Genomic DNA, 243793 nt, shown 5'->3' on the forward strand with positions numbered 1-243793 from the left:
GAATCTGTTTAAAGTGGGTTGGGGAATTTTAAAGCTCTCATTGTCAGAGCTAAAAGTTTGTGCATTTGGGTTAGTAGCAAATTGTTTCCAAACACCAAAAATATAAGAGGACGAAGGGCGACTTATTAGGAATACTGAATTAAACATAATTCCTTGGATCAATATGAACAACATATTTATAATGATTTATTTAATGTCTTCTTAGCTTTAGAAACACAAAAAACAGTCTTTAGTTCTTGAAATAAATAAGTGAACCCTTCTTACTTAACAATATAATGTAAGATACTAAAGATAGCTGTATTGTGCCCACAAAATCTAAGTGAGGGTCAGACAATAAAATACAGTGACAAATCTTTGTGATGGTGTTTGCTTTCCTTTGTAAGAAATGTCTTGGCAGCCCCGAAATTTCAAAGTGTGCTAGAGTTTATCATACAGAAATGCAGTAATATTTTTGACGTGTACTTGAATTAAAAGCAGTGGGCCTAATCCTGTGCTCAGAGGTACTAATGGAACATTTTGCCATTGATTTCTGGGGGATAAAGAACTGTTTCAGAAAGTGAATAATGCATGCTTATAGTGATAGAAATATGTTTTGGGTGCTATTGAGTCCTGAGTATACCAAAGAGAATCAGATTCCTAAATCCCAAGAATTTGCGAAGTGCTTTGGAATTCCAAGAGCTGTGGTTATAATTCAGTGCAATAACTCAGTACTTACAGCCAAATCTTACAGTCAAATGTGCTCTCTCAGGCCTGGTCTACACTACTAAGTTAGGTCAACCTAAGTTAACTAGTTTTGACTTAACTTTGGCAGGAAACATATTTAGGTGTAAACGCTTGTAAAGTACACACCTTGTTACAGCGACACAGTAACACCACTTTCCTGAATGGGAGGCACAGTCAACCTATTCTCGTTGATGCAGTGCAAGTATAGACACTGCATTAACTGGGGACCCTCATAAGTTTTCTAACAGCTGCCCCATAATGTCCCTCTCCCTACAACAGTGATTGCTCCAATCATAATTTTGAACTCCACTGCACTGTGGTCATAGCCACTGGAAGCCTCCACCTTAATATTCCTACTCTGGTTTTAAAATGCCTTTTCCTGATTTCCTACCTTGGTGAGCACACCTATTGGCCCACCAGTGTGAGCATACAACCATGCCAGCTCCACACATGCAGAGAGCTACTAGACACACTCCTGTCTGGAGCAGGAAAGAAGTCCATGGATCTCCTCAGCTTACGGGGAAAAGAGTCTGTATTTCTTTGTCTGTTTCTTAGCTTTGCTTGCACAGACATCTCTGTGCAGATTGCACAGGGGACATTGAACCTGGGGCACAGCAAAGGTGAACAGCTGTGCTGTGTGAAAATGAACAAATTTCAGCAGCTATATCAGAGGGAGAGGGAGACCTGCTGATTCTACAATGAACTAGATGCTATATTGGCATAGATTCTACCTGCACCCTACATATGTGTGGACACTTCATGGGAGCCTGATGCAGAGGCCCTGGCAGTGTGCAATGAGGCGAACTGGAAGGAAATGCAAACCATGCAGTGAGCCAGGAGCTGTCTGAAACTCTGCCAGAGTCAAGCCAGTCCTGCCATGCTAGCGCAGATGATGACCATTAGTGCCAACCTCAAGGCTGCCTAACAAGAAGCAGGGCAGAAATCCCAAACTGGTTGTATGCTCTAGAACAGTGGTTCCCAAACTCGTTCCGCCGCTTGTGCAGGGAAAGCTCCTGGTGGGCTGGGCTGGTTTGTTTACCTGCCGTGTCCGCAGGTTCGGCCGATCGCAGCTCCCAGTGGCTGCGGTTCAATGCTCCAGGCCCATGGGAGCTGCTGGAAGCAGCGGCCAGTACGTCCCTCGGCCCGCGCTGCTTCCAGCAGCTCCCATGGGCCTGGAGCAGCAAACCGCAGTCAATGGGAGCCACGATCAGCCGAACCTGCGGACGCAACAACCAGCCCGGCCCACCAGGAGCTTTCTGCGCACAAGCAGCGGAACAAGTTTGGGAACCACTGCTCTAGAACTAGATTTCACCAACCCAGTAACAAGTGTGAACTCCTAAAGCACTATAACAGTCTTACCATGTAGTCATACAGTCCCCTTCAACTTTCCAGTCTATCTTGTCACCCAGGGAAGCTGGACTTAGTGATAGCCCCCAACAAGTCAAAGAATGGAAGAGCGGATACCACATCTAACTCTTTCTTCTTCCTCTGTCTGAGCACAGGACACTGATCTGATGTAGACTGCATAATTCATAGTGCCATACTAATTTTTTAAATTTTATTTTGTAAAATTTTAGAAGTAAAGTGAGCAATCAAGAATCAATGCCATTGTTCTCCAAACACACAAATAAGATGGATGTCATTTTTAAATGGGGTAGAGGTGGGAGGAAATGAGGTTTCAGGCAAAGAAAAGGTAAAAAAATGCTTATAAGGAATAAAGCACTGTCAATGTAGCTCTCATTCTGGTGTTCTTGGGCTGGAGGGCTCGGGTGAGCTCAGCAAACAGATCCAGAAATGTGGCCTTTTGCATCCAAAAGTTCTGCAGTCATGGCTCATCCTCTCAAACCTGCATTACAAATCAGTCCCACCAATCAGTGCTCATTTCTCAGGCCCAGAAGTAGCAATCCACTATGTCGAGCTGCTGCATGAATGCCAGCAGCAACCTGGCATTTTTATTTGCTGTGTCAATAAAGCATCCAGTCATCATCATTTCTCCTTGCACATCTGGTTGTAGTAGTACTCTCTGAAGTTCTGCAAATCCTTGTGTGTGTATGGAATACTCAAAAAACCAACAACTGTAGCATTTAACTTTTAAAAAAAGAACTACACAAAAATGAGGAGGCTAGTTAAATGGAAATTAAAAGGACCAGTCACAAGAGTGAAATGCCTGCATGGAAATGTTTTTAAAACACCATAATAGAGGCCCAAAGTAGACGTATAACCCAAATTAAAAAACAAAACAGTAAGAGGACAAAAAAGTGCCACCATGGCTTAACAACAGAGTAAAAGAGATGGTTAGAGACAAAAAGACATCCTTTAAAAATTGGAAGTCCAATTCTACTGAGGAAAATAAAAAGAGCATAAACTCTGGCAAGTCAAGGGTAAACATATAAGTAGGTAGGCCAAAAACGAATATGAAGAGCAACAAAAAGTAAACAATAAATTGTTTTCAGTACATCAGAGGCAGGAAGCCTGCGAAACAATCAGTGGGGCCATTGGTTGAGCAAGATGCTAAAGGAGAACTCAAGGAAGACAAGGCTATTGCAGAGAAGCTAAATGAATACTTTGCATCGGTCTTCACTGTAAAAGATATTGGGGAGATACCACACCTGAACCATTCTGTTTAGATTATAGATCTGAGGAACTGTCCCAGACTGAGGTGTCAATCGGAGTTTTTGGTACAAATGGATAAATTAAACAGTAATAAGTTACAGGACCAGATGATATTCACTTAGGAGTTCTGAAGGAATGCAAATATGAAATTGCAGAACTACTAATTGTGGTATGTAACCTATCGCTTAAATCAGCCTCTGTACAAGATAGCAAACAAAATGCCAAATTTTTTAAAAAGGCTCCAGAAGCAATCCCGGCAATCCCAGGCTCGTAAGCCTAATTTCAGTTCCAGGCAAACTGGCTGAAACTGTACTAAAGAACAGAATTACCAGACACACAGATAAACACAACACTTTGCGGGAGAGTCAAAAGGAATTATTTTGGAAGGGTTACTCTAAACTTACTCAGAATTTACACCCCATATCTGAGACCAGAATCAAAGCCCAAGATACTAAACTTTGCAGTCCAGATCCTCAGTGAATGTTTACAGCAGCTGATGATCTGGTCCTGAATAAATAAAAGGAGTACTTGTGGCACCTTAGAGACGAACAAATTTATTTGAGCATAAGCTTTCATGAGCTACAGCTCACTTCATCGGATGCATTCAATGGAAAATACAGTGGGGAGAGTCATATACATAAAGAACATGAAACAATGGGTGTTACCATACGCACTGTAAGGTGAGTGATCACTTAAGGTGAGCTATTACCAGCAGGAGAGTCCGAGGGTGGGGAGGGGAGTGGAGGGGTGGGGGGGAACCTTTTGTCGTGATAATCAAGGTGGGCCATTTCCAGCAGTTGACAGGAATGTCTGAGGAACAGTGAGGGGTGTGGGGGGGTGGGGAATAAACCTGGGGAAATAGTTTTACTTTGTGTAATGACCCATTCACTCCCAGTCTCTATTCAAGCCTAAGTTAATTGTATCCAGTTTGCAAATTAATTCCAATTCAGCAGTCTCTCGTTGGAGTCTGTTTCTGAAGTTTTTTTGTTGAAGAATTGCAACTTTTAGGTCTGTAATCGAGTGACCAAAGAGATTGAAGTGTTCTCCAACTGGTTTTTGAACGTTATAATTCTTGACGTCTGATTTGTGTCCATTTATTCTTTTACGTAGATACTGTCCAGTTTGACCAATGTACATGGCAGAGGGGCATTGCTGACACATGATGGCATATATCACATTGGTAGATGTGCAGGTGAACGAGCCTCTGATAGTGTGGCTGATGTGATTAGGCCCTATGATGGTGTCCCCTGAATAGATATGTGGACACAGTTGGCAATGGGCTTTGTTGCAAAGATAGGTTCCTGGGTTAGTGGTTCTGTGGTGTGGTGTGTGGTTGCTGGTGTACCTTCTACATAGCAACAGGTTCAATAAGATATATATTTTTATGGTAGTCTTAAGAAGGACAGAGATACTTATATTCTATTTATTTTAAAATATACAGATTCTCACTCTTAATTTGATTTACCTAATCAATGACCAGATTCTGCCGCCCTTATTCACAGTGAATGGTATCTTAAATCACTTATTGTCCTATTGATTACCTGTGAATACTACTCAGAGAGAGCAAGAATAGCAGAATCGGGCCATAAATGATTTTGGTCATTTGTAATTTTGTTTCTAGGTAACTGGATGTTTTTGTTTAACTTTGTTTTGATTATGGTATGGGGCTTGTTTAATACTGTATAGACAAATGGCATTCTTTATGTTATATTTAGCTTTATTCTCCCTATATATTAAGATTGTTTGTATTAATTTCTATTTTGAGACCTGATTCTTTAGCTTTAGTAAGGCCTAAACTGCAAATCAGTAGGAATGTTGGATAAGTAGGGGATGCTGGATCAGGTCTCTTATCATATATTTTATCTGAACCAAAAAAATATGGTTGTAAATTGACTGTATGTTACAAATCCCTGTAATAAGTTAACATATAAATAAGAAACAGATTTTGGAACCTTTTCTCATGTTGGAAAGCACTTACTCATGATCAACTTCAATGGATTTCAGTGGGACTCCATGTGTAAGTGCTCACTAACATGAGTAAGGGTTCTAAAATGTGGCCCTAAATGTTTCTAATATGCACATTAGTGTATTCATAGCTTAAAAGCTAAGTGTGAGCTCCTAAATGATTTATACATGCATTATCTATCCAATATTATGCTTTAAGACAAAGACGTAATAATCATTAAACATTATTTTGAATGTTTGGAATACAAAATATTACTAAAATGCTTCTTTGTTCTATGCTTCTATTGCCACTGTACAGAAATGAGACTAGTAGCTCATGAAAGCTTATGCTCAAATAAATGTTAGTCTCTAAGGTGCCACAAGTACTCCTTTTCTTTTTGCGAATACAAATGAACACGGCTGCTACTCTGAAACCTGTCATTATGCAAGGCACTGAATTTAGCCGTATGGAGTGGAAATCTATCAACTTCATGAGGAATGCATCCGATGAAGTGAGCTGTAGTTCATGAAAGCTTATGCTCAAATAAATTGGTTAGTCTCTAAGGTGCCACCAAGTACTCCTTTTCTTTATGTACAGTATGTGATTGCGGGGAATGGTTGCTTTATGTCTAGAGCAGTGGTTCTCAAACCTTTTTTTTTCGCGGACCACTTGAAAATTGCTGAGGCTCTTGGCAGACCACTTAATGATCTTTCCAAATGTTGTTTGTATTGTTAGCTAACTATTGTAAAGCGCTTTGGATAAAAGCGCAATATAAAAAAACCCCTGAATAATTAACTTTTGTTCTACAAATAAAACACAACTCATATTTTAATATCAGTAGTCTTACCTTTCTAATGAGATGGATGTGCCCCCTCTCCCCTGCCACAGCAGGCACAGAGCTGAGGCTGGGAAGGAGGGCCGTCTTTCCCCGGCAGCCACAACCCTGGAGCTGGGGAAAGTCACCTCCTTCTCTGGCCGCCGCAGCCCTGCATATCCCAAATTCCCCCCACCCCCTCTTCTCACCCCACCCCCTCTCCCACCTACCCCCTATTCCCCCCAAGGCCACCACCTCCCCTTACATGTGTGTCTTCTCCAGGGTCCAGGCACCTAATTAGTGGAGCCATGCATGGCTCCACTAATTAGGTGGGTGGCCTTTCATTCTGCAATGTGCAGCCACCCAGTTGCGCGCCTTGGAGAGAACTATCCGCGGACCCTCTGAATGGAGCTTGCAGACCACAGTTTGAGAACCTCTGGTGTGAAGAGACTGCTTGATGTCTGTATGAAAGCAAGGACAAACTCCAGGATGGGAGCACAGAAAACTGCACAGGATAGAGCTGCATTAGGTCACCTTTTAAGGTATGAATTTTTGACATTTGCTATTTTTTTTTCCAGGAGAAAGTCTTCAAAATGGTATTTTAGGCCATTCCACATAATGTAACACTCAGTTTCAATGTTAAAGGGGCTTTCAAGGAGTTCTTATTAGCCCAAGAAACTATAAACGTGTTGTCAAGAAATAATTATTGTCGTATATTTCAGTATGATTAAAGCAATTTAATTAGTGACTCTAATGTTTAGGTAAGCTGCAAGCCTGCCAGAAAGAAAAATCTATTCAGAACACTGAATAACAAGAAAGTTGAAGACAGAATGTCAGAATCTCATTAACATTTAAGATGATGCTGTTTGTAAAGCCACTGAATAACTATTTGATTCTGATATGTATTGAAGTGCCATTTCATCTGTTTTTGTTTCTGAGCTAGTTCATGCAATCCTCTCACCTCCGATAATTTAGGGCTAGATTGTAATTGTACAGTCTGCTCTGAGTAAAGAGCAATGAGTAGCTGCACTGCCCCAGGAATAAACCAAGGAGGGAATTGTGACTCTTGTATAACTCCACGTGAAGACAAATCCTTGAGAGCTACAATTCTCTCTGGTTTCCCCCTTTGCTCCAGGGGAAAGTAATCTGCTACAGGTTTATTCAGTATCAGATTATGTCCCCTTTCGCCCTAGTTTAGCTGTGATGGTCTGTAAGCTGGCCCAGGCAGAGGCAAGGCTCTGTCATTTCCCAACTCTGCCCACCCACCTGAATGGAGTGGGAAGTAGCAATCTTACAGAGGCTGCTCTACGCTTGTCACATAACCCACATAAGGGAATAACAGAGCACATTATGTCCCCTTACTCCATTTCACAGGCATATTGGGCAAGTCACAATTTGCCCATAAATAAGAAGAAAACACAAAATTAATATAGCACTTTAAATACATCAGCAAGAAATATGTAAGAGCTGAAATATGTAAGAAAGATTTGGCTACTTTTTATAATTGGTAGATTAATTTACTTGTATTGCAAAGGAGATGAATGCAGATTAATTTTATGTATCAAGCCATTTAAATGTCCTTACTCAGATAAGATTGCCTTTCTTGTTGAACAGCATGTTGACAAATGGTTTCCATACAGAAGCATCTTCACTTTCAAGAAAATCTCCATCATTCTCAGTTGAAGTCACTTTAGAAAAAGTGGCAACACATTTTATTTCATTGTAAAGTTATAGTTATCTTGTATTTGTCCATTTATTAGACCAATCCTACTCAAACTGAAGTCAGTGGCAGAACTCTTGCTAATGTCAACAGGAGCAGGATAGGCTTGAAATTTATTTCATGTAAAGTTAACTGTTTTACACTGTTATAAATTTTCTGGACTTTAAAAGAAACAGCGTAAGAATGAAACCACCATAGGCACAAATCAAAAGTCAGATTCTGCTACATTTATGATGAGTAGTACTTTCCTTCACATATAGTCCCTCTGAAATCAATTAGATTACTCAAGGAGTAAGATACTACTACTCAGCATGATTAGGAGAATGCAGAATTTGGTGGAATTGTTTCCTTTCTGCTATTGGAGTTATGCATTGTCTAAAATGAAAAGTAAAATTGATGTTTATATATGTTCAAATGCCACAATATTTTAAAATTCCAACTTTAAAGTTGTGAGTGCATATTTAAAGATATTAAACACTAAGATCAAAGATCCAAACTCAGGTCTTGATGTTGATGAGCTCAGCAGTGCAGATTTAAGAGTTTTAAAATGATGTGTCCAGGGTTACAAAAAGATTAACTGGAAGAGCCAGAAATAGTACCTAGGCCTCCTAATCTATAGTCATCTGCTCTACTCAATAGGTCACAATCCCAATTAAATAATTAAAAGAACACTAATTAAGCACATTGTAGGACTTGTATAGCACTAGTATGAGGGTTTTTGTGGGCTCATGGGTTTCTTCATGCTGTTACTGTACTCCCTGAATGTGTGTTAATATGTGGATTTAAATTTATTTTGATAACTGCAGAGAATGAGGGAGTTATCTGTATTATTTTGTATAAATATTGTTGCACCTCAGTTTACCTGCTTGATATTACTCTGCCTGTCTGCATAGAGTTACATCTAAGGAGGCTGCTAGGGGAAAACAAACAGGAAATGAAAAAGCGTCAGAGATAACGTAACTTCAATGAGAATAGGGACCATAAAGGACGAGCAGGGCAGCTATTAATTTGGAAATACCCATCTGCCTGGATCCAACTAGGTGAGCAGGTCTGTTTTGCCCAGGCCTAAGCCTAATATCAAAGGGACACTAAACTGTTCAAGGTCCCTGCACAGGAGGAAGAGGGTGAGTGGAGAGCAGAGGCTGGAAGTAAGTCTGCCAGGTGCTGTCTGTCTCTCCCAGGCCAGGAGTAGGGGTGTCTGGGCTGAATGAAACTTTTCTAAAATTTGCAAGGAAAGAATCATGCTTAGGTAAGACCCAGCTTATAGGACTTTCATTGTTTTATCCTTTTTCTCTGTTTATATGCCTTTGGGTGAATAAATAACTGTTTTGCAGAAGCTGTTTTTGAGTCACTTTAATCAGCCACTGGTCACAGGCTCCTGGAAGAAAAGGACTTACAGGTGCCAAACACTGTTGGGCCTGTCACGTTATCACTGTTGCTAAACAGGGGGGCTGTGGCCCAGACACTCATTCTAAGAGTGGTAGGACTACATGGTACCACCTAGAGAGGGATGAAATTAGTGAAACTGGTCACCAAAGCGTATGTATTAGAGACAGATTAAAAGGGGTCTGAAGTGCAGCTGACAGCTCATGCCAAAGGGGAAACATTATTATTCATTTTTTTGGTGGTGGTGTTGTCATCTAGGTTGGTACGTGGGTAAGATGTGCACGTATTATAAGTGTGTGGTTATATGTTCAGATGACTCATGAAAACAGAGCTTACCGGCTGAGTGGATAGCATGGCAGGCTCATGGACGCCCTGAATCCAAATTTTGCTCAGGTCAGTGCCTCACTGAGATTTTAACTTAGTTAGATTTTAACTTTGATTTGAAAGAAAGATGACTTTTTTATGTACCAAGAAATATATTTAAACAAATAAATATGCTTAGTAGTAGCGGGAGGGTAGAAGATATTTAAATGTTGAGCCTATCAGTTATCCTTTACTATTCTTACATTCATATTGTGAAAGGAATAACTGGAACAGGAGCTGGCTTTCATTTTCTTTTGTGCAAGGTGATCTCCTGCAGCCAGGGAAATGCTTGTCTCAGCTGCAATATGAATGCAACACATAGGGAACATCTTGCACACACTACCAGGGAACATTTTCACTCTCCCCTCACCCTCTCCCTGCCCCCAGCGTCTAAATTTTTTTTGCTAGTTCAATAGTACATTTGTTGACTCAAGATACAGAAGGAGTAAAAAAGGAACACAAAAGCACACTGAAGAAATTCTGACCAGAAAAGGATAAAAGCAACTGTAAGTCCTTAGACTCCCTGCAGGTTTGGAAGACATCAAATGCCAAAGAAAATCCATAAAAGTGCCTAAGAACACTCCACCCAAAAAGAGATTGCGATCAAGCAATCTGAACACATTGGCTAACAAGATTCCTACACCTATCCTTCTCCACATGCAGCATTTACAGGATTGCAGAGAAACTGAATAAAAATATTGGCACTTTGTCAGTGATATATGGTTTTGTTTTGCTCTTATTGAAGTCACTGCAAAATTTTCACTGGCTTCAAAGAAAACAAGAATGGGCACATAACATCCATTTTATAATTAAGCATATAGCCTCACATTTCCTGGGACCAACGCAGCTTTAAGAACACTGCAAATAAAACATGTGATGTCACATTTGTTCATCAGAACAACTATTATTAGCTGGCACTGTGAGTAGGCTAACTGCCATTTTAACAGATGGGCATGAATAAAGACATGCCAGAGAGCCTGTATGTGAATCAATTTTAAATATTAGTTTGCATTCCCATCCAGGAATATCAAAATGGTAATCTGTGTAGAGCTCACATATGAAATTGAGAAAATATGCTTTTGCTTCTCTGATTCAGAGCTGGATAATTTTATAAATATGTGCCTCTGTTATTATTGTATGAGTTGGTTTTAATGACTCAGCATTACATAGCATTAAAAAGTAACCCCCCACCTCAAGCAATGTGGGTTATTGTGGATCCCGTGGTTTCTAAGGGACAAAGTCAACTCAGATATCATAGTTCTGTCTGAAAATGTTGTACCCATGTTATTACCAGGATACTCCTAAGATGATATTAGGAAAAAAGTCTCAGTTTTTTCAGTTTATTTGCCTTATATCTTAGACAGCACTTTGTGTATACCATTTCCCTCTTTCCCCAGTATGGGGGGTTTATTAGTTCCCTTGTAGTGTATGGGTCCCTTCCCACCCCACAAAACACTGAGAGTGGGGGGCATTTTAAAAAATAGGGCAATATGATTTTAAAACAAAAGGAAAAAATATCAGCATATGGTGGATGCATCATATTACTGATATCCACTTGAGCATATCATTTTCCTGGGGATTAGAGACCTGTCATCCCTTCTTTTCCCAACTTTCCTTTTAATATGCATGATCTTTGGCAGAAAACCGGGTGCATTTAATTTGAGAATTTAGTGGAGAACTTTACATGAGAATATAGATTATATGAGCAGATTTATATCAATATCTCTGTGTGGGAAACGTAGCGATGCAGCACTCTGGTCACTGCAACTACCGTAGTTGCTCTGAAGTAGCCCTATTAGAAACAGCTGTGCTTAACTGTTGGATTGGGGTGGGCTGTGGCGAGCCCAACAGGCTAATGAGCCCATTAGCCAAGAGGTAGAAAAGGCACAGGGAGGACATCCTCAAGGGGAAGAGAAAGATTGCCAGAGCCATAGAGAGGAGCACTATGCTGAAACTTTCAGTTACCCACTGAGGCAGCTACTGATTATATTATTTGTTAAGCACCAACAATGTGCCAAGTGCTGTTTAAAATGTAAACAAAGACAATCCCTTCCCTGAGAAGCTTGGGGAAAAAAGTGTTTCTGCAACCCAAAAAGCTTCAAAAAGTTTGAATATTTTGGCTGGTGGAAAAGCCTCATCTGTAATATGGAAGCCTGTTGTCATAACCCACAGGCCTTGAATCTAGGTCTGCAGGAGCTGCCATGCTCCAACCCACCACTTAGCAGCCTGCTGACAACTGCTTACCCAGAACCCATGAAGTCCAGTTCCACTCTGAGGCTCCACCCCAAGGTCCTATTGGTGGAATCCCAGAGCAGCCAATTGGCCCATTAGGCATACTTTAGCCAGCAGCAAGACCAGTAAGCTGTCTGAACAACTGGGATCAATCTTGCTCCAGACTGTGTGCCTTTTGCGTCCTGCTTCTGTGGCTTGACTCCTGGTTTCTGATCTCCACTTTGACCACCTGGTATCCTGACACAGGCTGCTTCTTGTTACTGACTTGTGGTTCTGATCTCAAGTTTGTCTTCTGCTTCTGGTCTCCTGGTAGCCTGACCCAGCTGACTCCCACCTCCTGTCTTGTTGTTTGGCGGCTCACGACCTGGCCATACCACCTGCATTTAATTAGCTTCAAACAAAGCCCTAGAATTGCAAAAAGAGTGTTTAACAAAACCAAACACATTGATAAATCATTTTTTATGTTCCATTTGATATGGTAAAAAAATAATTGCCTGTCATTGCACAAACTAAAAGCATACTATACAAACTTACTCACCAGTCATGCAAATGCTTATATGATTACCTTTATACATCAATAGTCCTACTGAGTTCAATTACATGACTCGTGTGTAAGGTTATTCACCTGCCCGTTTTCAGGATCAGGGCTGCTGACAGTGAAATGTAAGAATAGGGGGCTACTGCTATCTAATCATTTCCTTTTAGATGTCCTCTTAAAATGGTTTGATTTGGGAGCATTTCCAAATAAAGCATTCTGCTGCCAGTCACAAGTTTTCCTGCCAAAAGTTCATTTTTTCTTTTCCTTAACAATTATTAAATGTTATTAACTATTCTCACAAGTCACTGGTTTTCATTTATATTACCCAACTCTTGTTCTCACACATGGTCTTTACAGCAACCTTAACAATGTTAAGGAAGAAAATTTTCCCTAATTAATGGACTGGGTGACAGTCCACTGTGCCAATCTGTTAATATAACAGATTATGAGGTCACTATTAAGACTTTGTGTGAGAGTGCAAATTGGGGTATGTATTTCTTTTCAATATCTATTGAAGATTGTGTGTGTGTGTTACTGATAGTGTGTGGGAGATGTGAAGGTGGCAATGAATGCTGGACACTTTCACTTTATTTCCATATTTGTAAGATTCTGGGCTGGTGAGATATATCTTGGTACAAGTTTAACTGTAACTAAACAATTTTTTTTATTAACTCTTAATTACCTATTATCTCATATTCCTGCTGCTTTATATTTTCTGGTGTCTTTGTAGTATTGCTGTGTGATCAGACACAATTATACACTTAATCCAATCTATATATCAACTACATAAACTGTCTTTGGCCTCTCCCTAATAGTACTGTGCATATAGACACACACAAAGATTTTCAAGAATAACTAATGATTTTGGATGCTCAACTTGAGGCACCTCAAGGTGGCCTGGTTTTCAGAAAATGCTCCTCCTCTACCCTCCAAAAACCAGGTTCCAGGGAGGTTATGGGAGGGAGGGGAGGAGCTGATCGGCAGGGCTGCTGGCGGGCTGGGGGCGGGGGGGAAGGAGGGAAGCTTGGCTGTTGGTGGGTGCTAAATTGGGCACTCAAAAATTGAGGCACTTATAATCATTTGTCATGTTTGATAACCTTGGGGATTTACACATATATATTTATGCCCTGCAGTTATTCAATTACCCCACCTTATTCTGTGATCTTATTGGTTTACACAAGCTAAGCAGAAGTAGGACCTGTCAAGTTAAAATTCCTTTTCAAAGGGTGAACAGAACCCTTAAGGTAGGACTTAAATGGTGCATAGGTCTTGTGTTGCGGCAACCTCTGCACGGGGTTGAATTTCACCAGCTGTACTTGTGTGGTAGATTACAAAAGAGCACATGATTGCTGTAGCAATTATTGATGCTGCAGGAAATGGCATATCTCCAAGTGAGTGAGTACTGAACCAATCCCCCAGCCTAGGGTCTGATCTCCACTCGGCTATACCATCAAACTGATATGCTAGAGAAGAGAATAAAGCCCACTGGGCTAAGGGCATTTTGCTGCTAAAGTTAGTGTTCTGTATGAGATACAAAACCAAGATCATAATCACTGCTGGTCCTTAGCCCCCAAGCTTCCAACCTGGCCCTGCTTCTCCCTGCCCCCTCCAATCCCTGCTCTGCCTCTTCCTCCTCTTCCCTCCCAGTGCCTCCTGTATGCCGCGGAACAGCCGATCCGCGGCGGGCAGGAGGTGATGGGAGGGAGGGAGAGGGAGGAATTGATCAGTGGGGTTGCTGGCAGGGGTGGGGGGAGGAAGGAGGGGAGTTTGGCTGCCGGTGGGTGCTAAGCACCCACTAATTATTGTCCCTGGGTGCTTGCTGGAGCACCCACAGAGTCAGTGCCTATGACCTAGACCGTGGCACCTTTTTGTTTGTTAACCCTGGTATCCTGGCCAAATTCAAATTTAGATTTTGATATTATTTGTGAAGCACTTTGAAGATGCAAAATACCATAGTTTAGCATTATTATTATTAAATGTTAAATGTTCTAAAATGCTGTGTAGTTTTGCTGTACACTGAGGCTACATCTAAACCGTGACCTAGGGGCGTGATCCCCTGCTCATGTACACATACTTGTGCTAGCTCTCATTAAGCTAGCACAAGTATAAATAGCAGTGTAGCCCTGGTAGCAGGAGTGTTGAGCGCATACTCACTGATTTCAGGTGGGTTTATACTCGGCACGGCACAGGCCAGCCATACCTCTGCTACCTGTACTACTGTGGCTACGCTATTATTTATATTCATGTTAGCTTGATGAGCGCTAGTGCCTGGGTAGATGAGCAGGGGTATCACACCCTTAGCTCATAGTGTAGATATAACCTTAAAGAATGCCTTTGCTGCAAAGTTAGTTTGGGTGACTGGCTCCCAGGTCTGAGCACTCAGGTTTGCCTAGCCTGAGTGTGGACAGCCATACTGCAAAGCTGGACAGCCATACTGGAAAGCCATACACACATTCAAGTTCATGTACTCACTGGTGCTCCAGTCCCTGGGGTGTTTCGCTAGGACTTCTGGGAGCATGTTCCTTCATTCTTTATCCTGCAGTAAACTGAGTATGATTTTTCCCCATGAACTGTGAGAAAACTTGCCTGTCCTTGGCATTTAAGGATTATCAGCACTGGAGTGATTTAGCATGCATCCTCACTGTAAAGTGGGTGCGTTACTGGCGCAAGTGAAAGCAGACCCTAGGCTCTAACTTACACCCACGGCTGTGTCAGCTAGCTCAGGTTGAAAGCTCCACTAAACTCTGTGAAAGGCAAGGTGTGTGCATGTGTGAATTAGAGGGGGCTGGAGGCGCAACGCCTGTGTAAGAGCCTGGGCTAACTTTGCAGTGAGAACATACCCGTTAACAGCTCATAGAGTAGAATGCATTTCAGTGGTCAGGGCATTTAGGGTCTGCATCTACAAGTTATTGAGCAGTCTGGCCTGATCTCGGAAAGCACTTTAACATGTGAGTAGTCTCGGAGATGATGGGACTGACTTACGTGGATGAAGCATGTGCTTGAGTGCTTTGCTGGATTGAGCCAGAACGGTCAGCACTTTGCAGGATTAAGTCCACTCTTCCAAACATTTACTATAGAATATGTGATAGTTTGCAAAAATTTCTGTGTAAAACGTATGATTTTATGGAACTGCTGTACCATTGAATGCCTCAGTGTATAGTGAATTAGCTATTTGCCTACAGGGTTTATGTCATGTAGCTCCCAACCAAGTCTATACAGGTGAACAAGATAGCTCAGTGGTTTGAGCATTGGCCTGCTAAACCCAGGGTTGTGAGTTCAATCCTGGAGGGGGCCATTTAGGGATCTGGGGCAAAAATTGGGGATTGGCCCTGCTTTGAGCAGGGGGTTGGACTAGATGACCTCCTGAGGTCCCTTCCAATCCTGATATTCTATGATTCTATGAATGGTCTTCCATTCAGGTTGGAAGCAACCTAGAACAATGAGATGTATGCAAGTTGTCTGCAGGGTTTGGTGTTGGCACAATGGAAAACCCACAGCAGAAGCAAAGAAACAAGGTGTTAGAATAGCTTTTAAAAACACAGGCTCTGAGTGATTCAGGAACCACAAAGGGACATACGCTGAGTTGGGGAACCTTTTGAGCACCAGACCTGAACCAGCTAATGGGAGCTTGCTGCAGGAGTCAAAAGAGACTCCCTGATCAGGAAGACAAAACGGAGCTAGAGGAGTGGGATCCAGGAGACCTGGGACCCCTGAAAGCACTGATCAAAACCCAAAGAAGAATGCTCAGGAGTGGTGAGGACTCTGAGCCGGGAATTGCAAGCAGGTGTTTATTTTGCCTAGAATTTTGTATCTCTTCTGATTTGTCTTTGAGTAAAGTGGTTTAGGAATTCCTCTATAAAGTCTGTTTGTTACTTGTTTCAAACTATAAACCAGTGTACCTTTGAGGATGGAGCTTGGGAAGAATGCTCTTAAGTTATGCGGGAGGGTTCTGCATTGGTCTTGGGACCTAGGGCAGCTGGCCCATAGGATCATATTCCACAGAAGTGGCATAAGACAGAAAATCAGTGCCCTAGAGGCCAGGACCAGAGACTGGCTGGAGCCTGCCCAAATGCAAGAGAGTTTAGAAGCACACAGATCCAGCATGCAGGTCCAAACCCAGTAGGCTGGTGAGTGTCTTCACAGGGGAACTCAATCAGGACTCTGACAGAGAAAATAGGGTTACTCATGTTAGTAAAAACCACTATGAAGACTGACTGTAAAGTGCTTTGGGGATTAAAGGTACTATATAAATTATCCACAAAGGGTCACACTTTTAATCGCAGGTGCCTAAAATGTGCTTATGGACACTTATGCATATGGTGTCCATATACGCTTAAGTTATATCTGCAAATTGTGTTCATGCCCTACTGCTGACATTTGAAAAGATGTCTTAATGCAGTTGCCTAAATAATGTCTGTTGAATATGTTCACACACACCATGCCAGCAAATTTTGCATAAAGGTTCTGTAGGCACAGTGGATGTGTGAGAAAATTTGGTTGATACAGCAAAGGTGTCTGCATATGGAAATTTGGCCCAAAATACACTGAGAAACTAATCCTTACAGGTGGGTAACCTTAATGTAACTGCCTCTTGTCAAATGCTGCTGGCACACATCAATCAACAGAAAAGAAAAAGGAAGCTTGATTGGGCTGTGAGAATGGATGCAGTAAAGAAAAGGAACCCTTCTAATGAGGAAAGGGTAACCTTGCAGAATTTGAAGTGTTAGAGGTTTTGTGAATGTCTCAGACTATATTTTGATTCTTATTAGTACAAATTCAAAGCTTCTCCAGTAAATTTAAACCCATACCTTCCTCCAAGGGAAATATAATTTAAGACAATGTAGCTAAAAGGAGCCCACCCTATGGAGGGCACAGGGGGTAGAAACCAAATCTAGGTTGATATAAAAAAAAGGCATTTGCACTGCTTTGCACATCAGCGTGCTTTATCAAGAGTAATTAATTATCCCCCCACCATGGGAAAGGTGTATTATCCCCACTTCGTTCAAAGAGGGAAACTGAGGCAAAATTTGCATAACATGAACGAAGCCTCCACGGGGGCTTTGCAGAAGCCCACGGCCCTGCCCAGGCAGGCACTTGGTGAAATGCGGCCTCAGGGACGGACCGGTGACAGCCACTACTCCTCGTTGTCACGACGCCCTGTGTTTCTGCACGTGCTGGCAGGTAACACCTTGGACGGGGCAGGCGGGAGGCGAGCCCTAGGCGGCCTCTCTCAGTCCCCGGCCCCCAGGCCAGGTGTAGCGAGCAGATGGGGGACATCGATCGAGGAAGGGCCGGGCCCTCTGCGCCCACCCGTTCTAGTCTGCGGGCTGGACCCCCTCTTGCCCTGCGCTGGTGTAGGATACTGCCCCGCGTAGTAATGTGCTACTTCTGGTGTACTGAGCATGCTCAGTTCATCTGCTGAAGCCACTGCGCTTCATCCTGCCCTTATTACCTATAAGATTCTGCGGACTGCTTTTGACAGGGATTAAAAAGTGGCAAAGGGGACGAATCGGAGCAGGGGGTTGGCCAGGGTCTGAGCAGGGGGTGGAAATTTACTGGTCAGGGGGGTCAAGCAGCATTAGGAGGTATAGAGTCTCCGAGCAGTTTCCCAGGTTGTCTGATCTGCTGGGATTCCCTGAATTCTGTGAAATTTTAATTCTAATTTTTTCTTTTCATTTTTAGAGCAGATGTTTATTCTGTTGGATCATCTGACTTCCACTCTGACTGAATTTCTGGCCTATTGTCAAAACTTTGTTTTGAGTCAATCCACCAATGGGGATTGCATTTTTGTAACTGTTATTTTGCCTCTCAGTCTAGCCCTTAGTGTTTTTCCGTCTGCCATTGTGTACAACTTGATTCTTAAATATTCAATAAAGGCAGTATACTATCTCCTATAATGTCTTTCTCCCTGGAAAAAAAATCTATTGTAATTTTTGCAGAAAATTAGAACTGCTATCGTGGGTCAGACCAATAGTCCGCCTAATCTAGTATCCTGTCTTGTGACAGTGGCCAATGTCAGGTGCTTCTAAGGGAATGATCAGACCAGGTAATGACACATTGAACCATCCCATTGTCCACTCCCAGCATCTGACAGTCAAAGGACAGTTTAAGGACATGCAGAGCATGGGCCTGCATCCCTTGATTATCTTGGCTAATAGCCAATGTACTTATCCTGAGGGACTGATCTAATTCTTTGTTCAACCCATTCATAGTTTTGCCTTTCAAAATATAATGAACACACATCTACAACTCCAAGATACCTTTACAACCACAAGAATTCTAAAATCATGAGTTATACACCCTCGAGTCAAGAAATTTTAATAAATAAATATTTTTTTATGTGTCTCTTTGTTCCTGAGCCTGTAGGGTGAGTAAGGCCAGTTCCAATGCCTTGACCCTAAACACCTGAATGAATCTTAGTCTACCCTCATACTCCCAAACATTTAATATACCTAAGGCCATATCTACACTTTAAGTGTGGGTTAACTCAAGTTATGTCAGCACAGAGTCACTACGGTTACTATGTCACTTGTGTGCATGCCTCCTGGACTCCTTGTCTCAGCAGTCAGGGTACTCACCAGAAGCACTTGTATAGATTCAGAGTGAGGTGCACCACGAATAGATATCCTACTGTCCACCCACTGTATTTTGGGAAGCTTTGGTTTGGCAGCATATGCTGGGTACTAAACAGGTCAGACTGGGGTGGTTGTGGCCATGGGATCCAACTTCTTATAACGCATTGTTAACCATCCACTAATTTTATTTGTATCCCATACATAAACGTATACATAATGTTTACACCTTTTTTTCTAAACCTACTAACCTGCCTGGCCCTCCTCACTGTCTGCCATCTCACACAGAATCATGGAGCTTGCATGGCTCTGCACTACTGTCATGAGCATTTGCACCCAAAGGTGCATGCTCCTTTACTATTTGCAGATCAGCAAACATACATGTGGGGTGTGACATTATACTCTACATTCTTTATGAAAATATGCTTTTGATACAGATATGACATAGCTAATATATACTTTATGCAAGGTGGCTGATGTGGGGTAGTTTCATCACATTGCAGTGTTACAGGTAGCACATCCCTATAGTTTGCAGTTTTGTGTGTGTGTGAAAATGCTATCTGTAGGACTGTGCTACCTGCAGCTGCAACAGGTCCAACTTTGCTTAAAAAAGGCCATCTGATTTAGCTAATTCCTACAAATAGCAGTCTCCCATACCAGCAGTGTCAGAAACTGCTGTCTGTAGGAATTAACTTCATCACGTTGCAGTGTTACAGGTAGCACATCCCTATACTTTGCAGTTTCATACATGGGGGTGGGGGGTGGGGAGAGGAAGTGGTGGTTGGTGTGTGTGAATGCTATCTGTAGGACCATGCTACCTGCAGCAGTGACAGGTCCTACTTTGCTAAGAAAGGTATTTCAAGCAGTCTCACATGTAAAACCAACCTGATAGCTTTCTTTAACAGTGTAACAAGCCTACAAGCGGTAGTTGTGGTATATCTTGCCTTTAGTAAGGCCTTTGATACCGTCTCCCATGACCTTCTCATAAACAAACTATGGAAATGAAACCTAGATGGAACTAAAATAAAATGGGCATAAGGAGTGGGGCTCTCCAGGGGTCAGTTCTGGATACGTTTCTATTCAAAATCTTAATGATTGAGATAATGGCATAGAAGGTACACTTATAGAGGTTGTGAAAATTTAAGGTCTAGAAAACATGACCTATGAGGGAAGACTGAAACATGATAACAGTTTTCAAGTATGTACAAATAAAGTAGCATCTTTTTACAAAAGCTGTTTCTTACAATCTACACGTATCCCTCACGGCTACAGGGAGCACGTTTCTACACATAGCAATTTCACATACACGACAGTGCAAGACACGGCCATCGATAGGCATCGGCGACATCGGGTAGCAGTTTACTACAACAGCAGTTTCTTACAATCCACACGGTTCGAGAAGCGGTATCCTGCGCTGCACCTGCCAGCGAGCCCCGTGGCCTGCCGGCTGAACTGCTCACCTCAGCCCGCGCCCGCGCGGCTCAACGGCCCCTTGCTCTGCTGCCGCCCCGCCCAGCAGCCTACCGCTGAGGCGCGCTCCCCGCTCAGGGTCCCTGCGCCTCTCCCATCCCCCGCACCCGCTGCGGCTCCATCCCTGCCGCAGCCACCTCCACCCTGCCCCGCGCGCCCTTGGGCCGCTCCGAGCCGCGCCCAGGTCCCCGCCCACTCCCTCTGCTCAGGTCTGATCTCACGCTCCGGTCTTTCACAGCCCCGCCCTCTGATGTCTCCCTCCCCTCAGGACTCTCGCGAGATTATGTTAAAGCGGCCGGCCTCCGCGCCCCTTCTCCGGCTCTTTCCCTCTAGGCGGGTGAGCGAGTGCGGCGCGGCGGCGGCGGCCGGGTCGGCCGCGGTGCTCTATGGGATAGTGGTGGATAGAGGCTCTCCTCGGTTCGGAGCGCTAGGGCCAGCCAGGAGCGGGGCATGAAGATGGCGGACGCCAAACAGAAGCGGAACGAGCAGCTGAAGCGCTGGCTCGGCTCCGAGACCGACCTGGAGCCGCCCGTGGTCAAGCGCAAAAAGACCAAGGTGAAGTTCGATGACGGCGCCGTCTTCCTGGCTGCCTGCTCCAGCGGGGACACGGACGAGGTGCTGCGGCTGCTGGAGCGGGGCGCCGACATCAACTACGCCAATGTGGACGGGCTCACCGCACTGCACCAGGTCCGTGCGGGGCCTGGCTCGGCCTGGGCGGGGGGGAGCTGGGGCTGGGCCTGGCCGCGCGGGGGCGGGAGGGGCCCGGTGGTCGGGGCCCGGTGGTCGGGGGCGTGGGGAGGTGCTGCCAAGCCTGACTCCAGCTCTCTGCAGCGGGGTCTGTCCCGAGCCGATGGATCGGCCCTGCGGAGGCTGCTCTTCCTCGTTTTCCCTAGTCTCTGGGATCGGCCCTATTCCACTGTCTGGGGTGGCGGCTAAACCTTTTCCTCCCCTGAGTGGGGTGATCCGGGGCCCTCTCTGCCTTCCTTCCCCCGGGGACGGTGTCGGTGGGACCCCCCGGCTATGGATAGCATGGAGGGTGTCGCTGAGAAAGCTGGGTCCGCCGGGGCCCTGCCCGCTGTGTGTCCAGGGAGGAGAGATGGCGCCCCGGAGTCGGGGGAGGTGAAGGGCAGATCCCGGAAAGGGGGTGGTGTTGGCAGGTAAGGATGGTGGGATGAGAAACAGGGTCACTCCCATGTTTGCTGTTATCGGGAGAGAGTTCCTGCCGCCCCGACCCTTCCAATTTTTCTGCACTTCAGGGGATTAAATCTGCTTTTTGTGAAGGCGGATCATTTATTTTTCTCTGGTTTCTAGGGGGAAACTAGTGTTTTGTTCTTAATATAGAAACGTTTGTCGATACGAGACAGGCTTCTTTCTTTATTGATGGTTTCTGCCGCAGTGTGAAAGCCCTACTCTTAGGTTAGCAGTGTTTTTACAGGATATTTTTCCTGCGGTGGGAGGTTGTAAGAAGGGATTGCTTTGTCCATGGTTTTTGAACTGAGATCTAATTTTCTATTCCATTCCCCCCACCCTTAATGAAAGTGGCCGTGAAGTTTCCTCAAAATGGATGCTTTGTGCATGTTAAAGTTTTATAGCAATCTGATTGGAATCTGAAAATGTTAGCCAAATAAGGAAAGGCAGTGGCAATCCAGAGATAATGTGGGTTTGCCTGAATAGTTTTCGTTTCTGCAACAGACCAAAAACCATAGCAGCATATTAAATTCACTAAACTAAATTCAGAAAAGAAAGAATAATCTCTTTGATAGATTAATGTTTTGTTTTGAAAATTGTACCTCAGTAGTTCCAGAAAGACTTAGTAATTATGAGCTCTAGTTCGATCAGGTAAAAAAATCTTTCCAAAATAGCGCAGTGAGGGAATTCAGAGCAGTGTTGTGACCGTGTTCTCTTTCTAAACAGGAACTGGTGACTTTAGTATGTGGTAAACCTCTTGATAGTGAAATAAGTGTGAGGAATGCCCCATTATTTATTGTAATAGCTAACAATAAATGGATTGCTAAGAACTGGATTTTATACTTTTAACTCTTACTGTAATGTAAGGTGTATATAATAGCTTTACTGTTTCCTGTACAAAAGTTGTCACCTGCCCTTTCATTGTATTATTAGCCTTGACAGAATTGGTAATATTGTTATTAGAATATTGATAATATTGGTTATATTGTTAATATATAAACAAGTTCTTTCAGGTCCAGAATGTATAGAACTTTTAATGGTGGGAACAAAAGAAGTGTTGTTTTTTATAGTTATTGGTAGAACAACAAATTAAGACTAAGGTTTCCGTTTTTTGGCCATTCTGAGAAGCCTTTTTAAAAAGCAGGTGAGGAGGAGTCTCTTTGACAACTTTATGATATTGTAATGCAACATTTTTAGCATTTATTAATGTCATCCTTGCCTCTGTGCTGCCAGACTTTCACCCCTCCTTAATTTGCAAGCTGACCGCAGATAGTGGGAGATCAAGATAGCTGCAAGTTTTTGGTTTTTTGCTTAAACTTCTGTTGGAGTAGTTGATACTCTAGTGTTACTACTATGGGATAACTAAAAATGGCTTTGGGAGGCTTCTGTCGACAAACATCTAGTTGAAAAGCAAATTGGGAGATTTAAATGTGAATTGATTGTATATTCTCCCAAGCCCCTCAGGGAATGTATTGGTTGCAGTGTCCCTTTAATTGACACACAGTCTTTAGTGTAGCCAAACTTCTTTGTTGTTCATGCATTTGAGACAAAATAGAAAATGCTGCACATCTTATTTATCATAGATGGGTCTACTCTAAATGAGAGCTGTTGTGGTATGAAGTAAGGCCAGATGTACCGTAGGGAAACTTCTCAAAAGTTTAGCACTTTGCTAATGCCATTGTGACTTTACCAGTGTCGGTAATTTTGAAAGCCCTATTATAGACAGGATTTTCCATGGTTACCATCATTTTTAAGCACTATATCAATTTAGACCTGCTCATCCATGTGAAACAAGAATACCTGCATGATATCTAAAATGAAGTGATTTATCCCCATTTTTGGACCGCTTTCTTCCCCCGGTTCTCATCCATTTATTCCACATCACCTGCGTTCTCCTGTCTTGAGTCGCCCACCATGAGTTAGGTTTTAGTGCACTAGAGCAGGAGCATAAACTACATTTTTGTAATATTTTCTTGTAGACACAAGGCAGTATAGGAAAAAGGGATAAGCAGCACTTTCCTTCAAAACGTTGGTGGCAGTTCCTCAACACATTCAGCCGTGAACACATGGGGTAGCTTCAGTTTCAGGGTATATGTACAGTGCAGCTAGAGGTGTAATTTCCAGCTCAGGTGTATGCATGCTAGGTTTGATCAAACTATTGAGCTAAAAATAACAGTTTAGCTGTACAGCACAAGCTAGCTGCCTGAGAACAATCCTGTTGGAGTCTCTCTAAGTAAGTACTTGGGCAGGTAGATTGCTGCTACCACGGTGGCTAACATGCTCTTATAGCATACTAGCTGGATCAAAGTTAATGCATATGTGTCTACCCATAGAACTCCAACTTCAGCATAGACGTAGCCTCAGTTTCCACTGTGGCAACAAGTTGTGCTACCAGCCAAACCACTGTGCCATTCATTAGGCAATCTGTTCCAATATTAAGGCTCAAAAGCTATTTGGGTGGAGTAATAAAATTTGTAGGATGAACTAGGCAGGGTTTTTGTCCCTCTTCCTGTATAACAAAACAAATTCTTACTGTGCTTCTTATTCAGTATGCATTCTAAAGGCCAATGTGTACTGCAGACATTTATTTCTGAGATGGAAAGTCTAAGTGCTTCTCTTCCCCCATACTGCCTACACATTTTAATTCTACAGTGATTTGACACTAATTGCTGATTTCATTTTATATTTTGCTGCGCAGAAGTAGGCATGGTGCATGTTAAGTGCACTTCTTTTTTAAAGGGATGCAACATATTAAACTACGTTTTGTCACATTTACCAGCTATATTCCAAGTAGTATTTAAGCTTCCTATTTGCAAATCAGTACAGAAAAATATTTTTGTTTTGTAATCTAGGTTAGAATAGATTATCATAATGGTCCCTTCTGGTTTTAACATCTTTGAATTTGAATCTTATTTTCTGCCTTTGACAGGGTTGTGCATAGTTGGTTTCCATGTTTTTTGGGTTGGGGCTTCCTAATCCAAAATGTTCCATTAACTCAATGGAAGTTGTAAAAGACAGAGTCTCTGAATAATGCATTTTTTCTGTATAACTGTCATGTGCATAGATGTAACGCTGGGATTGTAGGGGTTAACTCTTTTTCTTGTGATGTGTCCTTCCAGGTAATTCAGCGGGACTTAAGAGAAGAATAGAATCAGGAGGCGAAATGTGATGTCATGTAGATGTGGGAATATAACACTAGCTATTTGAATTGAACCCTTGATATTTATCGTGCAGATTGACTTCATTGCCTTACTATCTATTAAACTCTTCTTCCTAACAAAATCTGCTGTGTAGTCTGAAGAAGAGTTCTGTGTAGCTCGAAAGCTTGTACGGTATCTCTCACCAACAGAAGTGGGTCCAATAAAGGTGTTACGTCACCCACTCTGTAGCTAGAACATAGTTTTCATGTGGGGTGTGGGGGAACTGATTTTAAGAATATCTTAATGCTGTTGTCTTGGTATCGTATAGCACTGGCTCAGCAGTGGCTAACAACACTATAACCACAGATCATTCATTATAGAACTGTACAGTGGTCTGGTTTTGGCTGACAAAGGGCAAACTTGGAGATGACAGTACATGCCATGTATGCAAGTTATTGTTATCTTAATATTTACTAATCGCAGAGGTAGTTGCTTTGAGTTTACTTTGACATAAGTTAACTGCCTCCCTTTTCTTTCAAAGAGATCCAGTTATTGCTTATTTATCGCAAACGTATATACTTGATCACTCATGCTGACATGGGCTTTAGTACTGGTTGTCATTAAATATCTTGGGTAATAGCCTTATCCCCTTCTAGAGCCCTTACACCTGGTTAAAGGGCTGGAGTGGTGTAAAAGGATGATTAAAAACCAGTGATTGAGCTGTAGATGGAGCCCACTGGCATAAAAACAAGGAAAGACAGCTGTAAAGCTGTCTTCTGAGGACCCCTTGTAAGCCCTGGGATAGGAAGTTACCAGACACAACATATAGCATGGCAGCTCGGTAGCCAGGGGTAGATTGCTGTAATCTAAGCTCCTATGGCCATCTACACTACGATAGGAGCTGCAGAGCAATTTAGGATCAAGATGATGCAAAAATGGCTCAAAGCCACCTTAGCACCCAATCCCCACTCCCTGAGCTGCGACTTCAATGGTGTTGGTCTTACTGGAGGACAGAGTCTTGCCCCATTTGCAGAAACGAATTAGTTTTACATTAGATATAAAAATTTGCACAAAAATCTTGAAATCCATACGTCAGAATTTGTACTTGGTTTACTGTGAAATTGATACCTTCCATCTCATTGCATGGGGGGGAAATCATTCTTGTTTCTGATAACACTGTACGCTTAGAGGTAAGGATTTTAAAAAATCCTTTATTGGTCATTGTTCTGCTTTTTTTCCTTTTTGCATGTGTCTCAGTGTGGACAACAGAAGTGGGGAAATCAGTTTCATAGAAATCATAGACTATCAGGGTTGGAAGGGACCTCAGGAGGTCATCTAGTCCAACCCCCTGCTCAAAGCAGGACCAATCCCCAATTTTTGCCCTAGATCCCTAAATGGCCCCCTCAAGGATTGAACTCACAACCCTGGGTTTATCAGGCCAATGCTCAAACCACTGAGCTATTCCTCCCCCCACTTCTAGGTTCTTAATGTTGCACTGTCTGACTTCAGATGTTTGTTTTTAAAAAATTACTATAACGTAAAGAAATGAGTGGAAACGCTTCTGCTGGCCATAGATTCTGTAAAACGTGTTCATTTCCAGGAAATGAGAATTGAATAGCATACTTCACTGTGTAATAACTATTATATAACTAATAACTATTTTAAGGTAACTCTTAATTTCCTGATTTCTGTGCTTAATTTTGCAACCTTAATATTGCATTAATAAAGGCCTGTCTAATTTCCGTCCTCTCTAAAGAAATAGTGGTGGTGGAGGAAGAGATAAAGTATATGAAGTGTTGGGTACATCATGTGCCCCTTCATACTACATGATAACTGAGGACATCTTTAGTACTTAGCCTACATACAAGAAAAATTCTATTAAGCATATGACTGCATACAAATTTTTGTAGAGTGCAATAATTGTAAATGTTATACCTCTCCAAACTTGGCTTAACAGCCTTGTGCATACTGAGGATTAACTATGTGCCAGGTTTGAACCCAACCTTTCTTTTTTGAGTTGTACGTAAAGGCATCACATTCTCTGCTAAGTGTCCTCTTTTAAATGCACAAATATAATAATTTAACTGAATTCTAGCATATAGGCTGAGACGAAGCTTGGGGAAACTCCCATCTTAAAAATTACTGGCAATGACATGAGTAGAAACATCTCAAACTTATTTATAGTATCTGTAATGTAGCATTTGAAGAATACGTTTATAAGATAGTCACATAGGTTTCATAACAAATTCAAAATATTGGCAATAACTACAGCCAGTATAATCTTTTATTTTGTAAAATAAGTTACTGTTTAATGACCGTGTCTTCTAGTTGTAAACTTTACCCTGGAATTAAATATTCTTGAGTCAGTACACTGATGCGTTTACAGACTTCATTGGCACAATGAAATGTGTAGATTAAATGCCATGCGTGTTCTGACATACGGTACGCTTGATTTTTTTAAAATTTTTCTCTTTTGTAACCTACTTTTGTGTAGTAAAAGGAATGTTACATAAACCACTCATCACGATAGGTCGTTTGGGAACCACTGCATGTGAACAGATTCAGGTTGAGGAAGTTAATTGCTGATCTAGGCAGATGTCTGTGCTACAGCTGCAGTACTGCAGTTAAACTGCTGTACTGTAGACCAGTGGTTCTCAACCTGTGGCCCGTGGGCCACTTACGGCCTAATCAGCACATGGCTGCAGCCACGTGACATCCTCAGAGCAATACACGTAGTGTGTATATATAGTGTGGATGCGGCTCCGGATCTGCATATGTGGCCAACAATGGTAAATAGGTTGAGAACTATTGGTATAGACACTTGCTACACTGAGAGAAGGGTTTTTTCCCATCACTCCAGTAAATCCATACCCTTGAGGCAGGAGCTAGGTCAATGGAAGAATTCTTCTGTCAAACTAGCTGTGTCTACAATGGGGGTTAGGTCACCCTAACTATGTTGCACAGGGTGTGAAATTTTTCATAGCCCTGAGCAGTGTACCTAGGTTGACCTAATTTTTAGGTAGTGGAGTAGACTAAGCCTAAGTGTCACTGTAGCCTTTGAACATAAATTGTAACTATTTCACTTCTATTTATTGAAATGGTATAATTCAGATTGTATTGTGAGCTCCAGGGTGGGGCAGATCCTCGGATAATTGCTATTGGAACCATGACTTCAATAGATCATCCTTAAGTTGAGTATCTGTGCCGATGTCTTCTGTGTATACACTATGGGCATAACTGGAAATAATACAAGCTTTTGAATGGTTAGTTTTGTGTTGTTTTGGTGACCTTATAATGTCTATTCCAGTTAATAGGAGATGCTTACTGATATAAGTAATTTGAGGACTACAAAAGAGAGAGACTACATGACATTCAGTAACATTTACCTGATTATATTTTATTGTTCTGACCAAATCCTTCAAAGGATGAATTACAAAAGAGCAAGCACTTGCCCCTTAATTGTCTCTTGTTCAGTTTAATTTCCCTTCTGAGATGAAAACTAAGGTTTTTAGCCATTAAGTACATCACAATTAAGAATTCACCACTTGGCATGCATTGAGTAGTGCAAAATTTCATACTGCATGTAAAAGTCGTTATTCTTATTAGTTTTCTTTGTTGATCTAATTGGAATAGAGCTGCAAGTCTGTATGGCTAGCTGTAAGCAGTGCATGTTCAGATGCTATCAGATGGGTGGAGACATTCCAAGCTGTCATGCTTGCTGTGTGCATTCCTGAAATGAGTCAATGGAAACCTTGGCATAGGAGTGGAGGCATTCCTCAGCTGTCACCTTTCTAGTAGTCTGTTAAAGTGCATTGTGATATGTCAGTAAGAAAAAGATTATCATGTATTTACAACAAACAAAATGTTTAGTCATGCATTGTCTCTGGAGTTTTAAACCTAGATTTTAAATCAGGTATAGTAAGTTTTGTCAAACTGCCACCTACGAAAGTGGTGTGTTAATGGCTTTTGAGGCATCACTAACTACTGTACAAAACAGTTCATCTTGTCTTCCCCTTTAAATTTACTGATGCAGAGTTTTAGAAATGTTTTCAAATATGAGTGGTGGCATTCATTTCTCCATTACTGTCATACACCTTCTTAGAGCGTATTAGGAATATAAGGCTAATGGGGGGCATTTAAAATAATAAAATGTAATTGATCTTCAATAAATACAGGGATTTTAATAAATAGGCTGAGGCACTACAGACAAAATAATCACACAAAGGCCCAGTTTGGCATTGCACCTGCTTATGGTGACTCTGGATTTTCTCCACGAGAATGCTAGTTATTGCTTTTGACATTTAATCACTAATAAGAACTGTGCAGCTCTATTTGTTGTCAGACAAAAACCTGTCACTCTTAATCAAAATTGGCTGGTTCCAAATTATTTTAATACTAATACTTACATTTGTAACATGTAGAATGTTCTAGGTAGTGCTTTCCAAATTCATAAGAGGAGACCATCTAAAAACACAAGCTTACCATAGGGGCAAACATGAAGGGTAGAGGGAAGGAATGCAGCATTCAAGCAAACTAATTAATTTGGCACATGACTTTTTTTATAAAAATGTCCATGCATAAACATAGAAACTCTTTGTATCCCTTATTCACTATTATATTTTTTCCGTAAAATATCATCTCATCTTTCTCCCCAAGACTACCCTAAGTAATAAATAAATAAAATTTCTAGCTTCCCTCTATCTAGGACCTATCTCATTAGTCACTGCAGATGGGGGAGCACTGCCAGTTAACAGCTAAATAATGTGCACAAAATTCTAGTAGTGTGGCTCTGCAAGATCTTGATTTATGGGAGAGGGGGGTCATGGTAGGAGCCCTTGAGGCCAACCTGTCAGCCACTCTCCCTTATTGTGTGGAATGGTTCTAATTTCTGGGTTTTGTGTTATGAAGTTCTAGACGTGTATACAATACAAAGTCTTTTTTGTTGTCGTCCCCTCCTCCCTCTCTCGCCCCCCCCTCCCCCAATTCAGCTGGGCTACTGTAGCTTTGTTTCTTTTGATTGCCAGTTCACCATTCCTTTGCTTGATAGTGTGAATCAGGATGGATAAACATGGTTTTTTTTAAAAGAAGTGGTTTTAGTTTTGTTTTATGTTGCTAGTTCTTCCCACCTGATAGTTTTGAATTACTGTGTCATGTACTTGTTTTGTTAGTAGAACTTCAAATTTTGTTCTCAGTTTCACTCTGATAATGCACATCTGTGCTGAGAGACTAGCTCAGAGCCTGTGAGAACACAAGCTTGAACATAAAATTGACGGGCATATATTCCATTCTGTATTTGCAAGCAGCACCACCTTCTGATAAATTATTAATGGAGACTTTAAAGTGGCTTATATGGGACTCTATTTATAAAGAATTAAAGGAGGCTGATATAATTAATGCAAATCAGCGTGGATTTACGGAAAATGGATCCTGTCAAACTAACTTTATTTTTTAGTGAGATTACAGGATTTATAATGGTAATGTACTTAGACTTCTGGTGTTTGACTTATTACCAGATAACATTTTTGATTAAAGAACTAGAACAATATAAAATTGATACGGTATGTTATATGGATTAAAACTGATAGGTCTCAGAATATAATTATAAATGGGGAATCATCATTGATTGGGTATGTTTCTAGTGGGGTCCTGCAGGTTTTGGTTCTTAGCCCTATGCTATTTAACATTTTTATTAATGACCTGCAAGAAAACATAAAATCATCACTGAAAGTTTGCAGAAGACCCATACATTGGGGGAATGGTAAATAGTGAAGAGGATAGGTCACTGATTAAGAGCGATCTGGATCGCTTGGCAAGCTGGGCTCAAGAAAATACGCATTTTAATACACCTAAATGCATATACGTCTAGGAGTAATATTTCCAGGATGGTGGACACGATCCTGAGAAGTGGTGACTCTGAAAAAGATTTGGGAATCATGATGCTAAACGTGAGCTCCCAGCACAACGCTGTGGCCCGAAGGGTTAATATGACCCTTGGATGCATAAACAGTGGAGTGTTGAGTAAAATAGGTTATTTTATCACTGTATTTGGCACTGCTGTTGGAAGATTGTGTCCAGTTCTGATGTCCACAATTGAAGAAGCACATCAATAAATTGGAGAGGGATGGTTCAGAGAAGAGCTACAAGAATGATTAAAAGAATGGAAAATGTGCCTCGTAGAGGTAGATCCAAGGAGCTCAAGCTATTTAGCTTAACAAAGAAGTTTTAAAGGGGTAATTTGATCAGTCTATTAGGAGCTGCTTGGGGGAACAAATATTTGATAATGGGCTCTTCAGCATAGTAGACAAAGCTATAACATGATCAAAGGACTGGAAGTTCAAGCTAGTTAAATTCAGACTGGAAATAAGGTGTACATTTTTAAGAGTAATTTACCATTGGAACAATTTACCAATTTAATCATGTTGGATTCTTTATCTTTAGACACTTTAAAATCAAGATTGGATGTTTTTCTAAAAGATCGGTTCTGGGAATTATTTTGAGGGAAATTCTATGGCCTGTGTTGTACAGAAGGTCAGACTAGATGATCACAATTTTCCCTTCTGACCCTGGAGTTTGTGAACCTGTTGAATTTCTGAAAAGCTTCACGAAAGCTTATGCTCAAAAAAATTTGTTAGTCTCTAAGGTGCCACAAGTATTCCTTTTCTTTTTGCAGATACAGACTAACACAGCTGCTACTCTGAAACCTGAAAGAAAGCTGAAATTCTTTGACTAGGCTATATTTCTCCATCAGTTTGTAGTTTTCATGGGCCATGTGCGTCTTGTAGTTTTTTAAAATCATACCCATAGGTGCTTAAAATGTAGACTTAGGATCCTTGTTTTGAAAACTTTGGCCTATGTATTTACAAAAAATAAGTTTGTGATAATTTTGTCAATGTATCGAAAGTCTAAACTTTCAGTCTTGTTTTGAGATGAGATTTTTATGCCACAAAAGTTTTAATAACAACAACTTTACAGTGTTGTAAACATGCACATGCTTAGCTTTACTCACATGAATAGTCACTGAAATCATACTATTCTATTATTATGAACTACTTTACATAACTGCGTTAGTGTTTCCAGGACCAAGACCTTAACTTTATGTATCTTGTCTTTAGCATTTTTGTAAAATTTGAGACCTTACCAGAAGGGTCAGTTAAAAAGTCTCAGCATTTAATTAAACTTTAAGTTTACATTAACACATTTTCAAATGAGTGTTACTAATCTACAGTTGACTTTAAATGTAAATTGCTTTGGTCTAAAAATCACTCTGTACTGGTGCTTTATGACTTGATGGTGCCTAACCTTCATAAAAAGCTCAGCTGAGGATAAGTGGTAGACTCATGTCTTGTGCCATCCTCCTCTTGGGTTTTAGTCCAGGTAAAGAGTGAAGTTTGTAATTGTATTAATTATGGCTAGAGGCCTCCCCAGCCAATATCAGATGGAATTAAAAACACAAGTTATATAAAACTGCAAATTATTAGAAATTTTACATTCTCACTTTGTCTAACCTGTGAAACTTTTTGTGCACTTTATTATAAGGGCCCTAAGTGATTAAAGCTACTTTGAATAGAGTGTAATTTGTCTCCAACTCCATGGAAAACAGTTTAACACTTTCTATTTTCTTGGCTCTCAAGAATAGCATAGGAGAGAGGGTGTGCTGCACTAATACTGTGGCTGTCAGTGAGTTTCTGTATGCAGTTCCCTTATTAGTGTGGACAAGGGGTGTTTAATACTGATACCGGCACGTCACTTTATATACTGGAGACCTAACTTACATATTAAGGGAAATTTATTTTTATTTGACTGCAGGAAGTTACAGTAAGATATTCTTACTGGTGTTTTGGTAACTTGACTAAGATGTAGGAGGCCTAGTATTACTATTTAGTTTCTACTGTTAGTTTGGGAAGAGTCATTTAATTAATGTCTTAAAAAAGAGGTGCTGTATGACTATTTTCTCTCTACCACTAACCCTCCAATACTTAATTTCACTTAGTATATGAATTAAAACAGCAAATAATTGCTCCTTTTTTGCTACTTGTAGCATGCCATGTCATCCTCACCCCCAGTCTATTTCAAACTTTAGCACCTTTCTCAACTATGTGAACAATTCTGAAGCCCTGGTTTATGCACAAACAAGATCTAGCATTTAGCACTGAAGATTTAAAAACAACCTCTTTGGACAAAAGCAGTTTTTTTAAAAAAACTCACCAGAACTGAACATATTTGAATCTTTATTAGGGTTGTGAACCTTCCCAGATTGGCCAGGAGTCTCCCGGAATCAGCCTCAATCTCTCGGTGACTATTAAAGACAATCCGGGAGATTTTAATAGGGCAAAGTCTGGTCAGTGGCACAGCAGGGCTAAGGCAGGCTCCCTACCTGCTCTGACTCTGCAGGATTCCCGGAAGTGACTGGCACGTCCCTCTGGCCTCTGCGCGCCGCCCCTGCAGCTCCAAATGGCCAGGAACCGTGGCCAGTGGGAGCTGTGGGGGTGGTGCCTGCAGGCAGGGGCAGCGCTCAGTCGGCTGGCTGCCCCTGAGCCTAGGAACTGGACATGCTGGTTGCTTCCGGGAGCCGCCCTAGGTAAGCGCTGCCTGGCCGGAGCCTGAACCCCTCGCCCCCTCCTGCACTCCAGCCCTGAACCCCCTGCTGCACCCAGACTCCCTCCCAGAGCCCACATCCCAGACTTCCTCCTGCACAACTCCCTGCCCCAGACCCAGCCTGGAGCCCCCTCCCACACTCCGAACCCCTCCATCCTAGCCCAGAGCCCGCCTCCCCTCCCTCACCCCCACCCCCTGTCCCAGTCCAGTGAAAGTGAGTGAGGGTGTAGGAGAGCAAGCGATGGAGTGAGCGGGGGCATGGCCTTGGAGAAGGAGTGGGGCCTCATGGGCTCGGATGGGGCAGGGGTGTTTGGGTTTGTGTGATTAAACAGTTGGCCAATCCTAATTACTGGTACCTCCTAGCTGGAGGCAGTACAAAAAATAGGCCAGGATGAATCTTGCTGTTAACCCCTATATGTCCCTCTGCTTGCTGGGTAATTGCAACACTGGACTCCTCACCAGAAAAGTTAATTTTGACCCTGCTATGGTATTTCAAAATATTTTGGTCTTGTAAGTGTTTAAAATGAAACACTTTCTCTGGCTGCAGTGCAGGGAGGGTGATAATCTTACAAATACTCCCCAAATTTCTATTAGTGTATAGTACTGTGCAATAAATACTTAACTTTTAACTTATTAGACTAGCTAGTGGGGGGAGGAGGTGGAAGGGGGGCAAATTTAGGTAAGAGGGAGCTTCAGTTGGGGTCCAGAAGCAGTGCCTTTCTGAGAAGCCAAGTCCTTGACAACTCCCAGCTTGCTTGTAAATAAAGTTGCAGGTACTGTAGTCAATGGCTCTTGCATGGACTCTCAATTCTTTATATTATCCTCTTGCCAGTATCTCTTAAATTTCAAATTATATTTCCCCAATAACTGTTGCAAAGAAGGAGCTTTCTGTCTCTTTGCTGCTTGGAACCTTTTTTGGAGTATGCTTATTCTATGAATGACTCTAGTGATTGTCTTTGCTTATAGCTTTTTGTAACAGTATCGTGAAACTAACAATTCTTGACTATTTCTCTGCTATGGAGTTCTGAATGACTAGTTTTACGACATCTTAATTTCAAGATGCTGCTGTTGGGGAATACCATTTGATGCAGCAGAACCATTGGACCTGCTTGCTGACTCAGAAAGATAACACAGCATTGGTTTGTATTCAGTTAATTTAGAAGAAGTAGAGGGACTAGAAAACTAGCCCATCTAAAGGTGCTTAAATTCTGCAGAAATCAATAGCTTTGGGCTCTCACAATTTGTCAGCTGACTCAGGCTCCTCGGGTTGCGGGGCTGTTCCATTGCTGTGTAGGCTTCTGGGCTCAGGTTGGAGCCTGGGCTCTAGGACCCTGTGAGGTGAGAGGGTCACAGAGCCATCTGTATAGCAATGAAACATGCATGCAGCTGGAGCCCTGTGAGCCCAAGTCCGCTAGCATGGGCCAGCCATGGATGTCAACCTGCTGTGAAGACGCTCTTAGGTGCTCCCAATTCTCCTCCTCCTCCTTCCCTGCACATGTTCCAGAATAGTAGTACCTAGGTGCCAAATAGAACTTTTTGTTCTCTGGTTTCCCCAGCTCTTCAGCTGCAGAGGAGAAATAGTTTTACCTTTTTTGACTGGGTGGTGGTGATGGGGGAGGGGGTATTGCATGTGAGGCAGTGAGAAGTGACCAAGTTCCTCTTTGGTTTTCCCCTTTTCACTATCCCTTTCTTTCATCATCCAGCCCTCCATCCATGATCTAGCTTTACTACTGTTGCTCAGAATTTTTCTAGTAGGCCTATACTGCTGCTACTCATAGCTTTTTCTTTTGCAGTAAATGAGTAATTTGATCTACGTGTTTCATTATTTCCCCCCAGAGACCACACCTACTGTAAAGATACAGATACAATTCTTTCTCAGCACTCTGAGCAGCAAAAGCGAAACTTCCAACAACTTCTACCCATGCATCTTAGAGCTGTGAAACTAACGAGAATCTTTAAATTACTCTGCTGTTCTTCCGAAAGGGAGGTAACTGTTATCAAACTGAGATCATAATTTCCTGCAGTGCAATTGTAATTATCTTCTAATAAGGTGAGTTACAAACAGTGAAGTCTAGATTTGTGGCTAAACTGCAGTACTTGGCGTGAGAGAATCTGGGTTCTATTCCTCCTTCTGTAGATGTTATGTTAGCTCTGCTTGTTCCCTATCTCTTAATGGTGAAAACACTTGCATGAAAGGTTTTCATGTATTTGCAGTAGAAGTTTGGCCTTAATTCATAAATGTGTGGAAGTCACTGTTTCTGTAATATCCTTAAGAGTTAAAAATGAAAGCCTCTTTAAAAGAAAAAAAACCCTTTTAATTAGCCAAGTTTATGAATAAATTTCAGACACTTGAGCTTGAGGTGTCACAAACTGTAATTATAATGACAAAAATTATTATTATGGCAGGGTAACCCAGGAATGGATCCTTAAATACAAGTCTTACAAAATCATTAAAATACTATCCTACATGCAGTTTGCCCACCTTTTTTTTAAATGAGGAGAAGTATGGACTACCAGTGAAACCCTGGCTCCCGGGAAGTCTGAAATCCAATGGAAGTCTTGTCTGTTGACTTTAAGGGAGTCAGGGTTTCACTCTAAATCTTACCCCTCAAATTACTCTGGGTGGGTAAAACATTGCAAGGCCGAAGTACATCCTACAACGTTGTTCTTGATTTCTGAAATTGGACTTGTTCTTGATTTCTGAAATTGGACTTGTTCTTGATTTCTGAAATTGGACTTGTTCTTGATTTCTGAAATTGGACTTGTTCTTGAATAGCTTGAGAAGTCCTTACTTAAACAATAACATCTTCTAACTTTCAGCAAAGACTTGATTTCTAAAGCCCCATTAAATGAGTCTAAACTTTTACTGCACACTTTTGCTCCTGACCCCTTAAAGGGCAAAATTGTGCTAACGTAGTAATCCTCCACCTTGTGTTTCAGAGGTTCAGGGGAAAAAGATGCCTTATTGGCCTGCAAGTCAGATGTATTCTCTTCTCCTGCCTTTTCATTAGAGTGTCAAAAGGTCTCAACTGGCTGAATGGGAGTGTGGCTGATCCTTCAAATATCCACTGGATGATATCTTAATGTTGATTTTAAGCATCATTTGCAGCAGTCAATTTTGTGGCAGCACAGCACACTTTTCAGTCAGGACTGCATGCAGTAATAGCTTCTAGCAGAACAGTCCTTTGAAATCTTTACTATTACAACCAAAAAAACCCCCAGCAAGAATCTTGGGAAGTTTCTATTTCTTCAGAAAAATCTACAATTTGGAACAACTTTACTAACCTGTACTAAAAAGTCAGTTTAGTTTGGAAGGACAAGCTGTAGTCTACTCCATGCATCAACAAAATGGCCATCAGAGTTCTGATCACTGAAGATTTGCTAATGAAGAGATGTGCTATGTAGAGAACAAGAATGCATTTTGTCTTTTGAGATAAGTTGATGGTTTGGTTTGGCAGCTAGTTTTCAAGTCCAAACAGTCTTTATGCAAAAGTGATATCTACATCACTGAGTAAATATGGAACATCAAGATAGCACTCCTCATCGTGATACATCAGCCTACATCCATCCTGTATCCAGATCTATATTTTTATTACTCATTAGTAAGGCTACTTTTATGTCACAGAGGTCATGGAAGTCACGGAATCTGTGACTTCCAGAGACCTCCGGGACATTCTCTGCTTCAGCCCCAGTGGCCGCGGGACTCTGGAGCTGGCAGCCAGCAGGGCCCTAGCGGGGTTCCAGCCACAGGCAACAGCCTCAGATGGAGGGGCTCCTTGGGCGAGCAGCTGGGGAGATATGGTCATCCTGCAGCTCCCAGCTGCCACGGTGGCAGGTGAAACCATGGAGCTGCCGCAGCAAAAGTCAGACAGGTCACGGCTTCCTTCAGTTTTTGTTTATTGCCCATTACCTGCCCATGACTTTTACTAAAATTAGCCATGGCAAAATCTTAGCCTTACTCATTCGCCAGTTATTCCCACCCCCCCCCCCTGCTTTCTCAGAGCCTCCCACTTTCTACCCAGGATTATGGACTTTCTTTCTAGGGGAGAATACAATCCAGCTGTAGCCATTTGGTCACATGGAAACCTTACAGCAGGCTGCTATATTCTCCAGCTTCAGATTTTCCTGCTTCACAGCAGGGCAGGAATGGTAGCAGTACTGATATAATACCTAGGTGCATGTAGAATTTTATGTCCTCATTTTCCTTACTGAACTGTAAGCAGGGCAGATTGTGGATCAAGATCTGCCCTTTAATGGGACAATATTGTGGCTCTTTGGACTGACTGGATAAGATCCCTATGGGTGACTAAAAGTCACTTTTGATTTTCTGTCTGGAGCTGTCCTCTGTCTTGCAGCAGAAAGGTGCAGCCACATATGAGCAAGTTACTATATGAGCAGATTCTCTGGGATGAGAAAAACCACAGTTAGGGATACTGTTTTGGAGGGGGGCATAGAATGGCAGCTGAGGAACATCAGTTAAATCTCAATTTCAGAAGTGAAAAAAGCTTTGCTGTACATTTAAATGACTGTTAATACAAAATACCGGAGTCATAAGGTACAATAACTGAAGTGTTTTAAAAATTGAATTGCTGCTATGAAGAATGGGGGCACCTTTCTTAAGAACAGGTGACTTGTCATTTCAGGGCTTGAAAATCTTAGGAAATACCTAGTACTCATCAAAAATGTGGTGGCTAAGGCAAAAGGAAGATTCTGGGGGACATCCTGATTAAGGTTCAGTTCTGCAGAAACTTTGTCTTCAGAACAAGATGTTATCTAGTTGTCTGGAGTTGTTTTTGTTGTAGCCATGCTAAGGATTTCAAAGACTTTCCTAAATAAGCCACCAAAAGCACTTCTGCAGAATGTGTTGCACAGCCTAACATTTTCAACATAAGTAAATTGGGCATGAGCGTGGATGGGAAATTAAATTCTGTAGGAACTAATGGTGTGGACTCCTCAGCCCCCAGAAGAACTTGTTCAAAATATTGTATTTCAATTTTAAAATGTATGTAAATTTTGGTAGCTGATGTTAAAATCTTAACTCTTACAAAATTAATACTTTGTTTGAGCCAAATTTAAGCTGAGGTTTTTTTTATACTTTATGTAATGTCAGGAATAAACATGAGGCTTGAATTCTGCTGTTGGGTATATCCACTTGGTTCCTAGTAAACCTGGTGGAAGCCCCACATCCAAGTAGAAAGTATAGCTTTAAATCAGTGTGTGTTTATAACTGTTGTGACTTGTTTGTATTACAGTAGAAAATTAAGGCCCCATTGTACAATGTACACACATAGCAAGAGACTGTCCCTACCTTGAAGCACTACACTATAAATAGACAAGAGACAAGTAGTAGGGGGTGGAGGAAGGAAAGAGGCACATAGAAATGAAATGACTTTACTAAGGAGACACCACAGGTCAGTGGCAAAGCTGGTAGGAGAACCTAGACCTTGTGAGTCTAGTAAAGCACCATAACCAGTGAACCATGCTATACTTCTAACTACTAAAGAGAGATCTCTCTCTTAACTACTGTAGAAATTCAGTATTTTTTTTTTTTGTGCTTTGTTTATGCCTCCATTCAGCCAATGACTCAAGAAAATCTGCCACCCCACACTGGAACCCATATGGGGGTATCATGAAACAATTACAAGCCATACTCGATGGGGACCACATTCTGAAAGAGATCTTTCCTGAACCCCTTCTTCTCACCTTCATGCAACCCCCCTCCTCGCCCGTTCCTCCCCCCTTCCCCCCAGCCTTGCTAGACTTATCAGATGCAAGTTCTCCACAGACCAGGGCACACCAACTCCAAATGGCACAAGACTCTGCCATAACAACAGACACACATTCTGCAGACCTATCTACAGTGCTACGATGATCAGTGCTCCCCAACACACCTTCCTAGATCCATGGCTCCTACATATGCCTGTCACAATATGGGTTGTATCTCCTACAGTGCACCAAATGCCCCAATAACTATGTGGGTGAAACCAGACAATCACTGTGTTCAGATGAACTCTCACAGAAAAATAAGACAAAAACGCAATACTACCTGTGAGCAAACACTTATCACAAAATGATCACTCCATATCTGACCTCTCAGTCCTTGTCCTCAAAGGAAATCTGAACAACACCTTCCAAAGGTAAGCCTGGGATTTTAAATCATAACTTTGCTATATGCTAAAAATCATGATCTTAATAAAGACACTGGATTCATGGCTTATTACAACAGTCTGTAACCCACTAATCCTCTCTTTTGGCCTGACTCTTGGAGCTGCGGAGGTATTAATGGGCTACTTCACCTTGAATGGTCTCTTAGAATTTGTTAACTGCTTATGCTAAACCTTCCACCTTGTATTTAGCTGTGACACTGAGTACCTTTCCTGAACCTGAAAAAGAGCTCTGTGTAGCTCAAAAGCTGCTTTCACCATCAGAAATTGATAAACTAAAATATATTACATCACCTACCTTGTGTCTCAAGAAAATTTTGACAGCTGCTAGCTTTTCATGGCTCTTTAGTTCCTAGCAGAGAACTTAAAATGTGAAGGCATAAATTATGCCTTCAGAACTTCCACTTCTTCAACTTCCTACTTTAGACAGGTGATTGAGTGTGAAGAATAGAAGAATCTGTTCTTGTAAAGCCAAGCAAATGTTAATTTTTTAAAATTTAGTATAATTGTGGAATACAGTTCATCCTTGCTGAACTCTGGAGATCCCAATTGAACTGTGTTCTCATCTGGTTTGGTATTGGAGTCATTCAGGTTTATTGGTCACAGACTATTAGGAGCTGGTTTCTAAAGACATTGAACCTAAAATTGTTCTTGAACCTATTGACTAAAGGTGCCAATGACCTGTGATTCAGATGACAGAACTTAAACTTGGGTCCAGTGTTACAAAACATTGTTTGAAAGTAGTTGAACTGAATATTGTGCTGTCTACTTCTTTAAATCACAAAAAGCAATAGTCTCAGGGAAGAAATTGTAACCATCTATAGCAAGTTTTTACATGATATTTCAATCCTCCAATAAACAAAGCCAAAGCCAGCTTAGAAGATGATACTGAGTGAGGGGTAAGCTGTTTTCTTCTAGCTTACATATGTCAGAGTAAGGTAATAATTATATGCTTAGCCCATTGGAAAGGAGTAAACTGAGAATAAATAGGATCAGAGAAAGATGTGCATCTCCCAGGTCTTCGGAGTGTGTGTGTGGGTGTGGGGGAAACAATAGTAAAAATGGGAAGGCAAACAAGATCAAAAGGCTTTCAGAATTGCTCTGTCAGTTCACTTAGGCCCCGTGCTAAAAATTTAATTTGCTGCCTAAAATAGATGTCACAATCACCAGTTTGGTAACTAATTCACTCATTCATAAGACAAGGTCCTGCCTGAATTACCCACCAGTTAGTGAGTGAAATGTATTGCAATGTGCTGAAATTGACACAATTGAAGACTTAAGAGTCCTCTGCCTACTTTTTCCTTTGCTGTTCTCTTTGGGCATATAATCTGAGGTGGTCTAATCAAAACTGAGGACCCCAAGTCATGCTTCACAAGTTTTTCTTAGCTGTCTTTGTCTCTGGTTTCTTTTGTGCCTTGACAAGTAATGCTATTGCAAGGGGCACTTACCATCAGGTTGTTCAGCTTGAACATGTTTTTCATGACGTGAGCCACATTGTGGGAGACTGTAGATTGTTCCAAGAGCTCCTGGATAGAGCAGTATTCAAGACAAAGGATGAGAAGAGGACATTGGTGTCCTCCATACAGTACAAATGACTTGCAACAAAGTGTCAGTAGCTTTTTTACTTCCTCATACTGCTCATCAACCAGTATCCACAGATGCTGGGTCGAAGAGCTAAATCTGTGATCTTTCACTTCTAACTCTGTAAAGAGTGCTCAACTCCTTTCACTGTATACCAGAGGAGCTGGAACCTTTTCAAGGAAAGGGGAAGTGGGGTGGAGGGAGAAAGGACACAGCAGCAGGCACTTTCAGCTTCCATCCCAATGGGCTGTTACTTCTTAAACAGCAGTGGCTATTCCACGGAGTTTTATAGCTAGTCCATTGACTTTATGCATGGAAGTAGCCTTAGATAGATGGAGTATGATCTCTCTCAGATCATCTTTGCTTCTGAAGAACTGTTTGAACTGAACCTGGAAGCCTGTGCAGGAAGAGGAAGTCACTGTAGTTGGAGACTTAGTAGAATATGCTCCTTGCTACCCATTAAGCAGAGCAGACCTATTTTTTGCAGATACAGTTTCTGAGTGGTCTTCAGGAATGCCACCCCTTCACCCAAGTGAATCAGTAAGCTAGTCTGGCTTTTGAAGTACTCATTACCCAAGTATTTCTGCATTTATCCAGGCCCGTCATTAAGTTTGTCTCCTCTGCAGGTCCAAGAGGCAGGCCCAGCCCTGACAGCCACAGAGGGCTTAGCTCCTCTTTTGGGGAAAATATCCCAGTTATGTTCCAGCTTTAGGAGAATCTACATCCTGACCTTCAAAAGATTAAAAAAGGTGGTGTCACCTTTTGCTTCTCTGTGCTGTATGAAGACCTAGAAATTTAGTTTTTCCAAAAATATTCCCTTTGCTTGATAGTTTACATTAGACCTATGGTTTTCAACCGGTGGTCTGTGGACCCTTGGGGGTCCACAGACTGTGTTTTCCAAAGGGGTCTGCATCTCAATGTGAAATATTTTTAAGGGTCCGCAAATGAAAAAGGTTGAAAACCATTGTATTAGACATACCCAAGTCTTGTTTTGCTGGAAAACCTGCTAGACTAGGGGTGGGCCGACTTTTTCGCCTGAGCGCCGCATCTGGGTAGGGAAATTGCATGCAGGTAGGGCTGGGGTGGGGGATTGGGGTGCGGGAAGGAGTGCAGGGTGTGGGAGGGGGGTGCAGTGTGCAGGAAGGGGCTCAGGGCAAAGGGTTGGGGCAGGGGAGGGGTGCAGAGTGTACGAGGGGGCTCAGTGCAGAGGGTTGGGGTGCAGGATGGGTGGGGGTGTGTGGTCGGGGGCTCAGGGCAGGGGGTTGGGGTGCAGGAGCGTTGCGGCAGGGGGCTCATGGCAGGGAGTTGGGGTGCAGGCAAGTTGTTCCAGGGGGTTGGCATGCAGGCAGGGAGTTGAAGTGTGGGCTGCAGCCTGGTGCCTCTTACCTGGAGCGGCTCCAGGGTGGCAGCGGCACGCACCAGGGCAGGCTCCCCGTTCCTGGCCAATGGGAGCTGTGGGGGGAGGTACCCACAGGTGAGGGCAGCGCATGGAGCCCTATACCCCCTCCCCCAGGGGCCACAGGGATGTGGTGTCGGCTGCTTCAGGAGCAGTGCTGGCCCGCAGCACCACAGGAGTGCTAATCCTGCGGGCCATAGTTTGCCCACCCCTGTGGTAGACATCTCTCAGCACATTTAACATAGGCGCTTATACGTTAGTTGCAAGGCAATAACATTGCATTTTTAATATTCTGGTGAAAGTCTTTATTAAAGTTAAGTATTAGAATGAGACAAGCTTGACAGCTGACTTGAAGAAAAGTCTCTTCCCCTCCAATCACTCAGACTGATAGGAACTTGCAGTTCCAAATGCCTAAGGACTTTGGATCAGAATGGTGAAGCCATTGGTCTCTTCTTGCATTTTTCACAGTGTTTTGGATATCACGGGAAAGGCATAGAGAAGAGCTATTGGCCAACAGTGGAACAGTATATTTATTAAGTTCTCCCACCCTGCATTGAATTCCATGGATGGAAAAAAAAAAAAGTGGTGGGTTCTCTCATCTATTTGCTAAAAGTTGTTCCACATCAGTAACTCAAGTTCTTGCATCAAAATGGAGTATGAACTCAGAGATTCTATTCAGAAGTGTCTGCCAGTTGCCTGCTCAGCTAACCTATCTCTACTTGTTTGCTTTTACACATGACTTGAACCAAAGACCGATTTCTCTACCACCCCCAAGACAAGTTTTGTTGTACAGCATCAGCCTCCTCACTAACCTGCTTTTCATAAGTAAGCTATTTTGTTGATCGCCATTGTAGTCATAGGTTGAGTACAGAACAGGAAGAGAATGAAATATGGCTGATGGTACAATCTTGAGTTCCTTCTTCCTCTTCTAGCCGACAAACCTGATAATTCAGATATCTATCTCAAATCTGCTAGCTTGCAAAGAAAGTTGTGACAGTTGATTGCATCAAGTTGTGGAAAAATTGTGTAAGTAAAGTTATGAATACAGGACAACCAAATTCAGTTGTCAGTTTTAGGAGCCATGAACACTTGAGCATTAGCGTGTTTTTAGCACAAACAGGTTTAGTCAAAGTTTTATACAAGACTAAGTACTGAAAAAACAAACAAGTAAAACAAAGTATTTCTTCACACAATGCACAGTCAACCTGTGGAACTCTTTACCAGAGGATGTTGTGAAGGCCGAGACTATAACAAGGTTCAAAAAAGAACTAGATAAATTCATGGGGAATAGGTCCATCAGTGGCTATTAGCTAGTATGGGCCAGGATGGTGTCCCTAGCCTCTGTTTCCGGAAGCTGGGCATGGGAGACAGGATGGATCACTTGATGATTACCTGTTGTGTTCATTCCCTCTGGGGCACCTGGCATTGGCCACTGTTGGAAGACAGGATACTGGGCTAGATGGACCTTTGGTCTGACCCAGTATGGCCGTTCTTGTGTTCTTATGTTAATACTTAGCCATACCAGCAGGTCTTCACCGGCACCAGCACTGCATGACTGCACTATCTGAGAAGTACTGTGTGACCCATGCTTTCCTAATCAGTTCTGAATTAACTCTGTTAAGAACTCCCACACAGTTTGTCATCCCCATGAATTGGATGGTTTGAAGAGACAAGTTGACTTTTCTGGAGTCACTAGAGAAACATTTAATCATTTCAGCTGTAACTGCAGGATCTTTATGCCTTTGATCTTGAAGGGACACCAGGTGTGATGCTTCTATTAAGTCTGTTTCATAGGCTAGAGCAGGGGTGGGCAAACCTTTTGGCCTGAGGGCCACATCTGAGTGGGGAAATTGCATGCTGGGGTTGGGGTGGGGGAGGGAGTGTGGTGTGCAGGGAGGGGCTCAGGGCAAGGGGTTGGGGCAGAGGAGGGGTGCGGGGTGTACAAGAGAGCTCAGGGAAGGGAGTTGGGGTGCGGGAGGGGGCTCAGGGAGTGGTGCAGGGAGGGGTGCGGAGTACGGCAGGGGGCTCAGGACAGAGGGTTGGGGTGCAGGAGGGGTGTGGGGTGTGGCAGAGGGTTGGGATGCAAGCAGGGGGCTCAGGACAGGGAGTTGGAGTGCAGGAGGGGTGCTTACCTGGAGCAGCTCTGGGGTGACAGCGGCGTGTGCCAGGGTAGGCTCCCTGCCTGCCCTGTCCCCGCCCGCGCTCTGCTCCACTCCAGGAAGTGGTTGGCACCATGTCCCTGCGGCCCCGGGGAGTTGGGGGCCAGAGGGCTGAGCGCACTGCCCTCTCCTGTGGGTACCTCCCCCGAAGCTCCCATTGGCTGAGGTTCCCCGTTCCCAGCCAATGGGAGCTTTGGGTGAGGTACCCATAGGCAAAAGCAGCGTGTGGAGCCCCCTGCCCTCCCAGGGGCTGCAGGGATGTGGTGCCGGCCGCTTCTCGGAGCGGAATAGGGCCCACAGCGCCACGGGGTTTGCAATCCTGCAGACCGCATCCAAAGCCCTGACCAGCTGGATCTAGGCTGTAGTTTGCCCACCCCTGGGCTAGAGTCAGCTGTGTGTTCTTAGAGTTCATAAAGTAACAGCTGGGGACTAGAGGCAGTTGGTTCTCAGTGAAGGGCCTTTTGCTCAGACACCTGCTGGACCAGAGGAGAAGCAAAACTTCAGGGCTCAGTGTCAGCAAAACCTATGGGTTTTTTTTGCGTTTGCCTGAGAAACATTTGAGGGTTATGGTGATTGCAGGGAATGTATAAAGTTCTGTTGTAGTTGAGGCTGATGTAAAGTCTGTATGCTCCAAAAACTATGGACTTTTGGTTGTTTGTTTTCTTAAACAGAATTCTGCATTTTTGGCTATGGAAGCCACAATTTTTGCTGCAGAGAGGTGTCTGACGCTGTTTTCCTTCGTCCTGTCCTGTCAGGACCTGGCTGACCTCTTTGTTCTCCAGGTTACAAAGGAGAGTTGATTGGATTTGTATCTCATACTCCCCATCTGTCCATAAAAGGATAGAAGTGAACTGCAGAGGGACCTTTCTTTTTTCATCTTGCCCAGAGCACTCTCAGCATCTCTTGTTCATCAGTACTATCCTGGGTTTTCGAAAGCTTGTGATTTTTCGTTGAGCTGCTACAAGCCCCATCTTTTCAGGCTGAACCTGAGCTGGTTTGGTTGGTTAAACGCTGACAAATTTTCACTAATAGTTGCTGACAAACATATGAGAATGGGCATATCTTTAAAAATCTATTTGGGAAGAACAGACTAGCCAGCTTCAGTAACTCATTTGCCTATCTGAGACCCATCCCTTTTCTGGGCAAAGCTAGACACAAGCCACCAGGGTCATTTCAAATTCTTTCCTTTCCAAGAAGCAGCATGTGGCAGACATTGGTTCCTGGATAGGGCAAATGAGGGAGAGTAGCAGTAGGAATGGAGGAGGAGGGAACCCATTCAAAATGGGCCTGTATAGGACTGGGAATCCCTACAATTAGAGAATTTGGTTTGCAGTTTCTCTCAGTTTCTTTGCAAAGAATCAATGTTATGTTTGCAACTCTTGTATTCTGGCTTTTTAAACAAACGATAAATTAAAATTGCTGCAGAATGTCCATTATGGCAGGGTGTTCAAAGGGCAGCTTCTGAGTCCCATGAGCGCTTGATATTAAGGCCCAGTGTGTTACGCAGAAAAGGCATTTGCTTCCAGTTGCCACAAGTCAGTTTAAGATCTTATTCTACACTGGGGGACATGCAGCCATGTCTGTGGGGGTGAGTAGGTGCCTCAGAAGGGGACTCAAACGGATTTTTTAAAACAATGTAAAGAATAGCTTGCAAGAATAGATGCATGCTCCGTGTAGGAACTTTCTGAAGGTAACGCATTTCCCTGGATGTGGAAATTCTAAGGGATTCTCTGAACAGTTCTTTCAGGAATTGTGCTCATGAGTGCAGGTGCTTAAAAAGGAAGGCTTCTTTCTTCAATCTTTTTTTTTCTCCCCTCTCTCCTCCTCGTCCCACCCCTTAAAGCCATTTTATCTCTGCTGTCCTGTGGCAGAGCTCTTTTAGATAGGAGGAAACCCTTTTCTGATGCACTTGAAGAGATTCGCAGCTGTGGGTGTCTAATGTCTTGGAGGGCTTACGTTCCATCAGAGCTTAGGATCCCTTTAGGGCAGGTGCCTCTTTCACAAGGCATTGCTTGCTTTTCTTCAATGTTTTTTCTTGTTCTCTGCTCCCTACCTTCTTCCTCCTCCCTCCCCTTTCAAAAATTTATATCCAGGTAAGCCACTTGAGTAGCAGGAGTTTCTATCCCTAGGCAAGAAAAGGGGAGGTGTGCAGTCATTTTTCTGCTTTATCCTATCATACACAAGGTCTGTCATCTATTACAATAGCACCAGATGCCCCAATATGATTGGCGCCCTGATTATGCTAGGCACTATACAAACCTGTGAGGATGTCGTTCCTATTCTGCAGAGTTTCCAAAAGAGGACCTTGCAGCAGTTGGAGAGAGACATAAAATTGCAATTATTTTCCTAACTATTTCTACTTTCCTCTGACTAGTAATTGGCTGACTTCTTATGGGATCATGTCATGTGAGTCATCTAAACTTCTGTGTACAGACCCCCAGAAATTGATAGGAACCTTATAAATATTAAAATCTATAAATTGTGGAGCACTGTGACATCTGCCAGCATTTCTGCTGTCCGGCAGTTGGATCAGTTGAATCTTTGCACAAAAAACTTGTCAGAACCTATGAAATGTAGAATTGTGCTGACAGACTTTTTATTTAAAATTTTGAGCAAAATAATGGATGAAATATGCTAACAAACTAGCACATCTTTTCTGTTAACCACTGTAAACAGTGAATTGTTTCTGGAAGGTGAATTAACCCAATAACCCCTGCTTTAATGGATCTTACCTTTTTCTTTCTGAGGCACCGCAGTATGGTATGAAAACTCCAGGGTGGGGTGGGGGTGTCTGTGTGTGGCTCAGGGCTTCAGCTACAAGGCATTAAAGGAACAAAACGTGAAAAGTCTTACTGTTCAATTAAGTTTTATTTGTAACAGAGCACAGTAGAAAGGAAGCTATTTAAGATCTACACAGCCTCCCTATAAATCCAGTAGATAATGATCCCTATTTAAAGAACTGTGGCTACAATGCATTGATTATTATCCTCTGAATTAAAGTGTATAGGAATGTAAAGTTACTATCATTGCATATAGTTTTATGGAAAACAAAGCTACCATTAAAGTTGGGATCCTTATCCCTGTTTTGAAAAAATAGGTAGTATACTTTAATTATAGGATAAACAGATGGCCATAACTTTTTTTGCTGAAACAAAAAATTGAAAAGTATTAAAAGAAAAGCAGTTTTTAATCTCCTTGTACCCATGGTCCTTTAAAACGTAGAAGTTCTAAACATACTTGGAGTGAAGGCATCCAATAAAAACAAACCTCTCTCTAGTAATGGAAAAAATTACTCAACACAAGGCAAGAGTAGAAGCTAGCAGAAAGGCAGTTAAACAATCTTATGCTTAACACAGTTATGAGAATTAAGCATTTTATGACTTGCTCTCATGCATGTTGGCTGAAGACAATTCCATTCTATTGGCTTCCTCTCCACACAAACACCTGAGCACGTTTTATCTTGGCATTGTATAATTTTAAACAAACAGTATAAAGTTCTGGTACTTGCCAATTTTGCAAAGTGATGGGTTTTAGCTTTTATAAGTACTTGGAGAATTTATCAGTTGGTTTTTATTTTCAAAACTCCTTACAAAATTTAAGTGGAAAATTGAATTATAAGAATCATAGAACTGGAAGGGATCTTGAGAGGCAGGACTAAGTGTTATCTAGACCACCCCTGACAGGTGTTTGTCCAACCTGCTCTTAAAAATTCCCAATGATGGAGATTCCACAATCTCCATAGGCAATTTATTCCAGTGCTTAACCACTCTGACTGTGAAGTTTTTCCTAATGTCCAAAAGATTATCTAATGAACAACAAAGTCACTTTTAGAATAGATGTCCTGTTGTGTTTTAGAACATTGCCACCTGCAAAAAAAAAAAAGATTTATATGACACTAACAAGCTCTCTAAATGGCATTATTTCTCTGGTTTCTGGCTATATTTTTGGCATGGGGGAGAGGGTTCTGACAACATTAATACACACACAAGGGACTGTGACTAATAATCTTAGGGCTTGTCTACATGGCAGTTTAGTGCGTGCAAGCCAGGGTGTCAAAGTACAGTGCTCTAGCTTGCCATACACTGTCTCGCCATGTGGACCCTCCTACTACACACGAAAAATTCCATAGTGCACTTTGACATACTCCTATTTCAAAGTGCACTATGGAACTTTTAGTGTACGGTAGCAGGGTCCATGCGGCCAGCTAGTGCACTGCAGTTTGGCTGTGGCTTACATGCACTAAATTGCCATGTAGACAGTTCTTAGTCTTCAGATTTCAGTAGTTTAAGATATGCAGATGAGCTATATATTTTAATCTAAATGAATGAATAAACAAAAGTTGGGATAGAATAAAGAATACACTAGTGTCTTGGTGTGTGACAGCAGGGTAGAACTGTGACTTGTTATAAAATTTGACTGTACACTCCAAATCTTCAGTTTAAGACTTCAGAATAAATTACCTTACTACATACAAAAGCTTGTGCAGTTTTTTTTTTTTGCATGGTACTCTGTTAAATATTCACGACAAACTTAGATGTGTAACACCTTGCATAAAACTATATTTAAAACATTTTTTTAGTTAGCTTAATGGAAAGCACTAACTTTGCTTCCACTTATGTTGAAAACAAAATAGTCAATTCCACTTGTAGACTTTTCTGCCTTTGATCAGGTGTCTCAGGTGTCGGGGGTGTGGGGGCGTGGTTGTTCCAAACAGGGGCCATGACTTCAGGAGAGCGTATATAGGGATGTTCCCCTGAGTTGAGGCCAAGACTAGTGAACTATTTGTGAGGATTTTGTTTTTCTATAGGTTTCTCTTCTACATTTTAAAATATTTTATTTACTTGAATAATGAGGTTCTTCTTTTTCCTTGACTGCCTATAAAATTCCAGCTGGTCTGTACTTTCTAGGTTGACCTTGTTTTGTGCTAGTGTGGACAAAAATGAACTGTAACTAAACAACTAAAATTTCTCATGGTTTAGCAATTTAAACCATAGCCATAGATTATTCAGCACTTTTCCGGCAGCCAATCCATGTGGCGATTGCAATGCCAGGAGTTGTCTTGTGAGGTAGGATTACTGATCTCTGTTGCAATGTGAGGAGCATCTTTAAAAGTATTAGGATAAAATTTTTAGAAACCCTGCATTTTGTTAGAACACACTAATCAGGATCTTAAACTGAGGATTAGGGACTCACTCTTTCCCCCTCCCCCTTTCCCATGTGCCTCAGCTTTCATTGCTCACATGTGCTTACTTACTCTCTGTAGGTAGTTGCTCTCTAAATATATTTGTTAAAGAACCATGCCATAACACTAATCTAGAATGGTAACCCCCATGCCTTAAATGGACTCTTTAAATAAACACACATTCTGGCTCACGTCTTCTCATCCAGGGTCTGACTGTTAGGCAGAGAAGCTTGAGGAATCCAGCAGTGATCAGTATTTGTTCAGGAACTAGTCTAGGTGGGGATTAAAACTGACTGAAGCTTTTTTTGAGCTTCTGTTTAAGATGCCACTGATCACAAACTAACACAAGAACAAGTGGACCTCAGACCACCAGAAATAAAAAGCAAATAAAAAACTTGATAACATACATGTCTATGTAGAGCATGTGTGTGTATATATATCTCTGAGGCCAAGAATTTGGATTGTGTATAGGTGTTTTTCCTGCTGGCCACAGTACAACAGGAAGCTCCGTGGTGGTAGAAGAGAGCCCTCCACACCAGAGATTCTCAACCTTTTTTCTTTCTGAGCTGTCCTGTGTCGGGGGTGTGTGTGTGTGTGTTTGTGTCCCGCCCTGGTGCTACAACAACTGTTTTTCTGCATATAATAGGGAAATTGCCTAGGGCCCCATGCCAAAGGTCACCCCACGAAGCTACATTGCTCAGGCTTCAGCACCATGCGGTGGTGATTCAGCTTTGCGCTCTGGGCCTCAGCAAGACTAATGCTGGCCCTGCTTGGACATCCCCCTGAAACCTGGTTGAGGCCCCCTAGGGGACCCTGGACCCCTGATTAAGAACTGCAGCTCTACACAAAGCACAATTGTCCATTTTGAGTACGGGCTGGGATCAATTTCAGAGTGTTAGGGAAAACTGTTAAAGTATATGTAGGCCACTGATGTCAAACCTGGGCCTTATGGTCTGGCTCTGGGCTGCTTTATGTACTTGTGACCTGCATAGCAAATTCAGATTCTGCAGAACCGTAATTCTCACTTAGTGTTTTAGTCCTCAAGGTTAGCCCTTCCAATTGTAAACAGTTTTAAACTAATTAAACTAATTAAGTTATCTTTAATTTGCACACAGCCTGAATCAATGACTGAGTCCTTGTCTAAGTACACAAGTTGAACCAGTTTTAACTAAAATCGGCTAGCTAAAGCAGTGCAAACCTCTGTGTATGCTTCAATCCTTTTATACCAGGCTTGCATCCAATTTAAAGTAAAGTAGATATAAGTTAATTTTATATTCAGTAGTATTTTGTTAATGCAGACATAAGGTTAACTGGTACTGTCTCATCTCCTTTCAAAAAAGTGGCTAAACTTAAGACTCTTAACAGCCAGGAAATGTAGAGGTAATGTTGTCTCCTGCACAACCTTAATTCTGCCCATGTGGAGATGGCAGTAGGCATCTGAACATAGACAAGATCTGTGCACAGCATGTTGCTCCTAATTTGACAGTTGCTCTATCCCTCAATATGTTGCAGCTAGTATTTATTTGGGAAGTGCTTGCAGTTGGTTAGTATGTTTTACTCTTGCTTTCTGAAGCTGATGTTCCATCAGGGCTGTCAGTAAGAAAAGAAAACAAGCATTTCACCGTTCAGAACAACCCCTTGCATATTCTTGGTATCCACCAGAATTCAACATCTGCACTGGCATTAACATAGTCACAATGGTATGGACATGATGCCTATCCTCTGCTGTACTGTTGTACTGGTGAGTACTAGCAGTGTGATGTCACACACCACTTTGTGTAGTAAAGAGTGGCCAAAGACGATATCTCAGAGGGAGTCCTCAAAACAGGATGAAAGTGGTGAGAAACTATGGAGTTTCTTGACTAAAAATAATGGTTGGATTTAGCTAGTGGTATCAGCTAGGCCATACCGAAACGCCTTTCTTTACTAGTCAAGGTGAGACCTTAAAAGTTCCCATACACTGATCGTTGCTCTCCTAACCCTTGAAGGGCACAGTCCTATAATTTTGCACACATAGGTTGCACTCAGAATGTGGGGTGGGGAGATGTTCCCTTATGTGTGTATACTTCCTTGTCTTTAGAGGCTTAGGTTTAGCCTCTCTTTGTTGTGGAAGGGCATGAAACAGTGGTGAACAGGCTTGTTTTTACCTAAAATGCAGTTAATTCCCTACCACCACCCTTTTGCAATGGTAATGAAGTGACATAAATGGCACAGCAGGACTTCTTGGTCACTCACTGCCATGCTGCTACAGATCTGTCATTGTTGTGGCCTCTTCATGTCCCTGGTGGATCAGCAGGAGTTCTGGAAAAGAGGCAAAATGGTAGTCATGGAACTGTGAGGAGTTTGTGTACCAGCTGGAGGCAACAAAGGGAAGAGAGTCCCAGACTTGCTATGCTGCCATCAGAAGTGTCAAGCAAGGATGGGCAGCTTTAAGGTGGTAGAAGGCCACAAACTCCAAACTACCCCTTGGTGAGTCATACTTAATTAAGACAGAGCCAGGTCACTGAAGCGTGCCGTCTTTTAGTAAAGCTGCTGCTGCCTCATACTGCTCTTCTCAGTTTGGCTCTGCTTCCCCATTAACACAAGGTCCAAGTCTGTGCCATTTACTACCTGCCAACTGGCTTATTGTTTGGGAGCTGAGAGCCAATCTGATTCTGGCCATGTTCCCCCAGAACAGAGTGAGAGCAAGGCACAACTTCACCAATGGGGAGGAGGTAACCAGAGCTGGGTGGTGTGGGTTGGAGCTGGAGCCTCTATCAATAGGGAGGCTGGTGCATGGGCTCCCCATGTATCAGTCTGTGTCTATGGTGGAGCAGCAGAAACCCATGAATCGGGTTGCAGTGCCACTCAGATTTGGCCCAGCCTTCCCCTCCATCTTGCCGGTAAGGAAGGAGCTTTGCCATAACACCACCCATCTCTGGTTAGTGCCTGCCCATGGCCAAGATAGGTTGGGTTAGCTATAATCAGATTGGCTGTGGGTGCTGGAAGCCAATGGGAAGGCAATAAGCAGAGCCAGGTAGCGTAGGGCAAAGTCCCTCTGCTGTGTGAGTGATGGAGAGATGGTTGGACGTAGGGGTGCCAGGTGTCCGGTTTTCGACCTGAACGCCCGGTCGAAAAGGCATCCTGGTAGCTTTAGTCAGCACCACTGACCGGGCTCTTAAAAGTCTGGTCAGCAGTGCAGCGGGGCTAAGGCTGACTCCCTTTCTGCAATCATAAAGTTGGCAACCCTAGTTGGACTGATGAGTGGCATTGCGATGCATGTAATCCTGTTCCAAGTTCCAGGTTCCATTCCTGTCTGTACCCCCCATGATTTCTCTCACTTTAAACACTGTGTGGTGCTCAAATTTTAACTGGGCCTGAGAGCTAATTGTGTGGGCTGTGGTCCACCCATGGCTACCCTCCTGTTCAGCTCCCGTCCCCAGAATATTTTCATCAGCTACCTATGGACAGGCTGAATAAAATACATCCGGCCTGCTAGATCATTTCCAGGTCACCAGTTGCCCATCCCTGGTTTCGGGGGTAGAAGCCCTGCACTCTCATGTATGACACAGGAAGTTCAGATGTAAAATGGCCTATTTATCACAATGGGCTGTTTTCAGCTGAATGAATGCTCCATGGAGATGACTCTAGACAGAAACAGTAGCTCTGACCAGTACAAACTTCCCTATTGATCTCATCTCAGTCCGTGTAGTCTGTGTTCCTCTTCTACTCCCAGTCTCTCTGTACTGCGTGATTTATGTGCTGAACATGTCCTCACTCTAGTTTGTTTTGTGGGCCTGTGCCATGCACCAGTTATACCTGTTCTCATTCCTTCGGGTACTTCTGCTTGCCTGTGGCATGCAATACACATGCTTGTTCCTGGCACAGACCCGGTCAATCTTTGGACCTAGTCTAACCTCACAGGAGTTTGAGTCTTTCTGAATACAGAACCAAGTGTTCAAGTTAGGACTCTCTTGCTGGTACCTCTGCTGTCATTTTCAGTGTGTGATCAGGTGCCTCCCATACCAACATATAAGGGTTTATATCTCAGGCACAGTATTATTTGCTAACCTATCCCAGAGTCGGACTAAGATGAAATTGGAGTATGCTTCTGAGGTGCTGAACTTTGCTAAAATTTTGTACACCCCTTACACTTCCAAAATCAAGTCCATTGCAGGTCCAGACATCAAGCAGGAGACATGTTTAGAGTGCTGATGTTAATGGAGTGGGTACAGGACCCAAGTCTCCCCCAGAGTAGATTCAAACACATGGTATTAGTTCCTTCAAGTTACCAAGTGAGGGTGCTGCTCAGTTTGCTCAAAGGGGTTGCTAAAAAAAAAAAACAATAGCTCACAGAGGTGCTAAAGTCCTTATAGTGTAATACCTTCTGAAACGTTGGGTTGCTGAACTGTTTCTTGGTGCTGTTAAATAGTTTAAACTCAGGGGTAGTCCAGTGAGATAACATTTGGAAATTGGAGACAGCTTCCGCTTTCCCCCAACTCTACAAAATTACCCACATCTAAACATTTTTAAAGCATGTCACTTTTTGGGGGTCATTTTGGTCAAAAAGTTCCTATTATGCAAAAAAGCCTATCCCAGTTCCTGATGTGGTGTACCAATTTTCAAGGGGATGTGGCTTTTTTGAATTTTACTGCACTTTGAAATTTGCCTTTGTACAAAAATGTAGCTGTAGTCTTTCCCTTGCCCTAAGGCAACGGTTTTCAAATGGTGGGTCATGTCTCCCAAATGGGTCATGACTCTGTTTTAATGGGGTCACTAGGGCAGACAGCCCCAGCCAGGAGCCCTATGGGTGGCAGGGGGCTGAAGCCCGGAGCTCCCAGTTGGGCTGAAGCCCCGAACTCCTCACCTAGTGGGGATGAAGCTCATCCCTTGAGCAGGCCTGAAGCCCTGAGCCCCACACCCAGTGGGGCTGAAGGTAAGGGGGTCTCAATTTTTTCTAAGGGCGGGGGGGAGAAAGTGTAATGATTTTTTTAAAGCCCAAATGGGATCAACAGCATAAAAAGTTTGTGCTAAGGGCTTGTTTACATACGAACTTGCACTCCAAATGCTGTTTGGAGACAATTATCTCTTTAAAACTGGTTATTATACCCAAAATAAACCAGTGTAAGGCAGGCTACCAGTTTAAAATCAAACTTGAGTTAAACTGGTGGAACATTGTGTTGACCACGGGCTCAACGGATTTCCTGCATACATGCTAGATTTTCTTGCTCAGATAAGCATATGATCTTCCCTATTGATCCTGAATGAGTCTTAATTTTTGAATTATTAGGTTTTGAAGATGAATTTTGGTGCTGGAGACTGGATGAGCTCTGAGGTTGTCCATAGATATGGGTCATATGTTAATACTGCTTTACAGTGGGCAAAAAGATTGTAAGAACAGACGCATTTTTTAAAAAGTCATGGGGGTGGGTGGGTGTCAGCTAGCTGGCCCAAAACTTGAACCACAAATTGTATTTTGTCACTCAACTAACTCAGCAGTTTTCAAGACTATCTGGGTATGATGTGGATTTCAGAGCACTTGGAAAAATTGGCTCTTAAACAGAAAGCTCTCTTCCAGTTTAACTACAGAAATTGCTACTGCTCCCCTGTAATGAGCCTGGTATGAAGAGCTTAAAGCAAACCCTTGTGAGGTTCTTCGGTTCACTAAATCGATTTTTTTAGACATGCCTGTGCAACTGCTGTGTAGAGAGGGCCTTATGTGTGTAAAAACACTAAAGTCTAGTGTAGACAAGGTGATATACTACCTTTTAATGTGTTAAACTGATAAAGCCTGGGGGAGCTAAGGAAGTCCCTTGCCTTACTGGCTGGCTGTGGGTTTCAAACTCATGGGAGACAGCTCCTTTGAGGCCTAAAAGATCAACCAGCTTTTCTGGAAGCTTACTTCCCTCCCTTATCACTTTTTTTCCCTAATTAATTAAATCTAGAGGACTATCCTTCCAAGATTTACAGTTTTGCCAGGTGTTGGAGTGGTGCTCATTTTGTTCGCTGTCCCCAGGACAGACTACTAAATCCCCAACCTGTCTTGTCAGTGTATGCGGTTTATAAAACCTATTACAGTTAAAATATATAATCAAATAGGGAAGAAAAAATCCCCCCTTCTATAAGAAAAAAAAATATAGAAGGGAGAATTAAATTTTCATGCTTCAGGACATGAGTTAGCCAGTATCAGCTGTTAAAGTTTGATGTAGGTATATTATTTAATTATGGAATTTCCTGTACCTTCTACTGAAGCATCTGGCAATGGTCACTATTGAAGGAAGGATTCTTGGTCTAAATCAATAGGCCAGTTACTTGGAACCCTATTGGATGTCCTTCTAATAATATGCCCCTTTAAACAAATCCTGACTTTTTGCCACTTGATCATTACCTTAACTGTGGTTGATAGAGCTGTCAGATATACAAACAGTTTAGGCATTAGAATAACTTAAGTACCTCTCGTGTCTTGCATTTAGTTCCTTCCCTCAGTTTTTTATTAATTCACTAAAGTGAGAAATACCCAGACTTAACAAAACTTCAGTGTTTTGTCTCTGAGATTACTCTAACTTTCAGAACATTATCATCATCATCATGAAGATGTGGTGATGAAGCAATAAGTGTTGTCCAGGAATCTCATCTTAAGCATTGCAATATAGAATTCTCCAGGTCAGTAGTTAACAGTGGTTTTTGCATGTTAGAAATTTGATTTACATTTCATAGAAAATTAGTGAAGGAGGTGAAAGTACTCTGACTGGTGACAAGGATGCACTGTGTACTTGGTGTGGTATAGTCACTACCTCAAATTTTTCACTTGTCCTGAAATGGGTGAATGGATCAGCGACTAAGGAAACATTTTTATCTAACTCTAAAATACTTTAGCAAGCAACTTGGATGTACCTACATGTCTCAGAAACAGCAGCTGTTCAGGATGAATAGCTGAAGGCATTGGTAATTGGTTGGCGGTGGGGGTGGGGTTAATAGTTAAAATTCAGCCTGTGATAGTGTTAATTAAAGTATGTTTGCCCAGATGCAAAACAAATTGGTACCAGTCTGACTTCCACTGAACAGGTGCTGTCATAAATATAAAGGGAAGGGTAAACCCCTTTGAAATCCCTCCTGGCCAGGGGAAAGCTCCTCTCACCTGTAAAGGGTTAAGAAGCTAAAGGTAACCTCGCTGGCACCTGACCAAAATGACCAATGAGGAGACAAGATACTTTCAAAAGCTGGGAGGAGGGAGAGAAACAAAGGGTCTGTGTCTGTCTGTAGTAGTCTTGGCCAGGGACAGAACAGGAATGGAGTCTTAGAACTTTTAGTAAGTAATCTAGCTAGGTATGTGTTAGATTATGATTTCTTTAAATGGCTGAGAAAAGAATTGTGCTGAATAGAATAACTATTTCTGTCTGTATCTTTTTTGTAACTTAAGGTTTTGCCTAGAGGGGTTCTCTATGTTTTTGAATCTAATTACCCTGTAAGGTATCTACCATCCTGATTTTACAGGGGGGATTTCTTTATTTCTATTTACTTCTATTTTTTATTAAAAGTCTTCTTGTAAAACACTGAATGCTTTTTCATTGTTTTCAGATCCAAGGGTTTGGGTCTGTGGTCACCTATGCAAATTGGTGAGGCTTTTTATCAAACCTTGTCCAGGAAGTGGGGTGCAAGGTTTTGGGAAGTATTTTGGGGGGAAGGACGCGTCCAAACAGCTCTTCCCCAGTAACCAGTATTAGTTTGGTGGTGGTAGCGGCCAGTCCAAGGATAACGGGGGTAATATTTTGTACCTTGGGGAAGTTTTGACCTAAGCTGGTAAAGATAAGCTTAGGAGGGTTTTCATGCAGGTCCCCACATCTGTACCCTAGAGTTCAGAGTGGGGGAGGAACCTTGACAGGTGCCCACAGATATCTCTAGTACTTCCTTTTCTCAGAAATGTAGTTCATTTAAATTGAAATCCACAAAGCCCTTGCACCACATCAGTTGTCAGCTTTTCTCTCCCAGCCCTCAGGAAGACCTGGGAGAATAAATAAACCTTGAAGAGTAAACTGAGGGCTTGTTTACATGGTGTGGCACCATGATCTAGTGGGGTGTGATTTATAAAGTGCTCTAATGAGTTGGGTTCTAACTGCCCCTTGTAGATCATGATGGAATGCTTCATAAATCGCAGTGTTCTAGAGCAGTGCTACTCAAAGTGGTGTTCCGTGGACTAGCGCCGGTCCGCGAGCCGTTGGCTGCCGGTCTGCGCACACATTGGAAAAAAGATTTGCTGGTCCCTCACATCAGATAGCTTGAGAAGCACCGCTCTAGAGGGCGCTTTGCTGCACCATGTAGATAAGCCTTCAGAGATATTTTGCACCAGTAGGGGGACTAGATCTCAAAGTAGAGAACTATTTCCTGAAAATGCCCTGCCTTTCATCATCCTCATGTAGGAGGATATCTCAAGCACTCAACTGATCACAGATGCCTGAACATTACATTGGTTGCTTTAATGGGGAGAAGGGAAACCAGATATTAGCTTTAACTTTTTTACATTTCACCCAGAAACCAACTTGAAACTATTGCAGACTAGATGTGGTGGATGTGGATGGTGTGGTGCAGATGGTGGATGTTCTTTGTGTGAACTATTTAAGAGGACAGCCACCTTCAGTAACAGTGAGGTTTTTTATAGGGAGTAGCTCTGTATAGGTTGCATTACACTTTATTTTTTTAAAATCCCACTAGTAGTAGCAGCAGTGGTGAGAGTCTTACTATGGACTAACTTACTGGCATTTTAATAACTCTGTTTTCTAACCCTGGTCAAACATTGTTTAAGTGGTCCATTAATTTAAAACACTGGCCATATGGAGCCCTATATACACTAGCATTCTGATCCTTGAATGTCTTTTAGAAAAATAAGTCAAATATCGTCAGGGCTGCAGAATGTATTGCAATCATTGTCTTGATGTGATAAGGCATGGCTCACTGAGATACGCATCTAAAAGAGATGGTTGTGACCTCTGACAAGTGAGGAAAGGAAGGAAGGCATGGGGGCGGGAGGAGAATCACAGATTAAACACAATTCCCAGATAGTGAATCCTGGTCGCATATGACAGGTGTACGCCTTCAGATGGAGTTCATGTCAGCTTCCTGTTCCTCCCTTCCCCATTTATTAGAAACCATTTTAATTTTCCTAGGGGACTGTAGAACTAAGGAGAGTCGCATGCATTTGTAGGCTGAGTGCATTGCATACACTGAGGCTTCTTGCATTTTTCCATTCCCTCCCTCCTCCCCACCCAAGCTCCCTATGTTCCCCTCTTTCAGAAAGACCCCTTTCTGCTCCCCCAACTCCTTCCCTCATTCCAGGGGTTCTGTGTGTCTCGCCCATACCACTGTGGCAGAGGCTGTGTGGCACACCCATACCCCCATTTTCCCATACCAGGGTCCAGCATTATCTCCATTCATGGCAGGATCTCTGTGATCCCTTCCTTCCAGGTCCCTGTTTCCATGCCCATCCACCCTTCCATTCAGTTTCCCCTCCTTGGTGGTCTCTGACATCATGGGTGCCTGCATCACCCAGTTCCCTCCACATCCCTGCTTTGCCCACCACCCTTTCATCTCTCTGGTCGTGGCTGTTCCCCCCCCCCCTCCCTTTTTGGGTCTTAATTTCTCCCCATTACAATCCTCACCCTGTAATGCTCTTATTTGTTAGAGTACAGGTTGTAGGTAGTCTCCCCACACAGCAAGATAAGCTGCTGCCGATGGTATGGGTGGGTAGCAGCAGGGGATGGCAGAGACATTACTCTATGTGCAGTACTGGGCTGTCTAAGGGCCCTAATTTTCCTGTGAATCAGGTTTTTCTAGTGTTCCAGTTTGCATCAAAATCAATAGGGTTGTGCCCATTGATGCCCAACACATCCTCTGAAATTTCAGAATTGATTGGTTGTGGTGGTCAGAAGTTATCCATTAGACAAAAAAAATGCCATTGAGTGTTCATCATCACTTTGCCTATTACAGTACTGTTAGACCTATATCTTCTTCCTTCGCTTTCTTGTTTTGTTTTATAAGTAGACTCTCCACACTTGTTGTGTTGTATTTGTATTTGAAAGGGTTGTTTTTTGTTAGATGGTATGAGCTCTGGAAGTGTGAGGACTTTGCATAAATAAAAATCACCTTTATAATTTATAAAATTAGTTAAAGCCGGGCAGAGCTAACATTACTGTCCTTGAAAGTCTGAATTTCTAAATGGCTTCTGAAAATATGCTTCAAGTACCTCTGTATTGTACTAACTATGTAATATGTAAACTAAAGTCAATGCATGGATCTGATTTGTTTAAGCATTTTCTGTGGGAATCCCAGAGCCTTATATGGTCAACTTGCTTTGTAGCATTTCAGTGAAACCAAGGCAGCCATCCAAAAAAAAAACAAAACAAAAACCAACCCCCCCAAAAAATAAACCAAACCCAAAACCAACCCTGCTGGCTTTAGCTTTGTCTATATAATACCCTTTTTCTTGGCCTCTTCAGTAGCACAGTAGCTAAACTACTAAAACTTAAAATGCAGCAGAAGCCTATGTAGCTAGTGGAAGAAATTCCTTTTGTGGCAGTGGTTACATACCGGAGATTTAATGTTACTTTAATAAAGCATTGTAGCACATTGATTATATAACTTTGTTGCAGAATGGACTTAAGCTACAATATAGGCTGGCATGCCTTCAACCATGCATGGTATAAATTACTGGCTGATCCTGTAGGTATTTTAAACAAAGTTTAGGCTGCAGAAGTCAACATCTTTGAATTTCCATTACAGTACAAGACAGTACTTTCTCTGTGCATTTGACCTATTGTATTAAAACAGTTTAAATAGCTCTCATATGGAGGGTTATTTTAATAGGAAAACTCTAAAAGGGGCTAATATCAGGGTTGTTTTTCATTAACTGAATTTGTAAATGTTACTCAGGAAGAGAACATAAAATTACCTTACAGCTCTTGTTGTCCCCCACAAATCCTCCCTTCACACAAACCTGCTTCTTAAGAGATCAGTCATAAATGGACAGTGCTGGAGCTTTGGTGCTTTGTTTAGAAAACTATCTAAAAGGTTAAGCATTGGCAGAAAACATGTTAGCTCATAATACTTCATAAGTCCTCTTATGCAGGAAGGATATGCACCACTATCTTTTTACAGGTGATTTGGATCTTATACCCATTTACCACTAGTATCTTCAGTTATAGTGAAGAAATTCTGCTGCTTGTAGGGGCTCTCAGATTCCAGAAACTTAATTGCTTCTCCTTTGCTTAATTAGGTAGCTCAAGCAGTTGACTGAGAAGAGTTTGACAGCTCTCCTCAGCTAGCATCCTTCCTCACTACCAGTCTCTTTTCTACCTTTGTAGGATCAGACATTTCAGTTTGCCATTTGGTGGCTCAAGATGATTTCCTCAGAGGAGGCAAATAAGTCAGAACTCCTTGGGTAGAGAGGGCATGGTATGAAGTGTATAGGCCTTGCCATGCCCTTCCTGCCATCTGGGCCTTTTTCCCCTTTAGAGCAGAGAGATCAACTGAAGTCTTTCTTTCATTGCGGGGAAGAGGGATGAGCCGTGGTCAGTAGTAAAACCTGCCAGGAGGCTGAGATCAGTCACCTGAGGTGAGGGGACCAGAAGTTGCTGTGCTTTCCCCAGCTGGACTTGTACACCCTGTGGCTCTTAAATTCGACCTTTTAAAAGACCAAGGAAAAAGGAGTAATTTTTTTTAAACATTTAATGGGGTCTCCTTGGACAGGTCTGTGGACTTCCCAGGGAGAGAGGTGTCCTAGCAATTGCAGCTGCTCTTGCCTATCTGAGTTTGATTGGAAGGGAGCAGCAAGGAAATGTCTGGTTTGCTGGCTCTGCATTCTCCATGTTCCCACCTGGGGAGAGGATTTTAGGATTTATCTGAAGGCCCCTTTGCAGGGCTCAAGTCTTATGTGGCTCAAAGGAAGGGGAGTGCTCTATAAAGAGGAGCTTTGATCCAAGGGAATGGACCAAGACCTGGACGCCACCCGCTGCCGCTGCTGCTCAGGAATATATTGAGGCTTTTAAATCATTAGTGTGATGCAGCATAATCTAGCCTAATCCTGTCTGAGACAGATCAACAAGGTTTCTACCCTTCAGGTAAAAGAGAATTGTTTAACTCAATACAAGCCTGATGTGTGCTGCTTAGGGTACTTAGGGCTCCAACCTGCAATTTGTCACCGTCCCTCTGGGTCATAGGATTCAGTTGGCAGGTAAACACTTTTGAAATGTTTATAAATTATCAGTGAAGTATTTAGCTCACATCCCTACGAGAGAGATTCCTGGTGGAATTCTGTGCCCCAAAAAATAAAATTCTGCATATTTTATTTATCAAAATAACACAATATAATCACACCTGTTTCAATTATTTTGGTAATTTTATTTCAAAATACCTGTCAGCAAGTATGACTGTACCAGTACAGAAAAAAAAGATTCAGGAAATGTTTTTTGACAAATAGATTCCTCACTAGGCATATTAATATGAAACTTTGAGTAATAATTTAAACTACAAAATAAAGCATATTTCCTGCACCCTTCTGAAGCTGTGCAAAGGCTTAGAGAAGTCAGAGGAGATGAGGAAGAGGGAGGTAATGGCTGGGAAGGAACCTGGGAATGAATCTGGAGGATTGTTGGGTGTGGGTGGGAGATGTATAAAACAGGGTTTTTGTGGGGGGCAGGAGGGACTGTTTGGAAGTCGGGGAGCCTCCCACATGCTGACCCCTAACCTCTCCCATTCAGTCAGGCACATCTGCCTGCATCCCCATGTGGATCCCCTGCACCCCCTACTCCGTGCCCTATCCCCATGTGTCCCTGCATTCCCATTCAGCTCCTGCCCCAGTCTGTGTGCTCCCCGCTAGTCTTTCTGAACCCCAGTCTGTCTGCACCCATTTTCCATGCCTTCTAATTTGGCCCTGCAGGCAGGGCACTGTGAAAAATGCAGACGGCTCCTCTCTGTTCTGGTGCCACAGCAGCTCCAGGTGGACAAAAGGCGTAACTGCAGTGCCTCTCTGGCAGAATGTATTTTCTGCAGAGAAAAAAAAATTGCATGGTACATGAATTCTCCATGTGCACAGTGGTGCAGAATTCCCCCAGGAGTAGACAGAGGACAGGGTTCCAGCTTCTCTGAAATAGCCATTGCTTTAAAATAAAATAAAATCTAGCTGTTAGCATATTTAATCAGTAGAACTCAAATTGCTTTAAAAGGAAATCAGTATCACTATCCCCATTTCATAGATAGGAAAACTGAGACATGGGGGGAGGGAGAAAGGGAGTGACTTGTCTAAGGTCACCCAACAGGTCAGCTTTAGATGTTGTGTTTTGACATGGATGATTTTGCCCAGTTACCACCCTTCTATTTACCCTTTTTCTGGGGAGGGTTGTGGTAAAACGACTTTTAGCATTTCTTGAGTCTGACAGATTTCTTGGACCCCATCTAGTTTGTCTTTAGACCTGTTTATGGTACAAATACAGCATTGGTCTAGTTGATCTAAGTGATCTCTGAGTGAGGAAAAAGGACAAATAGGAATTTCCCATGCTGTTTCAGCTGCCTTTGTTACTATTGACCACTAGGTTTTGTTGACACAGCTTGAAACTCCTTTCTTGTGTCTCTCAAGTCTTTCTAAATTGGAAAGTTTTTTTTAAATAACTTTAGTTTTTCTGGCACAAACTCCTTTGTGTCCACATAAAAGGATTTTTTAATTTATCTGTCATCTTATTGCACTTTAATCCACTTTGGAAGTGACACACATCGGTGTATGGTTTGTGTGGATGTATCCTGTCTTGAATTAATTGTACTGCTTCAGGCATTCCTACCACTGCTCTCATTTTGACAGAATGTCACATCTTCATTTTAAATACTGGCACACATCCAGATATGTCCCTTTGTGAATCCTGCAAGCTCACATATCCACATTGCAGCTGCCTGCAGAGGTGCACATGCAATTAATAACCTGCTTAAATGAATTACAAGTCTGTTTTTTAAAAAAAATTTATTGAGGAACAGCTCCCACTAATAAAATCCATTCCTAATAAAATCATTACACAAAGCGTATTTACTTCATTTATTTCCTTGGTTACCTTACCTTCATTTTTCTCCACTATATTCTGATCTCTGAGTAGGAGCACAACAATTCCCTAATCATTTGGGGTATTTTGCAGAGACTGTTCATAAAGTTCCTCTAGTTTCTCTACCTCAGCCTCTGAGCCCACAGTGAGGCTCTCTCCCTTGCTCTCAGATGTTGTTCAAAACACAGCAAGCAACTATAACACAAGGCAGAGCTTTGTCAGAAGCATCTAGCCTCATCATGGTCCACCTTCCTTGTGGTGGGTGCAGTATCTTTTTATGTGGTGGAAATTACCTGTAATTTTTAGAAACTCTGATTTACTACTGGCTTCATGAGACCTTCAGCATCTTCAAAGAATCAAATCAGGGTAGTACATTGGATCCATATATATTCAAGATCCTGTACTACCAAACAGGTAAATGGTGTCTTTCATGTAGAGACCGCCTCTTCTGCCCTTCTGTCCTTCCTAAACAGGTTCCCAAACATGCATATTGTCCCACTAGATTTCCTTAATGTTAATCAATTTTTTTCCTCATCAATTTGAATTTGTGTTGTGTAGAGAGAGCTCAATTTTATCCTCCTCTGTCACCACAATTACCATCTCCTCATAGCAGTATTTGTGCACCATTGTAGTGGCTGTGCTTGTAGCTGGCATCCAGCTCATCCAAAGCCATCTGGATGTGACTGCCAGTATATCTGGAGTGTCCTGTTTGTATTAATGATTCAGAGACACATCACTCAGTGTTCCCTCCATGCTGCTTGGCAGCAGTTTTGATGATTCAGTACCATTTTCAAACCTGATGAACTATTGAATACCTGGAAAGGAATCATGAGAGTTTATTATTTTGAGCCCAAGTCCCATAATTCCAATATATTCCATAGGTATCCCACAATGTGTTGTGAGAAGAAATCCCAGAATGCGTAGGGTCTAGTAGCAGGACGTTGCACGATGGAATGCTGTGCAGTTATTATGAAAAAGGGCAGAGCTTTGTGGATGAAGTGATTCACGTGGAAAGTAACTTAAGCCACCATAAACAAAGTGGTATGGCCACACTGTTTCAGTATAGTTCTATTGGTATAGTTATGGCAGAAAGGAAAACTTGCCTGTTTAGACAAGGCTTGAGGCCCAACCCCGTCCTTCCCCCTTACCCCTAGCACCCAAAAAAAGATTCCAGTGTTCGTGCTTCTGCAGAGCTTTTGAAGTGGGGATTGGCAGATAGTCTCTCACAGAGTGCTTCAGGGTTCTATTGTAAGTGTGCATGGTTGGCTGGTGGATGCCAATAGGAATGGGTGAAGGTTCTGCTCTCTCTCTCATTTCAGACTTGTCTAGGAGACAGTCTTGACATTTTCCAGTGTCAACTAAAGACTGCAATCTAGATGAAAGTTGGCTGAAGGAGGGAAACAAATGATCCTGACTGGCTAGAAGAAAATATATAGAAGAGACTGCAGAGTTGATAATCTGTTCCCTCTAGTTGAGGTTGCTTAATAAATTGAACAATCTGGATATCTTGTTGAATGCAGCCAGGGATAAGGAGGATCAAGTTGCGTCTGTGGCCAAAAGTGGTTTTTCTAGGTTATATAAAACACATCTGTGTACATGGACTGCTAGAGACAGAGGTGGACTTCTGAGGGTAATCATATTTATGGGCTGGAAGGAAGTTTAATGTTGTATGGGAAATTAAGGGTGGTTTTTTTTTTATAACTTATGACAGACATCTAGAGCCTTGGGTAGGCACCTCTTCTATTTGTATAAGCATAAATAATAGCTACTGCTCCTTTCTGATTTAAGCCTCTCCACCATTATTTATTCGCCTGTCACTGTTGGATAGCTGTAGTGTATTCTTTGGGAAGTTACTCTCAAAGGTAGTTTGTGTGCTAGCTGAAATTGCCAGTGTGGCTACTTCTTGGTTTAACATCTGAGTGACACCAACGCTGCGTGGCCTGTGATGACTTCCATTTTATTTTTGGATGCAATTCAAAAGTTTTTGTCTTGACCTGTAAAGGTCTCTCTGATTTAAGTCATGGCAACCTTAGACTGTCTCTTCCTCATGTAGTACCATGTCCCTTGTAATTAGTTGAGGTTCTTTCGTTAACATTGTTTCCTCCTCTGAATTAAACAGGAGAGAGGGCTTCTCTCAGGGTGTCTAGAATGAGATGCTCTCTACAAACCTTGAAAGCATAGAAATAAGAATTGAAGGGGGAAAAGCCTCATTTGTTGCTGCCTTTTATACCTCCTTCAGTGTTGGCAGCAGCTCACTGTGCTGCTACATAAGGTATTCTCTTCCTCCTCCAACAGATGCTGATGTAATAGGCAGTCTACCTTCATCAAGTAGATATTGCTGCTGATACATTTATGATTTTAAGATATGATATTGCTACCCATCTGTGGATGACAACATAGTCAGATGTGCTGTTTTATTTGGTACAGGAGTGTAAGTTAACCAGTTAAAGCTTTGTGTTGTAGAGCTGAATTTGAAGTTGGCAAACATTTTGCTTTTTGGTATCTGTTCAGATTGAAGTGAATGCCTTATGGAATCTTGCAGTGGTACTAAAAGTATGCAAGGCTATCAAGTGGCACTGAAAGCTGTAGACTTCCCCATAAGTTCTTATTTCCATGGTGTTAAGACTTCTGCTGGATTGGAGGTGTCTTGCTGCATCCATAACTGTCATTAAACTACATTTTTGTTACTATATTACTGGGGCTTTTGCCTGAGGAGGTTGTGAAAGGAAGGAGGAAGATAGGAATCCTATAACTAATACCTGCTAGTATGTAAAATTTATGTAGCTGGTATATTGTAAAGCATTGATGTATTTGGATCAACTTGTGTTATAAATTTTGGGAGAAAATGTCTGATTCATGAAGATCATATTTCTATTAAAAATTGTGCTCTTTCCCCAAATGCTCTGAAGTGCTTTTACTGAGAATTTCAGTACTGATCATAACACAGCCAGATGCTGAGAAACAGTACTTAGTGTTCAGAGACAGTACATCTTGGCTTAGCCTATGATGAGTCACTAGAAAATCACCATGCACTTGGCAGCCTGTTCTTATAAGATGCTTAAACTAAATAAACAGTGTAAATAAAAATCAATGATTTTTAAAAAATAAAAATAATTTGATTTTAATTTTTTTGTTTAAAAAAATAAACATATATTAAAAGTTTAAACCATGGTAACCTATGTTAAGGCCAAAACTTATTATAAAGTATTAAAATTTAAATAAAAAAAAACAAGTAATACTTGTTTGCTGCTGAAATTTTAGAGAGCTAAACCACCTTTCTTTGTTTAATAAGAGACACAAGATGGGTGACAGTCTCTTATTGGACCAACTTCTTTTGGCTAAATAGAGAAGTTTTCGAGTACACAGACCTCTTCTGCAGGTTCGTATTCATTTTTTAATAAATCTGTTTTTAAATGTAAAACACAGTATGGTACTTTCCCACTTACATATCCAGGACACTTAAGGTAATTTTATTTAACTAATGTAAAAACAAATTTTAAATTTTTGTACATTTTTAATCGAATTCCAACTTCCATCCAAAGGAAGCTTGACAGAAAATCACAAGAGTGTTTAAAAAAAGAGTAAGAAAATGAGTGAAGCATTTCTAACATCATATCAATATGTAAAAATTAAGAATCTGAATAAAAGTATGTTAGACTATATAATTGCTTACATTATTTCTATATAAATTAACTTATCCTTCTTCTTGAAAGAAAATACCAAATTTAGTTTAAAGGCTGTATTTAGTTTCAGATTTTAATGGCTGCCAATTAATGAGAATGAACCTTCCTTTAGGAAAATAACTTTAAAGTACAAATGCAAAACAAGGTTAAAATTGATTTAAATCAATGTTTCCTGCTTGCTGATTTAAATCATGATTAAAATTGGCAATTTTAAATCTTAAAATTTAAATCAATCCACCCTGTAAATTACTGATAGTACTGACTTGTATTTCCCAGGAAGATAGGACTTTAGTTGAAAAAGTAACATCTAAGGAGAGAGGTGGCACAGACACAATTTCTCAACTACAAAATTAAAATATCTTTACCCTTTCCTTATCCCCTTCTTACCACAGTTCAGGTCTATGGAAACAATACACTTGAATGGACAGTTTCACAAACTGCAAATGATAGTTAATTTGATAATAAACAATATGTATTTGAGCAATGATAATGCTGGATTATTTTGGATAAACTCTACCATTTTATCGTTGGCTAGATTACTTCGGTTACTTCAGTATAAACAGAATAACTTCTGTTTTGTTTTTGTTTTTTTCACTTTGTTATTTCATACTAAAACATTACAGGGGTGATTAAAGGATGACTAAAATCACTTTGCTTTTTAGCCAAGTTCCTTACAATCTTATCCAAACTATTACATAAAAATTGCTTAAGTGATTAATAAACTTAACTCAAGAAAACTCAAGTTTTCTTTCATTGAAAGTCTCTGAAACTTGGTCTAAAAACATTTTATATAAAGATTTGTGTATTTATTAAAGATGTATACTGTATTGAATTTGGAGCCCTGTTCTGAAAAGGAGCATTATATATTTAATTAGTGTTTTTAGTTTTTTTAGCCCTTTTCAAATGACCCATCTTAAGCTTTGCAGGAACTTGCCTCCTATTGCACCTCTAGTTTAAGCAAGGAGCTATATCTAAATTAGAATTCAGATCAGCCTCTCCATAATCTCTTTCCCTTTGGTCTACAGCATAAGTAAAAAGCTATCGGTTTGTAGCTGTCAGAAACAATTCTCTAAATTGGTAGTAGATTGCATCTTGCACTTCTGCTTTTCAATAAGTTCCAAGGCCAGAAAGGACCATTGTGATCCTGTGTAACACAAGCCATAGAACATCCCCAAAATAATTCCTAGAGCCCATCTTTTAGAAAAACATACAATCTAGATTTAAAAATTTCTAATGATGGAGAGTCCACTATGATCCTTGGTAAACTGTTTGAATGGTTGGTTACTTTCACTGTCAAAAATATAAGCCTTATTTTCAGTATGAACTTGTCCAGCTTCAACTTTCAGCCATTGGATCACGTTATGCCTTTCCAACTAGTTTGAAGAGTCCATTATTAAATATTTCTTCCCCTAGTAGATAATTATAGACACTAATCAAGTCACCCCTTCTCCTTCTCTTTGTTAAATTAAGTTGATCGAGCTCTTTGTGTCTATCACTTGTGACAAAGTTCCTCCTCTGTCTTGGTGGGTCCTGCGCTTATTGGTGGATTTGCTCACCCCAGAGATTCATGGCAGCCCTCAGTTTGGCCACTTTTGCTAGTGGCTCAAACCTGCCACTTAGCTAGCCTTATCACTGGCCGGCATGGGGAAAGAGAGGAGAACAATCACCGCAGTCTCTGCTGACCCACCTAGTGGGTGGGGGAATAGCCCAGGGATCTTCCCCTCTGGGACCCACAGTCCAGGTTACCTCCTCTTGTATCAAATAGGAAGTTGAGGGGGAAGGGGGGAACCTGGGCTTGTCCTCTACTCCGGGTTCCAGCCCTGAGCCCTTTGGATCACAGCTGTCTACAGTGTTTCCTGTAACAATGGCGTGACAGCTACAACTCCCTGGTTTACTTCCCCATGGCCTCCTGCCAACGCCGCCTTTATCCTCGCCGCAGGACCTTCCTCCTGATGACACTTGTACTCCTCAGTCCTCCAGCAGTACGCCTTCTCACTCTTAGCTCCTTGTGCACCTCTTGCGCCCAGCTCCTCGCATGCACCTCACCAACTGAAGTGAGGTCCTTTTTAAACCAGGTGCCCTGATTAGCCTGCCTGTCCTAACTGATTCTAGTAGCTTCTTAATTGGCTCCAGGTGTCCTAATTAGCCTGCCTCCCATAATTGGTTCGAGCAACTTCCTGATTGTTCTGGAACAGCCCATTATCTTACTCAGCGAAAAGGGGCCTGCTTAATCTGGGGCTAATGTATCTACCTTCTGTCACTCTCCTGTAGCTCTCTGGCCTGACTCTCACACACTATAATGCAGGTTTGCTATCCATTAATCATTCTCGTGGTTCTTCGCTGAATCCTCTCCAATTTATCAACATCCTTCTTGAATTGTGGACTCTAGAAGTCAACACGATATTCCAGCAGCAGTTGCACCCGTGCCAAATACAGAGGTAAAATAACCTCTGTATTCCTACTTGAGATTCCACAGTTTATGCAGCCAAGGATTATATTAACCCTTTTGGCTACAGTATTGCACAGGAGCTCATGTTTAGCTGATTATCCACCACAACCCAAAAATCTTTTTCAGAGTTACTGCTTCCTAAGATAGTCCATACATACAGGACAGGGGACTATATTACTTGTTCCTGATGTATATATTTACATTTAGCTTTATTAGAACGCACATTGTTTGCTTATGCCCAAGCAAGCCAGATCTTTCTGTATTAGTGTCCTGTCCTCTTCATTGTTTATCACTCCCTCAGTTTTTATCTGCAAATGTTACCAATAATTTTCTTTTCTTCTTCTGGATGATTTAAAAAAAAAAAAAAAAAAGCTAGCAGGTAGGGCCAAGAACCGATCCCTGCAGGACCCCACTAGAAAAATACCTTCTTGATGGTGATTCTCCTTTTACAATTACATTTTGAGACCTATCTGTAACCCATCTTTTAATCCATGTAATTTGTGCCATATTAATTTTATCATTCTAGCTGTTTTATCAGAATGTCATGCAGTACAAAGCCAGCACCTTACAGTAGTCCAAGTATGACACATCAGCACTGTTACCATTATCAACCAAACTTTTAATCACAATAAAAAAATGTTGACAGGATCTGTTTCCCATAAACCCATGTCCAGTGGCATTAATCATATCCTTTGAGTCCCATATCAGCCACACCATTATCTCACCCAGGTTCGTGTCAGACCGTTAGGCCTATAATTACTGAATCTTCCCATTTACCCTTTTTAATTTGTGGCACAATATCAGCTTATTTTCAGTCTTCTAAAATTTCCCCAATGTTCCAAGACTGGTTGAAAATCATCATTACTGATTTGACAAGCTCTTCAGCCAGTTTTTAAAATTCTTGGTTATGGATCTGCTGAGATCCTCCTGAGATGCTAGTGGAATGAAAAGAGTATTATCAACATTATCATGTGACTGCATCTGTTTTTTCCCAAATACTGCATTATTATTGATAATTCTGTCACTTCCATGTAGTAACAATTCACTACTATTGTCTGGATTCTTTTTGGTTCCTAATGTACTTAAAAACTCCTTATTGTCTTTTTCTCTGCTGGTCTTAGATCTTTTTTCCTTGTGTCCCTTTGCATCCCTTATCAGTTTTCTGCAATTCTTAGCCTCTATTTATATTCATTAATATAATATTCCCCTTTCCATTTGTTATATATATATTTTAATTTTTTATAGTTGCCTTCACTTCCCCTGTGAACTAGATTTTTTTTTTAAAACCAATATGATCATCTTCCTCGATAGTGGACTACTTTATCTAAATAGTTCTTAAACAATTCCTAATTATCATTCACGTCTTTATTACATTCTTTTTCCTAGGTATGTGAAATTGGCCTTTTTAAATCACTGCACATATATATTACTTGTTTGCACATTGTTAATGTGATCCAGTCATGATCACTTGTACCTAAGCTACCAGTTCTGTGATCAATTCCTCTTTGTGTGTCAAGATCAGTCTAATACAGAATTTCCCACTGCTGGATTTTTGAGTTAGGAAATTTATCATCTAAAATTTGAAATTCCAAGGATGTTTTAGTATGGACTGCATGAGACCTACAGCATAGGTCACGCCAGTTGAAGTTTCACACGATGCAGCTTTTTCCCCTATATGTTGTAGAGAGATGCTTAAGTAGCTGTTTGTTATGCTGTTCCCTAGTGTGATTTTGGTGGTCTGTAATAGACACTCACTAATACCCATCTTGTGCTTTAGCTTTTAAGACATTGGTACATAAGCGTTCCAGAAAATTTTCTTCCAAGTTATCAGTGACGTGGAATCTGCCATTTTTGACAGTGCCACTCTTCTACCCCTTTTGCCCAATCAATCCTTCCTAAATAGGTTATAACTGTTGATTTTGACTTTCCAGTCATGGGGATCATCCCACCAGGTTTCAGTAACACCAACTGGATTAAAGTTAAAATCATAATGAGCAATTCCAATTCCTCCTGTTTGTTATCCAGCCTCCTAGCATTGGCGGATAGCGGGGTTCCCAGACTTGGTTCACAGCTTGTTCAGGGTAAGCTCCTGGTAGGCCGCGAGGCGCTTTGTTTACCTGAGCATCTGCAGGTACAGCCACTCCCAGCTCCCAGTGGCCACAGCGACAGGTAAGATAAGAGCCAATGGGAACCTCGGGAAGTGGTGGCCTGGCCCGTGCCGTCTCCCGCACCTCCCATTGGTCAGGAATGGCGAACCGCAGCCACTAGTTGCTGCAACTGGCCATGCCTGCAGACGCTCTGGTAAATGATGTCTTGCAGCCCGCCAGGGGCTTACACTGAACAAGCTGCAAACCAATTTTGGGACCCTCTGGCCTATAGGCAATTAAAGAACTTTTTCTCATGTCCTGTGGTTTCTTTATTAATTTTTGTTCTCAGTGTCTTGATTCTGTGCTAAATGAATGCTCCTATCTCTTTTTATTCTCCCCTTTTGTTATTAGTTTAAAGTGTTCCTGACTATTCTATCCAGTCTGTGCCCAGGACACATGCCAAACAAAAAGCATCAATTTGACTCTAGCCACTTCAACATTCTACTGTTGCTTCAAATTCCAGAGTTAATTGTTGTGGTACAACTCTAGAGGAAAGTGATATTATGGCGAGGCACTGGCCTGAGACTGGGAGATATGGTTTCACTTCTTGGTTCCACAATCTATGGCAGGCTTTAGACAAGTCACTAGAACTCTGCCTTTACTTCTGTATCTCAATGGGGTGTTGAGGATAAATCTATTTGGTGGATACTTAGATGGTGTGGTAGTGATGGTGGAAATACCTAGTTATGCATTTTCCAAAAGCAGTGTGTGTTGATTTTCTTTAGCTCTAATGTTTTTTGTACACTTGATTCTGCTTTCTTCTTTAGCAGTGTGTTGACTTTCGGTGAGCACACTTTTCTATGTTGGGTATTTATGGGGGCTACTCAGTTGTTTCTAGGCCAGGGGTCGGCACCCTTTCAGAAGTGGTGTGCCGAGTCTTCATTTATTCACTTTAAGGTTTTGCGTGCCAGTAATACATTTTAATGTTTTTTAGAAGGTCTCTCTCTATAAGTCTATAATATATAACTAAACTATTGTCGTATGTGAAGTAAATAAGGTTTTCAAAATGTTTCAGAAGCTTCATTTAAAATTAAATTAAAATGCTGATTGTACGCCGCCAGCCCGCTGCCAGCCTGGGGTTCTGTTCACTGTTCCGGCAGCAGGCTGAGCGGGGCCTGCGGCCAGGACCATGGTTGGCAAGGGGCTGGCGGCCAGAACCACAGACCAGCAGCGGGCTGAGCAGGGCTGGCAGCTGGGACCCCAGACCAGCAGTGGGCTGAGCCGCTCAGCCCACTGCCGCTCTGGGGTTCCATCTGCCAGCTCCTGCCAGCCAGGGTCCCAGCTGCTGGCCCTGCTCAGCCCGCTGCCAGTCTGGGATCCCGGCCCTGCCCACATAAAGTGGGTACCTACCTTCTCCCTGGTTCTAGCTCATTCTCTTCCTCTCTCTCTCTCTCTCTGCACTGAGCTGAGGGTGGGAGTGCACTGAGCACAGGGCTGGGGGTGAAGGAGCAGGCTGGGGGTTGGGGTGTAGGGTCTGGCCACGAACTAGAATGGGGGGGGGCCTCAGGGTTGGGGCAGGAGGTTTGGGTGTGGAGTGCTTACCTGGGCAGCTCCCATTTGGTGTGAGGGGTGCAAGTAGGCATGTGGGGGGGGTGCAGGAGCTCCTGTTCGGTGTGAGAGGTGGGGGTGAGAATGTGGGGGGTGCAAGAGTCAGGGCAGGGGGCGAGATGTGTGTGAGGAGGGTGCAGGAGTCAGGGCATGGGGTGTGGGGGGGGTGCTGGAGTAAAGGCTGGGGTTGTGGCGGGGTGCAGGGATCAGGGCAGGAGGCTGGGCTGTGAGGGGGGTGCAGGAGTCAAGGCTGGGGGTGTGTGAAGGGGGTGCAGGAGTCAGGGCATGGGGGGCTGGGGGTGTGGGCTGGGGTCGTGGGGGTGCTCCCAGCCCCCTGCCCAGAGTGGTTCACGGCAGGGGCTGGAGGGGATATGCCCCGATTCCATCCCTCTTCTCCAAGGCCCCGTCCCTCTTCTCTTCCTCCTCCCTGAGCAGCGCTGGGCTGCGTCCCTCTTCTCTGCCTCCTCCCTGAGCAGCGCTGGGCTGCGGCTCTGCTTCTCCCCCTCCCTTGCAAGGGCCATCAAATCGGTGGCAACAGGGAGAGGAGGAGGGGCAGGAACCCAGCATGGCGGGGGAGGGGGGGACCTTGCCTTCCTGGCAGCAACAACCAGCAGGACCAAGCTTCTTCACGCTGTCCCTGCGGTGGGGGGGCAGAGTGGAGAAGAGTGGGCTAGGGTGGGCAGGAGTTTTAGTGGCACACTGCTGCCTGCCGGGGTCCTGGCCTGGGTTCGGCAGTGGGCTGAGAGGGGGCTGGCGGCTGGGACCCGGCAGGCAGCAGTGTGCCATTAAAAATATGCTTGCGTGCCGTCTTTGGCATATGTGCCATAGGTTGCCGACCCCTGATCTAGGCAATATGCATGTGGGGTGTCTTTTGGAATCGCACACTTTCCCCTACCTCCTGGTTTTACTTTATGGAGATACTTCTCCCATCAAGTGAAAGACTTGCTGCTTCTGTTGGCTAGGGAGAGTTGCTGGAGAGGATTGCAAATATCCCAGTAGGTAGTGACAAGAGATTCTCCTACCATTGACTAAGGACTACTAGTATGCTCCCTGCATGTTTATAAAATGATCTGACAATTCCAGTCAGTTTTGCCTTGTTTCTATCCTGTACTTCAAGGGAAGTGCAGGATTCCTTGCAGAAGAGCTTTCAGCCTGTTTGGAGATGACAGGCGGAGGGGCTGAGATGGGGAAAGAAGTGGCAAGAATCCTGACAAGTGTTAGAAAATTATACCCCTGATCTACACAGACACTTTTATTAATACTTGGTACTCTGTGGTGACTTTTCTGAAGCTATCTGTGTGTTCTGTAGATGAATGATTAATGTGGTTTAAGATTCATAAGTCAGCAGTCTGTATGCTTCAGGATACCAGCATCTGTGGTTTGTGACAGATGAGCACCTTTGGTTTGTGAACCTGTTTTCTTGACTGTAGCTCTCCCAGCAGTGGGACTGTGTGTGTATATGTGCCAAAAAATTGAATGAATTAAGTATGGCTAACTTCTGATGGAGTAGTTTACTTAGCCTGTCCTGAGGTTAGACCTAGGCCTGAGCACATTTTTGTGTCAACTCAAGCTTCCCACCTCAAAATATAAAATGTTGTGGGTTGGACATCCATATTTTATCATGAGAACTAATCCGTGCTTGTGGATACATTAATATAATAGCTGTGAGAGTCAAGACATGGTTCCTTATGTCACTAGATTGCACTGTTAAATCACTTTTGTAGTTTTTCAGTGAAATTAAATTTCTGTTGAACCAGTCACAATCTAGTAATCCATCCTGTATTTCTATCATATTCCTACATATTTCAGGTGAAGTATGATGGGAGAGCACACTTTTGTACATTTGTACTGAGCTTAGTATATGACCCATCATTGCTGCTACTAGGACACAGGCCAGAATGACAGTGAAACTACCTCTGAGATGACCATGCCTAAATACTGGGATGTGGTTTAACACCGGTAGACTGGGTGCTAAAACAGGATAACAGTTTTCAGCAAAGTGTAAAACCAGAACCAAAACTTGTCATATCTAACATATACAGAAATGTCTTTGGGGAACAAAGCAATCCATGGATTTCAATTAGCCTTAGTATGCTGTCAGATTCGTACATTGATTTGGCCACAATCTCTGGTATGCATGTCTTACACTGAGCTCAAGTTCCTAGGCCACACTGGCATTGTGACCAGGCTATCCCAGAATGCCTTGTTTTAGAGGATAAAACTGCTTACTTTACTCTCTCCGAATGAACAGGTCTTGCTTTAATATGAAATAATACTGAGGCTCCTGCAAAATCTATGAACACAATACTCCTAAGGGGTTTAATTTCACAGGTTTGAGGTTGAGCTGCTCTATTGAGAGCCCTGGTGAGGGCTGCTTGGTAGCATCCTTGCTTCCAACGTACTTGGCTTGAGTTACTGAGGAGTTGTCTACACAATGGGGGCTATAGCAGGGTAGTTTCGGCCCTGTATCTATGCTGGCATAACCCCATAGTGTAGATGCAACCTACAGTGATGGAAGGGGGATTTTTTTTGTTGTTACTAAAGGGAACATCACCTCCCCAAGAGGCAGTAGCAGTAGCTACCCGCATTTACACCAGGGCTTAGGTGAACAAAGCTACATTGCTCAGAGGTGGGGATTTTTCACACCCCTGAGCAAAGTAGTTATGTCAACCTACATTTTTAAGGGTAGATTCCAGGCTTGAGACAAGGGAGAACAGGTAATTTAATTGCTCTTGTACATCCTAGTCTAAAACCCCTTGCTTGTAATTGGGTGTTTTCCCCATATCTATTTTTCAATCTAAGAACGCTGATTTTTCTAAATTATTTATTTCCTTCTTTTCTATGGTGGATTAAATAATTTTGTGGGGGCTAACCCTTTTAACATATCTTTTAGATTTCTTCTGTTTTTTTGTTTTTGTCCAAAGTGAATGACTGTTACACTTTTTTATAATCTGAAAACATTTAATGTGATGGCTTCATCTAGTAAAAAAATTTCTGTCAGACCTGCAGTTTACTTCAAAATGTTAAAGTGGGGAAGTTTAAATACTTTGCGGGAGGCTTTGAAACACACTTGGAAACTTCTTTCTTGTCTTACATATTTTGATTGGGCAGCTTTGGGTTGACTTATACATAATACACATCGTTTTTAATGATTTTTTTATTAGGGAAGAAGAAGCCAGATTGAGTCATACTAGGGACCTGATCCTGCTTTCATTGCCCACTTAGTGACTTCACTGGGTGTTTTGATGTGCAAGGAACAAAGAATTGTACCTTATATAAGCTTGTAACAAGACAGAAACGTGCAGACTTCCAATTACACACATTTGTGGCAAAATATCTACCCCTCAGATTAAAATCATGGCAAATCTACGTACTTAATTTACGTATGAGATTACAGTAAAAAAAAGAAACTTGACAAACGCTAAATCTAGTTCTAATATTCAAGTTACAGCTGTCATACCATCTTGTCACATTGTTCATATGTAGAAATTAAGTTGCAGTCTTAACTATAACATTACATACTGCAAATCTAAAACTTTAATACTTGAAAATTACTGCCTAATACTGCATGTCAATAGGGTAAAGTTATAGTTGCTCTGGGAACAATGATTTGGAATATCTTGACCTTTTAAGTTCGTTCTTGTTCTGTTTAGCTTTTTAACATCAAATATCTTTAATTTTGATTTTTTTTCCCCTGTAAACTACCTGTAGCATTGTACTCTTAACAATTAAATTCAGATATTTAATGTCAGTTTCCAAGGGCTGCAAGTTTACCTGTTGCTCTCCTTAGCTTTAGAAAAAGATTATGAATTAAATTGTACACGATGCATTTTTTTGTGATTACAGATATGGTACAAGAAGGGAAACCTCTTTAGAGAAGTTTGTGGGTGTTGTGTCTACCAATTTGTTAAAATAGGACTGTTAAACTATTTGCTGTATAACTAGTGATAATCAGTAAGTGCTTTGTACTGATCAGCTCCGCATGCCTTCTCCATAAAACTTGAACAAACCTGAAAGATTCCATCAGCTACAGGTACCACTCAGTAATACTGTGGAAAGGAAAGTGTGTACACCAGTTTTTCTATTCTGTTTCTTAAATGCACTCTCATTTCAAATTTGGCCCAAAGTTTTTTTTAAAAGCTTGGGTTCTTTATATACTTTTTAGACCTGAAGAAATGCTTCTCATGAATTTCAAGATTAGAAGGTAGCTGGCAATAGAGGCAAGGAGACATGTTTGAAAATGCTTATTAATTTGACATTTGTTCAATATGACACTTGTATTTCAACTGTGGAGTTAAAAAAAAAAGTCTCCTGGAATTTTAAATAAACAGTTCATCTGGACAGAGAGATGGAGATCATAGCACCTGAAGTTTGTTTTAGAATTGGTTAAACTATATAATGTACATTCAGTCCTTATTGTTTTACAATGTGAGGCCCATTGTATATGGCACCATTTTGCAAACTAGCGCACATGCAAAAGCAAACAAGGCTACTGCATCAAAAATTAATGTAATATATTTAAAATAAAATATACTTAATTTATAGCATACTAGTTAATGTACTGTTTTATTGAAGTGATTATTTTTTATGTTGTGATCCTATGACACTGTTCTTAAATTTTTCTGGGGACTTTATTTATTCAAAAAAATTTATTTATGGATTGGCAAAATGAGCATTAGAAAGGGTGAGCTTTACTTTAAAATAGATTTAATTCCATTATTACAGAAGATATTTGCCCTATCTCACAGAAATCCACATCAGCAAAATAACTTATCCTACTAATACTGTCTGGTAACAGTTTGAAAACTTACAGCAGTCACTCCCCATCCCAAAATACAGCTGTACACTATATTTGAAAAAGCTTCAGTGAAAATGAAGTGTATGTTGAGTATTTAAGGAACCACTGTAAAAGTAAATGCTGTAGACAGTGTGCCTATTTTTTATTACTCTTGGCCCACTAGAAGATTATGAATATATTTAGCAAATGTTTACTAAGTCATACTAGTTGATTAATGTAGATTATTTGTTTGACTTCCTTTTCAACCTGCTGGCTAGGTTTCATTTTAGAACTGCTCAGTCAGTTGTCTAAATTTTTAATACTTTGACTTTTTGTAGAATTGAAACATCCTACTTTTCTATTTAAAAGTGTATCAAGATCAGTGCTCTGAAATAAAGACTGTAGGCAAAAAATTGCTATTTAAACCAGCTTGTAACTTGTCACCAGAATAAGTTTTTCTGTCAAAAAATGCTTCTCTTCTTCGAGTGCTTGTTCATGTCAATTCCAATCAGGTTGTGCACGCTGCGTGCACAGTCATTGAAAAGTTTTTCCTTAGCAGCTCCCTTCGGTTTGGCTGGAGCGGCGCCTTCTGGAGTGGTGCCTTCATGGCACTGAATATAGGATCCCGCGCCTCCTCAGCTCCTTTTTGCCACCAGTGACTGGTCGTTGGAACTGTGATTGCTTGCTTAGCAAGTGCTTCCCTCGGCATTCTTTCACAGTTAGTTTAGTTAGTTGTAGTTATTGTTAGTAGATAGTGTGTATATATAGTAAGGTTTGGGAGCAGGGTTTCCCTAACCCCCAACCCCCTTGGGCTCCGGGGCATGCCATGAGCCCCAGGCTTTAAACCCTGCGGAACCTGCAGTAAGCCTAGGCCAGCGAGCGACACCCCTTGACGCGTGTCTGAGTGTCTGGGGTAGGTGCATCAGACAGAAAGGTGCAAGCTGCAGACAAAAAGAAGGAGATTTCTGACTTAAGCAACTGCTCATGGAATTCGCTCTCTGTAACCAGTCTGCTGCGGACCACCAGGACCCGGCACCGAGTGTGTCAGTATGGAGTGCCCCGGCATCAGTACGCAACACGGTGCTGAGGAAGGACTCAAGTATAAGAAACCCTCGGCACTGCATGCTGAAGAGACAACCCAGTACAGCTCGCATTCACTGGTTCCGCACAAACGGCATAGAAAAGCCAACAGGGGGTGCTCACCGGTGCTGAAAACAGCGGGACCGGCAGGTTTTGCATTAGTGCGTCCCTTGAAGGAGTACCCGGCACCCAAGCAGCAAGAGTTGGTGCCGTTGACTTCAGTTCCCCCGAGAGAACTCGAGTCCGGTGCCAAGAGACTCCCTGGATGGGCAATACCAGGTGGAGAAGTTAGAGCTACCCTTCACCCCGGACACTTTTGAAGCTGCCAGAGATTTAATTGCCCTGATAGCTCTTCAGCCCCCCCGCAGTTAAAGATAAGCATCCTTCACCCGTCTAGAGGCAAGCCAACCATGATGCGGCACTCACCCTCTCCTGCCTGGCACCGTTCGCCTCGGCACAGCTCCAGATCGCTATCGCCAGGGCACCATGCTCCGGCTCCAGATTCCATGCAGGGTTCCCCAACAGCAGCAGGACGTCACTCCCCTTCCCCGACACAAAGGACGGAGCGGCACTGATCCCAGACACAGGATTCCTGGCACCGGCGCCTCAACACCAATCCCTGCATCATAAGTTCAGCACTAGTCCACGGCGCAGTACTCTTCAGCTCCACCATGGTCATCATGGTTGAGATCAGTCTCATCGGCCTCGGATGGTGATTCCTTCTATTCCAATCACAGCAGACACAAATCTGGCAGGCAATGAAGGGAAGCACCAACAGCGTGGCACCCCTAGTGGCAGCCTCTGGCACAATGGCCCTTTTGGACTCCCTGGGCTTACCATTGGGCCCAGGGTTCTTTTTCCAGGGGCTCCTGCTTGGTGGCCTCTGAGCACCAACCACCCCAGCCAGCCAAGGACTGGCCTATGCTCCGGGGATCTGAAGTGACTTTGGCACGAGTCCTACTGCTGGCCCAGGTCGCAGATGAGTTGACTCCAAGACCCTTTGCAAGGCCAGGCTACCACCACCACAGCTACGGTCACCACAGAGGCCCCAGACTCTGACCAGGGGGAGGTCAGGGAACCGAAGGGCCAGGAGGACCCCATTCCACCTCTGGCCCCCTCATCTTTGCCCCAGAAGAGGCGGTTGCAGGAGTTTCAACCTTGGGCCCTCCTCCAATTGACCATAGGGCCCAGCAGGACCTTTTCTGGAGGATTGCCCGCAACATGCGGTTATAGGCAGAGGAAGTGGTTGAACCAGATGACCCCATGGTTGACATCCTTGCACCAGAAGGACCATCCCATGTAGCTCTGCCACTAATAAAAACGATCCAGAGCAATATTAACACCCTGTGGCAGAACCCTGCTACTGCCAGGGATGTTGAGTGCAAGTACTTGGTCCCCTCTAAGAGGTATGAGTTTCTGTTCCTCACCCGCAACCATGCTCTCTGGTGGTGTCGGCAGTTAATGAGAAAGAGAGATGGGCAGCAGGGGCGGGCCTGTAAATCCAAATAGTTGAAAAGGATGGACCTTTTCAGAAGGAAGGTTTAAACAACTGGTGGCCTGCAGCTGAGGATAGCTAACCAGCAAGCTATCCTCAATAGATATAACTTCAATTCATGGTACTCTGTGTTGAAGTTTAACAAGCTACTTCCACCAGTCGATTTCTTGGCCATTATTGATGAAGGGAAGACAGTGGCGCGGACCTCTTTGCAGGCTTCATTAGCCTCGGTTGCCAGCCTCAATCGCAGCAGCAGTGCCCATATCCTCCTTGCTGAAGCAGAATTTTTATAGTTACGGACAGGAATGGCAGGGGGAAACCATCCAATCCCCCTTCTGGACAGGGCCAAGGCCTGACCAAACCTTGGTCGGGCTCTAAGCAGGCCTTTTGAAGGTGCGCCCGAGGATGGTGTACTTGCCGCAACAGCTGATCCTTCCCCTTCGTTTTATGAATCATCTATCCCACTTCTACCATGCTTGGTCCCAAATAACATTGGACTGCTGGGTTTTTCGCTTGGTAGAAGTGGGATATTCTCTCCAATTCTGCTCCCCCTTCTCACGAGCAACTACTTATCCAGGAGGTTTAGGCTCTTCACCATAGGAGTTGTGGAGGAGGTTCCTTAGGAGCTAAGGGGCAAGGGATTCTATTCCTGCTATTTCCTAATTCCCAAAGCAAAGTGGGGTCTCAGACCCATTCTAGACCTGCAAGGACCCAACAAATTCATGGTGAAGATGGAAGTTTCGCATGGTCTCCCTGAGCACAATTATTCCTTCCGTGGATCCAGGAGTCTGGTATGCCACCATTGACATGAAGGACGTATACTTTCACATAGCCATTCGGCTTGCACGCAGAGGATTCCTGTGGTTTGTGTTCGACCACAAACCTTATCAGTTCATGGTCCTCCCATATGGTCTATCGACAGCCCCCCAAGTGTTCACCAAGTGCATGTCTGTCGTAGCAGCCTTCCTCCAGAGGAGGCAGGTGTATACCCTTACCTAGACAACTGGCTGTTCAGGGGGCGCACCAGGGAGCAGGTGGAATTTCAGGTCTGTTTAGTCAGGTCCACTTTCGAAAGACGAGGCCTCCTCCTCAACGTGAACAAGTCAACCTTATCACTGACCCAAAGAATAGAGTTCATTGGAGTGGTGCTGGACTCGGTACAGTCAAGGGTGTTTTTATCAGAAACCCAATTCCAAGTCATGTCAAATATTATTCAGGGCCTCAGGCGGTACCTGACCACTACTGCAAGGGGATGCCTGCGTCTCCTGGGCCACATGGCAGACTGCATTTGTGTGGTCTGGCATGCCAGACTGAGGCTCAGACCCTTGCAAGCATGGCTTGCATCTGCCTACTGCCTGGGGAGCAACAGCCTGGACTCAGTGGTGAAGGTGCCAGAATGCATTCTCAACCCTCGGACGATGTGTGAAGGGATGTGCTGGCCGCCATTTCCTGCGGTTCCCATTGGCTGGGAACGGCAAACCACAGCCACTGGGAGCTGCAGGGGGCCGTGCCTGCCGACGGTCAACGTAAACAAAATGTCTCATGGCCCGCCAGCGGATTACCCTGATGGGCCATGTACCGAAGGTTGCAGACTCCTGGTTTAAGGAATAGATGTTATGATGCAAAGTAAATTTGAGGGATGTGTGTTTCATTTAAACAAACCTTTGATATTTTTCCAGATGGGAGCGCATTTCAACCACTCTGGAAGGAATAAGTGTACAGGGTGAGACTACCCTGAAATGGTCTCTCTGTCCCTAAAGAGGTTTTTTTTTTTTTTTTCGTTTAGTTTTTTTAAATAATTCAGTGTCACTTAACTTGAAATCTGCACTCAGGACTTCCTTCAATACCTCAAAGTACAATTCATCTCTGCAAAGTTACATTGTTTGAATATCATTGTGAGGCTACATATTTGTCTCAGTGACTAAAATGATATGCTGCTTGTAAATAGTACTTTCAGTGTGCTATGGAAGTTTGTAATGAAAATATATCTGCATTGTGGAAGTAGCTGGGGAAAGGGTGAAGGCTTTGACAAATGGAGGAGGAATTTGGGACTCTTGGTATGTGGAAAATAGTGGGAGACTCTGATTTTGAGAAAAGCATTTTGCTGTAGCAGAAGCATCCAGCTAATCAGCAGTGAAGTAGTTAATATTGAGATTTAAAGTGTCGCTAGGTTGCAGCGTTACTACTGCATTAAAATGAATGGACATACTTCAGTTTAGTGTTGTTTGCAGATTTAAGCAGACATCACTGCATCTGTATACATATGGTTCAGATTTATAAGGTTTTCATCACAGTCACGAGGTAAATACTTTGAGGGTCTTTTTAATGAAAGCTTAAATTCTGGAGCACAATGGTATGGAAAGAGTGGGATTCAGCTGCAAATACCAAGGAACTGTGGTACGCACATGCTATTTATTATAGGAGGCACAGGTTATGATGCCTATAGTTAGTGTCACCTGACACTTTCTATTAATAGACCCTGTTTTCAGTTACATATAACTCTGCCAAAACTTAACCATTTCAGCTGAAATTTTCCATGCTGGGTGGCTGTTACAGGCTGATTTTATTTATTTATTTTATTTTCAAATTTCAGGAGAAAGTTCATTTGTTTTTTAGAATGAGGTTGGGGAAAAATATGCATTTCTTAAAATGGGCAAAACAATGTGTAACTTTTCTGTTGAGACTCTCTAGCGCCTTCATGCTTGGAAGCAGCGGGTTGCCTTTTTATCAGCTTTGTGCTTCTTGCCATCTCTGAAAATCTCTGCCCAAATTTGGTCAAATTAATAGCCTCTGAATATATTACATATGTTTAGAAGAGATTTACTGGCCAAGCCAAATGAAGCCTAACTCTCAACTTTGTGGCATTTCTGTTTGTGTGTAACGTAATAAATTTTGAAGACCGTGGATCAATTGCAAAACTTCAGGGAACGTTCTAGGCATCAGTGGAAATAACTCTATTGAGTTTGGTAACCATTAGAAATCGGAACAGCCTGATATCCGCACATTGCCAATTTGGTGCTTCAGGTAGAGAAGCATTTTGACATCAGAGGTAATTCAGTCAGTTCTCTCTCTCTCTCTCTCTCTACTTAATTTGCATACTTCAATTCAGTTGATTGAAATAAGTCAGCAAATGAAACTGCAGTTCATGACTAAGGTGGTTTGACAGAGTGAGAGGTGCTTGATTCAGGCAAGTTTTACCTTTGCCCAGTCAGAATTGTTTTTGTTAATCTAAACAGCACCCATATAGTGCTTTAGACAGTCCTCTGCTTGCAGCTCCAAATGGGCGCTGCCCTGAGGAGAGACGAGCAATGTTTAAGGTTACTGGAGGATTTGGCTGAATTACCTCTCATGTCATGATGCTACTACTCAGGCTTCTCAGCCTATGGCACCCAGTGGGCACTGACAAGGGGAAGTGGTTGTTGATGTGAAACTGCTAAAGCAACAAAGGGAGTGGGGAGCAATTTAGATGACTTAACAATACAATTTAGGTTTAGTGGCAATATCCTATACAATTGTTATAGGTTCAGGCGTAGACTGCATTCCTGTCCCTCCTACCATATGCTAGCTCAGCTCACATAAGCAATGAAGTACGTAACCCTCCAGTTAGAACTTGACGGCAGGGCGGATTTGATTTAAATCATGATTTAAATAGTCTTCTTGACTAGTGATTTAATCATGGATTTCTACATAAAAGTACATTCTTGTTGGTTGTTATAACCTTAATACGTATTCTTCACAACTCAGAGATGTAGGTTTCATTTTTAGAAGGTACACACCATATATTTTTTTAAGCGTTTTATTTTGAAAACTTTTCAGATTAATTTTACAGCTATATCAGAAAATGATTGTTTGGTTATTTCATTTACCAAGGTAACTGAAGCAGATATTTATGAAGTCATTGGGAGGTGATTAACTTATTGAAATGGAGACAGTTCATTAATATTTGGAGGATTTTCTTGCCATGCTGTATTGGGAGAATGTCACCAGACAGACATTTAGATTGTTTTGTTTAACTAAACCAACAACGTTATGTATTCTGGATTTTTTTCTTCAACAGCAAACATAATATTATAACACAACAAGCATATGAATTTTTGAATTCAGTTAAACATTCACGTTTTTTAAAATCAGGTTTGTTTTCATTAAAATTGTTAACTAAAATAGTTTAAATGAAATATTTAAAAAAAAACCAAAAATTAGACTGTCAGCCAGATCAACATGAGAAACTTAAAATATTGGCTTCTGCAGCTAGCTCAGTCGTCCTCACCTTCATTTTCCTGTTTGTTCATAATATGGAAAAGAAAAATGAGCTTTCCTGCTTTTTCAGGTCCCAACGATTTCTCAATTTGGAATGAATTAGTCCAAAGAGAGAAAATAGTTTTTCTACACTGGCAGAAGAAGCTACTGCTGTTAAAAGTGAGACTATCACTTCAACAGTCTCTGAATCCAAGTGCTTAAGTGACTTCCACCAGTTTACTGGTGTGACTTTCTTTAAAACATCAGCAGCAAACATATTTCTTGAATGGTTCACCCTTAGCTCTGAAGTTTATTATAGTTGGGATTATGGAGGGCTGATTGCTGGATGTCCATGTCATCGCCAACTCCTCTTCTTCAGCAGTTAAGGTTTGAGTATTGAGAATATGTGCAAGAAAATGAGCTGAAGATAGTGTTTGTCCCATTTGTTTTTTTTAATGCTTGTAATTTAACTCTGTCATTCCATATTTCTCTTTTTAAGATCTCCCTCAGTTCCTTCCAAATTTCAACAGCAATAAAACGGCTATTTCCCTGCGTTTTGTTCAAGGCTACAGAAATAGGCTTGAGGGTACTCAGCATGTGTTCAACATTTCTCTTAAGCCCAATGTTGAGAACTTTGGCTGTTTTTTCATGGTTTTGTTCACAAACTGTCATCAGATTAGGCCACTTCTTGATATAGTGCTCAAAATAGTCCACTACTGAGTTCCATCACATGTCTTGTGGGAGAGCTAGCTTGGTTCCTCCCACTTTTTTCAGAGCAGCTGCTGCAAAGTGGTTGTTCTGGAAGTATTTTGCAATTTCAACAACATTAGCCTTTATTTCTGGAACACTTAAGTCTTTGGCTAGGAGGTGCATCAAATGAATACTGCAACTGTATGTTAGCTTGGGACTCTCTTCTAATTTCTTCTCATCTTGAATACATTTGCAGCACTGTCTGTGACCAAGCTGCGTACTAGACATTTGAATTTTTTTTCAGTTGTTTGTTATAGCTTTTACTGCTGCTAACTTGTAAGTATTCTGCTGTGTGCATTTCCTGATGTATCAGTTCTTTCTGTAAGGAAGACACAAGCACATACAACAGGATCATTGTGGACATTGCTCCACCCATCAAGACTCAGATTAACAATTTTACCCTCTCAACCTTTTGCACACTGCTCAATTTCTCTTTCATGCACTTTATCCAGCAATTTGCCTGAGACATCTGTTTTGTTGGGTGGACTGTATCCTGGTCTTAATGACTGAACCATGTTAATGAAGTGTGGGTTCTCAATCATATGGAAAGGAGAGTTTCTTGCATAAACAAAACAGGCAATTTTTTCATCAATTGTCTCTTTTTGTAATTTGCTGGTTCTTATCACAAACTTATCTATGGTTGTTTCTGGATGATGGTTTTTTTTCTTCTTTTTGCTACGGGTGATACACTGTAGCTATGTGACTGAAACACTATCATTGGCAGATAACTCTGAAACTATAGAAAATGATGATGATCTTGAAGGCGGATAGTCTTCAGAATCCTGTATGTTGAGGATGGATTCTGCTAAACAAAACAAGTCAGTGTAGTTATTTAATTATTATTACCATACTACTCATTTAGTATTATTCGTTGCATTCACTGACACTCAGTACTACTTTAAAGGTGAAATTGTAAAAGGAAGATCTGTCTATTTCAGCTAGTTATTTTTTATCACAACTGCATCTAAAATGATAGTACTGTAGAGTAACAACTATATTTTTTTTGCTCAAACGTGAGAATTCAAGAATAGTCCAGAAGAAAGACAGGCAGTCCTTAAGAAAGAAGTATGAAATAAAAAAGTTTACAATCCTGAAGATCCTGCATGTTCAGATATGTTCCTTTCATCATCTTCAACGCAGTTTCCTCCTGAGAAGGAAACTTCTCATGATGTTTCATTTGGGCAACCAGGCCTTGCATTTCTTTGTTGCACTGTTTGCATTTTGCACGCATGCCTGTCTTACCCACAGGTAGAGGAACTAAACTGGGTCTCTTTTATGGCCTGCTGCCATTATAGGTTTTCCCTTCTAGTGAGAGAATGGTATGATAGATCTGAAATCTGTGAAGGCTACACTCAGAAAGACCTCAAGACTTCTGGAATACGTTGGTCAAACAGTTTCGCTTTTGTTTCTCCTGCTTGTCCCTCCCTCCTCACATTTATCTCCAGACTTCTTCTCCTTGTCCAGATCTATTCCGCCGCCAACAATCTTCTATTCATTGAACTTTTTCAGACTTTGCACTTTTAGAGAGAGGTAAGGGATTGACTCTGTATACACATTTGCAGAGGGACAATAGGGTTGACGCCTGTTATTTCTCACCTCTCTCTATTTATTAATTATTTTAAAACATTTTTGCCGTTAACAAGCATGTTCTCTCTGGAGACACAAATCCACAGTTTGAGAACTGCAAAACTAAGCATCTCTGATTGTATCTTCTAGACTGAGCACTGAATCCTGTTGGGTAGATAGAAAGATTAACCTATACAGAAGCCACTGGGACTCCATAAGATTGGGTCCCTAATCCATGAACTATTGGAACTCATTTACAAAACTTTACTTAAACATTACATGAATATATTGTCTCATACTATAGAATTAGAGTTTATAATCCCTACTCCATGATGAGATAGTTTTAATTAAGATACATTATAGCTATCTTTAGATAGGTTTTTTCCTCAAAAATCTGTGTTTTTTTTAAATAAAATCATTGATTTTTATGCACCCTGCTTGACAGCTACATTCTCCAGAGATTCCATCTGCTTTGGGAATTCTCCAGCATAGGGCTGCAGGGACCGAGCAGGACTTTCCCTAGAATTGCTGCTTCTGGCAGCGAGGTGCTACTGTGGTGCTGGGCACTGAAACTGAGAGCAGAGAGAAAAGGAGTACTTGTGGCACCTTTAGAGACTAACGCATTTATTTGAGCATAAGCTTTCGTGAGCTACAGCTCACTTCATCGGATGCATGAAGAGCAGAGAGACTGTCTTGTGCTTTCATTGCTTGTGCTACTGATTCTCAGGCAGTGGTGAGGAGGAAGGGGTCTCCTCTGGAATGGGGTTGTGGAGCTGGGCCCTGGGGATGACAGTAGAGGAGACCGGGACAAGAGGGAGAAGGTATAGGACTGGAACTTGGGCAGGAGGTATGGGAGGAACAGGACTAGGATGTGTGTCTGCAGAGTGGTAGGTTAGTACTGGGACAGCTTGGAGGGATCAGGATTGGGGGATAGGGCAAGAGGGTCAAATTTTTTTTAAACCATTAGAGTACACTTTCCATCAGAAATCTTGAATTCGATTATGGATTTTGAATCTAATCATTCCTCTGCTATCAGCAAATAGCTGTGAAACCTGTTGGCAAAGTGTCTCATCTCCCATTAGTGGCTGGATTAGAGAAGATGACAACCTACTACTCCTGTTAGTTACTCTGTTAGCTCAAATAGCAGAGGTTTGTTATGGATCTACAGGTTCTAACCCTGCTGATAGAACTTGTTTTCTTTAGTTTGCTTTTTTTTTAAACCTAGAAAACTGCGTCCAAAAAAGTACATTAAAATAATGTTAATGTTGTAAATGCAGGCACTCAGGGGTTTGGAAATAAGGTTGTCCTTGCAAACTAAATTTTCACCTTTGTGTGAATGCGTCTTAATACAGTTTTTAATTACACAGTGTCATTATGTTTTTTCCCTCAGGACTTCTGCGTGCACACTGCATTCTGGCTCTTACCTCTTCTTGCAGGTAGCATTTCTACTGCTTTCTAATATGCTACTTGCTGAATGTTTTACACTGAAGATCATAGTGCCTGCAGTAGCATGAGACAGTAGGAGGTATATATTTTATCATGCCTTCTAACTGATATTTAATATAAACTAAGCTAATTTATAACATGAGGATTGTAACGTTAGTCCTCATTTTACACATGGGAAAACTGAAGCATAGAAAGTGACTTGCCTTCGGTCATACCGATTGTGACCTAGCTGGAATAGAACCCAGGTCTTAAGACGTCCAGTCCATTAGGCCTAAAACCAGATTTTTGGGTGCAATCCTGAGGGAACTAAAACAGAAAGAGCATGACAGATAATCTGTATCTTAGATATTTTATTGTAAAAGAAAATGTTGTCCCAGAGAGTACAATAAATCTTTCAGCCTTGTAACTTGTAATACGTTGCCCTATATCTACATTATTGTATGTTACGTACATATCTCAGCATTGTACTGAGGGCAAATAAGGTAAAATAAAGTTTGGTCATAGTTGATGGTTTGACAAGTTATAAATAGGGTTTGTTTTCCTTATTCCTTTATAGGCAGAAATCTCAAATTAGTTTATAGCTCATATGGAGGTACTAATCAGATGACAGCTTAAGATGTATTCTTGTGCTACTTTCTCTAGAAAGTGTTAGTGAAATATTAGGCTGAGAAATCTAGTACTATTTAGAATATAAAAACTGAACAGAGTTCTATAGTGTACTTGATTGATGAAAAGTAAAAATAAAACGGGGAAATATTAAAGATTGTATACCAAGATAGGATGTATTCAGTAGTACCGCACAACTCTGCTCTGTGGTGCAGTATTTAAATAACTGCAACAAGCTTTTTTCTTACCAGCGTTCTGGATTTTTAAATTAATACCATTAAAATGTAAACGTATTTTTCTTTCACTGGAAGGAGCAATGTGTACTGAATTCTTGAAGCAATTATCTTTCGTGGAACTAAACTGTCTAGATTGTTTAACTCAGTGGCTCTCATCCTTTCCAAACTACTGTACCCCTTTCAGGAATCTGATTTGTCTTTTGTACCCTAAGTTTCACTCACTTAAAAACTACTTGCTTTATAAATCAGACCTAAAAATAAGTGTCACGGCATGATATTACTGAAAAAGTGCTTACTTTCTCATTTTTATCATATAATTGTAAAATAAATCAATTGGAATATAAATATTGTACTTACATTTCAGTGTATAGTTTATATAGAGTGGAATAAACAAGTCATTGTTTATATGAAATTTTAGTTTGTACTGACTTTGCTAGTGCTTGCTGTGTAGCCTTTTGTGAAACTAAGCAAATATCTAGATGAGTTGATGTACTCCCTGGGAAGACCTCTGCGTCCCCCCAGGGGTATGCGTGCCCCTGGTTGAGAACTGGCTTAACGGTTTTGAGTTTATGTACTTTTAGGGGTGCTTATGAACAGAATCCCCCCCAACCCCCCTGAGGGCTTAGGTAATTCAGCATTAGTGACCTTTATAAACACCTGAGAGAGAGAACTTTACTGAGAAATAGGTTCATCATAGTCTGCAGTCAGTTCTTCCCAAATGACCTGGCCTCCTTTACAAGAGGCAGTTAGCTTACATGTACCTGTTACTGGAGTATGAAGCTATTTTGTATAACTTTTTAAGAATCTGGAATCTAGCAGGACTGTGTGCAGACTGGATCACATTCACTTAAGGATAGTCAGGGTGCTGTTTGAAATTTTGTAAACATTTCTTCACTATTTAGTGTAGACCTTTATTTTCCAAAACACAGGTCTGTCTTGGAATTTACATGGGAACAGGATTGCAGGTGCTATGTGCTGAACTCATCGGTCCTAGAGTTAAGATTAACAGTGGGGGTGGAACACAACTTTTTCCTGTCTTAAATACATTTCCCTTTATTGCTCTTCAGGATTCTATCCCTATGTCCATTATCAGAAAATGTAACCAGCCATTGTATTACCTGATTTTGCTCCGGTTCGCTTCTGTCTGGCATATTTATTTTGCACTATAGTAACGGTGCATGGTATTTTGCACTGTGCATCCTATAATCTTATATGTTGCATATGTTTCTTTCCTTTATTATAACTTTCAGGCTATTGCATGTTAAGGTTGAGAAGAGCAGTCTGTTCTGAAGCCACGTCTTTCAGTTCAGCTTACAACTATGCAAAGTTTCAGAGTAGCAGCCGTGTTAGTCTGTATCCGCAAAAAGAAAAGGAGTACTTGTGGCACCTTAGACTAACAAATTTTTTGAGCACAAGGTTTCATGAGCTCCATCCGATGAAGTGAGCTGTAGCTCACGAAAGCTTATAGTCAAATAAATTTGTTAATCTCTAAGGTACCACAAGTACTCCTTTCCTTTTAACTATGCAAAGCTTTCCTTTTTGGACTAAAACTTTGGTGGCTAACAATAGAGGCAATGCTGACATTCAATGATAAAAATCACTTTTAAAAATGAATACGGTGATAAGAGGCCCTACGATAGAGGAAGGAGAAATAAAAAAGAGGAAAAGATAAAAATTAATTTTACTAAATTTGTCTCTTGATAGTCTGGACATTAAGCCCTTGCTAATACCCAAGTTTTCCTTTCTAGAGCAAGTGACAGGAATAGTATAGAGAAAATCCAACCAAATCACCTGAGGTGCTGCTGAAGTCAATAAATACTTATTTTTTTTAATTTAGGGAAAAACCTGTAGTAACTGTCTCCAGTTTTCTTTGATGGAACTCATTCTAGCATGTTGAGATTTAACATGAACATGCAAACACATTATTTAGATTTTAATACATGTCCATGTAGATTCTTACAATCTGTGTGCAGTGAGCATTTCTATGAAGCCTTTAAAATAATAAAAGATAGTTTAAAAAAAATCTCAAGTTGTCTTGCCTGATCAACTGCAGGTGCTTTTTCTTTTCCTATAGACTTATAGTAACTATAGCACACTTCTAATCCTGCTTTAGTATTCATAGTACAAAGGAGACTCCTATAAAGAACGCATCTTGTCTTTGAAAATCCCACCCCCACCAAAAAGAAGGCTGAAGTCTGTACAGTACTCAAACATAAAGCTATCTTCCCTCTTACAGCCTTCAGTTTCTTGATGTCTTCAGCTTGTCCTTTAAAATAAGTAACAAAACCAGCATAACTTTAACAGTTGCTCAATTTCTTCAAACTTAACCAGTTGTTTGTTTTGTGTTTTGAAGAACCAGTTTCTTGAATCCGTTAAGAACTATAATAGGCAGTAAAGTCATCTTAAACCCATCTGCACCTGGGAAGTAAATGACAAGTGTCTTCATCCAGTCTCTTATTATAGATAATCATGCTGGTTACACATTCCTGTGAAGCTAAGAAAAACAATCTCTGATAAGACTTTCAAAGTATATTTAAGCTATCCTGATTCTTGCCATATATGGCACAATAAACTGACCAAATTTGGTCAAATATTTTAAGCCAGTTAGTCATATGTCTTTAAATGTGCTCCATGTGTAAGCTTTTGATTCTCTTAGCAACAATATTTTTATGGGTATGTGGTGGCAGTTTCTCTTATGTATACTTTAAAAATGTGCAAGAGGATTGTTCTGTGTACAGTTAGTGTCGCAAACAAAAGGACTGTTATTTTGCTGTGCAGAACGAATACACTTCAAATACTTTTTTTTTCCAGATAATGCTTTTGAAAGAGAGGTTGCCACATCTATTAAGTGCAATACCCAATTATTGCAACATTGAAAGCTGCGTAGTTAAAATCAGTCAGGAAATGCAAAGGTTAAGTTCCAAAACAAATGTTAATTTAACCAGGTTATTTATCCTGTACACCGTACAGCAGGGGCAGTCAGGTTTTTTTTTTTTTGGTCCAGGTCCAGGTTTCTTGGGGAAGATCTAATCAAGGTCCAGACTCCAGAGAAGAAAATAATAAAAAAAGTAAATAAAAAGATTTCAGTGTCCGTTGAAAAGCATCTGGTGGTCCGGATTTGCCCCCAGTCCTCCTATTGACTACCCCTGCCATACGGTATACTCTTGAACTTGATGATTGGCATTAGTCTATGAATTTTTAACCAGAAAAACAGGAATGGAAAATATTGCATATGTGCATTGTAGCCAAGTTAACTTTACTGTTTATACTCAATTTTTGTTTTTATTTTTCAGTGAAATATAACATAGTTGCATTAACAAATTATTGCATTTAATTTCCTTTTTCTTTGAATGATAATATCTGCCATGTACAAAGAAGGGGGAAGGGATTTTTGGAGTAATATTAAATCATTACGTTTCAGTATTATTATGGCAAATTTGTAGAAAAGTATATCAAATTGAAAGTATATGATAAATGTACACTTCATTTGCATTGTATCTGAAGAATAATACTTCTGAGGGGTTTAGGACCTCTTCAATAAAGGTGCTTCTTTCAATCTCGTAGCTTGTTGGAGTGGGAGAGAGGCATATTGTGGTATAATTTAGTAGTTAAACTCTGAGGAAAGGTCCTGTGCATCTGGCTGCTTGAGTCCTTGCTGTCCTGAATCAAAAAGGGCCTTCTCTCTGCATTCTGCTTCGCCCTTTTAAGGGCAGCAGTATGGAAGTTGGCAGGGAAACCTACTGTACACCCCCTTGTGAGAAAAAATACTCTAACAGGGAGGAGGAAAGCAGAACAGCAGGTGGTCAAGTTGAGGAACTAGAAAATGCCTGTTCTTGTGTATTTATGCAGCACCAACAAAGGTGAACGTGGTAATTCATGCAGCTGTATAACATGCAGAATACACAGGGCTATGTCCCTAGGAAACGCATGGATTATCTCTCTCAGTACACTGAAACTGCTACTCAGGCATGTGCCTTTTTAAAGGTACAAATTCGTAGATAGCCAAAGGGTATATAGTAGCTCAGGGGTGGGCAAACTACGCCCTGTGGGCCGGATTCGGGCCACTAGCCATTTTAATCTGGCCCTTGAGCTACCGCTGGGGGGCAGGTTCTGGGGCTTACCCTGTTCCGGTGCTCCAGCCAGGGAGCAGGGTTGGGGGCTGCTCTGCATGGCTCCTGGAATTAGTGGCTTGTTCCCCCTCTGGCGCCTACACGTAGGGGCAGCCAGGGGGCTCCGCTCCACATGCTACCCCTGTCCCAAGGGCTGCCCCCGCAGCTCCCATTGGGTGGGAACCACTGCCAATGGGAGCTGCAGGGGCGATGCCTGTGGATGGGGCAGCACGCAGCAGAGCCAAGTGGCCGCGCCTTTGCGTAGAAGCCGGAGGGTGGACATGCCGCTGCTTCCAGGAGCCACCTGAGGTAAGCACTGTATGATGGTCCCATATGCAATATTAAATGGAGCCATATGGTAATCAGGTTCCCCAGCATAGGTATAGTTGTAAAGAAAGCTTTATAGGAAAGGCCTACTTAATTTTCAGTGTTGCGGATCCCACAATATTAGGTTTCCACCACAATTTTCATTTTTAATTAGCTTACTTTGTACAGTCCATAATTTTGCATACATTTTGAGTATACCATTAGTACTGTACTGCACTAATATTCAGTGCCTGTAAAATGTAAAAGATAAATGTGACTGGACTTGATTTCTACAGCAGTTGGTTAAGACTTTTAGTCTTCTGAATTTTATATTGTACTGGTCACTTTTTTAATGAATGTAATATAGCTGCAGCAAAATATCTGGTCGTTTAAAAAAAAAAATTAGACAGCATAACATAGAGGGTAGCCTCATAGTAGAGTGTTTATGTTGTTGCAGCAAATTTTTCTTAAACAAATAGGTCTAGTCTGGCTTTTCCAAATTCCTGCTGTTAATAAAGGTCCATTACAATATTGCTTCTCCGCGATTTTCCACACCTTGTGCACAACTCTGCCACAATTATTTGAAGATCATCCCGTGATTCAAGTAGGGCCTTATTTATAATAAAAGATAGGCCTTAGGTAGAACAGATCCATTTGAGGACTTGGTAGGTATTTGTTTTAGCTTTGTTGAGCAGTTTTTCCTGTTTTTTTAATTTTGTTTTGTTTGTTTGGGAATTTTCTTTTTGATGATAAAGAACTAAAACTTAACTGTTTTTTTCTGAAGGTTTTTCCAAGAAAAAAAATTAATTTGAAGTGAGACTTTAATGTGAATTTTTTAATGTTTCTTTCTTTTTCTTTCTTTCTAGGCTTGCATAGATGATAACGTAGATATGGTGAAATTTCTGGTGGAAAATGGAGCAAACATTAATCAACCAGATAATGAAGGCTGGATACCTCTACATGCGGCTTCATCCTGTGGATATCTTGATATAGCAGAGTAAGGACTCTTTCTCCTATATTAAAAACATTTGTGTATATATATTACTGTTTTGCTGATAGTCTGTCAGGAGCAGATGGCATTCATAAACAAGTGTTTTTAACTTTAAGTTGTGGAGCTATCTGAGACATTTTGTATATTATACTTTGTAGCTGTCTATTCTTTTACGTATATGCCTATTGGACATCTTAAAGTTGCTTATTTTCCTTTTTAGGCTCCTTAACCAATCACAGTTTTCATAGGGCCCATCCACATAAGTCACAACAGTCAAGTGACAGTTTCAAAACTATTTTCCCTGTAGTACAGTTGGGACTTAATATTTTTTTATTTGTATCCCATAAGCAGGTTGAAGCCATGTCTAAGGTTAGAACCAGTTCATAATAGGTCCCATACTTTGGTTGTATTAGCAATTTTGATGCTTTAATTTTTCAGTCATGTGATTGTGTAACTTCCTCTCCTGGTTCTTCTGGTGGTGTAAATTAGAAATGGCATCATAGAACAGACTTTTAGCGTCAGAGTTAAAGGTCAGTTATGGACATAGTCAGACACCCACAGAGTCCAGGAAGAGCCTTTTTCTTCAAAAAGGCTGCTGAGTGCTTCTGAAGATGACAAGGTAGACAACCTTTTGACAGGACTTTTGAGAGCTTTAGTTTAGTCCACCTGCCACAGTTACATGTTCAGGGTTCTTATACTCCATTTGCTGACTGCCTAGATAATTTTTCTCAGGCTTAGTACCATATAACATAAGACAGATGGGTTCTGGAAACAATCACCACTGGTTACATCGGTGGTGGGCAACCTGTGGACTGCATGCGGCCCATCAGAGTAAACTGATTGCACGCTGTGAGACATTTTGTGGATGTTGACTGTCCACAGGCACGGCCCCAGGGGCTGTGATTCGCCGTTCCCTGCCAATGGGAGGCAGCGGCCCACAGCGACGTCTGCAAAATGTCTCATAGCCCACAATCACCCTGATGGGGCACATGCAGCCCACCACTGGGTTATCTGATAGAGTTGCCCTCTCTTCCTCTTCGCTTCTCTCTTCAGGGACCCCTCTCGTGAGCAGATGCTCAGACAAGAAGTAGACTCCCTGTTCTGTGTGGGAGCCATAGAACTGGTACCTCTTCAGCGTAGAAGAGTATTTTACCCAAGATATTTCCTCATCCCCAAAAGGGAAGGAGGCCAGAGGCCCATGCTAGATCTCAACTGAACATCTTCATCTGTGGTTCAGACGGTAGATGTTTAGCGAGGACTTCAATAATCTCCTCACTAAACAGGGGCCTCTGCTTTATAGCTCTCAATTTGAGACTTATTTCCAAATAGATATATCCACCCTGCACGTAGGATATTCCAGAGATTTACCGTGGGCCCAAGCCATTACCAATACAGAATGCTCCCCTTCATTTCTCAACAGCACCAAAAGTATTTACAAAGGTGTTACTTGTAGTAGCAGCTCACCTGTGTTGTCAGGGTTCTTCTACTTAGATGACTGCCCACAGAGAAATCCTATTAGGAAGTACAGAGCCTTATCGTAGGGTTATTTGCCCACCTCCGTGAACATGTGGCACAGGGTACTTGGACCCACCAAGAATCCCACTTGCACATAAACCTTCTGAAGCTGTTCGCAGTGCACAAATCCTGCAAACAATTCCTCCTCTTTAGTTGGGCCCCTCAAATCTGGGTCATGTCAGACAATGTGACAGGCTTACTTTATCAACAAACAAGTAGGCGGGGAGCAAAGTCCACCCTTCTTTGCATAGAAGCGGTCAATCTATGAAAGTGTTGCATTCACCATCATGTCGCCCCTATTGGCTGTGGACTTTCCAGCAATGCATAACATATTGGCAGAGAGCCTCTGCAGAAAGTTCTCCAAAGACCACGAGTGGGAGCTATACAACTTGGTGCTATAGGCAGCTGTTGGAAGTGGAGATTTCCATCGTGGGATCTCTTTGCGTGTCAGGAGAACAAGAAGTGGCTGACCACCTGCTCCAGAGCAGTTTAGCGCCATAACTCCAGAGCTGATGTGCATATTACCACCCATCTTTCTCTTACCTTGAGTCCTGAGGAAGATCAGACAAGCTGGAGCATTGGTTATCCTCATTGCTCCCCAGTACCCCAAGCACTTCTGATTCCCGAGTATTTTTTGGAACTCTTCACATCCAGGTATCTCTATTTCCCCACTTCCCAGACCTACTAACTTAGGACAAAAGCAAGATCAGATACCCCAGCCCAGCATCCCTCTATCAAAAAGTGTGGTTTGGATGGATGACAGACCTAGAAAAGTCATGTTCAGAGGTGATGCAATCCATCCTTAGCAAGAGTAGGAAAGATTCCATGAGAAAATGCTACACCGCAAAATGGAAAAAATTTCCATACCTGATGCCAGCATCATTAGATACCTCTGGAAATTTCTGACATCCCTACTATTGTGGGTTATCTCTAAAAATGACAGGGCTATCCATCTGCTCCTTGTGAGCCCACTTGGCAGCTGTTAGCACTTTTCACCCTCCAGTGGACTGTCTTTTCTAGTATTATAGTGAGATTTCTGAAAGGACTGATCCAAACCTTTCCTCCAGTGCTGAATCTACCCATATATGGGACCTCAGTCTCGTCCTATCAACACAGATGGATACCCCATTCTAATCTGTAGCCTCCTGTTGATTCATACATTTCTTTATGAAGGTTGCATTTCTGATTGCAGTCACCTATGCTAGGAGAGTGAGTTGGGTGTCCTTATGGCTGACCCTTTCTATATAGTCTTTCATAAGGATAAACTTTCCTTGAGATTATACCCTAAATTGACTCCTAAAATCATCTCAGAATTCCATCTGAACCAGAGCATCCAACTACTGTCTTTTGAGTGAAGTTCCAGCCATTAGAGAGGACAAGAAGCTTCACTCTCTCTTCTACCCACAAAGGATGAAATCCTTCAGAAATCCCCCAGACTGCTTGTTTCCTTTGCTGAATGCATGGGAGATAACTTCATCTCCTTACAGTCTGTTCAAATGGATTTCATGCTGCATAGTGCTTTGTTGTGAGCTTCTCAGGATGTGAGGGCCCACTCAACTAGAGCCCAGGCTACGTTAATGGTCTTGCTTCAAGATCTCACTCTTTGAGGTCTGCAGAGCAGCTCTGTTCATACCTTTGTACTGGGAGTGTAATGTCTCACAAGTGTCTACAGCAGAAGTATCTCTCAGAAGAGTAGTCCTCCAGTCTGTGGTACAGCAAAGTTCCTTTCCTCCTCCTCCTCAATAAATACTGCTTGAGTCACCTCAAGTAGAATACACATAGGTACCATGACTTGAAAAAGAAAGGATGTTACTGTCCTTGTACGGTAACTGGAGTTCTTTGAGATGTGTGATCCCTGTCTATATTCCACTACCCATCATCCTTCCTCTCTTCTGGAGAGCCTTATTGTAGGGTTATTTGCAGTGAAAGGTGACTGGAGAGACTATCTGTCTGCGCTGCAACATATGTCCTTGGTTCAAAGCATGAGGAGGAGAAGAGCGCAGGGACAGACTAACAGATGCTGCTGGCAAAAATCTTCCAGGCTCAGGCACATGCAGTGCATACACATCTACAGTGGAATACAGATAGGGACCACACACCCGGAAGAACTCCAGTTACTATACAAGGGGGTAAGTAACCATTCTTTTGTATCACAAAAGTTTTGGTTGCCAAAAAGAAACTTGAAGTGTTGGGAAAAGTTCATATAGTAGCATAAATTGTCATGGATTTACAAGACTTCAAAGAAAAGCCAATATATTTTTGTAAAGGTCGTGAAGACTTTTCCAAACATACATCAAGACAAGTATATGAATTCAAGCATTCATCTTCTTTCTAGCATTTCCTTTATGATGTGAAGATTGTGTTTTCGGTGTGGAGTGACTCCTACTCCTTCCTTGATTTCTTTTTGCATCAAAGGGCTGGGGGCAGTGTATTCTGATGACTGTCCTGCTCTCACTGGAAAAGAAAGACTGAGAAAGTGGAGTGTTGGATCTTTGTACTGCCCACCCTGCAGCTGCTGAAGTGCTTCTGCAGCCAAACAATCTGCTCTTGCATCCCCTGCTACTGTCGTAAGGGATCCCTAGGGGCTTCCTTTCAGACTTAGATGGGATTATAGTTTATCTATCTTGGGATAAGACCCTTTTTTTAAAAAAAAACAAACTTATTTTGTGTATAAATCTTAACTTATTGCAAAGTCAGGGTCACTGGAAAAAATGCTGTACTAAATTTTACTTTCAATTTTCTCAAATTTCTTACCTTTATAATCCAGAGCTTGAAACAAGATAAAAAGGGACACTTTCCCTCCAAGCATTGCTGCTCTGAGTTGTAGGGGGCATCTAATGCCAAATACATAATATATAAATTACACCATAATAGTACATTAGATGTTAAGGTTGCCAAGTTGATTTTGCAGTCTTAACATATGGTTGGATATGTGTAATTTTCTAGGTTTTAAAAAAGCAAATTAAAGAAACAGATTCCATCAAGCGGCATCGTAGTGACATCCATATGGTCATCCAGGAGGGTTGGAACCTTCAGGTCTACTTCACAGACCACTGCAATTTGAGCTAAGGGTAATAACTGATAGAGGATGACAACCTTTACTACTGCTATGTGGAGCAGCATTAGAGGGGGATGAGAAATGTTGCCAGTGAGCTTCACATACGTTTACTCATGGTAGTGGGATGGTGAAAGTTGTGAATCTTAGATTCCAATCCAGGGTCTGGCGGAGGGTGTGTTCTGGTGGTCACAGGCTCTTCTGTCCCTTCTCTTCCAATCTCTCTCTATCCCAGTCCTGTCTCTTTGCTACCCCAGCTCCTCTGTCCAGTCCCATTGTTCTTGCCTAACTACTGTTTCCCAGTCCCAGTTTCTCTGTGTTAGTAGGGGTAATTTAGTTAAGTGGGATGCTGGAAGGCTGATATCTCTATAGGACAGAGTTAAAGCTTGCAATGTACAATAGTGCTACTGGTAAGTTGAGAGTCTGTGGCCGGAGGAATAGATATTTTATGACACTTCACAGTACAGAACTCTTCATTTCCCCTGCTTTTTGTACTGGGTATATTATGCGTATACAACAAAGCTTTAATACATGTATTTGTTTTAGGCTTTTTAACTGGCAGGGAAAATTCCCCTGCCAAGCAGAAGTCTGAGCTCCCTTACTGAGTCTCCATAATACAATACATTTTCAACCGATTGTTCAAACATTCACCAGTCCTTACAGTCTCGTGTTGTAGGAAAATTTGTCCCATTTAGACCTCTGGAGTAAAGTGGGAATAGTGCATGCTTCTTAAAGGTTAAACCTGCCTGCCTGTGTGCGGCACAGGAAATGTGTGACAGATGACCAGAATGAGGAACATGTGACAGTTTAAGTATAAAATCTGCTTTCTAAAAGCGTCTTCTCATTTTGTGAATCTAAATTTTTAAACCTTGTCGCCCTTCTTTTCTGCAAATTAATCTTTAACAGATTAAAAACAGATTTTATATGTAACTATTATCTGTTGCTTAGGCTGTGATGCTCAGTAAAGCATGTGTATTCTACCTTTTGTTTATTTGGAGCCCAAGGGGATGGGGATTGTTGTGTGGGGACAGTGTCTGAAGAAAAGTCCTTGCTCAGCCTTCTTGTGTGGAAGGTGGTTTATGGAGGGAGAAGGATTCCTGTGTCCTCCAAAGTTCTGTTAATGTAGTCCCCTCATCGTTTAGCTAATCCAAATTTCGTCTTAGAATTCAAAATGATTACATCAAAGAACCCCAAAACAGAGACAGAGCAGGCTTCTCCTTAAAACCAAGAGGTACAGGTCACCCCACCTTACTGTAGGCTGGCTTTCTACAAACTGACTGCTCTCAGATTGCACACCTCACTACAGAGCCCCCTGCCCTGCAAGCAGGACTAGAACCCCTGCTGCTGTGCCACACCGCATGCCCCTTCCCCCCCCTTCCCCGCACAGCATTAAAATAATAGCTTGCCATTCCAACACAGTCCTCAGGACACCACACCTTCAATGAATGCAGTGCATCCTGCCAACGTTAATGCCAGCCTCCCACCCCATGCAGTGATTCAGGAAAATCTCACCCCTTTACACACACAAAATTAATGCAGGTTCTCTCTATTCTATACCCTCATTGGGGTGACTACCTCCATCCTATTGGCCCAGTTAATGTCTACCTTCCCTTTTAGAGGATGGCAGTGGTGGCTACTGCTGCTCAGTAACTCCCAGGTGTTGCAGTTGAGAGCATAGAGGGACCTGGGAGGGAAAGAGGAAAGCTGCTCAGGAGCTGTTTTTGAATAGGGGGAAGGGAGGGGGAGAAACTCTGTTGGGCAACAAGAGGGAAGGAGGGAACAAAAATAACTCAACCACTCCCTTCTCCCCATCTATGACTGGGCCAGCAACTTCCTACCTGAAAACTATTGTTGGTTCATTCTGGTTTATTTCTTTCTTCACTTACATCTCTTTTGGGCTTTGGAGCAACAGAGAGGAGCATAAGGCCCCAGAGCTGCAGGAGGAGCATCTTCTCTTGCCTGCTTGCAATCCCGTCACAGAAAACACCACGTGAGAATGCACTGAAGTATAAATTAGGTATTCATAGATTCCAAGGCCAGAATGGACCATTGTGACGATCTAGTCTGACCTCCTGTATAACAAAGGCCATTGAAATTCCCCAAAATAATTCATAGCTCATGTTTTAGAAAAACATCCAGTCTTGATTTAAAAATTCAGTAATGGGGGCTCCACCATGATCCTTGGTAAAATGTCACCCCATAACCTTCTCTTGGTTAAGTTAAATAGATTGAGCTTCTTGAGTCTGTCACTCTAAGTCAGGTTTTCTAATCCTTGAATAATTTATGTGGCTTTTCTCTGAATCTTCTCGAGTTTATCAACATCCTTCTTGAATTTTAGGCACCAGAACTAGGCACAGTATTCTAACAGCTGTCTCAGATGGGGTAAATACAGGGATAAAATAACCTCTCCACTCCTACTTGAGATATCTCTGTAGTATGCATCCCAGGATCACAATAGAACTTTGGCCACAGTGTCACACTAGAGCTTATGTTCAGCTGATTATCCATTATGACCCCCAAACCTTTTTCAGAGCTAACTGCTTCACAGGTTACCGTCCCTTATCCTATAAATATGGGCTACAATCTTTGTTCCTCAATGATGTATACATTTACATTTAGCCATATTAAAACACAAATTGATTTGCACCCAGTTTACCAAGTGATCCAGATTGCTCTGTATCAATGACTTGTCATCTTCATTATTTAACACTACCCCCATTTTTGTCTCATTTGCAAACTTTATCAGTAGTGGTTTTATGTTCTTTTCCTGGTCATTGAAAAAATGTTAAATAGTGTAGGGCCAACTGATACCTGCAGGACCAACTGGAAACACACCCGCTCAGCCATAATACCCCATTTACAGTTACATTTTGAGACCTATCCATTAGCCAGTTTTTAATCCATGTAATGTTTGCCAAGTTAATTTTATATCATTCTAGTTCTTTAATCAAAATGTCATGTGGTACCAAGTCAAACACCTTACAGAAGTCTGTCTGTTTCAGCACTGTTGCCTTTTTCAATCAAACTTGTAATCTCATCAAATTAGATAGCAAGTTAATATGACACTCTTTTCTATAACCCATGTTGATCTGCATTTATATTATCCTCCTTTAATTCTTTGTTAATCACATCCCCTATCAACTGTTCCATTATATCATCAAGGATTGATGTCAGACTGACAGGCCTGTATTACCCGGGTCTTTCAGTTTACCTTTTCAAATAATGGCACAACATTAGCTTACTTCTGGAACTTCATCAGGTAAAAGCTGTACTGACTGCAATGGAGAGTGTAACATGCAATGCAGTATGATTATGAGCTCTAACACAAAAGGCACTGCACTCCCTTCTTCCTCCTCCAAAAAGAGCTCCTGAGCTGTTCTCCTCTTTCCCTCCCAGGTCTCTCTATGCTCGGAACTGCAAGTCACTGAGCAGCAGTAGTCACCATTGCCATCCCCTAAAAGGGAAGGTAGACATTAACCGGGCTTTTAGGAGGGAGATGGTCACCCCAATGAGCATATAGAATAGAAGTGAAACAATATAATTAGGAAAGCCAAAAAGAATTTGAAGACCAGCTCGCCAAAGACTCAAAGTAATAGCAAAATATTTTTAAGTACATCAGAAGCAGGAAGCCTGCTAAACAACCACTGGGGCCAGTGGATGACCGAGATGCTAAAGGAGCAGTCAAGGATGATAAAGCTATTGAGGAGAAACTAAATAAATTCTTTGGGTCTGTCTTCATGGCTGAAGATTTGAGGGAGATTCCCAAACCTGAGCCATTCATTTTTAGGTGACCAATCTGAGAAACTGTCCCAGATTGAGGTGTCATTAGAGGAGGTTTTGGAACAAATTGATAAACTAAACAGTAATAAGTCATCAGGACCAGATGGTATTTTGCCAAGAGTTCTGAAGGAACTCAAATGTGAAATTGCAGAACCACTAACTTTAGTCTGTAACCTATCATTTAAATGCGCTTCTGTACCAAATGACTGGAGGATAGCTAATGTGATGCCAATTTTTAAAAAGGGCTCCAGAGGTGATCCAGGCAACTACAGACTGGTAAGCCTGACTTCAGTACCAGGCAACATGGTTTTTGTAAAGGGAAATCATGGCTCACCAATCTACTAGAATTCTTTCAGAAGGTCAACAAGCATGTGGCAAAGGGGGATCCAATGGATATAGTGTACTTAGATTTTCAGAAAGCCTTTGACAGGGTCCCTCACCAAATTCTCTTAGGCAACGTAAGCTGTCATGGGATAAGAGGGAAGGTCCTCTCGATTGGTAACTGGTTAAAAGTTGGGAAACAAAGGGTAGGAATAAATCATCAATTTTCAGAATGGAGAGAGGTAAATAATGGTGTCCCCCAGGGGTCTGTACTGAGACCAGTCCTATTCAACATATTCATACATGATCTGGAAAAAGGGGTAAACAGTGTGATGGCAAAATTTGCAGATGATACAAAACTACTCAAGATAGTTAAGTTCCAGGCAGCTACAAAGGATCTCTCAAAACTAGGTGACTGAGCAACAGAATGGTAGAAGAAATTCAGTGTTGATAAATGCACAGTAATGCACATTGGGAAACATAATCCCAACTATACATATAAAATGATGGGGTCTAAGTTAGCTGTTACCACTCAAGAAAGAGATCTTGGAGTCATTGTGGATAGTTCTCTGAAAACATCCACTCACTGTTCAGGAGCAGTCAAAAAAGCACACAGAATTTTGGGTATCCTTAAGAAAGGGATAGATAATAAGGCAGAAAATATCGTATTGCCTCTATATAAATCCATGGTACGCCCACATCTTGAATACTGTGCGCAGATGTGGTCGCCCAATCTCCAAAAAGATATATTGGTCTTGGAAAAGGTTCAGAAAAGGGCAACAAAAATGATTAGGGGTATGGAACTGCTTCTGTATGATGAGAGATTAATAAGACTAGGACTTTTCAGCTTGGAAAAGAAATGATTAAGGGGGGATATGATTGAGGTCTATAAAATCATGACTGGTGTGAAGAAAGTAAATGACAGTGTTGTTTACTCCTTCTCATAACACAAGAACTAGGGGTCACCAAATGAAATTAATAGGCATCAGATTTAAAACAAAAGGAAGTATTTCTTTACACAGAACACAGTCAACCTGTGGAATCCCTTGCCAGACAATGTTGTGAAGGCCAAGACTACAACAGGGTTCAGAAAAGAACTAGATAAACTCATGGAGGACAGGCCCATCAATGGCTTTTAGATGGGATGGGAATGGGTGACAGGGGGTGGGTCACTTGATGATTGCCTGTTTTGTTCATTCCCTCTGGGGCACCTGGCATTGGCCACTGTCGGAAGACCAGATATTGGGTTAGATGGACCTTTGGTCTGACCCAGTATGGCTGTTCCTACGTTCTTGCAGCTTTTGAAGCCCTTACATGTTTAGATAGGCTCAGATGACAGGGCATTTAATTACATAGCTATATGTTTTAAGATTGCTGCTTGCAAGTGGATGTATGGCTGCACCATGAATTGGGCTCAAAGGTTCATAGTATTTGTGTTTTAAATGAAAATTCTTCAAATTTGCCAAAGCAAATACTACTCATTATGGCTAATGAACACAAATCTTTGTTCAAATGTTTAGCTGCTTGAGTGCTGGTAGGTGTTTCTGGTATTTAATTACTAGTATAGTACAGACCCGTTTACATGCAAATCCGCTCAACGTGCAGTAGTGCCATACCTCCCACTGCTACCTATTTAACACGCGAGACTTGTTAATACGCGGTACAGGAACTTGCTATGTAGTGCTACAGATTTGTTCACTAACTCACTGACATAGAAATCGACAGGAAGTGTGGAGTGGAAAGGTGTTGTACATCTTTACCGATGTTGGTAAAGACTTATCACGCATGCTTAGTCATTGTCATGCTAGAGAGAGATAATATATAGTAGTTATATAGTAATATATATACTACATTAGAAAATTTTAACCGTAGGCCTAATATAATGGGGCTAAACTGTAGAAGAAAACTGTAAACTGTAGAAGAAAAGCTAGCTGCAATAGATTGAGTAAATAGCGGAGAAACCCAAGCCAAAGTTTCAAAGATATTGGGATTGCCGAATCTATTCTCCGAGGATGGCTAAAATACTAATCTAAACTGAATTGCTTTGTACAAAATATCGAATCTGCCGTGGGGCTTAAGCGAAAACGTGTGCGCTATTCAGCAAAACCCACAATAGACAAAGCCATGCGCACGTAGTTTGTTCAGGAAAGGCTGAAAGGAATGCCGCTAAGTGGGCCAATTCTTCAAGCCCAAGCGACAAAATTTGGAAATTTAACAGGGGATGAATCATTCCAAGACAGCAAGGGGTTTATAAGTTGTTTTAAAAATCGTCATAGCATAACACAGGTATCGATTTCTGGAGAAAGCTGATCAGCCGATGAATTGGCTGCGAACGCCTTTCATCTGTGGCGAATGACAGACTTCATAAGAAAGAAGGAAAAAATGCGAGCCAGAAAGAGCAGAAAATAACGGCCTTTTTTTCCTAAGCGAATCATACACTTTTGTCAGCATGGGCCTCTTAACCTGCGGTCCGTTAACAAGCTGTCGTGACGCCTTGACTCCCAACATCTGCACGTAAACGGATCTGTACTGTAAGTACTGTACAGCTCTAATTAGGTCTTCAAACAAGCATCTGTCAGACTCTAAGGCCATGTCTGCACTACAAACTTTGATGCAAGTTACATCAGCATAAAGCCACTGTAATTAGTAAATCTGTTGTGCGCTTTGCATACTTGGCATCTTGCACTGGCACTCAGCATACTCACTAGGAGTGCTTGTGTTGATGCACAGTGTGGTGTGCTGTGGGTAGATATCCTAGTATGCAACCTGCCACCACCCACCACACTGTCTTTTGGGAAGTTTTGGCAATGCATAGTGGTTCAGAAACTAGTTGTTCAGGGTGACTGGGAGCAATGGGTCAACTTCCCAGCATGCAGCTGTCTCCATCTCATAATGTCATCAGTACACTATAATTTTCACGCCATTTTTAAAAAATCCCATGAACCCATGTGGCCCTTCTCCCTGTCCATCATCTGACCGAAGCCTGGAGCTGCACAACCCTGCACTGTTGTCCTAAGTATTGCAAGTATGGGAAGTACAATCCTCTGGTATTTGCAGAGCCATAAGAAGAACTGAATCAGCAGGGAACATGATTTCTTGGAGGACAGATTTTCTGTGGGACATAGTGAGAACCAGTTCAAGGTTGTTGGTGGCATTCATGGAGCACTGCTTCTGGGCCCAAGAAATGAGAACTGACTAGTGGAATTGCATCATAATGCAGGCTTGGGATGATGAGCAGTTGCAGAAATGTTGGATGCGTAAGGGCACATTGCTAGGTCTGTGTGCTGAGCTCATTCCAGTGCAGGCACAACAAAATGAGAGCTGCATCGACAGTGGAGAAGTGAGTGGCATTCACACTGTTGAAACTTGCAATGTTGGATTGCCGCTGGTTAGTGGAAAACCCACTGGGGATGGGGTGGGGGTGGGGGGCTGTTGTCATGCAGATGTGCAGAGCCCTTAATAGTCTTCTGCTATGCAGGACTGTGGCTGTTGGCAATGTGTAGGTCCTAGTGGATGAATTGGCAGCAATGCAGTTCCCAAGCTGTGTTGGGGAGAGAGATGGCATGCAAATCCTATTTTGGCACCAGACCACCTTATCACAGAATATGTCAACAGAAAGGGCTACTTTTCTATGGTCATGCAAGCACTGATGGATCACCAGAGATGCTTTACCAACATCAGTGTTGACTGATCAGGGAAGGTGCATGGCGCTCATCTTTAAGAACACCAGACTTTCCAGAAAGGTACTGGCAGATTACCGCTGGCGATGTTGCAGTGCCAGTAGTGATCCTGCGGGACACGGTAAGTAGGTGCTTTCAGAATTGAGGCATTCTGCTACATATGTTGTAAACTAATAAAGATGAATTCTTTTCCAAATAATAGAATTTTATTCAGTAACCAAACCAGTGCAATGAAAAATCTGTGCAATTTAATAGCAAATACATAAAAACTTAAAGGGAAAGAACATTCATGAGTATTTTACCTACATATACACTGCTGTGAAAACCACAGTTGTTGTATGAGATGATGTGGTTGTCCTGAATATCCCCTGGATTGGAATGGTAGGAGTAGGAATATAGGCCCTGATAACATGTGGACTGTTGAGGGGGTAAGGAGGTGCTCTAATGGAGTTCTCCATGCCACTTTAAAATGAGGCAGGCCCATGATTGTTCAACTTTTCGGTCCACAAGAGTCTGCAGAATCTGTTTGCTCCTGGAGAAGCCCCATTATGTCCTGGGATGTTGCCCTCTCCTTTTCCCGCTGGGACTTGTAGGCTTTTCTGCAGTGTTCACCCTCCAGTCCCTGTGCTCACATTCTAATGAAGCATTGGCTTTTAAGATCTAACTGAATGTGTCATCCCCAAGCCCCTTCTTTCTCCTCCTCTTTCTGATCTGGAGATCTGTTGGTGGGGAGGGCGGAACCCCTCAAGGCTGCAATAGCTGCAGATAAAACGCAGAAGTACAATTATCCATACAGTCACAATGGAAAAAGTGAAAGTTAACATTCAGAAGTCCCTTCCCTTACTTTCCTAAAGTTTTAAACTAGTCATGCTTATTGACATTTCTGCTTCGGGCTGCATGAGCATGGCGCCACTCAGAGCGCTAGCCATGTTGTGTAGGGCCTGCCAGGGATGAGGGAAATGAGGAGAGAATTGCTTGGTGTCAGGAAAGTATGAGTATGGGACAATGGCACTGAATACTGGCACCATTTTGCACAGGTGGTGGTGATTTTAGCTGATATCTCAGTCCTGAGGGTAACAAAGGCACAGAAATCACAGCTGCTTCTGGTGTCCTGAAGCTGCCCAGGCCTCTCTGCTGTTAGCCTGTGTACTGCAATGTTGTCTGCTGAAGTTTTTGCTCACTGGTGTGGGAAAGTGTCCTACTGCAGAGGAAGAAATAAGGCTGCCATCCCTAGAAGCCTTCGGGAGAGGATTGCCGAGTATCTCGATGAAAGTTTCATACAGATCTGTCAGGAGATTTCAAGGGACATCCCTGTGTATGTAAACAGCTCTGCATTGCCCCCCTTGCCTAACTGTACTGGGGACAAATTAAATAGTAGACACATGCACAACTAGGGTGACACAAGGAGGCTTATGTAAATCTAACTTTGTAGTGTAGACCAAATTGGCTGTCCTTAGATAATTTTAATACTATCACTTAGGTTGTTGTAACACTAGAATGTCCTAGGTGGTGCTTTGTCTCCTCCTATGCATTTGGAATCTAAAAACAACACAAGCTTACAATAGGGATGAACGTGAAGGGTAAAGAGAAGGGATGCAACATTCAAGCATTCTAACTGAGTTGGCACATGAGGGTTTTTTTAATAAAAAGTCCCTCCATAAATATACGAACTATCCTTGTATTCCCTACTCACTATTACAATTTTTTCTGTAAAATATCATCTCGTCTTTCTCCCCAATGTTACCTTAAGTAAAAAAATAAAAATAAAAATTTGTTTTAAAAAATTCGAACATATTTCCTGATTGCCAAGCCATACCTCATTAATCACTGGGGATGGGGAAGCACTAAACCATTCAAATGTGTGACTGCAAAATCTTGATGGGGAGGCAAGGTTAGAAGCCCTTGTGGCCACCTGCTTTAACAAAAGTCTGTTGGGGCTTTCAGCCAACCTCCCTCAGTGTGAAATGGTTCTCATTTGTGGGTTTCGTGTTATGAAATTTTAGACTTTTACACAGCTGTCTTTTTTGGGGGTGGGATGGGGATAGTGTGTATGATTTTTATTCCCCCTAAATTTTCCTAAGCCCATTGTAGCTTGGTTCCCTTGGATTGCTAGTTCACTGTTCCTTTGCTTGACAGTGTGTGAGCCAGGTTAGATTAAAAATGATCTTTTAAAAAACAAAAGCAAGTATTTTATTTACATGTTGCTAGTTCTTCCCCTTGATATTCTTGAATTCTTAAAGTGGATGTCATGTACTTGTTTGTTAGAACTGCAGATTTGAATTTGTCTTAAAATGCACATCTATACAGAGAGACTAGCCTAGAGTCTCTCTAACCTTCTTACTCTTTAAACTTCTTTTGTGTTCAAGAACACAAGCTTGAACACAAAATTGACAGGCATATATTCCATTCTTCTTTGCGTCTAGCACCACCTTCTGATATATTGATAATGGAGCAGCTGATCTGGGACTCAATTAATAAAAAATTAAAGGAGGGTGTTTAATATTAATGCCAGTCATCATGGGTTTATGGAAAGTAGATCCTGTCAAACTAATTTATTTGATTAAAGATAACATTGTTGATGTGATATACATAGATTTCTGTAAGGTGTTTTACTTCATAATGCTTGACATTTTGATTAAAGAACTAGAATGATATAAAATTAATGTGGCAATGTTAAATGGATTACAACCTGTCTGATAGGTGTCAGTGTAAATATGAACAGGGAATCATCATTGAGCGGGATGTGTTTCTAGTAGGGTCCTGAAGGGATCGGTTCTTGAATTAAAGCTATTTGACATTTTTATCGATGACCTGTAAGAGAACCTAAAATCACCGCTGATAAAGTTTGCAGGTGACGCTAACGGGGAATGGTTGATATGAAGAGGACAAGGCACTGATTTAGAGCATTTGCCTGGTAAGCTGGGCACAAGCCAACAGTGTGTTTTAATTTGGCTCAATGTAAATGTAGAGTCTCTAGGCTGTACTTATAGGATCCTGGGAAGCAATGAATCTGTAAAAGATTTGGAGGTCATGGTTGGTAATCAACTGAACATGAGCTTCCAGTGCTACACTGAGGCCAAAAGTGCTAATGTGAACCTTGGATGCAGAAACAGTAGAATCTTGTGTAGGAGTAGAGAGGTTTTATCCCTTTGTTTACCCCTTCTGCAACCACTGCTGGAATACTGTGGCTAGTTGTGGTGTCCACAATTCAAAAATGATGATGATAAATTGGATGTGGTTCAGAGAAGAGCCACGAGGATGATTAAAGGATTAGAAAACCTATATTACAATGACAGATTGAGGGAGCTCTGGTTATTTAGTTTAACAAGGAGAAGGTTAAGGTATGATCAGTCTGTATATACTGAGAATACATTTGATAATGGTCTCTTCAATCTCGCAGGCAAAGATATAACTTGATTCAGTTGCTGAAAGTTCAAGCTAGACAAATTCAGTCTGGAATTAAAAATGTATGCCTTAACAGTAGGAAAAGTTTAATCATTGAAACAATTTACCCAGGATAATGATGGATAGTCCAACACGTGCTGGTTTTAAATCAAGATTGGATATTTTTCTAAAAGATACACTCTAGGATCTATTTTGGGGAAATTCTAAGGCCTATGTTACACAGGTCAGATGAGATCACGATGGTCCCTTCTGGTCTGGAATCTGTGAATTATTTCCCCCATTTCTACATGCTTTCCAATTCTTTAAACTGGGGAGATTTTTCCCATCCTTTTCACTCATATTCACACTGAATTAAAAATGAGACATTAGAAATTTTAACCTCCATATGTTTTGGAAAGTTGCAGACCTGTGAAAATAGGAAGCTGTATTGCAGAGGGGAAAAGGGACATATAGCAGAAATGGGTTCACAGACATGGATGACAATGTATTAGAGGTATGGAAAGAGAATAAAAAAACATGAGGGCCCTCTGTTCTGCACTACTCCATTACCAAATTATTCTCCTACCTCACTGATGTGTCAATATTTGGTATGTTTGGATGGCATGCGTCAAATAAGGGGATGCTGGAAGGTTGGCATCCCTCTGGTTGCAGTTAAGTTTGAGGTGTGCATTCTGTGTCGTGTAGTATTCATGGTGGTGGTAAGGTATGTGGGTGCGGTGGGGTTAAGGAAGGGAGAGTATGGTTATGTCACTTAACTTTTTATTTCTTTAGTTTTGTCCAGGTACATTTTGTGGTAACTTTAAGAAAGCTTTTCGTGCATAACTATATGTAGCCTTTATTTTAAAGGTGCATAATGGATAAAACTTTAAATTTACCTTCTACTAAAACAACAGTAACAAATCCAGCAAAACCAATTATGCAGATATCTACAAATTTTTGTCTGGTGCATGTGATAATTTTAAACTGCTGAATACTTTTTAAAAGATCTAGTTTAGAAATCTAGGGACTCTTTTTTTTTTTTTTTTTTTTTTTTTTTGCAACTAGCAAATTCTTCTTTCTTTGTGGATCTTAAATTGCAGTCTAGCGAAGAGGAGGAGAAATAGCATGAGATGGCATTTAATAGTAGTAATTTTAAAATGTTTATAGTATGTGTTTTTCTGTGCTTTATATATAGTACTAAGACTGATGTTAAATAAACTTCATGAAATGGCAGTAACTTCTCTTGAGCTGCAAAAATTAGTGTTTGATAAAAATAGACTTTCTCATGGTCTGATCTGGTACCATGCATATTTGTCAGTGTGTAGTTGATTTGAATTTGAATTCTTGCAAACAAGCAGTTTAAGACTAGAACATTAATTTTAATAATGCTTCAGCATTCTCCTATACCCACCAAAGTAGAAGATATGTATGCCGCCCTGAAAGCCATTTCCAAAAATAACATAAACACAATAAAACCATTCATTAGGTTAACATTCCGTTTAACAGTTACATTTGAAAGGGTTTGATGCACAAGAAAAAGAAGGAAGAATGACTAGGTGGAGAAAATAAAATATAGTGTGGATTCTACAAAATACCACCTAAAATTAACTTGTATTATAGCCGCACGCAAAGGACCTGTTAAGATTGGTGTCTCGTTGTATTTGAAGTTTTTAGTGTTTGGTCTGAGGAACATCGTTTAAGATGATATACAATAGATGAAGCATGGAGGACAGGAATAATATCATATATTTGTAAATATATGCAAAGCTTTTAAAGTAAATGTCAGCTGTCCCTTAAGCTTTCTTAAGTACTGTCGGGCAGTGATTGTGGGTGAAGTGGACAAATAGGTAGCCGAGGCTGGCAATTTTGGTGGCGTGTGAAGGCAGGCATACTTAGACAAAATTTAAGAAGGAGAGTTAAAGTTATGAAAGTATTTTAAGGGGACAAGTAAATAAAAATAGCAGGAGCCAGTGGAGGTAATCAGAGATATGGTCAGAGTTACTAGCAAGGAAGATGTTCTCAACAGCTATGCTTTTGTATGGATGGAAGGGTGTAGTGACCTGGGTACTGGGGAGACCAGAGAAGAGGAGGTTGCAGTAGTTAGGAAGGTACATGAGGACCTGGATGAATTTTAACAATCTGGACAGAAAGTCAAGATTGCATCAGCCTAAATGCGTGGCACAAAAAAGAAGTGTTGGTTTACCTTTTCGATTACATCATGTTGCTGTCTGTTAGCAAGCCTACATATACATTTTTTTAGAAGAGCCAGCCAATCAAGATGCTCAACTTTCAATTAGTTCACGTTTTTCACAACAGGTGACATCAACATATATGTGCTTGTATATTTTTATTTGTATACCAACCCATCAATTGTACATGGCAGTTTAGAAAGCACATTAAACAAGTTAAGGCATGATCTCTGCCCTAAGAGCTTACAATCTAAACTGACTAGACAAATACATAGAAATTAACTGTGGGGGAAGGAGAGGCAGGTCCACAGTTATTAAACCTCCTTCCCCAACACAGAGAAAAGATGCATAGCCATGAAGCTTCTCCCTTAAAAGTACCACAACTGTTAAACGCAACAAATCTGTATGGTGCATCCTCAACAAAGCAAACATCCCACATTAAATGCCTATGTAAATAAACCCCCCACTCCTTCCTTCTCAACAAAAAATCCCTTCATAACTTCTCCCCCTTCTCTCTCCCTCTCTCTCTCAATTGTGTTTGCTATTTTTCCAAGTTAAAATAACTCCAGTAACTTATTTTTGGAATTAGGCATAAGCATCTATCTAAGGCTAAACCTCTTGGTGATCATAAAGTCTTACTCTTTTGTTTTCTAAAGAGTATATCAGCTTGCCTTAACTATGTTAAGTTCGGTTTTCAAGTTCAGATCAAAGCACTGATCTCTAAAGCAGGGTGTTTCTCAACCTTTCTTTTTCTGAGGCCCCCCACAACATACTATAAAAACTCCACGGCCCACCTGTGCCACAACAACTGTTTTTCTGCTTATAAAAGCCAGGGCAGACATTAGGGAGTAGCAAGCAGGGCAGTTACCTGCGGCCTGATGCCACAGGGCCCCCCTCAAAGCTACATTGCTCAGGTTTCAGCTTCAGTCTTGGATGACGGGGCTCAGGGCCTGGGCTTCAATCCCATGTAGCAGAGCTTCAGCTTTCTGCCCCATGCTCTAGCTGGCCCTGCTTGTTGACCTTCCTGAAACCTGCTTGCAGCCCCCTAGGGGGCCTCAAACCCATGGTTGAGAACCTTTGATATTTTTCCTGTGCTTGTTGGATACTATCTTTCTCCTTTTGTGTTTACCTAATAATTGATAAGCTGGTCGAGCTAAGTGCCTAGATGTTTGTCCAGGGACTGATATTTTCAGTGGAGAACTTCTGACTCCTTCCTTTTTGGCCTGAAAAAATGGGTTTGAACGTGAGTGTGTTGCAAAACTACCAGTTTACAGTATTTGTTTTGAGGTGTGAAGTGGTAGGGAGTACCTTTCTTGTTTTAGTAGGTAGAGAACTATTTTAATAGGTGTCATTGGCACAGACATCCAGTTTGCAGAGTTACCTAAATATTCCTCTATAGTAGAGAACCAACTGTAGCATGTGCGAGGCAAAAGATACACGGTCATATATCATCAACAGATTGAGGCCATTGTTAGCAAATGACTGCAGCAGGAAGCATATTTGGAAACACTGACAGTATTGGAGATGGGATAGATCCTTAAGGAACACCACACTTCAGATTCCTTGGTGATGACTCTCAACTGTCCATCGCCATCGATTGACTCCTATTTCCTAGGTATGACTGGAACCACAGGAGGGCAATTCCAGACACACCGGCAACCAGGGTTTGGATTAACCCAGTACTTGGTAAGTATGCCATACTTACCCACTTCTGAGGGCCCCATCAGTTCATTCAAAATTGAAGCTTTACTACTTTTATTAAAGGTCTAGTGCTGATCCTTGTGCAGTCTGAATGTGAAGCAGTACACTGTTTTCCACAGTTTAGAGCTCTTACATTGTAGCAACTGCAGTGTGTACTAGGTGGTGCAGAGATGAGGACAATGACAAGGTCCCTTCTCTGAAAGGCTTTCAGTCTGTGTTTAGTTACAAACTCCATTAAAAATTGCAATGTAGATAGTGACATGGCTTGTTACAAACATGGTAATTGTCCAAACCCAACATGGTTAATATTCAGCTGGAAGCACTGGATGTTAAGTGTCTCTCTCACTTTTCATCTCTCAAGTTGTCTTGTGGTTTTCTTCCTGTAATGGATTTGTCACAGTTTTGCAGTGTACACTGGACCTTCTTACCATGTCCATGTATTCTGTTCAGCCAGTCTTCTTTCTTGTCAGCTCTCAGTTCAGTAGGACACTCCAAAGTATATTTACTATTGTGTTTAGCCTTCCAGTTCCTTGCTGAAGTGGTAAAGAAAGCTGCTTAGATTTTCCCCAAACCCACTTAAATACAGCTAATGTGCTGTGTATAGACACCATAGGCTGACCCATGATAAGTTTTATGTGGATGTTACAAAAACATGGTTGTACTTGCTATGTGGATAGATCCTTAGAAAATATAGACGGAGTGGGAGTGGGATTTTGGTTTGAGGATGACAAATTTGAATTTAAAAGGAATTGTTAGGCAGGCAATGTGATGGTTCCATATGTTGTTACTTAATAAATAACTGGTTGAGCGGAGGGCTAGGGTTTCTCTTGGGAGAAATGTATTTTCAGGAGAACTTGAAGGAGAAGACTTGGAGGGTGTATTAGATTGGCCAAATATGCCAAAGTAGTAGCTCCATAGTGTGAACTGCCGCATTCATCTAAATGATCATAAGTTTGATTATGTCCAGGGTAGTGTGAAAGTCTTATACTGTAATATGGAAACATCCTGCTAAATATAGAGACCTGTTGATTATATTACCGCATAGTGTTTCTTTAAACAAAAATATGTTCAATGTTGTAATAATTAATGTTTTATTTCTGATGTTTGTGTCAATGACTTGTAAACCTGTTTAAGTTCCTAAATAAATAGCTATAATTTTTTTTTAGTTTGATATTGATTATCGATGTCAACATTAGGTTTTGGGTTTAGAATTTGGGATTTGGTAGATGCAGTGTCTTCCATCTGAAACTTTTGCTGCTCGCTAGTCAGAGTTGGAGTTTGAATGTGGTGAGACACTTGTTTAGTTATGAGATCTTTTAAAAAATGAAGTTTCATTTCTTAGTTTTCTAGCACTTTTGGAGAATGTCCTACCTCAAAAATAGGCTGGTCTAGAAACTCCACATTTATCTTGCTCATCCATCCTCAGTGAGGATTAATACCTCCCTTTTTTGTAACTGTTGTTTATTTGGGGGAGAGAAGCAGAACATTTTTATATGTCAGGAATTTAAAAACGTACAAGATACCAACCTAGACATGGTGAAAAGTACCTGTGCTGCCATGCCGTGTTAAGGTCAGAGCTAAGAACTTGACAGTGGTCTAGCCCAGTATCTTGTTTTCCAACAATGGCCAGTGCCAGACGCTTCAGAGGGAATGAACAGAACAGGTCAAGTGTTGTGATCTGTCCCGTTGTCCAGTCCCAGCTTCTAGTAGCTGGAAGAGCACAGGGTTTTGTCCCTGACCAACTTGGCTAATAGCCATTGATGGAGCTATCCTCCATGAACTTACCTAATTCTTTTTTGAACCCAGTTATGCTTTTGGTCTTAACGTCCCCTGGCAATGAGTTCCACAGGTTGACTGTGCGTTGGGTGAAATGCTTCCTTGTTTGTTTTAAACCTGCTGCCTTTTAACTTCATTGGATGACCTCTGGCTCTAGGGCTATGTGAAAGGGTAAATGGCACTTCTTATTCACTCTCTCCATACCATTCATGATTTGATAGACCTCTATCATATCCTCCTTTAACTGTCTCTTTTCTAAGATGAACTGTCTCTTTTCTGCTATTCTACCTCCATTTCTCTATTCTACCTTTGCCATTCTCCATTAGATCTATTAATCACTTTCCTGATCCACATAGGTGAGGCTGATGGAAGCTGTCTTACTCTCTGAAACAATGTATTTACACTGCAGACAAGCTATACTGGAAGTAAGGTTTCATAGAGATTTTCCTCTGCATGAAAGATTTCTTTAAAAGACTAGGTATTCTTGAGCCACTTACTGCAAAATCCTCATTCATTTACCTGTATTGTGAAATGCAATTAAAGGGAGGAAAAAGAGCAAAACCCTCCCACATCAATACAACTGTTGAAACAAAATCAGTTTTTTTTAATATAGATCTGAAGACTATATTGTGACATTCACAGATATATGTTTAGAATGAAATAGATTTGAGATGTGTAGTGACTTCATGGTTGTGGAATATACCTGTTTCATTATTGGGCTGAATTAAAAATTAAGTTTCAAATTTATTGATTTAATATTATGAGTAAAAGTAATTGGATTGCTATTTTAAAACTGGCTTTTTCAGAGAAACCTTCTTAAAAGGAGCCTAAAAATCTGTGTCAAGCGGGTTACATTTGTTTATCATTTAATTTTATAGCATTAAAAGCCAAGAAATAACCTTAAAGTAAAGGTTATTTACAAAAAAGAGCCTAGAGTACTTTGAGATTAGATTAATATGGTACAACATTTTTGGCTTCATATTTTTTGGGGGGGTGAGGTGAGGTTGTTTTTGGTTCTTTGCTCCCCAGGGGACTAAATTCTTTGCCTTAAACCCTTAAAAATATTGTGGATAAGTATGAAAATGCTAGTTTTTATTTAATACTTTAGTGCTTTGGGATTTGTGGATGAAAAGTATTACATAAGAGTACAAATATTAATTTTAATAAGTGTATGGTATGTTTCTTGATAGTTTTCACTTAGTTGCAGATTTGCCTGCCTTCCAGAATTCCTAATAGTTTTAAATTAAAGGGAAAATCTAAGGGTTTTTTGGGCTCAGTCCTATTTCCAGTGTAATCAATGGCAGAATTCCCATTGAATGTTAGTTTTATGTTCATTAAAATCCTGTTGTGGTGACTTCTATCTTCTTAAAGTATGAACCCCAGGAAAAGTGAACAGTAAAAGGGTCATTTGATAAGCTATTATAATGTTTTAGAATACTCTGACCTCTTAATATTAAGTACTCAAACCCAGTTTTTTAAATGTGATAAAAAGAAACTTAATTGTGTACACAGATATTTTAACTGAATTCCCCTTGGTGTCCTGTGTTAATAAATGAAGGGATTTGCAAAGTATACTTTAAAGGTGAACCGCAGGGATTTTATTTAAACAAAACCATAAACTTGTATGATTCTAAAAGCTGTTTAAAAACATAGTGGTATATAAACAAAGATTTGAAACAATAATTTACTCTTTAATCCTGAAAACTAAGCAGCACACTACACTTCTTAGTTCCTCTGCCCGTAATTGACGTCACAGCTGTCATGAAGATAGTTTTTCCAGTCTTAACTTCATATAGACTGCCAGTAATAATTTTTTCCACAAAATTGATTTTGAGCTCAGATTTCTTATGTGTAGTCTCTACCACAAAGAGAAATATGTAAGGAAGTGTTAAATTGGTGAATCTCTTCTTGGGTATGCTTAGAAAAGTATGTTACCCTTATTTAGAAAGACTTCCTGCATGAGAATAATATAGTTTTCAACATTAAGCTTGTCACATAGGCTTGATAAGTTCTTAAAGAAACTTGGTTCAAAAATAACATTGCCTACAACTGACTGAAAATGACACATTGATCCTACACGCTACTTAAATAACCAAACAAAAGTGCATAGCCTAAATTTACATCCTGAGGGCTGCTCGTGGGTTTGTATATGAAGAAACCTTCCAGGAGGCATCCTCAACTTCACTGTAGTTACAGAACGCTGACTATTGCAGTCCTCTTATTTTTCACTTGTTAAATCTCGGTCCAGACTTCTGGGAGAGGTCTTTTCTGAATTTAAGAACAATTTGTCCTGCCACTTCTCTCAGTTGGTGACACGTTTTTTCGGTCTCCATCCTAATAAATATCGGATTCAGCAGTATCAACCATCCAGTTATCTCCCTAATGACCTTGTAAACCTGGTTCCAAAACTAAGTATTCTAGCAGAACCACAATGAAGGTACATGCCCATCTTTCTACTGCCATCCTTTTAAGTAATATTGATAAAATCTTAAATCATGATGTCGAAGTTCTGTACAACAAAGTAATTGTTTATGCCTAAAGTAGATTAGAGCTTGGGCATTGTGCCAGATTCTGAAGCAGTCTCCCTCTAAGCCCTTAAATTCCCTATTTTAGTTATCTGTGTTTCAAAGGAAGCCCCCTCCCTCTCTAGTCACAAACCATGTCCCAGTATATTGTAGAGATTAGCTTAATATTAATAGAGTTCTGCAATAGTTTTCGCTGCATCACATGAAGATCCTGAGGCAGAGCTTTTAAGCAAAGCCCTGAGATAAAATATTGGCCTTCAGACCTGTTGAAACTGGGACTTAGAGTAGACAAAATGTGGCATTTATCTTATAGGAGAATTAATCTGGACTCTGAATTATTAAAAATTTCATGTTTTTATCAGATAAGGTTTTTTTTAAAGTATTTCCCATAAATGGGTGAAAGTGTGTCAGGGTTCCTAAATATAAGGGGAGAGTTGCTTTCTTATTTTTCAAGACAGGATCTGCAAACTTTAGTCTAAATTCTGCATGTAAGAGCTGTTGAAGGATATACACAGAGTAGGGTTCCTAAAATATGTGGGCCACAAACAAAGTTTTACCTCCCCAAAAGAATGGGATTTCAAGACAAACTTCTTTCTGCAGTATCGGCCAAGCCATTCAGTGTAGCCCAGTAGGCTAGTTTGCTTTATTATGTTCACTGCTACTGGAGCCCAGTGGGCTAGCTTGCCTTCATTATATTTATTGCTTTCCATTATATTCAGCAGTAATGCCAGAAACCTACAGGCCTGTATCCTGTAAGACATTAGCTTCAGCAAGTTAGCATACATATGTCTGGGACCTCTCAACTGGATCAATGGAGCTAAAGCATAAGGTCCATGTATGACTGTGACCTTCAACATAGAGGATGTGTTAAAGCAGGTTGGTATGGGGGCTTTCCTAAGTTATTCCCTTTTAAACTTAACAGGTACACCACAACTTAGAACTTGGGAAGAACTGAAATAACCAGTTAGGACAAATAACAAATGTGATATCTAACCACAAAAGGGTAACGAAATGACTAATATAATAAATTGAGATAATTGATATACTAACTCAGGGGTCGGCAACTAAAGGCGGCACGCGAGCCAATTTTTACTGGCATGCTGCCGCCAGCCGGAGTCCCGGCTACCGTCCCCACTCAGCCTGCTGCCGGCCTGGGTGAATGGAACCCCATTTAGCCTGTCACCGGTCTGGGGTTCTGTCCGCTGGTGTAGTGTATTACATTTCCCCACATAGGAACGTGCTACTTGCAGAGCACCAGGACTGGCAGCCATAAGTAGTACACCATAAGTAGCACATTCCTACAGGGAGAAATTTAATATACTACACTAGGGTAGGGAAGGTTGTGCCTCCCCAAACAGCTGGCCCACTTCCTGCCTCTTGACTGCCCCCCCTCATAACTGCTGACCCATTCAAATCCCCCCCCGCCCCAGCTCCTTGTCCCCTGACCACCCCCTCCCAGGACCCCCTACCTCCTGACTGCCCCCCTCAGAACCCTCCACCCATCCAAGCCCCCTGGTCCCCTGACTGCCCCGACCCCTGACAGGCCCCCTGGGACTCCCACGCCTATCCAACCACCCCTGTTCCCCGTCCCCTTACCATGCCACTCAGAGCATCAGGACTGGCAGCCGTAAGTATTACACCCTAACTAGCACATTCCTATGGGGAGCATTTTAATATACTACACCTGGCCCCGCTCAGCCTGCTGATGGTCTGGAGTTCTCAAAATATGTTCTTACCCCTTATGAAAAATTACACTACAATTAGCTTGAAAACGTAAAACCTTTGTATATTACAGTAATTGTTAAATGTACAATGTTAATAAATACATAGGTTTGATGAAACAAAGTACTTGTACTTGTCTGTGCTTAATTTGTGTTTTCGATGATTTACCTTCTAAAAAAATATTGCATGTCTTGAACCCCCGAAAGGGCATCTCGCACCCCTACAGGGTGCGTACACCCCAGGTTAAGAACCACTCCACTAAACTGATAAGATCTGCATTTTAATTTAATTTTAAATGAAGCTTCTTAAACATTTTAAAAACTTTGTTTACTTTACATACAACAATAGTTTAGTTACATAATATAGACTTATAGAGAAAGACCTTCTAAAATGTATTACTGGCACGCAAAACCTTAAATTAGAGTCAATAAATGAAGACTTGGCACCCCACTTCTGAAAGGTTGCCGACCCCTGTACTAACGTATTGGGGAAAAAAAAAAAAAACTCCAGTGTTAGTGAGGTGAGAAAATACAAATAAGGAGAAGGGAAACAATTCCCTACTGAATATGCATCAAACATAATGGCATCAGTATAACATTATAAAAGTGGCATCCCAGCCGAGGGGCAGTAGGAGAGAGAGATGTAGCCCTTGGGAGCTGCCAGAATGATGGCCCCAGGTGGTGAAGGGGAAGCTGATAGTGATGAGGAAGATGATTAACATTTCAGTGTGTTCTGCAAGGGATGGTGTGAGAGTATATGGGTGTGTAGATGTACATTCTGTAGTATCTCTATCTATTTTACTAAATTGGGGTGTTTGTGACTCTGCTAAATCTATTAATAAACTATATTTTTAAATATAGCTATATTGTAAGTGTTGCAACTGTGCACATCAAGGTTCCCAACTATAGAATGATTTAAATACTGGGCCTGATCTTTGGGTAAGAACCTGTCAACCCTCAAAGTGATAACTGGGGATTCTTACGTAATCAATATAGCTGATGCATAATCTAAGGTTAGGTTACAGTAGTGTTTAGAAACATCTGGACAAGAGAGGGTCTGATCTTTTTGAGAGGGGGGAAGACATGGCTTTCCTTGTACCCTCAGTATTCCACCTGCAATTCTTTGCACTCACAGTTTTGAGTCCACATAGTTCTGCATTTAAGAATGGATACTTCAGGTTTGAAAATCAAACTTGAAACCTCTTGGTCCAAAGATAGCCTTGGCAGTGACCAAACTGCTGTTTCGCTTTTGTTACTTTTTTTTAAACTTGTATCTCTAGAGAAATCTCTAATGGAATGTGCAGATCTCCGAAAATGTATCCTTTATCTCTGTAGAGGGTACTCTGTTTAATAACACTTTTAAAAAAATTAAATACAGTATGGTGCATAGCCATTTTGTCCAATCCCATGATAAGTTTGGTGATTTAAAAAAATTAACTTGTTTTGAGTCCTTTGTGCAAATGCTTTGAAAGAGTTTAAAAATCTGAAAAGACTTGCTTGTAATAGTTGGATTCCACTGTATATTGAATGTTTACTTTTCCACTGCCTCAGAGCTTGCCTGCTGAAAACAAACTGCTTGGACATGGTATCAAAGGTTCCTGTCATTTTATTGGAACTGTACAATGGTGTTTTCATTTCCCCAAATAGTTTCACGGTGTTGGATTAACTAGATTTAAAAAGAATAAATAAGTTAAAATTTGTATACCCTCTTATGGGTAAATCTCTCTTCCCTTCCTTCCTTCCTTTCCAGCAACTTTTGAACTTTTGGAAGTAATATAACAAAGTGACTTGGCATGTGCCATCTTTTTTATAAGCTGCTAGAGCCTACCCGGATGATTCCAGATGTCATTTCTGTCCCTACAAGAAAGATATATTGAAGTAACAAATGTTATCTATTTTTTCAATGTCAACAATTAAAATTTATCTAATCCTCGCAGCATTTTTTTTAAGCTTGGAAAATAAGTTGGAAGTGAGAACTTGTACATACTTATAGATTTGTGGAGTACTTTCTAGAGCTTCGACTCCAGTAACTTTCACAAATGGAATGCACTTTTCAGCAAATACCATTGCACTTGTGACAAATAATTTGCATAGAAATGCAAACTTTAAATTGTGCCGTTATTATTAAAGCAAAGTCTCACTGTTCTACACACATCATAATTTACAGAACAATAGTGATTTCCACACTTCTCAGCAAAGATATAGAGCAAAAATTCTTATAGGTGTTCTCACAGTAATATTTTATTTTTACAAAATGTATTTCTGTATATAGTATGTACTGAGACAAGGTAGATGAGATAATATCTTATTGGGCCAACTTCCATTGATGCAAGGGACAAGCTTTCTAGTTTCACAGAGCTCTTCTTCAGGTCTGGAGAAGGTAACCAGAGTGTCTAAACTAAATTTAAGGAGGGACAGATTAACTTTTAGCGTTTTTCACAAGCTGTAAGAGACCCCTTAAAATGAAATGGGCAATTAAGCATTAGCAGGCAGTAGGGTGTTACAACTTTTTGAAATAAGCCATAATACCAGTGTGTCTAAGTTCATGGTTCAGTGTCCAGCAGAGTTATGAATTTAAGTTCCTGGGCTCATCTTTTTAAGTGTTGTGCTAGCACTCTTGAGGATGAGGACTGAAAGATGAGATATGGAGTGATCACTTTGGGAAAATATCTGTGGACATGGCACCACTGCTACGATGATCAGTTTCTTCCACTCCCCCCACCCCCAACTACACACACACCTTTCAAGATCCATGTGTCTTACTGCCTTTCAACAACACGTGGTGTGCATCAGATGTCCCAGCAACACTTATGTGGGTGAAACCAATCACTATGCTTTTGAATGAAGTCTTCCATAAAATTGTTTAAAAATCACCATATTACTTGTGGTTGAACATTTTTCACAAAGCAATCATTCCACACAAGATCTCGCAATCCTTGTCCTCCAAAAAAACCTGCACAATACCTTAAAAGCCAACCTAAATTAATGGGAACTTAAAGTTATGACTCTGGACATGAAAAACCATGGGCTTAACAGACTCCCTGGTTTCATGGCTCATTACGACAATTTGTGATGCCCTACGACCTGTTAGCCTTAACACCCACTTCATTTTAAGCGATGTCCTGCGAAGTGTGAACCCCCATGCTTAACGGTCCATTCCCACTGGCTTAGACACTGTGGTTACCTTTTTCAGACCTCAGGAAGAGCTCTGTGAAGCTCGATAGCTTGTCCCTTCCACCAACAGAAGTTGGTCCAATAAAAGACATTACCTCACCTACCTAGTCTTTCTCAGATCCTGGGACCAACACTGCTTCAGAAACACTGCAAACATATAGTATGTGCTATGAAGTATTTTCCTAAATCAAACTAAACTACAGTGGTCAATATGAAGTACATTTGTCATGTATTGTCTTGCAACAGATTTCCCATTATGTGTGCAAATTGACAAGATTGGAACCACATTATTAAAATTCGTTAAATTCATATTTAGCTGGAAGTGCAACTAACCATGAAAGTCACTGTGAAAACTTCCCATTGCTTTCTGGAATATGACGGACAGGACTTGATGCTCCTTAATTTTCATTGAAGCCAGTCACATTTTTCTTCCTGTCAGGGCTGCAGAGCCAAAATACCTTCATACAGAGAAGTGATATTCTATTCCGCCTCAAGCATTAGCAGGTTTTTCTGTGAGTAAATACATCTGTGTATTCCACTTGTGGGGGGGGGGGTGCACCAAGTGTACTGGGGTTGGAGGACTTTGCCTAGCAATATCTGTAGTGGGGTGCTGATTTCTCCTTGTGGCCCATAGTGTCTCCCCAGCTATATGAGGCAACAGTGCCCCAATCTCCCTCAGTTCCTTCTTACTTCCCATGGCTGGTGTCGGAGCTCTGTGGTTCTTACCTCGCTCCTCCATCTCTTCAGAGAGGCTCCTGCACCAGAGCATGAAATTGTAACACTCAGAACCTGAGGGCGACCTCCGATCTGATGAGGGCATCTGTGCTGAAGCAGGCCACGTGGCCTGTTTGAGCAAGTGCTACCTAAGACGAAGATCCCTCACTATTTGATTTGCAGATTGTTCACCAAATGGACGCAAACGCTGCTTCTTAACATCAGCTTCACCTGAGCACAGCAAGCACCACATGTGGGGATCACTTTTGGGGATTGCTCCCACACACAACGGACAATGTTTAAACCCCGGTGAGGGCATCACCAGGGAAATGTTTAAATTACAGCTAACTAACACTAAATCTAACTAGCACTATACTAAGGGTACTAATTAACTATGCAGCTAGAAAAGTCACTAAAAATAGTCCTTCCATTGGCATCCACAAGGTGTTAACAGAATCCACAGCCAGACAGGCCAGTCCTGCTTTTTCTTGTCCGTGTATTCCCTAACTCCACCCCTTTTTGGAGGTGTGGTTAACAATTCCATCCTCCAGACATTTTAGCAAGGAAGACAGCTTTTTATTTAGGCAAGTGAACAGAGTCCTTTTTTACACTTCTTATGCAGAGAAATCATAAGAGTAATAGTAATCTTTATAGCCATGGATAAGAAGATGGTATGTTGCAAAAGGCAAAAATTAAGAAAAGTGGAAAAGAAATCATAGGATGCTAACATTTCAATCAGTGGGATTTTATTACTGGTGGATAGACTTCTCCACTGAAGAGCAGTCTTCAAAAACAGGAGAGGGATTGTTACATGTCCTTAGAGAGAAATGATGAAACCTTGAAGGCTATTTTTTTCTGTTGTGCATAAGACCTGCTTTCATTAGCCGTAATTTCAGTTGTTGCAGTGAGTATATCTTATGTTGTCACAATGTGGATAAAATGGGAAAAAGAATAACGTACATGCATGTTTGGTAGTGATGTATGCTCTGGTAAGGAGCATGAGCCTTAAAGGATGGGTAGGACATTTCAGCCAAAAATAGTCAGGATGTAAATTCGCTAAGAGATTTCCTGGACAGGTTAGCAATTAGATCAGAGACCACCTCTGGAGGAGTACTGCCCAGTTTATATGCAGGTCTTGCTAATAGCCCATTTTTAAAAAAAAGTTGATCCCTAAAATTATGTTTCACAAGCTGCATTCAGGACCCAAAATAAAAATTGCTGCGCATCTGCAGTTCCCACAGGTTGTATATTTCATATATGTAATATGGCAGGAAACAAGGTACTGCTTAAGAAAGCACATTATATTTGTCTCTATCCATCACAAAAGGGAGTGTGTATGTGTAATATACGGAAGGCTTATGCTGAAGAGATTTGTGGCTCATTCTTAAATTGTAAGCTCTTTGAGGCAAGAACCATCTTTGTGTATAGTGCCTGGGATTTGGACCTCTGAGTACTACTGTAACAAAATAAATCCATAAGAGAGGTAGTAACTTCATGGTTAGAAATTTGTAAGGTTGCAATCTGGAGTGGTGCGGAAGCTTCAGTCACTATTGATTGGGTACTTTGACATCAGTAGAATATACATTGGGCTGCTAGGTTCCAAAAACTTCATAGACTTCTAGTTTAATAGAGATAAGGGAGTTAATCAAGTTCTAACTGTTAAAATGTCTGTCTTATGGCTCTTTGTTGGAACCTATCTATCTGATATTCCAAAGCCAGAAATAAGTTCCTCCTGATTTGGATTGTTCATGCCAGGTCTCAGTGCCTACCCTAGTTTTAAAATAAAACATTTTACATATTGAATCGTATTAGACACCAAACCGCTGGAATGCTCAGCCTACCTAGACAAGGGTGTGTGGGCATGCATGCGCATATATAGCTAATGATGTAATGGGCCCTACTAGCAAGAACTGGGGTCAGCCCTCTGGTGAAATGCACAATAACTTCTTCACCTTGTGCTGCTGCACAGGAAGGTGCTCGGATTTTTGCCAGTATGTGAATCTGTACCTTGCTTGGGAGTGCCATGTCTAATATGCAACTTTGGCTAGTATGTCTCTAAATTTGAAGCCTCACTCCCTCTAGATGTTGCAATGGAAACCGAATATTTTACCACTGCCAGAGCCTTTATGATTGCTGCAAGGGGACAGGCCTTCAGTATGCTATTCCTGCTGCATCCTCTTGGCAGCTGAAAGGTGAAGGGAGTAAAAAAGAGGTCTTCAGTAGTTGTCTTCCCTCCCTTCTTCTGTTGTTCATAGTTTTTCCCCATCAGCACTTGCACTGTGAAATTGACATAAGTTTCATTGCTGCTTAAAGAACTATGAATAGCGAGAGTGAAACTAAGCAGTCTGGTTAACTTTTTCTGCTGCTTGGCTAAGTTAGGAGCAGAATTGAAGGCACTGGAGACATTATTCTTCCCAAATCGGCAAAGAATAATGTATCAACCTTCCAAATGTTATCTTTGCAATCATAAGTACTAGGAATGTCAACTTTCTTAATCTGAAAACTTAAATCCTGCAATTATTGATGTCTCAGGCTCCTATGTTCTTCAGGAAAACCTTTCATTTACCATTGGACACTTCGTGCACCCAAGCCCTGAAGAGATCTATCAGTATATGACTGTGAATTTTTTCAGTGGCTAACTACAGAGATTGGCACCGTATACTAATAAGATACATCTTATCTGAAATGCTGCCCTAAATAGCTAACACTTGTAGGTAAACCTGTGGTCTTATTCTTACTGTATATGTATGTGTGTGTAATATAAAATATTTAGTTGCCGTGCATGGTCCCAGGTTCTAACAGCTTTTGTTACTCCTTCACTGTACCCAACCTTATTAATCTGATGCTCACCTTATGTTTTCTTTAGCTTCCAACTCTTTTTTTCTTCTTCTTTTATAGGTATTTAATTAGTCAAGGAGCACATGTAGGAGCTGTTAATAGTGAAGGAGACACTCCATTAGATATTGCTGAGGAAGAGGCAATGGAAGAGCTGCTTCAAAATGAAGTAAATAGACAAGGTAATGTTGAATGTGGAAGTCTAGTATTATCTTTTAAACCTAAGTATGCTTTATGGGAAGTATTTTTAGAAAATAATGTTTGAAAGACATTTTTAGTGATTTTTATTTTTAAAAGAATTAGAGTGAACCATATATACTGCTAAACATTACCTCCAAGGCATTGTTACAGCCCTGTCTAAGTTCACCCTTGTGGAACCAATACAGGCTGCTGTACTGGATCCAGTCTTTTTATCCCACATGCTTTTGAGTGTCCAACTGGCTCTGAGCAGTGTCCAGACATTGTCGCTTGTTCTGACCTCTCAGGCACAGTCCTGGGGCATAGACTTCCATTCTGATACCATTTTTTGGCATATGGGCCCTGTCACACAACTGCTGTAGGTCCCAAGACCAGTGCTCAACCTCCCAAGTCTTCCCAGTACCTACGCATGTTCTCCCCAAAAGTCCACCAGCATGGGCATGCCAGTTTACCATTTAACTCTTTTGGGGGGACCATTATTATAGTTAACGTAAAGAATGCACAGGCTTTTTGGAAAGGGTCTTCTTAAACACAAACATTTTATTCATAGAAAAGCGCCAGAGGTTTACTGATATATGAAAAACTAACACACACCTGAATGCAGACTCCTCCCTCCAGTGGTCTCACCACTGCTGAGAGTCTTCTGGATTTTGGGCAGTGTCCTTCAGCTGGTCAGTGCCGTTTCTGCTCCCCCACGCCTCCTGCTTAGCTTTCTCATTTTGGAAGGTGTCTTTTTGCTAGAGAGCCTGTCCGTTTTAAAAGCAGGTTGTGACATCTTTTTCCTACTTCTCTTCTTATGCTAGGATTTTCTGTGTGCCAGCCCTGGAGTGGAATTGCTGGCAGAGGGTTGTTAAGTTAATGACTGTTGCTAACCTCCCTTGTCCCACTAGGGTAAGGCTATTCAATAGTCGATGACCTTCTAAGGATCAGATCCCTAGGTGCCAGTCCCACCTTTCCCTCCCAAACACGAGGAATGATGCAGTCTAACTTGACAGTTACAGTGAAGTACATAATCAAGGTGACACTCAAAATGGAGGCTGAAATAATGTTTTTTTCCACACAAAATCAGATAGGGGACACACACACGTGCGCACCCCCACACACAAACAAACACACACACACTCTCACTCTCTCTCTCTCTCTCTCTCTCTCTCTCTGCCCACCCAAAGTCATGGGCAGTTTTTTCCTTTTTGTTTTTAAAGGGTACTTTCACTCATTCTAGTGTATGGTTCTCCATAACACTGAATTATACATGCCCACCTAGGGGATATTGTACACCTTTAGCTTCAAGATGTTATCTAAATAATCTCAAGTCACAATAAACTATGCAGTGACCCAAGTTCTGTCAGGATTAAATGGTTATGGTTGAATCTGCCTATTGTCCAAACCAGATACTGTTATTTACTGGTCAATAGGATGACATGACATCGAAGGGAAGAGGTCATCTAGGTACTAGTATGTAGTTATATTTCTAGAAACTTGGATCAAACATTTTGTAGTAACCAAATTTTAACTGTATGATTTGGACTCTGCTTCCCATGTAAAGGGACACCGAAGTAAATTGATAGTTTGCTGGCATATTGTACAAAAACCTTCTCTCTTTCACTTAATTTGGTAGAATACAATTTAAAAAAAAAAGTCTTGAAGGAGATATGAAGTGAGTTGTCTTCAGTTTGTGCCTCTTCATAATCTTCTGTGAAGCTGTTTTTTGATACATTTAACTTCACTAAAATGCCATCCTAATTGTCCTTAATACTACACTGAAATGTGAATAATCACACTCAATTTGGAAAATACCAAAATTAAAATCAAAAGATAAAATAAGAAACCATTTTGAGTTTCTTATACAAGCGTTCTTATACATATGTATTACATATTTTCCAGTGACTCATAGACTCATAGATATTAAGGTCAGAAGGGACCATTATGATCATCTAGTCTGACCTCCTGCACAATGAAGGCCACAGAATCTCAGCCACCCAGTCCTGCAATAAACTTCTCATCTATGTCTGAGCTATTGAAGTCCTCAAATCATGGTTTAAAAACTTCAAGGTGCAGAGAATCCTCCAGCAAGTGACCTGTGCCCCATGCTACGGAGGAAAGTGAAAAACCTCCAGGGCCACTTCCAATCTGCCCTGGAGGAAAATTCCTTCCCAACCCCAGATATGGCGATCAGCTGAACCCTGAGCATGTGGGCAAGATTCACCAGTCAGATACCCAGGAAAGAATTCTCTGTAGTAACTCAGATCCCACCCCATCTAGCATTCCATCACAGACCATTGGGCCTATTTACCATGAAGAGTTAAAGATCAGTTAATTGCCAAAATCATGTTACCGCATCATACCATCTCCTCCATAAACTTATCGAGTTTAATCTTGAAGTCAGATAGGTCTTCTGCCCCCACTGCTTCCCTTGGAAGGCTATTCCAGAACTTCAGTCCTCTGATGGTGCTTAGCTTTGTGTCAGTAAATATTAGTTCCTGTTAACAATATAGTTTGAAACTAATTTTACAATTTAATAACTTAGATTAGTGATAATTTCAATATGCATACTGTATTCATAAACACAAAACATTTACACACTCTATCTCAGATATGAAATGTATTGAAAGCTTTCTGAGGCATCCAGCTTCACAAGGCAGGGAAGCATGTATATTTATTGATGCCTTAGGGAGCAAACAAATAATGGCTACTGGCAGGGGGATGGAACAATGAGAGTAGTTTGTTTATATTTTAACACAAAATATGCAATTGGACTGCTGTGGAGAGAGCCCAATTTCAGACTCTTCCTATTAAAAATGTATAGTCGATCCATTCACTAGCTCTGGGCAGCGGTAACAGATATTGGTAGCTATGGTGTACCTCAAATAAGCTCGGCCCATGAAGGTTGCCCTTCTGTGTAAACCTGCATTCCTGTTGGAAGAGAATCTCCCCATCCACATGCCTTAACTTTTTATGGTCCCTCACCCCCAGCTGAGCAAGGAAACATAATACAAACCTAATTTAAAAAATATTAAGAAGTAATAATAGAAATACAGGGCTGAAAGGTACCTCTAGAGACATCTAGTCCTATTGTCTCTCCTCCCCCTGTGCTGAGGTAGGACCTAGTATACCTTATAATATTATTTATTAAATCGTAGAATAAAACCAACCTTCTCTTGTCATTGACATAACCCCCAATGCTATTTGAGAAATCACCCCTCCACTAACTTTTATATGATGGGACAAGGCTCTTTGTTCAAATGCATGAAGTTAGCTCTTGGTGACCCATGCTAGTAATAGCAAAACTGATGGCATGGCTCTGTCATGGTATAGTTAACATAACTTTTAAATATCTCTGTTTGTTGGAGACCAAGAACATTAGTTCCTCATCTAGCTTGTGTATATTAAGATTACTAGTTACTAGATTACATAAGAAAGATTACTAGTTTCTGGTGTGGTCATTGCTTTTGAATGTTATGGTGTAATTATTAATTTCTATCATGAAGTGTTTAAAAAAAATTTTCATACGCAATTAAGGGACATTTTTATCCTGTGTTTCTGGGATTCCTGATTGGCACCTCTCTGATTAAATTCTGAAGAAAGTGATAAGGCAAACTTTAATATAAAACAACAACAACAAAGTTTCTAATCCTTATGGTGGTAAGGAAACTTCTGGATGTGAACTGATATACTGGTGTTTTTCCTGGATCTGCGACTGGCACACTTTAAGCACTGCATTGCAGACTTCAGTTTTCTCTGAGTCATTCCCTTGGATCCAGATTTGGTGGATATATGGGCTTCTTTCTAGCCAAGGTCTTGATTCTTGATTCCTGCCTTAACTGACTCTTGACTGTCTAGTACAGTTAACAGGTTGGCACATCCTCCTTTTTTCCAGCTACTTGTGCAAGATTCCATGCTCCTATCTGCAGTGAACCACAGCAGAGCCAGCGGTAGACCAGGAAAGAGTTTGCGCCATGTAACTAGTCAGCTTTCCCCAACTACTATTTTTTGTGTCTGCATTTGCGTTCGATACCTATAAGTATATTGAAACTTGTGCTGGGGACTTGGATCAAAATACAGCACACATCTTACGCAAAAAGGGACTTCACAGAGAGGCATTAAATTCACAAAGGTCAATAAATTGTGGGATGGAAGTATGTTTCATATATACATGACAGAGTATAGGCTGGTCGCACTACTATTACAGTATCAATCTGAGTTGATTTCAACTATGTTAAATAGGAACCACCCAAGAAAAATCTGAGTAATTCTCAAATGCTATGGAACTTTTCTATTACTTAATCAACAAGACTAATCCCAAATAAAAAGCTAAAATTTGAGCCCAGAACAAAAAGAAGAATCTAAATGTGACTGAGGAAATGTATTCCTTCTAGCATTTAAAGCTAAAAATCCACATCTACCCCAAGTGTATGTTCACAAAGTGATCCAGATTAATTTTATTGATGTACAGATCCCATTGTGAGTGTCATAGGACATGAATTTGAAAAAGAATGGGATAATTGTGTTTCCTTAATTTTCTTTCCAAAGCAGGCCTGCTTTAGGCAGTCTTACTTTCTGGGGGAACTCTCCGTCTAGTCAGGGAACTGTGCAGTCTGGAAAACCATGTTCAAGAGGGAGATAGGCATGATTCTCTGCCGAAGAGGGGTGACCACTTTGGAGCCAGAAACCTAAAAGTTTGGTACTCTGCTGGACCGTGGAGGGGGGAATACAGGTGAACTGTGACTGACATTCTCATACAGAAAAACTGTCACTGACCAGAACCAAATCTTGCCTGTTCCTGAGCCCTTGGGCAGGAGTAACTATGCAAGGCAAAATATCTATATTTTGTTGGAGAGAAGAAATACATAGCTTATATACATACCTATAATTATCATTTACATTGAAAGGTAAGTATACACCCCTCCGTCAAATAGAGATCGTCTCACTATTATATATTGCAGAATCATGGTGGTAATAGGGCATCTTTGACCACCTACCTCATCTGGCCTCTGCCCACCAGTTCATCTCCACAGCACTTACTCTAACATTCCAAAACTCATGAGCAGCTTCAAGCAGCATGATTCTTTTTATTTTAGCTGCAGCTGCTTGAAGCTGCTCCTGATCATATATAATAGTGAGATCATAACTATATACCCCTCCGTCAAATAGAGATCTTTCAATGTAAATTATAATTATAGATGTGTATGTATTCTATTAGGGAGTATTTCAGTTAAATGCAATGTTTGACTCAACTTTGTTTACATGCATATGACTACTGTGTTTATATATAGAAACATTTATTATGTGAACGAAAAAGTGGGTTTATTTTTTGCATAGTGTACCCATAAAACATGTTTTTATATTGCTAGTTGCTCTGAAACAGTGATTCAGCATTTCAATATTGTTTTCATAAAATGCTTGCCAAGCAGCATAATATTTTGTATCTACTTAAAAACTACTATATAAAACTTTTTTCTGAATAAAGTTTAAAGCATTTAGCCAATAATTTATGAATCTGTCCTTTGTATTAACAATTTTTGAATTGTTAGCCTACCTGAGGTAAAGTTTACAAGCATTTGTAAATTATCAAATGTTTTTGAGCAGAGAGGCACCACATCACCATCTATGGGCCATTTGGAGAAAGTATTTTACATGTCTGAGAAGCAGTGGGTTTGGTTTGGTTTATTTTACCTCCTCTGCACTCAGTATTGAGTTTTGAAAACAAAAGCAAAGAGGAAATTCCTTTTAAGGTAATCTAAAACATGTTTACAATTTACTTTCTGTACATATACTGGGGATATGGATTTGAAGTGTCTCTAAATCTTCTTCTCTAAATCTTCTTCCTGTTCTAGGATGTGAAAAGTTCATCTCCCATTTTGGTGCCAGTTGTAACACAGGATGTTTTATATAAATTGGCACATTTTTCTGATTCTCACCCTTTTTCTTGTGTTTGACTGTGGAAATTTGATCATGTAAAGTTACTCTGTCCTATTTGGTACACTTGTATCATAAATAATGTTCAAAGCTTTCAGTCTTCAGTCCTCTGTAGCCTGTACTCTCATGTGATTTACAGAAGTTTGTTAGGTGTACCAACAAATGTCTAAAATCCTAATCAGCAAAAAACAGTTGTCAGTCCATGTTTAATCTGCATTTGCTTTAATCTCCATGTATATAAGACTAACCGTGAGCAAGAAAAATATAGGCCTTTATGGGAAGTTTTTTTTTCTTTTTTTAAATTATGTAGTTCCTCCCTCACTGTCACTGGGACCCTTCTGTTTTTGTTGTTGGGAAGAGTTCTTGGGCTCCTATCTAGCAAACATGAATGAGTAACTTTACACACCGGTGAACTCACTTTGCACACAGGGACTACTCAGTACAGAAAGTTTATCTTGTGCATCAGTGTTTGCAGGATAAGGGCTTTGGCATGTAGTTGTAAAAGGGGCAAGTGTGCAATGAATAATGAAACTTAAGTACCATGCCTGCAATAGTATTATCACCAGGAAAGAAAGTGTAATGTAAACAGAAGCTTAGTTAGACAAGTCTTTTCCAGATACCAGGATAAATTATTTGTATATCTATTCTTTGTAAACAAAACAAAGTAAAACTGACCAGATATTAGCACTGTTCTTTAAGATTTTAAAAATAATTCCTAGTGCCAAAATAAGGAATCAGACAAACATCATAGGCTGCCTACTATAGGTAATAGTAAAAGGATTACAACAGTTGCTGCCAAAAGAATATTAAGAACCAAATAGTCAAGAGTCAAATAAACAAAGGTGGAAAAACAAGCACATAGATTAAGAATGAAACAAAAATGGATGAACTGTGTCATACACTGAAAGAAAAGTGAATAAAAATTAATAATTTTTAAATTGTTTTTAAATCAGTTTTATTTGAATTAAATACATTTATTTATTTTAAAACTGCTTTAAAATTAAATTTGAAATTATGACAAGCTGTGTTAAAGCCTAAATTAACAAGAATCTGTTTAAATAATTTAAATTAAATGAAGTGTGTTGCATCAGGGAGCACTCCTATTTTAATGAGGGAACTACTTTTTTATTTATTTTCAGAACCAATGGGAAAACATCTTTGACTTTTTTGAAGGCAACTCAAGTTTCATAAATGTTACAATGTCATGTAGTGCATTAAGCATCTACATTATTTTTGGTCTTTACAATGGAACTAATGGTGGTATTTACACTTTTCCAAATGTCATTACTTTCAGAGTCTGTCGTGAAATAGACTTTTGCCTTAACTACTTGCATTGGTCATTTTCTAAACAGTGGGTCCTGACCTCCAGTGGGTCATGGGAAGGTTCCAAATGGGCTGCCCCATCCAGGTCTGGATTAGCCCATCACTGGGCCCTGGCCAAGGCAAACATACATTTTCCCCTGGCTGGGGAGAGGGCTGGGGGGACGGGTTGGTTTGGGGAGTGAGCCCGTAGAAGTGGTTCCTGTCCCACAGGACTAGTCATGTTAGTGTTCCTATGACTATAAATCTGTTCAGAGATGAAATTTTACTAGTCTAATAATTATAAGGCAAGAACAGGAAGCTTAGATCAATAATATAATAATATTGTGCCTCTCCTCCAGAAGATTGCCAAGCATTTTACACACAGACTATTACAAACTACAAATTCTTTTTTTATGTTTTACTTTCTTTCAGACTTCGGGTTAATAGTGAACACTCAATAAAAACAAATAATTTTATAAACTCTTGCATATATATTTAATGGTTTAGTGAGGGAAGAATTGTGAAAGTGTCTTTCTTGCAGCTATTTTAAATCTGTATGTAAATTGTTACATTGATCTATCCCTGTAGTATCTGGTATCAGAGTGGTAGCCATGTTAGTCTGTATCAGCAAACAAAATGAGTTGCAGTGGAAGCACGAGTCTCCATGAGAGACAACATGGAGAAATTCGCTATCGAGACAAGCAGGAGAGCAGAGTGGCAGTGGAAATGGTGGTTCAATGACAACAGTTAGCAGTCCTATCTGCTTAAAGCAGTATGGTACCCACATGGAAAAAAGGAGCGAAACGATTGTCTGCAGTTGCTTTCACGGAGGGAGGAGCGAGCGACTGACAGCTTGTACCCAAAACTACCCGCAACGATGTTTTTGCCCACCAGGCATTGGGAGCTTAACCCAGAATTCCAATGGGTGGCGGAGACTGCGGGAACTGTGGGATAGCTATCCACAGTGCAACACTCCGAAAGTCGACGCTAGCCTTGGTACTGAGGACGCACTCCGCCAACTTAATGCGCTTAGTGGGGACACACAAAATTGCTTTTCAAAAGTTGACTTCTGTCAATTCGACCTAATTTCATAGTGTAGACATACTAATAGAGACTAACAAATTTATTTGGGCATAAGCTTCTGTGGGCTAAAACCCACTTCATTGGATGCATGCAGTGGAAAATATAGTAGGGAAGAGCTATATACACAGAGAACATGAAAAAATAGGTGTTGCCATACCAACTGTAATGATACTAATCAATTAAGGTGGGCTATTATCAGCAGGAGAAAAATAAACTTTTGTAGTGTTAATCAGGATGGCCCATTTCAAACAGTTGACAAGAAGGTGTGAGTAACAGTAGGGAAAAATTAGCATGGGGAAATAAATTTTACTTTGGGAAATGACCCATCTACTCCCAGTCTTTATTCAAGCCTAATTTAATGGTGTTCAGTTTGCAAATTAATTCCAGTTCTGCAGTTTCTTGTTGAAGTCTGTTTTTGAAGGGTTTTTTGTTGGAGAATTACGACTTTTAGGTCTGAAATTGACTGACCAGGGAGTTTAAGTGTTCTCTGGTTTTTGAATGTTATAATTCTTGATGTCTGATATGTGTCTATTTATTCTTTTGCGTAGCAATTGTCCGGTTTGACCAATGTACATGGCAGAGGGGCATTTCTGGCACATGATGGCATATATATATTTGATAACCCCTCAGATATCTTATTTACTTTGAATTATCCAGAATTTTACTGGATCCAGGACTGATGTTCATGAGCATGTTTCTTATCCACATAGGCTTGAGTGGTATTGTAGGAGCTCCCAGGGTGGAACCTGCTCTGGGAATATAGATACTTGGCCTAGTAGGAACTGGGTATTGCAGCACACCTTCAAACCCCTACACAGTCCAGTGATACCATCATGCTATGCATTTTACAACTTAAAACTCAGATATTTTAAATTTCTGCTGATTGTTGTTTTATGCCATTGTCCCTACCCTTCTCTCCCATAATCCCTTTGTTTCTAGATTCACCAACTCCAGTCGTTGTCCCTCCTCTTTTCTTTTCCTTTCTGCATCTTTGCCCCCACACCCCATCCTTGGCATAAATTTAAGAGTAGTATTCAGAATTTTTCATTAAGCCCCCACCCCTGATTCAGGTACTCTGGAATTTACCTGCTTAGTGCACCTAACCGTGCCTCTGCCCCACCCATATATTGGAATTGATCAAGATAAGTCTGGGGCAAGACAAAATGGGAAACATACCAAAAGTGTTTGAAGAAGCAAGAAAAATGGCAAGAAAGATGAAGTGCTGTCCTGGAAAAATGATTAGGATAACTTTTCAATGAAAGATGCTGTGAAGGCAAAGGAAGGAAACTTGAATGAAAACAATAGACACAAATGTGGAAAGCAGAGGCAGCAAACAAATGGCTTAAACTAAGAAGAGTTAGGCAATGAGCAAAGCACCTATGTGTTTTGGGAGAGCAAGGAGCTGTGCAGGGATTATACCTCTCATGTTGGGAAAGAGGATAACTGACCAACTTCTGCTCCCCTTCCTACCCGGAAGAGAAGTGAATATGGGGGACCCCTTCATGGGGTTGGGGTGTGAGAGGAGAAGCTCAATATTCATCAAGTGCTACCTAGGTAAAGCTGCTACTGCAGGTGGAGGAGAACAAGAAGATTTTTGACAGGGTTTGGGTGAGGTGGATAAAAATAAATGATTTACAAATAAATAAAAATTGATTTTTTATTTATATTGGGTTTGTTTATTTAAATACAGACTTTTATTTAAAAAAAAAATCTTTTTACTTTCAATTTGGAATTGGCAAGCTATGTTAAGACCTAAACTTATTTATAGTCTATTTTTGTATATTTAATTTAAATGATTTTAATAACATTAAGAGGTACATGTTTGCTGCCCAGTTTTAATCAAGGTCTTAGAAGTCAGTTCTTAAGCACTTGGAACCAGAGTTGGTTGCAATACTAGACCAGCTTTTGAAAGCAGTAGTCTTTTCTGGTAGATGAACTATTTCTAAAATCTTGAAGGACAGGTGACCAGAAACAATCAGTTCAGTTCACTAACTATAGATACTACTTCCTTTGTTTAATAAATCCATTAGTTCTAAATGTAAAACATGTTTTGATAAACTTTTTTCTTAAGTATTCAACACATTAAAGTAGTTTTATTTAATAAAAAAGATTACAACGCTGTTTGTGCATTTGAAATTGAATTTGAATTTCCATCCAAATAGAGCTTGCCACAAATCACAAGTAAAAATTTAATTTAGTAAAAAGTTAAATTATATAATTGCTTAAATAAATGTATATAGATGTAGTGTAGACATAGCCTCTACATCGGCAGAATTTATGTCACTAAGAGGTGTGAATAAGCCACCCCCTGAGAAACATAAGTTACATCAACATAAGCGCCGGTGTGGCTAGCTTCTCCCAGTGACATAGTTTCTGTCGCTTGGGGAGGTGGTTTTATTATGACGACAGGAGGGCTCTCTCCCGCTGACGTAGAGCATCTTCACCAGGCACGCTGCAGCAATGCAACTGTATTGATTACTCCTGAGGGCATTAAAAATTCTGCGCAAAGTATTTTAAAATTCTGCAAGTTTTATTTGTCAATAAATCAATGTAGAAGCTCCAGCATGGCAATGCGGAGCACAGGCAACTGACTGCACGAAAGTGGAAGATCACCCCGCAGCCCCCCCTCCCCCAGGACACAGACTCAGCGGAGAGGCTGCACCCGACCCTGACACAGCACAAGGCTTGGGCCTGCCCCAGAAACACCCTGGGGCCCTCCGGGGGGGGGGGGGGTCCTGGATGCACAGAGGTTCATTGGGGGATTCCAGGTACAGGGGCAATGGACTCTGCAGGGGCTTCCAGGTGAAGGTTGTTGGGGATCAGCAGAGAGGTCTAGGTCCTGGGGAAGTGGGGCTTGGTGTGTGTGGGGGGTCTAGGTGCAGCTAGTTGGTGCACAGCATGGGGGTCTGGATGTGGGGCTCAGGGTGGGGGGTTGAGTGCAGGTTGCTCGGGGGGGGGGTGGTCTGGGTGCAGGGGGCTCCAGATGCGGGGGGTGGGGTTTGGGTATGGAGGGCTAGGGGAGTTCTGGATTACCGGATGAGGCTTGGCAGGGGTGCCTTGGCATGGGAGGTCTGGATGTACAGGGGTTGGGTGGATGGGGAAGCAGCTCTCCATATAGTCCCCCTCCCGCCACAGCTGAGGAGTGATGGGGGCAGGAAGCAGGGGAGAATGCTGAGTTTCCTGTAGCTTGGGGAGGTTTCTGGTGGCGGGTCTGACACAGCCCAGCCAGTCCTTGCAGGGGAAGAGGAAGGTCCCGTCCCTTCCTGCCTCCAGCCCAGCCAGGAGTTAGCAGCTGATCCTGGCTCATGGTAGGAGCCACTGGCTGAGGTATCTCCAGCCCCTTAGTGATTTACCTCTCCGCTGTCTGCTCTGGGTGCCTGAAATGTTGTACCTGCGCTGCTAGGGAGTGTTGCGTGACTGCTCTTGCAGCTTCCCTTTGCATCCCTATCAGAAAGTCACTTTTCTGCAGAGAAGCATAGAAATCTGCGGGGGACATGAATTCTGCACACATGCAGTGGTGTGGAATTCCCCAGGGCTAATTTTATGCTGTTGCAGTGCTGTACATGTAGACATGTCCATAGTGTATCCTCTTGATTAGCAAAAGGAAATACCATAAAAGGGCTATATTTAGTTGCAAATCAACATGTGTTAATGGTTCCCAACCAGTGGCAATCAGCCATTCTTTAGGACAATAACTAAAAAGTACAAATGCAAAATATGATTAAAATTGATGATTTAAACCAGTGTTTCATGTTTGCTGATTTAAATCGTTTTGTTTTAAATCAGTCCACCCTGGGTCTGGTGGTATATACAGGATGTCCTTTATTTCCTTCCCCCCCCCCCCCCCCCCGACTTCTTTCAGAAATGGAGGCATTCTAAACTTCCCACCACGGCACTGTCTCTTGTGTGTACACATAGCCTGTAAATTTTAGCTTCTTGGCTAAGTAGGTTTTCTGTGAACCTTTTGAGTTATGTATTATTGTGGTTTTGACCAGACTTTATGTTCAGCATTCTTTTAAAAGGATTAATAAATCTTTGGTGTTTTAGTCAATAATTAGTTATGTCCAAAAGTTCAGTAGGCTCCTTATAAATGATCTATAATACGTTCTACTGATGTGTTTATAATCATTTATAACACACACTATTCCTGTCAGCAACATCTGTAATTTGTTAGCCTTTTATAAAGTTACTCTTAATATTGGTGTCATCAAAGACTTCTCATTCAAACAAGAATCATTTTCAACCCATTATCTCTTTCAACATGATTCTGCAATTAAGTTAAAACTTGATTTCTATATTAGTTGCCATGGAAATATCAAATTTAACATAACTTCACTGCAGGATGAAAGCAAAGAGAAAACTGTGTTGCTGAAATGCTTTTTGAAACACATTGTAGATGGTTAGAGAAGGAGGTATAGAAAACAGCATGTTGCCATATATACTGTCATAAAACAAATTACCATGTTGTCCACTTGTGGTCATTAAAAGCCACATGGCGATTTTTGCAAAAACAGATGTTTAACTTTGGTGCCCTGTATTTGGGTAATTACATTCAATCCATCTAAAATCCCTGCGCAGTTTGGATTTAGACATGGAGTAGTATTCTTTTTCTGTTTTTTTCATTATTGTGTACTGTTGTAGCTCAAACAGCCCAAGTTCTCTGTTACAGGTCAACCAATTTTGATTTGAGCTTTTGATAACCACACTTCCTCGAGCTGTTTTTCCCTGTGTATTGCTCTCAGCTGTCCTCGAGTCCAGTTCTCCCATTCAGCATAAATAGCAGACTCTTGCTTAGCTACAGCCCCCATCTATTTCCTGTTCACTGTTATAGTTTTCTATACTCCCCTTACTGTAGCTAGTCAATTAAAATGCTTGTGCTGTGTGCTTCCTACTTACATGGGGAGTATGATACTGGCCTCCTTTGTAAAGTGCTTTGACATCTATTTGTGAAAAATGCTGTAGAAGAGATTGGTAACATTCTCACGTTAACACTTCAGCATCATTTTTTCAACTTTATACTCTTAAATTGCTTTGTTGAACTTTTATTGCTCTTTCTTGTCTGCCCTTCCTTATAAAGTACCACAAACTGTTTTCTATAAGAGATGCTACATACAGTCTTTGGTAAAACTTGTATTCTGAGAATTCTGAGGTAAAAGTTCATGATATACTCTTGCTGTTTATCCTGCAAGCTTTTTTCCAAGGCTAGATTACCAGGGTGAAAATCATTATTTCACAAAGAGACGCTAGAAACTACTTTTTACGAAAGGTTCTTTGGAAAACAGCAATAACTCTAAAAATGTCTTAATTGCGGGAAACACACTTTTCAGCAGCCATTGCTTATGTCTTTGCACACATAATTGGAACCCCTCTGCCACCCCCTCACCTTGTTTTTTCAACCTTTATCACAAGCGGCATGATTTAGGAAATAACGTTACATTATTTGAGATGTAGTAGTATGATAGCTTGACAAATTTAATCATTAATCTTTTTCTATTTAATAGTGACCACTGTAGTAGTCATTAAATTTTCATGGTCATTAATTTACACTCCCCATGTAAATTAATAATAAAGTTAAAAGGCCAGTTTTTAGTCAGTCTCTGAAAATCATCCTAGAGGATTTGCATGTAAAAAATACAAAATGGATGTGCCCACACTTTCTCAGGGCTTATTTTAAAAGATCCATTTAACATTTGCCCCAATACATTAATGATATTGTTTAGCCAGTGTTTTTATTGCCACATGCAAGGAATGTGCAGGAATTATCAGTTAATGATGACCTTATGTTTGAAATGAAACGATTCTTTTTCTCAATTAGGGGTTGATATAGAGGCAGCTAGAAAAGAAGAAGAACGGATAATGCTTAGAGATGCAAGACAGTGGCTTAACAGTGGCCGTATAAACGATGTCAGGCATGCAAAATCTGGAGGTACAGCACTTCATGTAGCTGCTGCTAAAGGGTATACAGAAGTTTTAAAGTAAGTATTATTTCTAAATGGTAGATTTTTTTTTTTCCGTGTCTCCAAGCTTGTCCAGATGTTAGTGTAAAATAACTTGGCCTTAATATGATTGAAAGTTTTTGGATTGCATCCTGGAACCTTGTGATCTTTAGAATTACCTGTTTCTCACAGTTATGTTTCCTGTTTTCAACTAATGTTGAAACTTTACATAGTGTCATGAACTTTACTTGAGTTATTCAAAACTTAACAGTATTGTACATATTGAATTTGAATCCTCAATGTCACTATGGCAAAAATATCCATATTTCTGAAGTATATTTTGGCTTAATATATTAAGGAGAAAGGATACCTTTCTTTAATGCAGGTTATCTTTGGGATAATACACCTGGTTTAAAACCATCATTTACTGTGCTGTTTTTATGCAGTAAAAGTAGTCCAGACTAAAGCTATCCAGGTTTGAGAGAAGAAAATTAGTAATTTTATTCCAAAACTTGAAGGATTACTTAGGGAAAGGCTTTAAAAGATGTATCATTATCAACATCTCAATTTTTTTCCTGCAAACATTCAGACTTCTCTTATCGTCTAATTCAGTGGTGCCCAACCTTATTATACAGGATGGCCGCATAAACCTAAGCACAACATTTGTGTGGGCCAAACAGATTCTACATATTTTAATGGGTTTCAGAGTAACAGCCGTGTTAGTCTGTATTCACAAAAAGAAAAGGAGTACTTGTGGCACCTTAGAGACTAACCAATTTATTTGAACATAAGCTTTCGTGAGCTACAGCTCACTTCATCGGATGCATACAGTTTATGCATCTGATGAAATGAGCTGTAGCTCATGAAAGCTTATGCTCAAATAAATTGGTTAGTCTCTAAGGTGCCACAAGTACTCCTTTTCTTTTTACATATTTTAATAAAATTTAAAGTCACCTGTATGGATTTATATTTTAAGCTCATCTTGTGTTCAGAAATATACAGATCTCATTTTGGGACCAATAGTTTTAGAAATCTTGAAGAAAATATATGGAATAAAATAAATATTGTATAGTCCTAGAGGATAAGGTAAAACAGATTCAGGTTAAAAAAAAAAAAAAAAGACATCAATATTTTATCATAAGGAAAGCAGTTAGCTCACATGCCTTATCAATATTTTTTAAATAGAAATGTGAATGACGAAATGAATTTGAGATTTTGTATTCATTTAATTAAAACTTGACAGATAGTGAATCCCTAATGCAAGTCCCTGTTTTTAGGGTGTTTGAAATATCTGCTTTATGCACCAAGGTGAATTGTGTATTCACAGGGCTATGGAGTTTGTTTTTCTTAAAGTTACTAGTTGACTACTTTAAATTTAAAATTTCTGCTGTCCATTGAGACTACAATATATATTCTGTAAATTTATAGTTTTGAAATACATGAAGAGGACTCTCCAAGAACCTAGCTGCTTATATTTTGTACCATTGATCTGTCTACTTCTGACATACCTATTTTGACAGGAAGTGAAATCCCTTCTCTTTAATTGTAATGAAAATGCCTAGGCCCTGGTTTTCACTAAGGTGGCTTATGCACCACTCTGGCAATGTAAATTGGCCTTAAAGTGAGTATAAATGTACTTTACTGCTCCTGCACTGGCAGAGCAGTAAGGTACCTTAAAGTGAACATAAATGAGTGTCCCTAAATGAATAAACTTCATTACTTCTGACATTGTAAAGCCTTGTCTACGTAGGGAAATTGACCTGCAGAACTATAGCAGTATAACTATATTGTGATATCTATGCTGTTATAACTCCCCATTGGGGACAGTCCATTCTGAAATAAGTGATTTTTTTCGTATAGCAGAACAATATAAACTATACTGAAAAAATCACTTTTCATTCCAGAACAGTGACATAATTACACTGTTGTAGTTGTGCCAGTTTCTCCATGTAGACATGCCCTTATATTAGACTTCTTTGCAGTAAGAAGATTCTGTGCTATGTGCATAATTTTGAAACCATGACTTATTAAGATATCTCTACACATGAACAGTTGATCTTCTGGTCGATAGAAATATATATTTAGTATGCAGACTCAAAGTGTATACCTGCCAAATATTCTTGTTTGTTAGCTTACTTAAATGCCATGTAATCTTAACTAAATTATTAACTCAGAGTACTTTGCAACTAAATATTCTCCCCCATCCTACACTCCCAACATGGATTGTTAAATGTTGCTTTAGGAAAAAGCCCTAATATACTTTCAATAGGAAAAAAAAAAAAAGGGTTTTGTTCAGGTAATACCTTGATATCTGCAGCCAAATAGTGTTTGCCAGCCTTGTTTTTTAAGAGCCATTATTTATGGAAATTATGTTGGATAAATAATTATTTTTCTTTTTCTCCAAATAGGCTAACTACCTTTTGCAGGTTTATGATACATTTATACCCTTCCTCTTGTGTGCAAACGAATGTTTCTTCAACAGCTAGACCGTGTCTCTGCATCAATCCTTTTAAAAGTTGAATCGTTGGAAGATGCCTGTGTTAGAACACTTGACACTTTCATTAATCTTGTGGTGTATATGATCTCTCTTGCACTTGCTCACACACAGACTCTCACACCCATATTCCTAAGGAATCATTCTGGGAAGTATTGGCTGATTGTTTTTGGTTCTTGAACTATGAAATCAGTAATGCTGAACTTCAGCTGAAGGAAGAAAAGGAGTATTTGTGGCACCTTAGAGACTAACAAATTTATTAGACCATAAGCTTTCGTGAGCTCCAGCTCACTTCATCGGATGGGACGTTGTTGATTTGAGAGGTCCCGCACTCTCTGAGAAGAGCTTCACTGATTCAAATAAATTGGTTAGTCTCTAAGGTGCCACAAGTACTCCTTTTCTTTTTGCGAATACAGACTAACACGGCTGTTACTCTGAAAACTGATTAATCTAAGCACTATTCTGCCACAGCACTAGCCATGTGTGATCTTAAAGGGATGACATCAGCTCAAAAAATTAATTCAAAAATAGTTTCAGGTAGTTTACCTGTAAGAAGGTGTGTCTGATAATTTTTGAGCTTTTACAGTCATATTGTCCTAATTAAAAAAACGCTTCTGTCCCCTGTTCCTGTGTAAAATACTCTCGCCAAGAGGGAGAACTGTCTGATGATATATAAAATGTTAAATGCATGAGGACAAAACAGACTGGAAAAACAAACTTCTGAATTTCTTCGTTGTAGTAATCTTGGGACTAGTAATGATTTGAAAATATTTCTTGGGAAGATATGATTTATTTTTTTTAATTGAGTCTTACGTTTAACATAGACTTACCATTACCTCTGTGTATGAGAAGTGAATTGAAGGCAAGAAAAATTTAAAACTGTTTAAAATAATTTATCACTTATTGGCAGTTTAATTATTACTGTCAGTGGTATTCTAGATCTAATTCTTCTAATTCCTTTAGGCTTTTAATACAGGCTGGCTATGATGTAAATATTAAAGATTATGATGGCTGGACACCACTTCATGCTGCTGCTCACTGGGGTAAAGAAGAAGCATGTCGAATTTTAGTGGAAAACCTGTGTGATACGGAGACTGTCAACAAAGTGGTAGGATTTTTATGTAATCCTTGTCAAGATGCAAAGTTCTGGTCTCTAAAGTGACTTTAGAAGCCAGGGTAAGAACAGTAGTAATAATGTGCCATTCCTGTACATGGCACTTTCTGTAATGCATGTTTTGCGAGAACCAGCATGTTTGTGTGTTAAGATTTTTTTTTTAATTTTTTGTTTTCTAAATTGACTTGTAGATGGCTGACTCAACTTTGTACTGAGTTTTCAACAATTGCCCCATATGCTCTGCTATTTTTCTTTGAAAATTAAATTTGAAATAAAACTAGTGAGAACCTATGCTGTGGTAGAATTTTTCTGAATGTTTAGGATTAAATAAAATAAGGCCTTTTAATTTTTGATATCTAATGTTACTCAGTTTCTTACTTCCTGGGCATTTTCTTAAACTTTTTTTGGTTCATCATAACTCAGCAGCTTTGCTTGAACCCCAGATTGGCTTTAATATGTTTCACCTAGGTGAATGCTGGTGTCTTTGACTAGCATTGGGCTGCGGGATGGCAAAATTAACTATTAAAAGCAATTTCTTCTTGTATTATGTGCACTGAAGTGTTAACACTGTGTGCTGCTTTTGTGTACTTGGGAAATATAGCAGACAGCTTTGGGCTTACTAAATGATGCATCAATCTGTAGCTTCATGCTTTCTTGCTGCAGGTTTTCAGCTCTTTTGTTGGGCAGAGCTTAGGAACTGTGGACTTCCTTAACTCTGCAGCGGACCTGCTTCCCCCAAAATCCAAACATTCCTATGAAGTTTATAAGCTTTTCAAGGACTGAAATTGTTGTTGCAGGTCTGTAGGGCCTGAGGCTATGGTTGCTTCCCTTGTTCTACCTGGACCCTGAACTACTTCTACTCTTCAGTGCCTGTAGTGCATGTGAATTTTCCTGCACATCTTTTAAGGTGTAGGGGGATTCATTCACCAAGCCCTTCCTTAATTTTTTAAAAAATCATTTAAGAAGTTTTTAGGCATAAAAACTTAAACTAGAACTAAGTTTGTAAATATCTATAATTTATATGAGGAGGAAACCACTTAAGGGTAAACATTGTAGTTTATCTCAAAAATCAGACATTATGCCCAGAAGTTTAGGTTAGACTTAGAGAGTCAAAACATTAAGAAGGATGAACTTGCCTTTTAAAAAACTTTCTGCTCCCGTATAAATACTCACAGAACCACTGAAAACCAGAAGATAACACTGTACTCAGACAACGTATTTCAGTTGCATCAGAAAGTCAGAAATTGATTTAACTGAGCTCTATTAATGTATGTTCTTAAATCTGCCCCTGAAACTTAGTTCATTTACCAAGTGGGTCCTTAGACTTCTTTGTAGACTGGAGATGCATGTGGTGGTGGTGGTGGTATTCTGGAGAACTGTCGCAGAGAAAACTTGGATATCTTTAGTCAAACTGAGGCAAGAAAGGACGGAGGAGAAGCAGACAAGAGAAGCTAAGCGGTGGTGGCTGGAGACATGGGCTTACCTGTGCAGCTGAGAGATTCCATCTGTAACTTTGCAAAATACCCAATCAGTGGCTTGGCTTTCAGAGAGGCTGAGTACCCACACCTCATTTGAAATTAATCCGAGTTGTGGGTGCTGAGCAGCTTCTGAGGACCAAGACACTTTTATTTAGGTGCCTAGCTTCAGATATTTGGCACGATGGACTGTGTGTGGATTGAAGGCATTTCAACAAATACTTTTATTGCAAAGTCATTTTACCTGAGGAAAATAAGCCTATATCAATAGTTCTTGAAAATCAAACATTTACTTGGGTGTTTTACATTAGGCAGACAGGCTTGAAAACGTTGGCCTTACTTTGCATATAAATGTACAAAAAATATTTTGGTGATTATGGAAAACTTTCATTTGTAGAGTGCTGTAAGTGTAGAGCCCACAGATGATGGTTCCAGGTGAGGGAGTACATCAACAGAAAGTTATACAACTACTTCTCTGAAATCAACTCTGGCCTGCTTTTATCTTTGAAGTGGTCAAGCAAATTGTGACCCAGATCAACATGTTATCTCTTAACACACTCCTGATAGAATAGCTTTGTGTAAGGACTTCCATAGGGATTTTTTCAAATACTGTAGCCTTGTTATTTATGGGCACTTGTCAAGCTTTAAATTTCCATTTGGCAAGCTTTCAGTTTCCTTCACAAAACAGAGATGAGTCAATCAAATGTAGCTGAATTTGATCTAAGCTTTATCAGGATCCAGTGAAAAATGTGTTCGCAGACAGTATGAACAGTCCTCTCCTCCCCCATCCCCCCCCCCCCCCCCCCAAGTCTTGAAGTTGTCTTGTTTCATTCAGTGAAGGTAGTCATCTAAGCCTTTTTTCCCCCTTGGACACTTCTTTTAAAAAGTTGGAGAAGGTCTTTTCATTAAAGTTTTCCATATAGAGGCTTGTGGCTGCAGGTTGAGACTGTACCCTACATTTCTTAAATCCTCCCACCCCTAAATCCATGTGTTATGCTGAATGCTTTTGAGAATCTGAAATTATTTGTCAGCTGCTGAAATGAGTAAGCTGCAGAATGAACTCCCACAAGCTTCCCTAGTCAGCCTCTACTGAATATACTATATATTCTGTTTAGATGCACTCCCCTTTCCCCTCTCATTGGAGCCACCCAGAATCCATTCTTGCCATTACAAAGCAGCTGGGGGACATGGATTATACACACAAACTAATAGGTCTTCTGCATCTTTAATGTTTGATATTTAGCTATGCTGGATATTTTTGTTAAAATGATCAGCAAGAAGTGTGTTTACAGTTCTAGTATATAAATGGTTCAGTTTCAGAGTTAATGTCATTGAGATAAATGGTGCAGTTCACACCTCTGAAAGTGACTATTTCAGGCTTTTTGTCTGTAAACTGACACTGCTTGGAGGCTGCAGGCACACACCCAAAAGATTCCACAGAAACTGAAAGATGACAACTGGGTTGTAGGAAGCATAGGGGACCACATGTTGCCTGGCTTACAGTTGTGCAGCACACATCTAAGCTGTATCGAAGAGAGAGAACCCTTTCCAGTCTTGGGTTTGCTTAAAATAACCTTCACAATGTAAATGGGTGCATAGTTGTCTTTATTTGGCTACCAGTCTGATTGAAACAATAAAGACAATTATGAACTCCTCTCCTTTATCTTAATGAGCTGTTAAATCTGAAGCTGTTATGATCATTTTTAAATGCCAACACTGCTGATTTTTCTATCAAAACATAATTTGGGTCATTTGTCCAATAGAAACAGGATGTGTTTACACCAAGCAAGGAGGAACAGTGGTCACACGTTGTTTGCTTGAAAGGAGTTAGTCATTGTCCTTACCTTTGCCACACTTAAGTGCATCCGCAACTATACTGTTTTTGGCATAGCTTTGCTGTATATGCCCAGCTTGCTGTGGTTTCTACCAGTGCATCTGGAACTTCATGTAGTTTCAGAGCACTGTTGTTGGAAACAGGGGCCTTTGGTTCCAAGTACAAATCAATGGATAATGGGACGACTTGAAGAGGACAGTGTGTATTGGTGCCTTTCAGCTATTCCTGTGGGCTGGAGAAAGGGAATTGTTGAAGTCCGCACCAGTTTAGCCAGTCCTGAAGATGGAATCTCGTGTACTGTAACTCCTTGATGCAACCAATAGTTGCAATGACTGTTTTGTGTGGATGCAAGACATTGCAAGATGGTGGCATTCCAACCAACCAACAGATTTACTTAGTGAAGACAGGCTTAAATCTGCATATTTATCTATTTGTTTATTTGTTCATAATCTGTTTGCGTGAATGCATATTTTATAGGAATCAGATTGTGAGTTTTAAAACTGAATATGTTTACATATTCTCTTGGTTGAGGTGGACAACCAAACAGTGTTTTATTTCTGATTTTTAAAAACTAATGTGAAAAAAGAATACAGGGCTATCAGCTAACAAGTGTTGGTTGCCTGTGGTGTGCTTTGTAGGGGATTTATAGGACATATGGGTTGTTTTTTTTTTTTTTAAATAAAACTTCTTCCAGCAAAATGGATAAATGTGCAACACAATAAAATCCGTAGACAAGTGGATGGGCAAAAGTAAACCTACTTCAGTTTCTGAATCCACTGTAATCCGTGACAGTAGTGGCCTGTTTTAGATCCTAGCAGTTAACACTGGCTAGCTGAACTTTGTTTATTTGATAGAGTAGTTTTCAACATAAAATTGCATACACCATTCATAGAATCATAGAATCATAGAATATCAGGGTTGGAAGGGACCCCAGAAGGTCATCTAGTCCAACCCCCTGCTCGAAGCAGGACCAATTCCCAGTTAAATCATCCCAGCCAGGGCTTTGTCAAGCCTGACCTTAAAAACCTCTAAGGAAGGAGATTCTACCACCTCCCTAGGTAACGCATTCCAGTGTTTCACCACCCTCTTAGTGAAAAAGTTTTTCCTAATATCCAATCTAAACCTCCCCCACTGCAACCATTGCTATGAGGTACGTAAGTATTACTACCACTATTTTACAACTGGCAAAATTGAAGCAGAGTAGTTATGCCCTGCTAAAGCTACAGTAAGTAGGGAGAAACTTTAATAGTAATGAATGTTTTGGTTTTCGGTTAGAGGGGGGAAATGGGTTTTCATTTTGAAAAAATAGCTGTTGCAAAATCAGAATAATAGTTGAATCCAGTTTCCTCAGCTGCTGCTATTCATATTGGAACAACTGTTTGTTTCACTACAGGATGGCAGGATCATGAACTGTTCACAATATTAAATAGTGAGCATTACATCTAAAAGACTATAGCTCTGCAGTTACATTGAGCATAAGCAGAGCTGGCTTTGATTGACTTGCAGCATGTTACTGTTACAGAGAATGTCTTCCTAAAGAATGAGCTTTTGGCATTCTGTAAATTTGTACCAGAGAGGCTCCTGGCAGAGCTGATCAGGGCATCATTACTATGTTTGGTCAATTTCTCTCTGAAAAATTCCTTTTCTGCAGTGAAGAACAACAGACTGACAGGTGTTCATTTTAACTGGTTTTTTTAGACGAGATGAGTCAGAACACGCCTCAGATACAGATTATCTGGAGAGAAAAAATGCTTCATAGCTTTTATATTTTTATTAAAATTGCTTATTACCTAAAAATTTAAAAATGATTCACTTGATGTAAATATTACCTTGAGCTATGCCCTTTATAAAAAGAAGGTGCCCCTGCAAGGTTATATAAGTGACTACGGGTGTCTTGCATGTCTACATGTCTTACATGTCTTACAATCTAATGACATGCCTTGATGGTTGTGAAGCATGAAACCAAAGGAGGATCATTAATCCATAATACCCCTAAAGTATATTACTGTAGTTTGAAAACCATTAATTCAAAAGGACAACATCAGATATGAGAGAACATTTGAGATTAAGAAATTTAGGTATAAGATTATTTTTACCAAAATACCCCTTATCAGTTAATATTAAGACTTACAGTAACTATTTTAAGAAAACATATTCATTTTAAAGTAAAAGGAGTGTTTTATATTATGAACAACAGAAAAAAAATTCCTTTCCCTCTCAGCATCTTTTCAGACAGCCTTGGGGAAGACTGGAGAAAGAGTATGAAGTGAGCTGTAGCTCACGAAAGCTTATGCTCAGATAAATTTGTTAGTCTCTAAGGTGCCACATGTACTCCTTTTCTTTTTGCGAATACAGACTAACACGGCTGCTACTCTGAAATAAAAAAATAACCTGATAATTCAGATAACATTGTTAATAGTATTACATAAAAAATACATGAAAGAATGTTATGGTTGCAAAGTCAAGCACTCAAAAGTTAGAAAACATCAGAATGAAGGCTAACAGAAGGAGCTATTGTAAGAAAATTCTCAGCGTCACGGCCCTGGACAAAAACCTGTTCATTAGACAGAATTTTCAGAGAATTTAGCTGCCAAATTCTAAAAATTGTTTACTGAGCATGTGTGAACTGAGTTTTTCAGAGGCTCAGAGCTTGGCCAAATTAGGGTGAATTTTTATGGGGACAGCAAACAGCACATCCTTGAAACCCAGGTGATCCCCTTGTCAAATGTCAAGTCCTTGCTCCAAAGCATTTATGCACTAGTTTCCCAATTAAACAGTTTGTAAGAAACTTTTTAACATGGCTAAACAACATTTCCCCCAATCTTGTTTGAAGAAATAGCTGAGCAGCTAAATGCTGAAATTCTCCAAAAGTTTTCAGCTTAAGGCAGACACTTAGAGTAAATTTCAGCTGAAATGGTTAAAGTTTGTAAACTCATAGGCAACTGAAAACTGGTTCTTATAAGGGAAAGTGTCAGGCAACCTTAACTATAGGCAGTGTTACCTGCACTGCTTTTATCTGTTTACATGGTGCAAGATAATTTTTTTTAACTTTATGATCCATGGACCTATGAGAATTAGAAAGTTGCAGGTTTCAGAGTAGCAGCCGTGTTAGTTTGTATCCGCAAAAAGAACAGGAGTACTTGTGGCACCTTAGAGACTAACCAATTTATTAGAGCATAAGCTTTCATGGGCTACAGCCCACTTTATTGGATGCATAGAATGGAACATATAATAAGAAGAGGGTTTTGTGTGTGTGTGTGTGTGTGTGTGTATATATATATGTATATATACACATACATACAGAGAAGGTGGAAAGTTGCAGATGTCTGCAGCTAAATGAAATTGGCATCCATTCCCCATATATCACTGAGCTGATCATCCTACTCACACCCAACCTTTCCTGGGCACCATGTAACAAGCAGCTATTAGGATGACTCTCTTAGCTGTTTAAAACCCATTGAGGCTCAGAGTAAGACAAGTGTCTTTCAAACACTTTTTTTTTTTAACTGGGTTCATGGCATTACAGAATTTAAAATTCTACTACAATAAAATCTTTTTTCCCATGGAGAAATGCTTTTCTGAGCATGTATATTTTCCTGTTCATATCAACTTCAGGTAGAAGTGGATTTGCAAAAATCTGCTGAATCACTGCTAGACAGGTGGAATGCTACCAATTTTGTGATGAGATCTAGCTCATACTTACAGTTGTACGTCTTATTACACGATCATGTGACGAGTTTAGATATCATCTGTTTTTTAAATCCTACTTTATATTTATGATGTATTACATTTTTCCCCTCCACACCAGGGTCAGACAGCATTTGATGTAGCAGATGAAGATATTCTAGGATATTTAGAAGAATTACAAAAGAAGCAAAATCTGGTAGGCTTTTTAGAGAGTGTGCGCTCTCTCTCTCTGTATTATGGTGCGTGTGTTTATATACAAGCTATAACTAATTCAGATTAGTATATGGAATTAACCTTCAGGTTTGACTTGAGGTGCTTAACTGCCCTTCTGTGCCATCTTCCTTGTTCTGTTTGGTCAGTGAAGTTGATCTGAAAATCTTGAAGGGAAAAGTGATGTGTTTTAGGCAAAGCTTTCACTGTATTTAACTACCCAAGGCAAATGCTGTATACAGTTATTTGGCAAATGCTTGTTTGGGGAGTGCTGTGTTGTAAAATAGAGGATTTCTTATATTCTGCAGAAGATGGTATCTTTTAATAACATGTTTATTAAATATGTATAATTTATATCATTCTATCAATTTAATTGCATAATTTTATATCTCTTAAAGATTCATAGTGAAAAACAGGAAAAGAAATCTCCCTTAATTGAATCTACAGCCAACATGGATAATAATCAGTCACAAAAGCCATTTAAAAAGTAAGTAAATAATTAAGATGTTTCTGGTGAGGAAAATAACTTAAAAAACTTTCACAAATACTAAGCACTTATTTGGGCGGTTGGTTTTACTGAAGTTAAGAATAGATATTCTGTATTTTTTATTTAAAATTAATATTTTTGATTCCAGCAAAGAAACTTTGATTATTGAGCAAGAAAAGAATGCATCTAGTATTGAGTCTCTGGAGCAAGAGAAAGCAGATGAGGAAGAAGAGGGAAAGAAGGATGAATCCAGCTGCTCAAGTGAAGAGGATGAGGAAGAAGACTCAGAATCTGAAGCTGAAACAGGTAAATAATTTTGGAAATGTATCTTTGGTTTAGGATGTTGATTCAATTAAACTCACTATACTGGGCTTATATGATAACGGGAATTAATCATTGTAGCTTCTTGATTCCACTTTTCATTTCATTTCCTGATGGCCACTTTCTAGTTTCAATAAATTTTTAAGAGTTTTTAAACAAGTTTAAATCTAAATCCCCATTTATAAACACAAAATGTAATTCATATGAAATTTTTTGCAATGAGCTATATTCTTGTATTTATGGCAGTGATTGAAATTGAAACTCTTAATTCAGTAATTTGATTAAAAATACTGATTATAAATCGCTAATCAGAGAAGAATACAAGGAAGCAGAGATCTCAAATAACATACCTAAAAAGGATGTGGAATAGGGAGGAAACAAAGGAAAAGACAGAAATAAGACCTCTGTGAGTAGAGTTCTTTGCTCACTATCCTAATGCCTTACATTATGAAGTATTGGAAAAGAAAACATCCTCATGTGTTCTGTTACCTTGGAACAGACTCTGATAAATGCAGTGGATAATTCTGTCTCAGATACTGACAAATTAAAGAGACCTGTGTTTCGGATTGATTATTAGTATACTGGAATAAATGGGGTTTAAAAAAGTATTATTTTTGGTAGTAGCTCAACATCTGCTTCACATACAACTTCAGCTCAAGATTAATAGTACTCAAAAGAGCTTAGATTCATTTGTAGAGAAACTGGTGCTACAGCAGACTTGTTTAAAAATCTAAGTTGGATGCCATTGTTCAGACTTCTCTTTACACTCCTAGACTGGAGCAAATGTTCAGCATTTTGTGCACGTGTGTGTATGTGTACAAGTACACAGGGCTGTAACAATATTTAAAATAGTAACACAAATATAGTGTGTATCGGGGGTGGAGGGGAATTGGGAAGCACACAGCTTTCTAGCATCCTCTTCCTAAACTCAGCCCACCCCAAATGTCCATCAAAATTTGCCACCTCTTCTCATGCCACCACCAAATTGCATAGTAGCTCTGATCGCTGTACAACCTTTCTCTCCTGTGTCTGTCTACGTATGTTGATATTTGGAAAAACAATGCTGCTGTTGCCTGTTTGGATAACTGCCTTTCCATCTGCATGTGGCTGCTCTAGGGACTGCCCCTTGAGTTGGGGAGAGGAGAAGGTGGTTAGTCTATGTGGGTGATCAAGCAATTTCAGAGGAGTTATCGGCTGCTTTCCCAACTGCCCCTTTCTCCCTGCAGGCAGATCAAATGGGGAGCTTTTCTCTGTCACCATACATAAGCAGTGGTACTTAAATCACCACCTGGGCCTCCACGTATATGCAGTGTTTTATGCCTGCATGTGGTGTTAGGTGAATGTGTAAATACATTGCTTAAACTTGTGTTCTGTATGATATAAAATATGCTAGACAGTCTTAGACAGCTATTACTAATACAGCAATGCTTTTAATATGTAAAACAACAGAAATGTTTGACACAACTGTAGTTGTAAGTGCATTATATTCTAAAGAACAAATGCCTAATGGAACAAGAAATCACACAGTATTTGGAAAGAAATCTGTAGAGGGTTAAATTATTTGTTACCTAATTTAGAGGCATGCATCAAACTATCTAGAGAAATGCTTAATATATAGTTGCACTACTTAGTTTTCTATTTTTAGACTATTATCATTTTAATCCTATAAAACTATCTCTTGGGGTATGTCTGCACCACCCACCGGATCGGTGGGCAGCCATTGATCCAGCGGGGATCAATTTATCGTGTCTAGTCTAGACATGATAAAGCGATCCCCGAGCGGTCTGTGCCGCGAGAGGCACAGGCAGAGTCGATGGGGGAGCAGCAGCAGTTGACTCACCATGGTGAAGACACCACGGTGAGTCGATCTAAATACGTAGCTGCAGTTGCGTAACTTAGATCGATCTGCCCCCACCATTGTAGACCAGGGCTTGGACACAGTGACTTGAACGTTTTTAAATGATTAAAATATCCTTGTCAGCCATCTCTGCTCATTTTAAAATATTCTGCCTTCATATGGTTCATCCACCTGAGCTACATTTTAGCACTGGACCAATAAAAATGTTATAAATATTTGCCTTAAATGAAATTGTGGGATGGGATAAGCTCCAGAACTAAATTCTTACTAGAGTTTCATAGTTTTTAGATTTTAATTAGACCATCGTCTCCTATAAATGTTTAATGATATACTGGAAAACCACTCTCAAATTTAGAGAGTCAAACACCACTTTGGTGTTCCTGCATCCCTCATCTAGAACAGTTGAGGTTTGTTAAACTTAAGTCACCTTTGATCATGCAGTGATGCCTCAGTCACTGTGCTAGCTATAATGTTTCATGAACTCCATGACTTTTCTAACTGTGTTCTCTTGATTACTAGTAGACTGTTTTGTGCCAGGAAAATTTGACTGTGACACAAGAATTAATTTTCATGTAAACTTTGGACTTTCTTTAATATAAACAAGGCTTTTATCATACTTTATTTGGCAAGCAAGAGAAGTTAGGCTTTTCCCTGAAGAGCTGCATCTCGAAATTTCAACTGCACTGTCCCTTTTTTCCCCATTATTCCTCTTAATGTAGCTTTACAATGAAAATTCTCAGAAATTTAATGAAAATTCCAGCTGGATAATGTAAAGTGGTTTTCTACACAAATGTAGTGTTGCAAACTCCTGTGACTTATCACAAGTGATATGATAGTTGCTGTGTTTTCTTAAAACCTCAACTCCTGGAGGCTATCGATTTTGTGAGACTCTCTACTTTTTTTTAAAGATAAGTTTCTGTCCCTAAGGGTTGGGGGTATAAAAAACTTAAATCTGTGAATTCATGCTGTAAAGGCTAACCAGCCAGAAAATAAATAAAAACCTTACGTTTATTCATTTTTTAAGTTTCATGATTTTTGGGGTAGCTTGGCTCCTGATTTTTAAATTTAGTACATATACTCACTCATATAATTAATGTATAGTTTTATTTGCTGGCCTGCCGTTCCCTCAGATAATTTCAAAAGTTGTCATGCTGCTCTATCTTTTCCTTCCCATCTCGCCCCTCCTCCCCCATACTTGAATTCCTATGCTGCTACTTCTCTTCTTCCACATTAGATTCAAGGCTGTACTCCTCACTTATAAATCTCTCTTTAACTACTGCACCTATATCTGTTTCCATACTTCTGTCAGTTCACATGGACAATCCACATTTCTTGTCTAATTGATCTTTTTGTCAAGTGAATACAGAGTTTGTGCCTTCTTTTATGTTTTCCCTATGTGTGCAAGGAGCTTTTCATGAAATACACACCATATCACATACACCAAGACCCCTCCAACCTGTAGATGTGCTCCCTTGACCAGTTAAAATATGTTTTTACTAAGTGCCAGGCTTGGAAATTTGACCTGAAGCCAAGCCAGGTACTTTGCCACATGAATCACCAGCAATAAAGATTCTGCAATTGGAAGTTAATTAATTGATTAATTGCTCTCCAGGTCTGTGGTCACTCTTCGGTGCTTATAGAAGTTAAAAGTAGTTTAAACGTAGTGAATAACATATATCACTGAATTTGTATGGGGAGCAGATTGTTGGAGTCAGGAGGTACCAACTATTTAATTAGTTTCTTTTCATGGTAGAACCACACATTAATATCGTTCCATTGTGGTTTATGCTGTACTGTATTATACCTGTTTTGTCTTTAAACTATGACCTCTTTAAAGCAAGGACCTGTTTTACTGTAGTGCAATGTACACTCATTGTACTATGTAAATAGTCTTGTATTATCTTTGAAAACTCTGAATCAGTTTTCGATCAGAATCTGTTTGTTTGCTGAACTGCAGTATATTACTCAGTACAAGGTACTTAACCAAATGTGTAACTTTAGTCCCATTAGGACAACTTGTGCTTAATTAGAGGCGTAAAGTTACACATACATGAGCACATTGCTGAATTGAGGCCTTTAATAATAAAGATAAAGAAGAATGTTGTAGTCTAGGAATAAACCGTTACAATCCTTCTGAAGGCAAACAATCCAAACCTAACAAGGATTATGTTACTCACACTGTCCAAAACTAAGTAGGCTGATTTTTTTTCCTTCATGCATCTGAGAGCTTAACTTTTTTGAGGGGCATCAGCAAATGACTAGGGCCTGAAGCTGCAATCCTTAAGAACACGTAATTCTGACTAATGTAAATGGCAGCGCTGTATAACTAATGACTATGGGAAAAGATCTTGTTATTTTTGACCAAGAGATACAGAAAATGGATGCGGACAGAAGTAAACACTGAAGAATAGAAAATGGGATGGTTAACATATGTTAGTTGGAACGTTTAACTAGAGTTTTAACCTATTCTGAAGAAATGTGATTTCTATAAAATATGAAATCAATAAATTTACAAATGACCCATCTTAAATGTTTTATTTGCAGATAAAACCAAATCCTTGGCATCTGTAACTAATAATACAAATAACATCAGTGCACAGCCAGCTTCTGTAGCTGTGACAGCATCTTCGATAACCACTGGTCAAGTGACACCTACATCACCCATTAAGAAGGTAAAACAAAATAAAATTTCTTTATATCTGTGTTTCTAGATAGTTCTATTGTCTAAGAATAAACTCTGTGTTGATTCTAGTGTAAAAATGTGAATTGGCTTGACTAAATGAGTTTTAGATAATACACCAAGAATAGTGGAATATTCTGTATTCTTTAGAATATTTGCTTTCAATTTTTATAAAACTTACAGCTTTAAGTATTTTCAAAATTGAGTTTCATCATGTTTTACTGAGACTTCTACATGTATGTTACATACCTGAAGGATTTTAGTTGTTTAACAAAAAAATATTGTCCAAGAAAAAGCACCCCTGTTAAACATCTTTTATTTATAAACCCACTCTACTTTTTATGGGGAGGAGGGGAACTTGTTCTATTTATATCTAAACCAAGGAGTCTGTAAACAAGAACCTCAAGTATGTAACTTACTGTGCCATATATGTAGTTTTATAGAAAAGCAAGTATTTGTGTTCCTGAACACTTGGACTCTTCTGAAACACTGGAAATAACAAGTAGCAATTTTAATAAAAAATTAACACGCGATCACAAACCCCCCAATAAAGGACAGGAATTTTAACTGATGTTCCATATATGTAATCTAACTGAAAACACTTTTTCAAATAACCTAATTTATTGTTTAATGTATATACATATTGGGACCATGTGTGTTCATTGTTGATAGATCCAAGGTGGTGTGTGTTGGAATCAATTAAGCTACTCATAAACCTGGATAGATGGGTAGAATGGTAATCATGTTTGAAATTAACTTTTTGTTTTAGACATACAAGTTGCATTTTTAGACTTGTTGGAGGAGGGACTTGAGAGCAGAAATCTGCTCAGGTCCTCCGTCATGCAGCTTTCAGTCCCTTGTCAGTACTGCTCCATAGTTGAGGGAGGACTCCCATGTAGTATTTTAAATCTTGACTATTCTGTGCTTGGTTCTTCAGCTTCTCCTGTGTTTTCTGTGCCAGTTCCACAAGGTTAATGGGTTCTAAAGTCATGCAGCTGAAGTGAAAACCTCAAAATATCTCTGCTGCTTCTGCCTCCATTTTGCAAATCTGAGGTTGCCAATATCAGACAAATAAAGAAGAATTTGAAATAAAATGAAGGATATTTCTTTTTCTAGTCACAATGTTTTGAAATGGGGAAGCAGCTTTTAAAATAAATACATTTTCAATCTTGGCCAGTCTTGTTTATCACCAAACCCCATCAGTTACAAAAATAACAGATTTATAAAGCAGAAAGGATGTGTTTGAACATTTGAACTCTGGGAAGGAGTTTGGTAAAAATGGCTCAAGCGGTAGAGGAGACATCTCATAAACTTTTAAAATATAATGTGTTGGCCCACAAAGGACCAAACCTTTCCCTGCTGTCTCAGAACTTGTGTGAAATTATATTTGCAGCAATATGAGCTGGTCAGAACTTTGTCCTCCAATACATGTATATATGTGGTTCCCTCTCATTGGTCCTTTGGGAATGATAGACATGAGAAGTGAATGTTGTTGGTTCATTAATTTTAAAAACAAGTACAGGTAAGAACTCTGCATTGAAATGGAAGGGATACGACTTTCAACATTTTATTTTAAAAGTTTTTCTTAATTTTATTTTTTAAAGTGTTTGTTGAAACAAGGATAGAGGATCCCATCTCTCCCTGGGGCCCTGTCCTGGTAGGAGAATACACAGCAGCACTAACTTGGTGAATTTTCTGTTTTATATTCTTAAGTGAATTTTAAACAAAATAGAACATTTCAAGGTGTTCATTTGTCAGTCTAGAGTCATGTTTCTATATTATACATCAACAGGCTAACCTGGCCAGCTATTTGCTTAATTCGTTTTTCATATTTGGAAGTAATAAGTAAGGCAGTGGTAACTTACCTCAGCAGGGACAATATGTTTCCTATGCAGAGTAAGGGGGAGTTGATGGCCTCTGGGCTGATGGTCTTGGCCTCTGTTTTCCCTGAAATCCTGTCTTAGATTTACTACAGCAAGATGGTCTTAAACATCAATAGTTAGCATTTATGTTAAAATAACCTGTTTCTTGTGCAGCTGAGGATGGCATCTAATGTTACCATTAGTAGTTCATGAGAGCATGTTCAGTGTGCCAGATATTTTCCAGACAGAAAAGAATGTACTGCCCTTGCCACAAAGAGTTCACAATCTAAAGAGAGGCATATAATGAGATAGATGTTAGATGGGAAAGGGTAAAACATACTGGTAGATTGGCCATGACTTGGTCACAGCTAGCAAAAAGGTTAAATTTAACAATATACTTATTGTATGCATATTAGTATATGTCGGCTAGATTAACAGTAGGCATGATAGGGGAGAGCCTTGAAAAGGAACTTAAGTATGATCATTTGACATAATTATCTGAAGGATGATATTTTCAGTGTGACTGTATCAGGGGTTTTTGAGACATGTGGAATTGACTTCCTTTGGCTTATGTTCACCGTTTGTGTGGATGTCTGGACTAGTGTTTTGTCCACCATTTTTCTCACTAGCAAAACTAGAGAAGTTTCAGAGTAGCAGCTGTGTTAGTCTGTATTCGCAAAAAGAAAAGGAGTACTTGTGGCACCTTAGACTAACCAGTTTATTTGAGCATAAGCTTTTGTGAGCTACAGCTCACTTCATCGTTTTCTTTTTGCGAAAACTAGAGAAGTTTATCTAAAGATAGTAATAGATTTCTGAAGAGTCTATCCCTGCATATGACTGGTATTTGAGTGTGTGAAACTCTAAAGATGTGTCTGTCAGTCTGTCTCTCTCTGTCGATCGATTGATCTATTTGACTCACTCACTCTTATTTTCAGGCTCTTTTCCCGTGTGTCTTGTGCTCTTCAAGGAAAGAGAAAAGCAGTCTTGATTGGATTAGAGTCTCAAGGGTCCAAGCACTCTTGGAAGGATTCCACTAGCTTTAATCCATAGGAGTTGGAAAGAGAAGCCTGAAACAGGAAGTATAAACTGCTGTGGCCCCAATCCTGACCCCAGTGTAGTTGGGTCATGTGTCGGAGAGCTTTTCCTAGACTTAAACGAAGGAAGATTTCTACCCTCAGGCTGCTATAGCTCTAGCATCTGCACTGTTTGTACACTGGCTGCATTGATGGGGAAGTTACTAGTGGATTCACCATTTCTGCGCCACTTTCAAATCCTTATTCTGCAGTGCTTTTCAGGAAGACACCATAGAATTGAGTGCCATGGCATGTGTGGGGTAGGCAACTTCTGCACATCAAACTCATCCTAGTTGCAAGAGGGCCCTCCACAGCATGGGAGGAGAAGCCAATCTCTGTGGGTTGTTAACTCTCTTTTGGAGCCTCTGTGAGTTTGGTCTCTCAAAACTTAATGGCCAGAACTTCTAGGAGGCTTCAACGATTGTATTAAGTTAGTGATACATCTTCAGACTAGTGTCTCAAAGCATATTAAGAATTGAGATACTCTGGACACTCCAAGAGAGTGCTCAGGATGGGGGAAGGCACAAGGACCCTCGAGCTCAGCACCTCTTTCAAGGACTGTGAGGAACTTGTGCTGCGGTAGCCTTTTCAAAGTGGATGAGTATAATGTTTGTATTACAGTATGGCCAAGAGGAGCTAATAAGGGGTTCCTTTGTTTTAGGCTCTACAAACACATAATGAAAGGCCTTTCCTACCCAAAGAACTTAAATTAGTTCTAGTTGTATTTCTTTTTTTAATAAGTGCATATGTCACACAATCTGAAGAATTAGGGGAGGGATTATGAGGCTAAAAAAAAAAAGTGGGAAACGTGTGATTATATAATCTAGTATAACATGCAAGCCATGGCTATAAAGTTATATGCACAGTCAGAAGGTTTTGAATAAGTTATAATTAGGGGCTATGAATAAACAAACTAGATATCAAGGATCCCTATGAGCTATCTACCTAGTCAGTATCAGTTAGTATTTTCTTGTAAGTGTAATGATAGAAGTGGGTCGTTAGAGAGCATTCGAAGAAGAGGTTAGGCTTTATGAGCAGGCACTGACCCTTCTTGAAGGGAGCATGATGTTTGAGGGCTGTGCTTTAGGTACAACAGATCCAATTTTGTGCAATAATTCAACTTGCAACATATATTCTAGCCTCAAACCTGCTCAAATAGAGAATCCTACAAATTGCCACAGTTCCTCATGCAATGTTATCTTTTGGTAGGTAAAAGAATCATAGAATATCAGGGTTGGAAGGGACCCCAGAAGGTCATCTAGTCCAACCCCCTGCTCAAAGCAGGACCAATTCCCAGTTAAATCATCCCAGCCAGGGCTTTGTCAAGCCTGACCTTAAAAACCTCTAAGGAAGGAGATTCTACCACCTCCCTAGGTAACGCATTCCAGTGTTTCACCACCCTCTTAGTGAAAAAGTTCTTCCTAATATCCAATCTAAACCTCCCCCACTGCAACTTGAGACAATTACTCCTCATTCTGTCATCTGCTACCATTGAGAACAGTCTAGAGCCATCCTCTTTGGAACCCCCTTTCAGGTAGTTGAAAGCAGCTATCAAATCCCCCCTCATTCTTCTCTTCTGCAGGCTAAACAATCCCAGCTCCCTCAGCCTCTCCTCATAACTCATGTGTTCCAGTCCCCTAATCATTTTTGTTGCCCTTCGCTGGACTCTCTCCAATTTATCCACATCCTTCTTGAAGTGTGGGGCCCAAAACTGGACACAGTACTCCAGATGAGGCCTCACCAATGTCGAATAGAGGGGAACGATCACGTCCCTCGATCTGCTCGCTATGCCCCTACTTATACATCCCAAAATGCCATTGGCCTTCTTGGCAACAAGGGCACACTGCTGACTCATATCCAGCTTCTCGTCCACTGTCACCCCTAGGTCCTTTTCCGCAGAACTGCTGCCTAGCCATTCGGTCCCTAGTCTGTAGCTGTGCATTGGGTTCTTCCGTCCTAAGTGCAGGACCCTGCACTTATCCTTATTGAACCTCATCAGATTCCTTTTGGCCCAATCTTCCAATTGGTCTAGGTCCTTCTGTATCCTATCCCTCCCCTCCAGCGTATCTACCACTCCTCCCAGTTTAGTATCATCCGCAAATTTGCTGAGAGTGCAATCCACACCATCCTCCAGATCATTTATGAAGATATTGAATAAAACCGGCCCCAGGACTGACCCTTGGGGCACTCCACTTGATACCGGCTGCCAACTAGACATGGAGCCATTGATCACTACCCGTTGAGCCCGACAATCTAGCCAGCTTTCTACCCACCTTATAGTGCATTCATCCAGCCCATACTTCCTTAACTTGCTGACAAGAATACTATGGGAGACGGTGTCAAAAGCTTTGCTAAAGTCAAGAAACAATACATCCACTGCTTTCCCTTCATCCACAGAACCAGTAATCTCATCATAAAAGGCGATTAGATTAGTCAGGCATGACCTTCCCTTGGTGAATCCATGCTGGCTGTTCCTGATCACTTTCCTCTCATGCAAGTGCTTCAGGATTGATTCTTTGAGGACCTGCTCCATGATTTTTCCAGGGACTGAGGTGAGGCTGACTGGCCTGTAGTTCCCAGGATCTTCCTTCTTCCCTTTTTTAAAGATTGGCACTACATTAGCCTTTTTCCAGTCATCCGGGACTTCCCCGGTTCGCCACGAGTTTTCAAAGATAATGGCCAGTGGCTCTGCAATCACAGCCGCCAATTCCTTCAGCACTCTCGGATGCAACTCGTCCGGCCCCATGGACTTGTGCACGTCCAGCTTTTCTAAATAGTCCCTAACCGCCTCTATCTCCACAGAGGGCTGGCCATCTCTTCCGCATTTTGTGATGCCCAGCGCAGCAGTCTGGGAGCTGACCTTGTTAGTGAAAACAGAGGCAAAAAAAGCATTGAGTACATTAGCTTTTTCCACATCCTCTGTCACTAGGTTGCCTCCCTCATTCAGTAAGGGGCCCACACATTCCTTGGCTTTCTTCTTGTTGCCAACATACCTGAAGAAACCCTTCTTGTTACTCTTGACATCTCTGGCTAGCTGCAGCTCCAGGTGCGATTTGGCCCTCCTGATAACATTCCTACATGCCCGAGCAATATTTTTATACTCTTCCCTGGTCATATGTCCAACCTTCCACTTCTTGTAAGCTTCTTTTTTATGTTTAAGATCCGCTAGGATTTCACCATTAAGCCAAGCTGGTCGCCTGCCATATTTACTATTCTTTCGACTCATCGGGATGGTTTGTCCCTGTAACCTCAACAGGGATTCCTTGAAATACAGCCAGCTCTCCTGGACTCCTTTCCCCTTCAAGTTAGTCCCCCAGGGGATCCTGGCCATCCGTTCCCTGAAGGAGTCGAAGTCTGCTTTCCTGAAGTCCAGGGTCCGTATCCTGCTGCTTACCTTTCTTCCCTGCATCAGGATCCTGAACTCAACCAACTCATGGTCACTGCCTCCCAGATTCCCATCCACTTTTGCTTCCCCCACTAATTCTACCCGGTTTGTGAGCAGCAGGTCAAGAAAAGCGCCCCCCCTAGTTGGCTCCTCTAGCACTTGCGCCAGGAAATTGTCCCCTACGCTTTCCAAAAACTTCCTGGATTGTCTATGCACCGCTGTATTGCTCTCCCAGCAGATATCAGGAAAATTAAAGTCACCCATGAGAATCAGGGCATGCGATCTAGTAGCTTCCGTGAGCTGCCGGAAGAAAGCCTCATCCACCTCATCCCCCTGGTCCGGTGGTCTATAGCAGACTCCCACCACTACATCACTCTTGTTGCACACACTTCTAAACTTAATCCAGAGACACTCAGGTTTTTCTGCAGTTTCATACCGGAGCTTTGAGCAGTCATACTGCTCCCTTACATACAGTGCTACTCCCCCACCGTTTCTGCCCTGCCTGTCCTTCCTGAACAGTTTATAACCATCCATGACAGTACTCCAGTCATGTGAGTTATCCCACCAAGTCTCTGTTATTCCGATCACGTCATAGTTCCTTGACATCACCAGGACCTCCAGTTCTCCCTGCTTGTTTCCAAGGCTTTGTGCATTTGTATATAAGCACTTGAGATAACCTGTTGATCGCCCCTCATTGCCAGTATGAGGCAGGAGCCCTCCCCTCACAGACATTCCTGCCTGTGCTTCCTCCTGGTATCCCGCTTTCCCACTTACCTCAGGGCTTTGGTCTCCTTCCCCCGGTGAACCTAGTTTAAAGCCCTCCTCACTAGGTTAGCCAGCCTGCTGGCAAAGATGCTCTTCCCTCTCTTTGTAAGATGGAGCCCGTCTATGCCCAGCACTCCTCCTTCATGGAACACCATCCCATGAAATTTCCCAAGAAATTAGCTTAGCCTTTGAGATTCCATCAGTGCTTTGATAAAAGTAAATTTGAACTGGTGGATGACCAAACTGATAGTACTATGTATTGCAATGTAGTAGAGTTAAACTTCCAACGTTTGGAAGGGAATGGTTCTGCTTCTAAAGTGGAGTGGTTATGTGAAAGGTGCTGGTCTAGTTTCGTTTCTGAAGACCCCCCCATCAACTTCTTGTGTCATCTTCCTTCGTAGCAATATGTGCAGTATAGTACATTCTTCTGTTATGAGAGGGGGAAAAAGGAAATAAAAAATACACTAGAGTTAAAAATAGTTGTAGGTCGCTAATCATAATGGCCAATATATTGTGTGGAATTGAGAGCATCTTTGAATGTATATATATGTCCTGACCAAAGGTGGTATTAAAAGGTCACACTCGGATGCCAAGTCACTCTTGCTTAATCCTCTTTCTTGTGCTGCAATCAGGGACCCATGATCATTAACTGCCTTTGATATCTTATTCCTTTAGTTGATGAAGGCTGGATTCAATGAGATGATGACATATTTGCAAAGTGTGTGCTGCTGGCTGATGAATAGAGTTGCACATCATTTGTGTGCCCTGTAGGGCTGGAAAGACATGGCCCTTTTGATCTCTGAAATGTAGAGAGATGCAAAGAGCAAAAAATGGATCAGGATTGACTGGTGGAAAGATAAGGCACAGTGAAATATAGGCTTTTCAGTAGGTGAAGAGGATACCTCCCACTGACCAACAATAATTTCTAGTTTCATAGCTGTGCTCAACTGCATTTTACCAACCAATTGATTGGATAGGCTACTGTTAGGTGGATTTTCAGTCATCATAGTGATGTGTGCATTGTTCACAATGTGGCCATTTGATTGATTTGCTCTTTGTCCTGCCTTCATACCCCATCCCAACACCTCTGCACTCTGCCTGCTCCAAACTTTTCCATCATTCCAAGCTGCCTTCTCCTTAGACATATTCAGTCTTTCTTTCTCTGGCAACCATTCCAACTTCTCTGACTTTTAGTTTCTGTTAAAATTGTCCCTCGTGATTACACAACTGTCTGAGCTGTATGACCTCCATTTTTCACAGAATGCTTGGATTTCAGGTATCTGAAGTATTTTTGTAACATAAAGGGGAGAACATTTTAAATATAACTTCAAGTTGACAGTGTATATTGAACAAATGGTTAAAAACTGGAATAAATTGGTCATTTTAGCTTATTATGTGCCATTGGTCTACCGTGTGAAAAGTACAACAGATATACTTTCTCAAAATGTGGAATATCAGAATGTTGTAATTATTTTTGTTATATATGAAAGCTTCATTGCCTTTTGTATGTGGAAACTAAATGCATTTTTGTATCAAAATTTATCATTTCACAACATGGTCTAGTGTATTTAATAGGAACTTTTTACCAAAGTATTAGATATGTCTTGTTGCTTTTTGATATTTTGTGCCTCAAAGAGGAGTAGTGTGCATGAATGAGGAATCAAGTATGTGGATTTAAAACAAAAAGCTCTTTTTTCTCTATTTCCATTCTTTCACTCTTCATCTTTGTGTCTTGTCTTAATTGGCTTTAGTATGATTTCATTCCTCCTATCATGCCTGTGGTGGAGTCAGTACATCCTGCATCATGGAGGCAGGGCTTGCGCAAAACTGGCATTGTTCTTGTGCCCAATAAGGGTGAAAAGTCTATGGTGAGGCTTTGGTGTGCACAGGATTTGTTTCAGGTTGCAACGTAACATATTTAATCAAAATGTTGATACCAGAGTTGCATGGTTTTCAATTGTGTGTAAATGTTCGTTTGCATCTCTTTATCACAGTGTGTATTATGAAGTGTGGAGGGTTTTCACGCTAACTTTTAGAAAAGTTGTTTTTCTTTTTGAGCCATTTGTTTCTTATGTCATTAACCTACCCAGGAAATGAATATGTATTGGTTGCCCCTTCCTCCACCAAAAAGTATGTATGATAATTGAACATAGCGAAGTATTTTGAAATATCCCTAAGAAGCATGAAATACCAGCGTTAGTGTAAGTTAATGACTTTAACGTAATGATGTCTTTTTGTTTACAGTTTCCAACTTCAACAACCAAGGTTTCTCCCAAAGAGGAAGAGAGAAAAGATGAATCTCCTGCCTCTTGGAGGTTAGGTCTTCGAAAGACTGGCAGCTATGGGGCACTTGCAGAGATTACAGCTTCCAAAGAAGCTCTGAAAGAAAAGGACTCTACAGGTGTTATGCGTTCAGCTTCAAGTCCCAGACTCTCTTCTTCATTAGACAACAAAGAAAAGGTAACCATTTTCAGAATATAAAACACACTTCTGAGTTCTGGCCGGTTAACTTAGTATAAATATTAGTTATGATATAAAGTGAATGTAATATGTACTCCTGTAGATAGCTACATTGCAGTGGAGTTTATAATGCTCTTACAAAGTTTTACTAAAAGTCAGCTGTTAAATTGTGGCATTAAGCTGTTGCTCTTGATAGGCAGTAGAGCTGCCCTAGAAGAAATGCAGCTGTTGTGCCGTCTTTTGAAAAACGTAGCAGGCCTCTCCCTCCACACAGAGCAGCTTCGTTAGCTGTTGCAAGAGTGTATGTGCAGGGTCTTACCACTGTTGTGAAGGCTTGCACAACTAGTCGTGCAAAGTCTTGTGCAGTGAAGGGAGTGCAAGGATCGTGATAGTTTCTGTCCCTTTCTGCAGAGTGCTGGGGATGAGGACAGAAAAAGGCTCCTTATACCCCTTCATTCACATATTCTGGGGACAAAGATTAATCTTTTATCTTTTTTAATTAAGCATTTATTAAAACTGTTACTAATTTGCCATAGATATTTGAACAAAAATAACTTCATGGTTTTGCTTGTTACAAAGTAACGTAATTCCTTTTTTCAAGTTCTAATGTCTTTGTGCATGTAGTCCTGAGTAAATACGTTTGCAGATTTTAGGAAAACACTCGAACACTTTAAACGGTAGTTACCATTTGCTGCTGTTTAAAACCAAACCTTTGGAGACCCATTAACAGAAAAACGAAGAGATGTAAAATTAAGACAGTTGGGTCCTTTGAACAGTTTGCTGTTCCCAGTATGTTGCTTGTTGTTCTTAACTTCTGCCTGATGCTAATTGTGCAATTTAACCTGGAATATAAATAGAGTTGGAATTGGCATAGATAATTTTGCAACTTTGACAGCAGTGCAACTAGGGACATTTGAATAGCTTTTATTATAAGTCATGACTATCTCATACAAAGCTATTCTTAACTTCTAAAAAATTTTCTGTCTTAAAGGAGAAGGATAATAAAGGAACTAGACTTGCATATGTTGCACCTACAATACCAAGACGGCTGGCCAGTACATCTGACGTTGACGAGAAAGAAAACAGGTGACTCTTGAAACTGTAACTTGCTTTTTAACAATGCGCACAGTTATTTGATATCAGAATCTCTTGGAAACTAGCCTCCGGACCTCCAAAAGAATGAGTTGAAACTAATGGTAAAAGCTATTTTGGATGGTGCACATGTATATTACAGTATCCCTTCTTCAATCTAAACTATTTCTGTCACTTTGATTCTTATAACCAGGCAATATATTGCAGTCAGAAGACAACTGCTGTCTTGTTGCAGAACAGAACAGAATATTTATACATTTGCAATATGTTGCCTTCTTACAGGAACAGTGGGCAGGGATATGTGGGAAAAGCACTAAATGGTTGTAATCCCTAGGTCTTGTCTACTCAGGCAAAATTAATACCTATGTTTTAGCAACCAACACACTCTCTGCACTGGTAAAAAGAATTAAGTAATTTGTTATTTTAGATAAGTCTTTAGCTGTGTTTTTTAGCCATCAATTGGACAGGCCTAACAAAGAAAATAACAGAACGCCACTAGCCGTCACCTTCAGCCCCCAACTAAAACCCCTCCAACGCATTATTAAGGATCTACAACCTATCCTAAAGGATGACCCAACACTCTCACAAGTCTTGGGAGACAGGCCAGTCCTTGCCTACAGACAGCCCCGCAACCTGAAGCAAATACTCACCAACAACCACATACCACACAACAGAACCACTAACCCAGGAACTTATCCTTGCAACAAAGCCCGTTGCCAATTGTGCCCACATATCTATTCAGGGGACACCATCACAGGGCCTAATAACATCAGCCACACTATCAGAGGCTCGTTCACCTGCACATCCACCAATGTGATCTATGCCATCATGTGCCAGCAATGCCCCTCTGCCATGTACATTGGTCAAACTGGACAGTCTCTACGTAAAAGAATAAATGGACACAAATCAGATGTCAAGAATTATAACATTCATAAACCAGTCGGAGAACACTTCAATCTCTCTGGTCACACAATCACAGACATGAAGGTCACTATCTTAAAACAAAAAAACTTCAAATCCAGACTCCAGCGAGAAACTGCTGAATTGGAATTCATTTGCAAATTGGATACTATTAATTTAGGCTTAAATAGAGACTGGGAGTGGCTAAGTCATTATGCAAGGTAGCCTGTTTCCTCTTGTTTTTCCCTCCCCCCCAGATGTTCTGGTTTAACTTGGATTTAAACTTGAAGAGTGGTCAGTTTGGATGAGCTATTACCAGCAGGAGAGTGAGTTTGTGTGTGTATGGGGGTGGGGGAGATGTGAGAAAACCTGGATTTGTGCAGGAAATAGCCCAACTTGATTGTCATGCACATTGTGTAAAGAGTTGTCACTTTGGATGGGCTATCACCAGCAGGAGAGTGAATTTGTGTGGGGGGGTGGAGGGTGAGAAAACCTGGATTTGTGCTGGAAATGGCCCACCTGATGATCACTTTAGATAAGCTATTACCAGCAGGACAGTGGGGTGGGAGGAGGTATTGTTTCATATTCTCTGTGTATATATAAAGCCTGCTGCAGTTTCCACGATATGCATCTGAGGAAGTGAGCTGTAGCTCACGAAAGCTTATGCTCAAATAAATTGGTTAGTCTCTAAGGTGCCACAAGTACTCCTTTTCTTTTTGCGAGTAGGTTTTCATGACATCATAAAACTGGCTGATCCCTATCCACACTAGCAGCTTAACATGCTGTAGCTGCGTGTTACTGACAGCTGCTGAAATATGATTGCTGATTTTGCTGGTATAGATATTCTGGTAGTCACTTTAAAATGAATAGCATCAGGTTCTTGAAGAATAGAGTTCTGTTGGTTTTATGTGACGTTACATGGGGGCTTTGTCTGCATGGTTGGATATTGCATATTAACCGGGGGTGATTTCTAAAGTGCACTAACGTGGCATATTAATCGGTCCATGTAGAACCTGCTGGTGTTCACTAAAGGTTTCCTAGTGGACTTTAACATAGTACTGTTTCAAACAGTACTGTGTTATCTTTAAATTATAATGCAAGTCTAGTTTTGTGGTGAAAGTTTCAGATTTACCCAGCAAATTCACTATTAGGTTTTTTCCTCCTTAGTGAAAAACTTTCAAGTGCCAAATTACATTACATCTAGAAGTTCATCATGTAGACATTGTCTGTAATGATGTCAGGCCTCTAGAATATTTTAGTAGGTTGTTAAATGTTTTCATGTACTGAGATAGTAGTAGTAGCTACTTAAGGCCCTTCATATAAAAGAATAAGCATTTTCTATATATTTACATTGCTGTTACAAGTGCATCCTCTTTCTCTTTTGATTGAATCACATGTCTCTAACATTTTTCTTCCAATATAAAAGTTGTGGTATGTTGTAGGCTTTCTTTATTTTGTAGAGGCAAATATATTTTCCAAGGATGACTTGTGGCAACATATTTTTGTGAGTACTGTACTTGTGTTAGCCATTTTATATGTGGCTGTAGGAGTTGTAGAATTCTATCTAGCTAGACACTGGCAGGAAAAACTCTTACTGACATTATAAAAGAAAGTTTATTGGATTTCCTTGCCTGTAGTTAGACCCATGAGACCAGACTGATCTGACACTATAGCTGTTTAAAGCCTTTGAGGACTCTTTCCACTTCTCCCTCTCTCTGAGCTCTGCTCTTGTCTAGGAAATCATACATGAGGTGAGAAAAGCAAAAGTTCTGGTGTAAACCTGTTGGAATGGAGGATTGAAGTGGGAAGGCTGATTGCTCATCTAGTCTCTGTAGATCAGTAGATTAGCTAGAGATCCTTCTAAACTGCCCTGCAAAAGTCTGAACAGTTTTGAGAATATAGCAGTTCAGAAGGGTCTCTGATTGGTCATCTTTTCTTTTTGGAGAGAGAATGCTGAAATTACACTGTACAAAGTGATAAATCATAGTTTTCAAACCCCCTACCTCCCGCCAATTCTTTTTATTTTGTTCATGATATCATAGTCCACACATGCATCACTGCCTTGTTTCCATCAAAATGGAAAAACGTTATTTAAAGAAACTTCTGCACAGGATTTTCACTCTTTAGGCTTCCAGTAGAAGAGAGGGCTGAACTCCTTGAATTCAAGAGCTTTCAACTCTGAGGAAGTGAAGGCTCGCTAGTACATGAGACCCCTACTGACAGGGGCAGCGAGTTATAACTCGTGGTGGCCAGGCTCCAGCAATATTCAGGGCCCAGGGGCCTAGCTCCACCAATGTTTGGGGCCAGGTCTCTCCTTTGACCCCACCTGCCGACCCCCCGCAGCTTCCCCAAGTGTCCCCCGGCCCCCACTTGCTGCCCGCGCTCACCTCCCCTGGCCCCAAAGCCTGCAGCTCATGCTGACTCTGCTCTGTCAGTCAGCCGGCTTCCGGCATCAACTGCTGCTGCAGGGTCCTAGTGCCCCCCCATTCACTAATGGCAGGGCAGGCTGCCCTTACCGTGTCCTTCCACCCTAGCCCTGAGCCTCTCCAAGGCCCCAAACCCCTCTACCCCAAACAGAGCCCTCATCCCCCCGCACCCTAATCCTCTGTCCCAGCCCTGAGCCCCTCCCACACCCCAGACTTCTCATCCTCAGCCCTCACCCCTGTACCCCCTCGTATCTCCAAATTCCTTCCCAGAGCCTACACCCCCTCCCTCTGCACCCCCTCCCATCCCAAACTCCCTCCCAGAGCCTGCACCCCTCCTAAACCCCCATCCCCAGCCCAGAGCTTGCACCCAAACGCCATCTTAGAGCCTGCACCCCTCACCCCCTCCTGCACCCCCCACCCCCTGCCCCAGCCTGGAGCCTACATCCACACTCTGTCCCAGAGCCTGCACCCCAGACCCCCTCCCCCACCCAAACTCTTTCCCAGAGCCTGCACCACTCCCTCCCTCCTGCACCCCTTGCCCCAGCCCACAGCCTGCACCCAAACTCCATCCCAGAGCCTGGACCCCAGACCCCCTCCCATAGCCTGCACCCTGCACCCCTCCTGCACCCTAATCCCCAGTCCATGGCCTGCACCCCAGACCACCTCCCCCCATCCAAACTCCCTCCGAGAGCCTTAGGCAGGTGAGGGGCAGAGTTTTGGGGGGGGGGGGGCGGGTTCTGGGCACTACCAAAATTTCTACAAACCTGCCACCCCTGCCTACTGATGCCCTTTTACCAGTCAGTTAGATGCCCTAACTGCCACTATGTCTGCTCCACTTCTTCCTTGACTGCAATCAGGAAATGCGTCTAAATCTGGATTTGGGCTGTTTTCTTCTTGGATCCATTTTTGTCTAATTTTTGAGGTGAAGTTTAGTACTTGAGCCCTTGCCTTCATTTTGATTTGCACTTTCCTGTAACTTTGTCCTGAAAATGCTTTCCTCAAACTCTCTTGTTGAGGTTCTACTCAATACCTTTGATGGTCAAAGGTCCTTGACTTAATACTTGGAGCACACTAAAGGCCTTAGAAACTCCACCAAACTTGTTTCAATAAGACCATGAAAAAGGCCATCTTTAAATAGCTTTCTAATTGAATATCTTACTGCTGTGAGCTGGAATTTGGAAGGTCATGTCACCCCTCTTAATATGCAGTGGTGTTCTGCTAAAAACCAGCAATTTTGGTTGCTGGTCTCAAGAATGTTTGAGTTCAAAACATACACAAGGCAGCCACATGGTTTTCCTTTGCATACGTTTACAAAACAATATTGCTTAAATTCAGTCTCTGTATGGCAGAATCTCTCTTGCGCTCCTTTGTTCTCCAAGAGTGAACCTCCTGCATTGATGTCTTTTTTTTTTTTTTTTTAAGATGAAGTATTTGCTTGTAATTGTGGTTATTCAAAGTTATCAACAGGACCCAATTTACTTCATAGCTCTGTGGGTCCAAATTCTGCAGTAGGACCCCTACATGTTGTTGCCATATTAATTTATTCTGTCTCAACGAAATACACATCATTCCCGTCCTTGCCATTATTGCACACACAACTGTAGCTCATAGTTGAAAATATTAATTGATGCAAAATTAGTTGCTGTTTGTTTTCAGCAATGATAATTTCAACAACTTTTGCTTGTTGTCCAGGTAGTCTGTCTCCATGGTTCACAAAAGTTGCAATCTTGTCCAGGGGACCAACTTCAGAGCCGCCTCCTCTCCCTGCCCCAGGTGTGCCAGGGAAAGGAGCAGCTTGTAACAATCTCAGTAGCTCATCTGCTTGGCTACCCATATTCAGTTTTCCATACAGCCCAGCCTACACTTAATGATCCATTGTGGCTTTAAATTTATGATCATCTAGTCTGACCTCACAAATACCCCAAGCTATAGAATTTAACCTGGTGATTCCTGTATTCAGCCCAACAACTTGTTGTTGAAGTAAAGTTGTGGTTTCTGGTCTTCCCCACTCCCAGCCTCCATTGTTATTCTTTGGCTGCAAGCTGCACTCCAGATCTGCCTCCCTGACCACCTGCTGCCTGGCTCCATAGAACAGTTTATAGCTGATGGACTTGAATCCAAGTAACTCCCTGTTGTTGGGAAAGCTGAAGCACAAGAGCCAACTACAAGGCAGGTCCCAGTAGAGCATGAAGATAGTGTACAAAAAAAAAAAAAGTTAGGGACCTGGCTGCAGCAGAATGACACATTCTACAGCAAAAAATCAGAATTCTCTGGCATTTTGCAAAATGCCACATTCTGCAATTGCAAAATCATGGAGTCAACAGGACCTTCATTGAGATGAATGAGACAGTTAATACATCTCAGAGCTATTGTTACAGGCATTCTGCAATGACAAGGAGATACCACGCTATTGGTTTATGTTTTCAAGGTTATATCTGCAGCCACTTAAGGGCTACATTTTTTTTTAAAGGTGACAGGTGAGATTCTGAAGCTCATTTCTGCAGCAAAGGGTAAATTTGTGGAATAAAGGAGTACTTGGCGCCCTGGACATAATTTCACAGGTCTTTTTCCCACTCTTTTACTTTGTCTATGGGGTAGATTTTTCTTTTCTTTTCTTTTCTTTTCTTTTCTTTTCTTTTCTTTTCTTTTCTTTTCTTTTCTTTTCTTTTCTTTTCTTTTCTTTTCTTTTCTTTTCTTTTCTTTTCTTTTCTTTTCTTTTCTTTTCTTTTCTTTTCTTTTCTTTTCTTTTCTTTTCTTTTCCCTGGACTTTTATTCAATTAAATTTTTAAATACAAAAACAAACTGATTTGTTTATTAATTTTCATGGTAAAGTTTCAAATTGACTTGTTTTGGGGGAGCCTGTGCTTCCTATGCACTGCAAGATTTGGTTGGAAATTCCTAGGGACTTAGGTAGTGATAGGTGATAGATAATGTCACATGGCAGTCCACCGGATGGTGGACCTTGTAGGCCACAGTGCCTGCTAGCCCACATTACCAGTGGCTCAAAGGGCAAAATATCTTTTGAACCAGGGGAGATACTCCCAAGAATGAGAAATCCTTGGAGACTGGCTTTGGAGAAGCAAAATTAAAGGTAAGTAGTTTTCCCTTGACTGCATTATGGTGTCCCAGTAGCATTGTGGGAGATTCTTGCCCCTGTCATGAGAAGAAAAAGGCAATGATATCAACATGTAAAAGATGACTATTAATTTGCTATTTCTGGTTTCCCTTCTCTTCCATAGTCTCCTTTCATCCATGTGTTTCTTTTATATAATATATATATATATATATATATATATATATATATATATCAGTATTAACATAATTAGATATAGTAATCTATCGATAGGAGCTTTGGAATTTGCTAACTAAAAGGTAATTTTATTGCTGTCTGCACAGGTACACTTACTGTCTCAAGTCCCAATCATCTATTTTTCCTCTCTTCTGCAACCCCCTTTAAAGAAACAAACAAAACTATCACTAATACAAGCCTTACACAAATACAATCCTTTTACAGGGATTCATCTGCTAGCTCAATACGTAGTAGTGGTTCTTACACAAGAAGAAAATGGGAGGAAGATGTCAAGAAAAACAACTTGAATGAAGGACCTACATCACTAAATACAAGTTATCAAAAAAGGTAAGGGCTGTGACCATGTGTATTGCTTTCAGCAGAATAAGTGAACAAATTGTTAGCTTGTGTTTAAGAAAAACTATTAAATGATTAATGCATTTTTTTACCCTACAAGGACAGTTTTCAAGTAAACATTGCCACCATAAAGATGTCAGTTTCTCTTTTATGATTAAAAAAAGAGTAATTCCAAAGTAATGCCAAGAGAGACTCCTAAAGGAAGAGAAGTTAAAATCCTTGCAGCATAAGTTCATTCTTAAAAAACACCACCTCCCCCAATTACTTGTTTCACAAACCATTATTTTTTCTAAACATGATTTTACAAACCAGCTTAGAGTTGTGCATGTGAAGTAGGAGTAGCAGTAACTACTATAGTTAAAGTTGCATAAATATTTCCATTCTGCCATCCTGTTTTTTCAGTCTTTCCTAGGTACCTGGAATTAGGTTGAAATTTCCCACATTTGGGAAATTATCCAAATACTATGTGACTATTTTTTAAATATTAAAATAAAATGGTTCAGCCTCTTCTTGTAAGTTTGAAGATGGTAGGGTAGAAAAATTGTGATTTTTTTTTTTTTGACAAAGTTCTTATGCCAATATTCCTAGGGATGGAACTATTTTAAAATTAGGCCTGGCCACTTTGCAGCCTTCATAGAATATAGACATGCCTGCTCTTAATTCTTTTTTTTTTTAAAAGAAGGTTTTTGATATGAATAAGATTTGACTCCATTGAAAATAACTCTCCATGCATGCACAGTATACATTGTACAGAGTTTTCTCACAAAGGGCCAAGTCCTGCAAACATACACATGAATAACTTTACTCAGCTGCGTAATTCCACTGATGGGACTACTCATGTGAGTAAATTTACTCACGTCAGTAAGTGTTCGTATGATTGGGCCATAAGCATATAAAGTTTATAGTTCTACCCATGGATATATGGGTAACTAACTTCACGCTGAAACATGCTAATGGTGCAAAAGCTGGTGAGGTGTACTCCTTCAGAGCCTTTTTCTTTGTCACTAAGCCCTGGTCTACACTCGGGGCGGGGATCGATCTAAGTTACGCAACTCAACGCACTTAGATCGACTTACCGTGGTGTCTTCACCGCTGTGAGTCAACTGCTGCTGCTCCCCCGTCGACTCCGCCTGCACCTCTCGCAGCAGTGGATTACAGGAATCGACGGAAGAGTGCTCGGGGATCGATTTATTGCGTCTAGACTAGATGCAATAAATCGACCCCCACTGGATCGATCACTGTCTGGCGGGTAGTGTAGACATATCCTAAGATGCAAATCAATGATTCCAATAGTGTGTAGCTGAATAGTTCCCTATTATAGAGTATATCTTCGATGTTTTTCTTTAAAAGAAAAGAAGAAAAATCTTAAATTCCATTTAAAAAAAAATTAAAGACAAAGGTTGCATAATCTTAGCAGTTGGGAAATGTCAGAGTTAGGGTTGTAGGAGCAACCTTTGTGCATCTGCATTATTATATAGTTTTAATGCTATTTCTCATATGCAATCAGCTTTTTCTATATCTGACCTATTCATGTAACGCTTTCTAATATCTTTTAATTATTTTTTACTTGCACTGTTTTTATGATCATAGATGCTTTTGAAAATGTTATCCAGAGTCCTGTTTTCAACAGTGGTTTAAGCACCATTGGAGCCTACGCCTCACTGAAAGTCAAAGAGCCTAACTCACTTTTGAAAACCAAACTTGACCTTCTAAATCATTTATGACAGGTTTCAAAGTAGCAGCCATGTATTCACAAAAAGAAAAGGAGGACTTGTGGCACCTTAGAGACTAACAAATTTATTTGAGCATAAGCTTTCGTGAGCTACAGCTCACTTATTTTCCACTGAATGCATCCGATGAAGTAAGCTGTAGCTCACGAAAGCTTATGCTCAAATAAATTTGTTGGTCTCTAAGGTGCCACAAGTACTCCTTTTCTTTTTGCTAAAACATTTAGGCATTCTTGAAAATTTTACCCAGTCTGGTGTATCATTGAATACTTAAATGTTTAGTCATCTCTTTTAGGCATACTTTATTAATGGAGCAGCTCATCCTTCCTCAGGTGCAATTCAGTGGTAAGACAGCTAACTGTGAATCTTATTTAACTTCAGACTTAGGTGTCTTATTACATCTACACCAACAAATTTTCAATTTGTTCACTATTACAGTTATCTGTAGTATGGTTAAAAGTGGTTAATTATATACTACTAGTAATAGTATTTATTAATCTGTCCAGTGCCTAAAGTATAGTAAACTCTTTAGAGAATAAGTAAGACATAGTTCCTCACCCAAGAACACTTACAATTTAATGCTAAACATAGTACAGCTAGTTGGAGTAGCAAACAGTTGGGGGATAGGGGCGGTGAATGAGGGTTACAGTAATATTATGTGCTTGCTTAAATTCATTATGTGCATGTTTTGATACTGTTGCTGGCTTAAAAAAAATAAAGCTGGAGTGAGTGTTACAGTGGGAGAAGGACTGAAGGGAGGGGCTAGAAATAATGGACTTTGGTTCTCTGGCAAACATAGAATACAGCATGATGCTGCACACGTATATTTTAAGTTGTTGAAAAAGCCTCTGTATTGTGGCTTAAATTCTCTGTTGCACAGAGCTGCAGTGGGGTCTCTCAAGGAGCTGGTTTGATTACAGCTCACTGAATCTCAGGGAGGATCTGCTTGCTTTAAGCCTCAGCGTAATTTAAAGCAGCCTGGTTGCTGTTCCAGCTTCTGCCTTCCTGCTGTGATCCCACAGGGTTCCCACACCAGGGCTGAGTGGGGCCTCAGTGTGCCAGCTCGGTGCCATTTGAGAGCTCCCCACACTAGCAGCATTCTAAGATGGGCAGCTCTGGCTGCTTTCTGGCCCCTTTTGTGAAATTCAGGCATCCCAAAGGGGCCAGTAAACAAATCAGAATGTGACACCTATATTGCTATTGCTTGAGAAATTGCATGAGATCATGCAGCTGAAGACTGTATTATAATCCATCTGCACAAGAGGTAGAGTTAAGATTCTGTGTGCAACATTAAGTTGGTAATTCCTGCATTCTTAATGTACAACTTCTATGTTCTTTTATCATAGGTTTCTCTGTATGCAAATTTAACAGCAGTAGAAGAATAAAAAATCCAGAGTAGTGATGGCAAACTGACAGCACTCATGCTACTGTTTTGCAATAGTGTGACAGTCTGTAGAGCCCATGAGGCTATGGAGCTACTAAGTTCAGTTACAGAAAAAGCATATCCAATCACAGTGCTTTCAACTCTGCTATGCAGAATGAGAAGTTCAGGGCCAGTTGTGTGGGAACCTTTGTGTTCTTTTCTTCCTCTTGACCTCCTTTTCCTCTCTACACCTTGAAAAAATGGAGATGGAAGAGGGAGTGTTCGTAAGAGTTAGAAATAGAATGGCATAATGTTTCTGAGCTAAGACGGAGCAAATCCGCAGAGAGCTTAAAAATTTGAATAACTGAGAATGTTGCTGGCATCTGTGTGTATGGATATTGGAGAATCCATTGAGATGAGTGATGCAATAGTCGAAGAATGAGGCAGTGAAGATAATGATGAGGACTTCGGCAGAGGCAATTGAAACACAACTACATATATGTAAGCCTATGGGGTGGTGATACTCTGTCTCCAAATCTGCCTGAGTAGCAGAAGAAAAGTCCAGGATTAAGGATGACTCTCAGGTTACAGCATCGGAGGCTGAAAGAGGGGCTGAGTCAAGGGAAATAAGAATGCATTTCCAATTTGAAAATGTTCCTTTTGCCCAAAAAATTTGTCTGAGATGAGCTCGTGTTTTAATTAGTCACTTCGTAGCTTTGACATCTTTATGTACACATATAAATGATACAAACACATCCTATGTAAATACCTCTCGCCCTCAGTGGCTCCTTTGGAAGAAGACAAGATGACTTGATTAGTTCTCATGTTCCAAGTACTACATCAGCACCAACAGTTACCTCTTCAGCTGGTCTTCAGAAAAGCCTGCTTTCCAGCACAAACACTACTACAAAGATTACAACGGGTTCTACTTCAGCAGGTGTACAAAGCAGGTAAGGGCATCAACACACTTCTTGTCAGATGGACTCTGTGCTTATGTATGTGCATGCTTGTTTTGTTCAGTAGGTCATGGGGCTCTGGATTTTTTCATTTTCCTGTTAAATTTGTTGAAACATATACAATTCGGCTCAAAAATAATTTGTGTTGGCTTTCGCTTTAAAGTGGCAGCTATGCATGTCTGTGAAAGAATAAATTGAATGCTAGAAGGGTAAAGAATAATGAAGTTCAAGCAGTGTGAACTGTTTAACTTTGAATTTATCTAATTTAATGGCTCCAGGTGAGCTTCATATTTCATAGCAGAGACATTTCTCCATTTGTTATTTTAAAAAAATCCATCCCTCAACTTACATGTTATCAGCTGTTTAGTAAAGTGCTTTCATTGTTTAGCGTTTCCTTTTCTCTTTTTTGTGTTGCTGCTTGTGATGCGATAGTACCTCAAATCGTTTGTGGGCTGAGGATAGTACTGAGAAAGAAAAGGACAATGTTCCTACAGCAGTGACCGTTCCTGTTGCGCCATCTGTTGTAAATGCTACAGCTACTACCACAACCATGACTACAACTACTTCTGGCACTGTGTCCTCCACGTCAGAGGTCAGGGAGAGACGGAGGTGTGTAAAGGTCCTGCGAGTAATGGTGCTGTTACCCAAAATGATCATTTTCTTCTTTATGAAAAGTGCAGTAGTTAATTGTACCTCAACTAGTACATACAGTAAGTGAATCAATACTTGTCTGTTTACTAACTGTACTGAAACAGCTATCAACATGCTACAGATTTCATTAACCTTCCAAAAACTGTCTTGAGAGAAACTTCCAAAGAATCTCACAAAATATCTTACAACTAATGATAACATTGTGAGTTATGGTCTTTCGTGTTACTTCTGTTTTGTTTTGCCCTTGAATTATAATGTAGATTTTTGGCATAGGTTACTTGCAGGTTTATGTTTCTGTTCTTTGCTTAAATCGTTCACATAAAAAAAAAAAAAAACCAAATAAATACCTATAGTAACACCATGGAAAGATTTCTAAATGGGGTGCGGTGGAGAGGGAAGAAACTGGTTGACAACTGAAATGGTTAAAATAGCACAGTGAACTCTGTAGCAAGTAATTACCCTTTCTAATATAAATATAGAAGTATCTCAATAACCATACACTGAAATAAGAAGGCATTGTGTAGTATTTATTTCAGTTATTAATGTGTATGTCTGATCACATAGAGATACAGAACATTGAACCAAACATTCTTTGTGATGTCTTTATACCTCCCACAGAATCAAGCCTACCAGCCCAGATCAACAAAGTTGTGCTAAAAATAGCTGCATTAGACAGTGCTTTGAAGTTGCAGCTTGGGCTCTGAAGTCCACACCCCTCTCTAGGTTTTAGAGTCCAGGCTGTAGTCCAAGCTTCATTGTCTACATTTGTACCTTTAGCATGGTAGCACGAGCTTGCGAGCCCAGGTCTGTTGACCTGGGCTGGGAGGCTTGCTGCTGAAGGCTGCATGGAAATACCTTGAGTGCTAGTCTTCACTAGAAGCACTACAGCTGCACTGGTGCCATTGCATTGCTGTAGCGCATCTGGTGAAGATGCTGTCTGCTGACAGGAGAGAGTTCTCCCGTTGGCATAATAAAACTACCTCCTCAAGAAGCAGTAGCTATGTTGGCAGGAGAAGCTCTCCCACCGACATAGCATTGTCTACACTGGCACTTAGGTTAGTGTAACTTAGGGCTTGGCTACACTCGCTAGTTACAGCGCAATAAAGGAGCTCCGGATGCACTAGCTCACTACCCGTCCATGCTGGCAAGGCACAGAGAGTGCTCTGACTCCGTGGCTACAGCTCTGCTGGTACTCCACCTCAGCGAGTGGAGTAACATTTGCTGCTCCCCCTGCTGGAGTGCCGCGGCGTCAGTATGCATGAAGGTGTTGCATTACTGCGCTCTGATCAGCCTCCGGAAACGTCACATAATCCCCGTAAGTTCAAGTGGCCACTCTTGTCATTGTTTTTGAATCGCTGCAGGAATGCACAGATGCCCTTTGAAAGCTCCGTTTCTGACAGCCGGCTGCTTATCTGCTCCAAGACAAAGCAACCATTAGTGTGGAACGCTGTGGGGAGGGGGGGGGGCGCGAGAGGAAGGGAGGGGGGTCTGCTGCTGTCTGAACTTACAAGACAGCATGCTGACATGCTCTCAGCCCCCCAAAAATCCACTCTCTCTCCCCCCACATACACACAACACACTCCACCCCACCCCCATTTGAAAAGCACGTTGCAATCACTTGCATGCTGGGATAGCTGCCCACAATGCACTGCTCCCAATGCCGCTGCAAATGTAGCCATGCTAGTGCACTTGAAGCTGTCAGTGTGGACAGACTGCAGCAGTTTCCCTACTGCGCTCTCCGAAGGCTGGTTTAACTCAAAGCGCTCTACATTACATTGCTCGGGAGATGGCTTATTCACACCTGTGAGCAACATAAATTATACTGACATAACCTGAAGTGTAGACAAGCCCTAAGTGTTTATTTCAATACGTAATCACATAGTACTTTCTCTTTGGAAAATAAAAAGCCTAGGAAAATTCAGAAATCAAGCTCTAAAGTTGCAAATGTAATGTAATCGATGTTTAGCATTCACAAGAGGTGGGAAACTGGCTCGAGAAACCTAGATCCTTCTGGTTTACTGTACCAGAGGATACCACATAGCAGACATGCTAATTTGGTGATCTAAACTTAGGACAATTTTTAATCTGTCTTCCCCACTTTGACATTGGAGGCATCTGCGGGAATGATGTGGCTCACAAGCCATTTTGGTAGTAACCACTACTTTGCATATGTATTTTTCATAAAGTAGCGTGGTTGCAGCAGGCGAAGTGTCTGTTACATAAAATTGATAAAAATAAATGCAAGCAATGTAAAAAGAGTGGAAGTATTGCTCCCAGTAAAGAAAACCTTCTATTAGAACAGTTTTAATTTTAAACTGTTACTGTAACCACTGAAAGTATGTTACGGACTGAAAAAAATCAAGGAAATTCAGAGTTAAGGCTGTCACTCTGTCATTCACTCTCACTAGTATGTCTAGGTATTGCACGTATATTATGTAAGATCACAATATCCACTGTTAGATTTCTGCAAGTGGACTGAATTTCCTTGATTTTTAATTATATTCTGGCCAAAAGGTTTGGTGCAATGTAAAACTGTTTTAAATGAAAGTGTTGATTGTATGTGTAGTGCATAGTTTGCTGAATATTAAAAAAATATATAGTGACTTAGTCCATATTAATACACAATACTGCAAAATCTTACTTGAAAAGTAAACCCATTCAAAGCTATTCTAGTGCCTAAACAAACAGTGCATTTTGGGTCAAGTTGAAGTTGTGAAAGTGTTCATCTGTAACTAATTTTTTAAAAAGATTGGGAACAAAGTAGGGAAGAGTGGGACAAAAATATTCACAAAGAAATCTTTTTGCAATTTTAATCTGTCACACATTTTTGCACACAGAATTATAAGACTCTAAAACGGATTCTAGTGGTATGGGAGCTTTTCCATTATAGGTATATTAGCAGTAACAAATACTAGTATAGTAATTGCAGGCTCTAGGGCTTTGTCTAGACTAGAGGTTTATCTACCTGGGAAGTTACACTAGTATAATTATACCAGTGTAGTTCCCTGTCTGAACACTCCTGATCAGGTGTAAGAGTGGCTTTTTTCTGATTTAGTTAAAACTACATTCAAGGTGGTATAAACGAAGGTGCAAAATGATGATGATTTGATTGTTTGTGATGTGCAAAAAGATTCAGGTCCAAATGAATAATATATATGTATGTGGTGCCTTAAAAGAGAAATTTCACAAGGCTAAAAACAATTGAGCCAGAACAGCTAGGAGATAATTTAAACAAAAAAAAGTCAATGGTAACTGGCAATTGTTTGAGAACATTTTACTAGATGACCAAAAATCCACAATTGTGAAAGAAGGCTACGCTTTTTTAAAAACAAACAACCACAACAGAACACGAACCTGACTTGGAAATGAGGTCTGAAAGAAGATTGTGTGTGAGAGGGAGAGAATGGAAGGAAGGAAAAGCTGAGAGCAATTAATGTGACCAGGAAAGTAGGAATTTTAGAAAATAGATAAGGAAACCAAAAGGACACAAATCTATGACTAGCAGAGTTAAGGACAATAGGGAGTTATTTAATTATATTAGGAACAAAAAGAATCCTAACAGTAGTACTTTACTAGATGGAAATGGTAGAATTGTCAGTAATAAAAGTCAGAAATGTTCAACAGATGTTTTTGATCTGTATTTAGGAAAAAGCCAGATGAGGTATTTTATATCATGATGAAATACTTTCCATTCCAACAGTAACTCAGGAAGATCTTAAACAGCAGCTAGCAAAGTTAGATATTTTTAAATCAGCAGGTGCGATGACTTGCTTCCAAGTGTTCTAAAAGAGTTGTCCAACGAGCTCTCTGGACTGTTAATATTGACTTTCAGTAACTATTGCAACACTGGGGAAGTTCCAGAGGACCAGAAGAAAGCTAATGTTGTACTGATATTATGACAGAGTAAACAGGATAACCTGAGTAATTTAGGCCAGCCAGTCTGACATCTCTTCCGGGCAAAATAATGGACAGCTGATATGGAACTTAATGAATTTGAGGAAGGTTATGTAATTAATGCCTGTCTGCTTGGGTTTGTGGAAATATATGTTGTCAAACTTCATATCTCTTTTTTTGTGAGAATACAAATTTGGTTAATATAGAACACTTAGACTTCTGTCGGGCATTTTACTTGGAACTGCATGACGTTTTGATTTAAGAAATTAGAAAGATGCAAAATCAACATGGCACATATTAAATGAATTAAAAATAGGCTAACTGTTTGGTCTAAAAATATGATTGTAAAAGGGGAATCAAATGGTGTGTTTCTAGAGGGATTCCACAGGAATCTGTTCATAGCCCAACGCTATTTAACATTTTCATCAATAAAATGTAATATCATAACTGATAACGTTTGCAGATGACACACAGATTGGGGAAGTGGCAAATAATGAAGAGGACAGGTCACTGATACAAAGGTATCTGGATTGCTTGGTAAGCTGGGCATAGGCAAACAAGATGCATTTCAGTAAAGTCATACATCTAAGAATAAAGAGTGTAGGCCATACTTACAGGATGGAGTACTCTGTCTTGGGAAGTAGTGACTGAAAAAGACTTTGAGGGACCTGGTGGGTAATCCGATGAACATTAGCACTCGTGCATTGCTAACATGGGGCTTGTCTACAATTGAAATGCTAGAGAGACACAACTGTAGCTGCGCCACTCTACACTTCAGGGTAGACACTACCTATGCTTATGGGAAGGGTTTTTCTGTTGGCATAGGCAGTCCACCTTCCCATGAGACAGTATGGGGGTCGAAGAAAGAATTCGTCCATTGACCTAGCACTGTCTACACAGAGGCTTAGGTTGGCTTAAGTATGTTGCTCAAGGTTGTGGATTTTTCACACCCCAGAGCAATGTTGCTGGGTCAATCTAATTTTCTAGTGTAAACCAGTCCACAGTTTGAAACACTACTTAGCATCTAGAGTAGAAGCAGTTTAACACCTTTAAAATCTTGTTAGCTCATTGGTCTAACCAGAGGGAAGCCCAGAGTAGAGCATGGCAGCTAACACAATTTTTAAGGTGATAAAACACATGTACACTTTCTTGTGTGTTTGTGTGTGTTAAAAATGTTAACTAACACATGTTAAAATCCTAGTGTAGACATGGCAGTTTGTGTTTTAGCATGCGTTAGCCAGCCAAGGTAAACCCTAGGAGTCAGCATTTCTCAAGGGACTTTTCATGCTGCCACAGCTTCCTGGGGCCGGGTGGCAAAGAAGTGGCCCCACCAGGGCTGCCAGCAGGGCTGCCAGCAGGGGTGGGGCCTTGTCCCCCTCTGGAGCCACAAATGCTAGAGGAGCAGGCAGGTGGTGGGGTGTGGGCTTCAGACCTGGGGGTGTGGGTGGCAGGCTCCAGCTGTGTGGCGGCAGCTCCATCCTCTAGCCATGGGCTTTGAGCCCTGACCCCTGCCCTGGTCCCAGGCTCACCCCCCACCCGTTGCCTCCTCTGGCTCTGAGCTCCGGCAGTGAGCTCTGACTCCTAGCCACAAGGTTTCGTACTCCACCCATGGGGCCACGCAATTCAGTTCTGTCCCTCAGCCATGCAGCAGTGACTGATGGCCCCAAGCTCACCACCCCCCACATTACCGCTGGCCTCCACTGCGTTGTCTGTCCCCAGACTCCTCCTCCCATCACCCTTGGCCCAGAGCTACCTCCCTACCCACCACCTCATCCAGGGCTTAATTTGTCCTGGCTTGCCAGTGACTTTGTCTGTTGTGAAAAGTGATATTTGTATGTTTTATATCACTTTTCACTGCCTTCCTGCTAGCTAGCGAGTCGGCTGCTGTGAAAAGTTTTATATTAACAAAATACAAATATCACTTTTCACAGAAAGAGACTTACTAGCTAGCAAGACTTTAAAAAAGCAACCGAAAAAAGCAAAAGAAACCAGCACGAAGGGACAAGAACATGGAAAGCACGTTCTTTTTTTTCTATTCTGTTTAGGTCCAGTAAAGAACAGAGAAAACTGTACATGATTTTTATTATTGAGTCTGTGAAAAAACCTTCCATAAATAAATTATAGTGATTTGGACATGTATATGTGCATATTTATTTGTTTTTCCTAAAGTTAATTGAGTATTTTAGGAAAAATTGTCAGAGCGGCCACCAAAAAATTGCTTGTGAGAACCCCTGCTTAGGTTCCTTGTAGGTTCTACAGTTGACCCCTACCAGCCAACATGTTAAAATAGAAGCTTCCCTTCTACATTAGGATTTTATCATGTTTGTTACCGAATAGGATAAAAATGTATGGTTTTCCTGATGAAGGCAAGGTCTAGGTGGTAAGTGGTATTTCCAAACACATTAGCTAGCCCAGTTTAAAAAAACAAAAACACACACCTTTTTTCCTAATCTAAACTAGCCCTTGCTATCTAGCAAAAGAGAAGAGCTACCAAAAATACTACATGGTGAGAGAAGGATGGGAAATGAACATTCTTATGAATTGTATTTTATAGATGTTACATAGCAGGACAAAGGGCACTTGTAGAAATAGCTATATTTGTATCTATTAGGGCAAATTTGTGTTTTCATTTTTAATCTGTCTGTAGTTAAAGTAGAGGTAGAACATGGGTGATAATCCAATATTAGTTTGTGCAATTGTTTATTTATTTTTTTAAAAGATAGTAGTATTTTTAAAGTGACAGTCATCTCATTAATTTAAAGAGCTGTTCTTAACGATGGTTCTAGTGAGTGGTCTCCCAAAAGTAAAGGAGTGTTTCCAACATTAACAAATATGTTCTTTACAAAAAAGCTAATAAAACATAACCAACCATTTTGTATACAACATCAGAAAATGTGATGATCACGAAGTCACTATTGTGAAAGATGGATAAACTGGCCAGTTTTGGGACCCAGAATGGTTCAAGGCTGCACAGTTTGTTGTCCTCAGACTTGGAATGCAAGATATATAATTTGTAAATAGAACTTTGTTTCGAGGCCTTAATTTTTGGCTTGTTTTCAGCTTTTTTTTACCAACTTTGTTACTCTAAAGATGCTAAAATATACTTAATACTTTTAAATAACTATCAGTATTACACAGCAAAGAACAGATTATGTATAGGTCTAGCACTGATTTATTATCCTGTAATAGAAAATCAGCAGTTCCATTAAGAATCTTCATGTATCATTATAGATGTATAGATAATTCAGTAAGGGGCAAATCCTGTGTCCACAGCTGAGGCAGCCTCACTTGTAGTTGAACCGATGCTGTTCCGCTGCACAAAGGAGAGCGGGATGAAGGGAGCATAAACCCTGTGCCCAGCTGATCCATGTGTCAGTACATAGCTCAGCAAGAGGACCCAGAAGGTTCAGGGAGGAAAAGGCTTCACACATTTTGGCACCTCCCCTGTGCTGTGACTGTGGAGGTTTTGGCCAGCCCCTACCACAAGTGAGAGCAGCTTTGAAGGCTAGATTAATTTGTGTTGAGCTGCCTGGACTAGTTGGTGCTGAACAGCCAACAGACTCTGTGGGCTATTAAAGCAGCTGGAATAGCAGGGTTGTGAGAGCACCCAGGCAAGCCACCTGCCCCAGGAGTGATGGAAGCGGCCAAGGGTTGGCGTAGGGCACTCCTGCAGAGAAGTCTCCCTGTACATAGGAGATATTCTTTTGGGGCCCTCGTGATGGCTTTAGAACTCTTCTATACAATCAAAGCTAGTGTAAAGGAGCAGTGGAGCATCCATAAATTGGGTCCCCCCTATGTGCAGGGGTCCCTGTATCGTAATGCACACTGGGCTGTATATGTACAGGCTAAGGGAAAGGAAGGGGTGGGATTTGAGGTTCGGCTTCTATACAGATTGTCCTGTCCTCCTTTGCAGGGCATGAAAGCCACATAAAAGCCTGGTCACACAGACACATTGTACACTGGGCTCAAGATTTGCCCTTTAAATCTGAGAGAGTTGAAGCCTCAAAAGCAGAAATTCATTGAATGGCTTTAGGATCGAGCACTCAAATTTACATGTGAAACAGAATCTCTCATGAAAATAATCCAGAAAACTTTGTTCTCTTTTCCCCCAGAGTTAGAGAGGAGTGCTAGTTTTAGATCTTGTGTTTTGTAAGACTACTTGGGAGTTTTAATTGTCATGGATTTTTGGGAGGTTGATTAGTCATGAGGCCAAGTGTTACATTTTAATGTTTTGTTTTGCTTGGCAACATGGCTAAAAGTCTATTACTTAGAGGCCATTGTTCTAGATGTTTGTATGATTTTTGCTTTTATAAAATGACTACAAACCTGTAATACTGGAAAAAATGAGCAGTCGCTTTGCATTTTTAATACTCTGAGACAATAGATGGCATAGTAGGGCTTTCCTGTAATAGCCATATTCTTTATGTTAGACATAAAAAATTCATGTTAAAGCTTCATAGTCATTCATATATACCTACACACTATATATCTGAGGTACTCCACCTTTTTAGCAGACTGGTAGAGCACCAAAATAGTTTAAGTGGTATTGAGAGAAAATGCCAAAATGAGTTTATTGTAAATAAGAAAATTTACTGGTAAGGATGTTGTCTAGATCAGTAGTGTATTCTGGTGATATGATTCTGATATAACACTTAAAGATTAACTGCTATAAATATGCTAAAATTTATTCAAAATACAAGTTCTGTATTTCTTGCATTTTCAAAGACAGATTTATGTATCTAGTTACATTATGTAGAATTTAGTTTTGAGTTTTCTTATAATTGCATTGATTTTCAATCATAAAATGTTGCAAATGTTCATTTCTTTAATCATTTAATGCAAAAATTAGTGGTTATTAAATATTATTTTAATTTTACTCTTTAGATCATACCTCACTCCTGTTCGGGATGAAGAGTCTGAGTCCCAAAGAAAAGCTAGATCCAGGCAAGCAAGACAGTCCAGAAGATCCACACAGGTACAGTTTTTTGTTCTTTTTTCATTTATAAACACATAAATTGGTGCCAAACTCTGCAATAACCTCATAATTTTTACAGTAAAACGTCAAATACAATGACGGTTCTCACCAGTGTAAACTCAGTACATACCAGCAGATAAAATAATCCACACTACAAACAACAACGCCGCTCCAAATTTAAAACCTCTTCCTCTCAAAATGTTTGGGAGAAAAGAGGGGCCTTCCAGTGTTCCTTTAAGGTTAACAGATCCATACTGGAGGGAAGAAAGCAGAGGTTCCAGCACAGAGTCTTCCGGAAAGCCTCTTCCTGTTGTATAGCAAGGTGGCTCTAGTTGAATGTCTTCATTGATTTCAGCTGTGACAATATGACATGCCTGGGTAATTGGGTCCCAAGCTATTTAGACCTTTAAAACCAACACTTTGAATTCCACAAGCAAACTTACTGGTAGCCATTACATTGTCTGAAACAACATGCAATGTGCTCCAGGCTTGAAACTGTTTGAGAAGCAGGCCTGGCATATTATATTTGCTTCCGTTCCTGAATGGTCCCTTGATTGAGGTGACAGACTTGGACCTGCGTGGTCCCCATCAAAGAGAAAAGTTCAAGCTAGTCTCCCTAGATGTAGATTGGGGGGAAGGGGGGATGTGTGGAGTGCTCTTTGAACATCTAGGACTAACCTAAGATCTAAGAATACTCTGAAGTTTTGTGTATGACTTTTACAAATAATAGTTGTACACTGATTTCAGGCACTGATACAATATTTCAGCTATTTCTCCCAAGCCAACAACAAACAGTATCCTCATCTTATCTGGATTGAGTGGTAGCCAGTTACAACTCCTCTAATCCCTAAAAATCATATAGCCCCTAGTATACGTGTTCCAATGCACTAGCCCATACCAAATGTGAAAGAGAGACAGATCTGGGAGTCCTCAGTATATTGAATATGTTGCAGTCCACATCCTCTCGCTAACTCCTCGGTATCCTCAAATAATAACCAAATAATCATTGCACTTTCTAATCTAAAACCAAACCTATCATCAGATTGACTAATGTCAAGAGAATTTGTAAATTGAAGAAACTATCAGAGCTACCCTACCACAAGTCTGTCCATGCCCTTCCCTGGAAAAAAAAGATTGACAGCAAGATCTTTTTCAAGAGCTGGCTTTATGAAAAGAGGCCACACAACAGTTTCTTTAAGAACAGCTGACACAATGACTTCCGTAGGCAAATGTTGACAGTCTCCACCAATGCTGGACATAATAGGTCCAGCTCACATATGCTAGTCCTTAGTCCCACCTTGCAGGTGGCATCATCAGAATTTCAGTAAGTCACACTGGCTGAAACTCTGAAAGAGAAGACCTGGCATTTTCTTGAGATGTTCTTTTTCCATAGCAGTAGACAGCTTACTCTGGCTCAGATAATTTAATCTTCAAAGTAACATGAAAATTCTTATCTTCAAAGTAACATGAAAATTCTTATCTTCAAAGTAACATGAAAATTCTTAAGGATAAGTTTCAGCCTTTTTCAGGTAAGCAGAAACCACTGTGAGGAAATGTAAGGGTATTAAGTGCTGCAGGCATGATTTTTTCAGATGTGCTGAGGACCCACAACTCCAGTTGTAGTGGAATGTCTGAAGGCTCAACACCTGTTAAATTCAGCAGTCTAAGACAATGAATACTACTGTATTTTCATAAACATTCTCTCTAAAATATTAATAGTGCTTATAATATAGTGGAAAAGATCTAGGGTGGAATTTTCAAAAGTGGCTCCATGATTTAGGAGTGTAATGTCCCATTGAAAATCATATCACAGAAGCAGACATTGTTTATCTGCATTTTAGCAGGTACATGCTGAGGGTACAGAATGAAGAGTAAGTTTTGTTAATTGCAAAATGCAAAAAAAACACTCCAGAGTTAAAAACTTTAAATCCGTTTTAGGAGTTTATAGACTGGCCATCAATAACAGTAAAAACTGAAAGTGAAATGTTGCTTTTTGCTTCTGTTTTTTTCCCACAGGGTGTAACACTGACTGATCTTCAAGAAGCTGAAAAAACTATAGGAAGAAGTCGTCCTACACGAACCAGAGAACAAGAGAATGAAGAAAAGGAGAAGGAGGAGAAGGAAAAACAAGACAAAGAAAAACAGGAGGACAAGAAGGAATCAGAAACTAAAGAGGATGACTTTAGACAAAGATATTCCAGAACTCTTGAGGAGGTATCTCATACTATTCCTTTTAAGTGGTGTAACTGGAATAAAGTGGTATAAATCTTAATTTTTGTTTGGTGGTGCGAAGATTATAATAGACTTAAGTTTTCTTTAGTTATTTAAATGTCTTATGTTAATATTCTTTATTTTTATCTGTGTCCTTTTAATCTTTGGAAATTAATATTTACTTTTTCTCTGCTGAACAGCCCTATCATCGCTATAGGCCAGTTTCAACTCCAACTACTTCATCATCCTCTTCGCTTTCCACCTCCACTAGTTCTCTTTCTACTTCAAGTCAACTAAACAGACCAAACAGCCTTATAGGTATAACTTCTGTTTATCCCAGAAGTGGAACAAAAGAAAATGAGAGAGGTAGGACTATATGTTTTGACTTTTTTCTTTCCTTATTTATTAGAGGCTCTTTTGCCTCTATGGAGGGTCTTAAACTGCATGTGTTATGAGGTAAGGGATTTCTTAAGGCCACTTTAAGAGTCGCTGCCTCCCTAGGATAATTATCTTCTGAAGCAACCATCTTCAAGTGGTGCCTCCCAATATATAATACTTTATTTCCCTCTATCGTGAAGTGATTCTGAATTTGGGTCAGATTTCCATAATACTATGTTGCAATTCTATGAGTTTGCTGAGAGGAAAAGAGTGCTGTTCAAGGAAGCCAAAATCAAAGCAAAGGGGTGCTTTCACCTTGAATGTTTTATTTCTTTTTTTTCTATCTCATCCTTGGTTCACCTTTTAACAGTTTCATTTAAAACCGTGAAGACTGGAAGCACTGAAATAAATAAGTTAGGGTAGTGATTACTACAGTACCTGCTGGCTGTGTATGATTTGTTGTATTAACAGAAGGGTAAACAAATAGTTAAAAATACATTAGAGGAAGTAAATGTTTTGTTTGTGCAACCGTGAATAATACTTATTTTTGTACAAGTTATTGAAAGCATGTGAGAGGTGAAAAATCAGAACTCAAAAGTGAGAGAGTTTGTCAGTAAGGCCCATGCTGACCTCAAACTAAATTTCCATTAAGGAAGAAGGAAGCCCTTAGCACAATCTTAATGAAATCCAGGAAATTTCAGTACATTGTCCTAAAAGAGAGATATATATTTTTGGGGTAAAGAAAGCTTAAATGAACGTAAGTCAATTGCACAGAATTCTTGATGCTATAACTAAAGAAATATTTATGTGAGGAAATGTAGCCTGGTGTTCTTTTATGCTTGTTTCTCTTGAGTCAGATGCCCTCATAATAAAGTAGACAGAAGTTTTAAAGCTTGAATCTTAGAACCAACCTCTAGATTGTTGTCAGAAGTATTCCTATTATATTGAAATATTTTGGTTAGGTGACTGAGGTAGAATGTTACAGAAAGCAATTGGGAAATACAAAAATACTTGCCAGACCACTTTAATGGTGTTTACAACAATATTTCACAACTGTGTTCTGAGCAGGTGTGTGTTACCACGTAATTTATAAAACTGGCTACTGAACTTCTTATTCCAGCAGCTCTAAGATTACCGTGTAAGTTGTATATTACAGAAGATCACATGATTTCTGTGTCATATTTTAAAAATGTTATTCTTAACAGAAGGCCGGAAAAAAGAAGAAGAAAAGGAAGAAGATAAATCACAGTCAAAATCAATAAGAGAAAGACGGCGACCAAGAGAAAAACGAAGATCTACAGGAGTTTCCTTTTGGACTCAAGATGTGAGAAACTGCTAAAACAACTAAACATACGTCTATTTCATAGCATTTAGAATTTATATAAAATTATCACATTAAAATAATAGGAAATAGCTTAGAGTTTTATCAGCATTTCTCAAACTGGGGTCTGCAGATCCCCAGGTACTCTAGGGAATCCGTGGGCCCTTCTGATCAACTCCTCCCCCTCCCTTCCTCAACTGCTCCCCTCCCTCCCAGCGCTTCACACCGGGGAACAGCTGTTCAGCAGCGTGCAGTAGGCGCTGGGAGGAGCAGGGATGGGAAATGCTTTGGGGAGGGGGCAGGAACAGGAGGGGCAGGGGTTGACTGGGAGCAAGAAGAGGTGGGGCGAGGGTGGGGCCTTGGAGGGAAGGGTGGAGTGGGGGCAGGGTCTTGGGGCTGAGCGGCGAACTTGGGGGTCTGTGAAAATTTTTAAATAAAAATGGGGGTTGCCAAAGTTTGAGAACCACTGAGTTATATGATTTAATATGATTCTTTCTGGAAAACCCAGGAAATAAAACATCATGAGATGGATTCAACTATGCCCATACTAGTGGGTGCTTCCAAAAATAGTTGCAGTCTTGCTTGTAACATGTTTTTCTCTATATAAAATGTGTTAGCATGTTGGAGTAGCATGGATTGTTGAGGTCTGTATTGTCTGGGATTTCTTCCCAGGCCATTTAGATTAGTAATACATAGAATGAGATGACCAATACATAGGACATTGTTCCTTATAGAATGAGATGACCACTGTATAGGTTATCATGCCTTTTGCATAAGTGTGGCCACAGCAGTTGTTAAACCCATAGGCCTAGCATGCTTGAAATGACTTTTGCTGATGTACTCAGATATAGTTGTTCTGTATAGGTCTACAAGCTAATGGAGCCCACTTGTAGAGTGCAAGTAAACAATGAAAGCAGCAGTATCTTGGGTTCAGATTTAAACGCATCTAAATTGGGGTGTATTGATCATTCCTTTAGAAAACACCTTATTTTGAAGGGATAACATTTCCACGCAGTAAGCATATCAAATTATAATAATGAAAAAAGAAAAGGAGTACTTGTGGCACCTTAGAGACTAACTAATTTATTTGAGCATGAGCTTTTGTGAGCTACAGCTCACTTCATCGAATGAATTCTAAAACACGTACATGATCATGATGCAATTGGGACAAACCAGAACAGCTTTTATAAACCAAAATCATTCATCTTCAATCTACTAGAATTCTTTGAGCAAATAGTAGATTAAAGAAAACCAGTTGATATAACACATTTGTACTTTTTTGAAGCCTTTGACAAAGTCTGTCTGTCACAAGAGGCATTTAAGAAAACTAAGTCATAGTATAAGAGGTAAAGTATTGACATAATTTAGAAACTGGCTCAGAAACGAAGTGTTGGAATAAATGGTCGATATTCAACATGTCAAAAGATTAACATAAAGTTCTCCTAGGAATCTGGGTAGGATCAATAGGTAAACAAATAATTACTATCACTTACTCTATTTGTACAGTGTCTAGCACAATGAGTTGAGGCACCAAGTGTTACTGTAATACAAATAATAATAATAATATGCCTTTTGGATTGCATACATGGCATGGGTTTTGAGAATGAGAGAAAAGAAATTGAGGATAAAATTCAGAAGAGCCTGATAGGCCCATTCTCTTCTGGATTTCCAGCCTTGATTTCAAAAAAAGGCCCCTCACTCCTCTGAAGAAGCTTGTAGAACTGGTATATAAAACAAATACCTTCCTTGTCCAGTCTATTAAGATAGTGCAGAGAAGAGAGCCCTGACCTCAGCCACTGTCCCAAAGTTGTTTGTGATGTTTTTAAAACTCTTCTGATCTAGAAAGTATTCTAATTTTAGAATGATACTTACACCATAAAAATAATAAAGTTCAGAATCTTTCAAGTGCAGTTGAACCAGTGTCTAGTGGGCAAGAGTAGATATCTTTTTATATCAAGCTCTTTTGCTGCCAGATAATATTAATGGGGGTAGTTTCACAGTTGAGAAACATAAGCAATGGTGATCAATTTAGAACAAAATTCCCTCCCTCTTCTTAATCTACAAACTTAATTTGTGAGAAGTAGATCCGTTATCCTGTGCTCTGCAAATTGCTGTGTATTTATAATTGAAAGTAATTAAGAAAAGTCAATTCTGATCAAATTAACAAGAAGGCCTATACTCCCAATGGTTTCTAAAAATAAGAGTTCAAATGTCTCTTGTAAAAGCAAGTGTTTCCTTATGCCAACTATATAATCCCACTTTCTTCCATTATATATCAGTCTAGTACTGAAAACATCTACTTGTTCAATGTTTCTGCCATTTTGTTTTGTTTAATAGAACAAAGCCATCTAGGAATGTTATGGGATACTTTTGGACAAATTCTTGTCCTTTTGTGTTTGCTTCTGTTGCTTTTATACAGCATATAAACTACAGTTCAAATAGATTTAATTCAAATAAACTCTGGGCAAGTCTACCCTACTGAGCTACATTGGCATAGCTGTACTGATGCAGCTGCACCATTGTAGCACATCTAGGGAAGACATTGTATGCTGACAGGAGAGTGCTCTCCCATTGGCATAATTACTCCGCCTCCTGCTGACATAGCGCTGGTGTGGACAGTGCTTAGGTTGCTGTAATGTGTTGCTCAGAGGGGTGTCTTGTTCACCCCTTTGAGCAATGTAAGTTATATCGACTTAAGCAGTAATGTAGATCAGCCCTCTGTCTTGAATGTTGACCTTAGAAATATGAAATGTTTAAAAACTCTAAATAGCATTTAAAAAGTTTACTATTTTTATTACTACTATTTTCTCCAGAGTGATGAAAATGAACAGGAACACCAGTCTGATTCAGAAGAAGGAACAAATAAGAAAGAAACTCAGGTAATTGTTGGGTATTTTTAATTCAATTGTGATCTCTTAAGACAGATTTTGTTTTAATTTTCTTTCATTGCAGTTAGATTTGGTTATAAGAACACATCTAGTGGGGTATCTGTTGAATCATGTCTTGTTGTTATGTTTCAGTACCAATTCCTTCGCAGTTTTTTGTGTGAAAGATGATGTCTTCTAGCCTATAAATGAACTACAGGCTTTAATGATAGGTTTTAATATATTTTAATAGTGGTTGTTTGCTGCGTATTACCTTCCCCTTTCTTACATTTTAGGTATAGGTAAGTTGAATTTGTTGTAAATGTTGATATTTCTAACTGATGCTTAGGCCAGTAGTTGAGGGAGTTCTTAGTTCTCCTTTGAGTGCTTGCTTGTGTCCATTCCATGTTAAGGGTGTGTGGTCACCACATGCACCGGTGCGGGAAGTTTTTCCCTCAGCAATATCCATAGTGGACTGGCTCTGGCACCCTCTGGAGTGGCGCCCTCATGGCGTGGTATAAGGGGCGCCACCGGCTCCCCGCACCCTCAGTTCTTTCTTGCCGCCAGTGACGGTTCTGGAATGTCTGCTGCTTCGGCTAGCATTGATTCCTTCTCTGTTCTTGTGAATTTTAAAATCCTGTAAAATAGTTCTTCATAGTAGTTTTCTTAGTTCTCAAACTCTTTGTTAGTCCCGAGTGGCTTTAAGCCCTGCGATTGCTGCAGATGGCCTATGCCTGTTAGCAACCCACATACTAGCTGCCTAAGGTGCTTAGGCGAGGGGCACATAAGTGACAAGTGCTGTATCTGGAAGTCCTTCAAACCTAGGATGAGGAAGGAGCATGATATCCATGTGAAAGCGCTCCTAATGGAGTCGGCACTCACTCCAGCACCGGAGCTGTGGTCCGACTCCACACCGTGGCATCCGTGCACAGTACTCCCCTGGTGCCGTCCACAAGCCAGCTCCAGTCTCCCTCCATGGCTCCGGTCAAGAAACTGAAAAAGACTGTGAGGGGAAGATCTCCTACCTTACGCAAGGGAAAGGAGAGGGCAGGGGGCGAGCCAAGAGTCATGTTGGGCAGCTCAACATCCCCCTCGGGAAGTCTCAAGTAGAGCGGTGCAGCCCATCCTATGCCTTACCTATGACTCCAGATAGTGGTGTAGGCCTCAGACAGCTTCAGGTGTCATCGATGCCCAAAGCCGTTCAGGCAGCTCAGGAGATCCTGACGCTCCTGGTGCTGCCCTCACCAGCTCCTGTGGTACTCCGGTCTTGGGGAAGACCCCCTTTGGGACCTATGCGTGTGTCCCCAGCTCAGTGGTACTGTTCCCATCAAGAGGGACGTCCCGCCAGCGTTCACCTGGAGCAGCCATCACACCTCAGGACCGGAGAGGCAGGCTCAGCAGAGCCCTCTTCAGTCCCTGCACTGAGGGCACCAATCGAGGGACTCAAGGCTTACCTCGCTGATAGATTGGTGCAGACCCTTTGAGGCATGTGCCACCAGGCAAGAACTCCTGGATCGGCCCAGACCATCTTCAGGGGCCCGGGACCAATCGGGCACCAGAGACCACCAATCGCCAGGCCCTCATCGCCAGTCTCCAAAAAGGTGGTCTCCCTTCTCAGGACGATCCTCCCAGCAATGGCTCAAAGTAGCTCCCGGTCCAGTTGGATGTCCCGGTACCGGTTGAGTAGTGTGAGGCGTGGATGGCCCGGTATACCCAACGCAGATCCCCTGCAACAATGGCTGGGGACAGTCTAGTCCCAGTCCAGAGACCCCCTGGAAAAGATAGTTACCATTCCCCAGACAATGGTGGACTGACCACAGGACAGTCCTGGAGGGAGTTCCATTCGACAACCCCCCTCACTCCATTGAATTGGTGTCGGATGCCTCTGATCTCAGCTGGGGTGTGCATCTCGGTGATCTCCAGACACGGGGGATATGGTCCCCAGAGGAAGCGCAGTTACACATAAACATCAAAGAATTCCGAGCAGTCCAGCTGGCGTGCAGAGTCTTCCTGCCCCAGCTGTCGGGCAAGGTGGTACGAGTCCTGACGGACCACACAGCCTCGATATTCTACATCAACAGGCAAGGGGGGGAGCTCACTCGTCAGCTCTGTCAGAAGGCGCTCTGTCTATGGGACTTCTGCATCAGCCACAAAATCCACCTGGAAGCTTGTCAACAGGCTGTCCAGACTACTTCCTCCACTTGAGGAACCAGGGCCTGGCACACTCTTCTATTAGAAAAAGGAAAAGGCGGACTTGTGGCACCTTAGAGACTAACAAATTTATTTGAGCATAAGCTTTTGTGAGCTACAGCTCACTTCATCGGATGCATTCCAATGAAGTAAGCTGTAGCTCACGAAAGTTTATGCTCAAATAAATTTGTTAGTCTCTATGGTGCCACAAGTCCTCCTTTTCTTTTTGCAGATACAGACTAACACAGCTGCTACTCTGAAATCTTCCATTAGAGCGCATCTAGCGGAAATCTCCGCTTTTCACCCGCCGATCCAGGGATGGATGGTGTTTTCCCATGACATGATGGTCAGATTCTTGAGAGGGCTCAAGAGACTCTTCCCGCAGGTAGAGTCCTGTACTGTCCTGCAGTGGGATCTTAACTTGGTCCTCTCTAGGCTCACTGGCCCACCCTTTGAGCCACTGAGTTTCTTCTCCCTTTCCCACTTGTCATGGAAGGTTGTGTTCCTGGTGGTGGTGATGCTGGCAAGACGGGTCGCTGAAATTAAAGTCTTGACCTCAGAACCTCCATACATGGTCTTCTACAAAGATAAGGTTCAGTTGTGGCTCCACCCAGCCTTCCATATGAACCAGGATATCTTCCTTCTGGTGTTCTGTCCCAAACCACACAAGACCAGTGAGGAGAGGGTCTTCATGCCCAGGACGTCCAGAGGGCCTTGGCTTTTTACTTGGAACCTACCAAGCATTTCCAAAAATCAACTCAACTCTCCCAGTGTCTTCGCAGAGGTTTCCAGTTGGATTATGTAGTGCATAAGGATCTGTTACAACCTGGCTGGGGTTCTGCCGCCATCGATTGTCAGAACCCCCTTGATGAGGGTGCAGGCGTCTTTGATGGCCTTCCTGGCACACATCCCTATCCAGGACATCTGTAGAGCCGCAACGTCCTCTGTTTACATGTTTACCACTCATTATGCCACCACTCAGCAGGCCAGAGAAGACGCTGGGTTCGGCAGAACTGTATTGCAATCTACACATCCATGAACTCCTACCCACCTTCAGGGGTTCTGCTTTGGAGTCACCTAATATGAAATGGACATGAGCAAGCACTTGAAGAGAAGACCATTACCTTTTCCATAACTGGTTTTCTTTGAGATGTGTTGCTCATGTCCATTTCCTAACCCACCCTTCTTCCCCACTGTCGGAATTTCTGGCAAGAAGGAATTGAGGGTGGGGGGAGCCAGTGGTACCCCTTATACTGCGCCATGCGGGCACCACTCCAGAGGGCGTCAGAGCCGGTCCCCTGCGGATACTGCTGAGGGGAAAAACTTCCAGCACCGGTGCATGGGGCGAGCGCACACACCTAATATGGAATGAACATGAAAAACACATCTCGAACACCAGTTACAGAAAAGCTAACTGTCTGTCTTTTTCTGCCTTGTCAACATCCTTAGTTTCATCTGTTCGGTTTTTCTGGCAAAATTCTTTGCTGTGACTAATGGTGCACAAACTTTGAGTCTTCTACATTTTTCTTGAAGAATACATAAATGAGTGGGTACTAATAACAGTTGGTAATATCACAGGGAAGCTGAAGTGGAGAGCACAATCTACTTGAATTCTTCATTCTAGAAAAATACCAGCACAAGGTTACTAGTCTTCAAGAAAGTATATTATGGGGAATTGACGTAATCTTGTTGCTGTCATAAATATAAAGGGAAGGGTAACCACCTTTCTGTATACAGTGCTATAAAATCTCTCCTGGCCAGAGGCAACATCCTGTTACCTGTAAAGGGTTAAGAAGCTCAGCTAACCTGGCTGGCACGTGACCCAAAGGACCAATAAGGGGACAAGATACTTTCAAATCTTGGGGGTGGAGAAGGCTTTTGTTTGTGCTCTTTATTTACTGGGTTGTTCTCTCTTGGGACTGAGAGAGGCCAGACAGAAATCCATCTTCTCCAACCCATCCTAATCCAAGTCTCCAGTATTGCAACCAGTATAGGTAAGCCAGGCAAGGCAGATTAGTTATCTTTTGTTTTATGTGAATTTTCCCTGTGTTAAGAGGGAGGTTTATTCCTGTTTTCTGTAACTTTAAGGTTTTGCCCATAGGGGGATCCTCTGTGTTTTGAATCTGAATACCCTGTAAAGTATTTTCCATCCTGATTTTACAGAGATGATTTTTACCTTTCTTTTTTTTTTAATAAAATCCTTCTTTTAAGAACCTGACTTATTTTTTCCATTGTTCCAAGATCCAGGGGTTTGGGTCTTTGATGATTTTATAACCAATTGGTTAGGATATTATTCTCAAGCCTCCCCAGGAAAGGGGGTGTATAGGGCTTGGGGGGATATTTTGGGGGAAGATGTCTCCAAGCGGTTTCTTTCCCAGTTCTTTGTTTAAAACGCTAGATGGTGGCAGCATACTGGTCAAGGACAAGGCAAAGTTTGTACCTTGGGGAAGTTTTTAACCTAAGCTGGTAAGAATAAGCTTAGGTGGTCTTTCATGTGGGTCCCCACATCTGTACCCTAGAGTTCAGAGTGGGGAAGGAACCCTGACAGTTGCAAAGGAAGAAAGCTTTGAAATCTGTGAGTGTGGGTGAAAAAAACTATTATATCTTAATCTATACCATCATATGGCATAAGAGAATACATTTCTGTTGACCGAAACATAGAAGTAACACACTAGTGAATCAGTTGTTGTGTTTGTATCAGTGTCATTACACATTCCTCAGCCACTTTGGTTAAATGATTCATTCTGTCCTCTTTTTTGCTGCTTTTGTATCTTTTCTACAAGCCTAATGGATTGTGTGTTCATATTTCCTTTCTTCTTCATCAGTCTTCAGTGCAGATTCTTTGTTGCTCTCAGATCTGTAATTATTCTTTCATGTTGCTACACTGGGCGTTACTTCTTCCTTATTTCTTTCTGTGGAATTGTAGTCTGATATGTGATTATGGTAATTTCAAAGGAGTTACGTGAATATAAAGCCAAAGTAATACAATAGTAAATCAAGCCTAAAATTGTGTAAGTGCTTTTTAATACACTGTGTGTGTGGGCAACTGAATATATTTTTTTAATCTCTTGATGAAAGCATGTAGGTTAGATTCAGAGAGGTGGGGGCAGAGTGATGCAAGCAAAGCTGTGTGGATGCTAACTTGCGGGATTTCATTAATGAACTTCTCAAATAAAGCTACACACTGTACCACTACTAAATGTTGTCCAGAACCTAATTTTTACACAGGATTGGACTGGCTGAACACCATGCTCCTTGTTCATCAAAGAAGAAGTGGTGGGCTAAGTTCTTGCTTTTCCAAATGATGCTACCTCCAGCTGAACCATTTCAGCATGGTGCACAATACAGTAGCCAGGTAGTGTAAGCAAGTTGAGAAACAGATAACTGCGTAAAGAGAATCCCGACAAGGGGTGGGAATAATAATTTTTAAGAAAGTAAAAGGAATATTTGATACAATGAGCCAGGGAAAAAAACAACAAAAAAAACCTGCTAATCGGGCTAGAAACTATATTACTTGTCAGATGCAGGGAAGAAGTGCTTCTTCCAGAAAAGCAGATTCCAGCATCAGAGTTGCAGGAGAACTAGTTGGAAATTGAGCCTCCTTGCTGAAGGGAGGAAAATGTTCACCATAGCATAAACTATCATATAGAATGCCAACATGCTTCATTACTTCCTTTTAGATTTGTTGATAGCTTAACCACTTTAGTGCCTTGTAGGCTGGGAATTTCCCTGCAGCTTCTTAGCTAGGAACTGAATTGTTCTGGAAAACTTAAGCACAACTGGTGTGGGTGAATGAAAAAGCTTTTTGCGTTCTATTCAGAAAGTTTATACTTGCATCTTTGGGGGGGGAAAATGAATGAATGAGTTTTGTTCATACTTATTCTGTAGATAACACTGAGATTTGAGGCAGAGGTGAAATTTGAGAAATCACTTCAGTAATTGTAAAGCTTTAACCGTATGAATCTATCACACTGAGGCTTATCATTTGCCATTAGAACTTCTTAGAAAGCTGAACTGTCTCTAGTTATGGGTCATTTAACTTTGAATGTTCATAACTTAAGTTATTTAAACTCTTTTCTTCAAACATGAATTGTGTGACTGTTGTGTACTGAGTTGTAGGTAGGGTTGTATAACAAATTCTAGCTGGTATTACTACAAACTATATTTTGATTAATTTTGATATTTTAAGGCATACGTATGAGAGTTGGAGGCAGAGTTAAGGTTGATTTTGAAGCTTACCTCTCATTTCCTGGCATATGAGTGCTTAATTTCTCAACCTTACCATTAACACGCATTTTTTGTATGAATAGAGTAGAAGCCAAAGGAGTAGGTGGGGCTCCATTCATGTATTCTGTAATTCTGCAGCCATAGAATTTGCTGCATATTCCATGTCCTGTCACAGAAATGGGCTGCAATGTCCAATCTTTCATTTTTTAAAAATTGTTTGTTGCTTATGGTTGTGGAGAGCACCTTAAAAATATTAACCAGTTCTAAATTTTTGCAGTGTCCTATTACTGAGTCTGCAGACCACTTCAAATAATAGCTCTGAAAATGTGAGAGTTCTCTTCTCCAACAACTGTACCTTCAATTTAGAGTTATGCTTTGTTTATACAAACATCTGGTATATCATCAGAAAATATGGGGACAGCATGAAAATTGGTTTAATATTAAAATAAATAATACAGGGCTATTAAAAACTGTTTTCAAATATAATTGAAGTTGATGTCTGATGCAGCCAGAGTTCTGCAGAATTCAGGTCCATTTTACCAGAGAATACATTGGGTTTGGGGTGTAATTGCTTTGAACTTGTGAAAGTGCTTTTAGTTTGCATCTTGTTCAAAACATTAACCCCACATCTTATATTTGTGTGTTCAAAATATTGTGCAAATTCTGCTGCTTCTTTCTTACCTCTGTTCCCAGCGTTTTCAATGCTGGTATGGGCCTAGAGTTCTGACAGTCTTTTACAATTCAGTCCCATTCTAAGGCTAAGCAGACTTCAAGTCTCTTGTTCCTACAGTTAAATAGCAACCATTCTATTAATAATAATTTGAATCTGAAATCTTAAACTAGTAATTAAATATTTTGTGACAATTTTGGCCATCTCTAAAGAAATCAGATAAGAAAACGTTTTGAATACTGACTTTCGATTGATATGCAGTCTCCTTCCTAAATTCCATGACAAAAAGTGAAATCTCTGCTTCTTTTCAAGTGGTTCTAAATACTGCACATTCTATGAAATAATCATAAACCCTCTGCTGTGTGTGGTGCTTAGAGAGAAGCTGAAAAACTCCTACCTCCAAGGCACCTGTGCACAATTGTTGTGTAAACTTACTGTCCCAAGCACAAAATTTACTTGCCCACCTTTACTATGATGATTAATATTGGAAAAACTGATGTTTTTCTCACTTCTGCATACCCAAACCACCAGTCCCAATAATCCATACAGGTTATGAGGGAAATAAAAATTCATAACATGTTTTTGAAAATATTTAAATACAGTTTGAAATCATTTGATTTTGCTGCTTATTTTACATATTGGTCAGAAAATAAAAATCATTTGAGATAATGAAGTTCTCTGTTACTCCCTTAAGTGGTGCTGCTGATGCTTTCATTGCCTAGTGAAGTTACAAGACAGAGATAGAAGATGGCAGTTATAAAGTTCTGACAGCCTTGGCGGTAACTCAAGAATTTAAACTGAAGGGAAGAGGTCAAGAACAAGTCTTGCAGATGCTACAAAGAAAGTTGAAATAGACTTTAAACAGAATGGTTTCTGGCATGAACTCTGTAAGGAACCTGACAAATGAGTTAAATATTTTTCAACATCAGAGGTCTTTGAAAAGTTGTTTATAATAAGTCCTCAGTCTACGCTTTGATGTTCCCTGTACAGAACTGCATTTTCACTAGTTAGCTGATAATTCATCCCTATTTTTTTTTAAAGAAAAAAAGACAAACAGCAAGAGTTTATAACTTGAAGGTCATCATAATATAATTTTACTTCAGCTCTTCTGTGCCAGGAGCAAGGATTTCCCAATACAGCACATAAATTCAAAATACCTTGCTACTTATAGGAAATCTGTGCTCTCACAAGGAAGATAAACTTAGACCCACACAAGAAATAAAGATAAATTGCTGAGTAAACTGGGGAAAAAAACCCAAAAAACCCTTGTCTGCAAATGGTTCTGCAATACCTCAGTCTAAAATATTAAAGGTCTTTCTTTGAAGCCCTATATTTAATTACAGTATACCAGTACTGTTCACTGCTCTCTATGCTCATTTTCTGAATTGGTATCCCTTTGTAGTCTCAATTTCAAGAGGGAATGCATTGGTCTGGAATACAATTCATCAGTGTAGCATTGTGCTAGAGAAATGCTACAGGTTGATTACCAATAACGTCTGTTATTCTAAGTGTCAAGTTCTAGAAACCCTTAAATTGGTTTGAATGCTGAGTAGGGACAGAGAGGGGGTTAGGAAGCAGTGCTGCCTGTAAGCCAGGACTCAGTGAAAATAAGCACATCCATTTTCTGCACTGGTGAATCAGATCTGTTTTTTGTGAATACAAGCCAAGGAAAGACTGAAAAGTTTTGTCCAAATTGATCATTTGTCATATCACTAGCAATGAAATCTTTTCAGAACTAGGATGGATTTCAAGGAGGAAGGTGACAAAATAATGTAACTAGTAGAAGTTACTTCAGTAGTTAAGTTGTCATAAACACTGATTTTTATAATGTGAATTCCAGAGCAATATCACTGAACAGTTCACACTGTTGCCGCCAGACATGCCTGAATGACATGGTTTATTGCTGGTTTGCTGTAGGGGAGGTATTTACTTTAGCGATGTGTTGTTTTATTGTGCTCAGGTAGTCTTCAGCAATTAGTCTATTCTGTATCTTTTTACTAATTAGAATGTACTTCAGAATTTAATTTGGTCTTGTAAATTGCAATCTATGATTTATTTTGGATATTATTTTGGGATAGCTATTTGGCCTTTTAGCAAAAATAATGCTCAAAAATTGGAATGTTAGAACCTGATTTGCTAGAACTGGAATGTTGGCCAGGACACTTGACAAAGATTAAAGCCCTCACGGAACTGCCAACTCTCATGATAATATTGCAAGTCTGATGTTAGGTGTTATTTTAAAAGTTTTCATTTCACAAACTGTTGCCACTCTTTCATTACTTTCAATAGCGTTTAAGCCAGGTTGCCCTCATTAAGATTACCAGTGTTTCCCTAAGCTTTTGAACATAGAAATGAGGCTACTGTTATCTCAATTGACAAGCCTTCCTTTTCATTATGCATGGCACAGGAAGGAGATAGTGAGGGAACAGGAGATATAAGGATGGTGGTGGTGGGAATAATTAAGAGGGATCGAGGGAATGCTGGAGGACAGACAGAGAGGAAGGGTAACAGGAACAAAGTAATATTGGAGGGCAGGCATTGATTATGTGAGGGGCAGACGTCAATGTGGAGGACAGAAGATGGCAAGAGCAGGCATGGAGAATGGGAGAGTGGTGAAAGCTTTGATGAGAGGGAGATATGGAAGACAGATAGAGAAGGAAGGAAAGACAGATCTCCCACCTCACAGGTTGAGAGAGAGGCTAACATTTTGTTATGGAATCCTGCTTCAGCTTCAGGGTGGTGGGGCAGAATTTGTCAGCTGGCGGGGGAGGTGGCCCATAGCTCCTAGTTGGTGCAGGCAGACCCCATGGCTCCAAGATGCTCCTGGCAGCAGTGGGGACTCTGCGCTCTCAGCCACCATGGGTGTGAGGAACCCTGGAGCCCCTAGCAGCAGTGGATGCTGGACCCTCCTCCCTCCCCATTTTGTCATAGTTATTTTTAATAAAAGTCAGGGACGGTTCAGGGGCTTCTGTGAATTTTTGGTTCTTGCCAGTTACCTGTCTGTGACATTGGATAAAAATAACCGTGACAAAATCTTAGCCTTAATTGTGAGGGAATGACAGATTGATCACCACCCAGCAGTCCGAGGGAGGCTTCCCTTTCTGTTTTTGCCTTTTCACATGCAAATTGGATATAAGGGTATTCATAGACTTTAAGGTCAGAAGGAACCATCATGATCATCTTCTGACCTCCTCCACATTTCAGGCCACAGAACCTTACCCACTCCTCAAATAGACCCCCTAACCTCTGGCTGAGTTACTGAAGTCTTCAAACAATGGCTTAAAGACACCAAGTTACAGAGAATCCACCATTTACAGTTCAAACCTGCAAGTGACCTGTGCCCCATGCGGCAGAGGAAACTGAAAAAACCCCAGGGTCTCAGCCAATCTGACTTGGGGGAAAATTCCTTCCCATCCCCCAATATGATGATCAGTTAGACCCTGAGCATGTGGGGCAAGACCCACCAGCTGGACACCTGGGAAAGAATTCTCTGTCGTAACTTAGAGCCTTCCCCATCTAGTGTCCTATCTTCAGCTTAAGGATTTTTGCTATGGGTAGTTGCTGATGCGCCACATGCCATCATAGGCTCAAAAATCTCCAGGCAGGCAAAATGCAGATATAATTTATTTTTAAAGTCTTGTGATGATTAATCCAACACCACAGTAATGGATAAAGTATAAGAATCAAAATAGAATAGAAAGTCATTTTTTGAGTACTGAGTCGTAACTTATGGAAGCTTGAGGTTGCCAATATTAGGATAACAAATGTCACTGGATGTTTAAATTCCACCTAGGCAGCCACCAAAGATTGACACAAGTGACTTTGATTTAATACTGCACTCCAGTCTTGTTCTTTAGCTTTCAAATCATCTGTTTGTGGCAGTTTTATAAAAACTGCTCAGTAACAAGAGTGACTCAAGGTACGATTAGTGTACATATGTCCCCATTTTATTTTCTTTACTGATAATTGTCCTAAGGGTCAACAAGACTTCTATGGTGAACTCAATACATGTTTTCATGAGATTCTGCAATTTTTCTTGTGTTGTTTATATGGCCCCAGTAGTGTGAATGGTGTTTAGAGATGCGGAAAAAATGAAGCAGTGTGATTAACAATGCACAAACAATAATGGAAAACTGATGGATAAAATTAGGCACCAGACTCTGTTCAGTTTTGTCAGTTTCAGACTGACAACTGAAAATTTGCTACAGCGTTCAAATAGTCTCATGTGTGATGTGAATGTTCACAGATATCTGTGTTGGAAACGTCTCACCAAAACTCACTTTCTGCAGAACTCTTTGAAAAACCTTCTGAATGCTGCAGATATGTCTTCCTGAGCTCCCACGTCACTGTCAGTCCAAAAATGCCAGTGTTCAAAGGGTTAATGTAATCTTCTAGCAGTATTTATTAAATGCGGAATATTTTTGGTTGAGACAGAAAAACTTTGAAAGGGAGCAAGAGGGGAAAATAATAAGCAACGTTAATATAAAGGCGGCAACAACAACAACAATCCTTTCCTGGTCGGGGTGGGTGGAGGGCAATGTTTGGTCAGACTGCACAGGGAATGCACTGTCCCAGAAGTGAGGAGGAGGGAGAAGAGGCCATGCCTGAGAAATGCTCCCTCCTCTGTGGTTGAGTGGGTGGGATGTTAGTTGGATCAGAAAAAAGGATGTTCTGCCCCCGGGGGTGATGGTAGAATGTGCATTTCCAAAGATGCCAGATGCCCCTCCTTTTCCTTGGGTTCTTGCATCCTGTTGTTAGGCTGGGGAGAAAAAGTAGGAGCTGATTTTTCCTCCCCCACTGCTCTCCAAACTATTGAAACTTTTCCCCGAGGCTTCAAGACTCCCTGCCTCTTCAACTGCCCCTCTCCCTCCCTGTAGTTCTAGATAGGGGATTGTTTCCAGGATGCAGGTCTTACTGATCACCTGGGTTTTGGGATCAGGAAGGAAACTTTTCTTATTGGGCCAAATTAGACATGGGTCAGATAAGGGTTTTTTGCTTTCCTTACAGCACTGTGGAGGTGCAGTTGGGATAACAAATAGAATTTGGAACTCCAATATTAAGAGATAATATGGGTCTGGTTAGTTTGTTGTAACTTGGGCCAATGCAGATAAAATCTAAAAGGACCAGCTCCCAGACCTTGTGCTTGTAAGGAGAAGGGAAAGCCAGCATTCTTTTCAGACTGAGCTTTTTCTCTTACCCCACCCCCACCCGGCAACACACACACACACCCTTGGTACGCTTTATAGCAGGAGTTCTCAGACTTTTGTACTGGTGACCCCTGTCACACAGCAAGCCTCTTGAGTGCAACCCCCTCCCCCCTATACATTAAAAACAATTAAATATATTTAACACCATTATAAATGCTGGAGGCAAAGCGGGGTTTGGGGTGGAGGCTGACAGCTCGTGACCCCCTGAGGGGTCCTGATCCCCAGTTTGAGAACCCCTGCTTTATAGCTCCCTGAGTCCTGGCACTAGGCTGCGGGGTCTGCCCTGGGTTATTAGTTATGTAGGGAGCTCTGTAACTCCACACTGGCCCCAGTTAAATGCCTGGTATTTGAGAAGTGTGGTCACGTTCCGCCTCCAACCAATGTTAATAAAATTGCAGCCTGTTGCTTAAAATCCATTCCAGTGTCTCTCTCATGCAGCAGGGTTTAAAATCTCTGACTCAGAAATAGAGTGGAACCTTCAAAAGAGCGCAGCATTAGCCTAACTTCACTCCCACCGAAACGAAGGGGGGAGGGAGTATTGCTATTGAATTTAGTGGGAGTAGAGTTAAGTCAATGCTAGCACTGTTGAATATCTCGGAGGGGAAGAGGAAAAATGAGGTATTTGGATTTTTTTGTTTTGCTCCTTACAGGACAACAAACAATCCAGCCCTTTCAGAAATTCTCCCATACATCATAAAGATGTAAAAAAGGAAACAAAACCAAATCTTAAGCCAGCCTAGCAGATGAACATTGCTGGGAATGTGCAGGTGGCATTATAGTCACTGGAAAGAACCTGCATTCATAAAACAATACAATTATATTGATCATTCAAAGGAAAAATAACAGAGAACTACACATTCTTTTGTGTTAAAGTGCATTCCCGCACATACAATTTGATTAAATTTGGTTCTTGACCCAACATGTGAGGCTTTCCTGTGTCTGCAAACTCCTGTGTAATTTGGGAACCTGTTAAATTACTCTTTTGTATATGAACTTAAATTGAGTAGCTGTGTACAAATGGTTTCATTTTGTTACATATTGTTGGGGCAGCAGTTCAGATTCCCCACCCAGTTTACTCCTGTTTAAATAACAGTAATGCCAATATTTTTCTAGGATGCACTGAATGTTGTTCAGGATGATATGTAGTGACTCAGACAATTGAGCTCTTAAACTACTGTTCTCCAATGAAAAAATAAAGGGTAGGAGGAAGAGGATTGGAAGTGAACAAAATCCTTATGTCTTATTTAATAGGTTTGCCAAATGGCAGGGAAACTGCGGAATTTACATACTTCTCAAACTATTCTAACGTTTCTGATCATGCTTAAATCTAAGCCTTCTAATCAGTCTGTACTAACTTCTTTGCAAAACATTTTTCTGGCAAATATATTTTAGCACATTTCCTTTTTTTCTATAGCCATAACAAAAAGAAGCTGTACATGGTGTTCAGATAATACATGGTTGAATAACATTCAGCTTCTCCTGTGCTTTAACACAAGTCGGCCATGCTACATTTGTTCACGGATATGTTGAATATGATATTTAATGAATGTACCAATACCAGTTTGTCCAAATGTTTTTTTCTTCTTTTTTCCAGAGTGATAGTCTTTCAAGGTATGTGTTTGATTTAAACAAATCATTTATTTATAAAACAGAAATCTTTTTGACTCATATTCTGTTTTTTAAGTTCTTAATTTACAAATCCTACTTTGCTATCAATAGTTGGTTAGGTTAAGCTCGGAAAAAAATGTTAATGCTGTAAAGATTTAGTATGTTTTATATAAAATATAGTAATAAAGCCATAGAATTGACTTTTTACACATTCAGGCAGGTGGGAGATTAGAGGGGACCTGAAGATATGTTCAAAATGTTGTTTAGGTTATGTGCTGAATTATTTAATTATACTGCACCAAAAATATGCTTGGTACTTTGCAGAACATAATCAATCCAGTCTGTGTCTGATGCAATTTATAATGCAAAGCTAAGATTTTCATAAACGTCAAGTGCTTTTGACTCTCAATTCTTGGATACCCAGTTTGAGACACTGTAAGGGGCTTCATGCTCAGAAAGTGCTGCCACCTCTGAAAATCAGGCTTCTTGAAGGTTTCTCAAGATGAAAACCCAAATCTTCAGTCACTTCAGAAAATCTTGGCCTAAATTTTTAAGACATAAGGTGTAGAGTATACGTTAGATAAGATGGTGTTTGTTTTCTGTCAGATCTTGCTTCTGTTGCCCTAAATGTTGGTGGAGTAGAAGGCTCCCAGGAAAAATCTCTGCTGGAAGTATGGAAGTGTGGTACATAGCACCCAAATAAGGAGTGCATTAATATTTACTAGCTTTTTAAAATTTTGGTCTGACTAGTCCAGGCTCTCCTTCTCTGCCTTAAACTGTGTGTCTGGCTTCCACATAGCTGGTATCGTGTCTTCCAGCTGGAAATTGGAGTTTACTTGTCAGAGAGAAACAAATCATGCATTCCTCACCCCTAATAATGTGCATGTCTAGATGTTACTTACGTACAAAAACATTTCTTAAATAACAATGAATGTATGCGAATATGACTTGGCTTTTGGTAAGCTAGTGCCATTGCTCTGATCGGTGGATTGATACTGAATATGGAGCATTCTGGAGTGACACACTCAATGGGAAGCAAAGCAGGCTGCATTCAGTAGACATGAAATGCAAAGTCAGTGAACATTAGAAATAGTCTGAAAATGCCACTTAACTCATCCATTTGGAGGAGTTAATCTTAAGGAAGTAATATTGCAAAAATCCTGAACTATTAAGTATTTTATTTATAGTCGACTCTTTTAAACAAAACCTGCAAAGGAAAAAATGGGCGTATACTCATTGTAGCTGCTTTATGAAAAATGGCCTGAAAAACTTCTTCAAAAATAGACAAAAATACAATCTGCTTTTGAAAAAAAAAACATTAAGAAGTCAGGTCCTGTCTGTGCTAGAAACCTCTGTGTTAAATGAGGACATTACAACAGCTGAACCGTGCAAGCTTAGCAATGGGAAGGGGAACAGATTTTTGATCAGATTGTTTAAAGCCATTTGGTGGGTTTTTTTAAATATCTATTTTACTTCAATGACTAATATTGAATAAAAGAAGCCTTTGTTAAAGGAACCGCATTGCTTCTGTTAAGGTAGTTGAACTCTCAATTAATATCCTTGAAAATTCCCTGAGGTCCTCCAGTAAAACTGGAAAGACCAGACATGACTTGGCTGATCTTTTTGAGGTTAATAATAATTCAGTCCTTATAAAAGATGAACAAGCAAAGAAAAGTTGAAGCCCTCTTTTAAATAATCTTGACAAGGTCGTCTTCAGAATCATGCAAAAATGTCTTGAAGGAATGTATTTTAATTCAAAAGAAATTCTGACATAGAAGGCTAATTTTGCACTCCCTAAGCCATCGTTGGCAGTCAGAAAACCTGTTTTCATATGAAATAGATCTTAATGCTGAATGGAAGAAAGAAAACTTTAAAAATGCTTTCCACCAGTTAGAGAGAGGATAGGAGATAATGTTATGAATAAACTACGTATGCGTGATACACTGCACCATGTTAGCAATGTCATGGAAATAATGACCTTTACTACTTTGAAAGATATGATGCAGGATCAATCAGCACATCATCAGGAGACCGTTATGATTCGCTGCTGGGGCGGTCTGGGTCACACAGTTACTTCGAAGAACGAAAACCATATTGCAGTAGGCTAGAAAAAGAAGATGCAACTGACTTTAAAAAGGTATCTGGGCCAGTAGTTCTGATATTAAAATAAACCTTTATTTGTGGTCTTTTTTTCCCCCATAAATTCTGTCCTGAAGTAATCAGATTACTCACGTTAAGTCCCAAATCCTGCCTCAGCCTAAGGTCTGGTCTATACTGCGGGGGTAAGTCGACCTAAGTTATGCAACTCCAGCTACGTAGCTTAAGTCGATTTACTGCGGTGTCTGCACAGCACTGGGTTGATGGGAGAAACTCTCCTGTCAACTTCCTTACGCTTCTCGTTCCGGTGGAGTACCGGAGTTGACGGGAGAATGATCAGCAGGCAATTTAGTGGGTCTTCACTAGACCCGCTAAATCAACCCCTGGTGCATCAATTGCTGCAGCGTTGATCCCTGGTAAGTGTAGACATACCCTAAGTAACTCAAGTTGGAACTCCTCAGAGGCAAAGGAAGAATCGTATCCTTCTCCCTGGCTATATAGGAGCTTCTGGCCCTTGCATTCACCTCTGCAAGAGAAGGGGATGGTCCAGAGGAGCCAAATGACACCACATATCACTACCTTGGTCCTTGTGGCTAAAGGTGATGGTAGAATTGCTTGACATCTATAATGGAGCCTTTTGTTTGGTGCACTTGCTAGTACAATGTAAAATCTAGTCTTGTTGGTTGAAAACTAGAAGATACTTGTCAAGAAATGAGCAACTGTTCAACTTATTGTCAAGATGAGATTTTTTTTTAGGAGGAAAATGTTTCAGACTGTTTTCTGTATTATGGAAATATAAGGTAAAATTATCATACATTTCTTCTTGTCTGTAATATAAACGACAAAAGTTTCTCCTTTGAGGGAATTTAAACATTTTATGTATGGAACCATTTTATGTATGGAAGCTAGAATTTTCTTGTAATACTACTTACAATACTTTTGTCACCCGTATGAAATTTTACAGCATAATTTAATAAGGGGATAAGCTAGTAATGTTGTTTAGAAAATGCTCTAAAAATTAGTTGAAATGATATTGTTTCTGCGGGTGTTTTAGAGCCATTTAGTAGTGGGAATATAGTTCTCTATCAAGTTGGTTCAAAACATACACAGAAAAGTACTGTTCTGTTCTATAGAACCTCTTGAGTGTAAATTTGTTTGTTCTTTTCATACAATTAAATCAAGTTTTAGAAGAATGTAGCCCCTTATACATTAAATAATGCAGCCAAAAGAGATGCACATTTCTTAAACCTGTCCAAATTTTCTCTTAGCTTTACGAACAGATTCTAACTGAAAATGAAAAGCTGAAAGCACAGTTACATGATACCAACATGGAGCTGACGGATCTTAAACTACAGTTGGAAAAGGCCACTCAGGTTTGTATTTACACACACACACAGGAAAGTCTCTAGCTGGTAAAATGGGTAACAAACCAGAAAATCCTGGAAATGGAATTGGCATTTTTCTCAGATGTTGGCTTTATCTTCCCTTTTTCTAAAAGAAAGGGGCTAAGTACTGCAACTGCCATTGTTGCTGGAGATGAGGGAAGGCTAGATCTGTCTGGTCTGAAACCTAATGCAAGTGGTAATTGTTAAGGTATCAATGATTCTTGCCAGCATATATCTAAGTAATTTCTCTGCAGGGAGGAAGGTGTAAAGACAGAAAATGATTCTACATTGTTGAATTATGTTTATGTTCAAAGTATAAATGTTTAACTTATGAACTGATTAATTTATGAACCTGATGGCAGGTTGTTACAAATTTGCCATGCTGTCACTGGCTGATTAGGCATCCTGTCTTGCAGTTGAACAGCAGATAATGCAACTCTAAATCGGTGCAGATAACTGCTCTTAAATAACTGCGGCATATGATGATATCACATCGTAGATTAATAGTAGGTTTTTTGTTTAAAACTATTGTAGAAAGAATTTACAAATAAATATCTGTACCCAGTATACATCACTGTAGTATCTAAGGGCTTGTCTACATTACTGCTTAAGTCGATGTAACTTGCATCGCTCAAGAGTGTGAAAAGGTCCCGCCCTTTCCCCCGAGCGATATAAGTTGCATCAACTTAAAGTGGTGTCCATTCAGCTTTATGTTGACAGGAGACGCTCTCCTGCCAACATAGCTTCCGCCTCTGAGTGAGGTGGAGTAATTAAGCAAATGGGAGAGCGCTCTCCCATAAGCATAGCATGTCTTCTGCACTACAGCAGCTGCGTCAGTGTAGCTCAATAGCATAGACTAGCCCTAAGTATCTCAAATACATCAATGAAATCATTGATGTAATACCTTTAGTGGTAAGGCTCTATTAATTTATTTTGCCAGAGGTTGCAGAAAGATTAAATTACTTGTCCGAGGTCACACAGGACATCTGTGACTGAGCCAGGAACAAACTCCATGCACTTTTATACCATTCCAGAACCTTAACTACAACACTGTCTCTCAGAATATAGGTATTAAAGAGTTTTCTGGGCATGAGATTAAATACGATGTAAAATTGTATGTTTTGATTTCAGGAATACAAAAAAGCTTTGATTTGTTTAATTCTTTGTCTTTTGTCTTGTCTTTGACAGTTAAGACCATGAAGAGCCAAAATATTGATTGATTTTTTTACTGTTTGCCTCCTATATTTTGTTTTTTCACCATAAATCCCACATATAATTATTAATATTGTATTTCAGAGACAAGAGAGATTTGCTGACAGGTCACTCTTGGAAATGGAAAAAAGGGTAAGTTTCTGCCAAAGATCTAGTGGATATTTTAGTTTGGTTCTTTTTGTTTTCCAGTCCCAGGGTGGATATATTTTAGTGAACTGATTCTTACGATTTAGATGTTGGGTTTGTAGGATGCAAAGTGGCAATAAATGTAAGGTAGCATTATAGGCAGTAATACTTCTTTTAATAAGTTATCCTCAAACTGTCAGTTATATTAGAGAGATAAAGTCAGTGAGCTCTGTGTGTGTCACAGCTCTGTTCTACCTTGCATTTAACTCCGAGTGATGCTCCGAGTATCTTTCCTAGACCTGAAGAAGGGCTCTGTGTGGCTGTCTCTCAGCAACAAAAGTTGGTCCATTAAAAGATATTACCCCACCCACCTTGTCTCTCTAATATTCTGAAACCAACATGGCTGCAGTGTAACACTGCATACAATACTGTAATTTGTTAAACAATTTTCTCCAGAATTATGTCTAACATTCCATATCTCTAAGCAACTTCAAACAGCTTCATTTAAAAAAAAAAAAACCTCCGCTTGCCACAAAACTTTCTCCTCGTTTACTTAAAATCTGATGTCTTGGAACTTTTCAGGGTGAAAAGCAAGTAGTAGGTGTCTCGTTGGAATCTCCTTTTACCATCAGTAATAAAGTTCCTATTTCTGCTTCATAAGATACCAGTAACAAGGTTAAGGTCTGATATAGGGCAAAATACTATTTTTCTTTTCTTGGCATATGTACATTTTTTTAGGGGTGATGATACCACTTTGGGGGAGGGGAGAGGAGGAAAATTGATGTGGTTATTGTTTTGTTTTGTTAACTGGCGGAGAGGATCTGTTTGAAGCTATGCAAAGGCTGGGAATTTTAGTACTCTTAAAGGAGATGGATTTGTGGGCCGAGTGAAGATCAGGTTGTTGAAAATACAGATCACTCACATTCTGTGAGAGATAATATGTATATTTGTACACAAATGTATGTGTAGGCAATAAGACACAGGGTTTAAAATTATGGTCGTACTGACACAAACTTTTAATTTTGTGTCTGCATTTCCATTATAGACTTATTTTTTTCCAAGCTAATAGCTTAGCTGTAAAAATTTCCTTTGGACAAAAGTTTGGCTCTTCTCAAGAGCAACTTTTTTTAAAAAAAAGCCAAATTCGTTTAAATGGTTTAAGCTGTTTTTAAGGTATACAAAAGAAGAGTAGTGAGAGGAGGATTTTTTGTAGTGTTAGTTTCGTTATTCTTAAAGTAAATTATTTATATTGGAACATTATATGAATCCCTTAAGCTTCCCTTTTGCCCTCTGCCACCTAAGCAAAAACCAGACCAAAAAAATCTCAAGCCAATCCTGCAGCTATATATAGTTTTAATAGTATACAGGAGTACTAGATCTAGAAATTTAACAGGAAGGATTGCAGATTGAGAAGCCACTTTTAGTTCTACAAATCTTACCAATGATAAAATAAAAATTTACTTGTTAGTTATGGTAGGGAAGCAGGGAGGTGTAGAAATGCTCAGCTGCACTAACTGACTGAAATTCCACTATGGTAACTTAGTGAATGATCAATGCATAAGGAAAATAAGGCCCCTGATATGCAGAAATGAAGCTGTCTTTCCTTACTGTGACTTTCATTCATTACGGCTTCCTTTCCAGATAGCTCTAACAGTTTCTCTGCACCTTCTGTGTCTCAATTCTTTTGACCCCTAAGGTAGCTCTCATCTTTTTCACTGGGCAGTGATAACCACCTGATTTAACGGGCATTTCCTTTGCCACTATGGTCACACAAATGGAATTTATTACTTTTAATTATGTACATCATAGGTGTAATGGCACCGATTTTTTAATATGCATTACAATTTATTTAAATGTGTAGTACATGATACTCTTGTATTTCAGTAGCAAAATTCCTGCTTTGTTCTCAGTTCCTAAAATAGGCCATTGTATTAAGAGACTTAGCGTCACTATGAAACTATTTGTTTTCCATGGAGTAGACTTTTTATCCAGTCAGTTTCACTGTAGAAACGTTACTCTTGTACCAAATTTATTATATAAAACACATAGCAGGTAAAGGGAGGAATAAAGGTTGGGATAGCATTACTGAGTAGTTGAAATCTAGTTGGCTCAAGGAATGGAATTATGTTTTTCTTTATTTTATCAACTCAAACTTAACTCTGATATATGAGGAACATTTTTTTAAAAGAGAATTTATATTTGATTATACATTTTCTCCTCCTTCATTTCTCTGCTTTCTTTTACTTCAAATATTAGTTATTTCATCTGGTGCTCAGATACCATGCTGAGAGCAGTTTAAAAAAAAATCCACTTTTACTACTTATTCCTCAGCTGAAGTAGTAATTATGTGTGACATCAATTCTTTCCTAACAGCAGTGTCACAGAGGAATGAGTTCCGCAGCTGAATCAACAGCAATAGCCAATGAAATACTAAAGATTCTTTTTTTCATTCAAATATTCTTAGTAATACGAAAGTGGTGTAAGGATAGAATTATCTTTAATTAGCTTCCCTTTCAAAAAATAACATTGTTATACTCTAGAATTCAGTTTATTAATAAAAATCCCACTTCAATTACTTTTTAACTGTTAGCAGTAAATAAAGATTGGCTATCCAGAAATATACTAGACACCTTTACTTAGTAGAATTTTTTGTTTCATTTTTAGAATTTTTAAAGGTACTATTTCTCACATGCAGTACAAGCATATACATAAATGAAGCAGTAAGCTAAAACTCATGTTCTGTTTTGCCAAGTATAAGACACATGCTTTTACATAAAATCAAAACTTGGGGCTATATACGTATAAAAACAGAACAGGGAAAAAGTGAAATAGTGGGAGGGACTGGAAGAGATGCAGGGTTGAGAGGAGGTAGGTGTTACCATAGGGAAAAGCTAATAGAATTGATTGGGCTATGACCCATTTTCAAGATGAGATGTACCTTTCTTCACTAATGATAAATAAACTTCTTAAAACTATTTTACATTACTAGCCTAACAGTTATTCTAGAGGTTGATTCTGACTAATACCCTTGCCAGCCCTAAAAAAAAATAGGTTTCTATGCCATAAACTGCTGATTCATTGCCAACATAATTATTTGAGATTAGTTACAATGTTGTAGGAATTGGGCCAGTCTTATGAAGATTGGGATGGGTGGCACACATCTCATCACTGCTAGGAGATCCCAGCAATATTTAGGCAGAACAGGGTTCCGGGTTCCATTTATAGCCCTTAACTTGGAAATGTCGGTTAGCCATGCTTTTGGGCATTCCAAGTAGTACAGTGATAGTTGTTTACAGTCACAGAATAGATGAGCCAAAACTGCAAAATTTGGATCTGGATCAGGACTTCAAACATCACCCTGAAGCCTCCCCAAAGTGTGGGGCTGCTCAGATCTGAGGATTTGGATTGGGGACATCTCTACCTTAGTTACTGGCCATAATTCATATAACCCGAGGATGCTTCTTGTTTGGAGGCAATAACTGTATACTGGGGTAAACCAACTCTTTGAGGTCAAAGGTTGAGGTGTTTATAAGCCCAGAATATGATTACTACTGATGTAATAGAGAATATCCTCAGGAGGTTGTTCATTTTTTACCGAAGTACACCTTCTCACACTTGCATTCTGATTACTGTTAATTCCTCAATACCGCTTGGCTACAGCCTATCACCTTACCAAACCCCAGACATCTCATTATTTGGCAAACCCTTTTGGCCCTCTCCTGCTAAAAGTAATTCTTTTTTAAATTTAATTGTATTTAATCTTTGAAGCTGTTTGGGAAGAGGGTCAGAATGGTGCCTGTGTTTGTTAGCCTGCGGATAGAGAGTAGCCAGGAGAAGTATCCAGGGTCCTTATTCAGAATACAGGATTTGCATATTGCAGTTAGGTGAATCAGAAACTTCATAATTGACAAACAAGCGTATAGTGAGGGATTAGTAAAACTAATTCTTGTGCTCTGATCGACTGAGATTTCTTTTAGGTAGGATTAGAGAATTAGATAAAAGCAAAACTCTAATTGAAATGCGTGAGAGCTGATATGTTACATGATCCAAACATTACTATGTAAATAGATATATAGTTAACTTAGAGGAAGGGGAAAATGCATGCAATGTTGATGTTGATAGATGGTTCTGGCTTTTTCTGAACAATAGTATGGCTTTGTTTTATTATAACAGCTATTTTCTAAGTCAGACCTTTTGTTTCCCAGAGAAACTTACTTTTTCAGTGGCACCTGGGGAGGACACTTCATAAATAAAACTATTAGATTAAATAGAGTAGAACAGCACTAATGCACTGTAATTAACAGAAGATTATTGCAATTGGCAAGCAAACAGGGTTAAAAATCAAGTATAAAGCAGAGAATGAAGTCTTAACATTATGAGACTTCAGTACATCTTTGAACTGAATCTTCACGGAGAAGTGAGGAAAGGTTTTTGTTGTTTTTAATGGGATGCACGAATAGTGATTTGACTGTAATCCTGTAATTTAAAATTAGTCCAACAGACATGTACGTTTTAAAAAGAACAACTTCCTGAAAAATATGGCTAATAACTAGTGCTGTCGATTAATCGCAGTTAACTCATGTGATTAAAAAAAATTAATCGTGATTAAACAGATTAATCGTGATTAATTTGTTTAATCACGATTAATCGCACTGTTACTAGAATACCAATTGAAATGTATTAAATATTTTGGATGTTTTTCTACGTTTTCAAATATACTGATTCCTATTACAACACAGAATACAAAGTGTTAAGTGCTCACTTTATATTATTTTTTACTACAAATATTTGCACTGTAAAAATAACGAATGGTACTTTTCAATTTACCTCAGACAAGTACTGTAGTGCAGTCTTTTTTGTGAAAGTGTAACTTACAAATGTAGGGTTTTTTTGTTACAAAAGAATGTAAAACTTCAGAGCCTACAAGTCTGCTCAGTCCTACTTCTTGTTCAGCTAATTGCTAAGACAAACAAGTTTGTTTACATTTACAGGAGATAAATGCTGCATGCTTCTTATTTACAATATCACCTGAAAGTGAGACCAGGCATTTGCATGACACTTTTATAGCGGTGTTGCAAGGTATTTATGTGCCAGATATGCTAAACATTCATATGCCTCTTCATGCTTCGGCCACCATTCCAGAGGACATGCTTCCATGCTGCTGTTGCTCTTTAAAAAAAAAAAAATGCATTAATTCAATTTGTGACTGAACTCCTGTTCTATTTTACCTGCACTCTGCCATATATTTCATGTTATAGCAGTCTTGGATGATGACTCAGCACATGTTCGTTTTAAGAACATTTTCACAGCAGATTCAACAAAACGCAAAGAAGGTACCAATGTGAGATTTCTATGGATAGATACAGCACTTAACCCAAGGTTTAAGAATCTGAAGTGCCTTCCAAAATTTGAGAGGGATGAGGTGCTTTCAGATGTCTTAAAAGAACAACACTCCAATGCGGAAACTACAGAACCCGAACAACCAAAAAAGAAAATGAACCTTCTGCTTGTGGCATCTGATTCAGATGATGAAAATGAACATGCGTCAGTCCACTCTGCTTTGGATCATTATCGAGCAGAACCTGTCATCAGCATGGATGTATGTCTTCTGGAATGGTGGTTGAAACATAAAGGGAAATATGAATCTTTAGCGCATCTGGCACATAAGTATCTTGCGATGCTGGCTAGAACAGTGCCGTGCAAACGCCTGTTCTCACTTTCAGGTGATGTAAAGAAGATGTGGGCAGCTTTCTCTCCTGCAAATTGTAAATGAACTTGTTTGTGTGAGCAATTGGCTGAAGTAGGATTGATTAGACTTGTAGGTTCTTCTTTGAGTGATTGCTCATGTATATTCCACAATAAGTGTGCGTGCTCGCCACGTGCACCGGTGATGGAAGTTTTTCCCCGAGCAGTACCTGTGGGCGGGGAGTGCCCCCACAACCCCTGGAGTGGTGCCTTCCTGGCGCGGTATAAGGGGAGCTGCGTGCTCCCCCCACCCTCAGTTCCTTCTTGTCTCCAGTGAAGATACATCAGAACTTCTCTGCTCCGGCTTTGCTGTAGCTCATCCCCAGAACTCTTCATTCAGTGTTAGTACCTGTAGTTAGTTAGCTGTTCAGTTAGTCAGTGAGCCCGGGCCGGGGCATGCCCTGCGCCCTGGGTTTTAAGTCGTGCGGCTCTTGTAGGTGTTCCATGCCAAGAAGTGACCTGCATGCAGACTGTTTGGGAGAAACCCATATCAGCGAAAGGTGCAAAATTTGCAAGTTGTTTAAGTCTTGGACCAAAAGAGAAAGGGACGTTAGGCTCCAGGCCATCCTGATGGAGTCAGCACTGACCCCGACTCTGGCACGCCGCTCCAAACCGGTACCCGGCACCGTGACGTCGGTACACAGCAACCCTCTGGTGCCATCGACCAGTCGGCACCACTCCCCTTTCATGGGGCATGCCAAGAGGGCCAGGAAGACTCACTCTTCGAAGCGGCACTCAGGCAAGTCTGGGACAGAGGCTAGGCCCATGTTGGGCAGTCCTCGATCCCCACCAGGCCCCAGGCCTCTGACTCACGTTGAGCGGAGTAGCCCGGCCCCTTCGGAACAGGCCTGTCCGGATGCCATCCACACCTGAAGCTCTCCAGGCGGCCCGGGACATTATGTCCATGCCGATGCCTGGAGCACCGCCGATGTTGGCCCTACACTCCAAAGGCAAGCCGCTGCTGCGATCTCCACAGTCACCTCTGGCCTGGTACCAGTCTCAGTCAAGGGAACATTCCCACTGCTGTTCACCGCCCAGTGACTGCTTGGGGCAGAGTCCATGTGGTTCACCCTCAACGCCAACCAGATTGTCTGGCTGGGTTCCCTCCAGCCGGGACTCTTGGCACTGCTCATCCTCAAGGAGCGAATATTGACGGGACCGCAGCGGGCATCGCCTATGGACCTCGTCTCAGAGAAGGTACCGCAGTCAGTCACAGCACAGTGGTTGACACCGTTCCTGCTCAGACTTCTGCTCCAAGTCTCCGCCAAGACATAGCAGCCCCAGACATCTATCGCCGGTGTCTCACCATCGTGGGTCTGCCCGTTGGCCGTTCGCGGAGCAGCTGTTTCTGTCGGTACCAGTCTTCCATGTCGAGATCGCAGTCCCATGGCCGTCGTAGATCCCGGCACCGCCATTCCTCCTGGTCCAGAGACAGCAGCAGATCTTATGCCAGCCCGGTCTCCATTCATAGCCGTCCTTCGATGGGCAAGGCCAGCCAACCCGAACAGCCAGCCCCACCGGTGCCACAGCAGGTGCAGTGGCACCGAGCATCGTGGCTGGCCCAATGGTACCAGTGGGCACCATGGCCTCCGGCGCAGCCCCCGGTGGGAGCTCACTCGGTGGCTGGAGCTTTGGAAGAACCGTTGGCCTCCCTCTCCAGACCCCTGAGAAGGGAGTCAGTGAGACGTACGTCCTCGGCACCGTGACCGGAGTCCGACCAAGTGGTGAACCCTCCAGTGCCAGCCAACACCCAGAGCACCGCACCGGGCTCTTCGCCCCACCCAGAGGAGGCAATTGCAGCCCCGTCCCCCTCCGTCCCGCAGGAAGACTTCAGGGCCCACCAAGAACTCTTAAAGAGGGTGGCAGCAAGCCTCCACCTCCAAGCAGAGGAGATGGAGGAGCCCTCAGACTCTCTGTTTAACGTGTTGTCCCCATTGGCACCGGGTAGGGTGGCCTTGCCTCTCCATGAAGGGGTGGCTAAGATTTCAAATGCCTTGTGGCAAACACCGGCCTCATTGGCCCCCGTCTCTAAAAAGGTGGAACACAAGTACCCACTAAAGGGCGTGAGTACTTGTATACCCACCCGGCGCCCAACTCCCTGGTGCTCAAGTCAGTCAACCACAGGGAATGGCAGGATCCGCCAGCCCCGACCCCAAAGAACAAAGACTCTCGGAGACTGGACTCTTTCGGAAGGAAAATTTATTCATCTTCAAGCTTCCAGTTACAAGTGACAAACCATCAGGCTCTCCTGCGCTGGCATGAATTCAGTCTGTGGGGCTCCCTGCCCAAGTTTGAGGACTCGCTTCAGGAGTGCGATAGTGGAGGAAGGGGCAGCGGCCACTAGGGCGTCCCTGCAGGCAGCCTCAGATGCTGCAGATACGGCCACACGATCAATGGCCTTTGCGGTGTTCATGAGACGGGCGTCATGGCTCCTGGTCTCTGGGCTGTCCAGCGAGGCACAGTCTCCCATGCAGGATCTCCTGTTTGACGGGAAAGCTCTGTTTGCGGAGGAAACAGACACAAGACTGCATGGCATGAAAGACTCCCGCACGACCCTCCAGACTCTGGGCCTCTATGTCCTAGCTCTGGCAAAACCTAAGTTCAAGCCGCAGCAGACTCCCGCCCAGGCCGGCCTCCCGAAGTATGAGGCCACCCATAAGAAGCAGCGGGACTATAAGAGATACCCTCAGAGGCAGTCTCGGCCTGCCCCCCCCCAGCCTGGGTCCTCCAAGGGCAAGCAGGCAGGGAAAAGGTGTTTTTTGATGGGACACTCGGGGCACCCCGCCAGTCCTCACCAGGGATCCATCCCCAATAAAGCTCCCCTTCTCCAATTGGTTGTGTGCTTTCTTCCCGGAATGGTCACGGCTAACCTCAGACCGATGGGTCCTCAACTCCATCTCCCGGGGTTACACCCTCCGGTTTACTTCCTCCCCGCCCAGCCACCCCCTTACCCTGTCCCTCTTGGGGACCCCTTGCACAAATCTCTGCTCGAGCAGGAGGTGGGGTGGCGCCTAGGATTAGGAGTGATAGAGGCAGTGCCCAAGGAGTTCATGGGCAAGGGGTATTGCTCTCGTTATTTTCTTATCCTGGAGGCCAAAGGGGGGCTCAGGCCCATCCTGGACCTGCGAAGTCTGAACCAGTACATGGTGAAACTCAAGTTCCGCATGGTCGCCTTGGCCTCCGTCATCCCCTCCCTGGATCCCGGGGACTGGTATGCTGCCCTTGATCTACAGGACGCATACTTCCGCATCCACATATCCCAGGGGCACAGGCGCTTTCTCCATTTCATGGTCTTCCCGTTTGGTCTGTCCACTACCCCCAGGGGGTTTACAAAATACATGTCGGTGATAGCGACCTACCTCAGGGGGCAGGGGGTCCAGATATTTCCCTATCTGGACAATTGGCTTGGCAAGGGCATCTCCCAGTCACAGGTGAGGGATCATGTGGCGCTCCTCCTGTCCACGTGCACCGCCTTGGTCCTGTTGGTAAACAACACCAAGTCCACTTTAGTCCTGGTCCAATGCATAGAGTTTATCAGGGCGCTCCTGGACGCAGTGTCGGCCAGGGCCTCTCTCCCGCCAGACAGATTCAAGACCCTGAAAGGTCTCATGGACTCGGTCACAAGGTTCCTGGTGACACAACAGCCAGGGTTTGCCTGCAACTCTTGGGTCACATGTCGGTGTGCAGGTGAGTGGTCTGTCACGCCAGACTCAGGATGAGGTCCCTCCAGCTCTGGTTGGCCTCGAAATTCTCCCAGGCCACGGACAGGACGGACAAGGTCCTCACCTTGCCGGACTCTGTGATCACCTCCCTATGGTTGTGGTCCTCCCCAAACAAGATGCTCGGAACGAGAGGGCAGATCGCTTGAGCAGGGACTTTTCCTCGCAACACGAGTGGTCCCTCCACCCAGAAGTGGCCCACCAGCTCTTCCAAAGGTGGGGAACTCCCCGGGTGGACCTATTTGCGATTCAGCAGAAATGGCGATGCCCCCAGTTCTGCTCGGGGGGGGCCTGGGGAGGAGCGCTATCTCCGATGCCTTTCTCCTGTCCTCTGAGGCCAGCTTCTCTATGCCTTTCTCCCATTCCCTCTAATCAGCAGGGTCCTGGAGAAGATAAAGACAGACAAGGCCCCGGTCCTCCTGATTGCACCGGCGTGACCCAGGCAGCATTAGTACGGGACCCTCACGGGCCTGGCGGTAGCTCCGCCGTGGCCGTTGCCGCTCTGCCTGGACCTGCTCTCTCAGGACCAGGGCCGCCACCTCCATTCCAACCTAGTGGCGCTTCATCTCGCGGCATGGCTGCTCAGTGGTTAGGCGGAGAGGAAAGCACATGCACAGAACAGGTCCAGCGCATCCTCCTTGAAAGTAGATGGCCTTCCACTCGCCATGCTTATTTAGCAGAGTGGTCCCAGCTTTCTAGGTGGGCGGTAGACCAGGGTGTGTTCCCTATGGCCGCCCCAATCCAGCTTATCCTTGATTACCTCCTCCACCTGAGGGCCCAGGGCCTGGTGCCCTCGTCCGTCAAGGTGCACCTGGCAGCCATGTCGGCCTTCCATCCGCCAGTGCAAGGGCACATGGTATTTTTCCCATGCTATGACTGTCCGGTTCCTTGAGGGTTTGGACCATCTTTTTTTGTGTTCTAGACCCCCTGTCCCACTGTGGGACCTAAACCCGGTGTTGGCTCGTCTCACGGGGGCCCCGTTTGAACCACTGGCCACGTGCTCCTGGTCTCACCTCTCATGGAAGGTGGCCTTCCTGGTTGCAATCACTTTGGCCAGGTGAGTCTCGGAGCTCAGGATCCTGACCTCTGAGCCGTCGTATGTGGTCTTTCATAAGGACAAGGTCCAGCTCTGCCTGCACTCCACATTCAAGGTGGTCTCTGCCTACCACATGGGTCAGGACATTTTTCTACCAGTCCTCTGCCCCAGGCCTCACACACCCAGTGAGGAGTGCCGTCTCCACATTCTCAGTGTGCAGCAGGCTCTGGCTTTCTACCTCGAGCAAACCAAGCCATTCAGAAAGTCCTCGCAACTGTTCATCGCCTCAGCTGAGCGCGCGAGGGGCCAGCAGCTTTCCAATTGGATCACGTCGTGCATCTGCTCCTGTTATGAGCTGGTGGATGTCCCCCCGCCACCCATTGCGAGGGCACACTTGACTCGGGCGCAGGCGTCGTCGGCTGCCTTCGTGGCCCACGTCCCCATCCAGGACATTTGTACGGCCGCCACATGGTCTTTGATTCATACGTTCACCTCGCACTATGCGATCATCCCCCAAACCAGGGATGACACCGGGTTCGGCAGGGCTGTCCTCCTTCCTGGGAACTTGTGAACTCCTACCCACCTCCAACAGATATAGCTTGGAATCACCTATTGTGGAATACACATGAGCAATCACTTGAAGAAGAAAAGACAGTTACCTTTTCCGTAACTGGTGTTCTTCGAGATGTGTTGCTCTTGTCTATTCCACATCCCACCCTCCTTCCCCTCTGTCAGAGTTGTCTGGCAAGAAGAAACTGAGGGTGGGGGAGCACACAGCTCCCCTTATACCGTGCCAGGCAGGCAGGCACCACTCCAGGGGTCGCGGGGGGCACTCCCTCCCTCCCACGGGTACTGCTATGGAAAAAACTTCAGGCACCAGTGCACGTGGCAAGCACACACACCTATTGTGGAATAGACATGAGCAACACATCTCAAAGAACACCAGTTACAGAAAAAGTAATAGTCTTTTCTTAAGTTTTACATTGATTTATTTTTGAAAGCAGTTATTTTTTGTACATAATTCTACATTTATAAGTTCAGCTTTCATTGTAAAGAGATTGCACTACAGTACTTGTATTAGGTGAATTGAAATATACTATTTCTTTTGTTTTTTACAGTGCAAATATTTGTAATGAAAATAAATATAAAGTGATCACTGTAAACTTTGTACTCTGTTGTAATTGAAATCAATATATTTGAAAATGTAGAAAATATACATTCAAAAATATTTAATTAAATGGTATTCTATTGTTTAACAGTGCGATTAATCGTGATTAATTTTTTTTAATCGCTTGACAGCCTTACTAATAACTGTTGTCAGTATTTCTATTAACTAGTGAAAGCTGCTAAAATTGCTGTTTAAGTGTTACTTCTGTAAATTGTGGTACAGGGAATCCAGGGTTTTTTTTTTTTCCTCCGTGAGAAAATAGTAACGTAGCTGTAACTGTATTTTGTTTGTTTTCTAAAATGTGCTCCCGCTACAGTAAGAAGCTTGTTTTTAGGGACACTTCTGTATCATAGAAACAACTTTCATTTTCTGGACACTTTTTATTCATCAGAATTTTGCTATTTGCATAACAGACAATTTACTAGGTCAGCCCAATTAAGAGCCCCTCTTGTGTAGCTTGGACCAGCATAGATAAAAAGCAATTATATATTTTTTAAAAAACATACTTTATTTAAATTGAATTGTTTTATTCTAATAAAAAAACCTATTTAAAACTAAATTTGAAATAGACATTCTTTTTTAAGGCCTAAACTTACTATAATCTATTAAAATAATTTAAATACAAAATAGTATTAAGTAGTACATGTTTGCCAAATTTTAAAGAAAGACATACCACTGAACTCTTGGAAGTCACTGGCAAAACACCTCAAACTAGAGTTCCTTGAAGAGCTAAACTAGCTTTCACAGCAGTAGCCTCTTCTGTAGGTGCAGAGAGAATATTTTCTTCATTTCAGTTTATTCAACTAATTCAGTTCAATGACTAGTTCATTCCAAGTTGAGACACCAATAGGAAGCTAAAAAAGTAGGAAGGCTTGATTTCCTCTTCTAGCTATGAATACAAATTAGGTGAGAAAGCATGAGATCTACTAGTTCTAAACTTTTGAAGGACATGGTGACCGTGGACACTGGGGAGGGCCAGTGTTCTGATGTGGCACCAAGCATTCTTTCATGCCAGTGTTTGTTTGGCTGGTTCTTGTTCACATGCTCAGGGTCTAACTAATCACCATATGTGGGATCAGGCAGGAATTTTCCCCCAGGTCCCCTGTGACCTTGGGGGGTTCGCCTTCCACTACATGTGCATGTGGGTCATTTGCCAGGATTATCTGGGTATCCACTACATAATTTTACCCGCAATTGCGGGACCTCGGGCGCTGGTGCACCTCGCTCCCGCCTATTCTCTGCCTGTGACACACAATAGTCTAGTCTCCTGTGGGCTGTGATGTTTTGGTTGTTGGGTTTAGTATGCAGGTGCTCAGTAGAGGTAGATATACAAGAGGTCAGACTACATTATCTGGTAGTCCCTTTTGTCGTTAAACTCTGATTATGGCCAGAAACAATCAGTTCAATTCATTAATTAGGCATAATGCTTCCTTTGTTTAATAAATTAGTTTTAAATGCAAAACATGTTTTTATAAACTTTTAGATAATCATCATTTTTAACATAAACATAAAAATGAAGAATGTGATTAAGCATCAATAAGCTGTTTTTAAGTAAGTCTTAAATGAACATATAGATATAGCATATTCCCCTGGTTTCCAACCAATGAAAATCAGCCTGTCTTTTGAAAACATAATGAAGTACAACTGCGAAACACAATTAAAATTATTTTAAATCAGTGTTTCCTGCTTGCCAATTTAAATCATGATTGAAATTGGTTATTTAAATTGCTTTGATTTGAATCAATCCATCCTGGCTTGAACTGTAAAAACTTAGAATCATAGAATCATAGAATATCAGGGTTGGAAGGGACCCCAGAAGGTCATCTAGTCCAACCCCCTGCTCAAAGCAGGACCAATTCCCAGTTAAATCATCCCAGCCAGGGCTTTGTCAAGCCTGACCTTAAAAACCTCTAAGGAAGGAGATTCTACCACCTCCCTAGGTAACGCATTCCAGTGTTTCACCACCCTCTTAGTGAAAAAGTTTTTCCTAATATCCAATCTAAACCTCCCCCACTGCAACTTGAGACCATTACTCCTCATTCTGTCATCTGCTACCATTGAGAACAGTCTAGAGCCATCCTCTTTGGAACCCCCTTTCAGGTAGTTGAAAGCAGCTATCAAATCCCCCCTCATTCTTCTCTTCTGCAGGCTAAACAATCCCAGCTCCCTCAGCCTCTCCTCATAACTCATGTGTTCCAGTCCCCTAATCATTTTTGTTGCCCTTCGCTGGACTCTCTCCAATTTATCCACATCCTTCTTGAAGTGTGGGGCCCAAAACTGGACACAATACTCCAGATGAGGCCTCACCAATGTCGAATAGAGGGGAACGATCACGTCCCTCGATCTGCTCGCTATGCCCCTACTTATACATCCCAAAATGCCATTGGCCTTCTTGGCAACAAGGGCACACTGCTGACTCATATCCAGCTTCTCGTCCACTGTCACCCCTAGGTCCTTTTCCGCAGAACTGCTGCCTAGCCATTCGGTCCCTAGTCTGTAGCTGTGCATTGGGTTCTTCCGTCCTAAGTGCAGGACCCTGCACTTATCCTTATTGAACCTCATCAGATTCCTTTTGGCCCAATCTTCCAATTGGTCTAGGTCCTTCTGTATCCTATCCCTCCCCTCCAGCGTATCTACCACTCCTCCCAGTTTAGTATCATCCGCAAATTTGCTGAGAGTGCAATCCACACCATCCTCCAGGTCATTTATGAAGATACTGAATAAAACCGGCCCCAGGACCGACCCTTGGGGCACTCCACTTGATACCGGCTGCCAACTAGACATGGAGCCATTGATCACTACCCGTTGAGCCCGACAATCTAGCCAGCTTTCTACCCACCTTATAGTGCATTCATCCAGCCCATACTTCCTTAACTTGCTGACAAGAATACTATGGGAGACCGTGTCAAAAGCTTTGCTAAAGTCAAGAAACAATACATCCACTGCTTTCCCTTCATCCACAGAACCAGTAATCTCATCATAAAAGGCGATTAGATTAGTCAGGCATGACCTTCCCTTGGTGAATCCATGCTGGCTGTTCCTGATCACTTTCCTCTCATGCAAGTGCTTCAGGATTGATTCTTTGAGGACCTGCTCCATGATTTTTCCAGGGACTGAGGTGAGGCTGACTGGCCTGTAGTTCCCAGGATCTTCCTTCTTCCCCTTTTTAAAGATTGGCACTACATTAGCCTTTTTCCAGTCATCCGGGACTTCCCCGGTTCGCCACGAGTTTTCAAAGATAATGGCCAGTGGCTCTGCAATCACAGCCGCCAATTCCTTCAGCACTCTCGGATGCAACTCGTCCGGCCCCATGGACTTGTGCACGTCCAGCTTTTCTAAATAGTCCCTAACCGCCTCTATCTCCACAGAGGGCTGGCCATCTCTTCCGCATTTTGTGATGCCCAGCGCAGCAGTCTGGGAGCTGACCTTGTTAGTGAAAACAGAGGCAAAAAAAGCATTGAGTACATTAGCTTTTTCCACATCCTCTGTCACTAGGTTGCCTCCCTCATTCAGTAAGGGGCCCACACATTCCTTGGCTTTCTTCTTGTTGCCAACATACCTGAAGAAACCCTTCTTGTTACTCTTGACATCTCTGGCTAGCTGCAGCTCCAGGTGCGATTTGGCCCTCCTGATAACATTCCTACATGCCCGAGCAATATTTTTATACTCTTCCCTGGTCATATGTCCAACCTTCCACTTCTTGTAAGCTTCTTTTTTATGTTTAAGATCCGCTAGGATTTCACCATTAAGCCAAGTTGGTCGCCTGCCATATTTACTATTCTTTCGACTCATCGGGATGGTTTGTCCCTGTAACCTCAACAGGGATTCCTTGAAATACAGCCAGCTCTCCTGGACTCCTTTCCCCTTCAAGTTAGTCCCCCAGGGGATCCTGGCCATCCGTTTCCTGAGGGAGTCGAAGTCTGCTTTCCTGAAGTCCAGGGTCCGTATCCTGCTGCTTACCTTTGTTCCCTGCGTCAGGATCCTGAACTCAACCAACTCATGGTCACTGCCTCCCAGATTCCCATCCACTTTTGCTTCCCCCACTAATTCTACCCGGTTTGTGAGCAGCAGGTCAAGAAAAGCACCCCCCCTAGTTGGCTCCTCTAGCACTTGCGCCAGGAAATTGTCCCCTACGCTTTCCAAAAACTTCCTGGATTGTCTATGCACCGCTGTATTGCTCTCCCAGCAGATATCAGGAAAATTAAAGTCACCCATGAGAATCAGGGCATGCGATCTAGTAGCTTCCATGAGCTGCCGGAAGAAAGCCTCATCCACCTCATCCCCCTGGTCCGGTGGTCTATAGCAGACTCCCACCACTACATCACTCTTGTTGCACACACTTCTAAACTTAATCCAGAGACACTCAGGTTTTTCTGCAGTTTCGTACCGGAGCTCTGACTTCATGAAGTCTGAACTGTACTTAATTGACCTCTAGTTTCTAAGAGCTCTGGTAATAAATGCTACCCTTAAAAACTAATAATGAGTAACTTGGGTTTGCTATTTTCTTGGAATTGTTTTATTTGGCTTTGTTATTTTGCTTTTGTTGTTCACCTGCTTACTGCAGTTAACTCACTGGTACAGATAACTATGCCCATTATTATCTGTCAATATCATCTTAGAAAAATACAATTCTCAACTCAGAAGACTTAAGTAGAATAAACTAAAGATACTAACAACTGCAGTAAATGATTACTTTGCTAAACCTTTAAAGTTATTTGCTAAAATGGGGAAATATGTCTGGGGAAATAACTACACTATGATTAAACTAAATTCAAATGGTTTGTATCTGAAAGGTGACCGGCAAGAGTCAGTGTCTACTGGGCGGTATGATCTAACCAAAGTTTTACACACCTCAGTTAATGCTGCTTGCTGTTTTGCATAACACCATTGTATGCAGATATAAATGTACACTTTGCAGTAATCTGTTGCTTTTGCCTTTCACTCTTTGAAAAATTGGAATGTAAAATATTCAATATGGCAACTGCTTTTAAATAAGACCCACTGCATTGTCTTACACAAGGAAAGGAATCATGATATCAAGTCTGTTGCCTGCATTGTTAATCTAGAATATATTATGGGAATGAACTTTAAAAAAAAAAGTGTCTTAGGAAGATTCTGAGAGGAGACAAACATTTCAGCTATATTTGCTTGTCTATGAAAGCCTATGCTTTTGTGTTTTTTGTTTCTTTTAATATACTTGTTTGTTTCTGATCATTTTCTGCATTTCTTGTATGTTGAACGATCACAGAAGTCTACCTTAGGGAATAAATCTGAACAAAGGCATACTTATACCCTGTCCAAATTAATGTACAGGAAGAGATGGGATGTATTTTGAAAAATTTAATGAATATCTTATTCTCTCTTCCGTCTAAATTTTTAAATTGTAATGTGAAAAAATTTTCTACACATCACTGGCATCACAAGTCTCCTGTACACTCTGTGCTTCAAGTTGTTTGGTCTTTGAAACTTGACATGTATCACTATTTTCACCATATTTACAAGAAGTATTAAAAATGCAATTTGCATTGCTTACCATTAACTCCACTCCTTTGATCTAGGAACGAAGAGCTCTAGAAAGACGGATATCTGAAATGGAAGAGGAACTCAAAGTAAGTGCGTCACACCATTTGTGACTAATTCTGTTTTAAAAAGAAAAAAAAAAAAAGTGTTGGTGATTCACATTATTTATAAGGTGGAAGTTTTCCAGCTGTTGGCAATCTCATTGGAGAATAGGCAAATTCATCATTTCCCCGATGCAACCACAACAGAATCTCTTGTGCAGTAATCTGCAATTCAGTTACTGCTCTGTTTCCAAAGGATATAATAGCAAAGGGTGATTATTTTTTTTTAATTTATTTTTTTAAGAAGGTGGCTGAAATTTACAAGTTTAGGTGGGAGAAAAGTCAAAGGTTTCTAGGGTAGACATTTTTTAACTGAAACCAAGGGGAAAAGTGAATCACTTTTCGAGGCTGAGATGGTATTGTATGGTTTTCATTCACTCTTACAGTAGTGCAAAACAGAGGATTGGCCTGTGAAATTTTTTTTTAAAAATAAGACTTTAACCTTGTAGTTCTAGAGTTAATCTCTGTGATTGGTTTTCTTTTCTTAAGTTGTGATATGATTTGAGCTAAATAAGGTTAATCCAGGGAGTTGACCATATATACATTTTTCATTATATCCATGGACAAAACTCCAGAAGTGAGCCAACCAAACTGCTGATAAAATTAAATCATACCAAGGAAGCAGTTGGAATGTGGTGAACTAGAAAACGTCTTTGGACGCTATAATTTTAGAGGGACCCCCCCAGTCTATTAACAGCCAGTATTCGTTATTCTGTTGCTAAAGGGTTTCTTCTAAAACACATTTTTGAGCTCTCCCTGCTGCTCTGCAACAGCACTCTCCAGAAACGTTTTTTTTAAATGCATACATGGAGTTCTTGCTGACATAATGGATGATGACAAGCAGAGAAGTATACAAAAGACAACCATGTTGTTTTATCTGCATTAGATTCAGAGCCGAGTACGTGTGCCTTAATGGAGGACAAAATAATATTTGGGACAGAAAGCAAACTACAGCAAGGGAAAAATTTTCATTCTTCTAATGATGGGGAATTGCAGAATAGAGAATATCATGTTGTGTTATACTTGTAGGTTATCCTTAAGGATGGCTAGAGGGATAAGAGAAATAGAGAATACAAATATATTACCAGTTTTGCAAAGTTGTTGGGGTTTTTTTTTGCAGCTACACATTAATGTTTTTAATTGTAAGATTAACTCTCATCCTATTTGTTTGCTGTATTGTCACATAAAAGTATATGTTAAGCACATGATTATTTGCAGATTGCTGAATGGGAAATTTAGTCCATGTAATTAGAATTTTAAGTAAAGAATTCCAGAAATAACTCTTTGTTAATGCATCCTGAATTGTTCTGGAAAGCTGTGACTAATCACTGGCTGTTCTTAGATTACATTTCAAGAATGTGCCACTTTTTGATCCTTTCCTTTCACAGTTAGTTATCTACTTTTAACGTGACTGTCTCTTTTGATTTGTTCTCTTTCAGTTCTCCTTGTCATACTATACTTGCTTTTCTCTTGTTTTCACTCCTGTTTTTTATGATTCCTGCAGATTCAATCTTTGAGACATTTAAATGAGCGACTGCTGGCTGAGAATAGGGCCTTGACCAGAGTGGTTACAAAGCTCTCAGGGTCCTGTAGGCAACTACGTTCTGTGGACTTGTAATTTCTTCTTTCTTCTTTTTTTCTCCTTTGAGTAGCCTGGCAGGTGTTGAATTTTAGCTAGTGCTTTGGCAGCACTTTTCTATTAATGCTTGTGTGTCTGAAGATTTACTTATTGCTTGATTACAGAAGTATGGCTTATGCATGATGTCCAGTGTCCCAGCTCCTGTTCCTTATTACAGACACATTGGTAGGGTTTGGTATTATCCTTACTAGCATAATATCTTATCAGTTTGCATTCAAAGATGAATCAGAGGACAGTTCAAGAAATAGGTATTTCTTGTCTTGTACAAGACTTTTGATTGTAGTTTATTTATACTTTATGTAAAGATGTGGTGCCCCAAAAGGCATGGTTGTTCACGCAGGACTTGAACTAGCATTAGGTTTCCTTTGTTTTGATCTTTATACAAAATGCAGAGTTTGACAATTGACCTCAAAATTTCCAACATATTAAAATTAACAGTAGAGATCTTCCTCTCTCTGCAGTTAACTTTTTATAAGATTGACCCAAATCAAAATTGCCCTAGTGAATATCTGAGTAATGATTTCAGGATTGTGGACTTGATTATTTGCATCAGCTATTCTAGTTTTTACATTCCAATATGTAGAGTTTTGGTATGCAAAAAAGTAATCTTTTCTTCAAAAATGTATTTGAATTTCAAGCCTTATGTATTTGTTCAAATACTTTGTTTAGTTCAGGTATGGCTCGGTTGTGCTAATACTCTTTTTATCAAACTAGGTTTAAAATAAGCTTGAAAATCTGTAACTGTAAACCAAAGGAAATCTGATTGTTGATTTGAAGATTACAGGTGTTATACCTGTGTGAAATCCAGTTACAGGGGACATCTGTGAAAAATCCATTTGGTGGCTACCTTTTGAGAAAACAAAATTTGACCCATTCCCCTGCTTCTTATCCACATGCCAAATCTTTCAGCCCACTAACCCTTTGTCCTTCATAGAAAAACTATGCATGGCTGAAGCTCTGAGCCCTGTGGATCTGGGCCAGATGAAAATATATTTAAAAATAGAATTTTTTTTATGGCTAATGGCCCTTCCACCTTCCTCATTTTTGCACGCACGCACCTTCTCTCTCTGTCCCAGAAGAGAGAGGAGGGACGTATGTGTGTTTTTTGGTTCTGCCTCAGGCCTCAGAATTTTCCATTGGGGGGTTGGGGTAGGAGGCTGCACATGCTCATGAGCACGGTCTGTTGCAACCTTTGTTTATGCAAAACTGTTAATCATTTATGGGTTTGGTTTTGTAAAAATCTGGGTTTGGCTACTAAAAGATGTGCTTAGTGACTACTGAATGACATTTTGCATCAACTAGACCTATGCAAAACTACCCACAATAGTATAACAAGATATAAATAGTGCATGTTATGGTCTTGCTTATTTAAGAGACCACAGAAAGATGCTCTTGTTTTTCAGGGAGAAGTAAACGAGAATTTAAGCTTTATATGTATAGTGAAGGGTTAACTAAAGGCTCAGCTATACTAGAGAATTTTGGAATTTACACCACCTGTTCAAGCACCTGAAATGCTAGTGAAGTGTTTTAGGGCAGATCCTCAGCTGGTGTAACTTGTCAGAGCTTCATTAGTTATACCAGCCGAGGATGTGCCCCCTTGTGTTGAAGTGGTACGTGGACATGTCGCCGGAATTTCTAAATCCAGTAAGATTGCACTAGCCCCAAGAAAATGTTGAGTTGTTCTGCTTTTGCTGGTTCACGTTAAACCATTTTAGCATTCATATACACAAGGAGCACAGAGTTGCAGCTAATCTATTTCAGATTGTCCTCCCAGATCAATCCCATAATACTCATATCTATTACTGCCGTAATACAGAACACTGGTGCTGTCACCTCTCCCATTCAGTATTTGGCTGATATATTCTCTACCCATTACTCCTTCCTGTCTTGGGTAGTAATGCACGAATAGCTTCATCAGAATAAAAACTATTAAGGACAGTTTTTGCCAACTATGTAACTGCATAATAAATAGATTGTATTTAGACAAAGCCCTGTGTTTGAATAGTGTTTTTTCATCTGGATGGAAATTCACTAAGGGGGAAAAAAGCTAAAGCTCGTGTGTGCTCACATACATTAATGCTGGTAATAACTGTAGCTCCCTCATTAAGGAGTGAGTTGGCACAGGACTGTGGAGCTGGAGCCCCATCTCCCACACACCAGAGATTTGTACAGAAAATAAAAAAATAACCATTTGTGAAAACAGACCAAGCTCCATACGCACACCAGTAACTCTCAGCTCTCTACGGTACTTATCTCCTTCAGGTGCACTGGTGCCTTCTGGTCAGCCTGCCATACCACACTCCCCCAAATTTGCCTTGAGGACTGACTAGTACATTTGGGGACATGGAGGAATTGACTAAGCCTCATGGATAGGTCAGAGAGACGTTCTTACTCCACACCTGAGCTTGCATTTTTCTGCTTTCTAGATCCTAAAGAGAAAACTATTTAGTTTCAAAATAAGAAGCAGCGAAACCATGTAAAACAAAATTTTCTTTTTACAAATATACGAAGAATAAAACCAAGTGTCTTACTTCCTCAAGCACAGACACTGAGGTTCCATAGGATTCTGGGCCTAGAAGCCCAGAGCAAACTGAGCAGCAGAAAAGGTAGGAGCGTGGTAGTCCTTGGCCATTTCATCTATATTTCACTGTACACTGGTCCCCAGATAGGACAGAAACCCTGGAACAAACCATGTTACAGTGGTACAGAGATATGTCCATACACATAATACATACACCACAGTATACTAGAGATAATATTGCATTAAAAAAAGACACATTAAGAGTTAACGTTGCAAAGTCAAGTGCTCAAAAGTCCTAAGGCTCCTGCCTCATTCCATGAAAGTTTTTTAAATATTTCCTTTTATCTTCTCCTTTGTTCAGTGTTCAGCCCCAGCCCTGATTTAACACATACCATTCAAACCCTGATCTGAAGATAGAATTATTAACATCCTCATGGGTGTTTCTGGGGTTCTCTGACCATAGCATGAGAGTGCTTCACAAACATTAATCATACCCCTGTGAGATGAGGGGTTTTCATCCCCATTTTACAGCTGGGGAACTGAAGCTCAGAGAGATTAAGGCCAAAATAGTAAAGTGCCTGCTAATTTTGGGTGCTCAAGTGGAGACACATGGGGCTTGATTTTTCAAAGCCCAGAGCATTTTATAGTTGTGTTTATGATAGAAGCTCAGCTCCCATTGACTTCAGTTGCAGCTGAGAGTGCTGAGTACTTCTGCACATCAGACCCCAGGGTCAAAAATGCGGACACCCAGAAAATGATGAACACACAATTAGTGGCCAGCTGTGAAAAGTCTGGTTTTAAAGTGTGCATAGCCTCACACAGGAACACTGGCAGAGGCAAGGATAGACTGTAGTTGGCATTCAAGTTCCTTAATCATGATGAAACCATCTTTCCTCTTCCTGCAACGTCCTACTGCACACACCAAGCACCTTCACATTTCTGCAAATGAGGCAGGGATCCTATGGATACTGTAACTCATTACACAACCGTGATTCATTCCCTGGACAGGCTTATCCTGTGCACTGGAGAGGCAGGGGTATTATGGGGGCGGGGAAATGTGATCATTCTGTGCAGATTGTAATACATACGCATTGGGGGAGAGGGGAGAATTACACTGTGTGGGCAGCCTAACTTTTGAATGCTTGATTTTGCAGGCTTAATGTTCTTTTAACATATGGGGTGGTTGTGTGCACAACTTGCTAACTTTTTTTAAACAAAAAAATCATGTCGGAACTGTATTGATTGGGTCATCAGCAGGGTTTGGACATTTAGGTCCAAAGCACAGAGCTCTGATGCTTGAGGTAGCTGTTAGCAGAAATAGGCTGTTATCTTCTATGTCGGGTGAGGACACGCAGTTTGCCAAGAGTCTTCACAGATATTTTCTGACCACAGGTGAATGTGGAGACTGAGAACTCCTGGGATCAATTTCTAGTTTCTGTAGGGGAATGTTCTCTGTAGTGGTTATAGATCCTTGTGATCCTAGCGCATCCTTTCCCTCTGATCCTGTCCCCCTGTCATCCCAGCTCCTGCCCTGCTCCCTCTCTGTGCCTGTCCACCCTCCCTCCCTCATCCATTGGTTCCTAACCCCCTCTGTGCCTGTGCATCTCCCAGCCTTCCAGGTAACCTTTAATTCTGGCATTTTCTAACTTTTGAGTTTTTGACTTTGCAACCTTAATATTTTTTAATGTTGTTTTCCTGGGTGTATGTACACTCTGCTACTTGGAAAGCTGAGTGTGGAACCATGGGATGGGTGCTCCGAAGCATAGGTACGGCAGCGATTGAAGGTAGTGCTACAAGACATGCTGAAGCAGTCTTGCCCACTTGCTCAGGGTTCAGCTGATCGCCATATTTGGGGTCGGGAAGGAATTTTCCTCCAGGGCAGATTGGCAGAGGCCCTGGGGGGGTTTCGCCTTTCTCTGCAGCGTGGGGCACGGGTCACTTGCTGAAGGATTCTCTGCACCTTGAAATCTTTGCAGTCTTTAAATCACAATTTGAGGACTTCAGTAGCTCAGACATGGGTCAGGGGTTTGTTACCGGAGTGGGAGGGTGAGATTCTGTGGCTTGCGTTGTGCAGGAAGTCAGACTAGACGATCATAATGTCCCTTCTGACCTTAAATTCTATGATTTTATATTGCTCAGGCTGGGTATTATGGAAAGCTGGAACCAATGCAGGAACGAACAGTAATAGAAATGCTTAGCTTTAATATTAAATCTTGATGAAATAATGCAGACTGCTAGTGTAGATGGGCCTCTTGAATAGTAAGAATCGATAACCATCATATTGGTTGTGCACTTGGAAGTAATTAAAACCTTTATAACAATTCAATCAACATTTCTTTTGCACAAAAGCACCTTGAGCAGGTTGAGGCCATTTTTTCTGGCTTCTGAATTTTAGTGCATCCAGTGCTAGCAAAGGAGAACTTATATACCATAGCCTAATTGTTTCATGCCAGAAGGCCGAGTGCTCTAAACCAGTTTATTACTGAAGGAATTAAAACAACTTCTGTGACTAAAGGTTCTATTTCTGATGTCTGCCTTGTCTAGTTTTGTTGCCTTTGTTTTAGGTTATACCAGCAAAATAACCATTGTGCTTCCATTTTTTGATAGATGCTACCAGACTTGAAGGCAGACAACCAGAGGCTAAAAGATGAAAATGGGGCCTTGATCAGAGTTATAAGCAAACTTTCCAAATAAAAAGGTTTACTACAGCAGCAAAATGGTATTGCACAGATCTAGTAACTCCAGTGGACCATGGTGTGGCAGTCACTGGAAGCTTGGGAAGATACCTTGGAGACTGTCATTTTCAGATATCCTGCCAAATGCCCTCTTACCTGTGTTCTTTTTATCAGGATCATTGTTTCATGTTAAAGCGCAGCTGCTGAGAAGATAAAATGACTGAGAAATCTTGTTTACAGCTACAGCATATGAGGAAAGTGTTCAAGGCCAGATATGCCTCAGATATTTAACCAGTAAGCCTTAGTTGTACATAAACACTTTTGCATCAACGAAAGCTTTCAGCTCTCACAGAAGACAGTTACTCATGTTGTGCCACAGTTCATAGTTTTTCTATACTCGGTTTTTTCTTTACATCTAAGTTTGGATTTGTGTGTTTGCTTTTAATTATTCATGTACCAGTTTTTTCTTGTACAGTGTTTTCACAGCTTTATCATTTGCAGAGACCACACAACCCTTTAAAATACATCTTTGTGTTGCTAACTAGAGCTGTATTGTCCAACCACCTGGAACGTGTCTGGTGGAACGTTTGCTTTCACTGTTTGTGCAATATGCATTTATTTCCTATACAAGATGCTTTAAAGTCCGTTGAAACTAGAGTTATTTTACAAGTCCTGTTTTCTGCCTTTATTGGTCACTTTAATAAAAAAAAAAAAAGTTTGTAATGAAACATGTTAGATCCTGTAATCTTCACATTCATTTTAGCAGGTACTGAGTGATGCTGTATATATAAATGTGTACTGTTTTGATTTTCAGACCACCACGTGGCATGCTTGAATATACTTTCCTATTGCAAATGTCTGTTACTGCAAATTAGGCTACTCCAGAATAGTGTGTTTAACAAAGTTCATTAATTTTTATGGTAAAAAGAATTTACACATTGTACGGAGCCCTATTGTGACAAAAGGTTTGAACTATAAAATACTTTTATTACCTTGTTCCTCCCATTTTTTCAGTTGATAGTGTTCACCATAATAAAAGTTGCATAAATATAACTGCTTCACTACATTTCACACACCTGTATTTATCTGAGTGCTGTCCAAAACTGTTGTGCTAGCCAAAGTAACGTTACTAAATCATTTGAAAAACCTAACCCATTACACTCACCATGTTTATATGCACTGTTATTGCCATGTGAAAAGGCATCTGAGTTGATACCACCATCCTGTTCAGACCATTTTATACATTTCAGTGGCCTTTTTTTAAAAAAAAAAAGTACTTAAGTGAAGATTGCTTTTGTTAGAAACAAACAGCCTTTATATTTTCACTAAACTATACATGACATCTTATTGGCACATAGACTATTGCCTAATACCACTGAACAGTTCAGCCATTAAAATAAATTGTACATTGTAAAGCTTGTAGTAGCTATTGTATTATTGGTTATTGTATACTATATTAAATGTGAATTTGTACCCCTTCATTTAAAAAGGTCATTGTGTTCTACTGCCTACTTCTTGGGGAGGGGTTTTGGTTTTTTGGGGTGGGGAGGTTTTTTGTGTGGTTTTGTTTAGTTTTATTTTTGTTTTGTTTTGTTTGGTTTTTTTTGGTCAGGGGAACATGTTCTTTCAGTTGATTGGTTTTTTGAAGATGTGAGGTTATGCTCTTACTACCAAGCTCAGGATTCTTGATTTTAAAGGTACAAGGATAGTTTTTGAGATAGCTTGTTGTAATTGATCTGTATGAGAGATGGGTCTGAATATAGGGAACTACCATTGTCTTACGCTAACATAAAAGGCAGAGAATTGATCAGTTTGAATGGATTCAACATGTTCAGTTCTGTTATGAGACACTTAGGCATATTCTGGATTATATTTGGTAAAGTTTGGGTGCCTGTGAATGAGTAAATACGTGTTTCTAATATTTTAGTGTTTTATATTTAGGTTATTTATTCTTTATCTAAAAAACGAACAGCTACTGTGCTATATTGATTTTATTGGTAGTACTGAGCAGACCTTGTATCTGCATGAAACTAGTTGCAAAACCCACTCTTTTGGAAAAATTGTATTTTGACATATACAAATAAAATGAATAAAAGCTATTTTAAATGTGTGAAAGTTTTACTGAGAATATTTTAAATGATGTTATGAGTTTGGTATTTAAATTCTTCAGTGGGCATTTTTTCATTCATTGCTTTACTTGGATGCAAAGTTCAAGTGCTTTTCAAAGATTGTAATCTAATTGTGATTATTTGCACATCATTGTACATGCACATCTGTAAATGCACCAGTAAAAATGCCATATTTATGCAATCTGTAACAACTTGGACAAATGTTTATATATTTTACATAAACCTGTCTGTATGCAGAACTTAACTGAGAACCAGTTTTTTGTGCTATTACCACAGTAAAATACAACCCTGACTCTAATAGAGTAGGTGATGAATTTAATTGATTATTCTGTAGCACCAATTCATTTCTCCATAAATGTTTTCCTAACTAAACTTTGCTGTAGATAGACAAACCCCCAAAAGTGAACTTTAAACAAAACACCACACCCCAACCTGCAAATGACAGAACTTAAAACACAGTTCTGCTTTGGAGGTCTGCTTGCTCATTTGGCGCTACTGGAAAAGCACTTCATTGCTTGTTGTACCTGACTGACTAAACTTACTATAGATTTTGATGGTGCAGTGAATGACATGGAGGAGAAAGGAATTCAAAACAGTAACTCGTATTTTCAGTGGACCTGTTCCAGGGTAGGGAGAGAGCTGTGCCAGAGTTAATATTGAACATACATGGAAACAGCTGGTGCTTGAGATTTAGAGCAGCACAGGAATAGGATAGCACGTACAATCCACGGCACCAATTAATGTGGCCCGAACACCCAGCAAGGATGGAACCAGAGTTTTAGAAGGAGTGACCATGTATGAGGATTCAGACTAGATAAATAACAATTGGAGGGAGTTGAGAGGCCAGAAGGGAGATCTGTGCATGTAAGAGACTGGGTATCAGTTCCTTGGTTCAATCCCTGACTCTGGCTTTTGGCTAGAGAGCTAGAGGACTGAGAATTGGAACTCCTGGATTCTAGTTCCCCTCCCCAAACCACCCTTTGTGCTTTCCTCAATCCCCACCGCGCACACACCATGCAGCCTTCTGCCACTTCCTCCCTGTACCCAAAAAAGACAGGTTAGTTTTCAGTTAACCACCATTCATTTTCGCTTCTGTCTTTGTGCACCCTGCTCTTCTGTTTCCAGTTCTTTCACCTACATGAAATCAAAAAATCACCCATTCCTATCTCACTGAGCTTCTATTGACATTGTCTGCGCTGGCATACTTCCATGCAAAACTCTGCTTTGTGCTCCAGATTGTAAAGCCAGATCTGTTCTATCCACGTTACAGACCTACTGGGTCTTCATATTACCTATCCCACCTCATTGTGCAGCAGCTGTTTTTTAAAGAAAAGGGACTAAAGCAAAACAAATGTACTCTTATTTGGAGACAAGGGGTAAGCATTTGTGTTTTCAGTTTATAAACTGGAAAAGTATTTGGGTCAAATCACCACTTTAAACATGGGGAGGAAGGGGGTCAATTGACCCCTGCATTCATATGTCTGTGGACAGAGGATACCGAGCTTCGGGTATGTCTACTTTCAAGCTGGAGGTGTAAATTCTAGCTTGAGACATACTGTGCTGTGCTCCCTCTGGTTGAGATAGTGTGCTAAGAGTGTAGCTGCAGGAGGGAGGTATGCCCTGCATATGATCCTGTCTGAGACCCACAGGTATGTACTTGGTGGGAAGCCCTTGCTCTGCCCCAGCTACTCTCCACCTTTAGCACGCTAGCTCAATCTGGGCGAGCAAGGGTGTCTCTCCTCAAGCAGGAATTCCAAATGTAGATCCACTGATCCCACATCTCCCTTTGGGTGTAAGGAAGGGGAGTGCTAACTGCATGGGATCCTCCTTTTTACCTTGCTCCTACAGAAGTCTTCCACATGTCTACTACAGGAATCTGGCTCTACCAAATGGGAGAGCTGCTGTCCCTATCCCTCATAGCTTTGATCAGGAGGCTTTCATTCAATAGAGGGGACACTACTTAATTTCCAACAGGGTGAGCATAATCATACATATGAAATCTCCACAGTGTTGAGAGGAATGAAATGGCAGGGAGCAGCTGTCACACCACCTTAGAAGTTGAGAATCTCTGTAGAGAGGCTTCTGCAAGTGTCCTCAGATCTGTTAGGCCAGTATGCTGAACCCCTATGCCTGTTCTGTATAGGGAGAGGCAGCAAACCCATCTGTCAGAACAAGAACCAGTTCAAACATGGAATTCCCTGCCCCATATTTTGTGTCCCTGGCCTATAAGGTTAGTAATGACATACATTTTATCTTGTTGATTTTTTTTCATATTTGGCTGACACTTTGCTCTGAGGAAGGATGTGGTTGTTCACTTCTGTTTGAAAAGGGAGGGCCACTTTAAAAGGTACCTACATTTTTACTAGATTGAATAATTTCCCTCTCTTTCAGTTGGAGCTTCCGTGTACTTGACTTCATGATGCAGCATGAAGATCGTAAACTTTGTTCTTTTATTACCCATTTATCCACTTGTCAAACTGGAAGTTGTGCAACAATTTTAATTTCTTTGAAGTTAAGCTTATACAAGTAGGAAAAGCAGCTTTTCTGTTGCACCAAACCATAAAGATGCAATTCACTGTTGGACCAGATGTAAGTACCCAGCCAATACAAAATTGTGTGTGTGTGTATTATGGAATGTTGTATA

At 40.9% G+C, this 243793-nt stretch overlaps 1 protein-coding gene across 8 annotated transcripts; it reads left to right on the top strand.

The window, feature by feature from the left end:
- The first annotated feature begins 20683 nt into the window (after positions 1–20683).
- PPP1R12A (protein phosphatase 1 regulatory subunit 12A) lies at positions 20684–242476 on the top strand. Of its 8 annotated transcripts, XM_073327676.1 has the most exons (27): positions 20977–21063; positions 35136–35349; positions 38876–39436; positions 95136–95266; positions 127694–127812; positions 141945–142104; positions 145523–145667; positions 152791–152865; positions 153278–153366; positions 153515–153672; positions 158090–158217; positions 167555–167770; positions 168762–168856; positions 175703–175825; positions 179707–179874; positions 180313–180489; positions 189310–189400; positions 191417–191614; positions 191812–191977; positions 193195–193313; positions 196124–196189; positions 210063–210079; positions 212072–212213; positions 213442–213546; positions 214855–214902; positions 232123–232173; positions 238953–242475. In XM_073327676.1, exons 4-27 carry the CDS (start codon positions 95160–95162, stop codon positions 239037–239039), a joined length of 2850 nt encoding a protein of 949 aa, XP_073183777.1. In that variant the 5' UTR covers positions 20977–21063; positions 35136–35349; positions 38876–39436; positions 95136–95159; the 3' UTR covers positions 239040–242475. The 8 variants fall into 8 exon arrangements, with proteins under 8 accessions (XP_073183776.1, XP_073183773.1, XP_073183775.1 ...); XM_073327678.1 differs by lacking the exon at positions 38876–39436; XM_073327672.1 differs by lacking the exons at positions 35136–35349; positions 38876–39436 and having other exon boundaries at positions 20685–21063.
- Positions 242477–243793: the final 1317 nt, after the last annotated feature.

This window comes from Lepidochelys kempii, chromosome 1 (genome assembly GCF_965140265.1).
Source record: "Lepidochelys kempii isolate rLepKem1 chromosome 1, rLepKem1.hap2, whole genome shotgun sequence".
NCBI lineage: Eukaryota > Metazoa > Chordata > Testudines > Cheloniidae > Lepidochelys > Lepidochelys kempii.

Bases quoted from the DNA above. Each gene is read 5' to 3' on its own strand.
- PPP1R12A (XM_073327672.1), top strand. From the start codon at position 20,827: ATGAAGATGGCGGACGCCAAACAGAAGCGGAACGAGCAGCTGAAGCGC. The intron at 193,314-196,123 runs GTGAGAAACTGC...TATTTTCTCCAG, and splicing joins TTTCCTTTTGGACTCAAGAT to AGTGATGAAAATGAACAGGA. The intron at 212,214-213,441 runs GTATCTGGGCCA...ATTTTCTCTTAG, and splicing joins ATGCAACTGACTTTAAAAAG to CTTTACGAACAGATTCTAAC.